At 41.0% G+C, this 288,358-nt stretch overlaps 3 protein-coding genes and 1 long non-coding RNA gene across 7 annotated transcripts in view; 3 read left to right on the top strand and 1 right to left on the bottom strand.

The window, feature by feature from the left end:
• Nucleotides 1-16,167: 16,167 nt before the first annotated feature.
• On the top strand, nt 16,168-25,947 carry LOC118560138. Its single transcript, XR_004929110.1, has 3 exons — nt 16,168-16,628; nt 18,039-18,079; nt 25,896-25,947. It is a non-coding gene; the product is annotated as an uncharacterized LOC118560138 (long non-coding RNA).
• Nucleotides 25,948-57,207: 31,260 nt separating this feature from the next.
• On the top strand, nt 57,208-168,933 carry lrp5 (low density lipoprotein receptor-related protein 5). Its single transcript, XM_036130832.1, has 29 exons — nt 57,208-57,517; nt 74,777-74,977; nt 77,194-77,410; nt 78,647-78,715; nt 79,093-79,221; nt 85,992-86,188; nt 86,451-86,582; nt 96,480-96,568; nt 96,662-96,880; nt 97,114-97,202; nt 105,081-105,252; nt 144,462-144,678; nt 144,767-144,920; nt 146,129-146,264; nt 146,370-146,614; nt 148,181-148,365; nt 148,707-148,855; nt 149,004-149,181; nt 149,890-150,086; nt 150,185-150,390; nt 150,476-150,666; nt 152,246-152,455; nt 152,545-152,670; nt 158,214-158,450; nt 164,066-164,176; nt 164,260-164,502; nt 164,584-164,726; nt 164,810-164,907; nt 166,991-168,933. Exons 1-29 carry the CDS (start codon nt 57,457-57,459, stop codon nt 167,313-167,315), a joined length of 4,926 nt encoding a protein of 1,641 aa, XP_035986725.1. The 5' UTR covers nt 57,208-57,456; the 3' UTR covers nt 167,316-168,933.
• A 4,263-nt stretch (nt 168,934-173,196) lies between these two features.
• Nucleotides 173,197-189,114, top strand: zgc:158868 (SDR family oxidoreductase). 2 transcript variants are annotated; one of them, XM_036130899.1, is made up of 7 exons: nt 173,197-173,285; nt 180,865-180,919; nt 186,059-186,255; nt 187,362-187,407; nt 187,525-187,643; nt 188,180-188,290; nt 188,875-189,114. In XM_036130899.1, exons 1-7 carry the CDS (start codon nt 173,241-173,243, stop codon nt 188,986-188,988), a joined length of 687 nt encoding a protein of 228 aa, XP_035986792.1. In that variant the 5' UTR covers nt 173,197-173,240; the 3' UTR covers nt 188,989-189,114. The 2 variants fall into 2 exon arrangements, with proteins under 2 accessions (XP_035986792.1, XP_035986790.1); XM_036130897.1 differs by lacking the exon at nt 173,197-173,285 and adding an exon at nt 178,541-178,806.
• Nucleotides 189,115-213,154: 24,040 nt separating this feature from the next.
• The window catches only part of bcar1 (BCAR1 scaffold protein, Cas family member), a 124,850-nt gene continuing 49,646 nt past the window's right edge, over nt 213,155-288,358 (bottom strand). For all 3 annotated transcript variants that reach the window (XM_021312209.2, XM_036130902.1, XM_012855397.3), the window contains 7 exons: nt 268,210-268,911; nt 237,085-237,234; nt 231,587-231,682; nt 227,848-228,234; nt 222,175-223,047; nt 215,652-215,741; nt 213,155-214,474 (listed from right to left, as the gene is read on the bottom strand). In XM_021312209.2, coding sequence (XP_021167884.2) covers nt 213,929-214,474; nt 215,652-215,741; nt 222,175-223,047; nt 227,848-228,234; nt 231,587-231,682; nt 237,085-237,234; nt 268,210-268,911 — 2,844 coding nt within the window. In that variant the 3' untranslated portion in view covers nt 213,155-213,928. The remainder of the gene's footprint in view (nt 214,475-215,651; nt 215,742-222,174; nt 223,048-227,847; nt 228,235-231,586; nt 231,683-237,084; nt 237,235-268,209; nt 268,912-288,358) is intronic.

The raw sequence follows: 288,358 nt of genomic DNA, 5'->3' as shown, positions 1-288,358 counted from the left end.
TGGATTCTTTTAGTAATGGGTTCTTTGGGCGTTTTTTAGTTAAAAAGGTTTTTTAGTGATGGGACACACGGGGGGATTTGATAAATTCCGACCGGGCCTTCCTCGGGTAGGGTGTCTAGTGATAATGGCCGAAACACCCTGTGACCCCGAGGTCCACTACTGAGGATGTGTCTCATCAATTTTTTTAGGGATAATTTTAGTGGGGATGGGTTGTTTTATTTATATATATATATATATATATATATATATATATATATATATATATATACTTACCGTAATATTTTAATCCTAAATACTGAGTTTGGGTTCTTGCTCTTATTCTTTAGGTTTTATTCTTAGTTTTAATGTGTAACTGAAATACTTCATGGGCTTCCTTATTTTTTTAGATTTAACTTAGCTTTACCTCTTAGCTTTGATTCTTGGAATTTGGTTTAAGCTTTAATTTTTAGCTTCTGTTTATTAGCTCCAATTCTTAGCCTACTGTTAGGCTTAATTTTAGCCTTTATTCTTAGGTTATAGGCTCAGTCCTTAAATTAGTTCTTATCTTAAAACCTTGATTGAAATATTTACCTTAATACTTAAGTACTTGGCTTTAGTAGGTGTATTTTCAAATGTTTTAAATACCTTTAAAAGATACTTTCTTTAAAATACTTAGCTAAAATACTTAAACTTATCTTAAAATACTTAAAATACTTATCTTAAAAATATTATTAAAAAATTATCTTAAAAATATTTAAAAAGTTATTTAAAAGTTTATCTTAAAAATATTTAAAAATTTATCTTAAAAATATTTAAAAATTTAAAAATTTATCTTAAAAATATTAATAATTTATCTTAAAAAATATAAAAAAATATTAAAAAATATTAAAATAAAAATATTTAAAAATATTAAATATTGTAAAAAAATTGAAAAATATTTAAAAAATTTTTTAAATTTTTTTAAAAATATTTAGATATTTATCTTCAAAAATATTTAAAAATTTATCTAAAAAATATTTAAAAATTTATTTTTTAAAAATATTTAAAAAATTATCTTACAAATATTTAAAAATTTATCTTAAAAAATATTAAAAAAACTTTTTTCTATGGGCTTTACCTCTCGGAGTGTGGGACTGGAGAATGATGTGCGATGGCCCGTGCATTGCCTTTAACGCTCTAGTCCAAACTGCCCCTGTCGGCGGACGGGGTGGGGAGAGTTATCGAGGAAGTTTTCACTACCTAACCTTAGCCAGTGCCTCGGACTAGCCAGTCCCTTGAAAATCCTTTGGGGGTTGCCTACAAATTTAATTGAAGTATCCCGGATGTAGTAGTATTATTAGTATTAGTATTATTATTGGTATTATTATTAGTATTAGTCTCACTCTCTTCACCTTCGCCCTCCGGTTTTACCGTGAGGGAGTGGAGGGGGGCAGAGTCGCCAGCCCGGACAGGCGGAGGGGGAATGCAAGCCCGGACTAGGCGGTTCTCCCTAGGCTCTGCCCCTCGTCCCCATTCTTATCTTTCTCTTTAGATATCTTTCTCTTTATTTTTTTTGGACTGACTCATGGGACCTGCCCGGGTATTTGGAATTGCGGTATATGGAGTGTAGAGGGTAGATATGTATTTAAGACCCTCTCTGTTGAGGGGATAATAATTATGTTTTTTTTGTGTATTCCATAGTAATGATGGCAGACGTTAGAATTCTATCGGAGTTCCAACGCTTGGTTCGTGCTTTCGCGCGCTTTATCAAAGCGCATCATCATCTAAAATTCATCAACTGTCGGCCGGATAACCCCGTGCCGCAAGGCCTCAGCAAACTCGAAAAGAGTTTGATTGAAGGCGTTTTTCCGGCTTGTCCCTCCGGAGCAACAGATATCAAGAAAAAATACACCGCGGTCAACTGGACTTATTCTACAATACAAAACTTGGAGGACCATTACAATGGTCTGATTGAGGAGGCGAGTGGGATTATTGCATCCTTGCCTCACGTTGATTGGGATAGAGCTCTGACGATCGCCAAAAAATGGGTCTCTAGGGACATTACTAGATTAACACCCAGGACCCTGGAAGTAGCTCTAAGAAAATTGGAAGATCTGCGCAGGAATAGGGGCACGGAGGTCCCCAAGGAAAAAGGAAGAAGAACGAAACATCCATAAGGGTTTATCTTATAACCGGGATAAACCAAATCTTACACCCTTAGAGGAAGAAGCTCTATCGCAACTTCAAAGGGATACAACTATTGTCATAAAGCCAGCAGACAAAGGCAATGCGGTGGTCATTATGGATAAGGTGGACTATATACAGGAGGGTTTAAGACAATTACGGGATACCACATACTATATATTATTAGAGAAACCACTGTTTCCAGAAACATCTAAAAAGATCCTTGGTATCTTTGAATCTTTACTACAACAAGGTTGCATCTCACAAAAGCAATACAGCTACTTGGTGGGTCCTCAACCACCCCGTCCAAGGTACTTTTACTTGCTACCCAAAATACATAAGCCATTGGACAAATGGATTGTGCCGCACCGTATGCCTCCGGGTCGTCCGATAGTCTCGGATTGCGGAAGTGAGAGCTACGGGTCGGCGGAATATTTGAACTTCTTCTTTTCTCCCTTATCGAAGCTACATCCCAGCTACATCAGAGACACACAACATTTCCTGGATAGGATCAGAAGTATTCGTATTAAGGAGCCTTGTTTTCTCTTCACCATGGACGTGGCCAGTCTCTATACCAACATAGAGATACCGTTGGGTATGGTGGCCATTGAACGTTGTTTGGAGAAACACCCGGTGGAAGGTCGACCTGATAAGGAATTACTCCAATTACTACACCTGAACTTAACACTCAATGATTTTGAGTTTAACGGGAGATATTATCTTCAGGTCAAAGGCACAGCTATGGGGAAGAGGTTTGCCCCGGCGTACGCCAATATATACATGGCAGAATGGGAGCAGACAGCATTGCAGAAATGCAGAAAGTTACCTGAACATTATTTCCGTTATCTCGATGACATCTGGGGTGTTTGGACTCACTCAGAGGAGGACTTTTGGGACTTTGTGGGGGAGTTAAATAGCCATTGTGCTTCTATCAGAGTGGTAGCTATACTAAACAGAACCGCGGTTGACTTCCTAGATACCACTACTTTTAAAGGCCCTGATTTTGAACAAACAGGAACCCTGGACACCAAGGTTTTCTTTAAACCAACTGACACTCATGCTCTTCTTCACAAGCACAGTCATCATCCTAAGCACGTGTTCCGGGGAATCGTAAAATCTCAACTTTTACGATTTAGGAGGATATGCTCTTTGGAGGCTGACGGGATTCAGGCTACTCGGACACTGTTCTCGAGTCTTAGCCAACGAGGATACTCAAGAAGTTTTTTACAGTCTATCCTTAAAGAGTTCCAGACAGGTACACAGACTCAGAAATCTACACAAGGGACTCGGGATTTTATACCTTTGATCTCAACTTACTCAGGCCATGCAACTAAGGCGCATCACCGACTTAAGAACAATTGTGTTAGTATCTTGGGCGGTATACCATTATGGGAGGGGTGCAGAGTTATTTCGGCATTTCGGAAAACGCCAAATTTGAAGGATTTACTGGTCAGGGCTAAAATTCCGCGTTCCATAACCACTTACACTCGGGCTTTGATTCCTCTGCAACATATGGTTATTCGTAATCATACAACAGGGGCCGCCTTTCAAATTAGGCAACATATCACCTTACGAGACAGGAACTGTGTCTACTTGATTCAGTGTAGGCGTTGTCCTATGCAGTATGTGGGGGAAACGAGGAATGCTCTTAAGACCAGATTGTCGCATCATAGATACAATATCAGGGATGGCCATAAAGAGGATACCCCTCTTGTGCGTCATTTCCAAAACCATGGATTACATAACCTGTTTCTCATTGGTTTGGAACATGATGCAAATTGGTCATGGGCTCAACGACGTAGGAGGGAGTCATCCTGGATCAATAGGCTGAATACGTTGGTGCCCAATGGTCTTAATGCAAGGGAATAGTGTTTACCATTAGGCCATTATCTCGTCTGTTGTTGCCGGACTGTGGAAGGTATGGAGTGATGGAATATGATGATGTACAGGGTACGTTCCCAATATTTACAAACAGACTTTCACACCTTCTTGAGTGATTGTATGTTGGATCGGGAAAGGGGTACCCTCAATCTGATCCATCGTATAATAGAGAAAAACAGAATATAATATATTATATTATAATATAGTTCTTATAATAATGGTTATAACATAGTGTTAACATAGTTATTACATAAGTTGGGTTTGGATATTTAGCCTAAACCTTAAAATTGGGGTTAGATTATGGCTAGGATTTCTTGCCCTAATCCTAACTTCAGTGAGAAAGGTAAAATTTCACCTTGGTCAAGATATCTGGCCCTAAACTTAACCTTAGTGGAAAAGGAAAATTTGGTCTTGTTTAAGATAACTGGCCCTGATCTTAGCTTCAGGTGGGAAAGGAAAAATCTGACCCTGATCAAGATAACTGGCCCTAACCCTAACATCAGTGAGTAATTGATCCTGATCAGGATATCTGGCCCTAATCCTAACCTCAGTGAATAACCGATCCTGATCAAGTTATCTGGCCCTAACCCTAACCTCAGTTAAGTAACTATAACCTTAGGAATAACTCATCAGGAAAGAGGAAGGCTCAGTCCTTAAATTAGTTCTTATCTTAAAACCTTGATTGAAATATTTACCATAATACTTTAATTTAAAGCTGGATGACTTTAAATTTCCTGCATCTAAATTCTGACAAGACCGAAGTTTTAATCTTTGGGCCAGAGTCCTCAAAAAATAAACTTCTTAACCAATCACTTAATCTGGGTGGCATTAACCTGGCCTCTGGTAATAAAGTAAAAAATCTTGGTGTTATTTTTGACCAAGACATGTCATTTAAATCCCATATTAAACAGGTTTCCAGAGTTTCCTTTTTTCACCTCCGGAATATCGCCAAAATTAGAAACATTCTGTCCAGGAGTGATGCTGAAAAACTGGTCCATGCATTTGTTACTTCAAGGCTGGACTATTGTAATTCTTTACTATCAGGAAGTCCACAAAATGCAGTTCAAAGCCTTCAGCTGATCCAAAATGCTGCAGCAAGAGTTCTGATGAAAATCAACAAGAGGGATCATATTTCTCCAATTTTAGCTTCCCTTCATTGGCTTCCTGTTAAATCAAGAATAGAATTTAAAATTCTTCTTCTAACGTATAAAGCCCTTAATAATCAAGCTCCATCATATATCAGAGCTCTGATTACCCCGTATGTTCCTAACAGAGCACTTCGCTCTCAGACTGCAGGTCTGCTGGTGGTTCCTAGAGTCTCTAAAAGTAGAATGGGAGGCAGATCCTTTAGCTATCAGGCTCCTCTCCTGTGGAACCAACTCCCAGTTTTGGTCCGTGAGGCAGACACCCTGTCTACTTTTAAGACTAGGCTTAAAACTTTTCTTTTTGACAAAAATTATAACTAGTGACTCATGTTACTCTCAGCTACCTTTATAGTTTTACTGCTATAGGCTTAGGTTACTGGAGTATATCAGGATCTAATTTTCTCACTATATTGAGTTCTACTGTTCTTCAATTATGCATTATGTGTTGTCATTTCTGCTTTAACTTTCTGTTCTCTCTCTTTTCTCTTCATAGTAGGTACACCTGGTCTGGCGTTCTGTTAACTTTGACATCATCCAGAGAAGACGACTCACCTGCTACTACCATCTAATGTAGAACAGATTACTAGATCAATGTGTGCTTCTGTGCTTTTTTGTTTCTCTTGTTGTGTCTCTGTTCTGTCTTCTGTAACCCCAGTCGGTCGAGGCAGATGACCGTTCATACTGAGCCCGGTTCTGCCGGAGGTTTTTTTTCCCGTTAATGGGTGGTTTTTCTTCCCACTGTCGCTTCATGCTTGCTCAGTATGAGGGATTGCAGCAAAGCCATGTACAATGCAGATGACTCTTCCTGTGGCTCTACGGTTCCCCAGGAGTGAATGCTGCTTGTCGGGACTTTGATGCAATCAACTGGTTTCCTTATATAGGAAATTTTTGACCAATCTGTATAATCTGACCCAATCTGTATAATATGATTGAACTTGACTTTGTAAAGTGCCTTGAGATGATATGTTTCATGATTTGGCGCTATATAAATAAAATTGAATTGAATTGAATTGAATTGTACTTAAGTACTTGGCTTTAGTAGTTGTATTTTTAAATGTTTTAAATACTTTTAAAATATACTTTCTTTATAATACTTAGCTAAAATACTTAAACTTATCTTAAAATAGTTAAAATAGTTAAAATACTTATCTTAAAATACTTATCTTAAAATACTTAAAAAACATCTTAAAATACTTAAAAAACATATCTTAAAATACTTAAAAAACTTATCTTAAAAATATAGTTAAAAGCTTATCTTAAAAATATTTAAAAATTTATCTAAAAATTTATCTTAAAAATATTTAAAATTTTATCTTAAAAATATTTAAAAGTTTATCTTAAAAATATTTAAAAATTGATCTTAAAAATATTTAAAAAATTTAAAAAAATATTTAAAAATTTAAAAATGTATCTTAAAAAATATTAATAATTTATCTTAAAAAATATTAAAAATATTTGTAAAAAATATAAAAAAATATTATTTTTTTTTTAATATTTTAAAAAATATTTAAAAATTTATCTTAAAAAATATTTAAAAATTTATCAAAAAAATATTTAAAAATTTATCTTAAAAATATTTAAAAATTTATCCTACAAATATTTAAAAATTTATCTTAAAAAATATTAAAAAAACTTTTTTCTATGGGCTTTACCTCTCGGAGTGTGGGACTGGAGAATGATGTGCGATGGCCCGTGCATTGCCTTTAACTCTCTAGTCCAAACAGCCCCGGTCGGCGGACGGGGTGGGGAGAGTTATCGAGAAAGTTTTCACTACCCTGAGACCCCGAGGTTCACTATTGAGGATGTGTCTCATAGGTTTTTTTTTTTTTTGGGGGGGGGGGGGGTCACTAGAAGGGTCTTTTGTATTACCTGGAGGTATTTTCTCATGGGGATTGTTGGGCTGGGTTGGGAATACCAATAACATAGTTACTCCACTTGCATCTTTATATATCTCCCCTTACTTTTTTTCTAGCTCTCTCTAGCTCTCTCTTTGGCTCTCTCTAGTTCTTTCTAGCTCTCTCTAGCCTTAGCTTTAGCCGTAGCTCTCTTTAGCCGTAGCTCTCCTTAGCCTTAACTCTCTTTAGCTTTAGCTCTCTCTAACTCTCTATGGCTCTGTTTAGGTTTAGCTCTCTTTAGCTCTCTCTAACTCTCTATGGCTCTGTTTAGCTTTAACTCTCTTTAGCTTTAGCTCTCTTTAGCCTTAGCTCTCTCTAGCTTTAGCTTTCTTTAGCCTTAGCTCTCTTTAGCCTTAGCTCTCTTTAAGCTTTAGCTCTCTTTAAGCTTTAGCTCTCTTTAAGCTTTAGCTCTCTTTAGCCTTAGCTCTCTTTAGCCTTAGCTCTCTTTAGCCTTAGCTCTCTCTAGCTTTAGCTCTCTCTAGCTTTAGCTCTCTCTAGCTCTCTCTGGCTCTCTTTAGCTTTAGCTTTCTAGCTTTAGCTCTCTTTAGCTCTCTTTAGCCTTATCTCTCTCCAGCTTTAGCTCTCTTTAGCTTTAGCTCTCTTTAGCCTTAGCTCTCTCTAGCTTTAGCGCTTGCTCACTTGGCTCTGGCTTGTTTTGGCTCCGGCTCGCTCTAGCTCTGTTTTTCTCTCTAGCTGTGTCTCTCTCTCTTTCTTTACACTACTGTGTAGTTGTCATCTTACTATCAGATCTCTACTGGATAGAGTTGAAAGGGATAGTTCCCTCTTGTTATATCAAAACCCACTACTTTTTCTATGGGCTTAACCTTTTGTGAGTAGGGGGCTGGAGCATTATGTGCGACGGCCTGTGCATTGTCTTTAACTCTCTAGTCTAAACAGCCTCTGTCGACGGACGAGGTGGGGAGAGTTATCGAGAAAGAGTTGACCACCTAACCCTAACCCCAATTTCAATTTTTTCATTTATTTCTATTACTCATAAAATAAAGTAATTGTATAAAAAAATCATCAAAATGTCAATTTTTTTAACAATTAATCATCAGAATATTTGATTGAATAATCAATTACTGAAATAATCATTTATTACAGCCCTGGTGGATCCATGTTTGACATGTTTCAAGGTTTGTAATGTTCTCAGGGATTTGTTCCTTTAATATCCTGTTTGATATCACACTTGTTCATTAATTTTCTTTTGTTTACACCTTTTTATGGTTACTGTCAAGTGTAACATTTCTCTGTTAGCTAACAAAAAGAAAAGGAATTTTCTTATTTTGTAATGGGAAATGAGCACACAATTTCTTTATACAAGAACCCATTCAAATATAGAGGGTGCTTTATTTTAGGTTGAGCAGTGGGGCGACTAAGCTCACTGTAGCCATGGCACCTTAAGGTCAGCAGGGGGAGCCGTTTTACAAAAAGCTTTCCTGGGGAGGTTATTTCACACATAGCAGATAGGTTCTTATAATTTATCTTGTTAAACATATATGGTTACAACACCATTAATGAAAACAAAGGATTTCTTCACATTTACAACATCTGAAGACTATTTATTCAACTGAAAGTATAATGATAGGCGGTGACTTAAACTTAGTCAAAGATGACTTTTATGATAAATAGCCTTCAAGATACTTATCCAGATATACGCTGAAGTCATATACCTACAATCCTAAGATCTAAGATCCTAATACTATTTTTGATAATTTCTTCAACAAATGCAGTCTTACTGATGCTAGGATACATCTCATCCTGAAAGTAACTAATTTTTCTTGGTTTGGTCCCAACTATAATTTAAAATCTAAAAATTACCATTGCCTTAATTAGGTCAGTGATGTCAGTTCCACTGTATCTGCAGCCCCTCTAACTGATCATTGTTTATTCAAATAGATATTAAATCTGATACTAGAATTTGATTAAATAGGTTTTGAAATTTTAACTCAAGTTTGATAAAAAAATAAATAAAATTAAACACATTGCCAAAATGTCAGATTACTAATCAGTGATATCCAGTCTTCAGAAGAAATTAAGTCTCCAGTTGGGTAATAGGAGATTCTTAAATACCAAATCTGAAATAGACATATATATTTTAGCCAGATCTCCCTGGGTACTCCGGCTTCCTCGCACAGTCCAAATACATGACTGTTAATTGGCCTCTCTAAATTCTCCTTAGGTGTGAGTGTGTGTGTGACTGGTTGTTTGTCCTGTTTGTCTCTTTGTTTGTCTCTGGCGATCTGTCCAGGGTGTACCCCACCTCTCACCCATTGACAGCTGGAGATAGGCACCAGCACCCCTCGTGACCCCACAAGGGATAGATGTGTTAGAAGATGGATAGATTTTAGCCAGAAATAAAAAAGACATGGGAAAAAAAACAGAACAGAACATTGAATTATCAATGGAATAATTCTGTATTAAAACAAACATGATGACGACAAACAGAAAGTTCTGAGTTTACAGCCAAAATTAGATGAAAAAGATATATTATAAGGCTTAAGGAGCCTTTGTGAGATCTAGGGTTAGATGAATAGAAGAAGGGGATAACTCCACAATCTTCTGTGGCATGGAGTAAAAAAGGACAGGATAAAAATTGCCTTAAATCATATCTAAACACCAACAACTATAAATGGCTCCTACACACTGTATGGACACCAATTTTCAAATCTTATATCCAACCTAATAGGTCTATATTTTCCAAAACAAACAGTAAATCCTTCTTAACAAATATTGATCACTATGTTCCAAAAAATAGACATTTACTATAAAGAAATATGTGATAGTCGACTTGTAGTTTGAGAATTTGATGCAATAATTAATAGTCTCTCTTCTAATAAAGCTTCAGGTTCAGATGGGTTCACAGAGTTTTATGGGCACTTCTGAGGGGATATAAGAGAATTACTCTACCAGGCTTTTCTTGAAACCTTTGAGACCTGTACACTCCCACCTACTATTAAACATGGGCTCATAATTTCAGTTCCAAAACTCAATAAAGACCCAAGAGTGACAGAAAACAGGAGACCCATTAAACTTAGCAACTCAGGCTATAACTACTAACCTACATTTTTGTTACTTGTCTTCCTTCAAGTATTTATTATTTCGGAGAGTCTGGTTCATTGAAAGGTAGGTTAATGCATAGTAATACAAGACGTGTTATGAAGCTAACTGAATACAGTGAGCTAATTGAAGATAAAGGCTTTATTTTCCCTGATGGGGAGCCGTGAAGTATTCAGTGAATGTCTGACAATGGAAGCTGGAAGAGAAGGAACTGAAGGAACCATGAGGGATTGCAGCAAAGCCATGTACAATGCAGACGACTCTCCCTGTGGCTCTACGGTTCCCCAGGAGTGAATGCTGCTTGTCGGGACTTTGATGCAATCAACTGGTTTCCTTATATAGGACATTTTTGACCAATCTGTATAATCTGACCCAATCTGTATAATATGATTGAACTTGATTTTGTAAAGTGCCTTGAGATGACATGTTTCATGATTTGGCGCTATATAAATAAAATTGAATTGAATCGTGGCAGGACAAACCCCTGCATGGGATGTGCCACCGACAGATGGCTGAAGTGCTGACATGACCAAATCCTACCAATGGCTAGAGTACTGGACAGAAGGACAGCACTGAAGCCCTGATCATGACAGCACAAGAGTAGGCCTTAAGCAGCAGAGCAATAGAGGCCCAGATCTACCATACCAGGCAAGATCCCAATTGTGGACCATCCAGCATATCACAGCAGGGTGTAAGATACTAACAGGGAATGAATACATGAAACGCCTTAACCAAGTGACTGGTATAGTGTACAGAAACATCTGTTCAGAATACCAACTGGAGGCCCCCAGGTCAAAATGGGAGTCACCTCCCAAGCTGGTGGAGAATGACTGACATAAGATTCTGTGGGACTTCCAGATATAAACAGACAAAATGGTAATGGCCAACCAACTGGACATTGTGATCATTGATAAGCAGCAGAGGACAGCCGTTGTGATCGAGGCCATCCCGAGTGATGGAAACATCAGAAAAAAAAGCATGAGAAACTGGAGAAATACCAAGGGCTCAGGGAAGAACTAGAAAGAGCCTGGAAGGTGAAGACAACAGTAGTGCCTGTGGTCAGTGGCGTATTTAGGCCAATCTTAGCTCAGCACCCCTGAAAAATTACTGATTCAGAATGTCGGTTCGGCTCTGCCAGACGTGCGTACATGCACAGGTTTGCCTCCGTTTGAAGCGCTGAGCGTTCCCACGGTGTCATTTCAACGCTGCTGTGCGTCAGCGGGGGCGGGGCCTGGCGCTCCATGCAGCCAATCACTAATGTGTCTGGCCTTTGATTGACAAGGTAGACACCCCCCTTTAACTCCACTCTCATTGGTTGTGCTGCCTTAAATTCTGCCTTCCCTCTTCCTGATCGGCTGTTTTCTATTGCGTGTGTGTGTGTGCATGTTTGTGCGTGCTTGGAGTGTGAGATTTAAGTTTTGATTCATACTGGGATACTGCCGTTACCACAATTAATACTAGACTACCAAACTAGTCCCAGTTGAGAAACTAAATATTATCTGCACTAAAATAGGTGAAAGCTGCTGAGTGCAGTTCTGAACAGAAGCAGGAGAGTTTTGATTTGTTGAACTTGAGAAATGTAAGTAACCAATGTTAGCATCTCAAAATAGCGTTTAATTCTGAAGTATAATAAATTTTATTAACAAAAACCTAATCTCTTTTATAAAACAAAATATTCTGTGCCAGGCAGGAGTTCTGAAGACTGCAGGAAAGATGGAAAAACAAAGATTGAAGGCTATTAAAAAATCAGATTCTTAGCCACAGATGCCTGAAAAAGAAAAGGTGAGGGTTTCCCTTTTACTAATATTTTGTTGCTATTGTTGTTTTCATTTTTTGTCGACCCTTTGAGGCAGTTCAGGTATAAATAGCAGGTGTAATTTCTTTTACATAATATACAGTATAAGAACACTAGATGCCGCCTAAACAACTGCTATGTTTTGTTTAGACTTTTGCTTATTTATAATAGCATGATTAGGGTTCCACAAAATAATAGTGCTATTTGACTATTTCTACTTCTAGAATTAGGATAAAGACAAATAAAACAGAGGAACACTATTTACATTGGTTTTATTGTACATAGATTTCCACACTGTCCATTAGTAAATTAGTACAAACCAGGGGCGGACCTAGACATTCTCATCACCAGGGGCTTAGTCCATAAAATATTACATCATTACAAGAGTAATTTGGTACACCAAAAAGTAAGAAATTATTTAATCTGTTGATGTGGTCGCAAAATTAATTCAATATAGGCCTTTACATATCTTAAAGTTTAATCTGCTGTTCTTTAATAGTCGTACTAGTATATACCAATAGTATATTAATATGTTCTCATTTCAATGATGAAATGGACAACCACTCATGTAACAGATCAGTTTTAGTGTCACTAATCTTACTTAAAGTACAGTATTAGGTCCTCCATTATGTATAAAGGTTTATTGCACATTTAAACACTTACATCTCACTATTGTTAGGGAAATGATTAGTGTAATAAATAATAAATACTGTAATAATTTGTGATGTTTCTATATTTTACTGTATGTCTTTAGATGTTGTCAATATTATGTTGTGCTATTTTAAATGACTTATTTTAACTTTTAGTGGCACTTTTAAAAAAAGCCAATCTAGGGACAAGTGCTGCAAGTTAGCAGTAGCTATTGCACTATGACGCCAACATGGGACTGCTGTCATGTTCAGTTTGTCTATGTGTGTCTGTCCCTACCAAATAAACTTTGAAATAAAAAATAAATAAATTAGTTGTCTGACAAGATGTTGGTAGGGAGAAGCTGTTATCAACACTTCAGATATATGATGTAAGAACTGTGTTTGGAATGTTAAGATAAATTACATGAAATGGGCTAAAGAGAGTAACTACAGCCCAGTTGTACATTTGTTGAAATTTGAATTTAATATTTGAAATGCTGTCAGTATCAGTTACAGTTCTACTTCCAGTGCAGAGTAAATACAACTAGAAACGTTCAACTTCTGAAGAAGTTGAAGAAGGCGCCCGCCTGGTGGTGTGCGTAACCGTTAAAGGCAAAGCTTCTGAGTGTTGGTTAGGCTGAGCTTTTGTAGGGTGTAAGGTATATCTGTTAAGAGCTTGTAAGAATTATAAATGTGTCTCTCTCTGTATGTGGTGGAAAGGAAATTGTAAGCTGTTCAGATCGGATGCTGCTTATTTCAAATATCTTTGGTTGTTTAAAAAGTATCCTTGGTTGTAGGCTTTTATTGCTTGGGGATTTTAAATCAAATGTTTTTAGAGGTTCTTCTTAAGCAGAGGTTTGATACAAGTGTTTGAAAAAAGATTTGTGTGCAGGAAGGCAAAATGTCTGTCTTCTATGTAAACTGTTGTCATTAAAGAAACATCAGAAAACAACACAGGGAAGACACTAAAACCAATTGAATCAGTGTGCTGACACTGTGGAAGGTAAGACAAATACCCCAAGATTTTCCAATATTTTAGTATTTAACCTTTTGCCACGGGTCAAAACTTAAGACAGGGCCTTACCTCCATTAGCACTCAGAGTCTCATTGGATTAGGCACTGGACAGCACCTGTGGTGACTACAGAGCCCAGCCCGGAAAGTCTGCAGCCATTTCAGCACTGGACATTTCTGTACCAGATTCAATGTGTTTATGGGTAACATATGACAAAAAGGTGTGCTCAACATAATATTTAAATATGTTCATGTGACACAAACAAAACCTACACCTTCTGGAAGTTGTAGCAACCAGATACTTAGCAACAACAAGCTTATGTTTCCATTTTCAATGTTTGCTGTCTTTATCTGCATGGGTGGTTCTCCCTTGCATTGTTAGGAATTGTGGGGGCCTAGAATGAAACCATTACAAGCACTGTTCCAAAGTTGGCAACATTTTTAAAAGAAGCCTTTTTCTATCATTGTGCACTTGTGAAATAAACTAGTTTTCTTAGAGGCTTGCACTGCTGTTACGGCCCAAGGCCTTTCCTATAAGTCCCTGGGTAGAGCTCCTAGTTGGTGCTGATTGGGAGTGGAGGCAGCTGGCCAGACTGACATCAGGCCCAGTTTAAGAATCAGCCATCTTCCTCACCTGCAAGCCCCACCCAACCGCCAGACGCTCAGCTCAGCTCAGACCAGATCATAACAAATTGGGGGCTCGTCCAAACTTATGTTACAATTAGCAACAGTTCTAAATTAATGAAGCATTGTTTGTAATATAATTGGGAAGCTGTTTTGGAAGTTAGTTTGAAGAAATAGTTTTTCTTTTTCTTCTTTCTTTGGTTTGGGGTAAGTTGCTTGTTTTCTTCTCATCTAATGTCTCCAGTGTTAGTTGCTAATTGATGACTGGTTTGTGCAATTAAGTATGGTAATCTGAACTGATTCCCCTTTAGGCCTCAGCGTGTTTCCCCTTTTGGGATTCATGTGCTCAAAAAACTTTAGTGTGAGATCATATGGTTGGAGCAGTTGTCTCGGGGGCACAGCCATAGGGTTGGGGGGGTTGCTAGTTTTCTGGTCGCCTTTCCCACTCTATTGGTATTCAGTGCGTAAGTACCCACCGTCCCTGATCTCCGAAGACTAGGGTTGAGCTAGTTAGTTTTGGATAGGTAGTTAGAGGGGAGGTTCAGATGTGTTGTGTTGCACAGATTGTCAGCAATATACTGTAACACTGTTTGGTGATTTAAGAATTGAATCATGTCTGTTGAAAACTTTATTAAATCCCCAACAGTGGAATTTCTGGAGCAGTGTTCTAGAGAACAATTAGTAAAAATTGCTGAGCACTATAATATAAATGTTGGTGACAAACGGTTGAAGGAAAATGTTAAAGCAATTTTGAGGGAAAACTTAAGTGAAATGGATGTTTTGACTTTGCCTTCAGTATCTGAAAATGTGGGTTCTCAGGTTGTAAAGCCCAAACTTTTGGATTTTGAACAACAAAAAGAGTTGTTAACGTTACGAATGCAGCTGGAGAAGGAAAAAGAGTTGGCTTTGGAGAATTTACGACGGCAGGCAGATTTTGATAAAGTTCTTGCTTTGGAAAAGATAAGACAGGAAACTGAATTAGCAAGAATAAGGTTGGAAAGTGAAAAATTAAACCTGATGAAAGAAAACCAATTGTCTGGGGAATCTTATGCTGTGGACTCGAAAAGTAAAGTCTCTGATATTCTAAATGACTTGCGTTTGGTGCCTAAGTTTAGTGAAAAGGATGTTGATATTTTTTTCACTTTGTTTGAAAGGGTTGCAGAGACAAGATATTGGTCTGATTCAGACCGCATAGTTTTGCTTCAGTGTGTTTTGGTTGGTCGTGCTCAAGAAGCTTTCTCTATGTTAAACTTAAAGGATGGCCAGGATTATGCCAAGGTTAAAGCTGCAATACTGAAAGCGTATGAACTAGTTCCTGAGGCTTACAGACAGAGGTTTAGAGACTGGAAAAGAGGTGATAAAACTTATGTAGAGTTTGCCAGGGACTTGGAGATTCATTTTAATCGATGGTGCAATTCCTCTGAGATCAAAACATTTGATGACCTTTGTAATTTAATGGTTTTGGAGCAATTTAAGAACTCTGTTTCTGAGCCCATTGCAGTGTATATTAATGAACAGAAGGTGAAAACTGTGTCAGAAGCTGCAGTGTTGGCTGATGATTTTGTTTTGACACATAAGAATATTGGTGTAGAACACACAGTTTGTAGGAGTACTCCAAACTGGCGTTCAACACGTTTTGGTTCTTTTTCAGACCGCAGTTACCAAGATCTGGAAAAAATGTGTAATTATTGTCACAGAGAGGGTCATTGGAAGAAAGACTGTGCTTTGCTGAAGTCCAGAAATAGGGATGGAACTCAGATTAAACCAGCAGCACTTGTTGCGCCGGTTTCTTTGAGTGGTCCTGACAAAATGATTGAAGTGTTATTTGTCGAAAAACCTGATTTGAGTTCTTTGAGCCATTTCTTATGGAAGGACAAGTTTCTTTAGTTGGTAGTGACGTGAGAGTCCCAGTCACTATCTTAAGGGATACTGGTGCATACGATTCATTCATTTTGCCATCAGTTTTGTCCTTTTCAGATGAATCTGACACTGGATTATCTATACCTGTGTTGGGTATGGGCATGTCTGTGTTTTCTGTTCCTGTACATAAGCTAATGCTACATTCGGGACTGTTTGATGGGGAAGTAAGGATGGGTGTTCGACCTGCGCTGCCTGTGGTTGGTGTCACAGTTATACTTGGAAACAATATAGCTGGAGGGAAAGTATGGCCTGGTCAACCGGAATATCCTGGTGTTCCAGTATCTTTGATCAACAGTGGTCTTGACGAAAATAAAAACTCACACCCTGAAGTTGTTCAAGCATGTGCAGTGACACGGGCAATGAAAGCAGTCAGTGATGTACATCAGGATGAAGATTTTGGAAAAGTTAAACAGACGTCCGGTTTTTGTTTGTCTAACATTCCTTTGTCTATTTCACAGAAGGATCTGGGGCAGGAGCAAAGATCTGACCCCACAATACAGCATTTGTTTCAGTCTGCAGTACCTGGTGAGGATATGCAAAGTTATGCTCATGGATACTTTGTTGAAAACAAGGTATTGTTAAGGAAGTGGATGCCATGTGGTGACAATACTATTGGGGACCCAGTTTATCAGGTTGTGGTGCCTTTGAAATATCGTGACTTGGTTTTGCACATATCTCATGATGAGTGCGGACACATGGGGGTTAGAAAAACCTACGACCGCATTTTGAGACATTTTTTTTGGCCACGCCTGAAAAAAGACGTTTCTGCTTATATTAAAACCTGTCACACTTGTCAGCTGACTGGTAAACCCAATCAAGTTATAAACCGGGCACCACTGTATCCTATTCCAAGTATTGGTAAACCATTTGAACACTTAATAATTGATTGTGTTGGTCCTCTTCCACCTTCACGGTCAGGTGCTAAGTATCTTTTGACTGTGATGTGCCAAAGTACCAGGTATCCAGCAGCATATCCGTTGCACACACTTACTGCAAAGTCTGTGGTGCGAGCTCTCATGCAGTTTATTGGTATTTTTGGAATACCTAAAGTCATTCAGAGCGATCAAGGATCTAATTTCTCCTCTCATTTGTTTGCACAAATTTTGAAACAGCTACACATTAAGCACAATCAATCTACAGCATATCATGCACAGAGTCAAGGAGCACTGGAGCGATTTCATCAAACATTGAAATCTTTACTCCGGGCTTACTGTGTCCAGATGAATGCTGATTGGGAGGACGGTCTGCCTTGGTTATTACTCGCAGCAAGAGAAGTGACGCAAGAAAGTACGGGCTTTAGCCCTAATGATTTGGTATTTGGTCACACTGTGCGGGGTCCATTAACAGTTTTGCGAGATGAGTGGAAAGATGTTGAACCACCGCAAAACCTGTTGCATTATGTTAATGGGTTTAAACAGAGACTCTTTACTGCTACACAGCTGGCAAAAGAGAGGCTATCTTCTGCGCAGAAGAAGATGAAGCATTTGTACGATAAAAAAGCTGAACACCGTGTTTTTCTTGCAGGTGATCAAGTACTGGCTTTACTTCCTGTGGTAGCTTCGCCATTTCAGGCAAAATTTTCTGGCCCACACACGGTTTTAAAACAGCTGTCTGCTGTTTTTTCCGCCTTTTTGGAGTCGCAATGAGATAGTTCTGGTCAAACAGTTCATGTGAACTTGTTAAAACCTTATCATGTTCGTGTTGACAATGTAGTGATGGATGAAATTCACCCTGTGTGCATTGGTGAAACGATGTCATCTGCTGAAGGTGAAGGGATGGTTGATGGGTTGCCTACTCCCGATTCAGCCATTCTAACTGGTCGACTGAAGAATTCTGAAGTACTGGAAAACTTGGACAGTGTGCTAAGTTATTTACCAGAACCTCAATGTTTTGAGTTGATTCAGTTGATAAACTCTCACTCTGATTTATTTGCAGATGTTCCATCCTGCACACACTTGATTGAACATGATATTGAGGTGGGTGACGCACGACCTATAAAACAACATTTTTATAGGGTTAACCCAGAAAAACTTAAACACCTGGATGCTGAGGTTGAGTATATGCTAGAAAATGGCATCGCTCAAGTATCTTGTTCAAGCTGGGCTTCGCCTTGCTTGTTAGTTCCAAAATCAGACACAACATATTGCTTTTGTTCAGATTTCAGAAAAGTCAATAGCATAACAAAACCAGATTCATACCCTCTACCTCGTATGGATGACTGCATTGACCAGATTGGGAATGCTAAATTCATTAGCAAGATAGATCTACTAAAAGGTTATTGGCAAGTTCCTTTGACTGAAAGAGCGCAGGAAATCTCTGCCTTTGTTACACCTAATGGGTTGTATTCGTATAAGGTTATGCCTTTTGGTTTGAGAAATGCGCCAGCGACTTTTCAGCGTTTGATGAATAAAATTGTTGGAGATTTGGAAGGTTGTTCTGTGTATTTGGATGACATTGTTGTCTACTCTCATAGTTGGTCTTCGCACATGGAAAGACTCACAACTTTGTTTGGTGGATGCACGTCTGACAGTGAATCTAGCCAAATGCGAATTTGCTCGTGTGACTGTTACTTATCTTGGTCATCAAGTTGGTCAAGGTAAAGTATGTCCAGTTAGTGCAAAGGTAGAAGCAATTGAAAAGTATCCTCCACCGACGACTAAAAAGGAACTCATGAAATTCTTGGGGTTAGTTGGATATTATAGATCCTTCTGCAAAAACTTTTCAACTGTGGTTGCACCTTTAACGGATCTTTTGAAAAAAAATGTGAAATACGTTTGGTCCTCTGTCTGTCAACAGTCTTTTGAAGACGTGAAGAAGTTGCTATGCAATTCTCCTGTCTTGTTAGCTCCTGATATGACTAAGCCTTTTAAGATTCAGATTGATGCCAGTCATGTTGGTGCAGGTGGAGTCCTTTTGCAAGACGATGACTTTACAGTTGAAAGACCTGTTTTTTTTCTAAGAAATTTAATAGGCATCAGCTGAATTATTCAGTAATTGAAAAAGAGACACTTGCTCTTATTTGGTCCTTACAACATTTTGAGGTCTACGTAGGTTCAGGACCTTTGGTAGTTTTTACGGATCATAATCCTCTGACCTTCTTAAATTCGTTTCGCTGTCCAAACCAAAGACTTGTGAGATGGTCACTGTTTCTGCAGTCCTTCTCGTTAGATATTCGTCATATCAAGGGGAAGGATAATATTGTTGCAGATGCTTTGTCAAGAGCACAAATTTACTAACTTGTTTTTTCTTTCTTTCCTAAGAGTCACTTCAACGTACTAGTTGTTGACCTAGGAATGGGATAAGAGGGGACTTTTTTTTTTTTTTTTTCCCAGTGTCCTGTCTAGCAATATGGCAATAGGAATTGATATCTCAATGCCAGATAGAGCTCGACAGATTTTGCTTTTACAAGTGGAGCAAACAGCTTTCGCCATAGTGCTCCACTTGATTTATGCTTGTAAATAGCTTTATTATGATTCCTGCAAGGAGAATTTCAAATTATATGGACATGACAATGGGAGAGTAAAGGAAGAACAAAAAGTGAAAGAAAAAAAAGAGTAGAGGTGAAAGAAAGAGGAGATAAAAGGAAGAGAATGATAAAACGTCCTCTGTCTGCTCCATCACCTGGAAAGAGACACAAAAAGAACAGCACAACCAACAGACATAAAGCAACAGATACACTCGAATAACACCTAGATGCCATTGCTAAATCATATATATTATTATGTAAGCTGACATGTGTAATGTGATATTTGAAAAAAGAAAGTGAAAAAACATAAATAAATAAATTAATTATAAGATTACTGTATATAAGTGAACACTTAATACCTGGGACCCAGCACCTGTGGGAGATGTGAAAGTGCACTAGTTTAGGTGAAGATTATCCAGAAATAGCTTGATAGTGATTGTGGAGAACCGAAGACCCACCTTCCCCGAGCACAGAGGCAGGCGTCAGGGGACCCGTAACCCCGGACTCCCAAAGGGGTCCCTAAAGCAGGTCGCCCAGGAGGGGCCGACACAGGATATCTGCAACCCCCCCCCCCCCCAAGGAAGGAGCAGAGACGACCCCGAGGAAATCCCCCAGCCACCGCAATGCCGACGCCCTCAAGAGCCGCGGAGACGAGCCCGTGGGCTCCGCCGGCAGCTAGCCCCGCTGAAGTGGTCCCGGCCATGGGCCCTGAGGGCCAGAGGCCCCTGGGGCGCCCCGCCCCCGCGACGAGGGCCCCCGGCCGCCCCCCGGGGGGCCAGGCCCTGCGAAGAGGCCGCCGGGAGTGGGCCGGCGCACGCCCGGGAACCCGCCCCAAACCCGAAGCCAACCAATGCGCCAGGGGGCCAAGGCGCCCGCCAACGAAGTGGAGGAGGGCAGGACGTGGGGGGATGGGCTCCGCACCTATCGGAGACTTGAGATGTTCTTGGGAGAGGGAGCGGACCACACCCATACCTGGGGAAAAAAAAAAAAAAAAAAAAAAAAAAACTCATTCACCCCATCCCTCCCTTGTGCCCCACTCACCACACACAGAGAAAAAAAAAAGACGCTGTACACACATTCCCACATAACACTCACATCCAACACTGACCAAAGGGGGGGGGGGGTCACCCCAAATCGACTATACGACTGCTTGTGCCCGACCCCCGGCCCCGGCCCCAGACCAGACGCCCCCCGGACCGGGCCCCCCCAAGAGGGCGGGCCAACACGACCCGCACGAGCCACCCGGCCAGAGCCCCCCCTCCCCCTAAATACCTAATAAACCCCCCACCTTACCCTTGCCATCCCTGCCCCCCGCCCCCTGGGGGGAGCAGAGGCATCAGCCCCAGACCTGGCAAGCCGCTGACTGCACACCGCAGCCCCCCGCCAAGACCCCGGACACAGTGGCCCGCACCTCCTCCAGGCCCCAGACTCCTTGCCGCCATCGGAGAACGGGGGTGTGCAGAAGACCCCGACCCTCCCCACGCCTGCTCAAATGTTGTGTTGTTGCATGTTGTTCTCAAGTGCGTTTAAAAACTGGGAGCGCCGAAGGGGATGCACGGCACAGCCCACCCCCCTTCCGGAAGGTAGCTGTTGCCAGCGCACCCCCTCCGTGTGACTGCCCAGAACCGTCAATGTCTAAGTGGGAGAGGAGGTGAAGGGAGCTGTCCGAGGTGAGGCCCACACAACATAAGCCCCCCCCCCAGACGTCTTCCCCCCACCCCCCCTACCATGGCCTATATGAGTGTGCGATGTGAAAAATGTTTGAAGTGAAAGTGTCTAAGATGCATGATAAAATTGGGGAGAGAGGCGTCACCAGAAAGTGGCAACCTCCAGTAACGCCCCCTCCCTCATGACCTACATGTGTGGCGGCGTGATGGAGCAGGCAGAGGGAGGAGTCCGGGGATGGGGAGCAAATGACTGGGAAGCCAACCCAGGGAGCCAGCTCCCCTACTGACTCCAATAGGCACCCCCGCTCCCCGAAAGCCCCACCCAGAGAAGGGGGCCTCGCCAGCGGCACCACCGTAGCCCGGGGGCCAGGGAGAGGCCGCAGGGCCCGCCAGCCAACCACCCACCAGGACCAACACCTCAGCCCCCCCCGGCCCACCCACCAAGCCTACTTAAACTAAATAAATAATAATAATAATAATAATAATAATAATAATAATAAGAGGGGGGGACCCTGGCCAGCCGGCCCGCACGAGCCATCCCAAACCCCACCCCCCAGGTGAAACCCGCACCGGAAGACGACACGGACCAGGACCGGGACAGGGGGCCGGACACAAGCCCACCAGAACGTCAACCCGAGGGCGGCGCGCCCCAGGGACCCCAGACCCACCCCGGCCCCACCCAGCGGCAGCACAGCTACCAGGTCAGTAACCCACGTCCGTCAACACGCAGCTCCCAAAGAGCGCCGCAAGCGGCTGCTGTAGGCCACCCGTAGGCCTCCCAAACTCCTCCCAGATGGGGGCAACAGACCCCGGAGCCGGATCCACCAGGCGCCCTACTCCAAGTGCCCCCAGGAACCCCTCCATCCAGCCACTGCGCCCTGCAGGAAGCAACCCACCGCCCCTATTCCACTAAGTGATGGTGTTGATCAGAGGAGCCCAAAGAGACCAATCAGATGTGGAAGCAGATGCTGTCTCTAGATTAATATCATCCAACAAAAGATCTCTATACTGATTGATACTGAGATTTTGTTTACTTTTCCAATTCATGAGGATAGTTTTCTTTGCGATGCATAAAGCAGTAAAAACCATGTAAACTATTTCTTTTTTCAGAGGACTTTCCTCAAAATTACCGAGCAGGCAAACTGATGGGGATGGTGTAATTTTACAGCTCAAGCACCTTGATAAGTCCTTACATATCTGTGTCCAGAACCTCTGGACTGGTGTGCATAACCATAACGCATGAAAATAATTATCAGGATGATTGCCTATGCAGTGTGGGCAGATATTAGATTGTGCCAGACCCATCTTGAATAATCTTTGTCCTGTGTAGTGTACTCTGTGAAGGATTTTGTATTGTATTAGTTGTAAGTTGGTGTTTCTAGTCAATTTGAAAGTTCTTAGACATGTCTGAGCCCAGAAATTTTGTTCAAAGGTGCCTGATAAATCTTTTTCCCACTTCATTATAGGAAGAGATATCGAATCATCTATTTTAGTCAGTGTCCTGTATGATTTAGACAGTAGTTTGGGGGGGGGTTAAATCTAAGAACTCTATTATATTAGTTGGGACTTGTAAACCACCATTAATATGCTTATATTTATTTTTAATTATAGATTTAAGTTGTTCATATTCCAAGAATTTATTTTTACTAATGCCATATTGCATATTTAGTTTAGCAAAATTGATGAACTCGGTTCCGTCAAGTAGATGTTCCAGATATTTAATACCTTTATTCTTCCAGTATGTAAAGTTTATCATTTTATTATTTTGTAGGATATCAGGGTTATTCCAGATAGGTGTACGACTGCATGGGAGAAGGGATGACTTTGTCATTTTGAGGAACTCCCACCATGCTGTCAGAGTAGAACTAGAAGCATGTATGCCGTTTTATATTTGAGCTTATAAACGGCAGATCTGAAATCATGATATTATTGCACATTTCCTGTTCTATATCTAACCAAGGCTCATCTAAAATACTATTTTTTATCCATTTAGAGATGTATTGTAGCCTATTTGCTAAGTAATAGTTATGGAAGTTAGGCAGATCTAATCCTCCCCTGTCTTTAGTCTTCTGTATTGTCTTTAAGCTAATACAGTTGTGGTCAAAAGTGTACATACACTTGTAAAAAAATCATAATGTTATGGCTGTCTTGAGTCTTCAATAAGTTCTACAACTCTTATTTTTCTGTGATAGAGTGATCGGAACACATACATGTTTGTCACAAAAAACAGTCATAAAGTTTGGTTCTTTCATAAATTTATTATGGGTCTGCTGAAAATGTCACCAAATCTGCTGGGTCAAAAATATACATACAGCAACAAAATTTGTCAACTTTGGTGATGTAGCGAGTTGTGTCAATCAAATTAGCTTCATGTCATGGCCTCTTCACTTCTTCTAAGTGATTCTGATTGACTACAGCTGTTGACTTCTCATGAGCCCATTTAAATAGGGCTCATTTGACCCAGTGATTAGACTCAGCTACAAAAGCTACAATGGGAAAGTCAAAGGAACTCAGTGTGGATCTGAAAAAGCGATTTCAAAGCAGCTACAGGTCCCAAGAGCAACTGTGCAGACAATTATACGCAAGTATAAAGTGCATGGAACAGTTGTGTCACTGCCACGATCAGGAAGAAAACGCAAGCTATCACATGCTGCCGAGAGGAGATTGGTCAGGATGGTCAAGAGTCAACCAAGAATCACCAAGAAGCAGGTCTGCAAGGATTTGGAAGCTGATGGAACACAGGTGTCAGTCTCCACAGTCAAGCATGTTTTACATCGGCATGGACTGAGAGGCTGCCGTGCAAGAAAGAAGCCCTTGCTCCAGAAAAGGCACCTTATGACTCGGCTGAAGTTTGCTGCTGATCACATGGACAAAGATAAAACCTTCTGGAGGAAAGTTCTCTGGTCAGACGAAACAAAAATTGAGCTGTTTGGCCACAACACCCAGCAATATGTTTGGAGGAGAAAAGGTGAGGCCTTTAATCCCAGGAACACCATGCCTACTGTCAAGCATGGTGGTGGTAGTATTATGCTCTGGGGATGTTTTGCTGCCAGTGGAACTGGTTCTTTGCAGAAAGTAAATGGGATAATGAAGGAGGAGGATTACCTCCAAATTCTGCAGGAAAACTTAAAACCATCAGCCCGAAGGTTGGGTCTTGGGCGCAGTTGGGTGTTCCAACAAGACAATGACCCAAAACACACATCAAAAGTGGTAAAGGAATGGCTAAACCAGGCTAGAATTAAGGTTTTAGAATGGCCTTCCCAAAGTCCTGACTTAAACCCTATTGAGAACATGTGGACAGTGCTAAAGAAACAGGTTCATGCAAGAAAACCATCACATTTAGCTGAACTGCACCAATTCTGTCAAGAAGAGTGGTCAAACATTCGACCTGAAGCTTGCCAGGACCTTGTGGATGGCTACCAAAAGCGCCTAGTTGCCGTGAAAATGGCCAAGGGACATGTAACCAAATACTAATGTTGCTGTATGTATATTTTGACCCAGCAGATTTGGTGACATTTTCAGCAGACCCATAATAAATTTATGAAAGAACCAAACTTTATGACTGTTTTTTGTGACAAATATGTATGTGTTCCGATCACTCTATCACAGAAAAATAAGAGTTGTAGAACTTATTGAAGACTCAAGACAGCCATAACATTATGATTTTTTTTACAAGTGTATGTACACTTTTGACCACAACTGTACGTGGGGGTTTATCTTTCCAAAGAAATTTAGAAATGGCAGAGTCTAGAGATTTAAACCAGTCAGATGATGGTTTATTGGGGACCATTGAAAATAAATAATTAATTCTTGGTAGGACCATCATTTTTATTGAAGCTACCCTACCCATAAGTGTGACTGGAAGCGATTTCCATCTTTCAAGGTCCTCTTCTATCCTGTTTAAAAGTGGGGCATGGTTAAGTTTAAGTAAATCTGTTAATTTATTCGACACAGTAATACCTAAATATTTAATATTTTCTGATTGCATTTGTAAATTTAGGGAGTTTTCGAGAGAGCAATTAATTGACAGTACCGTAGATTTAGACCAGTTTAACGAGTAATCTGATACTTTAGAGAAAGATTCTAGTATTCTAATTACTTGTAAAAGAGAATTATTTGAATGCTGGAGATAAAGTAATACATCATCCGCGTACAGACTAATCTTGTGCTCTATTTTCATGCATTTTATACCTTTTACAGCTTTTGTTTGTCTGATTGTTGCTGCTAGAGGTTCTATAAAGATGGCAAAAAGTGATGGAGAAAGAGGGCATCCTTGCCTGGTGCCCCTCTGTAGACAAAAACTGGAAGATATTTGATTATTTGTCCTGACACAGGCTGTTGGAGAATTGTATAGAATTTTTAACCAGTTTATGAATAAATCGCCAAAACCGAATTTATGAAGAGTAGCGAATAAAAATTTCCAATTTACTCTATCAAATACTTTTTCTGCGTCTAAAGACAATATATTGGTTTTAATGTTTTTACTGTAGGAATAATCAATTAAATTAAGTAATCGGCGTGTATTTGTGGATGACTGCCTTCCTCTGATGAAACCAGTTTGATCAGAGGGGACTTAAGTTTTGTTATCTCACCTGGCTTGGTGTGTGCGTGTGTGTGTGTGTGTGTGTGACTTTGTTTTTTCTGGGTGTTAATATACAGGTTGCCCAGGGTTCCGAGGGACCCTGTTTTGAAGGGGGGGAGTGTTACGGCCCAAGTCCCTGGGTAGAGCTCCTAGTTGGTGCTGATTGGGAGTGGAGGCAGCTGGCCATACTGACATCAGGCCCAGTTTAAGAATCAGCCATCTTCCTCACCTGCAAGCCCCACCCAACCGCCAGATGCTCAGCTCAGCTCAGACCAGACCGGACCGGACCAGACCAGCTCGGAGGAGTTGAGCTCATTCTTTTTTGTTTCTCTGCCACCTTTTTCTCTCTTTCCCTCTCCTATCCAACAAGTTAGGATTTTGTTTGTCAAATAAATTCCCCTTTTAAGTTACCCCATGCATGGCTTCCCTTTGATTTGTTGTGGTCTAAGAGCCAGATCATAACACTGCTGTTTTGCTACATTTGTTGTGTATTTGGATTTTTTAAGTTGCTTTCCTTGTGGTTTTCCCACAATTTAGCATGTATATTGTAATATATAACTTTTTGCAATGGAGTACTGTCGATCACAGATCAACAGCTTTGGTTATTTTGTCTTTAGCCCCAAAAAGGCACTTCTGACATTGACTCTGGTTTGGACGGTCCTGACACTGAGTACTCCACATTATAAGTCCATACCTGGTATGTAGGTGGTCTTTATCCACCAACTCTGTGTTTAGTCTTCTCATTGGGAAGCTTTCCCCAATTTATTGAATAGATTCTTGCCAATTCTCACAAAGAATCTAGTTCTTGCTGTTGCTGGGGCACTGTTTAGGAGTAAATGTTTTCCTTTTGCTCAATTTTCTTTAACATGTTTGTATGTTTATACATTTTGCATGTTAAACCTTGTACTAGTTACCATTGTCATGTATACAAATAAACAGACATCAGTATACTGACAATAAACATATTTATTAACTGAAAACAACAGAACAAAGTTTAAACAGGCAATAGTGGATTTTCGCTAATTTTGTTGCCATGGTAACTGGAAATGGAGTGAAGTACAGATAGCACACTTCACGGCATCGAGACGCACGTTTTGATATATAGTTTGTGGGGGTAGACCCTACGGTTCGGGCTCTGTTTGGTTTTATGTGCCTTTCCTTGTAAATTAGATATGTCCCATGCTCCTGAATGCACCATAGCTTTCTGCCGCTCGCAAACGCATCACACTGGTCTGAGAACCAGCGCTGAGTAGAGGCACGTTTCTGCTTAAAGGAGAAGTCCGGTCAAAATCAGAAATCAAACTGCTGAAAGTACTTTAAATATAAAACTACTACATACTGTGCAAAAAAATTATATGTTTATTTTAGTTAAGAATAATTTTCTTTTAATCATGTTTATGTGGAGGAACCCATCTTGTTCAAGAATAGTACTGTCACCTCCCATTTTGTGATGTCACTCAGCGGACCCGCTGTTGAGCAAGTCCCAACGCTCTGTTTGTCACGATGCACTATAGACCAGTTCACGTGTGACGTCATGCGTGACGTCCGCGCTACATCCGGGTCCCGCGGGTAGGCAAAAGCAGAACTGTTCCCATCTACAATCATTACAAAACGGGTGATTTAGAACGTACTTTTAGTTAGTTTATTTTTGGAATCTAAACAATGTCTACGACTTGTTGTGCTCCCGGTTGCACATAGAGGCATTCCAAATCGTCGGATGTACGTTTCTGTTGTTTACCAAAGGACGAGGAAAGAAGAAAGAAATGAATAATATTCATGAAAAGGATGCAGGCAGACAATCTCAATGGACTGTGGGAGCCATCATACTACAACAGAATGTGCAGTCTACACTTCATCTTCGGTAAATAGAACTTAATTTTGCACTAGTCATTGTTCTACTTAAATAGCGGCGGAGGGGAGGTGGTGATCGCTAGACGGTGCCGGGAGAAGCAGAGTCAATGCGCTGCAGCAGCAGCACGCCGCATCATTTTAGTTTTCTTTGCGCTATCAGTGTGCAATAATGTTCACCCGACAGCGGCTGCATTACGCCCCTGTTTACGCTCCAACGTCGCCGACACCCCCACCAATTTTAATAAGACAAAAAGAAAAAAATATTTAATCTATTGATGTGGTTGCAAAATTAATTTAATATAGGCCTTTACATATCTTAAAGATTAATCTGCTGTTCTTTAATAGTCTTACTAGTATAACCCAATAGTATATTAATATGTTCTCATTTCAATAATGAAATGGACAACCACTCATGTAACAATTCAGTCTTGGTGTCACTAATCTTACTTAAAGTACAGTATTGGGTCCTCCATGCTCCTTATGTATTAAGATTTACTGCACATTTAAACATTGATAATCTCACTATTGTTAGGGAAATAATTAGTTGTCTGAGAGGATGTAGGTAAGGAGAAGCTGTTATCTACACTTCAGATATATGATGTAAGAAATGTGTTTGGAATGTTAAGATAAATTACATGAAATGGGCTAAAAAGAGTAACTACAGTGCAGTTGTACATTTGTTGAAGTTTGAATTTAAAATTTGAAATGCTGTCAGTGTCAGTGACACTTCTACTTCCAGTGCAAAGTAAATACAATACATTTATTTGCAGTCCCTTGAATGTATAATTTTGCTGTGTTTTATGATGCAGACAGAGTATCTTAGATTAAAAAAGGGTTGGGTTTATCTCTACACATTTCTATATCTTCAAAATAAAATACAGGATATATCTAGACAACAGACATATTTTGAATATATTTGGTTTAATAGGCACGTATTTACCATCTGTCTCTGTTGCTGGTAAGTTCAAATGCAAACTTTTTCAAAGTGGGAAAAAGTCCCAATTCGACATTGATCAGATCCTGTGATGCTTTAAAGATAAACAAACAGCATCTAGTGTGTGTCATGCTTATAAAATTTGTATAAATGTAGCAAATAATGCTGCCTTTTCTTTTTAGACAGGCAAAACGCATCCTAATGCTCAAATCTGTCAGGATGCAGCTTATAGGCTGCATGCTGAACCTCTCTCCCTCTCTCTCGTTCCTGCGCAGCCTGATCGGTTTCACCTGGCAGGCAGCAATTAACCTGATCTGCCATCACCTGTTTCCACCGCTTTATAAGACTCACCTCTTTCTGTTCCCGTCGCCGGTCCATAGCGTTCACTCCCGCTCAGTTCTCTGCCAGTATTCTTGTCAGCTCTGTTTTGTTACCGTCAGCCTGAAGACTCCTTTCAACCTGGTTTTTGTTACAGTCAGCCCATAGACTTTCCGTCAGTTTGTTTTCCCCAGAACACGGCTCTGATGTTCAGCTCTCCACGGCACGGCTCTGAGGTTCAGCTCTCCAGTCCACGGCTCCAGAGTTCCTCCCGGTCAGTCTCTCCACACGCCTCCTGCCGGCCAGCTTCTACACCCTTCACCTCCGTCTGTTGAAAGACTCTGGTCTCATCATCCATCTTCCACACTATTCAATAAAACTCACTCATAAGAACTGACTCTGTGTGTGCGTGCTGTGTCCGGGTTCATCCCAGAAAAAATATCATAACAAAATCAAGCATCAAAAAATAGGAGCATGCATATTGTGTAGGACCAATGAAGCTTTGGACCAATAGTGTCCCTACCAAAGTTCAAATCAAACCTACGCCCTTGATTCCATGTTACATTCTTTATAGTAAGGGTTGGTACAGTTCAGCCGGATGTATAGCAAGGTATGTTTCTGTATCGTGTTTTAAATCCGTGCCCCATGTGCACTCTTTTAACTTTGAGCACCTGACCCTCCAACAGTCTCTTCACGTCCTTGCGTGGAGCTATCATCATCTGATAGCGATATGGATTTTTTAGAAGAGTTTCTTGACAGAAACCGGACTTTTGACGGAATCCAGCCGTACTTATTTCCAGGGCAAACTCTGTCGGGTCCTACAGTTTATATGTATATGCGTGTGTGTGTGTGTGTGCGCGCGCGCGCGCTCCGCTGCAGCACGGCTTTACCGGCGCTGCAGCGGAGGAGAAATCAACTTACCGAAAATCCTCACTCTCATGTCATGTTCAAAACATTCTTCTTCGAAATGGTCACTGCGTGTTGAAAAAGTAGTCCACTGTGGTTTGCTTCGGATCCAGCTCAGCACCAGCAAAGAAAGAAAAACGTAGCACATTTTGAAGCGGCGGTCTGGAATGACGTCATCGGCTGAAATTAAAATTCATAATATCTCCAAAACCAAAGTAGCACAAACGTTAATTTTAACGGCACAAACGAAGCACTAAAAAAGTAGCCCAGTTTGATCGGATTCGAAGCAAAATGGGGAGATGGTGAACTCTGGATGACCTTAACAAATATTCTTTAATATCTTCAAAACCAAAACAGCACAAACGCTAATTTTAACGGCACAAACGAAGCACTAACCATTCCGTCTATTTAACTGAGTTTTTTCTGTGGGTGGGGTGTCAGCTTCACGCAGCTCTTTACCGGCGCTGCAGCCGAGGAGAGATCGCGCTGCTGTTAGGCTTTTACTGCCATCCCTCCAGACTTCCATAGGCCATTGACAAATTTAATGAAAAGTAACTTAAAACTATCCTAAAAGACAAAATGTTGAAAAATCAAAGGGCTTATTTAACGCTTTGAGAACATATCTTGTATTCGGCCACAAAGTCAACAATAGTAGAATGATCTTTTAGGCTTATAAGACCATTTTTAAGATGCCAATCCATGTAGCATATAGCTCAGTGGCGTAGCCTAGACGCCGCATTTCTACCATAATATAAAACCGACATTAAATAAACGACTCACCATCACGTAGTTGCAAGGAAAACACCCAATGGAACCCTTTGTCTGGGTTAATGGACTTGATTCAACAATATCCTTCAGTAATTTAGTAAAAACGGCAGCACAGCACTGCAAGCAATACCAGCAACACGACGGAGGAGTTCACGTCTGACCCGGAACTCAAAGAGTACTGCTTGTTGTCTGCTCTGAATAATACACAGCGCCACTCGTGGACAGTATAGGAACTGCAGGAACGAAGTACGTCTTTTTCAGTAATCATTGTTGAATGATGATAATGCATTTGGCTGCCGCGTTTGACACCTCTGCTCTATACCATAATAATAAATGATTGTGGTCTAAAACCAGGTGTTTCAGTTTCATTGTCCAACCCCTGTAGATGACTTATTTTCTAGCGATGATTTCTGTCACGAGGACATAATGCAGTGTTGTGCTGGCAGCCATCCCAACTAATAAAAATAAGATTTGAGATTAAAATAGTACATTATAGTAGTAAAATAAATACAATTATTGTGGTTTAAGGACAAGTTTGGTACCTGCATTAAGGTTAATTTCAAAAGGTACTAGTCATTTTCAGACTAAAAAACATTCTAAAAAGATGTTCTAATTCAGTGAATATGACTGGATATTTAAACAGAAAATAATAATGAAATTAATTATTCTTTCAACTAGAAGTTTTTGAGTATGACTAAAATTCGAGGCAGTGAAGGAGGGTAACTGATAAGTGATGGCTGATGGTGGAGAGCTTGCAGGCCTGGCTTCGGTGGAGAAGCAGCAAACAACTATGGCAGGAAATGTGACTTTCATTTCAATGCAATGCAATGCAAAACTGGAGAACAGTAGAAATCAGTAGAGTGAGAAAAACTGGCCCTGATGTCCTCCAGTAGCCTAAGCCTAATTGTAAGATGTCCCTGAACTGTCGTTACATTACAAAGTTTACAATAATAAGGAGAGCCAGCGAAATGCTTGAGGCAGGATTATACAGAAAAAGGAGGAGATTAAGTATTAATATAAAATAAATTAATAAACAATACATAAAATACTTTAATGTTTTCTTAAAACGTCTGAATACAAACTGTCCCAAAACATGTTAAATAAATCCCTTTATCGTCATTCAATTATACCAGTTGTTCAAGTTATTTAATTGTTACTTGTAAAAAAAAAAAAATATTATTGTAAATTAGAAATGTCCCATGCTCCTGAACGCACCATAGCTTTCTGACGCTCGCGAACGCATCACACTGGTCTGAGAACGCAGCGCGCAGTAGAGGCACGTTTCTGCTTAAGACAAAGCTTTGCCGTTTGTAAAACTCATGTCGGCTGGCACGGTTTATTGTTCTGTGTGAATGACAACAGACCACAACAAATGAGCCTGCTAATGAGCCAACAGCCAACAGGAGAAGGTCTGCATCGAAGCAGCATGAAAAATTGGTGTTATTAAAACATGATTAAATACTTCAATGTAGCATGAAAAAATAAAATATGTGAAGAAAAAAGTTAAAGGCATGAGGTGAACTGTATTGATTTAAATTGAAAAATCATTTTTAAAGCCAAAGGGAAATGAAATATTGGGTGAAAATGTAATTCTCTAAAATTGGCACAGCTTAGATTTGAACTTTCGATCTTCTGCTTCTCAGCCCGACACCTAACCAACTCGACCAAAACACCAGTGTCGTGCTCAGCCGAGCATTATTGAGAGGTCAATTGTGTTAAGAAGTGTTTTTTGCGAATTCTGTTCCAACTGTAAGTCGAAACAGCCCTGATCGCGGCGTCGAGTCGCACGTTTTGATATATAGTTTGTGGGGGTACAGCCTACGGTTCGGGCTGTATTAACGGTGACGGAATATTAATAAACAATAATAAAGAAATCCTTATTGGGTGCATAACATAAGGCCTCCGCCATGCATTTTCAATGCATAGGCGGGCGCCTAATAAATTTATTTGCAGTCCCTTGAATGTATAATTTTGCTGTGTTTTATGATGCAGTACCTTATGAGTATCTTAGATAAAAAGGGTGGGGTTTATCTCTGCACATTTCTCTATCTTCAAAAGAAAATACAGGATAAATCTAGACAGACATATTTTGACTACATTTGGTTTAATAGGCACATATTTACCGTCTGTCTCTATTGCTGGTAGTTCAAATGGAAAAAAGTCCCAATTCGACATTCATCAGATCCGGTGATGCTTTAAACAATAACAAACAGCATCTAGTGTGTGTCGTGGTTATAAAATTTGTATAAATGTAGCAAAAAATACTGCTTTTCTCTTTAGACAGACGAAACGCACCCTGACGCTCAAGTCCGTCCGTCCGTCCGTCTTCTTCCGCTTATCCGGGGTCGGGTCGCGGGGGTAGCAGCTTCAGTAGGGAGGCCCAGACGTCCCTCTCCCCGGCCACTTGGGCCAGCTCCTCTGGAGGAATCCCAAGGCGTTCCCAGGCCAGCCGGGAGACATAGTCCCTCCAGCGTGTCCTGGGTCTTCCCCTGGGCCTCCTCCCGGTGGGACGTGCCCGGAACACCTCACCTCACCTTTTGGCTTAGCTCTCTCTTTACCACAACGGATCGGTACAGCGCCCGCTTCACAGCAGACGCTGCACCAATCTGCCTGTCGATCTCCCGCTCCATCTTCCCCTCATTCGTGAACAAGACCCCAAGATACTTGAACTCCTCCACTAGGGGCAGCACATCCTCCCCAACCCGGAGAAGGCACTCTACCCTTTTCCGGTTCAAGACCATGGTCTCGGATTTGGAGGCACTGATTTTCATCCTGGCCGCTTTGCACTCGGCTGCGAACCACTCCAGTGAGAGCTGTAGATCACGCCCTGATGAAGCCAATAGGACCACATCATCCGCGAATAGCAGAGACGCAATCCTAAGGCCACCAAAACGGATCCCCTCAACACCTTGGCTGCGCCTAGAAATTCTGTCCATAAAAGTTATGAACAGAATTGGTGACAAAGAGCAACCTTGGCGGAGTCCAACTCTCACTGGAAACGAGTCCGACTTACTGCCAGCAATGCGGACCAGACTCTGACACCGGTCGTACAGAGACCTGACAGCCCTTATTAAAGGGTCTGGTACTCCATACTGCCGGAGTACCCCCCACAGGATCCCTCAAGGGACACGGTCGAATGCCTTCTCCAGATCCACAAAGCGCATGTAGACTGGTTGGGCAAACTCCCATGCCCCCTCCAGAATCCTGCTGAGGCTATAGAGCTGGTCCAGTGTTCCACGGCCAGGACGAAAACCACACTGCTCTTCCTGAATCCGAGATTCAACTATCCGACGGACCCTCCTTTCCAGAACCCCTGAATAGACCTTACCAGGGAGGCTTAAGAGTGTGATTCCTCTGTAGTTGGAACACACCCTCCGGTCCCCCTTTTTAAATAGGGGGACCACCACCCCAGTCTGCCAATCCAGGGGAACTGCCCCCGATGTCCACGCAATGCTGCAAAGCCGCGTTAACCAACACAGCCCCACAACATCCAGAGCCTTAAGGTACTCAGGGCGAATATCATCCACCCCCGGGGCCTTGCCACCGAGGAGCTTTTTAACAACCTCGGCAACCTCAGCACCAGAGATGGGAGAACCCGACCCAGAGTCTTCAGGCTCTGCTTCCGCAATGGAAGACGTGTTGGTGGGATTAAGGAGGTCTTCGAAGTATTCCGCCCACCGAAACACGACGTCCCGAGTCGAGGTCAGCAGCACACCACCCCCACTGTAAACAGTGTTGGTACTGCACTGCAGCCTGCCGCTTTGACTGCCGGTACACATCAGCTGCTTCCGGAGTCCCACAGGCCAAAAAAGCCCGGTAGGACTCCTTCTTCAGCTTGACGGCTTCCCTCACCGCTGGTGTCCACCAGCGGGTTCGGGGGTTGCCGCCACAACATGCACCGACAACCTTGCGGCCACAGCTCCGACTAGCCACCTCAACAATAGAGGCACGGAATATGGTCCAATCAGACTCAATGTCCCCCGCCTCCCTCGGGACGTGTTTAAAGTTCTCCCGGAGGTGGGAGTTAAAGCTCTGTCTAGTGGGGGACTCTGCCAGACGTTCCCAGCAAACCCTCACAGTACGTTTGGGCCTGCCCGGTTGGACCGGCTTCCTCCCCCGCCATCGGAGCCAACTCACCACCAGGTAGTGGTCGGTGGAGAGCTCCGCCCCTCTCTTCACCCGAGTGTCCAAGACATGCGGCCGCAGATCAGATGAAACGACAACAAAGTCGATCATTGAACTGCGACCTAGGGTGTCCTGGCTTTCGCCATAATGCTCGGCTTGATTTGTGCATGTAAATAGCTTTATTGTGATTCCTGCAGGGAGAATTTCAAATTATATGGACACTACAATGGGAAAGTAGGAGAGCAAAGGAAGAACAAGAAGAGAAAAAAAAAGAAAGAGAAGAGGTGAAAGAAAGAAGAGATAAAAGGAAGAGAATGATATAACGTCCTCTGTCTGCTCCATCACCTGGAAAGAGACGCAAAAAGAACAGCACAACCAACAGACATAAAGCAACAGATACAATCGAGTAACACCTTGATACCATTGCTAAATCATATGTATTACTATTTAAGCTGACATGTGTAATGTGATACCTGAAAAAAGAAAGTGAAAGAAAATAAATAAATAAATTATAGGCTTTCTGTATATAAGTAAACATTTAATACCTGGGACCCAGCACCTGTGGGAGTTTGTGAGAGTCCACTAGTTTAGGTAAAAATTATACAGAAGAAAATAGCTCGATAGTGGTTGTGGAGAACCAAAGACCCGCCTTCCCCGAGCACAGAGGCCATAACCCATAACCCCGGACTCCCAACGGGGCCTCCAAAGCAGTGGGGGCCATCACAGGAAATCTGCAACCCCCCCCCGAGGAAAGAGGAGAGACGACCCCGAGGAAATCCCCCAGCCACCGCCGGCAGCCAGCCGCGCTAAAGTGGTCCTGGCCCCCGGCCGCCCCCCGGGGGGCCAGGCCCCGCAAAGCTGCCGCCGCCCGAAATGGGCCAGCGCCCACCCGGGAACCCGCCCCAAACCCGAGGACCGTCAATGCACCAGAGGGCCAAGGCGCCTGCCAATGCAGCGGAGGAGGGCAGGGCGTGGGGGGATGGGCTCCGCACCTATCGGAGACTTGAGATGTTCTTGGGAGAGGGAGCGGACCGGACCCGAACCTGGAAAAAAATTTAAAAATCATTCACACCATCCCTCCCTAGTGCCCCACTCACCACACACAGACACAAAAAAAATTACGCTGTACACACATTCCCACATAACATTCAAATCCAAAAATCCCAAGTTGGGGGGGTCACCACAATTCAACTATACGACTGCCTGTGCCCGACCCCTGGCCCCGCCCCCGGACCAGACGCCCCCCGGACCAGGCCCCCCAAAGAGGGGGGGGGGGCAACACGACCCGTACGGGCCACCCGACCAGAACCCCCCCCCCCCCCACCCACTATATACCTAATAAAACCCCTCCCACCCCGACCTTACCCTAGCCACCCCTGCCCCCCATCCCTTTCTGGGGAGAGCAGAGGCGTCAGCCCCAAATCCGGCAAGCCTCCCATTTTTTTTAACGTAATCTGTCGACCTGCCTCTAGATCTCAACAGCCCCTAGTAAAGTTTGGAAATTGTGATCTTGCCTGGTTTTGAGTTAGCTTGTGAAACCAACTGAATTATCTAGTTAGACTCTGAGACATAGTCCTTCAGTATGTTTGAAAAGAAATATTGTCTAAATTTCAAATATCAAAAGTAGTAATAATAATAATTGGCATCCTCCCAAACATGATTACCTCGTCCTCAGTAAGTGAGGCAGCATTGGAGGAATCTTTAGAACCTGCGCAGTGTCTGAACTGTTTAAAAGCAGTAGAGCTTTCTGAGCTATCTAAAATTTTAGCTTCATCTAAGCCTTCTACCTGTATGTTAGACCCAATCCCAACCAAGTTGTTTAAGGAGGTATTCCCTCTGATCAGTGGTCCTATTTTAGACATGATTAATCTATCCTTGGTAAATGGATATGTACCACAGGCTTTTAAAGTAGCTGTTATTAAACCTTTATTAAAAAAACCATCTCTTGATCAAGATGAGTTAGTAAATTACAGACCTATATCTAATCTTCTTTTCTTATCTAAAATTCTTGAGAAAGTAGTTGCTAATCAACTATGTGAACATTTACAATGTAATGACCTACTTGAGGAGTTTCAGTCAGGCTTCAGAGCTCATCATAGCACTGAAACAGCTCTGGTGAAGGTCACCAATGATATTCTCATGGCCTCAGATAATGGACTTGTGTCTATACTTGTCCTGTTAGATCTCAGTGCTGCATTTGATACAGTTGATCACAATACTCTCCTACAAAGACTTGAGCATACTGTGGGGGTTAAGGGAAAAGCATTAGGCTGGTTTAAATCTTATCTGTCGGACAGATTCCAGTTTGTTCATGTTAATAATAAATCTTCCTCAAACTCTAGGGTCACTTGTGGAGTACCACAGGGTTCAGTCCTTGGATCAATTCTATTTACTATATATATGCTTCCGATTGGCAAAATTATCAGACAGCATGGGATTAATTTCCACTGTTATGCTGATGACACTCAGCTATATTTATCCATAAATCCTGATGAATCCAATCAGTTACTTCGACTGCAGGCATGTCTTGATGACATCAAAAGCTGGATGACTTTAAATTTTCTGCATTTAAATTCTGACAAGACCGAAGTTGTAATCTTTGGGCCAGAGTCTTCAAAAAATAAAGTTCTTAATCAATCACTTAATCTGGATGGCATTAACTTGGCCTCTGGTAATAAAGTTAAAAATCTTGGTGTTGTTTTCGACCAAGACATGTCATTTAAATCCCATATTAAACAGATTTCCAGAGTTTCCTTTTTTCACCTTCGGAATATCGCCAAAATTAGAAACATTCTGTCCAGGAGTGATGCTGAAAAACTAGTCCATGCATTTGTTACTTCAAGGCTGGACTATTGTAATTCTTTACTATCAGGAAGTCCACAAAATGCAGTTCAGAGTCTTCAGCTGATTCCAAAATGCTGCGGCAAGAGTTCTGATGAAAATCAACAAGAGGGATCCTATTTCTCCAATTTTAGCTTCCCTTCATTGGCTTCCTGTTAAATCAAGAATAGAATTTAAAATTCTCCTTCTAACGTATAAAGCCCTTAATAATCAAGCTCCATCATATATCAGAGCTCTGATTACCCCGTATGTTCCTAACAGAGCACTTCGCTCTCAGACTGCAGGTCTGCTGGTGGTTCCTAGAGTCTCTAAAAGTAGAATGGGAGGCAGATCCTTTAGCTATCAGGCTCCTCTCCTGTGGAACCAACTCCCAGTTTTGGTCCGTGAGGCAGACACCCTATCTATTTTTAAGACTAATGTTGAAACTTTTCTTTTTGACAAAGCTTATAGTTAGAGTGGCTCATACCCTGAGCTATCTCTATAGTTGTGCTGTGATAGGCCTAGGCTGCTGGAGGACATCAGGGTCTAATTTTCTCACTCTACTAATTTCTACTGTTCTTCAGTCTACTGTTCTCCAGTTTTGCATTGTATTACATTGAAATGACTGTCGTCATTTCAGCTTTTAACTTTTTGCTCTCTCTCTTTTTCTTCATAGTAGGTACACCTGGTCTGGCGTTCTGTTAACTATGACATCATCCAGAGAAGACGGCTCACCCGCTACTACCATCTAATGTAGAACAGATTACTAGATCAATGTGTGCTTCTGTGCTTTTTTGTCTCTCTTGTTGTGTCTCTGCTCTGTCTTCTGTAACCCCAGTCGGTCGAGGCAGATGACCGTTCATACTAAGCCCGGTTCTGCCGGAGGTTTTCCTTCCCGTTAATGGGGAGTTTTTCTTCCCACTGTCGCTTCATGCTTGCTCAGTATGAGGGATTGTACCAAAGCCATCAACAATGCAGACGACTCTCCCTGTGTCTCTACGGTTCCCCAGTAGTGAATGCTGCTTGTCGGGACTTTGATGCAATCAACTGGTTTCCTTATATAGGACATTTTTGACCAATCTGTATAATCTGACCCAATCTGTATAATATGATTGAACTTGATTTTGTAAAGTGCCTTGAGATGACATGTTTCATGATTTGGCGCTATATAAATAAAATTGAATTGAATTGAATTAGTCCCTTTTTTCTAGATCATATTTTTGTTGTAGTGTGAGGAAACTTGGTAGTGCGTTTTTGACCAGTATCCTGCAATATGCAGTTATTCCTTTCTGTGACCAGTTTTTAAAACTAGAATCTAATCGGTTAGGGGTGAAATCTGAGTCGAAAGCGACCCATCTGAAAATTCGTATTTGGTTACTCAAGTTCAATTCCCTAACCACTTCAAACCAGGTTGAGAGGGTAAATGATACGAGGGGGTCTAATTGTTTTTTGGCATGCTGCTGCAAGTTTTTGATCCCCAATCAGAGCTTGTATTGGAATGTTTCCACATTTATTTTCTAATTCTTTCCATTCAGCTTCGTAAGTATGCTCACACCACTGTACTACTGTTTTAGGTTGGGCTGCCAGGTAATAATCATGAAGATTTGGGAGCGACAAACCCCCTTTTTCTTTTCTAATTGTAAGAGTACTGTATTTAATTCTGGGTTTCCGTTCCTTCCAAATAAAACGAGATATCAATTTGTCCCACTTACAAAACTGAGAACTGAGAACGTGGGATTCTGACAGGCAGCGAGATAAATAGGTACAAAAACCTAGGTAATATTGACATCTTAATTACTTCGATTCTTGAATTAAAGTCGATTATAGGTTCAGACCACTGTGTGAGGTCTTGTTTAATTCTCCTATTTACCGTTTCAAAATTATTTTCGTACAAGTCATTCAGAAGGTAAGTCAACCATATGCCCAAGTATTTGATAGTTTTCCTAGACCAGTCAATAGGGATTTTATCTTTTAGACCTGCCGATGGGTAATAGTTAAAACACATGATCTGTGTTTTTTCCATATTAAGTCTGTATCCTGAGTAAGTGCCAAATGTTTCTAGTAACTTCAAGACGGCCGGGATGTATTGCTCCGGGTTCAAACGATATAGGACGTCGTCAGCATATAATGCTATTTTATGTTTTTTTGAATTCATTACTATACCATGAATATTATTGTTCTCTCTAATTGCTTGGGCGAGAGGTTCTATATAAAGTGCAAAAATAGTGGGGAAAGTGGGCAGCCTTGTCGAGTGGATCTTTCTAGTTTTATTGTGTCTGTCAAGTGGCCATTTATCTTAATTCTTGCTGTGGGAGACGTGTATAACGTTTTAATAATGTTGATTGAGATATGTGATAAACCAAAATCAGAAATAAGTACTCCCAGCTGACACAATCAAAAGCCTTTTCTGCGTCTAAGCTCGCTATTACAGCTGTGTGATTGTTTGTCTGAATATTCAGAATTGTGTGAAGTGAGCATCTTATATTATCCTGAGTTTGTCAGCCAGAGACAAATCCAGTTTGATCCACATCAATCGAATCTGGGACAAAAGCGTTCAGCCTATTGGACAGAATAGATGCATATAGTTTATAATCTTGATTAAGAATCAAGATCGGTGTATATGAGCTGCATAGTATTTTGTTTTTTCTCTCTTTTGGTATTACCGTTATTATTGCTTCAGACCAAGATGGCGGTGTTGTCATTTTCGTGATAGTCCAATTTAACGATTTTAATAATACAGGAGATAGTTCTTCTTCAAATATCTTATACCATTCGCCTGGGAGACCATTAGCACCAGGTGATTTATTGTTTTTTAATTTTTTAATCGCCTTTTTTAGTTCCTTTTCAGTGATGGGCTCAGTCAATCTATTGTTCTGAGATTCCCCGATTGATGGCAGGTCCAATGAATTAAGAAATGTTTTAATATTTTCTACTTTGCTTTGTTCCTTTCGTGCGTATAATGTTTTATAATATGTTTGAAATGCTTTATCAATACCATCCAAACTATTTTCTACTATTCCTGTTTGTGGGTCGGTAATGGAACAGATTGATTGCATTATTTGTTTTTTGCAAATTCTTCTTGCAAGCAGTTTTGTTGCCTTTGGTCCTGTTTCATAAAATGATTGTTTTAGGAATTTATATTTTTTATCTTCCTCTCTCTTACATATATCCACAATTTTACTTGTCTCTTGAATTTGTGCATTGATATAATCAAGTCGGTTTTTGATTTGCAAGGTTTCCAATTCTTTTAATTTAAAGGTATACTATGCAACCGGGGTTGATTTTCCAGCGAGGCTCCCCCCACAGGGCAAAAGTAAAGATGCTCAGCTGTTCTCCTGGTTTCTCCGTCAAGCCAGGCGCGGTTGTTTTGAGCTTAGCAGGCAGGCGAACGCAACAAAAAGTCGAAAAAACGGCTGTACAAACAATGACTAACACAGTGAAAGTATGAACATGCACACAGAGAGAGAGAAACCATTCCAATAATACAATCGCATCAGCAGAAACGCGAGGTCCGCGTCAGCCTTGCAGCCTTCTTTTTCTTTTAGCTGTCGCCATTCGGAAAAAGCTTGCCCGATGTTCACCCGTGTACGACTCCTCTCTCTGTCCAGAGCCCTTTTCCTCTTTCTTTCCTGCTCCGACATGGGCTTTCGCTGTTTTCTCGCTGGTTCCGCCATGATAACTGCACAAATATCGCCACTGCGCTAGCAACGAGCATGCCTTTCACTGGGGGCGTGCAGCAGTTCTCGCCATAAAGCAAGACAGACTCTTGCGGTCTTGCACGAGACTTCTGAGCCTGTGGGTGCGGGCCGAGGGCTCCTGCAATTGCAAGTACGGTATTTCCCCTACAGAGGCGGCCGAGAAAACCTTTGTTCGACCTGAAATGACTCGTTTAATCATCCAAAACGGTATGGAACACATTAATTAACTGAAAAATGTTGCATTGTATGCCTTTAATTTCCAATTATTTAACTCCTTTTCCTTCTCTTTCTTAATGGCAATGCTTATTGATATTAAAACTGGGTTGCCTTCAACTGTTTTAGTTAACTGAATCACCACTTCTTAGTTCTAATTTCTATCTACATTTTATTCCTACTTGCTTTTATTCTGTTTTAATTTGCTATATTTTAATCATGTAAAGCACTTTGCATTGTCTATGTACTGAATTGTGCTATATAAATAAATTTGCCTTGCCTTTGCCTTGCCTGCTGTTTGAGGCAGTAAGATAAAGAATCTCTCAAGTCCATATTCACTGTCTCCAGTTCGTTCACCTGTTGTTCCACTTCCGTTAGCCTAGCAGCTTGATTGCGAATGTCTAAGCAGACCTCCTCCAGTTTCTTATTTATTTCACTCTTAAAGCTGTTCAGGTCTTGCTTGATGTCATTTTTCATGGCGACGATATGATTTTGCATATCTTTGATATTGTTGCATAGGTTCTGGATAGCCTTAGCAATCGTTAGCTCGTCCTCCTCACTAGGGTCTGAGGCCTGCCTCATGTTAGCCTTGCTTTCGGCATTTGTTCGAGCTGTCCCTACCCGGTCGTGATCTTCACCACCCCCTGGTCTCTTTTTCGATCTAACTCCATGCATTATATATCATTTTAAAGAGAAACTGAATATCGAGTTTGGTGGATTTTTTTTGTCTCTGATCAAGTCAGGATTCGTTTTCAACCCGCCATCTTGGAAAACCATGTGTAGGGATTTATTAACTTATTAGCAATTTGCTTGACAGAAGACATGGACTGGTCATGAGACCGCCATAATATATGGCAGGCTTATGTCTTATATGAGACTGCAATAAATAAATGCTTCTGGGTGTATATCCAAACTGCTAAATTTGTCTCTCTTGTAAGCAAAGAAATACGACAATAAGGAAAGTGTAGTAATAGCAGCCCTTTTTTCAGCCAGCTGACAAACACTGTGCGTCAGTGCCCTAACCCTACTTTTGTTTCTTTAGGGAAATTATTCCTCACTTATATCAATATAGCTAGTCTAACTATTGCCATCATGCAGGTTTTACAAATGCACAAGGTTTTATCGAGTGAAAACATTTCAATCTGTTTGTCATTGCTTTTGGATGGGCCTATATTGTAGCTTGTTTGATGAGCTTTAGCTAAAAAAATGTGTCAACTCTAAGAATCTTACGTCTGGACTAAAAATGGAAAGCCTGTTGTTCATGCCAGGAATCACAGTCAACACAGTCAACACTGGTGGCTGAGCATCCCTAAAGGTCAGATCCTAGAATCGCCCCTGCCCGTGGTCATCAGAACACTTGGAGCAGTAACCCAGACTGTGGAGAAGTGGCTCCAACAGATACCAGGAGAAACATCAGACATCTCAGTTCAGAAGAGCACAGTCTGGCAGAACCAAACTGACCAGGGGTTGCAGACAGTGGCAGACCAGAATCAATGAAGAAGGCAGGAGCTGACCAGAACAGATGGTGCGGACTGAGTAAACACCAGAATGGGCAGAGCAAAGCAGCTGGAACTCATGGGGAACAAGGCAGATGTTGAACTGCATGCTGACACTGGAAGCATGCAGTGAGGGCTGAACACAAAAATAGAGTCCAGCTGGCTCAACAAACAGGAACCGATAGAACCACAGCAGCAGTGCACATGAGGCGAGCCATTCTGGCAGAGACTGAATGAATCAGGCAGGTCTATGTAGTCAGGTGAACAGGTGAGCTGAGTGGACTGTAACTAGTGGCAGCAGGTGGGGCTGATCTGAGCTGATTGACTGGAGACTGGTGACTGAGGAGTGGACCGAGCTGATTGGATGGGGACAGATGACTGTTGGCTGAGGGGAATGAAAACTTATTAGTCCAGAAAAGTACAAAACAAGAATATTGTGTTCTTAGATATAGAAAAGGCTTATGATTCAATGTGGCGGGAAGGATTATTAATTAAATTAAATATGATAGGAATTAGGGGTAGATTTTATAATTGGGTTCTAAATTTTCTAACAGAAAGAAGAATTATAGTTAAAGTAGGAGCTGAAATTTCAGAACAATTTGAAATAAATAATGGAATTCCGCAAGGAAGTGTTATTAGTCCAGTATTATTTAATATAATGATTAATGATATTTTTATGAAACTAGATAGAAGGATTGGATCAGCTTTATATGCGGATGATGGGGCCATATGGACAAGAGGAAGAGAATCCAAAATAGTAAGAAATAGAATCAAGGAGGCAATAGGAGAAATTGAAAAATGGTCATATAGATGGGGCTTTAAGCTCTCGACAAGTAAATGTTGTAATATGATATGTACAAAAAAGAAAAAGATAAATGAACAGAATTTGGAATTATATGGTCACAAAATGGAGACAGTAAGTAATTTTAAATATCTGGGTATATGGCTAGATCAAAAAGGAACATGGAGAACACATATAGAAAAAAGAGAGACGAAATGTAAGAAAATCATAAATCTCATGAGAGCAGTAGCAGGAAAAGATTGGGGAGTAAGTAAACAATCATTGGTGCATATTTACAAGGCGTTAATGAGATCCACAATAGATTATGGGTGTTATGTATATGGAGCAGCAGCTAAAACAAATTTAATGAAAATAGAAAGAGTAATTAATAAAGCAATGAGAATTTGTACTGGTGCAATGAGAACAACACCAACTAAAGCAAAGCAGGTAGAGTTAGGAGAAGTGCCTTTAGATTTAAGGAAAGATCAACTCATGGTTACATATTGGTGTCGGTTATATGGATGTGGAAATGAAAATATAACAAAAAGTGTTATAAATGAGTGTTGGGAATATAATTCTTTTAAAGGTAAAGGATTTGGATGGATAATAAAAGATAAATCAGAAGAATATAAAATAAGAAATATATGGTTTAACTCACCTAGACCTATAAGTAATATCCCTATTTGGTTATTTCCAAATGTCGAGGTAGATTTTTATATAATGGAATTAAAAAAAGAGTGGGTAAACAGAAGGAGAGGTCAAATGGCAAATCATTATATAAGAACTAAATATTATAGATATTTAGATATATATACAGATGGATCTAAAGATGATAAAGGGAACGTAGGTATAGGAATATATATTCCAATGATGGAGATAAGTATTGGGAGGAGATTACCTGATCAGATATCGGTATATACAGCAGAAATGATGGCAATAATTATAGGATTACAATGGATAGAGGAAATAAAACCAGATAGAGTAGTTTGTTGTGTTGATTCTTTGGCAGCCCTTTACAGTATCCAAAATATGAAATCAGAAAGAGAAGAGTTATTATTAGAAATTCATCAAAGTTTATTCAGAATACAAAAACTTTATATAAAAGTAACATTCTGTTGGGTTCCAGCCCATGTAGGATTAAATGGAAATGAAAGAGCAGACCAAATAGCTAAAAAATCAATTAGAACAAACAATATTATAAATATACCGTATGGGAAAGGAGAAGCTAAGGCAATAATTAAAAAAGAAATTAAAGAAAAATGGCACGATAGATGGAACATGGATAAAAGTGGAAGAAATTATTATATGATACAGAAATCTATTAATGCCAAGGGTGTGACAAGGAAAAATCGAAGAGAGGAGACTATGTTAACTAGATTAAGATTTGATCATACTGGGTTAAATAAAACATTATTTTTATTAAAGAAAAGTGAAACAGATGAATGTATAGAATGTAAAGTAATAGAAAATGTAGAACATATTTTATTATATTGTAGGAAATATGATAAAGAAAGGATAATAGGAACAACAGGAGAGGGGATAAAGGAAATGCAGAAAACTGTTATTAAATATCTTAAGAATACAGGATTATATTATAAGATTTAAAGGTATATGTATATATGGATGTATGTATATTTTGTATGTATATATGTATATGTATAGATAGATAAATATATAGATATATATGGATATATAGAGATATAGATATATAGAAATATGGATATGGAAATATGGATAGAGATATATAGGTATATAGAAATATGGATATAGAGATATAGATGTGTAGAAATATGGATATAAATGTATATAAATATAGAAATATGGATATAGATATAAATAATCATCACATTGATATGGCCCATGCTACATACTCCGGTACAGTAGGTGGCGGTATGCACCTAAAAGTTAAGGTTGCAATCTGCCATTAAACAAAAAGAAGAAGAAGTACAAAACAAGAGTTGGGTAGGAATAAAAATAAATTAGATATAAGGGAATTATTTCAGAGATCATCTGGGGATGTAATTTTTAGTAGTATTTTTAGTTTTCTAAGATGAACAGGCATTATGGGGAGAATATAATAGATTAAGGTTGATCCATACTCCAACCTGGAAGGTGGCGGTAATGCACCTAAAAGTTGTTTGCCAACTGCCATAAAAAAAGAGAAGAAGAAGAAGTCCAAAACAAATAAACAAAAACCTAAATCATGACAAATCTTAGGAACAGCTAAGATACTAAGAAGAACCCTAAAGCTCCCAGGCCTCTGGTGGAGGACCAGCCCTACTTTGAAAACCAGGATTAAAACGTTCCTTTTTGACAAAGCTTATAGTTAGAGTGATTTAGTTTACCCTGAGCTATCTCTGTAGTTATGCTGCTATAGGCTTAGGCTGGGTCTATTTTTATCACTCTGCTGAGTTCTCCTACTGTTCTCCAGTTTGCATTGTTTGTGGTCATTTCAGCTTTTAACTTTTGGTTCTCTGTCTTTTTTTTTCTTCTTTATAGTAGATACACCTGGTCTGGTGTTCTGTTAGCTTTGACATCATCCAGGGGAGGGCAGATCATCCGCGATTATCATATAACATAGAAAGTACTCCTGGGTCAATGTGAGCTTCTGAGCTTTCTGTGTCTCTGCTCTGTCTTCTCTAACATAGAAAGTACTCCTGGGTCAATGTGAGCTTCTGAGCTTTCTGTGTCTCTGCTCTGTCTTCTCTAAGCCCCAGTGGGTGGAGGCAGATGAGCGTTCACACTGAGCCTGGTTCTGGTTCTGCTGGAGGTTTTCCTTCCTGTTAAAGGGGAGTTTTCCTCTCCACTGTCGCTTCATACATGGACAATATGAGGGATTGCCACAAAGCCATCAACAATGCAGATGACTGTCACTGTGCCTCTACGCTCTTTCGTGAGGAGTGAATGCTGCTTGGAGAGACTTGATGTAATCTACTGGGTTTCCTTAGATAGGACTTTTTTTTTTACCTATCTGTATAATCTGATTGAATTTGACTTTGGAAAGTGCCTTGAGATTACATTTTTCATGAATTGGTGCTATATAAATAAAATTGAATTCAAGTAATGTCATGATTTAGGTTTTTGTTTTAGACTTTTCAGGACTTTCCTTGAATCAGCCACTATCCAATCAGCTCACTCACCAGTCAATTGGCCCAGATCCGCTCCACCTGCTGCCAGTAATTACATCCAACTCTGCTCACTTGTTTCCCTGTCCATATATACCTGCCTCAGCCAACTCATCCCTGCCAGAAAGACTCTACCAGTTCCTGTGTGCTCAGCCAGTTGGACTCTGTTTGCTTCACTCAAGAAAGTTGCCTGTGTCTGCGTGCTGCACAAGTCTGCCTGTTTCCCCATGAGTTCCAGCCTCTCGTCTTGTCCATTCAGGTGGTTTCCTGGTCCACATTGTCTGTTCTGGTCTGTTCACTACCTGCATCTTCTGGTCATCTGCTTATCCCTGCCTGCCTGCACCTTCAGCCAAAATTCATCTGCCTAGTCTGGTTCTGCTTGCCTGCCTCACCTGCCACGACTCATCCCCTTCAATAAACCTTTTTAAATCGTAACTCTGTGTTTGGTTGAATATTGGGTTCACCAGCATCACCCATTACAGTAAGACAAGAAGAAATCAAAACAGCTATTGACAATGGTCTTTTATGGAGTGCTACTGCTACTAGTGTGTGTGTGTGTGTGTGTGTGTGTGTGTGTGTGTGGATCCGTAGTGGGAAACAGGAGAGTGACGTGAAAGATGGATAAAATGCAACATGACCGTCCAGACAGCGGACGCTTTGAAAAAATCTGATACGTATCTGAATTAGTACCACAGATTTGTTTTTTGGTGGTGGGGGGGGGGGGGGGGGGGGTGAAAAGATTGGAATTGGGCCATTCACACTGCCATGACGGGTTTGGGTTACATTTCCCTGCAGCGTGAACATAGCCATAGAGTCTTTTTCCCTGCTTGGCACCAGCACCAGCCCGAAAAGTGCTGTGTGCTGCAGTCCAAAGCCAGAGAGGAGATGGCCTCAGACAGCAAACTTTTAGATCACCATTTAGGCTACTGACAGTATCATGCAATGCAGAAAATACTTTATCGCCTCTTTTATCTTGCCTAGAGTATTTACGTATATATTTTTTCTTCATTTCCTCTAAAGTGTTTATTTTTTAAAGCATTTCTGTAAATAATATAAAAAAAACTCTTTGCTTTATCCTTTGTACATTTTGGCAATTTTTATTCATGATTGTTTAAATTTTTTTCCTAATATGTATTCATCCTTAATAAAATGCAGCTTAAGCGAAAATTCAGACTGAAGAAACTCATTGCCTACCTCCATCAATCAGAGACTCATCCGCCTCCGACGCAAGCCAATCAGCTTTGAACTGCTCCTCCTCGAAGCCAATCAGCATCCTGGGTTCATCTTAAAAAAGAACTCCACATGCTCGTCTCGGCCTTCTCCTCAGCGAGCAAGCGGTAGCTGCGCCGTGTCTGATCTGGACTCTGATGACCGGTTTCAACCCACCTCCATCCCCTTCTCCACCATGGTAGCAGCTCCATCTGGCTTACCTACGGTTCTCCTTCAACCTCGTCCCTATCAGAACGTAATTCCTCCTGGACTCTTATGGAATTCCCAGTCACTCCTTAAAACGGTCCGGCAGAAGACCGCCATGCTGAGCCTGGTTCTGCCAGAGGTTTCTTCCCAAGGGGGAGTTTTTCCTCTCCACAGTCGCTTCATGCTTGCTCATCATGGACAGTTCATGCAAACCTGTGTTTATCAAGTTGGACATCTAGCTCAAACAGATCAGCATATGAACTGAACAAAACTTTGTTTATCTCCACTCCACCACCAGTTTCAGGCCTGGGGGGAAATATCCCTATTCTCATACGCCTGCTTAATGCATATTGAAGTATAATTCAGCGTGAATTTTTCCTGCCGAGGTCTGAGCGCCAAACTCTTAAAATATTGTATCAATAAAATTCTTCTAATTGCCTTTTCTTTCTGTGTGAGTTTTTCAGATTGAAATGACGTTACTAGAGCCGCTGAAACTACTTAATTTCCCCCTATAGTGATGATAAAGTTAATCTTATCTGCATATTATAATTGTATGATTGTTAAAGAAGTTTCGCTAAGAGCCCTCCTCACTACATACTACTTTTTCACTTTAGGAGGTCTCTGGAGGCTAAGTTGCTTTGTGAACAACTTTTGTCTTACTGAGGTGGAAAAAAAATCTTAGAATTCAGGAAATTCTAAGACTTTTCCTGAAATTACCTCACTACTTTGTGAATATAAACATTGGTTGGTTGGTTTGGGTACATTTTTTTCATAAAATTCTCATTTGAAAACTGCTTTTTGTATTTACTTAGGTTGTATTTGTCTAATTGTAAAATGTGTTTGATGGTACTGTGCTCTGACCACCACCAGCAGGCAATTTGGGTGAAGTGTCTTGCCCAAGGACACAACAACTGCGACGGTCAAAGCCGGGGTCAAATCAGCAACCCATCGTTTACAGGATGAACTCCCTAACTCTTGCGTCACTGTCGCCACAATATTGTTGAGTTTTTTTGAAGGATTCTTTATTACTGCCTGGGCATGGTGTGAGTGACCACTTGGAGTTTTCATATGATTTGCTGACTGGCTCACAAACCAGCTGTCTGGGCCTTAGTGGAGGTCTATGCTTTCTGTGGGAGCATTTCCAGTTAATCCATGATTCAAAAAAATTCTAGAATGCCCCTTGTAATCCAAACTAATTGCCCATAGGCAATGAAAAAGTAACTACTTAAGCACTAGTTAAAGACCAAAATAAATTAGTTGTGTTGAAATCATTTGCTGACATATTGGTCCCCCCTTTTCAAAAAGGCTATCTGCGCCCCTGAGTGTATGGCACATTTAAACCAGCTTTAAATAATCTTCACTAATTCCATGTTTTAACAAAGACAAGGTTTGTTGAAAATTATAAAAAGACACAATTACCAAAAATATTATTATATTGTGTGGAATTTAAAATCTACACTTTAAGTTCCCCCAACTAAGTTCTTCTCAGAAACAATTCTCATGGTGCTTGCAGACATCTGGAAGTCCCACCTGTTCCTTGTTACTCACGGATAAAGGTTTTTCTCCCACACGGCTCCATAACTCCTGAGCCTTGGACTTGGACAGACGGAGGAACGCAGACCAATGCAGAGACCATTTTGATATTTGTAGAGATCAAAGCAAGCGTAATGGCTGCGGTGACTGCTGAAAGAAAACATGTTTGATAGCAACATTCCCAGAACAGACTGGCGCTGAGAGGGTTGGAAACTGAAGAAGTGGGAGGGTTACATCAGGCTTCTTCAGGTTAACTATCAGCTGCAATAGCTATTGTTGGATCCCTACTGGGTCCTTAATGTTGATTTGATGTGGTGCATTGTTCTTTAAGCAAGACATTTTATTTATTTGGTACACTGTTGGCACACTCTTAACACAACTATGACAAAAAAAAACTATGATAAACATAGGAAACGTTTCACCTAGAGAGATAAGTAGATACTGGAAAATATATAGTTTTAAAAGTAGATTTTATTAGAACTGTTGAAAAATGCAGAATGACAACGTGAGAAACAAAAGCCAAACCAGTGATTTGGGTGACATGCTATCATATATGTTAAAGAAAGTTCCCATTTTGCACAGTATATTTCAAGTGAAAATAATTTGCATAGTAAAAATCAAAAGATTGAAACTTATTTAGAGTAAAGTAAGCTACACTCATAACTGCAGTTGGAACAAAAACAATAATACCTGCTCTGTGTTGGATGTGGTGAGGAACAGCTGTCTGGCTCTCCTCACGTGGAAAGAGAGAATCAGCGGGGGGAAACATGTGCTTTGAGTTTACAGCGCCTTTAAAGTGGAGGCCAGTTGGAGCAGAAAAGAAAAGCCTTTCAAAAATGAGAGAAGAAATGACAACACTGGCTTTGAAGTAGGTGTGTGCGAAGACACGGCTCTGTGATCTTTAAACTTCTGTTTTCAGCAGAGGCAACACGTTTCTGCATATCTAATCATAGAAGCCCCACCCATCCATTGTTTTTACCTGCTAAATCCTTTCCATTAGGGGTGGGGTGTCATTGGGTGAGAGGCAGGGTACATACTGGACAGATCACCAGTCCTTCACAGGACAACATCGACACACACAATCATGCACACACTTATACCTAAGGGAAATTGAGGAACCAGTTAACCTAACGTTCAGTTTTTGAAGTCGGGGTACCTGGAGGGGACCCAAACAGGAACATGGAAAACATGCAAGCTTCATACAGAAAGACTCCAGGCTGGGCTTGGAACCAGGTCTTCTTGCTACAAGACAACAGTGCTACTAGCTGTACCACCGAACAGCTGTTTCTAGAAATACCATGTTCCTTTACTGTCTTGCCACCTGTTCAAGGTGTGATCCAAGTTTCCCCAATAGAAAATGGATGGATGGATGGATGGACAAACGGATGGATAGATGCTGCCTATAACCACTTTCTGTCAAAACGCAACATTTTTACACTCATGATTCTGGACGCTGCTGGAATGGAAATTTTATCGGTATGTGAGGCAGATGTGCTGTCAAACTGTGATCCAATGGATTTGGAAGGTAAGATATGGATGAAAGAACTGTCTTATTCCTTCTCCAACAATGTTGCATCTGGATACATAAATTAATACACACCCTAATAAGCACACACACACACACACACACACACACACACACACACACACACACACACACAGGACCTGTATACCTCCAGGACCCTGAAGCCAGCAGGAATGAATTTTGCTGACCCCTCCCACCCTGGACACAGCCTCCCTAGCAGGAGGTTGCGGTCCACCAGGACCAAAACCTTCCGCTACAAGAACAGTTTCTTTCCCTCTTCTATTGGACTTATTAGCCGAGTCCAGAGCCCCTCACTGACTCGTTGAATCACACATAAGTTTTCAGATGTGTAGTTACAGCAATTATCATTACTTTTTACAGTCTAAGCAGGTTAGAATTAGCTTTAAACTTCAATTTGTGTGCAATATGTGACCAAATACTGACTCTTACATCACTACAAAGTTGTGCTGCTGACAGGCTGTTGCATCTGAAATGTTGTTCTTCCTGGCAGCCATATAACCAGCACTGATCCCAAGAGGCCAAATAAAACGTCTCTATTTTCTTGCATGTAGCATATTTGAGCAAATAATCAGCAGGCATAGCTTACATGTGCACTTCATTTCAAAAGGGTTGTACAATTTTGGATTCACCATCTCTATTTACAGTTTTTTCACTTGTTTTTTTGTCTCCTGTTGTTGTTGTTTGATGTATGTTATTTTTTTAATGTGTGGTTCTCTTTCACCATGACTTTATTGCTGTTGAAGGCTGGACTGAGAGAGAAAGAAAGGGTTGCTCTCTTCACTAGACAAGATTTTGGTATTGTCGCTTGTAGCAGGGGTGTGTCCCTTAATGTTAGACTACAGTCGTGTGTGTGGCATCACCATTGTCCCACAGACTTTGGTCTCAATCCAAACCTGACAAATGAAAAATGTTCTAAACTGGTAATGTGACTTTAACTGCTATCATAATTGTTTATGTTTTCCTTTTAAATTGGTATAATGGTAATGATTTGGGTCAGTCGGCACCCTGCTCTCTGCCATACAGCCCTGCTTTTCTCCAATCAAGCTCGTACCACACACCTGTGTTCTGACCCTTTATAACTTCTCCACCTCCTTCCATGCCCAATTATTGCAGCACAACCTGGATCTGGCCTGCTGGATTTCCCTCCCTTGCCTTATTGGACTTCCTCCAAACTTCTGGACATCAACCTTGATTCGGTTCCATGACCTACAAGTCCTGCCTAGCATTTTGGATTTGCTTGCCCAACTCTGACTACTACGCCTGTCGCCTGCATTATGATCTCATCTCTGACATTCTGCCCGACTTCTTTAGAGTGAATTGCTCCTGCTTTTATCACTGCCAAATTGTTCCAGCTTGCTCCTGTAGAGGTTCCCTGCTTAAATAAACCTTTTATACGCACCTCAGTGTCTGGCAGAATGTTCAGGTCTTCTGTCTGGATTCTGTTTAGTGCTTTGCCATTTGCTTTTTGGGTTATTGTTGTTGTGTTTTTTGTTGTTTTTTCCCGTTTTTTTAATCTAACAAGTCATCCATCCTTTGATGTGTGTAAGACCAAAACGTTTCTTACAGCAAAGTGGTTAATTCCCTCAGGCGTGCAGCCAGCACGGTGCTTTATTTTTCTTATGCTTTGCAGTATATTTTCGTGCATGTATGATGGTAACCTGTTGTACATTTTGTGTCAGCAGTTTGACAGTGATGAATAAATCCTCTCTTAATGAAGAACTACAGTCAGTGTGTTCCTGATGGGAGTGATAGGGACCTAGAAATAATCTTTAGTGTTAGTAGACAATACTGCAACAAGCCTATACTGTTCATTTTTTAGAGACAGAGATTGATTTAGATTGGTTCATGTCTGTGAGAAGTGTAACACGGCCGAGTTGACCAGGCTTCTTGACAACGTGAGTGTTTAACACATTATAAACAATATTACTGGAGGTTGTGGATTCAGTATTTTGTTCCTTTTCACCTCAGACATCCTATACAAGACAGACAGTCTTCTGCAGAAATACTCAGTTGATTCTACAGTCATTGGATGCATCAGAAATGGACAGGAAGCTGGTAGACCACTTTGTGGCACGGAGTGAAAAAAAATCCTTTAATTCTGTCAGGTATGCAGTTCTGTGCAGAGACTGGTGGCTGTGTGGTGTATTTGCACCTCTCTCTAGTAGGGTGCGACAGGTCAAGGCCAACCATGGGTGTTTTTCTATCCACCCCAATCAAGAGGAGCGTTTAAGGTGGCAGGAGAGAGATGGAAGGCATCAGAGCAATAGTTCTCCCTGAGATGTTCCTGACTTAAGCTGTGGTCCTTGTTAGTCCCAAGCTCTGGTCCCATGACTAACATCTGTGTTCTCTTCTCCAAGGTGTATCCATCTAGAACATGGCCTGCATGGTTCTCTTCCTAGAAGATCCTCTGTGTCGGCTCCCTGTTCCAAATCCCAAAAGCCTTCCTGGCACTCCTGGCTTCCACTGCTCCTCTTGTCCTGCTTTCGTCCTGGAGTAAGCACTGACCCACCTACTACCCCTCCATTATTTCCAGAATCAGTTTCCCTTCAATAGTGTTGAATAAAAAGCCGGCCTCTGTGTTTTTTTGCTTCCAGGGTCAAAATGGAAAACACAAACGTGACACATTTTGAATGTGGATTAAACAAATAAGATGGTGGTAGATTAGAATATGTGTGTTGTATGTAGTACTGGGGTAACATGGAGCAGGAGCAAGGACTTCGTTCCATAACCAGTGGGTTGCCGGTTCAAACCCCTACTCTGTGCCTCTCAGTTGTTGTGTCCTTGACACTTCATTCACTTTGCTGGCCGTCAGAGAACCAGGAGGCAATGATGTATGGCAGCTCCGTTTCTGTCAGTCTGCCCCAGCAGCTGTGGCTACAGTGAAGCTCACCACTGTGAGTGTGAATGACTGAATGTGGTGTTAAGCGCTTTGTGGTCCTTGGAATTGATAAAAATGTTATACAAGTGTAAGCCATTTAAAATTGTATTCAAAATAAATGCTTGAAAATAACTGTCAATATCAAACGATATTGACAGTTCGATAAATGAGAACTGTCAAGAAATACACATTTTTTCTACACCTGGCCACATACACACTGTAAGCTAAAAGTTTGGACTCACCTTTGTCATTCAATGACTTTTCCTTATCTTTCTAACTTTCTACATTGCAGATAGTAAAGACATCAAAACTATGACTTAAGAGTATATGGAATTATGTAAAACACAAAACTGTGAAATAACTCAAAACGTCTTGTATGTTTTAGCTTTTTCTAAATACCTTACCTTTGTTTTGATCTCTACTTTGGTCACTCTTGGCCTTATCTCAATGAGCTTCATGAGGTCAGTCACCTGAAATAGTTTTCCAACTGTCTTGAAGGAGTCCGCAGAGGTAGTAATAAAAGTATACACCATTGAATGAAAAGGTGAGTGAAACTTTTGACTGGTGGTGTACATATTCCCAAACTTTTCAGCCACAGACTGGTGGCCTCCTTTGGGTGTGTGGCATTTTTTTTCTATTGTTGTTTTATCAAGAATAAAGTAGTATTTTTATATGAACTACTACAAAAAAGCTTTCTTCCTGGATTAAAATGAGGAATATTTAGGATCTTTTAGAGTTATACTTTGGTATCAGTTTCACAAATAAAAAATAAAATACTAAATAATTTTAGCACATCAGTATCAAATCATGTGGTGACCCCTAGGAGGTGTCTTGTGACGCCCCAGGGGGTTACAAACCCTAATTTGGGAACCCCTGGTATATATCTCTGTGTGTGCTATGTCTGTGTATATATAGATACAGAAAGATATTTTTTTATTGTTTTATTTTTGCTTTTGATTGTGCAAATCCATGCCTATCACTTCATAGCTGATACATGGGAATCTTTCTACAGAGATGTAAATGAAAAATGACTCCATTCTATTTATGTTGCACAAATGTATCTTGTAAGAGTTCATGAATAATTGTTCTTCATAGTTTAAAAAACATGTTACCTCTGCAAATACAATGACATTAAGCAGGTACAATTACAGAAATGTGAGTGAGTGAGTGAGTGAGTGAGTGAGTGAGTGAGTGAGTGAGTGAGTGAGTGAGTGAGTGAGTGAGTGAGTGAGTGAGTGAGTGAGTGAGTGACCTACGTAGCTGACTTAACACTGACAGTTTGACAGAGTTTGAAAGCGAGACAACTTTGGGGAGGGGGTTGGGGTGGGAGAGAGACTACAGTATGAAGATACCGAGTTTGAGTTTAGTCTTCCATATTTTCATAAACTCTGTTATTCAATTCAATTCAATTTTATTTATATAGCGCCAAATCATGAAACATGTCATCTCAAGGCACTTTACAAAATCAAGTTCAATCATATTATACAGATTGGGTCAGATTATACAGATTGGTCAAAAATGTCCTATATAAGGAAACCAGTTGATTGCATCAAAGTCCCGACAAGCAGCATTCACTCCTGGGGAACCGTAGAGCCACAAGGAGAGTCGTCTGCATTGTACATGGCTTTGCTGCAATCCCTCATACTGAGCAAGCATGAAGCGACAGTGGGAAGAAAAACCACCCATTAACGGGAAGGAATGTATGTCGCTTTAAGGTATGTTGCTAACTACTGCCCAAATCAATATTGTTGCCCTTATAATAATAACAGGTTTGGACATGTGTCTCTGACATGTGTAAATGATTAAAGCAGAGCCAGTCCAAAGCACAAACAAATGATACTGCTGCTTAGAGACATCCAACCAGCATGGGACTGCAAGAGTACTTGACCTCATGCTGAAGGCAGATCTCAAAACTGGTCATTGTGGGATATTCATCTAGTCTAAAGGGCAGCCCTATTGTTTTCTGTAAAACAGCCCACATCAGTGGGTATCGATGATCCTGAAATAGATCCTGTAGCCACTCTTTTTCTACACTGCTTTGGTAGTTCTTCTGTGGTTGTATTGTAACCCTGTTTCTGTTGGGAAAATAATCCCAGATGGAGAGGGAAGGATTTGTCTTTGAGACTAAAAAATAGGAAGTTCTTGATAATATCCAGACAATGGCAAAAACAGATATTGCCTGGTAAATAATTTTTCACAAGATCAGCCATTCTGGTGAGAATCCTAGTTTCTAGAAGGAATTGCTAAGCCAATATTCTAATACTGTATAATAAGTGTGGTAAGTATTGTACAGTATGGTATAGTAATGTTTCTTTTGATAGTATAAATACTGCATTTGGGTAAGATCCATAGAATAACAATCTGTTCTTGTTCAGTGAACTTTGGGTTGACTGTTCAGAGTGTGCTAATGTTGTGGTTTGATGCGCATCCTTATAAATGTATTCCGAACGGTTTCCACTATTAAATAAAAAACACATCATACCCTTTTAAATTGAAAATCTAAATTTATTTAGGATTTAAAAGAACTTTGACGTAATCATACAAATCTTGGAAGCTTGATAGTTCTGTTAACAGTCGTAATTTGATACCCTAGTTTAATCATTGGGTCACATGTCACGCACATTAACCGAAAATAAATCTCAACAAATTGCCAGTTTTCTGGCGTTGCTAGGAAGTGCAGCCAAATAAACTTGGACCCTCCACAAGGTTTTCAATGAAAAGAAAGACTGGTGCAGGAGTGGCTGTTTGGTGATGACGTTAGATGGAAGTGGGTCCCCAAACAAACAATGTTGGGCCGGCTCTGGGTGCGCGTCGACAGAACAAGTATTTCTCGTGAAGTGAAATGTTTTATTATTATTATTTAATGGTTAAAGCAGACTGAAAGCTGTTAAGGATCCGTAGCTGACACCAGTAACAAACACGCAGTGAAACCTGTGAAAAATGTTGCCGCCTTGAACTGCGTGACGTCATAAGACGGCCGCCCACAACGGCCTGCCTTCTCCGTGCGCGAGCTCGACGGTCCAAAGTATAAAGAAACGCGAGCGTTATTATCAGTGGAAAAAAGTCGCTTGTGTTGTAAGCTCCGCGCGCGGACACAAGCTGGATTCCTCCTTGCTAACCTTGATCCAGGAATACATGTCCTTAAGGATAAACCGACCTTTTCCCAACTTCAGGAGTAACCATCTTAAAATGGAGTGGGAATTCTGGATTTAAAACGGAGAGGACTTGAAATGGGTGGTCTGCTGCTGGCAGAGGTGCTGCTGTGGAGTTGGCTGCTGATGGCGGTTGATGGTACGTAGAGTTTTTTTGTTTACAGCACTGCTGTTTTCGCTGAACGGGGCTTGTGGATCCCAGCCTTGGAAAGAGGTATCCGTTCTCATTTGGCTCGTCGTGCGCTCTGTACTCCTGCGGTGTCTCCTAACATACACACGGCCACTGCCATACCTTGGAAGAAAGTTGAGGTTTTCATGTCCCAAGGGTATAGGACCAAGAAGGGCTTCTACGCTTCCAGCAGTGGACTCCAAACTTTATTTAGCTGCTTTTCAGTCGCCGGGGCGCAGTGTTGCTGTCTGGCTCAACTATCCTGGGACTCGGTGCGGTGGCTGGAAGACTTTCTGTGTCTAGGTGAATGGGAAGTTTAAAGGCTGCTTTCTCGGGCCTCTCAGCTTCCAGCCATTGCTGCTCGGTGTCGGGTGTCAGACAGCTTTCCTGCGTTAAAGATGAAAGGAGCTCAGCGTGTTTATTTGGGAAAGAAAACGCTGTTAGGCTCAGGAAAGTTAGCCTCCCAGGACCCGATCCTTTAGGATCCAGTTTTCTACTCAGTCTGATCTGCCATCAAATGGCAGAAACCATTTGATGAACATGCTTCTACTTCTCAGAGCTTTGATTCTCCCCACATTAGATCCCAGACGTGATTGCGCCCAGTTCTCCCTATATATAAATAAATAAATAAATATATATATATATTTATATATATATATATATATATATATATATATATATATATATATATATATATATATATATATATATAATGCATATGTTATTATACATGTATGCATGGATAGTATTTAAGAGGTTAAAAGTTTGAGAAGATCTAAACTAATTGTTTTATGTAGTCAGGATTGAAGCTAATAATGGCTTTAGTAAAGAATGCAAGAGAATATGTTGCTGCAGAATATTTTTTGGGAGACTGTGCTGGAGCATATTTTGTGTCCCAACAAGCCAGAAGGCATTTCCTGCTCCAGTCGTTCTCCTAATCCACCTGTCAGGGTGACAGGATGACAGCATGGCGGCTGGCTGCACACAGCTTTATTTGGGCCTTTGAAACTGTCACACAATCAAGACACAGATCTAGATTTCCTTATTGTAGGTGCAGCCAGCTGAAGTGGTCGGGAGCTTTGAGTACATAGCTACACACGATGACAGGCTTCATTTTTCATAGAATGTGAATGAGTTATATAAGAAAGCCAATGGGAGACTTTTCCTGATCAGGAAGCTTAGAGGTTAGTGAGCTCACCGACTCTTGAGAAGGTTTTGTGGGTGTTATTGAAAGCGTTCTTGTTTCAGTGTCGCTGTGGGGTTTGGGTGCCTCACTGTGGTAGTTTACAAACTAGATGTACAGATCTGCAACAGACGCAGGGAAAGTGACTGTCTGTGACAGAGAGGCCAGGTCTATAATCAGATGTAGACCATGTGTTACTGATGAGTTCAGACTGATGCCCTCTGGACGGCGTCACAGAATGCCTCTGACAACAAAGAAGGTGGATAAGGGGTCGTTTGGGCCAAATGCAGTCAGCCCTGGGAACGAGAGCTACAAAGCCTAAGAACTGAGTATGTGGCACATGAAAGTTGTTTTTATTATTACCTTATCGTTTGTTGTAATGTGATGCAATGTGGTTGTGAAGATGAACATCTATATATTGCAAAGATGACAGAGTGAATCTGAAACTCTGTCTATTCTTTCCCTTTGAAACATTGATGCATTTGAAAAATCCCAAAATGAGTGCAGCACACGATCTCATCTGTACAACATCAACACTAAATGTCATAACAGATGTTGGACAAAATATGACTTTGTTTTGGTTTAACCGACTAAAGTTTAGAGGCGCAGCATACCTAGGCAGAAGACGAAAGCAGAAAGGGTTTTAAACAGAGAAAGCACATGAGTGAACTTAATCCTAATCCGGGCCATCTCTGGGCTTTTTGCTGTTAACCATTTGAAAAACCATTTATCAGTGGAAGAATTATTTGTGGAAGTGTTACTGTAATGATTACTGCTGGTGAACCCGATATTGAGCCGGACACAGAGCTAGGTTCAGAAGATTTCCTGCATACTCATACACATTAAACAGTAGATGATAGACAATCTGCGGCCACATTGGTGCCCATATGCTTGACCGCTGAAGTGACGTGCAGAGTGGGATAGGTGCAAAACACAAACCACAGGCAGACCAGTCGTGGTGCGTGCGTTGTATCTAGAGAATATTATACCTTTAAATAAAATCCACCCTCATCTACAGTATGTGTGTGTATGTAAATTACAGCCTCAGCAACAACCAGGCCATTCTCAAAGACTGGTGAAACAAGTCCAATTATTCTATTGGGTATAAAGGTATAATCCTCTCTTTCAGTGAGGAGTGACTGACATTTTTACAAATGATTAACCATATTTAAAAGCAAATTGTCACACCTGTGTGTAGAATCTTTGCTTTTGGAGTTTGATCTAGAACTAAAACTAAATACATATAGAACGTGTCAGCTAAAACCGACCAGGAGAGCTTTGAAAATGAAGGATTAAACATCCTTAAACATTTTTTGTTCTATAACTGCATACAGTTCAGAAAATGAATAAAAAGAGAGAATAATGAATGTGAATAAGAGATTGTTTGCTGTAGCTGTTGCCTGGGTATAAGTTGTAATAAGATTTGGTTTCATTTGGACTTGGGTCAAATAAAGTAAATAAATAATAAAATCTAGATGGACGAAGAAGCCAGACAGAGGCTGCAAAGTAAAGGTGGAAGGGAGGAATGAGATCTTGTGAGGGATAAGAGAAAACCCTAATGGGAAGATTTATGGACGAGGCAAAATAAGATAAGCAAGTGGGAAAAGACATGTGAGGCGAAAAGAAAATCAGACGGTCGCAGACGGAAAGCCATGGACACATGTAAGGTAAGCCAGACGGTCAGACCACAGGAGGCAGTCCACTGTGACTTCTCTGCGTTCACATCACACATAAACAGAAATGCTCACACATATTTAGGCCTGGTTCCCCTGCGTTGAAGTTCTACATTTTGGAGATCATACACAGCTACAAAGTGGGAAGAGACCTCGGACCATTTGCCACCTAAAGTGCAAGGAGTTGATGGTGCATAACTGCACTGAAAATATTTACAAAGACATTGTTTTCACTTTGCAGAAACCTCCAGTAACTGTCGTCAATCTCTACTCTGCTGTAGCCACACATGCATTACGTCACGTTGCCAAACGTTTCTGGTCGTCTGCGTCACCGACACGGGCTTGAGTGACATTCCATTCTTAGTTTGTAGGTTTTAATACGATGCTGGCCCTCCTTTTGGACCTGGAGCAGCTCTGTTTCTCCTGGGAAGGCTTTCTACAAAGCTTAGGAGTGTGTTTGTGGGAAAAATGTCCTTTCACAGAGACTCACTCACACATGTCTGTTAGGGCCTAGTTGCTTTGTGCACTGGTGCACAGTGATGTTGGAACAGGACAGCCCACCCACAAACTGCTCCAGTTAATTTGGTAGGGTAAAAATGGCCCACCTATCTTTGTAAACCGATGCTTTTGGAGTTCCTTTTTTGTTAAAAGTTGGTATTTAGTTGCTGTCACTAATAAAACATGCTTGCCCATACATGCTGCATCATGATTTCCTGTTTTATCAGAGCATACACACAATAGTAGGGCTCAATAAGCATTTGTCATTGATATTTATGTGCATCGATGGCTCATTTTCAAGAAAAGAGAAAACATAAATAAACTCTATAGCTCTAGCATTTGATATTGAGGAATTGTGTGGCATACTAGCATCTGTATTTCTTCATACTGGGCAAGTGTTTAATGGAGTTTTATTAGTTGTAACCGACTACTTCATGGTTGATAATTCTGTTGGGCAAATCATATCAAACCAAAAGGGATTTATTCTAGTGCTAAATTTAGCTTTGATCTAATTAATCTATTTCAATATCACCTAAATATTGCTGAGAAAAGCCCTCAGCTTAAGGTGTTCTCATTTAGATTCATTACGTTATGTTGGCTGATCAAAACATTGACGGATAGCAAAAAAGTGGCTTTAAAAAGCTGTACACTAGAGCCACATTCACCCAAACACACAGATTGGTAGGCAACTTGGGGGCATCAACATGTAACAAGGGGAAGTTTAAGGGCGTGGATCACTTGGGTGTCAGATGTGTGGGAACTCTGTATTCTTCTCTTCCTTAGGGCACGTGTTCACTGGAAGTTGATTCCTGTTGCTGCAGAGCTGGAAGCATGTTGCTGCACAGGAATCTAAACATTGGTTCAGACATCCTGAAGCTCTACAACCACTGCACATTTCTCCAACCCAGGACGCTAACACAGAGCATGCATATCACTGTAACATATCTTCAACCAAGAAATCTTCGTACGCTGGGCTTATTGTGATTAGTCCACTTGTGGTGAGTGGTACTTATGGAAAAGGAACATTTGTGGATCCCCTAGACTCTAAGGCTTAGAGAATTTAGCCCCTTACCTTATTTTTGTTATTTCCAAAGGCTGTCAACATGTCCAAATACAGCATGACAGACAGATTAAAGTTAAATAAAGCCCATTTTCTGTACCATGCCATTTCTTGATGTGTTTCTTCCTGTTAGAACAGCAACCTGAATAAACAGCAGGCCTCCCTCTAGAGAAAATAGTTTATTTTTCCAATCCTCCTTGCACACTGTGGTTCGGATTTTATCTTTAAACCTCACTTATAAATGAAATGTAAATAGCTACCTTTGAAGCAATTTTCTTCAGTCCCAACATCCATTTGCAAGAATGTAGTTAATGTGACCTGGTACTGTTGAGGTTTGGTGCATTCGTCGACTGGAAAAAGATCAGGTTGTTCAGGTCCCACACGTTGTGTTATTTTTGTCTTTTAATGCATTGTAATTTCAAAAGTAGATTCTCAGTGTTTCAGTGTCTTGTCTTGTGTTAATGTCAGTAATAAAGCATCTCTAAAAGTTAGAAAATGCCTTTAAAATAGAAGCTCTCAAGTTCTGTGAAGGTTAAGGTTCTGAGCTTATTGAGATGTTGTTTTTGTCAGAAAGAATAGCTTCTCTAGAGTTCTGCCTTCTGAAATCATTCACACAGAGTGCATGTCTTGGCCATAAAATCCTCCAATTCAAAATGTCTAAAGGTCATGGTTAGTCCTTAATGATTGTTACTGATAGTAGGTCTAATGCCAATCCTAACGTGAAACAAATTGGAACGCACCTCATAAATGAGAGAAGTAGAGATGCACTGACGCTAACGTTATGGCTCCTCTTTCATCTCCTGTTTTTAAAGCTTTGACACGCAGCTGCAGATTGGGGTCTGTTCTTATTTCTCCTTGTGTATGGCAAGCAGCATATCACATACTGTTATTTATATGGTGCGTAAAACAAGCATTGAACCAAATAATTTTTCTCAGTTTAAATATGTCTGATGGGGTCATTAGAATTCACTCCAGATGTCAAAGAAATCCCATCAACTCACTGTACTCTAAAAATGAAGTTACTGGTAAAAAATTGGAATGCCAAAAGGGAATAGGTGTTGAAATACACTTACAGAAATGTATGAAACACTTTGGAAAAAGCTTGTCTGTATGATGACAACTTAAAGACCCCCTGGATAAAGAAAATAGTCCCCTGCATTGCTCAAGTATGGTTTTGACCCATTCTTCCACACAAACTCCTCAAAACAAAGGTTCTGTAGATCCTCTCCATGTAATCTGATCTTCAGTTCTCTCCATAGATTTTCAAGTGGACTCAAGTCCGGTGATTGGGTCATTCTAGCGGTTTTACTTCCTTTCCCTGAGATCAGTTAGAAGTTTACTATGGACAATGGGCTTGTTCAGAAGAGACATTTGTTTCATCTTCCGATTCCTATCCAGTGCGTCCAGGTACCTTTTTTTCATTCATCTTTCCTCCATTCTATCTAAAGTGTGGCGGTACCGTATGCTGTAAGCCAGTCTAGACCAGCCCTGATGTTCCCACCTGCAAACGTCACTTTAGACATGGTGTCTTTGGGCTGATTTGAAGAACCACTGTTCTTCCAAACATGGTCTTTGCTACACTCTAGAAAGAGAATGCAGCTCTAACGTAAATGAACTGTTTCAATCGGTAACAAGTAATTCAATTAGGTTGATCCAACTTAATTTATCTAGTTAACAGGATGTTAACTTAAACTATCATAAACAATCTCTTTTTAGAATGTAGGACATCCAAAGAATTCAACTTGGGCCTCATCTGACAAACCTTTGTTCTCCTAGCATTTCAATAGCTCGTCCAGATCTTCTGCAGCAAACCTTACACACTTTAACATGCTTTTCTGTCAGCAGTGGAGTCTCGTGCTGTAAATGTTAATCTAAAGTTGATTGATCGACTAATGATCAATTGATAAGCTGCCATTTCATTAAAAACCCAAATTTTCTCTTATATCAGAATCAGAATCAAGTTTAATCGCCAAGTAGGTTTGCACATACAAGGAATTTGACCTGGTGATGATGGTGCAGACATAAATAAGAATACAATAAAATAAAGTAAAATTGAATAAAATCAATATATATACAGAAATAATATACATTCAGTAGACTGTGCGTTAATGTAACGCAGAAGCTTGTAAGTCCTGAACGGGGAAGAGAGACAGTGTCCAGAGTCACAGGCGGCTCTTGGCCTTGTTCATAAGGACGGTAGCAGATGGGAAGAAGCTGTTCTTGTGGCATGAGGTTGTGGTCCTGATGGAGCGCAGCCTCCTGCCAGAGGGAAGTGACTGAGATAGTCTGTGACTGGGGTGAAGGGATCAGCCACAATCTTCCTGCACGCCTCAGAGTCCTGGAGGCGTACAGGTCCTGGAGAGATGGAAGATTGCAGCCAATCAGCTTCTCTGCAGACCTGATGACACGCTGCAGTCTGCTCTGGTCCTTAGTGGTGGCACCAGCGTACCAGATGGTGATGGAGGAGGTGAGGATGGACTCAATGATGGAGGAGTAGAACTGCACCATCATTGTCCTTGGCAGGTTGAATTTCTTCAGCTGCCTTCTTCAGGAAGTCCATCCTCTGCTGGGCTTTCTTGGTGAGGGAGTTGATGTTCAGCTCCCACTTTAGGTCCTGGGAGATGATAGTTCCCAGGAAGCAGAAAGACTCCACAGTGTCCATGGTGGAGTCACAGAGGGTGATGGGGGTAGCTGGGGCTGAGTTCTTCCTGAAGTCCACAACCATCTCCACTGTTTTTACAGCGTTATATCAGGAGGGTCTTTCCATAACATGAGAGACTAAGATTTTATTTATTTATTTATTTATTTATTTATTTTTTTAACAATATACTGAATTTTAAGAGACACATTATTATATGTTAACAGTTTATTGTAACACCTATATTAAATACTGATTGGATAAACAGCAATTGTGGTTTTCTCACTCCTTATTAAACTTGGACGTATTTATAAAATCTGAACTTTAAGAGAATAAAATATGTGAAAAACTTGAAATCCTCATGAAATTCCTCACCATCAGCTGAGGTTTTGGCATTCTATCTTTCCCTAACAAGTTTGCTGTTTTTTTGCGTAACTCCCTCCGCTTTTCTATCATTACATCCGCTCTTTCTAAAAACATCAGCGAGTTTTGGTTGACAAGTGGCCGCCGTTGTCGTTGTCATCATTAAACAGTGTAAAATAATCCCACACAGGACTGTTTGAACGAAGGAGACGGAGCCAAGCACAGGACAGGTGGAGAGATGGAAGTAGAGGAGCTCATGGTGTGCTCTGGGGCTGTTTGGAAAGACTGCCTCCCTTGGATAATTTATAGAGGAAATGCCAGAAGTGAGCAGAAGTGTCATGTTCCACCACTTAAACCACCAGAGTTGAACTGCGTGACTACAGTGTAAAAAACAGATGCGTGAGGTATTTTTCCGCTTTTCTAACTTAAACACACTCATCCAAATCCTGTCCAATCACAGTACAGTAGCCGATAATCCCACAAGAAAAACACTTCTACACAGACGTTGTGTCGAGAATGACGTCGTTCTCTGCAGGAGCAAGGCAAAATGTTTCAGTTTATGGCAGGCTGTTTTAACATAAATTCGGTTGTACCGCCCTTACATTCCAGATATCTCAAATTGTTTTACGACTAGACATTTTAGCGATTTAAGATATATCTAATTACATTCTGACTAGTCAAAATTATGTCAGATTTACCATTGAATTGTATGGAGACGTCAATTCAAGATATCTACAATGAATTACTGACTATCTGAAATGCACATTTCAGATATCTACAATTAAATTACGACTAGTCATAAAGGAAATTCAAGATATCTCGATTTTAGTATTGACTAGTCATAATTCTAATTAAAAATATCTCAAATGCCACCATAATTCAAGATATCTTAAATGTATTTTTGGATAGGAGATATGCAGTGTTGACTAGTGAAAACTAAATTATAGGTATCTTAAAAGCAAATAATGACTAGACAAAACTAAATTAAAGATATCTTGAATTGTAATTTTGACTAGTCAAAATTCCTTTTAAGATATATCTAAATGAATTAGAGATATGTTGAATTATTCAGCTTTTCCATTTAAGATATCTTAAATTGACATTCTGACTATTCAAAATGATGTTACTGATTTGTTGAATTATGAAACTGCTTGCCATATGTCATCACACATGAACTAGAGGTGCGCTTTTATTTTCAGAGGAGCTAAAGAAGGGTGCTGTAATGCCGTGTGCCGTCTAGCATGTCAAAATCAAGAGCTAGCTGGCTTTACCATCATTTCTGAAGAGGCAGATAGCTTTACCACAGTATAAAAACTGCATCTGGTTTTTAACTGAATTGGCCCGGGCTGAGGAATATTCCTTATTTTCAGTTTGGACATGAGTCTACAGTAGCGCTTTCAGCTAGCCGTTTTTCAGTGCATTGTGTGTGTCGGCAGAAAGTAAATTCGAAGTTCTTCGCAAATTTCTTAATCATTCTTCAAGTATACTATTTTTGCGCTCTCCGCATATCCCACATTGAAAAAGCTCTTTCTATATTGTGGCATTTTCTTACAATTTTGTCGAAAACTGCCAACTGCCAGCGCTATTGAATGTTCAGGTTATTATTTGGACAGCTTACAGCCAATAAGGGGCTTACACAATAAGGGGCTTACACGCAATCTCTTACTTCAGATATCTTAAATTGTAATTCTGACTAGTCATAATTACGTTCGAGATATCTTAAATTATAATTACGGATGTGTGGCGCTTTCAATGGCGAATCCGGTGATGTAATTTGAAATATCTTGAAAGGAATTTTGACTAGTCAAAATGTAATTGAAGATATCTTGAATTATTATTCTTCCTAATCAGAATGTAAATACAGATATCTTAAATTACCATTCCGGATAGTCAAAATGTAGTTTTGTCTAGTCAAAATGCGTTTTAGATCTCTGGAATGTAATTACGGATAGTCAGACGAAACCGAATTTATGTTAAAACGGCTTGCCATACTCGGTTCTCACGGAGCACGTAGCAGGCGTCAGGGTTACGTACCTTTCACAAGGGCACATCAACATGTGACGGGAGGAAACCTTCCCACGCTCTACCCACTGAGCCACAGTCAACCTTCTGCGCAGTTATCGTTACTTCGCAGCCAAAATGTTCTAGGCACAGTTTCCACGCTCTTCCTGGCTATGTGTGAGTTCTCTCCAGGTAGTTTGGCATTTACCCTCTGTCCAGAAACAATTGCCCTTAGGTATGAGTGTGTGTGCACATGGCTGTCTGCCCTGGGGGAAAAAACTCTTGTAATATCCAGAGATTGACATTGAATGCTAAAATAGTTTTAAACCACTATGAGCGTAATCAATCCTTAAAGGTGCATAGCCACGTTATTTTACTTTTTTTTATTTATACATCAGTAGCTCACTCTGGTTGGATACAGCTTTTATGAAAGATTATCACGTCCTGCTGGCATATTAGTTGTTATTTTTGCCGTTTTACACTTTGTTTTTGCTCAGTTTGTTAGTAAATAATGCCTTTCGTGTTTATTTATAATAACTATGGAAGTACAACACTGCGCATGTGCAGGAGGGGATAAAACAAGCAAGCGCCTGACAGCTATTAGCATCTCGCAGCAAAGCAATGCAGAATAGTCCAAGATCCAGTGGAAAAAAAAACACTGATTCCAAAAGGGAAAAGACTAGAATGTCTCTGGGAACATAGTCTGACCAATGGTGGTTACTAAAGATGAGCACAGAGTTGATTGATGTGAGTAAATGTTCTGATACGAAGCTCTTAAAGTTGCTGTAGATCGGTGTATTTAATTAATTATGGTTGGTCTTCGATCATACTGAGCTGCCGCTTTACTGCAAGACATTGCAGAGGGTCAGGCTCGGTCCGGCATTATTTAAAATTGATTCATAAATTAAGCAAACTGGCATTATGATAGTTCTGGGATACTGTCGTTAGATGACGCAACGTCTGTTTATGTTTGTTCATTGCGCCCATTGTGGGGCTTTATTTAGCCTAAAAAGGAAACCCTCAACACACTATCAGGATGGATGCTTGGTGGTTGTAACCTTATTTAATCATGATCAAACGGTTTTGGTCTTTTTGTAAGCATATAACGTGGCTATCTACCTTTTATTCATGTTTGACTTTCTTAGTTCTTTGTGAAGCCCAAAAATTCTGAAAAGGAACCGTCGCACCCAGCCTGGTGGCAGGCATGAACAGATGTTTGGTTATCACTGTGCCTCACATTTGTGGTAAAGTGGTCTGTAAAGAGGTTTAAATAGTGCTTATATGTAGGATAATATCCTAGAAGTTACTTTCATAATAAACTGCCATGTGATTTAATTGCATTTATTTTATATCTAAAAAAAGATTTGTTTTGTCTCTGAATAAAGATGACTCAGCAAGTTTCACTGCCCTTCTGAATTTGCTGTAGGATCATTTTATTATTTCTATTATTATTATTGTTTTATGGACTTCTTTATTTCAGATTATCCAAAAGCTTCTAAAGTGAATAACTATCAGGATGAGCATCACCTTTATATGGCTATAGGATGTCTGTTTGAAAGGTGACACATTTTGTTGTGTTTGCCTTTTATTTTTCAGCCCTGTGTTGTTGAAATCAGAAATGTGACCATTAAAAATTCAAAGTATGTAAGGAAGAAGTAAATCATTGCTTTGGGTTCTCTTTAACAATGTACCATCAGCATTGTATAGTGCTAAAACACTCCTAAGTTGTTAGGGTGATGTGAGATCCTTGTACAAGCCATAAGCTGTTCAAGCCTCACATTAGATGACCATATTTTACAACTCACTGTTGTATTTTATCTGCTATTCCCAGAGCCGCTTTATTCCACACATCTGATTTTCTCTCTTATCAATTTACAAAACTGCCGCATGAAGGATCTAAAACTTACAGCTGTACCTTTCAAAAAGGACGTGATCATCTCTGTGGTCATGTTGTCTTCTACTGCCATATTACTCATAAATACATTAAAATTACATATTGAGAACTGGTCTCCCTTTAATCTGCCGAATCCAACTATGGTAATAGAATCTGTCTTTTTGCGAGTGATAAAGAGTTGATGGTCCTGGCTTTTGTGTGATACCTCCTCCAGTCACCAGGAGGTACCAGCAGGTTCTAGGAGGAGCGTGTGCTTGAGACGGGCGTAGTGTTTTTTTGTCCTGTCTGGCAGTGTAGCATTAAGAACTGTTGTCTTAATGCCAAAAAGAGCTCAACAGATTTCACAAGTGGAACCATACTGCTTTCGTCCATAGTTCTCCACTTGATTTATATATGCAAGAAGCTTTATTATATTTTATTCTGGGACTATTTCATGTTCAATGGACACTGAAAGGGGAAGGTAGAAGAGGAAGAAAAAGGAGAAAAAATAGATGAGACAAAATGCCTAAAAGGCAGAAAAGATGAAAGAGAAAGAGGAGAGGAAAGGAAAGGGAGAGAGCAATATAATATCCTCAGAGTCTGCTTCTACACCTGCAAAGAGAGATATAAGAAGAGCAGCAAAACCTGTAATACCGAGGTATTACAGGTACAAACAACCAACGCCTTGGTACCATCACACATCCTCTACCCAGGGGGGTATCCAGCCCCCGGACCCAGGAGGTGAACCCCGACATCAAGATGGGGGGGGGGGGGGGGGGGCACCGCAACCCCACCTATCCGGTCCATACTCCGGCCCTAACCCCCGATCCCAGCCCAGACGACCCACAGGCCCATCTGGCTGGAGATGGGGCCGACATGAAGCGGACATTCTAGGAGGATTTGTGGGTCCTTGCTCAAGATTTTGTTCCTGCAGCCACAGAGGCCAGCTTCCAAACTGCCACCTCCTCTGGTGTGAGGCAAAGCAGGCTCCATTTCGGTAGCCGGTTTGCTAGCCGAAGTCAAAACCCAGCTGACTGGCGTGGCAGCTCAGTAAGGATAATATTAGCTGGTGTGCTAATATAAGCGGTAGTTGCTTCAGACTACGGTGAAGGCTGGAGCGGTAGCAGCTAGCGCCCGACGCCGGAGAGTTAGCTTAAAACTTCCCAATCAATGGACAGCTAAACTAGACTGCTATAAGACATACGCCTCGAAGCGAGAAGAGGTTGTCGAATGATGCTGCGTAGTAGCGCAAGCTATTTATGGGATTGGTGACGCAGGCGTCGCGATCACCAGCCAATCAGATAAATGCTTTTGAGGAATACGGCATAGTCCCATAGTAAGACATCGACACAAATGCTATGAATGAAACTCATTATGTGTGTTTCCCTCTGTTTAATAGTACCATTATATTTGTATCAATACATTGATTATTATAGGTAGAATAATGTTATCAGTCCTGATACTTAATGACTATTTTAATTTTTATACACAGTCCCATAAAATAAAACGTAAACAGATTTTTCAATTTGTAGTAGTGCTGAAGGGCTAATTGTGCTGAAAATCATACATTCTAGTTTTGTTGCTCATTGTACAGCAACCCTGGGAGTTTAGCTAGTGGATATTAGCTGGTTCATTAGTCAGGCTATCTGCTCAGGCCTGCAGTCAGCTGCTCAACCACTGATCTCTATTATACACTGGAGTGCTAATAGTCCGCTGTTAGAACGAGTCGCTTTGAAGCCACCAGCCGCCATATTGGTACTCCCTATTTTCCTCTAGTAACTAGGAAATATGTGCGCTACAGCATCGAATAACGAGGATTTTCTCATGTTCAGGAGGGGCTTAAGACAAATACCATATACTTTTATGTTATGTACTAAAACTATCAAGTACTGAGAAAGTCATGTGCTGAAATATTTTACATGTTATTTATTTATATATTGTATATATATAAATAACATTTATAAATATATAAATAACAATATAAAAAAACATATATTTACATATATGTATACCAGTAACATGCGGTAGGGTTCATAGCTGGTGAGGCACTGAAGTCATCAGAGTCCGATTTACAAATATATACACTCTACAGAGTAGACTCATTGCAAAGTGCAAAGTTTTTTTAAAAAAAATAAAATAAAACTAAATTATTTGTCATTTGATTGGTAACAATTTATAAGTTATGATGGATTTCTGCATTTGTAACACATTCAAAAACTATAACACACTACGCACATTTCATTACAAAAACACAACATGAATAATTATCGCTGTCTTACCTCTACTTATAAATTAAGTCCAAGCGGCGCTCTTTCTGAACAAAAATATCGGTCATTTTCCGGTAAAAGTTCTCTTTATCTTCTTCAGTTTTAAAAGTCTCTCAGTCTCAATGGAGCTCACTGCCAGGGAGGAAAGCCTTCCTTCATCAGTCCTGTTCCAGCTGTATGTTTAGAGTCTTTTTAGAGCTTTACTTGTTTAGCAAAACTTGGTAATAACACATCCATAATTTGCTTTGACTCTACTATTTGGGGATCACGACCGGTGCCCCTTGAGCGCCCCCTGCCTAGAGGCCAAGGAACTGCTGGCCTCACCTACAACTCGTTCTTTGGCTTTTATGATCGCCCAGCAGCACACGAAAACACACAGTTTAATGACCAAAACACAATTCGTAATCCACATATATTAAATTGTGGAAAATCAGTTCATAAGTATTTGAACAATTGAATTTATGATCTAGAGACAGGAAGATGCATTCACAGAATGGATGCCAGCGCAGTTAACATGGGATTGCACAATCCCAGGGGAGGTCAAACTCGCTGCGGCCTCACCGGCTTCACTATCAAGCGCCACCAAGGATTTACATGGAAAATAGCAGAAAGTCTGCGATTTTAAATAGAATATGATAAAAAATGAGGAAATTAGATAAAAAAATAACTTTTATTACAAATTACTAAGTGGATCACAATATATATTATGTTATCATTATTATATATTTTCTTTCTTTCCATGATGACAGGTGAGGCCGGGCTTCACTTGCCTCCCCTGTCTGCACGTCACTGATGTATACATATACAGGACTGTCTCAGAAAATTTGAATATTGTGATAAAGTTCTTTATTTTCTGTAATGCAATTAAAAAACATGAAATGTCATACATTCTGGATTCATTACAAATCAACAGAAATATCGCAAGCCTTTTATTGTTTTAATATTGCTGATTATGGCTTACAGCTTAAGAAACCCAAATATCTCAAAATATTAGAATATTTCCTCAGACCAAGTAAAAAAAAAATTATAACAGCAAAATTATAACAGCAAAACAAAATCAAACATTTGAAAATGTCCATTAATGCACTCAGTACTTGGTTGGGAATCCTTACTAATCACAGATTAGTGCATCAATGCGGCGTGGCATGGAGGCAATCAGCCTGTGGCATTGCTGAGGTGTTATGGATGCCCAGGATGCTTCAATAGCGGCCTTTAGCTCATTTGCATTGTTGGCTCTGGTGTCTTTCAGCTTCTTCTTCACAATAGCCCACAGATTCTCTATGGGGTTCAGGTCAGGGGAATTGGCAGGCCAATCAAGGACAGTAATGCCATGGTCAGTACACCAGTTACTGGTGGTTTTGGCACTGTGGGCAGGTGCCAGATCATGCTGGAAAATGAAATCATCATCTCCATAGAGCTTTTCAGCAGATGGAAGCATGTAGTGCTCTAAAATCTCTTGGTACACAGCTGCATTTACTCTGGACTTGATGAAACACAGTGGACCAACACCAGCAGCTGACATGGCTCCCCAAACCATCGTTGACTGTGGGAACTTCACACTGGATTTCAAGCAAATTGGATTTTGCGCCTCTCCAGCCTTTCTCCAGACTCTGGCGCCTTGACTACCAAATGACGTACAAAACTTGCTTTCGTCTGAAAAGAGGACTTTGGACCACTCTGCAACTGTCCAGTGCTTCTTTTCCACAGCCCAAGTCAGACGCTTCTTTCGTTGTCTTGACTTCAGAAGTGCCTTGACCATGGGAATACGGCTATTGTAGCCCATTTCCCGGACACGTCTGTGAACAGTGGCGTTTGATACCTGGACTCCAGCTTCAGTCCACTGTCTTTGAAGCTCCCCCAAATTCTGGAAGCGGCTCTTCTTCACAATACTGTTAAGGCTGCGGTCACCTCTCTTGGTTGTGCAGCGTTTCCTGCCACATTCCCCCCTTCCAACACACTTTTTGTGAATGTGCTTTGAAACTGCACTCTGTGAACAGCCTGCTCTTTGAGAAATTTCTTTTTGTGTCTTACCCTCCTGATGGAGGGTGTCAATGATGGTCTTCTGGACAGCAGTCAGATCAGCAGTCTTCCCCATACTTGTGATTTAGTTTACTGAACCAAGCTGAGTGTTTTTCAAGGCTCAGGAAACCCTGCAGTGTTTCGAGTTAATTACACGATTCAAGTGATTAGTTGAATAGCCTACTAGTATACTTTTTCACGATATTCTAATATTTTGAGATAGGATATTTGGGTTTCTTAAACTGTAAGCCATAATCAGCGATATTAAAACAATAAAAGGCTTGCGATATTTCAGTTGATTTGTAATGAATCCAGAATGTATGACATTTCATGTTTTTTAATTGCATTACAGAAAATAAAGAACTTTATCACAATATTCAAATTTTCTGAGACAGTCCTGTATATACATATATATACATATACACATATTTATATATACATATATATATTTAATATGAATAACATGATATTTCAGCACATCATTTCCTAGTAGTTGATAGTGTTAGTACATCCACTGACTGTAGAATTACCTGTGAAACGTTTTCACTCAGCCAGAAAACTTACTTGTTGTTGCAACCAAATCCTATGGGGTTCTGTGAGAGTAGGGAGTAGCAAGATGGCGGCCAGTGACTTCAGTTTTTCGGGCAAATCAGCAATCCAGTGTATAATAGAGATCAGTGTGCTCAACGGACATTCCTTTCATTTCTTCTTAAAAGACGTTTTCTGACAGCATTACCTTGGTTAAAGTGGTGGGTGGCACTCCTATAGTTTCACCATGACTGCCTGGGTTCTTCACGAACAAACAGCTTTATTTGTCTTGTGATTGAGGGGAAAGTGTAGTGGCCTTTTTTTTAGCCAGCTGCTCATTATTGCACTGCAAGAGGTGGGGGAAGGGTGATGCTGTGCTACTTCATCTAACAAACAATCGCAGGAAACTTTCTGTGGCATCTGACTGAAAGGACTGGAAACCAAACAAATGGTGGAATTTAAGCAGTTTTTAAACCGCAACTTTTAAACGTCAGTGTACCTTCAAAAGCACCAAACTGTTATTTACATTACATTACATTAAACTGTTATTCATTTGCCTTCACAATATCAGGAAAACACAAAATTGTCATGCCATTGCTGAATATTGCATGGCCGATTACAGTTAAGTCACTTTTTTCTTGTTCACCACGATGCCCCCAGCATTCTTTCAGCTTGAGCATCACCACCACTAAAATATACATCAGAGGTGGGCATCAAGCACAGCTAAAAAACATCCTTCTGGCCAGATATATGTTATTGGCTGGCAGAATTCGCATGTATAGTGCCTGATATAGAATATCCTACCTAATTATTGCATCCAAGGTGAATTGCAAAAATGGATCTTGCCATGGCAAATCAAAAATATTAAGCACTTCTATTTAAATCCCTTCTAAGCGTCTTATTTTATAGTTGTAGACACAGTAACACAGTTAGTCATGCCTTGCAGTTGACCAGTGATACACTGTTGAGCTAAGCTGTTCATCCTCAACACACTGCCAGCTAAAGTCCTCGTCTGGGTGAAAGCTCACATGAGAACCACATTATCCACTGAGGTCAATAGCAGTCACTTTATACAAAATGTTGCATTTGTCTCAGTGCAGTGAACTAATACGCTTTTCCTTTCCAGGCTCGCCTCTTCTTCTCTTTGCCAACCGACGAGATGTGCGATTGGTCGATGCGGATAGCGTGCGGGGAGAATCCGCCATTGTTGTTAGTGATCTTGAAGATGCAGCCGCCGTGGACTTCCTGTTTGATGAGAACCTGATATTTTGGACAGACGTCAGCGAGGAGGCCATCAAACAGACCCAGTGGAATCAGTCCTCCAACTGTAAGACAGCGTGTTGTTTATTCTCTCGCTTAAGGCAAATGTTGCCATGTAATTGCACTCTCATTGAAGCTTTAGAGGAGGAAGACGCTAATCACACTTTTCTTACCTACTGGTTTCAGTGGGATCCATTTGGATTTTTCTCCCAGAACTGCTATTTTCAGATTTTCTGTTTGGTAAAGTTCTTACTTTTCTCTTCTGCTTTTAGAAAAACACAGCAAAAAGTGAGAGATATTTGCCAATCCAGACCCAAATGAAACGTAGGGATGGGTCGTATAACAGCTTAGAGATCACCTGAAAATGGTTTCACCTTCATAATAATTCGTCATCCTGTAATGAAAATGATAAACTGTGATTAATCAGATTTACAACTACCAAAACCTGAGTGGAACAGTTGCTGTTGCTGACATGATTGCCTGGCGTCAGGTCCATGAAAGCATACATTTAATCTGTGCCTTTGTGTCACACATCCTACATAGGATGAGCTTCCAGACTGTGCAGTGATCAATTTGTTCAAATGCTGTTGATGTGTAATCTTTTTTTATCGCTTACATTGTCTTCACAGAAAATTAAACACAAAGCAATGGCAAAAAAAATCTTACTTTTGAACCAGGATTTACCGTTCACCCTATAATTACTCTCATGCCTGGGAAATGTAGGTTTAAATTAATGTTCTAATTTGAGCAACACATTTCTTCTGACTGGAAGTAATGCTAACGTTTCAGAGGGACCCAGACTTAGTCCTAATTTAAATCCTATCATGAATCTTGGCAGAGAGCTAAAGATTAGAGAAACATAGAGGTGGAAGTGCTGTGGTCTGGGGATGCTTTGCTGCAGCAAAGAGCTGAACAGCTCATAATCATCCAACCACCATGAATTCTGCTGTGTATCCGAGGGTGTTTGGTGTAAGACCATCTATAGAAAAACCTTCCTCAGACAGAGGTAAGAGATCAGGTGGGTCCCAGAACCCTGTCACCGAACTTATTCCAGCTGAAGAAGGAGATAGCATGTCCTAACTTTTTCATTTATTAGAAAGGATACTTTTGTTTATACTTTCTGATGCATTAAATCACTTTCGCTTCCAGAGATAAATCAAACACAAGAATAGACGGCAATAAATGAACCTTTCTTAAGAAAGTACTACATATTCATTGAATTTGATTTGGTCATGTGACTGTAGATAATGTTGAACTGACCTTTATTTGTATTCAAACAGAAGTAAATCTGCTATAATAGTAAGTTACAACTTAATGATAATTGACTTTAGAATCTATTAGTGTTGTACCAATAGCGATACCAGTATCGGACGGGGCCCCGATCCAGCACTAAAATGGTGGTATCGGCATCGGCGAGTACCAACAAATACGGCACGGATACCATTTTGATTGTATGTCACTTGAACGCAGCCTTCTCTCTCCCGACTACTATTATACATGTTATAGAAGTTCATGAAAGTTGCACTATTTTGGCATGTGACAGCCAAAACTCAGGGTTCAAAAGAGATTATTCAATCAATAATGTAATTTTACTGTCTTACTGTTGCACTACTATTATACATGTTATAATTTCACGAATGTTGCACTATTTTGGCCTTTGAGAGCCAAACATTTATTCAACTATTGTCACCCATTCCAGGTAGGCAATAAAAAGTTCTACTACCCTAAGTAGTATGTAGTTCTTCATTGATGTATGTTCTTCTTTACACACACACATCAATTTCAAACAGATGGTATCGGTATCGGGGCCAAAAAATGGCATCGGCGCAACACTAGAATCTATACTTGGGGTTTTCTTCTGCTTCCATATTGCCGGTCATAAACGTAAACAGATTTCATCTTAGTGGCATGTTTAAGCAGCAGTTTGTACGCCAAGGGAGAGCTTTGACCTGCTTGTTACAGAGACAGATGTCTAGCTAGACCCTCAGCAAATGATTGATTTCCATTCGTCATCTCTTAAACTTCCTTTGACATCATTTTAACGCCTTATAAACATCATAAAGAGAAAGCATCTAGTGCTGGCTTTAGTTAGCCTATTGTTGCCGTTAGTTCACCGATTTGGAAAGAAGAGCCCAGATTTGAAAGTGTCTGATCCGCTGCTCACAGGTCAAGCTGAAAATGGATCCCCAGCAGTTTGCATGTCCCCGTTGTGAAAGCTGCATGGAAATTCATGGAAGTCAATGTCCTGGCAACATTACATCTGAGCATGTGTTGTTCTTGCAGCCCTTAAGGAGGCTCTGGGAACCGGCCAAACCGTGGTAGTGTCAGGGCTGAACAGTCCTGATGGGTTGGCCTGTGACTGGTTGGGGAAGAAGCTCTACTGGACAGACTCGGAGACTAATCGAATTGAAGTGGCCAACCTAGACGGCACATCCAGGAAAGTCCTGGTTTGGATGGACTTGGACCAACCCAGGGCTATTGCACTTAACCCTGGTCAAAGGTAACAAAATAGACCAAATAAACCAACACGCACATATATACTTTTTTTGCATTGTGAGGACATGTCCTCAATGCTGTGTTATTTGTCAAGAGTGGGGTCCACACAACTGTAGTAAGACACACGCATGCACACCAAGGGGCTGCTGGGTAGCAGTGTCAGTAGATGTTTCATCAGAACCTTTTTGAGGCTTCTTTTTAGGTACCCTTCCTTCCTGAGGCAGACACCCCGTCTACTTTTAAGACTAATCTTAAAACTTTCCTTTTTGACAAAGCTTATAATTAAAGTGGCTCATGTTACCCTGAGCTACCTCTATAGTTATGCTGCTATAGGCTTAGGCTGCTGGAGGACATCAGGGTCTATTTTTCTCACTCTACTGATTTCTACTGTTCTCCAGTTTTGCATTGCTTGTCGTCATTTCAGCTTTTAACTTTTTGCTCTCTCTTTTCTCTTCATAGTAGGTACACCTGGTCTGACGTTCTGTTGACTGTGAAATCATCCAGGGAAGACAGATCATCCTCTATTACCATCTAATGTAGAACAGATTGCTGGATCAATGTGTGCTTCTGTTCTTTTTTGTCTCTCTTGTTGTGTCTCTGTTCTGTCTTCTGTAACCCCAGTCGGTCGAGGCAGATGACCGTTCATACTGAGCCCGGTTTTGCCGGAGGTTTTCCTTCCCGTTAATGGGGAGTTTTTCTTCCCACTGTCGCTTCATGCTTGCTCAGTATGAGGGATTGCTGGAAAGCCATGGACAATGCAGACGACTCTCCCTGTGGCTCTACGGTTCCCCAGGAGTGAATGCTGCTTGTCGGGACTTTGATGCAATCAACTGGTTTCCTTATATAGGACATTTTTGACCAATCTGTATAATCTGACCAAATCTGTATAATATGATTGAACTTGACTTTGGAAAGTGCCTTGAGATGACATGTTTCATGAATTAGCGCTATGTAAATAAAATTGAATTGAATTGAATTGTGTTCATCTTGAGGAAGTCTCCCAGTGTCTTGTTCCCCTTCTGTTGATATTTATTCAGATATTTTTTAGCCATGTCATAAAAAGCACTGTAGATGGCACACATAGGGTAGATCACTGTTTTCAGAGTCATTGAAAAGATGGACTTAATGAGCATTTGAACTAATAGCTGTTGCTGGTATTAAATAAAGGTTCGATCAACTTTGTCATGCAACGGTATGGTTAAAATGTTGAACTTTGTGAACGTGCCTTTATTCCTTCCAGGTACATGTACTGGACAGACTGGGGAGAAGAGCCACGGATAGAACGTGCTGGCATGGATGGCAGCAGCAGGTACTGCACAATGTACAGTGACAGGCAGATCTAAGCCTGCATGCTGTGGGTGAAACCTTCATGTGTAGGATTGTTTCTCATAGGGTTCCTGTCCTCCAACACAAGTCAGTCTCCTTCCAGACCTTTTCCATTTGTAGAGATCCAGACTGGCGATTTTAGGACAATCTAAAAAAACACTTACAACTTGGTGCTCACACAAGGGGTATTTGTTGAACTGCAGCTTGACTATTGTACCTCATTAAGATAAGACTTCTGTTTAAATGACCAAACTTAAAAGCAAACAAAATGCCTCTCTGTACATATGTAAATCTATTCAACAGTTGTTTGAAAAGAACAAAGAACTCTAACTTTATTTCTCCTCTGCTGTGTCCCAACAGGAAAGTTATAGTGAATGAGAACATACACTGGCCCAACGGTCTTACAATAGATATAGTGCAAGAGAAGCTGTACTGGGCCGATGCCAAACTCAGCTTCATTCACAGAGCCAACCTGGATGGATCTGCACGGTGAGCTTTGTGAAAGATAAGACTGGATGTGACAGAAAGTTTAGCAACTATAGTTGAAATTCAGACATTTTAAAATCCAAAGAGTGGAAGTCTGTGCTTTAAGATAGTTTAAAAATAGTTGTTCTGGATATTTATTCATTTTATAGTGAGTGAACTGATTTGACTTGTTTAATTTAGGTGATTAGTAGTTTGTGAACCTTTAAATCTCATTTGGACACCTTTCTCATTGCATGAGGTGAAAACCCAACTTTTCTCCAATCTGGGCAGTACTTAGTCAGCGTCTTAGCTGCAGTAGACAGCATTCAGACAGCTGCAGAGATGCATCAGGCTAATTGTTACTAACTTAGGGGTCAAGGTGAATGCTAGAATTAAGTTAGAAAATCAAAATTCTATGAAATCATCATTTTATGATCAGGGGAGGAAATGTATTTCTTTTCCACCAGTCAGAGATGGCTGGTGGGAAAGAAATTGTACCAGCCACTTTTTTAGTTTATTTTTTGTTTATAATGTTTGCCTTGTTTACAAACACTCTCAGTTCAATCTAATATAAATATTAGGATTTATTCTTAATTTTGCAAGAAGGAATTGAATGTAAAGGAATAGGGCTGGGCAACGATTAAAATATTTAATCGCGATTAATCGCCCTGATTAATCGCGATTAATCGCATTGTATTTACAAACTCCAAGAATGAATTCAAAAGTAGTGTAAAGAACACTTTTATTTTAATGTTCTGCTGCCATATGAACAAAAGTGTTGTAACATTTGTAGCACTTATCAGTAACACATATTTAGTGTAAAGCTCAACTTAAACATGTAAAACAAAAAATAGCAATAATAATAAATTAAAGCTTATTGCCACTGACAGGGAATTCTCTTTATGTGGAAAAAATCTACCAAAAACAGGCAATTTCTGAGGTAACAGCAGGGAGCAGCATTACCATTTTATGTTCAATACCAAAGTTTAACTTGGCAGTGGTTACAACTAACTTGTTTCTGTCATATTCCATGCTGGAAGAACTTTAAACTGAAATGCTTGCTAACTCGATATGCTTGCGTTGCTTGCGTTTATTTGACGTTAACACGCGGTTTTTTTGTTGTTGCTTTCTCGCGTGCATATAGTGAATGGCAGGGAAAAACAGGCAAAAATACATGGATGCTTTGAAGCGAGAAGCGACTTCACCGATGGCGTCGATGCAGACCCCCCCCCCGCTCCGCTCCGCACAAAACTTGTTCCGTCCGCCAACTCACCGCCTCGCCTAAGCAAATTCCTGCGGGAAACACCGCCTTCCGCATGTCGGGTTTGTTTTTTTCCGGCCAGCACCTTTCTTACTCTTTGAATCCGAGGTTTGGCTGACAGCGAGGTTATTGGCGCATTATCGCCACCTACTGTTCTGATTCAAACCCCTACACCGCAGCAACAGACCTTCACAAAATAAAAGCATGTGAGCAACATGCGTTAATGCGCGTTAAAGAAAATATCGCCGTTAATAGTCTAATGAGTTAACGCGAAATTAACGCGTTAACTTGCCCAGCCCTATAAAGGAAATTAATAATTTTGCATAAATGTGTACTTACAACAGTAACTAGTTCATTTAGGTAATTACTTACCTCAAATGTTAACTAAGCTACACAAACCTGTCTTTCACAAGCCCTTTTCTTTCTTTGTCGCTACAATTTGCCTAATTGGTATCTGATCCCTTCATTCTTTACGTGTAAAAGCTGCCCCCTTTGCATGATAGTGGGTCCATCATTTTTGAACATCCAACTTCAGTGTTTCCCCCAGGAATTTGCTTAGGCGAGGCGTTGTGTGTGTGTGTATGGGGAGACAAGCTTTGCGGACGACCGGCGGAGCGGAGCGCCTGTTTTTTCCCTGCCATTCGTGCTATGCACGCGCGAAAGCAAAAACAAAAAAACGGCTGTTACCGTCAAATAAACATGCAACCATATCGAGTTAGATTTTTTTTTTTTTTTTTTTTGGAATGTTGGCGATGCGGTAGCGTGAGCCAACATAGCGCTGCGGGAAAACACTGAACTTCATGTCTTCAAATTTCATAACAGTGAATAACACACCTCTGCCAAAGTCCACCTGTTTAAGAACAATAATGTTTTTCATATAACTGCACTGTTTAGTTATCTCAGCCCCACTGAATTTATAACTAAATTCTGCTCTTTCCATCCACATCAGAAGTAAATGAACTTTCACACTCTCACTGTGTTCTGTATGCACCCATACAGGCGTATAATACTTTATTTAACAGGTTTGGATGTGACACAAAGCCTAAACTACCGTACTGTTGTGTTGGTCGAAAAGTGGGGTCTGCGAGCCGTAATTGCAAACCGCAGAGCAGAGAACATTCTGGAGACATTTAAAACTTTCGACTCAATCAATGTTCATGACAAAGCCGTAATTTCTTGAATTAATCTGCCAAAAACAGTTATTTAACACATATACAGATAAGAAATTTGTTGATATAGGAAATGTAAGAAAACGTAGCTCTGTCAGCAATATCTTAATCTGTTGGTCATGGAGATGCGTTTCCCCCCCCCCCCCCCCCACCCCCCAGTGTCCTGTCTAGCAATGTGGCAATAAGAATTGATGTCTTAAAGGTATACTATGCAACGGGGTTGATTTTCCAGCGAGGCTCCCCCCAGAAAACTAAACGAAACGAAAAGTAGAAAACACGGCAGTACAAACAATGACTAACACAGTGAAAGTATGAACATCAGGGTTTCCCGCAGCGTTATCTTGGCGAGGCGGCCACCTCGCCAACATTCAAAAAAATAAATAAAATAAAATAATAATAATAAAACGTAGCTCTGTCAGCAATATCTTAATATTAGGCGAAACTAAGAATCACATTTTTAAACATAAATACAATAAAGGTTTCATAAAACAATAAAAAATGTGTTTTAAAGAAGCTGGCGTGCCTTTATACAAGTCAGCACACGCGTGACTGTGACCACTTCGCTTGGTGGAACGGGTTGGGTTGACTTCTACCCCACAGGCTGCGTCTGTCCTTTCACAAAACACACGGAGAGGGCAAAAATTCTGCCTTTATCCTGCCTTAAAATGTTTTATTAAAGGGTTCCGGTTTCTTCTTTTGAACAATGAACCAGAATTCTTGTGCATAGAAGCTTCAAAACCTTTGGGGGCTTCTTTAACCCTTCTGTTGTTGGCCAGCCAGAGGAATAGTTTGAGCGGACCCAGGGTAAAATTCAAAATAGGAAACTCAAACAAGTTAAACCTCTTATCTGGAACTCCTCATGTTTCTTTTTCCTTTCAGGAGTGGCCATAGCGTGTAATCTGTCTCCATCTATCCACATCTTGTCATGATTTGGGTTTGGTTATGGTTTTTGTTTGTTATTTGATCAATTACTTCATTCTCCTGCCTTAAGTTCAGTTTCTATTTTAGGTTCTGTCTTAGTGTTTGATTTTGTTTTAGGTTATAAGTTTATCCGGCCTGCTCAGACCATTTCTGTCACCAGTCTAACCTCAGTTCACCTGCCAGCATTCTTTTGTCTTCCTGTCACTCCCCTTCACCAGTCACCATCCAATCGGCTTCAGTTTACTCCCAAGCACTTCCCTGTTCCCGATTAGCTCCACCCATGTCAGTAATTAGTTTCACTCCATTCACCTGATCACTCCCTTACTTATACCTGCCTCTGCCCCCTGCAATGTGCCACATCATTATTTGTTTTTTCTGTGCTCAGTTGGTGAGTCAACTTCGGCTTTCAATGTTTCTGTTTACCTGTTTCTGTTTACCTGTTCTTCTGACCCTGTTTGCCTCTGGATATTTGAGTTAGCCTGTCCCCTGTTTTTGCATATAGTTTTGTCTGTGACTGCCTTGTTGTTATTTTGGTTATTGGATGCAGTCTTCCCATTTTTGTCTTGATCCCCGTTTTGGCTTTTGCATTTTGTTAATAAATTATCTTTAACCTAACCTCTGCTTGTCTGGTTGAATACTGGGTCCCTCTGTCTCTGGTTCGTGACACATCTTCTGCATCTTCTTCTCTCACACCAACTACCTTTATAGTCCCTTTCTCTCCATCCATAAATCTCCACTTTGGTTCTTGTCTGGGCCTTTGGCCTTGCAGTTTCAGCTTCAAATTATTCTACCGATGTACTCATAATCCCTTTGTACTTTCCCAAACCTTCTATTCAGTCATAGAAGGTCATTCTAATGTAGTGCAGCTACAACTTAAAAGTAGGGTCAGCGAAGTTTCCCCAAGTCCCTTTTTGAAAAACTGCACATGCACAAGACCGTGTTACCTGCTCTTCTGCTCCTTCGGGGGATCGCCTGAAAAAAAACCTCCCAAATCCACTCTGGTCTTATTTCTTTCTACTGAGGTCTTCCTCTTCTTCTCATAAACTTGAACATGGTTTGCTTCATGCGACTGTCGGCCATGTTCAAAGTATACAGTGAGAGCAGCGGAGCTACAATGAACGGCTAACACCGAAGCTAACTGGATACATCATTGGTTTTTACAGGCCTGCAGTTTTCACAGAGATCGAAATTTTTACCCCCTTGTTCTGAATACATGATGCATTGACAACTGTCAGGATGGAAGGACGATTTTACCCAGTATAACAAAAAGTGTTTCTGAACAGGATTACCAACTACAGCTTTAACACAGACACAGAAGATTCAGATCAGCATATTGCCACTCTTTCCAGTAAACTGCCTTTGCATCATTTATGTTTGAAGATGTTGTAACATGGTACCACGCTATAGCCTGCTGTAGAGTACACTGTGTACTAAGAGTTCTCACACAGTGTTATCTCAACAAGCAACAGCCTAATGGGCAACGCTCACTTGTGCTTTTGGCTTAAAAGTTGAAATGCTATTCTGTGGTCTACAACCTCAAATGCTTGCTAGACCATATTTTATATGGCTTTGTGAGCTGCTTTTTCCTGAAAAACGGGACTGGAGTAAGAAACAGAATAGGCATACGGACTAATTTAAAGAAAAATAAAGAAGAGTCCAACACAAACAGTGCTGTGGAATGAAGGCCCCATTTAAAAGTAACATAGCTCCACACTCACCTCCTCCTTAGCTCTGGGTTCAGTTCCCTTTCTTATTCACCATTACTGAATAAGATCAGTAATGCTGTAGCACCTACTGTATTTTTGCAGAGCTCATCAGTTGCCAAATGAGAAAATGAAAACAGTGATAGTTTAGGCTGGCTTTGATCAATTGAGATCATGTAAGATTTCCATTTCTAGTCTGGAACCTTTGTTCAGGTATCAGTGTCTGGTATCTCATTCACCCTGCCTGTTTTCTCCTTTTATGTGACATCTCTGCTGTCAGTTAAAAGGCATACATGTAGAAAAATGGTCCACCCTTAAAGCTTTGATTCATTTTTTGATGTCTGTAATCTGTTTATATCACAGTTTATTTCTATTTAACTGATTTCTGCCAGCATATCTTGTTGGAATGTGGTAGAGATGTTTGAGTCCAAACCAAATTATTGGAACTGTCTGACCAAGTTAGCCTCTGTTCCTTTGGAGGCACAGCAGTAGTTCCACAACCACTGTTTATACTAATAGTGCAAATTCTGGCTTCTGAACATTGTGTTCCTCCAATCTGTGCTTTGAAGTCTTTTTGGCAACAGGAGTATCTCCCACTTAACCACATACTGTATGTTGCAGTGAGTCTAAATAGTTTATTTGACATATCTTTTACATACTTTTTACTTCGACTGTGTACAATCTCATTTATGGTATATGTTTAGACAAAAATCCACTGTAGCATTATTCTTTTTCACTATACAATTATGCTACAGATTAAGTACACCTGCTTTCAATTCTAGGTTTCTTTGTATTGGTGCATTATAATTTGGAGTATCATTTATAAAACATTGCATAGGAGCCACACTTAAAGTTTGTGTACGCCCAAAAGCCAAACATAGCATACGGCAAGAATTTCTAAAACCATGCGCGTGCACACCAGCAGCAATTTATCTTTGTAGATCTCAGCTGTACCTGAACGTTTGGTACCAGGTTCCACCTCATGTTTGGCCCTCTACACGCCCTGATTGAACCATAAATGGTCAATGCAAAGACCCTCATAAATGTTGTTGTGTATTTAAATGAGTTAGCTGATTCTAGTTATTTCAGTTAACGGCAACCATGGAGTAAAAGCAGTTATAGTTATAACTAGTTATAAAAAATGTCTCAGAAAGGCCCTCACTAAATGTGTATATCAGAGGCAAACACATATGTTGTCCACATTAAAATAGCTTATTAAAAAACTTTCCTGATTCTGTTTTAAAGTCCTATGGCATCCTCATGGAGTTACTGGGTCACCTAACTGAGCCCAGACCTTCTGGAGCCTTCAGAGAACAATGCATAAACATCTGTCTTCAAACCTCAATAACCCCTTGCAATGTTGGAGAGAAGGCCAAACTAGAATCTGTTGTGTGTTTTTGTTCTCCCGAGGTTAGATTTAAATAATTTTAGAACCTAGTAAGGATCAAATCCAAGTTTGAGAAAAATTGTATTCAATCATTTAAACAGGGTCTCCATTCTGCTTTGCAGCCACTGTAATTACTGCATTGAATCATGGTGAGCATTTATACAAAGAATTTTCTTGCTCCGTGTTAATTCTGCACGGGTTTATGAGTCATCCGGTTTAAAAACTGATGTAAAATCTTACTTGTAGAGATTCTAATCTCCTATAATGAGGAAGTGTAAGTAGATTTTTAAGTTGTTCGGGTAGAATCGATGACAAAATTCCTATTGTTATGAAGCTTTTTTTCCAACTTACAGAGAGGCAGTGGTGGAGGGTACCCTGACCCATCCTTTTGCACTAACGCTGTCGAAGGAGACATTATACTGGACTGACTGGCAGACTCGCTCCATCCACGCCTGTAACAAACACAGTGGAGAAAAAACCAGAGAGATCCTCAGTGGGATTTATTCTCCAATGGACATTCAGGTTCTGGAGCCCTATCGACAGCCTTATAGTAAGTGTGTATGTACTGTACAAAAAGCTCAATATAACAATACTAGTAGTAACGTCATTGGTCTGGACAAAAAACATGCATTGGAAATTCTGATGAAAATCTAAAAGCTTTACTGATGACACAAAACCAAAGGTTCATCTTTGAACAAGTAGTAAATTAGATATTTGTCTATTCACACTGTTAAAAACAACAACATTGCACCCTGGTTCTTATATTCACATTCTTTTCTTTGACTTCTGTCTTCTTCGTTGTGCCATTTCAGTCAAAACTCCATGCAGCAACTATAACGGAGGTTGCAGTCACCTCTGCCTGCTCTCACCGGTCGAACCTTTCTACAGCTGCGCCTGTCCCACGGGAGTACAGCTTAAGGCCGATGGAAAAACATGCAAGCCAGGTATGTGTCTGACTTCTATCAATATTAACATGAACTAAATCAGCACTGTTTTTAGAACATTTACTAATAAACTGTGTTCAAATAGTTTGTAATTTTGGAGGGAGCTCTACTTCATTGTTTACTGAGCAGTTGTTACTGTCAAAGTAGACGCAATGAATGCTCCAAGCAGAAAAATATGGCTGCATTACAAAAGCAAAATATATTTATATAACGTTGTTTAGCTAAACATTCGTCTAATTAGCATTTCCCACTCAGTGGACTTCCAAAAACCCGAGGAAAAAGGGAGATAGGAATGATGAACAGATAGAATGGCTATTGGTAGGCTCAGGGAGGGTGGCTGCTGGTAAATTAGCCTGTGTTCAAGCTTAGACTATGGGTGCATTCACACTGGCCTTGTTTAGTCCACTTTATTTGGATTCTGGTTTGTTTTGCTCAGAAAGTTTGGTTCGCTTGGGGAGGTGTGAATGCGCAATCCATTTCTGATGCGGACCAGAAAAGCGAACTTGGGTCCATCTCAAAACCTAGGTCTCTGCTCGGTTTAACTTAAATCCGGAGCGGTCTGAACACATATGGGAGTCCCAAGCGGACCAGAGGCCACTCCAAAAGCAGGAACCGGACTACAGTTCAGGGCAATCTGGGTAAATACAGTTGTAATTGAGCAATAATACCAATGAAGTAACTCATACTGTAAATACCTTGCTTAACGTCTGTGTAAGCGTGACTTCAGTTCAGCGAAGCTGCTCACACCCCGCAATGTTAAAATATAACATTCTCGTCCTCCGCTCATGCTGAGCCCACTGTTGAATTGTTCTTGTCTGGCACACTTGCCAAAGACAGCAGTGCAATAACAGCTAAAATCTGTTGCCATACTAGGGCTTTTTACAAACCTTTATACACATCACAGATAAATCCATCAGATAATAAAGCAATTTCTGGATAAAATAACACTTCCTAAACTATCAGATAACCAAAGAACGACACTGGACTCACCGCTGACAACAGTTGAAGTTCAGGAAGCTCTAAAAAGCATGCCCAATAAAAATGCTCCAGGTCCAGATGGATTCCCTACTGTGTTTTATTCTGGCACCAACGTTCCACAGAATGTAGCTGGAAATTCAGGAAAATGGCAGATTTCCAGCTAATATGAATTCTGCTACTATTAGTCTCCTGCTTAAGCCAGGCAAAGATCCTATGTTTCCCACCAGCTGTCATTCCATATCCCTTATTAACGTGGATATTAAAATAATCTGTAAAGCTTTTGCAAAACGATTAGATAAAGTCACTCCTGTCATAATACATCCAGATCAAACTGGTTTCATTAGAGGAAGGCAGTCATCCACAAACACACACAGATTACTTAATTTAATAGATTATTCCTACAGTAAAAATATTAAATCCAATATATTGTCTTTAGATGCATAAAAAGCATTTGATAGAGTAAATTGGAAATTTTTGTTCGCTACTCTACATAAATTTCGTTTTGGCAGTTTTTTTTATAAATTGGTTAAAAATTTTATACAGCTTCCCAACAGCCTGTGTCAGGACAAATAACCAAACATCTTCCAGCTTTTGTCTCCAGAGGGGCACTAGGCAAGGATGCCTGCTTTCCCCCTCACTTTTTGCCATTTTTATTGAACCTCTAGCAGCAACAATTAGATAAACAAATGTTGGCAAAGGTATAAAATGCATGAAAATAGAGCATATGATTAGTCTTTATGCTGATGATGTATTACTCTATCTCCAGCACTCAAACACTTCTCTCTCTCAAGTAATTAGATTACTAGAATCTTTCTCAAAAGTCTCAGATTACTCTATAAACTGGTCTAAATCTACAGTACTGCCAATTAATTGCTCTTTACAGAACTCCCTAGATTTACAACTGCAATCAGGAAGTAATAAATATTTGGGTATTACTGTGTCGTCTAAATTAGCGGATTTACCAAAACTTAACCATATCCTGCTTTTAAAAAAGTTAGAAGAGGACCTTGAAAGATGGAAATTGCTTCCAATTTCACTTATGGGTAGGGTAGCTTCAATTAAAATGATGGTCTTACCTAGAATTAATTACTCATTTTCAATGATCCCCAATAAATCATCATCCGACTGGTTTAAATCTCTAGACTCTTCTATCTCTAAATTTCTTTGGAAAGATAAACCCCCTCGTATCAGCTTAAAGACGCTACAGAAAACTAAAGACAGAGGGGGACTAGATCTGCCTCTAATTGGATTAAACATAATCCCTTAGGTGAGCCCTGGACAGACACAGAACAGAAAATATGCAATAATATCATGATTTCAGATTTATTAACTCAAATATAAAACGTTATACATGCTTTAAAAATATTAGCATAAGCTCTTCTCTGACAGCATAGTGGGAGTTTCTTAAAATGACAAAGTCATCACTAATCCCGTGCAGTCGTACTCCCATTTGGAGTAATCCTGACATCCTACAAAATAATAATTTGATAAACTTTGCGTACTGGAAGAATAAAGGTATTGAATACCTGGAACATTTTTTTGATGGAACTGAGTTTATCACATTTGCTATATTAAATATGCAATATGGCATTAATAAAAATAAATTATTAGAATATGAACAAATGAAATTTTTAAATTGGAAATAAATTTAACCATATTAAAGGTGGTTTACAAATTCAAACTAATATATTAGAGTTCCTAGAGTTAAACCCCCCAAAACTACTGTCTAAATTATAAAAGACACTGACTAAACTAGATGATTCAATATCTCTTCCTATTATGAAATGGAAGGGGGATTTATCAGTCAGCTTTAAACAAAACATCTTGGCTCAGATATATCTAAGAACTTTCAAAATGACTAGAAACCCCAATTTACAACTAATACAATACAAAATTCTTCACAGAGTACACCATGCAGGTCAAATATTATTCAAGATGGGTTTTGCACACTAACATCTGTCCACAGTGCTCAGGCAATCATCCTGATAATTATATTCACGCCTTATGGTTATGCACCGTTCAGAGGTTCTGGGTACAGATATGTAAGGACTTATCAAAGTGCCTGAGTTGTAAAATTTCACCTTCCCCACCAGTTTGCTTGCTGGGTAACTTTGAGGAAAGCTCTCTGGGAAAAAAATTGTTTGCTTGGCTTTTACTTCCTTATGTATCGCAAAGAAAACTATCCTCATGAATTGGAAAAGTAAGGAAAATCTCAGTATCAATCAGTATAGAGATCTTTTGTTGGATCATATTAATCTTGAGACAGCATCTGCATCCACATCAGATAGATCTATCTGGGCTCCTTTGATTGGCTCCATCACTTAGTGGAATGGGGGGCTGTGGGATGCATCCTGCGGGGCGCGGGGGCTGGTTCGGGGGGGGGTCCCAGAGTCTTGGGGCTCTGGGGGGTGCTCGGAGTGGGGCGCCTGATGGGTCAAACCCCGGTCTTTTGCCCCCATCTGGGCGGGGCTTGGGAGGCCTCGGGGCAGCCTACAGTGGCTGCTTGCGGTGCTCTTGGGGGGGTTCCATGCCGATGGATGTGGGTTACTGGCCTGGTAGCTGTGCTGCCGCTGGGTGGGTCCGGGGGTCTGGGGTCCCGGGGTGTGTCGCCCTCGGGCGGGTGCCCTGGCGGGGCCTCGGGGGTTCGGGTTCTATGGAGTATGCCGCTTGGGATCTGAGCCAGTGTACGCCCGAGTGTCTCGGGGAACGGGGTGCCTATTGGAGTCAGCAGGGGAGCTGGCTCCCTGGGAGTGCAGTAGGCTCCTCAGTCCTTTTCTCCCAATCCCCGGACTCCTCCCTCTGCCTGTTCCATCACGCTGCCACACATGTAGGACCTTGGGGGGAGAGCCGTTACTCGAGGATCCCCCCCCCCCATCTAGATTTGACTGTTCACCTACTGGGTCCGGGGGCCTGGTACCCCTTTGGGGGACCTGGGATTATTGGATGTGAGTGGTATATGCAAATGTAGGCACGGCGGGGTCGTTTTTTTTTTTTTTTTTGAAGAGTCTGTGTGTTGCGAGTGGGGGCACTAGGGTGGGAAGGTGGGAATGAGACTGTGAATGTGTATGTTTTTTTCTCGGTTTACTTGTCCGGTTCGGGTCTGACCTGCTCCCTCTCCCAAGAACATCTCAAGTCTCCGCTAAGTGTGGAGCCTATCCCTCCCGTACTGCCCCCCTGCGCTGGCTGGCGCCTTGGCCCGCTGGTGCATTGGTGGTGCTCGGTGTTTGGGGGTGGATGCCCGGGCTCATTCCTGGTGGCTGCTTTGGAGGGCCTGGCCCCCCGGGTCTCAGTCGGGGCTCCCGCCGATGGGCGGGGCGGTTCCACTTCAGCGTAGCTGGCTGCCGGCGGAGCTTTCCTTGGGGCTTCAGCATTGCGGCGTTTGGGGGGATTTCCTTAGGGCCGTCTCTCCTCTTCCCTTGGTGGGGGGGGGGGGGGGGGTTCCTGTGTTGGTCCCCCTTGGGGGCCTTTACTTGGTGCCTGCCTCGGTGCTCTGGGGGGGGGGGGGGGGGGTCTTTTTTTTTTTTGGATAAACTTCATATGCACAAGTGCACTCTCACAAACAACTACAGGTGCTTGGTTCCAGGTCCTTACAGTTTCACTTCCACACAGTAAACCCTTATTTTTATCTTCAGCTACCACATTATACATGTTGTATTAAATAATATTACATATAACTCAGCTATGGTATCAAGGTGTTACATTATTGTATCTGGTATACTATATCCGTTGGTTGTACTGTTCTTTTTACATCTCTCTTTGCAGGTGATGAAGCAGACTGAAGACATTTTATCATTCTCTCCCTTTTATTTCCTCTTTCTTTCACCTTTTCTCATTTTTCCCCCTTGTTTTTCCTTTCCTCTTCTACTTTCTCATTGTAGTGTCCATATAATTTGAAATACCCACTGCATGAATTATAATAAAACTTTTTACATGCATAAATCAAGTAGAGCACTATGGCGAAAGCCGTACTGCTCCACTTGTGAAAGTAAAATCTGTTGGGCTGTTTTTGGCATCAAGACAGCAATTTGTATTGCCACATTGCCAGACAGAACACTGTTAAAAAAACAAAACAAAAAAACAAACAAACAGTTATCCTTCCTTTTGCGTTCTAGCCATGTAGGTTAATACTACAGTCATTATATCCTCCCAACCAATCACAAACGCAGACCCAGGAATGCTCCATCACTTTACCCGCTTTGCCTGCTGGTGGTGGTCAGAGGTCCTGGTGGCGGCGATGTATGGCAGCCCCACTTCTGTCAGTCTGCCCCAGGGCAGCTTACCACCATCAGCTTGTGAATGGGCGAATTAGTGAAAAGCACTTAGGGGTCCTCTGGACTATACAAGTACCGGCCTTTAAGATGTTAAAATTATGTATATTATGAGTAGATACTTTATAGGTGGTCAGGATGGGTTTCTTGTAAAAACATTGGGAACAAATAAAACAAAAAAAAAAACAGAATTTGGGGGAAAAAGAAAAATCTGATTTCATAGAGCTCCGAAAAAGCAGAATTGGGAGGTGTGGTTGAGACTTGGCTTGGTTCCCAGAGTTATTTTAACACATGACCTTTATAATGAGGTAGCTGGAAGAAGCAGGCTCTTTTTCTTTAAAGGAATCAAATGGATTTTAGACTTAGCTGGAAATATCTAAAATGATCAGCATGTGCGATCGCTGATCTTATGGTTGTCTACGGTGTTAGTCTGGGGATGCGACACAGGGAGTATCAGCTTGAAAATCGTTACAAGGACATCGCAGGACACACAGGGGAGTTTTAACTGACCAGCCCTCATGTTGATTCCCACGATGTTAAAACAATGGAGCCTTATTCTGCAAAAACAAAATACTGGCTAAAGGTTTGTGTGTGTCTCTAAGGCTTGGTAATAAATCTGAACGAGGTCTGCCAACCAATCGCCTGGCCACTGTTGACAATAAAAACAACAATGCTTTATTGTGTCCGCCTGCAGTTTGGGCGAATGTCTGCCTTTGTGTATGTGCCTCTAATTTGTTTTGCTTGGCTGGTTAAATTGAAGCGTTTGTTATTGTGCTGGCAGTAGAGTGCACATGTATGCTTCTTTGTGTGTGGGTTTATTTGACTCTTATTCAGTAGTCTGGAAGGGTCTTAAAAGGAAGTCAAGTGAAGACGAGATGAACTGTAGATGCTTTCCCTCCTCCATTTTTGGTCTCCCTGTGTATTTCCAGCCTGGTTTCACTCTTTCAGTCAAGCACAAATATAATCTCTGTCAAGTCCAATTGGGACCTCATCGGCGAGGATTTATTAATTCAATTCAATTTTATTTGCCAATGTAATGAGAGTTTTGCACTTAAAATAGGAACAACTCATCTTCGTCATCTTATTTCAAGTGCAGTATATATAATTATCTTATCTTAGGGGTCAAAATACTCATTCCATTGGCAGATCATCTTATTTACCTGCTCAAATCAAGGACAAACACACTAATTTCATGAAAAGTTTACTTATTTTTAGTTCCATTTTGCAGTGCAGCATTCACTGGTCATGAAAGAGCGTAGAGCCACAGGGACATTCGTCTGCATTGTCCATGGCTTTGCAGCAATCCCTCATACTGAGCATGTATGAAGCGACAGTGGAGAGGAAAACTCTCCTTTAACAGGGAGGAGAACCTCCAGCAGAACCAGAACCATGCTCAGTGTGAACGCTCATCTGCCTCCACCCACTGGGGCTTAGAGAAGACAGAGCAGAGACACAACAAGACAGACAAAAAAAGCACAGAAGCACACATTGATCCAGGAATCATTTCTATGTTATATGGTAATAGCAGATGATGTCACAGTTAACAGAACGCCAGACCAGGTGTACCTACTATGAAGACAAAAATTACAGAACAAAAAGTTGAAATAACAACAAACAATCCAAATTGGAGAACAGTAGGAGAACTTAGCAGAGTGAGAAAAATAGACCCTAATGTCCTCCAGCAGCCTAAGCCTATAGCAGCATAACTATAGAGGTAGCTCAGGGTAACATGAGCCACTCTGACTAGAAGCTTTGTCACAAAGGAAAGTTTTAAGATTAGTCTTAAAAGTAGACGGGGTGTCTGCCTCACGGACCAAAACTGGGAGTTGGTTCCACAGGAGAGGAGCCTGATAGCTGAAGGATCTGCCTCCCATTCTACTTTTAGAGACTCTAGGAACCACCAGCAGACCTGCAGTCTGAGAGCGAAGTGCTCTGTTAGGAACATACGGGGTAATCAATGTCAATCTGATTTTGGAGCCCGGTTTAGCTGCTGTACCTGCTTTGTTTAGGAAGAACTTCCAGAAGATTCCTAAGATGACGCTGAGCGGCGGCGGGGCTGCACAGCTCTCACTGCTGCGGGTGTGAGCGGCTTACGTGATGAAACAAGTTGGTTGTGTTACCAGACTTTGTTTTTACCGGTTCCTTGCAAGTTTTACAAATCACTGTGGTTTATTTCTGTCAGACTGGCGAACTAGTAAAACCCCGTTTTAGGACCGTTTCCTCTGCCGCTACTTGCTGCGACATATTCACGTGCTCTGTGTTGTGGTTTGAGAGGGCGGAGCTTTGTGACGACGTGCCTGGGTCCGCCATTACGATTGGTCGAGAGGAAGTAGTGACTGTAGCATCAACTAATATGATAGGCAGAAAGGAAGGAAGGGAAACTGTTTCTATGTCAAAGTTTTATCGACCCTTTTTTTTCCTATCGCGCCACGCGTCTATCGATCGATATATATTGTTATTGAATTATCGTCCAGCCCTAATGTACAATGCTGTCAAAAATCTGTTAAAATGTGTAAGTGCAAGTTTGGTAATGAAACAAAACCGCTCCGCTCAATGGATATTTGGAGCATTACGGTACACTATCACTAGCTGATCGATCCCATGAGCAGACTGCCTGACTGTAATGTCGAACCTAGAAGTGCATTCATGTAAAGGCCCCCACATACTTGGACGTAGTTCACTCCGCAGAGGCCCGCACGTACATGTATGTGCACAGCTCAAATATTATGACTTCTCGGTGGCAAGAAGTCTTTACATCAAACTGTTTTATATGTGACACCGAGCTTGATACACTGAGCTGCTCCAAGCAGGCGGTCACAGGTACGCACGGTCCCTCTCTGTTCTCACTGAGAATGGGTAAAACGTCAGCAGAGAGTCAGTGTGGAGTCCACGAAGCTCACAGTATGCGCACAGTACGCCCGAGTATGTCAGAGTCTTTAGGTTGCCGCGCCCGGAGTACGCGCCATCAACAACAAACCTAGTAAATTAGTTCAATGTAAAAGTTAAATTTATTTTGGCCTCATGTTAGAAACAGGGCAGTGTAGTCTTACTACTCTGTCATCCCGACAGAGACGGATAGAGAGCTGTGTACATGAAGGGGCGGAGTGGTATTACACACTTGGGAAGAGTATTTAATGCACTTTATAATCTGTTGCACCTTATGGTCCGAAAAATACGGTAGTTACATTATGACAATACTTCTTTTAATTAGGGCAAAACCAATAGGTAGGGGAAAATGCTAGCTTCAGAGTAGTCCAGTTGTTATATTTTTTAACCTTTTTTTTTAGATTAGCTGCCTAGCAAAAGAACAAAAGAGTAGAACATATAACAGTATAAATGTTAATAACCTTTATGGAAGTGTGTATCCATGATTCAATCACCATTTTATTTTATTCTAACTGCTTATCTCTAGAGTGAAACTGTGTGCTTCCATTTGCCTGTCAGTTTGTTGTTGATAGAAAAAAGCTACTACTAAGGAACAAATAAAGAATCAATCTATATTAAAATAAATGTTTCAAAACAAACACAGACCTGGAGCAAATAAATCACATTTTTACTGTGTAAACAAGGATCTGGTCCATGCTAATAACCAGCAGCAGCCTTGTATACTTCCTGTCTTTTTTGTCTTTGCGTTATATTTTCTTTAGTGCCATTTCTGATCTGATCATGAATCATTTACACTGCCTCTCACATGCTGATATCCATTTGCACATATTTTTGCTACTCTGGGTGTTGCTGTAAAATCCAGCATATTGCATATTGTTCTCACATTGTTGTGTAAATGAGCTGCTGTATTTCTTCTGTTTAACTAGAATATTTCAGTTTTTACCCAAATACTCTATATTATCAATAATTGTACAATACTTACCCTGGTTTTGTTTTTACTTTTATTGTGGCCTTTCTGAAAAGTTTATTCTCTGTTGCTTTAGAACAAACTTTAGATTAGATTAGCTGTTTTTTTTCTATTACTGATTTAGTATGCAACTGTGTTTTTGCCACTATCTTTCCAAATGTCCCCATTGTGGAACAATTAATTATTATTTAATAATACAATTATTTAAGTATTTGGTAAAATTGCTACTCAAGTAGTAGCTGCTTGATCCAAACATCTGATTCAATATTTAACCTGTCAGTTTGTTGTTGATAGAAATAAGCTACTACTAAGGAACAAATAAAGAATCAATCTATATTAAAATAAACGTTTTTCAAAACAAACACAGTCCTGGAGCAAATAAATCACATTTTTACTGTGTAAACAAGGATCTGGTCCATGCTAACAACCAGCAGCAGCAGCCTTGTATAATTCCTGTCTTTCTTGTCTTTGCGTTATATTTTCTTTAGTGATCAACTACAGCAGAAGGACAGGTTTCTGCAGGTTCCGACTATTTTCTGCACTATTTATCAGGTTCAGTCTAGCTACATGTAGCTTGTGTTAATATTAGCCTCTAATAGCGTTAATGCTAAATGGCAAAGTAGCGGGGTAGAATTCAATTCAATTCAAACTCAAAGATTTCAGTGAGCGTTGGATAAACAAAAAGATTGAACTTGTTAGTACACTGTCAAATCACACTGTGACCATTTGCATTAAATCACCTTGCTGGCTACAAACAGATGGTCCAAAACATGAAAATCAATTGTGTGTCTTGTTCAGGAGCAGAACAGGTTTTGTTGCTGGCTCGAAGGACAGACTTGAGGAGAATCTCACTTGATCTGCCGGATTTCACTGACATAGTACTACAGGTGAACACGCTCACGCACATTAACAGAACTATTAGGATTTTCTTGTTAGAATGAGGCTCTCAGTTCTTCATCACTGCTCCTTTTCTCATGTAGGTTGATGACATCCGACACGCTATAGCTATAGACTATGACCCGGTTGAAGGTTTTGTCTACTGGACAGATGATGAGGTTCGGGCCATACGGCGATCCCACATTGATGGCAGCAATGCCATGATACTGGTTACTATGGACATCAGCCACCCAGATGGCATTGCTGTTGACTGGGTGGCCAGAAACCTCTATTGGACCGACACTGGCACTGATCGGATTGAGGTACACCCATAACTTTGTTTTAGTTATTTTACTAACATCTCTATAGATCTTAAAACATGTCTACAGAACATAGTCTAGTGTGAACATCTGCACACTTTTTATGTCATTCAGGACACTGAATGTGAATTTCTGTTTGCTATCTCTGTTCTGAGCAAACAAACTGGAATAACACATTATGTGAACATAAACATTATGTTATTGCCGTGCATTTAATGACTGCTGTGTGCTTATAGGTTACCAGACTAAATGGGACATCTCGGAAAATTTTGATTTCGGAGGACCTGGATGAACCCAGAGCTATTGTTCTGGATCCTGTCAATGGGTAGGTGTTGTGTGTTGGAATTTGTCATAGCTGGGTCTCTCAGAGGGTCACTGCTTTCAATATTCAGGGTTTCCACAGGCTCTCAAAAAGTCTACATTTGAAAATCAAAATTTTAGGCCATAACAATTCCGAAATTCACTAAATTATTATGGTATAGTGTTGCATTTTTTAATAGGTCTTAATTTTCTTACGCTCATGTAAAGCTATCTTAAATGCACAATAAAATACTCCCGCGACTCTGAATTGGGCGTTATTCAAGTATTTACTACTAAAGTCATGTAGCTGGCCAATCAACTTTTGTGTTATTGGTTAGCTATCAGTTAATGGTTCATGTATGGAAACAGAAGAAGGATTGCTGCCATTGTCATGGGAAAATGCTAATTTAGCAACACTTGGCATCAAAAGAACAAGTTTAAGGCTTGGTTAAAGTTCGCTTTAGATAGTGACTTGAAGCCTGCTGCTGTTAGACTTTGTAATCTCTGTTGCTCACAACAGACTCAATAAGAGTTTCCAACATGCTGATGGTTGCACAGGTTCTGATCTGATCATGAATCATTTACACTGCCTCTCACATGCTGATATCCATTTGCACATATTTTTGCTACTCTGGGTGTTGCTGTAAAATCAAGCATATTGCATATTGTTCTCACATTGTTGTGTAAATAAGCTGCTGTATTTCTTCTGTTTAACTAGAATATTTCAGTTTTTACCCAAATACTCTATATTATCAATAATTGTACAATACTTACCCTGGTTTTGTTTTTACTTTTATTGTGGCCTTTCTGAAAAGTTTATTCTCTGTTGCTTTAGAACAAACTTTAGATTAGATTAGCTGTTTTTTTATTACTGATTTAGTATGCAACTGTGTTTTTGCCACTATCTCTCCAAATGTCCCCATTGTGGAACAATTAATTATTATTTAATAATACATTTATTTAAGTATTTGGTAAATTTGTTACTGAAATAGTAGCTGCTTGATCCAAACATCTGATTCAATATTTAACCATGAGAACGAGACAGACAAGAATATAGGTTTATGTGTAATTTCTGAAATCTTAAGACTAGAATAAAAGTTATACAAAAACAACGGAATTCTGAAATAACAAATTAAAGTAGAAGAAACACTTTTCCAAATCCATTTTATCTCCTACAAGTAAATCATGAAAAGTCTTAAATTTCTCTTTATCAGGATAATTCCTAACACTAGAGGTTCCAGAAGGAATCGACCAAGCTCTTTTATCCTCTGTAGAAAAAGATTTAAAATACACTATTTAGAAAAAGGGTACCTTTCACGTTTGAACCAATATGGTACCGATACCTGTTACCCGAGAATCGATACCGGTACTTAACGGTACCTATTTTTGGTACTTTTGTGTGTTTATGTAGTAATAAACGTGAGTTTATTAATAAAATCTCTAAATGTTTCACTTTTTTTTTTTGAACTTTATTTTTATTTATTTTTTAGTAACAGCATATGAAAATGAATACAAACTTCCGACTCATATTGACATTTAACCGATTGCATTAAACGTGGCATCGGAAGGTGAAATAATAAGTGTTCTTAACAGGTGTGGGAATGAATGCAAAACATCTAAACAAGAACAACACACAAAAACCGTAAATAAAAAAAAAAAAAAAAAATAAGCTTACAGTTAGATCCTCCTAGGGATAAGGTGGACCGCATAGTCTTAGGTGCCATGACATTTTAGGTTGGTCCAACAGAGCAGACAAGTACAGGAGGGTGATACATCACTTACATCATTGAATTAGTAGTGGTGTAATAGAGTTCCATCTCGTATTAACAGTAGCTTCTTGGAGCCTTAAGGAGTATGTGATTTTTTCCATCAAATAAATGTCCCAAACTTTCTGAATCCATATGTTATACGTCGGTGGTGATACTTTCAGCCATCTGATAGTTATACACTTCAATGCTGCAGTCAGCAAAATTCTTAGGAGATATCTATCCGACATTCTGTCTATTCCATCGGGTACTACACCTAGAATTGCCACCAAGGGGGTTTTTGGAATATTTTTTCTGAAAATTATCTTAAGAGCATCGAAGATATCCTTCCAAAATTCACTTAATTTAGGGCAAGACCACAGAATATGAGTATGGTTGGCGTTCCGTGTCCCGCAGTTTCTCCAGCATAGATTGGGTTGTGTAGGGTACATTTTATTAGTTATCACTGGTGTTCTGAAAAACCGGATTATTATTTTCCATTTGAATTCTCTCCATGTATTAGAGTTTGTTGTTAAATGTGCTTCTGTACAGATTTCGTTCCAAGCGTCCCCAGTTATTGAAGCCTGTAATTCAGTCTCCCATTTAGTCGTTTATATTCATGGAGAGAAACAGGTCATAAATTTTACTAATTACTTTATTGTTTCCCTTTCCCCTTTGTATATCCATTAGGAAATTTTCTATAGGTGTGGGTTCAAGGAGTTTAGTCCAGTTGTCATGTGCCATCAGAAAAGTTCTAAGTTGTAAATATCTATAGAAGTCCGATTTAGGAAGGCCAAATTCGTTTTTCAAATGTTCGATGGTCTTGAGATTTCCTTTATCGATTAGTTGGTGAATATAAAATAGTCCATAGTTAGACCAGTTTTTAAATCCAGAGTCTAAGTTGTTAGGTATAAATGTCTTCATATGTCCTATATTTGATAAAAGTGAAATCTGTTTTGGTAATTTAAAGACTGATTGTATTTTGTTCCATACTTTGAGGGTGTTTTTTGTCCAAATTGACATGTCCTTTGCGGGGACATCTAAGAAGGGTAATGTTTGTATAGGTCTTGAGCTCTTGCTCTTCTCTATTTCCAGCCAACGAGTATCTGCAGTATCCTGTATCCATAATAATAAGGGTCTGAGTTGTGCCGCCCAATAGTAGAATATAAGGTTTGGAAGTTTGAGACCGCCTTTAGATTTCGGTAATTGCAGGGTTTTTAATCTGATTCTAGGTCGCTTTTTTGCCAAATAAATCTCGTTAGCATCTTATCTACAGTGTCGAAGGTAGATTTGGGGATCTCTACAGGTAGCATCTGGAATAGGTATAGAAATCTTGGTAGGACATTCATACGAACACTTTCAACTCGGCCTAACAGTGAGATAGGGAGTGTATCCCAGCGCTCTAAGTCCTTGTTTATGATTTGTAGGAGTCTGCCATAATTTGTTTCATAGAGGTCATTCAGACATGGAGGTATTTGAATATCTAAGTATTTTATCCCGTTCTTAGGCCACTTAAAACCACTCTGTGTCTTTATGGAATCAGGGATAGTGTCGTTTACATCCATAGCTTCTGTTTTATCAATGTTGATTTTGTAACCTGAGTAAAATCCGTATTGGGAGATAAGCTTTTTCAGATGGGGAATTGTTGATTTAGGGTCCGACAAATACACTAACACATCATCAGCATATAGTGAAATTTTGTGTATTTCGTTATTGATTTCTATTCCTTTGATATTAATATCATCTCTAATGATTTGGGCTAACGGCTCAATGCTGATGGCGAATAGGAGGGGTGAGAGTGGACACCCCTGTCTACAGCCTCTTTCTAATGAGAATCTAGCTGATTTGAAGCCATTAACCTTGACTGCTGCTTTTGGGGATGAGTAGAGAGTTTTCACCCCGTCAATGAAATATGGGCCAAATCCGAAACGTTTCAACGTATGAATTAAATATTGCCAGGATACTCTGTCAAATGCCTTCTGAGCATCTAAGTAAATGATTGCTGACTCAATCTTTCTTTCTTTTTGGGCGCTTAATAAATTTAATAGGCGCCTCAAATTATTAGCATAATGTCGACCTGTAATAAATCCGGTCTGATCGGGGTGTATGATTTGGGTAATAAATTTATTAAGTCGGTTTGCTAGAATTGAGGTGAGTATGCGAGAGTCTGTATTCAGCAGTGATATGGGTCTATAGGATTGGCAGTCTGTAGGGTCTTTACCCTCTTTGTGGATCACTACAATAGTGGCTTCCGTCCAAGAGGGTGCCATAGTTTTAGAGTTTAAAGCGTGATGGTATGCCTTTAATAATAGAGGGGTCAAAGGATCTAGGAAGGTTTTATAGAAGTGGTTTGTAAATCCATCTGGGCCTGGGCTTTTGTTATTCTTTAGTGATTTAATTGTCTGCTTAATTTCCCAATCCTCAATCGGTTGATCTAATGTACGCACCGCCTCATCCGTTAGGTGGTTCAACTTTATATCCTTTAAAAAATCTATGAGCTCATGGTCCTTGTTACACGTATCAGTGTTTGTATATAATGATTTGTAAAAATTTGCGAAGGTTTCTGCAATTTCGTCTGGTTTTATCATCATAGAATTTTGAGATTTTATTTTGTGAACCATGTTAGAGGACTGTTGTTTCCTCAGTCTATACGCCAGTAATCTACTAGCCTTTTGGCCATATTCATAGTATTTTTGATTAGTAAACCTCAGATTACCCTCTACTTTATCCGACAATAGGCTATTTAGTTGTCTGCGGGTTGCATTTAACTCCTTCAGGATTTTAATTGAGGTGTATTTTTTATGTTTAAGTTCTAAATCTTTAATTTTATTCTCTAGGTCTTTTTGTTTAGCATTTTTCTGTTTTTTCCTCGCAGTCGTGAAGGATATTATGCGGCCTCGAAGGAATGCTTTGGCACAGTCCCACAATATTAGAGGAGTTGTGTCCGGAGTATTATTGGTTTCTAGGTATATCCTAAATTCCTCTGTAATAAATGCTGTGAATACTTTGTCGTTAAGGAGGGATGTGTTAAGCCTCCATTGTTTGGATGTTAATCTATGTCCTATATTCCAAGTTAGTAAAATAGGAGCATGATCAGAAATAGTAATGGGAAGTATTTCAATATCTGTAATTCTATGTACTTCTGACTTTGGCGTAAAGAAATAATCGATCCTGGAGTAGGATGCATGTCTATTTGAATAGAAGGTAAAGTCTTTAGTTCTGGGGAACTTACTTCTCCAGCAATACGTCAGCAATACCTGTCTCTGTAATCTGGTGTTCGAGCATCCTGCTCATTTTAGAGAGGGGAGATTTTGGAGTGGGTAATCTGTCTAATATTTGTGATAAAATGCAGTTGAAGTCTCCACCTATTAACAGCAGTCCAGAACTGTGTTGTAATATTATCTTAAACAGTGATTTTATGAAATCAGGAGCGTCCGTATTAGGTGCATATACATTAAGTAGCGATATTTCTATGCCATCAATTGTCCCATTAATTAATATATATCTCCCCTCTGTATCCCTATGTAGCAGAGTTTGTATAAAGTTGATCTGCCGATGTATGAGAATGGCAACGCCCTTTTTATTCCCGAATAGGTGGGATGAGTAGTAAACTTTATCTGCCCAGGATTTTTTTTAATTTTTCATGCTCTGTATCAGATAGGTGGGTTTCTTGTAAAAAGGCAATATGACAATTAAGTTGTTTTAGTTGAGTCAATATTTTCCTTCTCTTGGCTGGATTATGTAATCCTTTTACATTATAGGATACGATTTTAAGTGGATCACCTATCAACTCTACTTGGTTTATACATCAACTTATCGGAGTGTGTCAGAAGTGGCAACCAGACCTTTATGTATAATATCACCTTGTTTATGTGAGATTTAAGGAATGTGTACAACTTGTCAGCAGTATCAAACAGGGGGGAATAAAATATATGTTCGACAACTGTGACCACCCTCCCTGGATTCGCCAGGTTAGAATGAGCGTGTGATGAAGCTAAACAATAACAACAACAAAAACAAAAGACATTTGCAAAAAGAAATTGTGCAAGGTCCCCGGGGAACAGAGGGGCCAAAACAGGAAAAACAAAGAACAGATACCTATAGTAAAAGAATACTTGGGACATTGTCCCAGGCCGCTAATAGAAGCCGCTAAAGTGCACAACAAGATTGAATATGTGTGCAAAAGGTGTGCTTAGATATGTAGTTTGGTTGGGGAATGAGCCAAATGGGGGAGATAAAATAGGCACACAAATTCCACATACACGATGCCAGCTCCTGCAAGATTTACTGGAAATAGGGATCTAGATTAAACGTCTAGATTGCTCATTATCTTAAAAACTATGAAATTATCAATATAAACCTTATGAGGGAAGCTATATGAACGATAGCCATAGCATTCAAATTTTTCTGATAACATTGTCACTGCAGGTACGCGGTACCTTTATTCGGTTGTCTCTGTCGGAGTAATATTGTTCCGGATGTAATCCATGGCCAGTTTGGGGTCGAGGAATTCCTTTTCTACATTATGATATGTAATCCGCAATCGGGCTGGGTAGAGGAGGCCGTAGCGGACCTCCTTAATCCCACGCAGCGCCTTTCGCACCTCCGTGAAAGTAGCTCTAGCTTTGGCCACGCTTGTCGTGTAGTCGGGGAAAAAGGAAACACGGTGCCCATTGTAAGAGAGCGGAGCTCTGCTGCAAGCTCTCCTCAGGATCTCCGCCGCGTCTCCGTCGTGGTTTAACTTGGCGATGATTACTCTTGGTAGCTCCCGCTCTCTAGGTCCTCTCCCAATGGGTGTACGATGTGAGCGGTCTACCTTTATATCTCGGTCCATCTGTAGCACGTCCTTGATGAGTTTTGCCACCGCCTGTGGGGAGCTAGAACCCGGGCGTTCTTCGATGCCCACGATGCGGATGTTGGATCTCCTCATTCTCCCCTCTAAGTCCTCACATTTGTCCTTGAGTGTTGTCATTTCCCTCTGCAAGCTTGTAACAGTAGACTGTAGTGAAGAGACTTCATCTGACCACGTTGATAAACCACTCTTTAAGTCCAAAACCTCCGTCTTTATGGTATCCACTTCCGCTTGTATGGCCTTCACGTTGCTAACAATTTCAGAACGGACCGCTTGCAGTTCGGATTTTATAGCTTGGAAATCGTCCGCCAATGCACCTTTGAGTTCGTCTTTTATCACCTTAGCGATGTCTCCTCTTATTGACCGTAAAATGTCTGCTTTCATTTCTTCGCTATTGGTATTTGGCTCACCAGAGCCCGTGGTTATCGGTGGGTCGGCATCTTCTGTTGTTCGCTGCCTCGGGGTCCTAGCAGGCCTTGTAGCATTAGCGTCGCTTCCGTGTCTGAATTTTTGAAGTTTTTCGGCCATTCCGGATAATTATGTCCGAACTTTCTATCTTATTTATGATCCAAAGGTTTCCTCTTCGGAATATCCACAGATACCAGCGTGATTAAAGCTGTAATTTCCCTTTTTCGTTTGTAATTAAGTCGGATTTTGCAGGAGCTCTGAAAAATGCGTCCTACACCATATCTTGCTCACCAGCGCCCCAATGTTTCACTTTTTAAAAAAAAATTCACCGGATGGGTCTGAAGAGTCGCTACATTTGCTAATTTGTTCAAAATTTGCTAAGTTTGCAACAGTGACCAGGTGCTTCCACAGAATAGAAGTATTCCCGCCGCCAGCCTTGAACTTCATTTCAAAAATATTTCAGCGAGCGTAATATGCAGCGCATTTTAAAAAGTGGATCCATACTTTCAAGCGTTTTCTATCAGCCATACTTACTGCTTTTTTTACTGGACCAGCGGCTACTGACGTCATCCTGCTCTTGTGCATGCAATGCTGTGTTCGGCATGGAAAATCCTCCACTCTTCAGATCCCTAGGTGTCACATTGATGTGTTAAGGTACCAAAACATGGTACCGTTTGATTTTACGTGAATTGGTACCCAGTAGTACCAACGGGATTTGGTCAGTACCTATAAAAGTACTGAATTCGGTACCCATCCCTAATTTAGACCAAAATAAAAATAATAACAGGAGGAAGTGACCTGCAGCTATGGGTAAAATAACTTTAAAACCACAACTTTCTTGGTTGCATGTTTCCTGATATCTTAAGTCTGTCTTCTCTCATTACCTCTGATTTCTCAGTTTCATGTACTGGACGGATTGGGGTCAGCATCCTAAGATTGAGCGAGCAAACTTGGATGGAACAGATCGGGTGGTCCTGCTGAATAACTCTCTTGGCTGGCCCAATGGATTAGCCATAGACTACAAAGCAGGAAAACTTTACTGGGGAGATGCTAAAACAGACAAGATAGAGGTAAGTCCAACACTCTTCTGAAAACATCAATATGTGGCCTCATTCTGTTACTAGGTTTGAAGGAATATATGTAACAATAAGGAAAGAAATTAAAGCAGATTTTTTATACCATCCTGCTGAAGTTTAACTTGATCATCATCGACTTCAACAGCATGAAGTAAAATAGCAAAGCAGCAAAAACTTCAGCTTGCATTGGCCATTGATCTGTAAATGCCTTGTAGTGGTAAAGTGCACTGACTGGCCCCATCACTAACGGTGGTCCTTCCAACGACAACATGGTGGTCGTTAACGGGAATTTCAGCGCTGTTGGAAGGATGTTGAAACTACAAGTGGATGTGTTCAGTTGCTCATTACACCATCCGCCAGAATCCCACCTGGCCAAATGGGTTGGAGTAGAACACTCTGTGACCTGGAGGGGGGCTGGGTGGGAAGTGTGTCATTTATTTATAAAGACCACAAAACCAGTTGCTCTCCACTAACCTCAGAACTGGAGTAAAACGGGGCAACATGCCACGGGGAACATGGGTAGGGTCTCCTCTACAGAAAAAGTTCAATTCAATTCAATTTTATTTATATAGCGCCAAATCATGAAACATGTCATCTCAAGGCACTTTAAAAAATCAAGTTCAATCATATTATACAGATTGGGTCAGATTATACAGATTGGTAAAAAATGTCCTATATAAGGAAACCAGTTGATTGCATCAAAGTCCCGACAAGCAGCATTCACTCCTGGAGAAGCGTAGAGCCACAGGGAGAGTCGTCTGCATTGTACATGGCTTTGCTGCAATCCCTCATACTGAGCATGAAGCGACAGTGGGAAGAAAAACTCCCCATTAACGGGAAGGAAAACCTCCGGCAGAACCGGGCTCAGTATGAACGGTCATCTGCCTCGACCGACTGGGGTTACAGAAGACAGAACAGAGACACAACAAGAGAAACAAAAAAGCCCAGAAGCACACATTGATCTAGTAATCTGTTCTACATTAGATGGTAGTAGCGGGTGAGCCGTCTTCTCTGGATGATGTCACAGTTAACAGAACGCCAGACCAGGTGTACCTACTATGAAGAAAAAGAGAGAGAGCAAAAAGTTAAAAGCTGAAATGACGACAGTCATTTCAATGTAATACAATGCAAAACTGGAGAACAGTAGACTGAAGAACAGTAGAAATTAGTAGAGTGAGAAAATTAGACCCTGATGTCCTCCAGCAGCCTAGGCCTATCACAGCACAACTATAGAGATAGCTCAGGGTAACATGAGCCACTCTAACTATAAGCTTTGTCAAAAAGGAAAGTTTTAACATTAGTCTTAAAAATAGATAGGGTGTCTGCCTCACGGACCAAAACTGGGAGTTGGTTCCACAGGAGAGGAGCCTGATAGCTAAAGGATCTGCCTCCCATTCTACTTTTAGAGACTCTAGGAACCACCAGCAGACCTGCAGTCTGAGAGCGAAGTGCTCTGTTAGGAACATACGGGGTAATCAGAGCTCTGATATATGATGGAGCTTGATTATTAAGGGCTTAAATAATAAAGTAAAAGCCGTCACACCACAATACAAACCTGTGCACTGCCTGGATTGATGAGTAGAAAGCCTATGATTCAATGCCACACACATGGATCCTAGAATGCCTGAAGCTGCACAAGGTCAACAGCCCTCTGAAAGCCTTTATTGCAAACTCCGAGAGGCTGTGGAAAACCACCCTTGAGGTCAACTTCAAGCCAATTGCACAAATCTCCATCAAATCTTGAATATACCAAGGAGATGCTCTGCTCCCTCTGCAGTTCTGCATAGGCCTGAACCCCCTCAGCCAAATAATCAACAAGTTTGGGATACCAACTCAGAAATGGAGCCACTATCAGCCACCTTCTGTACATGGATGACATCAAGCTGTATACTAAGAATGATCGAGACGTTGACTTGGTGATCCACACCACCAGGATCTACAGCAGGGACATCAGAATGTCATTTGGGCTGGAGAAATGTGGCTGGATGGTGTCAGAGAGGGAAAGCAATCCACACAGAGAGGATTGCAGTCCCAGAAGGGAAAATAACAGATGTTCAAAAGAACTACAAGTACATTAAAATACCACAAGCAAAATAGTAACCATGATGAGGCCACAAAGAAAGAAGCAACAATCAAATACCTGCAATGAGTAAGGCACATTCTGAGAAGTCTGCTCAATGGCAAGAACAAGGTCCCAGTAATCAACAGCTATGCCTCGCCAGTGATCAGAAACCCTGCTGGGGTAATAAGTTGGCCAAAGGAGGAAATCCAGACCACTGATGTTATGTCACGTCACAAACATATGCTACTCACCATGCATGGTGTATTCCACCCTAAATCTAGTATCCATAGGCTAAACACTAAGTGCAAAGGAGGCAGAGGCCTAGTGAGCATCAGAGCCACCATTGAAGATGAAACATCAAAGCTCCAAGAATATATCAGGAAAATGGCCTCAAGGGATGAAGTGCTCAGTGGATGTCTCAGACAATGGAAGCTGGAAGAGAAGGAACTGAAGGAACCATCATGAGAGGAAAACCCCCTACATGTAATATACCACCGACAGATGGCTGAAGTGGCTGGTATGACCAAATCCTACCAATGGCTAGCTGGGGCTGGACTTAAGGAAAGCACTGAAGCACTGATCATGACAGCACAGGAACAGGCCTTGAGCAGCAGAACAATAGAGGCCCAGATCTACCATACCAGGCAAGATGCCAGGTGTAGACCATCCAGCATATCACAGCAGGCTGTAAGATACTAACAGGGAATGAATACATGGAACGCCATAACCAAGTGACTGGTATAGTGTACAGAAACATCTGTTCAGAATACCAACTGGAGACCCCCAGGTCAAAATGGGAGTCACCTGCCAAGCTGGTGGAGAATGACTGACATAAGATTCTGTGGGACTTCCAGATATAAACAGACAAAATGGTAATGGCCAACCAACCGGACATTGTGATCATTGATAAGCAGCAGAGGACAGCCGTTGTGATTGATGTGGCCATCCCTAGTGATGGAAACGTCAGGGGAAAAGAACACGAGAACTGGAGAAATACCAAGGGCTCTGGAAGAAATATAAAGAGCCTGGAAGGTGAAGACAACAGTAGTTTCCATGGTCATCAGAGCACTCGGAGCAGTAACCCCCACTGTGGAGAAGTGGCTTCAACAGATACCAGGAGAAACATCAGACATCTTAGTCCAGAAGAGGACAATCTTAGGAACAGCTAAGATACTAAGTAGAACCCTCCAGGTCTCTGGTAGAGGACCCGAGCTTGACAGATGGAGAGCCACCCACCCTGCTCACGAGTATGAGGGGTGGGTGAGACAGCAGTTTTATAAACCTATATTTGTGCACTTAATAATACTATAATCAGTGTTTAAAACTAATTTAAATGTTATGAAATGTTAAATTTTACTTTAGTAAAGGAAAACTAGAGACGGGAGTCCAAAGTAGAGGGGGAGAAAAGGTGAAAGAAACCTACCTTAGTAAGGTTAAATTGAATGCATTTTTAAGTTTAAGCATGCAAAAACAACCCTTATGATAACATATGTTGCATTTGAATGACAGTAACATAGTTAATTAATTTAGTTTGGCCTCCATGTTTCAGATGAGTTTTGACCATCACAAGGTAGCTTGTTTTAGGGTAATTTTCCCGTTGACACTCATTTCTGGTTGTATTTTCAGATGAGTATATTAACATATTTTCAGAAGAAGAGGAAGGGACCCTTGGAAAACGTTATGGTAATGTTAGATGGGGAGGCTAAATGTTCTTTATTATGAGACAGTTCCTTCAAGTTCGGAGTAATATAGAAATTATAGTCATTATAGATCTGTACTGTAACACGTGTCTAACACTTTAATCTAACACTGCCTAATTATATTAGACAAGTACACTGGCTGAGGTAGTGGAGGAGGGGAGTGAGGGAGAGAAATGTGGAGAGGCAGAGCAGTAGGATGGATCTTCCTGCGGAGGTGAGCATGCCTCACCATGGTCATAGTTAAAACCATGTTGCTGTTCAACAGTCATATTGTGAAAAAAACGTTTGGCCCAGAAAATGTGTCATGTACAAGTTACAAGAACTCCCAAACCAGGGCTGCAAGAACAAAATTATGTCATTTTGTTCTTGCAGCCCTTGGAGAGAGAACAAAAATGCGTATGTATTGAATTGAATTGAATTGCTTTATTGTCTCCCGTGTAAGACATTATGTTGCAGTACAGCCCATCAAGAGAAAGACAAACGTGAGTAGACAAGGCCCTGCTGCCCTGAAGGCGCTGCCTTTTTGCAGAATATAGAAAAGGAATACATTGGGAGGGTGTCAGCCTTTACTGAGCAACACGTGTCCAAGCTACCATCCCTGATCACATTAAGCTCTTTTTCAATCTGGTGTTGATAAAATACAGCAGCCCTAAGATTCTGGGACAGAGTGGGAAGAGACTGTCAAACAGACATTTCTGTTGGATGTAGTGACGTGCATTAATACAAATGTAAAGCCCAGTGACTTTTATGACAAATGTTTAATGTTTGTTGATTCCTCTAACATCTATTGTGTGTCCTGAGTTAAGGGTTGGGAAATGTACAGTTTGCTTTGGCACAATGTTAGCAGGCAATAAATACCTGCAGCTATAGCAGAGCCATTTGATGCAGGACTAAAAGCCAACTCAACACTTTCCCACAGCACTAAAAAGCCAGATGTTAGTGGGATTTCCAACTATAGGGAACAGCTTTGGAAACTAGCGGACAATAAACTGAGGTGGGGTTTGGGGAGCTTTTTCTACTGACTGTCCCCCTCCCACCATAACTTCTAGATTCCTTTGAGCAAGGGATCTCTTTTCTGTTTTAATCTGCCAACGACATTCACTACACCGTCTCCTCTTCAAGACATTGCGACATGTCTTAGACTTCTTCCGTCCATTTGCTTTTGCTTTACTCCGTTGTTCTTGTTGTTTCTCCGAGTATCATTTTTCCTTCCAGCATTTTTCCCTGATGTAGACAGGTTTTGGCTGCGGTATCGCTGTACCTCTAACCACATAACTGAATGTGTGTGTTAATGTTTGCCACTTGCAGACGAGCTGAGAGAGAAGGGAGAAGAGTGCAACAAAACACTGAATAGCCAAGTTTCTGGCTGAATGCTTACCAATTGAAAAGGGGCGGCTGCTCTGTCTCACCCTGCCTCCCACTCTATGTCAGGGTGAAAGGAGCCACTTCAAAGACCTTTTCCCCACATTTTAACCCTGTTTTTATCTTGTTGAATCCAAAAAGCTGATAGCAGTGAAGATATTTCCATCCTCTGGCTGTTGTGGTTAGAGTGAGCTCTGATTTAAAAAAAAAAAAAAGTCTATGCATGAATCTATGAGCACTAAAACCCCACAGTGAGATTCCTTCACAGTCTGGTTGAAGGATACACTTGGGTTAATAAAACTCTCATCTTGTACTATTGTCATGAAAACGATTCTCAGTCTTTCAGGAGTTATTCCTTTCAGGTCTGGAAAATGCAGCTAGTTTGATTTGCAGATTGATATTATCAGGAAGGTACCCTTTCATCTTCAGTGTGATACCTACTCTTTACGCTCCCTGAAAGACAGCAGGGAGAGTATTTATGCTGGAGTTCAAAAATACTTGAAAGAAGTCAAAGTTAAAAAAATACTGGAACCAGAGCTGACACCACAATATATCACAGTGTTATAATGTTATTGTTCAGAGGCTTTTTGTAAATTTGGTCTTAAATAAAATAAAAGTAATACAACATAAGGTATGGGCACAATTTGCACTAGTTAAGTGCCATGGATCAAGGAATTTCAATATCAACAGATATTTTAATTCAGATGTCAGCATCAGATTGAAACCACAAAGTCATGGACCAAAGCATATTAGCTGAAACCAATATTTGCAGAGCAATTTAATTAATTAACCTTTCATGGAAATTAGAAAGTCTAAATTTGTGTGATGATAGGGACAAGAAAACACCCCAAAAACATTAATTTATCCTTGCTTTTTTGTAGTTGCTGCACGTCTCAAAGGATGGAGGTTGGGGTCTGGTTGGTTCTAGTTCTGGTTCTAGTAACGTCCGTGAGCAGTGGTTATGGCTTAGATAAAGTTTCAGCAACTTAATTACTAATCAGTGTTTTATTCATGCTAGCAAGGCCGTCAATATGCTAAACATTGAACAGTTTGACATCTGAACGCGAGGAGAGTGAATAATATAGACCCCTTTGGAATGCTCTAGCTCTGTCTGCTTCTCTCATCTCCCCCCACCCCTTTCCCACCCTGGCCCCTCTCTTTTAAAGTGTGACTCCGCCTTCTTGTCATAAAGTTATGGTGCAGGCTCTTTTCTTTTAAAAAGAGAACGTGTGTGTAGGTTGTTTGCCTGATGTGTTGCTTTGTCCGTGTGTGTGTGTGCCCAGACACACACACACACACACACACACAGAAGCAAGTGAAGCTCCAGCTTTGTTGTGGTTATGCAAATTGCGACTGTGTAGCTCTATTCAGCTTCATCACGGAGCCATATGGCCGAGACCCTTCAGTGTCTCAATATGTGTTTGTAGATGAGGTGGAAAGAGGGAGGTGTTGTACTGTGGAATTTCCTTTCCTTCCACAGGATTCATGCTTCTCACTTGCTTCAAATGAAATCTCTACTGTTCCTCAAATATTTCATAAAGGAAAAAATTTAATTATTATACTTTTACCTTTCTAAAAATTTATTTTTATAAATAAATATTAGATACATAAACATGACATTATGGATTGTGAACTAGTGAAAATTGGTATCCCTCTCTGATGTTCACTACTGCTAATAATTAGTTTTACATTTGATAATAACTATGTTAGTGTTCTAAAAGATGCAAATATTTCATTCTGACCTCTGTGCACGTAGAACGGAAACATGAGCGACTGAGTAAAAGCAAGCCTGGGTATTGCTCTCACACACAGATGAGTGGGAAGGCTTTCAATGAACGTCTGGTTGGTGCTTGGTTTAACCCTTTAAAGCCTGATGCTATGAATTATTTTATGAAAGTTCACATTTTTAACAGGGTTTCCGTAGGATCTTAAAAAGTCTTCAGAAGCTTCACTGATTTATTGTGTTCCAGTCTTACATTGTTTTTAATAGGTCTTAATTTTCTCACGCTCATGAAAAGCTATCTGTTAAAATACTCCAGCAACACTGAATTTTGCGTTATTCAAGTACTCACTACTAAAAACATGTAGCCGGTCAATCAGCTTTCGTGTTATTGGTTAGTCATCACTTGATGGTCCCTGTACGGAAATAGAAGAAGTAATGCTGCCTTTGTCATGGGAAAATGTTAATTTAGCAACACTTGGCATCAAAAGAAGCAGTTTAGGGTCAAAGTCCACTTTAAACAACAACTTTGAAGTCTGCTGCTGCTTATGCGAAAAAGCCCATAAAAGTGGGAATGTTGGGAGTCCGTGCAGTGGAGATTAATTTTGAAGGGGCTGTTACCATTGTGAATGGTCAGAGATAGACAACACCTATCAGTCAGTTCTGCTGCTCTGACCCCAGGACTAGCAGTGGTCCTTCCACGCTGCCTTGGACAGACAACTAACCCATTTCCGCTACCCCTTTTTAACCGTGCTGAGACCAGTCCCAGCTCGGTAACCGAGATAACTATTGAGTGTAAATGGAACGCAAACTGAACCGCGCTAAATGCAGACCAGTTCCAGGGGTGGGCTCGGCCTGTTTTTCCCTGGCTCGGTTTTCTGATAACAAAGAGCGCATGAGCAGACCGCGTCATCCCCTTACAGTCAGCTGACATTTCAGACATTCATAATGATACTAGCTTCCCTACCGTTTCCAGGTTTCCACGGTTTCCAGTGATGATTCTGCTTAGCAGTGTGATGAACCTCAGCGTCTGTTGTTGTTTCCTGCGTCTGTAAATCCTTCTTAGACGTTAGTTTGTCTTATCCACGTCACAAAAGCTGACTCTGTCAAGTAAATTCACCAAAAGTTGCTGTCTTCGCCGGACTCTCCGCAAACAACGAATTATTACCAAACATAACTTCCTGAATGTTACGGGCGCCGCCATTTTTATTTGCTTGATTTCCTCCTTCAATCCTAGAGAACAGTAGTACCGCAGATCGTCACTAGGAGGCGAGGAGCCAAGGAACCAAGATAGTGTGATGTGTAAACGGTCTTCAGAACCAAGCTCGGCTTGGTTAACTGATCCAAGCTCGGACCGAGCTCAGCATGGATCGGTTTAACAAGGGGAGTGGAAATGAGTCTAACAGCTCTGCAGCTCCTCTTAACAACCCCCCGTTTCGTCTCCAGATCAGAACTGACATCACGAGTGGAGGTTCCCTAAAGTTTCCACACTGTGACTTAACACCACTCATACAGAGCAAATAGCTTGCTCAAACCAGTATGTCTCAGTGTTTTGCCTGTTGCGTTGATGAAAGCATCATAACCAGAAAGATTTTCAGAATCCTAATGGATTTCATATATTTATTAAAATATATTTAGCATTTCCAGATTCCGCAGGTAAAAATGACACGTTTGGCATTAGGGGGTTAAGGGTACTGGGCACTGTGGGATCTGTGTTTGTCTGGATTCTGGTTTTATTATGCTTATCAGAGAATATCCTTGTTCTGCCACAGGGTAGAACATCTCTGTGTGTGTCTGATGAGACCTTTGTTACTTTTCTGTTTGCTTTTTTTGTCTCTGCTTTTTTGTTCTTTCCCTCGTGTCCATCAAGAAAAGAAGCATTCCCTCTTCCAAAATTGAATCAGAAAAGGAGCAGTGAAAATCCCTCTGCCACCGCCTAATTCTTCCTGAAAAAAGCCAGAACAGAGAAAGAATGAGGAGTAGAGGAAATAAAAAGGCAGTCCCTCTTCCATCTATTCACTAAGATGGCCGTGTCTAATTTTGTCCCATATATAAATGAATAGTTTATTTGTGAAAGGGTCAGGAACCCCTTCGGTTCAGAGGTCCGTCAAAGTGACTGTTGTTTTTTTCTGTTTGCTCACTCATAGCCTGTGAATGGATATTTAAATGAGCATTCACTAAACATAAAGAAGGGCCCACAGCTGCCTATCACAACATTAACTCCATTTGCATGCATGTTTTAGCTTAGAGGTTATTCTAGAAAAAGCAGGAGGACTATGTGAGGTTGTGAATGTCAAAGTCAACACTTGATGACTACATTAAGTGAACTACATTGTGGGAAAATCTGCGAGAAATAAGCTTTGACCAGGCCTCTCATTTATAAAACTTTGTGTGGAATCCATACTAAAAATGTACATACGGTAAAAAAAGAAAATGGCGTAGCTGCCGCGCAGGACTCCGCTCATAGCCCGTGAAACAAGCGCTGCCAGCGTTCCCTTACTGTGAAACAGAACAAACGTCAGATACTGTAATGATTTACCCTGCTGTTGAGTTCCCATCGCCCTCATCAATGACATATACATAAGGTAGGGTGTATATATCTCATATGCTTTACATTGTTTTATCATATATATATATATATCTAAAAAAAAACTGATTCTGAAAGTATGGTGGCTTTTATTTTGCTGTGGCGCCATGCCACCATCATTTACATGTAGCGGAAACCCTGCAGGCAGATGGATTTGGACTCATGTTGATTTTTCTCAGATACCGGTGATATTTACGTTCAGCTTGATGTTTCCGGTGAATAATGCAACCACTGACATAAAGGTCTCGTTTGGCTGACCTTTTTCTCTCCATTGTAGCTGCATGAGAAACTTTTATGTTCCTAAATAGTAGGGGTTAGTGATAGCTGGGAATCATCTGTTTTGTTTTTCTTTTTAAACTTGTGCTAAAAATGTTGCATTGTGTAATTTGTCCCACACACAAGCATTTGCCTGTATTGAGGTATAAAACAATGTTGTATTTGTCTAGTTAAAGGGCGTTACAAACCGGAAGGTCTGTACCATAAATGTTTGGTAACAGTACCTGTAAGGTTATATCCCTACTATCAAATAGGTTAGATAATTTTAGAGTCTTCCAAAAATAAACTTCTTATTCAGTCACTGGATGGCAATAAATTGGCCTCTGGGAATAAAGTAAATCCCATATTAAACAGGTGTCCAGGGTTTCCTTTTTTCAACTCCAGAATGTCGCCAAAATTAGAAATATTCTGTACAGGAGTGACACTGAAAAACTAGTCCATGCATTTGTTACTTCAAGGCTGGACTATTGTAATGCCTTACCATCAGGAAGTCCACAAAATGCAGTTCAAAGTCTTCAGCTGATCCAAAATGCTGTGAAATACTCAGAGAGCTGATTACCCTATCTGTTCCTAACAGAGCACTTCGCTCTCAGACTGCAGGTCTGCTGGTGGTTCCTAGAGTCTCTAAAAGTAGAATGAGAGGCAGATCCTTCAGCTATCAGGCTCCTCTCCTGTGGAACCAACTTCCAGTTTTGGTCCATGAGGCAGACACCCCGTCTACTTTTAACACTAGGCTTAAAATGTTCCTTTTTGATAAAGCTTATACTGTAATTAGAGTGTCTTAGGTTGCCCTGAGCTATCTCTGTAGTTATGCTGCTATAGGCTTAGGCTGCTGGAGGACATCAGGGTCTATATCTCTCACTCTGCTGAGTTCTCCTACTGTTCTTCAATTTGCATTGTTTGTTAGTTTAATTTTTTTACTGTTTGTTCTGTCTTTTTTCTGTTCATAGTAGGTACACCTGGTCTGGTGTTCTGTTAGCTGTGACATCCAGGAAGGCAGATCACCCGCTATTACCATATTTCATAGAAAGGATTCCTGGATCAATGTGTGCTTCTGTGCTTTCTGTGTCTCTGCTCTGTCTTCTGTAACCCCCAGTCGGTCGAGGCAGATGAGCGTTCACACTGAGCCTGGTTCTGGTTCTGCTGGAGGTTCTCCTCCCTGTTAAAGGGGAGTTTCCTCTCCACTGTGGCTTCATGCATGCTCAGTATGAGGGATTGCTGCAAAGCCATCAACAATGCAGACGACTGTCCACTGTGGCTCTACGCTCTTTCAGGAGGAGTGAATGCTGCTTGGAGAGACTTGATGCAACCTGCTGGGTTTCCTTAGAGAGGAAACGTTTTGACCCATCTGTCTGAATGATTTGATTGAATTTGTCTTTGTAAAGTGCCTTGAGATGGCATGTGTTGTGAATTGGCGCTATATAAATACAATTGAATTGAATTACCAAATTAAACACACAAAATTCAGACTGGTTTTGTAAAGCCATGACAGACCTGAAACAATATCAGCAATGCATTATATACTGTATGATGAAAAAGTGAAACCCATAATAATGGAGATAAAGCTTTGATTCAGTAAGATGAAACTTTCTTTACAAAATGCTGACAACAGTCGAATTTCTCACATCAGTATTGATATTTTATGTAAAGAACGCTTGAGTCAGTAGATCGGACAGTGGCAGGGTGTAATTGTTGTGAAAATACCTTCAAAAGAACAAAAGCTGTCTCTATGCAGATGATTTGCTGATCTCTCTCATCCAATTTGCTGATAAACTTTTGATAGCCTCAACACAGCCAAACCAAACGCTCTCAAAACCAAAGACTGTGTTAAAAATACAGATAAATAACCCAGGTGTCATCATTCAACACTAATTCATCACAAGAGCTAAAAGATAAATATAATTGTAAGTGGGATAATAAGTCTGTTAAATATTTGGGATAACCTTGCATAACAATTTCTCTAAAATGTTTGAGGTTAATTCATAAACCTGTAATCTCCAACATAAAGTCAGCCCCTTAAGGATGGAATAAAATTCCCTATTTGACTCTGAGCTCCACGATAGAGTCAATTAGAATAAAATAGAATATAATAAAATATAAAATAGCTTTTATATTTGTTAAAAGCTACCGCCACCTGATGGCGGTTAGACGCATCTACGTCCTACCTGGTCCTCTTACCCCAGAGAATTTGTCACACATTGAATACCTTCTTTTGGAGGAAAGGACCTTTGAAACAGAAACTATACTTTAGTCCTTTTAATCTAAAGAAGCCAGAGAAATGGTACAGATTGGTGCTGAGGGTCTAAACAGGTTTGACACAGGAAAAAGGAATGAGGAAGAGCGAGCTACGAATGATGGTAACATCAGATTCTTATTGATCAGCAGGGACACACTTCTGCAAGAGCGGTACACCCCTCACATGTCGTTAGTAGAAACTGTTCACCACTCGGGTATGGGTATCCTCTCGACTGTGGGATAGCATGCAGTCCAAGACTGGAACCATAGTGGCGTAAGAGTTAGGGAGTTTGTCCTGTAACTGGCAGGTTGGCGGTTCTCAGTTGTTGTGTCCTTGGGTAAGACACTTCACCCGAACTGCCTACTGCCGGTGGTCATAGGGCTGGGTGGCAGCGATGTCTGGCAGCCTCACTTCTGTCAGTCTGCCCCAGGGCAGCTATAGCTACTACCTCACTACCGTTGGGGTGTGAATATGGGGTTGATAAAGCGCTATACGAGTACAAGCCATTTACCATTATCCAAGCGAATATGTTGCCCTGAGATAACTGACCATTTCCTTTATCAGTTCCTTTGTCTATGTATGCCACATCTACTGTCCACCATGCCGGTGAATCATCTGTTATTTTCCCAATAACTGCTACCAACAGCTCCAACAACCTGTAGCCTCATGTCATATATAAAATGTTTACATGCCCCCAGTTAAAATACCTCTTGAACAATTTAAAGAATAAAACAGATTACTTTCAATATATCTATGGCAAGGGAAAAGAGCAAGGATCAAGTATTAAACACTAAAGGTAAAGAAAGAAAAGGGTGGAATGGGCCTTCCGAGCCTACAGGAATATTATTATGCTGCCTAGTTGAGCCCATTAGTTTGTTTGTGTTCAGCATCTTACACATCAGGTTGGATAGAAATAGAAGGAACCACTGTCCAATGTTTACCTGTTAGAATTATGTTGACCGATTGGAAACTTCAGGATGAGTTGATGGTCTTGGAAAAATCCCCTGTTGGATAGTGTTTTGCTCTTATTTTTATCAGGGCTTATACTGGGACAAGGGAATCTAATTCCATTTACCCCATGTTCCTAACTTGTAATGCGATGACATTAAAGAAAACACATCCAAAATATAAAGGTGGTGTGCCTACAATTTTGGCTGTGTACCCAACAACAGTGATGGAAGATTTAAAAACGTGCCTCTCAGGGGCCCAACATCCTGTAATTCATTACTCCTCAAGGAGTATTTCAAGAGTTTGGAGGCCTTATAAAGTGATTATCGCTTAGACAGGATAGATCTTTACAGATTGCTTTTTACAGATTGCTTTACGTTAGATATAATTTTACCGAGATCTGAAAAAGGTCTGGATTACCTGTAGAGGAGGTGTTCTTGAAGGTCTCCGTGTCATTAATCAACCTGGGATAATGTAATAAAGTGGTTTCAAGACTGCAATAGAATTTCGTTGTCTAAACAAGGGAATATGGAGTATATACAGTGGAAGTCAGAGGCTGAAGAACTGATTCCAGCAAAAACTCGGGAAATATGACTCTGAAAATCTATTGAAAATAAAATATGTGGCAAGAGATCTGTTGTTAAAACATTGAGATTTTAGTAGTAACTTTTATTTTATCACACATGATAGAAAAGACATCTAGGCCATGGAGATGCCTGTTGGAGACATTGTGGAACTAATGGAGCCACTCATGAACATACCAAATTATTTGAGGTTTTTAGAAAAACAATTCACTGTTAACTAGAAAAGGTTTTTGATTATACAATTCCTTTAAATTGTGCTACAATATACCTAGGATATGTAATACAAAAACTGAACAGAAATAATAAAAAACATTTTGGTCTATCTATGCAGCAAATAAAAAACTATTATTGAGAAAATGGCTAAAGGTTGAACCACCTACCATGAAGAATGGGTTTATATTGTGTAAGAAATTTACATGATGGAAAATATCACATTTTCATTTAGGTTTCAAATACAATAGTTTTATAGAATCTGGTCACAAAAAACTTGCTTTTATTTTTGTGATGTATCTTTTATCTGTTACAAACATGCACAAACCTCTGAATTGTTTTAACACCAGGAAAAGCAATGGCAAATATATAAATGGTGAATTTGACGTTTTTTATTTAACACTATTGTTGGCAAAAAAATGGCAAAGTCAGTGGTCAGTAACAGAGATTTGTTGTCAATAGATACCATCGGATTCTTTGTGACTCCTCTCAAGAAGAAATACTAGTTAGGTAGAGACCTCTGCTGGAGACCTTGTAGAATTACCAGTGACTAGAAGAATAGAAGGAAAAAACCTTTATTGTCCTTCAGCTGTACCATCTTGTTTTGTTTTACTGTATTATGACCACAACGCCATTTACAGATATTCTCTCGTAGTAATTAACCACAGAGTTTAAGGGGACCTCTCACATTGTGTGGAGAACAGCTTGGACACCAAGAGATATTAATCTTATGCTTGGTGGACCAAGGGCAGTTGCCTCAGTAAACATTTTGTACTTGTTGACATGTTGGTTTCCTTGTCTCATTTAGATTCCGAAATCTAACTTCTGCAGATGCATTTGTCAGTAGTTGCTTTTCTAAACGAGGGAAAGCATGTGATAATGCCATGCGTTTGCATATTTGTTGTGGCAAACCTTGACTAGTTTTTACTGGTTTCAGGAGGTACCTACTGAAACGTTCAAACATGAAGGCTGAGTGAGCCCACAGAGGACCTCAGTGTATCACACTTTTGCACTAATGTAGCAATGAATGAACAGTGAATGTCACGTGCTCTTTCCCAGACGATGACTGCACACCTCCAAGAAAACCTACCAGTATATTTAATGGTACAAATTTGTATAAGTTTTTAATACCAACTGTCAGTAGATGCCATTTAAAAATAACTTCATAAAACATATAAAGACAGCATAAATCTTCACTTTACATACAGAAAACCTATATTCGTTCATATTATATATATATATATATATATATATATATATATATATATATATATATATATATATATATATTTATTTATTTTTTTCTATATCAGTATTTCAAACTGATATAGTAAAAAATATATGAAAAACATGTATGGAAAACATGTTAAAATATGATTTACTTATATATCACATCAGACTATATGGCACACTTAAAATCCTTAACTTTCCTCAAAAATTGATGGTGAGCCTTATAATCCAGTCCACCTTATATATGATTACCGTACTTGTTGTGCTTACTGGCCGATTTTATGTGGTACAATGCAGTGACGTGCAGTAGGGTTCATAGCTGGTGAGGCACTGACGTCCTCAGTCAGATTTACAAATATATACGCTCTACAGAGTAAACTCATTGCAAAGTGCTGAAGGAGACTGATTGAGCCAAATCAATTAACCAAGAGACATGGAAAAAATATTGATTCTTTGTTTAAAAAAAATAAAAATTATTTGTCATTTGATTGGAAACAGTTTATGAGTTATGGTGGATTTCTGCATTTGTAACACATTCTAAAAATATAACACACATTACGCACATTTCATTACAAAAACAAAACATGAGTAATTATCGCTGTCTTACCTCTACTTATAAATTAAGTCTATGCGGCGCTCTTTCTGAACAAAAATATCGGTCATTTTCCGGTAAAAGTTCTCTTTATCTTCTTCAGTTTTAAAAGTCTCTCAGTCTCAGTGGAGCTCACTGCCAGGGAGGAAAGCCTTCCTTCATCAGTCCTGTTCCAGCTGTATGTTTAGAGTCTTTTTAGTGCTTTACTTGTTTAGCATAACTCGCAATTTTTTTTTTTTTTTTTTTTTTTTTAAATAAGCTTTATTAGAAAATGCTTTACAATACAGAAATGAGTACAATTTCCTATGAACAATTGCCAGGGGTTTGTTTAAAAAAATTATAAATAAATAAATAAAAACTAACTGAATAAAGTAAAAGTAGCAATAAATAAGCAATAAGAATGTAAAGGGATTACATAAATACTTTAAATTTAGAGTATAAACATAAGGTTTTAACAGCATTTTTGTTATTGGAGAAGGACAGTGTAGAAAAATAAGTTGTTGCTTCCTTTAAAAAAGAGATACATGAGGGTTTAGTCATAATAATTTTACATTTGTGAATATAAAATTTGGCCAACAGTAGCAAAAGATTACATAAGAAGAAATGGTCAGAAAGTTCCTTTTTATATTTTGTGATTCCCAATAAGACATCTTTAAAATAAAGTTCCAATTTATCATAAATATTGTCCAAAATGAAGCGACAAATTCCTTTCCAAAAACGCCTGGTGTGTTCACAAGACCAAAACAGGTGAGAGACAGACTCTGAGGAAATGTTACAGAAAGTACAAGCAGTATCAATGTCCTTTTTATATTTAACCAAAAATGACTTTACTGGATAACAGCGGTGAATGATTTTAAAGGAAACCTCTTCAACCTTATTTACTAGTAAATACTTATTGGGTAAAGACCATGTTTTGTTCCAGCATACCTCTGAGGCCAGACCAGACTAGATTGAAATTACGTAAGGAACTGAGATGTAGTGTGCGTGGAATAAAGTACGAATATGTTTGTTATTTTTAGGAGATTTGGGTTGAAAACACAATTTACCTACATAAGTGTTAGTTAGTTCAATTGGAGGTATTGGGCCTTTGGAGAACATAGAAGTCTGACCTTTCAATAACATTATAACACCTGGTGGAACAGCATGAAAGACAATAGCAAACTGTTTTGGGTTTATAGGAATCTTAAAATGACACAAAAATTCTTGATAATTAAAGAGGTTGCCTTTTTCATTGAAGAGTTGACTCACCAGTGTAATACCATTCCTGAACCAGTTTTCAAAAAAACAGAGATTTCTTCTTGTAACATATATCTTTGTTATTCCAAAGAAAGTACCTATTAGGAGAGAAATTATGTTTGAAAATCAGTGACCAGGCCAAAAGGGCTTGTTTATGAAAATTAGAGAGAGCGACAGGAATGCGATCAATGTTATAATTACACAACAAAACAAACTTAAGACCACCAATCTTAGAGAACAAGTAGTGAGGAATAAAATTCCAGATTGAGGTAGGATTTTTAAGGCAATTTTTAATCCAGTTCACTTTGAGTGTATTGTTGATTGTTGTAAAGTCAAGAAAGTTAAGACCTCCTGCATCATAGCTATTCATTAAAACAGATTTTTTAATGTAATGAGTTTTGTTTTTCCAAAAAAGTTGCATAGTGTCCTATCAATTTCTTTGCACATCTTTTGGTCCACAGCCAAAGAAACAGCAGCATAGGTTAATCTGGATATTCCTTCAGCTTTAGAAAGTGATATTCTACCCCGAAGGGATAAGTCTCTTTGGAGCCATGAGTTAAATCTTTTCTTTGTACTTTCTAAAATTGGGCTAAAGTAGAGGTCACATCTAGAGTTCTGTTTTTTGGTTAACGTTATTCCTAAGTAATTAACGGTTTCTTTAATTGGAATATTGCAGAGATGAGGCAGCTCACAATTCTTAACAGCCATTAATTCACATTTGTTCACATTTAAGTAAAGACCAGAAGCCTCAGAAAATAATTTTATCAATTCAAGTGCCGGAGAAACTTCAGACGAGTCTTTTAAGAAAATTGTTGTACCATCAGCCAATTGGCTGATGATAATTCTTTTGTCCAGAATTGACATTCCACCCATTTGACTATTTATTATGTGACTAGCCAAGAGTTGAGTTGATAACAGAAATGAATAAGGGGAAATGGGACAGCCTTGCCGTATACCACGTTTTAAGTCGAATCTTGGGGATGTTCCATTTTTTAATTTGATTGAACTATTTCCATTATTATATAATGTTTTAATAGTACTGCAGAAAAAATTACCAAAACCAAATAAGTTTAATGTTTCAAAAATAAAGTTGTGTTCAATTGAATCGGATGCTTTGTAAAAGTCCAGAAAAAGGATAAAGCTTTGATCGTTTATCAAATCGGGGTAATCTAATATGTCAAGCAGAAGCCTAATATTATTTGAGATGTGTCTATTTCTTAAAAAGCCTGATTGTGTATCTTCAATAATATCATCCAGAACTAACTTTAATCGCTTAGCAAAAATTGTGGCCAGGATTTTGTAATCGTTGTTTAGTAGACTAATTGGCCGCCAGTTGTCAATAAGTAACAGATCCTTCTTTGGTTTGGGAATAAGAGTAATGAGTCCTTGAGTTAAGGTGGGAGGGAGGGTTCCCTTAATAACACTTTCATTATAAACCGCTAATAAGAATGGAGCAAGATCTTCAGCGAATGATTTATAAAACTCAGACAGCAAACCATCTGTTCCAGGTGATTTATTATTCTTCATGCACTTAATTGAATCAAGTATTTCTTTTAATGTAATAGGACGATCGCAAAATTCTCTGTCATCAGGAGTGACTTGCTTTATGTCTATCAAGTAATTTAGAAACTTATTAGCATTATTCTCACAATATTTAGATCTGTATAAATCTTTATAGAAGTTAGAGCAGAACTTAGCAATGTTGGTTGCATCATTACATACATTATCTATAAGAAGTCGGTGAATTGTATTAGTAGCAATTTACGATTTTTCCAATCTAAAGAAATATGCTGAGTTTTGCTCTCCTTCCTCTATCCACTGCCTTCTAGATCTAATATAAGCACCGTCAGCCTTAGCTTGATATAATTTGTCTAACTTGTTTTGGTTTTCCGATAATTCCACTTTTTCTGCAGAAGACAATTTATCAGGTGAAACAGAAGACAAAGCTGCTATCTTTGAAATAACTTTTGCTTCATCGGATCGCTTTTGCTTTGAAAGATCGCTGCAATATTTCCTAAAAAACTTTCCTAATTCGAATTTCAAAAGTTCCCATTTTTTCCCAAACATTTTGTCGACCTTACCTTCATTCCAAAATTTCAATATCAACCTCTTGACCATAAATTGAACAGCTTTATGAGATAAAATAGAACTATTGAGTTTCCAATATGAAGTATGTGGACGGCAAGAGGAAGGGATCAGAGAAACGTTAATTTGAATTGCCTTATGATCGGTCAAAGGGGTGGAGAGAATATCAACATCTGTGTTGTCTTTAAGATTACTCGAAATTAACCACAAGTCTATTCTAGATTGTCTAGATCTTGGTTTATTACACCAAGTAAAGTTTCGAACAGAGGGATTTTTTTCTCTCCATATATCTATTAAGTCAAATTTTTGCATAAATATTTTTAAATTTGCATTGGAACTAGCACGAGTTCCAGCTGGCCATCTATCCATTGAGTCATCCAAAGTGAGCCTCACTTACAAGGGGCCACAGCTTCATCCTGGCTTCTCTGTCGGCTTTGCAAAGATCCTCAGTGAAGCGAAGATTGTTCTCCTTAAGGTAAGAAGAATTCTTGGCTGCCGCCCATACTGCTGCTCTGTGCATGTGGGAGGAGAACTGCAGCATGATGCTCCTGGTGCTGTTAGGCTTCTTTATTCCCACACGATGCACGGAGTCAATAACATCTGGAAGTTTCTCAGCATTCAATTCAATTCAATTCAATTTTATTTATATAGCGCCAAATCATGAAACATGTCATCTCAAGGCACTTTACAAAATCAAGTTCAATCATATTATACAGATTGGGTCTGATTATACAGATTGGTCAAAAATGTCCTATATAAGGAAACCAGTTGATTGCATCAAAGTCCCGACAAGCAGCATTCACTCCTGGGGAACCGTAGAGCCACAGGGAGAGTTGTCTGCATTGTACATGGCTTTGCTGCAATCCCTCATACTGAGCAAGCATGAAGCGACAGTGGGAAGAAAAACTCCCCATTAACGGGAAGGAAAACCTCCGGCAGAACTGGGCTCAGTATGAACGGTCATCTGCCTCGACCGACTGGGGTTACAGAAGACAGAGCAGAGACACAACAAGAGAGACAAAAAAGCACAGAAGCACACATTGATCTAGTAATCTGTTCTACATTAGATGGTAGTAGCGGGTGAGCCGTCTTCTCTGGATGATGTCACAGTTAACAGAACGCAAGACCAGGTGTACCTACTATGAAGAGAGAGAGCAAAAAGTTAAAAGCTGAAATGACGACAGTCATTTCAATGTAATACAATGCAAAACTGGAGAACAGTAGAAATCAGTAGAGTGAGAAAATTAGACCCTGATGTCCTCCAGCAGCCTTGGCCTATCACAGCACAACTATAGAGATAGCTCAGGGTATGAGCCACTCTAACTATAAGCTTTGTCAAAAAGGAAAGTTTTAACATTAGTCTTAAAAATAGATAGGGTGTCTGCCTCACGGACCAAAACTGGGAATTGGTTCCACAGGAGAGGAGCCTGATAGCTAAAGGATCTGCCTCCCATTCTACTTTTAGAGACTCTAGGAACCACCAGCAGACCTGCAGTCTGAGAGCGAAGTGCTCTGTTAGGAACATACGGGGTAATCAGAGCTCTGATATACGATGGAGCTTGATTATTAAGGGCTTTATACGTTAGAAGGAGAATTTTAAATTCTATTCTTGATTTAACAGGAAGCCAATGAAGGGAAGCTAAAATTGGAGAAATATGATCCCTCTTGTTGATTTTCATCAGAACTCTTGCTGCAGCATTTTGAATCAGCTGAAGACTTCAAACTGCATTTTGTGGACTTCCTGATAGTAAAGAATTACAATAGTCCAGCCTTGAAGTAACAAATGCATGGACTAGTTTTTCAGCATCACTCCTGGACAGAATGTTTCTAATTTTGGCGATATTCCGGAGGTGAAAAAAGGAAACTCTGGACATCTGTTTAATATGGGACTTAAATGACATGTCTTGGTCGAAAACAACACCAAGATTTTTAACTTTATTACCAGAGGCCAAGTTAATGCCATCCAGATTAAGTGATTGATTAAGAACTTTATTTTTTGAAGACTCTGGCCCAAAGATTACAACTTCTGTCTTGTCAGAATTTAAATGCAGGAAATTTAAAGTCATCCAGCTTTTGATGTCATCAAGACATGACTGCAGTCGAAGTAACTGATTGGATTCATCAGGATTTCATGGATAAATATAGCTGAGTGTCATCAGCATAACAGTGGAAATTAATCCCATGCTGTCTGATAATTTTGCCAATCGGAAGCATATATATAGTAAATAGAATTGGTCCAAGGACTGAACCCTGTGGTACTCCACAAGTGACCCTAGAGTTTGAGGAAGATTTATTATTAACATGAACAAACTGGAATCTGTCCGACAGATAAAATTTAAACCAGCCTAATGCTTTTCCCTTAATCCCTACAGTATGCTCAAGTCTTTGTAGGAGAGTATTGTGATCAACTGTATCAAATGCAGCACTGAGATCTAACAGGACAAGTATAGACACAAGTCCATTATCTGAGGCCATGAGAATATCATTGGTGACCTTCACCAGAGCTGTTTCAGTGCTATGATGAGCTCTGAAGCCTGACTGAAACTCCTCAAGTAGGTCATTACATTGTAAATGTTCACATAGTTGATTAGCAACTACTTTCTCAAGAATTTTAGATAAGAAAAGAAGATTAGATATAGGTCTGTAATTTACTAACTCATCTTGATCAAGAGATGGTTTCTTAAGTAAAGGTTTAATAACAGCTACTTTAAAAGCCTGTGGTACATATCCATTTACCAAGGATAGATTAATCATGTCTAAAATAGGACCACTGATCAGAGGGAATACCTCCTTAAACAACTTGGTTGGGATTGGGTCTAACATACAGGTAGAAGGTTTAGATGAAGCTAAAATTTTAGATAGCTCAGAAAGCTCCACTGCTTTTAAACAGTTCAGACACTGCGCAGGTTCTAAGGATTTTCTCCAATGCTGCCTCACTTACTGAGGACGAGGTAATCATGTTTGGGAGGATGCCAATTATTTTATTTTTAATGGAATCAATTTTATTTATGAAGAATCCCATAAAATCATTACTGCTAAGAGCTAAGGGAATGAATGGATCTACAGAGCTGTGGCTCTGGGTAAGTTTGGCAACTGTACTGAAGAGATAGCTAGGATTATTCTTATTCTCCTCAATTAATGATGAAAAATATGCTGCTCTAACTCTGCGAAGGGTCTTGTTATACAACAATAGACTGTCCCTCCAGATTAGGTAGGATTCCTCTTGGTGTGTAGAGCGCCATTTTCTCTCCAATTTCCTAACATTCAATTCAATTCAATTCAATTTTATTTATATAGCGCCAAATCATGAAACATGTCATCTCAAGGCACTTTACAAAGTCAAGTTCAATCATATTATACAGATTGGGTCAGATTATACAGATTGGTCAAAAATGTCCTATATAAGGAAACCAGTTGATTGCATCAAAGTCCCGACAAGCAGCATTCACTCCTGGGGAACCGTAGAGCCACAGGAAGAGTCATCTGCATTGTACATGGCTTTGCTGCAATCCCTCATACTGAGCAAGCATGAAGCGACAGTGGGAAGAAAAACCACCCATTAACGGGAAAAAAAAAAACCTCCGGCAGAACCGGGCTCAGTATGAACGGTCATCTGCCTCGACCGACTGGGGTTACAGAAGACAGAACAGAGACACAACAAGAGAGACAAAAAAGCACAGAAGCACACATTGATCTAGTAATCTGTTCTACATTAGATGGTAGTAGTGGGTGAGCCGTCTTCTCTGGATGATGTCACAGTTAACAGAACGCCAGACCAGGTGTACCTACTATGAAGAGAAAAGAGAGAGAACAGAAAGTTAAAGCAGAAATGACAACACATAATGCATAATTGAAGAACAGTAGAACTCAATATAGTGAGAAAATTAGATCCTGATATACTCCAGTAACCTAAGCCTATAGCAGTAAAACTATAAAGGTGGCTGAGAGTAACATGAGTCACTAGTTATAATTTTTGTCAAAAAGAAAAGTTTTAAGCCTAGTCTTAAAAGTAGACAGGGTGTCTGCCTCACGGACCAAAACTGGGAGTTGGTTCCACAGGAGAGGAGCCTGATAGCTAAAGGATCTGCCTCCCATTCTACTTTTAGAGACTCTAGGAACCACCAGCAGACCTGCGGTCTGAGAGCGAAGTGCTCTGTTAGGAACATACGGGGTAATCAGAGCTCTGATATATGATGGAGTTTGATTATGAAGGGCTTTATACGTTAGAAGAAGAATTTTAAATTCTATTCTTGATTTAACAGGAAGCCAATGAAGGGAAGCTAAAATTGGAGAAATATGATCCCTCTTGTTGATTTTCATCAGAACTCTTGCTGCAGCATTTTGGATCAGCTGAAGGCTTTGAACTGCATTTTGTGGAATTCCTGATAGTAAAGAATTACAATAGTCCAGCCTTGAAGTAACAAATGCATGGACCAGTTTTTCAGCATCACTCCTGGACAGAATGTTTCTAATTTTGGCGATATTCCGGAGGTGAAAAAAGGAAACTCTGGAAACCTGTTTAATATGGGATTTAAATGACATGTCTTGGTCAAAAATAACACCAAGATTTTTTACTTTATTACCAGAGGCCAGTTTAATGCCACCCAGATTAAGTGATTGGTTAAGAAGTTTATTTTTTGAGGACTCTGGCCCAAAGATTAAAACTTCGGTCTTGTCAGAATTTAGATGCAGGAAATTTAAAGTCATCCAGCTTTTGATGTCATCAAGACATGACTGCAGTCGAAGTAATTGATTGGATTCATCAGGATTTATGGATAAATATAGCTGAGTATCATCAGCATAACAGTGGAAATTAATCCCATGCTGTCTGATAATTTTGCCTATCGGAAGCATATATATAGTAAAGAGAATTGGTCCAAGGACTGAACCCTGTGGTACTCCACAAGTGACCCTAGAGTTTGAGGAAGATTTATTATTAACATGAACAAATTGGAATCTGTCTGACAGATAAGATTTAAACCAGCCTAATGCTTTTCCCCTTAATCCCTACAGTATGCTTCAAGTCTTTGTAGGAGAATATTGTGATCAACTGTATCAAACTGCAGCACTGAGATCTAACAGGACAAGTATAGACACAAGTCCATTATCTGAGGCCATGAGAATATCATTAGTGACCTTCACCAGAGCTGTTTCAGTGCTATGATGAGCTCTGAAGCCTGACTGAAACTCCTCAAGTAGGTCATTACTTTGTAAATGTTCACATAGTTGATTAGCAACTACTTTCTCAAGAATTTTAGATAAGAAAAGAAGATTAGATATAGGTCTGTAATTTACTAACTCATCTTGATCAAGAGAATGGTTTCTTAAGTAAAGGTTTAATAACAGCTACTTTCAAAAGCCTGTGGTACATATCCATTTACTAAGGATAGATTAATCATGTCTAAAATAGTGACCACTGATCAGAGGGAATACCTCCTTAAACAACTTGGTTGGGATTGGGTCTAACATACAGGTAGAAGGTTTAGATGAAGCTAAAATTTTAGATAGCTCAGAAAGCTCCACTGCTTTTAAACAGTTCAGACACTGCGCAGGTTCTAAGGATTTTCTCCAATGCTGCCTCACTTACTGAGGACGAGGTAATCATGTTTGGGAGGATGCCAATTATTTTATTTTTAATGGAATCAATTTTATTTATGAAGAATCCCATAAAATCATTACTGCTAAGAGCTAAGGGAATGAATGGATCTACAGAGCTGTGGCTCTGGGTAAGTTTGGCAACTGTACTGAAGAGATAGCTAGGATTATTCTTATTCTCCTCAATTAATGATGAAAAATATGCTGCTCTAACTCTGCGAAGGGTCTTGTTATACAACAATAGACTGTCCCTCCAGATTAGGTAGGATTCCTCTTGGTGTGTAGAGCGCCATTTTCTCTCCAATTTCCTAACATTGTGCTTCAAGGAACGCAGCTCTGAATTAAACCAAGGAGCCAGCTTCCTGTGAATAATCACCTTCTTTTTCAAGGGAGCTACATTGTCTAATGCAGAACGCAATGACGAAGTCATACTGTTTACAAAGACATCTATTTGTGAATTGGAAGAAACAACATTGCTGCCATCTACAGGGCATTTCTGCAATACGGAGGATATTAAAAAGGGGACAGACTCTTTAAGTTTTGATACAGCATTATCCGATAAATATCTACTATAATGGAACCCTCTTTTGGGGGTGGAGAACTCAGTTAGATTAAACTCAAATGTTATTAAAAAATGATCAGATAGGACAGGGTTGTGAGGAAATACTGTTAATTCTTCACAATCAATGCCATATGTCAGCACAAGGTGTAAAGTATGGAGCCAAGAGTGCGTTGGTTTATGCACATTTTGAGCAAAACCAATTGAATCTAGGATAGTTTTAAAGGCTACACTAAGGTTATCACATTCTGTGTCAACATGGATGTTAAAATCACCCACTATAATAGCCTTATCAGTATTTAACACCAAATCAGATAAGAAATCTGACAACTCATCCAAAAACTGAGTGTAAGGGCCTGGTGGACGATACAAAACAACAAACAGAAGAGGTTTTATTGCTTTGCAGTTTGGATGAGGGAAACTGAGGGTTAAATGTTCAAAAGAACTGTAGTTATTAATTGGCCTGGGACTAATTAATAAATCAGACTGAAAGATGGTTGCCACTCCTCCTCCTCTTCCCACAGATCTGGGAATGTGGAAATTTGAATAATTGGAGGGAGTTGACTCATTTATACTAACGTAGTCCTCTTGTAGCCAGGTTTCTGTGAGACAAAACAAATCAATCTGTTTATCAGAAATCAATTCGTTAACTTACAAAGTCTTTGGAGGGAGAGACCTTATATTTAATAGACCACATTTAATTGTTTTATTTTTAGGTTCAAGGTGAACCGTATTGATTTTTATTAGGTTTTTATGATTTGTTCCTTTTAGATAAGTTTTTGATCTGTTAAGTTTTGGCCGTGGGAAAGACACCGTCTCAATAGGATAATGGATGGGTAACAGTACAGAAGCTGCAGAGAGGTGTGTTAAACTACGGCTCTGCTTCCTGGTCTGGACCCTGGGTTGTCAGCATTTAGGAGGACTAATAAATCCGGCCAGATTTCTAGAAAGAAGAGCTGCACCATCCAAAGTAGGATGGATGCCGTCTCTCCGGATCAGACCAGGTTTTCCCCAGAAAGTTCTCCAGTTATCAATGTAGCCCACGTCGTTTTCAGGACACCACCTAGACAACCAGCGGTTGAATGATGACATGCGGCTAAACATGTCATCACTGGTCAAATCAGGCAGGGGACCAGAGAAAATTACAGAGTCTGACATTGCTTTAGCAAACTCACACACCGAAGCAACACCAACTTTAGTGACCTCCGATCGGCCAGCGTGAATAACAATCTTACTGTATTTACGCTTATCCTTAGCCAGCAGTTTTAGGTAAGATTCTATGTCGCCCGTTCTGGCCCCTGGCAGGCATTTAACTATGGTCCCTGGTGTCTCTAGTGCCATGTTTCTGACTATTGAGCTCCCAATAATCAGGGTCGGCTTCTCAGCGGGTGTGTCGCTGAGTGGGGAAAATTTGTTAGAAACGCAGACGGGTTGGTGGTGAACTGGTGAAATCTAGAGCTATGCTTCCTACGAACTGTCACCCAGCCGGCCTGCTTACCCGGCTGCTCGGGTGCTTCTGGAGGACCACTAAGTGAAGTAACGCTAGGTCTATGTGGCTCCGCGCTAGCAGAGGGGCGGCTATCAGTTAGTCTTTCCATAGCACGGAGCCGGGACTCTAATTCTGACACCCTCGCCTCCAAAGCTACAAAAACACTACATTTATTACAAGTACCATTATCACTAAAGGAGGCAGAGGAATAGCTAAACATCTGATACAGAGAGCAGGAGATAAGGGGAGACTTAGTCAGAGACGGAGAAGCTGAAGTAATAGTAGGAGAGGAAGCCATTGTGGAGCTAAAGCTAGGCTAGGCTAAAGCTAGGCTAGCGCCCTTCTACCACGCCAAGAGAGCAAACCGTGAAACACGAGGAGTTCCCAAGCGTGATGTGCAGCAACAGAAAATTTTTTAAAAGTGCTTATGTGTTAGAAACAGATGTTACAGCAAAGAGATTAAAGATAAAAGCGAGAGAATCTGGAGCAACAAACCGTTGCTCACGCAGTGAAAACAGGAAGTGATACAATACGCCTTACCGCAAACAGGAAGTGACGTCAGCCAAACGGAGGTAGCAGCTAAGTCCTCAAGAAGCTCTGAAGAAATATATTCTCAGGAAGCAGCGCTTGGCATATCCGAATCACCTCTCTCCGTAAATCCTTCTCTTCCCCGCGCTCTGACACGCCGTGTAGCTTCAGGTTCCATCGCCAAGAGTATCGTTCCATTTCTGTGATGCGTGACTCCAACATATTAACATGTTTCTTTTCTTCATCCAGAGCATGTTCAAGCTGTGAAACTTTCTTCTTCATCTCATTCATTTGGTTGCAGAGAATTTCCACATTTCCCCTCAGAGTAGTTATCTGCACTGCGTTCTCTTGAATCAGGGATTTCAGCTCGTCTGACCTGCCGTTTATTAGCTTCGACAAAGTAGCAACAATATCTCCGCTATCTGCATCACTTTTACCTTTTTTAACAGGTGGTTTCTCTGGATTAAGGGGCAGCAGAGGGAAGTCTTCTTCTTCCATCAGAGAGATTTTGGGGATGTCAGAATGGGCGGCATAATCATGACAAGTCTCGATGAGAACGTTAGAATCTTTGCCGCCGCCAGTAGCTTCCGGCCCCGCGGCCTTCCCGGAGCTTTTTCTCTTTCCACTAGAACTTGACATTTTTCGCAAAAGCAGTTTCTGGGGCTGACGTAAACAATTAAAAGTTCAGTAGAGCTTAGGAAAGAGTGAAGTTATGTCGTTTAAAGGCTACATGTGCAAGTAAAAGTTAAATCTGAAGGCTGCTCTCAAAGTTTGTGACCGTTCACAGCGCCATCTTGGACCGCCCCCGCATAACTCGCTAATAAAACATCCATAATTTGCTTTGACTCTACTATTTGGGGATCACGACCGGTGCCCCTTGAGCGCCCCCTGCCTAGAGGCCAAGGAACTGCCGGCCTCACCTACAACCCGTTCTTTGGCTTTTATGATCGCCCAGCAGCACACGAAAACACAGTTTGATGACCAAAACACAATTCGTAATCCACATATATTAAATTGTGGAAAATCAGTTCATAACTGTTTGAACAATTTAATTTATGATCTAGAGACAGGAAGATGCATTCACAGAATGGAAACCAGCGCAGTTAACATGGGATTGCACAATCCCAGGGGAGGCCAAGCTCGCGGCGGCCTCACCGGCTTCGCTATCAAGCGCCACCAAGGATGTACATGGAAAATAGCAGAAAGTCTGCGATTTTAAACAGAATATGATAAAAAATAAGGAAATTGGATAAAAAAATTACTTTTATTACAAATTACTGCGTGAATCACAATATATATTATGTTATTATTATTATATATTTTCTTTCTTTCCATGATGACAGGTGAGGCCGGGCTTCACTTGCCTCCCCTGACTGCACGTCACTGGTACAATGCGCTCAACAATCTCTTAAAATGTGTAAGTACGACTTTGGTTAGCAATGAAGCCGCTCCGCTCAATGGATATTCGGAGCATTACGGTAAACTGTGTCACTACCTGATCGGCCCATAACAGGACCCCTGTGAAGTCTACAAGACTGCCTGACTGTAATGTCTAAACTAGAAGTGCATTCATGTAAGGCAACCCTCACCCGGAGTTTGCACTACCAATAATAAACTAAGTAAGTTAATTCAATATAAAAGTTACATTTATTTTTATTTTTTTATTTTTTATTTATTTATTTATTTTTTTCAATTTTCAATGTTTATTAAATCCTTCAACAATTAAACATACAGTAGAGCTGATAAAAAATATCAGTAATACATCAGTGATATGACATTAAGTAGTTATGTAAAGAAGGACTTTAGACATTTTCCCCTAAACCCCTTAACTCTGGAGTTTTAAAAAAGGTTCCCACATACTCAGAAACCCCTCTATCTGGCCGTTAATCTTATAGATGAGTCGTTCGTAGGAGGCGGTCTCTATAAATGCTGCGTACCATTCTGTATATGTCGGGATGTTTTGTCCTTTCCAGTGTCTTAAAATAACTCGCTTTGCCGTGGTGAGGGCTATTTTTAACCACTGTGCTTGTTTTGCTCCTATTTTAACTTTATAGTCTAAGGAGTTAAGAAGTCCCAGTGTAGGTGTCAGGGATAAATTGAGGTTAAGGGTGCTATTAATCTTTCCCATGACCACCTGCCAATATGAAGTTAGGTTCGGGCACGTGAGGAACATATGAACCATGTCCCCTCGGGTTTGTTTACATCGTCAGCAAATATCAGAGTTGCTTATTCTAGCTCTAAATAATTTTACTGGTGTCCAATACAATCGGTTCAAAATTTTGAACTGTATCAATTTGGAGCGCGCATCCCTCATGGGCTTTAACATTTGTTTGACCATTGTACCCCACTGTTCCTCTGTGTGCGTATTGTTTAATTCAAATTCCCATACCTTTTTGAGTCCTGTGTTGATGCTGCCAGTATTTTCAATCAGGTAGTTATAGATGTGGCTAACTCGTCTCGGGGAATCTTTCAATTTATTAAGCATTGTGTATATTGGTGTATCCGTGGGTATGGTTACCTCGGGTTTCTGTAATTTTGTGAGACAGTCCCTTATTTGTTGGAACTTCCAGAAATCTTTGTGGTTTAGATTGTATAATTCTTGGAATTGTTGAAATGACAGTAGAGTACCATTTAGGAAAAAGCAATTTATATTGTCAATCCCTTTTGAGTGCCAGCTCCTCCAGAAAATCATTTTCCCCTCTACTTTTATTTTTGGGTTATTCCACACTGAAGCTGTTCCTTGAATGAAGGGGCAGGTGTTTGCTTTTTTATGTAAATGATGCCAGATATTTCTGGTGTGGGTTGTGATTGGGTTAGATTTCACTCCCTCATTTGGATGTTGGGATACATAATCAAAAGCTTTAAATGGGGCGTTTATCTCGCTTTCCAGTTTCACCCAGATCGGACTGTTTTGGTTGTTTGATATAATAGATGTAATTTGAGCGCTTATAAAAGCTTCTTGGTAAAGTAGCATATTGGGCAGTTTTAATCCTCTGTATTCTGTTTTAGTTTGGAGTTTTAATAGGGACATTTTAGGTTTTTTCCCCTCCCATATAAAGTTGTTTATCATTTTATCCAGGATCTTAAACGTAGAGTGTGGGATTTTGAGAGGTAATAAATTAAATAGGTAGTTTAGTTTCGGCGTAATGATCATTTTAATGGCCTGGATTCTACCCCACAGCGATATTTGTATCTTGTCCCACCCCTTTAAAAGCAGGCTTATCTTATTTATCACGGGTTCAAAATTATCAATGATAATATCTTCTAGGCCCGGGTTCAATAATATGCCTAAGTATTTGAGGTTTTTGGGTACCCACTGAAATTTCCACTTTTGTATTTGACTTTTGTAGCAAAATTTTGACAGGGGCATTACTTCACATTTAGCCCAGTTAATCTTGTATCCGGAAAAATCTGAAAAAATTGTTGATCAAATCTAGTAGAGGGGGTACAGATTCCTCGGGGTTTGAGAGCAGAAGTAGTACATCATCTGCGAAAATCAACAGTTTGTTGTCTATTCCGCCCATTGATACACCTTTTATTATTTTGCTTTGTCGGATGGCTTGGGCCAGGGGTTCAAGTGCAATGATAAAGAGCAGGGGTGACAACGGGTCTCCTTGTTTAGTTCCACGTTTGATTGGGAATTGGGTTGATCTTGATCCGTTGGTTGTTACGATCGCTTTCGATTCTGTGTATATCATTTTGATTATTTCTAAGAAAGAGTGTTGGAACCCAAATTTTCCAAGTGTATAGAATAGATAATTCCAGCTTACTCTGTCAAATGCTTTTTCCGCATCGAGTGACAGGGCCGCTACAGGGAAGTTTAGGTGTTGGGCCTTCCAAATCAGATGTAGCAATCGTCTCAGACTATCAGAGGAGGTTCTGCCCTTGACAAAGCCTGTTTGGTCTGGGTGTATAATTGACGTTATGACCTTATTAATCCTTAAAGATAGTATTTTTGTAAACAGTTTTGCATCGCAACACAATAAACTTATTGGTCTGTAGCTTGAGCATTCCAGAGGGTCTCTCCCTTTTTTTGGAATGACAGTAATTAATGATTCCTTCATTGATGCAGGGAGCCGGTGCTATTCGATAGCTAGATTAAAAGTTTTTACTATTTCTGAGCCCAGTTCGGATGTAAATTTTTTATAAAACTCGTTAGGGATACCGTCCAGACCCGGGGTTTTTCCATTAGGTGAGGCTTTAATGGTTTTAACGAGTTCTTCCATGATTATAGGTCCTTCTAGTTGTGTAGCGCTCTCTTTGGACAGTTTCTGAAGTGTTAACGTTTGAAAAAATTCTTCTGCTTTATTTAAATCAAATTGTCCTTCTTGAGAATACAGACGATTATAAAAATCTTTGAATACTTTATTTATTTCCTTCTGACTTGTAACTACACTCCCAGCCTCATTCTTTATCCCGCTAATTTGACGTGATGATTGTTTGGCTTTTAATTGGGTGGCTAATAATTTATCAGCTTTATTGCCTGATTCATACCATCTCTGTTTGGTCCTGAAAAGGGAGTACTCTACTTTTTTTGAGAATATTGTATTTAGCTCATATTTAACTCTGACTAATCTGTCAAAGATTGATGGGTTGAGGTTTGTTGAATATTCCCTCTCTAATTTCTTCATTTCAACCTCATACAGGTTTATCTTTTGGGAATCTTGTTTTTTGATCCGGAAGGACTGTTGTATCAGTATTCCCCTAATGTACGCTTTGAACCCGTCCCATATTGAGTTTTGGTTTGCAGTGTTATTATTGTTTACAAAGTATTCAGTAATTAGTTTTCTGAGTTTTTTGCATAGGTCGGGATCATTTAGTAAGCTGGTATCCAGCTTCCATCCCCTAGCCTTTTCATAATGAGATCCCAATCGTAGGACTAGGTCTACGGGGGCGTGATCAGTTATTGCTACTGGACCTATATTACAATTTCCGACACTTTCAATAAGTGAGTGTGAAATCAGAAAATAGTCTATCCGACTATAAACAGAGTGCCTGTTTGAGAAGAAGGTATAGTCTCGTGCTGAAGGATTTAAGAGTCTCCAGATATCCGATAAACCGGTATGTTTGCTCAGAGCTTTAATTGCTTCTTGGGTTTTGCTGACTTTAGGAATTGATTTCCCAGATCTATCCAACACGACGTCTAGGACTTGGTTGAAGTCTCCTGCTAAAATAATTGGGAAATCCCCAAAATCCATAAGAATAGTTTTAAGCTGTAGGAAAAAGTCTGGGTCCTCTATATTAGGAGCGTATATATTGGCTATAATTATATTTTGTCCTGAGATATTGACTTGCAGGACGATTACTCTGCCTTCTTTGTCTTTATACTCTTTCTCCACTTGAATTGAGAGATGTTTAGAGAATAGAATGGATACGCCCCGTTTTTTCTGTTTGAAAGTATTGTGATAGGCTTCTCCCACCCATCTATCTTTAATTCTGTTAGTGTCTTTATCTAACAAGTGTGTTTCTTGTAGTTTCATCACATCTACTTTTTTCTGTTTTAGATATTTAAGTACTTTGTTTCGTTTAGTGTAAGAACCCAGGCCATTGACATTCCATGAGGATATTTTAATTATGGTCCCCATATTTTATTTCCCTTTATCAGTGATATTAGTAAGGCCATTAATCTATATTGTGCTGTAGCAGTTGCGTTTATACATATAACAAAAAGGGTAACAAAAGAAAGCTGGCTGAAATGAGTTACATTTATTTTGACGTTATGTTAGAAACGGGGCAGTGTAGTCCAACTACTCTATCCTCCCGACAGAGACGGATAGCTCTCCTTCTCAGGAGAGAGCTGTGTAGGGGGGAGTGGCAGGGTGATATTGCATACATGGAAATAATATTTAATGCACCTTATGGTCCAAAAAAAAGAGAAAAAAAATTTGGACCAAATTTTTGAACACCAAATAAAATTAATTATATTGTATGAAATAAACGCAAAATATTCCACTTTCAAGAGTAAATCATATAAGCCTTATATGACGTGTTATATATGAAACATGAATTGACGATGATTGAATGCTTGTGTTTTTCAAAACTTTATTCTATTTATTTTCCATATGGGTGGCTGTTTTGGCTGACCTTAGCAGAATAGAGCTGAGTTGTTAGATGAACAGACCGACTGATTGGCCGAGGGTTGAGGAGAAATGAGAAGGTTTTCTCTGACAAAGTCTGGGGAAAAGTTAAACTAAAGAGCCACAACATTCATATGTAGGACCACCTTGAACAGAGTGGGTTAAACCAAACCGAAATGTAATTTTACTATTTACAAACCATTAACCATACTTGAAGGGAAAAAGGAAAAAATTGTTAATAACCTAAATCAGATCCGTGGATTTAACGAGGTTTTCTCTCACTATTGGCGACAGTCAAATAAACTCTGCGTTGCCGAGCAGCTGAATAGGGGAATTCTTGTTGACGGACTCGCTATTCAAAACTTCAGTCCAAGCTGCGGTTAAGATCCTTTTATTGTTGATCTTCAAAACACCAGTTGCAATGAAGCATAAAAAAATGAATCCACAGGTTCAAGCCGTGATCAAAGGCAAAAGGGTACAAAAACCATCCAAAGCTGCATCCAAAGCTTAAAGCGGTCAGCAAAAAGTAGACATCCCCCATCACCCACTCACTGACAACTACCCAGGTGAGCAAAACAGGTGATCTTACAATCACTGCTGACACCACGTGATCAATACCACACCCATCCACCACACTCACTGTATACACACTGGAAGCTATTAAGTTTTGTCTCTAAAGAGTGCACGGCCACTGATCGAACCACTGTGTGTGTGTGTGTGTGTGTGTGTGTGTGTGTGTGTGTGTGTGGGGGGGGGGGGGAGAAGGCAGGCTCTCTGCTTTGCTGCCGTAGCAGCAGTGGAGTAAGTTCTACTTGAATACCAAATATCAAACCTATAAAAATAACTTCACTGTGGTCAAAAGTCCCCAGTTTTTGAGCTTTACAGTCCTTACTGTTTTTCTTGCCATGGCTGAGGCAAAAACTTCCCCATAAAGCCCTAAATGTTAACTCCATCTACATAATTCTCAATGGCATCAACTTACCCCTTTGCTTTAAAGTTATTTGCTATCTGGGCCGGCGCGCACCCGACTTGGGCCGGCGCACACCCGGGTGTCTACCCCTGCATGGGGCCTCTGGTGTGCTGGGGGGCCCAGGGCCTGTTGAGCTGGTGGGGGGGGGGGCATGGACATTAACATCTCAGGGCAGATGCTCTTCCCCTTCTTTGGGTTGGCACTCTGCTAGTGGGGGGAGGGGAAGGAGGGGGAGTAGGGACTAACCCAGCCTGGATGTCGATTGTTGTACGTATGGTGAGTTGTTTGAATGTTAGTGTTGGGGAGGGATTACATCAACGAGTGGGGGGTAGGGGTGTGTGTCGATGTGGACGTTTTGGTGGGCTTTGTGTCCGGCCCCCTGTCTTGGTCCTGGTCCGTGCCGTCTCCTGGTGCGGGTTTTGCCTGGGGGTGGGGTTTTGGATGGCTCGTGCGGGCTGGCTAGCCAGGGTCCCCCCTCTTATTTATTTATTTATGGGGGGGGGGGGGTAAGCCAGTAGGCTTGGTGGGTGGGCTGGGGGGGTGGAGGTGTTGGTCCTAGCGGGTGGTTGGCTCGCGGGCCCTGCCGCCTCTCCCTGGCCCCCGGGCTATGGTGGTGCCGCTGGCGGGCCCCCTTTCTCCGGGTGGGCTTTCTGGGAGCGGGATTGCTTATTGGAGTCTGTAGGGGAGCTGGCTCCCTGGGACTGCTGTAGACTCCCCAGTCCTTTTCTCCCCATCCCCGGACTCCTCCCTCTGCCTGCTCCATCATGCTGCCACACATGTAGGACCTTGGGGAGGGGGGCATTACTGGAGGTTGCCACTTTCTGATGATGTCCCTTATCCCAATTTTATCATGCATTTTAGACACTTTCACTCCAAACATTTTTACAACGCACATTCATGTAGGCAGTGTTTCTCGCAGCACTATTTTGGCGAGGCGGCCGCAAGATAGTGCTGCGCAAACATTCCAAAAAAAACAACAACAACAAAAAACCCCGAAGTTTTAATTCATTGCCAGGCCCAGGCAATAACACAGCATTGATAACTGTACGGCTGATAATACTGAATTGCAACACCATCTGCTTGGTTATATTACTACACAAGGAGTAATTTTGTTTGATCATCCGAGGAGACGTGTAGGGGGGAAAAAAAACGTCTTCGTCGTCATCATCATCGGTGAACTATATGTGGAAAGGTAAGTAGTTAAATAGAATAAAATGTAAATAGTTTTACATACAGAATGTAAATAAATGCAAAGGGGGAGAGCGGCTCCCAGATGAAGCTTTTTTTCAGAACCAGTCATGGCTGCACGCCAGATCAGAAAACAGATCTGGGCAGTTGCTTGAAGGGGGTGCACCGGCACCAGCTACCTTCCGGAGGGGCGGTGGACTGTGCCGGGCACCCCTTTCGGCACTCCTAGTTTTAAACAGACTTGAGAACAACATGCAACAACACAACATCTGAGCGGGCATAAGGAGGATCGGGGTCTTTTCCACACCCCCGTTCTCCATTTGCGGCACGGAGTCTGGGGCCTGGAGGAGGAGCGAGCCACCGGGTCTGGGGTCTTGGCGGGGGGTTACTGTGGGGCGCGAACGGCTTGCCGGGACTGGGGCTGACGCCTCTGCTCTCCCCAGAAAGGGGTGGGGGGAGGGGTGGCTAGGTAAAGTTGGAGGAGGGAGTGGGTTGATTAGGTATTTAGGGGGTGAGGGGGGTTCTGGTTGGGTGGCCCATACGGGTCATGTTGGCCCCCTCCCTGGGGGGCCTGGGCTGGGGGGCGTCTGGTCTGGGGGCTGGATCGGGGGTCGGACTCAGGCAGGCGGATAGTTGGATTGTGGTGCCCCCCCCCACCCCCCCACTTGGGATTGTTGGATGTGAGTGTTATGTTGTAATGCGTGTACAGCGTTGTCCTTTTTTTGTAAGTATGTGTGTGGTGAGTGGGGCACTAGGGTGGGATGGTGTGAATAAGATTTTTTTTTGCCAGGTTTGGGTCCGGTCCGCTCCCTCTCCCAAGAACATCTCAAGTCTCCGCTAGGTGTGGAGCCCTTCCCCCCACATCCTGCCCCCCTCCGCCAGCTGGCGCCTTGGCCCGCTGGCGCATTGGCGGCCCTCGGGTCTGGGGCGGGTTCCTGGGTGGGTTCCGGCCCATTCCTGGTGGCTACAGCGTAGCTGACTGCCAGCGGAGCCCACGGGCTCACCCCCGCGGCTCCTGGGGGCTTCGGCATTGCGGTGGCTGGGGGATTTCCTCGGGGTCGTCTCTCCTCTTTCCTGGGAGGGGGGGGGGTTGCAGATTTCCTGTGAAGGGTTGCAGATTTCTTGTGTTGGCCCCTCTTTGGTGCCCTGCCAAAGAGGGGCCAACACACTCCCTTTGGGAGTCCGGGGTTATGGGTCTCCTGGCGCCTGCCTTGGTGCTCGGGGAAAGCGGGCCTTTGGTTCCAAGCGGGCCTTTGGTTCCATGGGTTCCATGTTCTAAGTGTTCACTTATATACTTAAAGCCCGTAATTTATTTATTTATTTATTTTTCACTTTATTTTCTCAGGTATCACTTTACACGTGTCAGCTTAAATAATAATGAAGCTGAAGCGCAAGTTCAATTGAAGAAACTCATCGCCTGCCTCCATTCAATCAGAGTCCGATCCGCCTCTGATGTGAGCCAATCAGCTACGAACCGCACCTCCATGAAGCCAATCAGCATCCCGCGCTCATCTTAAAAGCAACTTCAAATCCACGTCTCAGCCTGCTAACCAGCAAGCGCAAACGGATTGCATGTCGGATTTCGAATCAGATGTCCGATTCAACCCGCCCCCAACCCCTTCTCCACCATCGTAGCTGATTTCATCTAGCTTCCAAGACGTTCTTCTATCCTCAACCCATCAGAGTGTTTTCTCCCAGTCTTCAGCACTCCCTATCACCTTGTTATTGGTCCGGCAGAAGACCACCATGTTGGGCCCAGTTCTGCCAGAGGTTTCTTCCCAAAGGGGAGTTTTTCCTCTCCACAGTCGCTTCAAGCTTGCTCATCATGGACAGTTTGTCAAGTTGGACATCTATCTTAAACAGATCACCATATGGACTGAACAAACTTCTTCTATCTCCACTCCACCACCAGTTTCAGACCTGGGGGGGAACATCCCTGTTCTCATACATCTACTTATGCATATTAAAGTATAGTTCAGCATTAATGTTCCTGCCGAGGTCTGAGCGCCAAAGACTTAAAATATTGTGTCAATAAAATCCTTCTAATTGCCATTTCTTTCTCTGTGAGTTTTTCAGATTGAAATACATATGATTTAGCAATGGTATCAAGGTGTTACTCTATTGTATCTGTTACACTATCTCTTGTTCTTCCTTTACTCTCCTACTTTCCCATTGTAGTGTCCACATAATTTGAAATTCTCCCTGCAGGAATCACAATAAAACTATTTACATGCATAAATCAAGCAGAGCACAATGGCGAAAGCTAATTGCGCCACTTGTGAAAGTAAAATCTGTCAAGCTCTATTTGGCATTAAGACATCAATTCTTATTGCCACATTGTTAGACAGGACACTGGAAAAAAAAAAAGAAAGTGTGCTTTAAAGTGTGAGACACTCTGTGAAAAACGAGTCCTTAAGCAGATGTCAGGCAGCACGCTGGTGCAGTTGATAACGCTGGTGCTTTACAGCAAGACGGCTCTGCGTCTGAATCTCAACAATGGATGTACTCAGATTACATATAAAAGGCAGACACAACAAGACAATCTTTCCACACAATGTTTTTTTTTCTTTTTTATAAATGACCCTGACCATGCGTGTAAATAGTCTTCAATGATTATTTGCTTTAGGGAATAGTCTTTGGGGACTCGTACCAGGTCCAAAAAGTCCAATTTCAGTCCCTTTGTGAATGACATGAATTATTGTGTTATTGCATGACTTAATTGCTCAATGCTCTCACGATGATGCACTCATGCACACAGTAAAAACTCAATTGTACCTCTACAATGTTAACAGCCTTATGGAAAGCCCAGTCCGTTTCAGTTTCCTGAGGAAGAAGAGCCATTGTAGGGCCTTCTTTGCCAAGTGGGAAGAAGTCTGAGGAAATGTGAACGTCCCGGATCTTCATGCTGTCGTCAATTTAATGTCGTGAAATAAATGTCTAAATAAATGCGTATCGTCCAGTGCAAGTTATAAAAATACGGTATATACAATTATATATATTATATATATATGCATAAGTCCAAAAGACTTGAATTAGTCTTTTAATCCAAGACTAAAAATATTGGATTATTATTAAATATTGGATATTGAATCTGGTAAGACAATTTATTAAATTATACAGCTGCATCCACAACTGGCTGAATTACATGGAACATGCCTTGGAGGGTGAATGGGGTGAATTAGCAACTCCAACCAGCAAGGTTTTATCCAGCGCATTTCAGCATAACAGCCTGTTACACTGAATGTTGTCAACATTACGGCTAAATTAGACCGCGAGCGTAATGGTGCTACATGCTAAACTAACAGTACGAAACGGATGTTTCAGTAGTTCGATTTTGGTGGTCTGTACGATCCGTAAAAACTGGGGGTTTAACTTCAGCTCAAGCAGGTCTTCTCTCCCATACTTGATTAGAGCTTGAAGAGCTGGTAAACTTGGCAAGCTGTAGCCATCTGCGCCGCCATCAGCCTTGGGCCTCTCCCATGATTATTCATGTCTTCCCCATGCATACTCAGGTTCTCTCAGGGTACTCTGGCTTTCTCTCTCAGTCCAAAAACACACCTGTTAGAGTCATTGGTTACTATGTGTCTATGTTGTGACTGTGACCCGTCCAGGATGAATCACCCTTACGTTGATTGGATGGATAGTGTCATGTCTCCTCTATCTGGTGATGTGTCTCCTCAGCAACACTAAGTCCGAATTTAACCCAGACACCAAGTCTCTTTAATTTAACCCAGAAGGATCCAACAACCTATGTTCACATACAGAAGTCATGTTGATCATGAATCATGATGCCACACCAAGCTGCACACCAAAGAACATCGTCAAGTAGTACAACATGCACAAACTAATTCTGAAGCTGGCAGTAACGTGATAGTGACTTGTATTTCAGTTCATGCATGTCCAGCAATAGCACTGGCAGTGTGGGGTATGTAGAAATGATGCTACAGTCGTCTTCTTTATCTCTCTCAGGTAATCAACGTGGATGGCAGTAACAGGCAAACTTTGCTGGAAGACAAGCTGCCTCATATCTTTGGTTTTACTCTGCTGGGGGAGTACATTTACTGGACGGACTGGCAGAGCCGCAGCATTGAGAGGGTCCACAAAGCCACAGCCGTGCGAGACATCATCATCGATCAGCTGCCGGATTTAATGGGTTTAAAGGCAACCAAGGTCACAGAGACCCATGGTAAGATCTTCAGATTTGGGGGATTTTTGAACAGTGGATAAAAATACAAAACAAAATCATGACCTCTGAAATACGTGTGTGTGCCCAGGTACAAATGGCTGTGCAGAGAATAATGGTGGGTGCAGCCATCTGTGTTTTTGGTGTGAACGGGTGGTTCGCTGTGCCTGCCCCATGGGTTTGGAGCTCCTTTCAGACCTCCGGACCTGTGTGGTGCCAGAGGCCTTCCTGCTATTCACCAACAGGTACAACTAGCTGACAAACCTTTGGTCTAAGTGAACTGCTGCGTTGCTCACTGTTCTTGTTAAATTATCCTAGGCTGACATCCTTTTTTTATCCTGGTTGTTCCAGATTACTTAACAGATGGATAACAAGATGGATGTGATGATAAAGAAGTGATGGATGTCACTCACTTAGATTATTAATGTGCATGGGCACATAGCAGAGTCTGTTTCTATGACAACCTAGAGTAAAACCACCAGCTACACAATATTTTGAATCTAAATTGTAAATGGCTGTTTTAGTTCATTAATAGTGGCAATAATATATTTGGCCTTTTGTTAGATTTTTCATTGCTGTTGATGGCCATACATGTTTTATTATCTAAGTGGCTGAGATGCTAAAGTATTTCATTGAATAAACATGGACAAAAGAGTCAGAAAAATGTAAGGTAATTGAGATTGTCAGTGGAAGATGTAGGAATTGAAAGCATATGTTTACCTGATATGGAGCCCAACAACTTAGTAATGTTTTTTTTTCTTTAAATCAAAAAGTTTTTTTTTTTTCTCCTGGCGCAAAACTACCATGTAATTTTGATTATTGTGGTCACAATTATGTTAATTCTAACATTTATTTATGATTTTTTATTTTGTTGCATTGATTTATGGAAAAATAAAGAAGTTAAAACAGGCTAATATGAGCTGGTTAATTAAGCAGCTATTGTGTATGAGTTAGCTGGTCAGTCCTGCACTCTGCCATCTCATTAAAAGGACCGTAGGAACAGTATGACAGACAATTAAACCATAACCTGTTTAAAATTCCACTATGGACAAAAAAGAACAAGTTCAAACTTTACACACAAGTTCATTAATTCCATGTCATGACAGCATGTGGAAGAACTTGTTACCTTTAAGTATCCTTTATGGTAACTGAAGGTTTTGGGAATGTTCAGTGCTGTGCATTAATGCATTGTGGAGCAGTTACAGATGAAGGGCTAGCTGTTTGAGTTGACCTATTGCCTGCAAGTTTGGCAAAACCACCGGTTAGAAGTAATAATTACTGTAATTCTCTTTTCTTTTGAGAACATATTATACATAGTTCAGGTGATTCTAATGTACTGATTTAACTGCGAATGCTTCTTTTTCAGAAGTAACAAAGCGAGTTTAATGTTCCATGAACTGTGTCATTGGGCCTGGTTTTAAGCGGACTTTTCTTGACCCATTGTTCTCTATAGGGACAGCATCAGGAGCATTTCTTTAGGTACGAACAGCAATGATGTGGCCATCCCTCTCACAGGAGTCAAAGAGGCCTCCGCTCTTGATTTTGATGTTTCAGAAAGGAGAATTTACTGGACAGACATACAAGCCAAGGTATGCCATGCTTTGCCAGAGTGGGCATATTAAAATATAGGTTGTGTTTGCTCAAGAGTAAAACAAGCACTTCTCTCACTCTCTTCCCTCCATTCTCTCTATCAGACCATCAGCAGAGCATACATGAACGGCAGCTCTGTGGAACACGTTATAGAGTTTGGACTTGGCTACCCTGAAGGCATGGCCATTGACTGGATGGGTCGCAACGTCTACTGGGCTGATACTGGTACTAACCGCATTGAAGTGGCACGGTTGGATGGCCAGTACAGACAGGTTCTAGTCTGTAAGGATCTTGACAACCCACGCTTGCTGGATAACCCACGATCTCTAGCACTGGATCCAGCACATGGGTAAGACTTCAATAATTGATAACCAGTTGAGATATTTGCCGAAATGTGTGATGATGCTAAAGATTACTCACAGCAATCGTGTGAGCTCCCAGGTCAAGTCTACAGTCTTGTTGTTGGACTTTAAACAATACAGTGTAACTCTTCCCTTATGTAAAGGCATAACCCCGCCCCCAGACACATTCGGAAAATGTCCACTAAAGAGATACGAATGAGCGGTGGGGGTTGTAAGCAGTGCTGATTCAGTCAGGACGGGGGAAAGTGACCTGCCGAAACATACCGTGACCAGGTCGACATCTGGTGGTTTTGCCATGGAACTGTCTTTCTAGGTGGAGGATGTTTCACCGGCAAAACACAGGGCTATGGTGACGAAAGCATGTACTGCATTAATCCTAAGAGGGCAGCACTAATACAGTTTTAGGACACAAGTATGATTTATTCTACAAAACAGACACCTCTCTGTAACCACAGCAATTTAAAAAAAGTAAGTTTAGCACATTTTCCCAAAGTAAGAGTTGTAGTATAAACTAGATGAGGTTATCTATGTATTCTTCAAGTTTGGTGGCACTACAATGATCTATGGTATAGTCATTGCTCATTTTATACTTATTCTAATAATAAAATAGGTGCCATTTGCCATTTAGGCTATGGGAAATTTCTCAAAAAATTTATTATTTTCAAATCCAATAAATGTGGTATGATATACATGAGATCAGATACATATGAAATGAATTTGATAATAATCCACCTCTCCTTGGTGACTCTGTTGAATATTTCTCTATGATTATTTTTCTGGGGTTGCAACTTGCAGACGGTCCCTAAGCATCTGCGGAGCAGCGAGCTCTGCATAGAGTCCAATGTAATTCTCCCAGATTCTCCCAGTCCATCTTTTATTTTTTGGTTTTTGATTTGCAATTGAAAATAGAAAGAACGAATGATACACGGATTCATTTGACCTTGATACAAATTAAATCTTGTTTAAAACCAGATCTATTTAAAACTGATCTCCTTATATGGAAATCAACTATCTCTTCCATGAGCTTATCAACTTTAGAATTTAACCCCAGTGAGTTTCAGGACCTTTGTTGTGACTCTAGTATACAAAGAAAAAAAAGAAAAATGGAAATATTTATTTATTTAATGTGACTAGAGGAGGAGTTGAACAGAGTGTGTGTTTTGGTAGTTGGGTACCGTTCACTTAACTAATACTGAGATGAAATGTGAAACTTTACTGATTTCTAAAGCGTAAAAATCCCAATATCAGTGACATTACCTAAGGTCCCTGAATGCTGCTTGTCAAGACTTGATGCAATCTACTGGGTTTCCTTAGATAGGAAACATTTTGACTAATCTATAATCTTGATTGAATTTGACTTTGTAAAGTGCCTTGAGAAGATATGTATCATGAATTGGTGTTATATAAATAAAATTTAATTGAACTGAACTGAATTAAACCTCAAAATATAAGTGGATTATTTCATGGCCCAATATAGGGTATTTAACATAGCAACTCCTGGACTGAGGTTTGTTCATGTTTCTCTGCCTAAAGCTGGTGTATTGTCTCCACAGCTACATGTACTGGACTGAATGGGGTGGTCGTCCACGCATAGCCAGAGCCTATATGGACGGCAACACTATCATTACGTTAGTTGATAAAGTGGGGCGTGCCAATGGACTGACTATTGATTATGTGGACCAACGACTCTACTGGACTGATTTGGATACGTGTATGATTGAAAGCACCAACATGCAAGGTTTGTTTTTCACATATCATCATTGCTACCTGGGAAGCTGAGCATGGCCCACATGTCTGTAAAACACCCTGTACTCTGCAATGACGCTTCACCGTATATAATAACATTACACAGTGCATACGGCACTGTGAAAAAGCATCTGACCCCTTACAGATTTCTTGATTCCATCTTAATTATTCTTAATTATTCAACTGTATTATTTATTTGTGTGTCAAAAATAACAGTTATACAGTAATCTATGAATTTTAATATCAGACAAAATGATGGCGAACACATGGAGGAGAAGCTGATTGATGAGAAGAGAAAGAACTTTTCAGCAGTTGTATTGATTTGTCCTCCAGGCCTCCAGAGGGAGATTATCGTGGATGACCTTCCTCACCCCTTCGGACTTACTCAGTACAGGGACTTCATCTACTGGACAGATTTCAACCTTCGCAGCATTGAACGGGCTGATAAACGCAGCGGACTCAACCGCACTGTGGTCCTGCAGGTACCAAACCAGTTGGAAACTGTTTTAGCAAGTTCCATAACTTAAAATAGTCTTTCAAAATTTTAACGGTTCCAAGAAAATATTATCAATCACTATTATTATTCTTAGAGATGCTGACCTTATTGCCATCACACTTGTGTTTCAACAGGGTCAGCTGGAGCTGATGCTCGACATCCTGGTATTCCACTCCTCCCGTCAGGATGGCACCAATGAATGCTCACAGAATAATGGGAACTGTGCCCATCTCTGCCTCGCCACTCCTGCTGGTGCCCAGTGCCGTTGTGCCTTCCACTACACTCTAAACCCTGATGGGAGAAACTGTAGCTGTAAGTACAGAAAGGCAAACATAAAAACCTGTGCTATCAGCACACAGCAATATGGCTTTGTCTTATAGCGATTGAATAAGTGAGCATTAATTATTTAGGCAGCAAAATATTTATTTTATGTTGAAAATGTATGTTTCTACATTGTAAAACTTGTAACTTTTTTATTGATGTAAGAAATATATTTTTGAAGCAGTGTTTCTGTGGTATGTAGATTTAACTGTTGTGTTGTGTCCCAGAGGTACTGGGTTCATAGACCGCCACTCTAGGCAAGACCCTTAATCCCAGATTGCTCCCCAGGCACCACACAGTGGCAGCCCACTGCTCCCCAGGGGGATGGGTTAAATGCAGAGAACACATTTCATTGGAATGTAAATTCCAATGACAATAAAGATGATTAAATAAAACTTTATTTTTGATAAAAAAAAATTGATGTGTAATTTGATTGACCTCTATTTGAGGATTTCCCACAATGTTCTGCATACTTATCCAAAGTTACAAATATATTTCAGGAAAGTAAAACCTCTACACAAAGTAGAAACATTTAACTGTAAACTATTCATTTTGCAAGTTGTGCTTATACTGTGTTGTTTTGACCAATTGTTATTGAACAAGCCTCTCTTATGCATTTGCATAAAGAGCCAAATGCCCCATTACTAGTATCCACCTGTTCATCTCATGACCAAGACCTCCTCTGCTCTCTGTCTGCAGCTCCATTAAGTTTCTTACTCTTCAGTCAGAAGGCCAGCATTAGCAGAATGGTGTTAGGAGATCAGAGTCCTGACATAATCCTTCCAATTCATGTCATGAGGAACGTCCGAGCCGTCAGCTATGATCCCCTGGAACGGCTGGTTTATTGGCTGGATGGACGACAAAACATCCGAAGGGCCAGGGATGATGGAACCATGGTAACACCTAAACAAAAAACAGCTCTAACATCAAAAGTTATCGAAGCTTCAAATTACTCAAATGTTGACCTTGTGTCTTCTCTACGAAACATCTCTAGTCTTCAATCATAGTAAGCAGCCCTTCTCAACCAGTGGACAACCAGCTTCATGACCTGAGCCTTGATCCCTACAGTCGCCACATTTACTGGACTTGCGAGACCACCAACACCATCACCGTTCAGAAGATGGATGGTCACATTGTTGGTGTGGTTGTCAAGGATGACACTGATAAGCCACGAGCCATTGTGGTCAATGCTGAGAAAGGGTATGTCTTGTTGTACTGAACACACTGCAGAAATTCATGGTGACAGAAAGACAGAGTAGTTTTAAGGTTCACCCCCTCTCCACAGGTACATGTATTTCACTACAGTACAGGAGCACTCTGCTAAGATCGAAGGAGCAAGTCTCGATGGCACAGAGAGGGAGTCCTTGTTCTCCACTGGTCTAATTAGACCTGTCGCTCTGGCTTTGGACAACAAGCTGGGAAAACTGTTCTGGGTCGATGCTGACCTCAAACGCATTGAGAGCAGTGACCTGACAGGTGAGTTATTATCGGCACAGCTAATGATTTTCCCATGTATGAGTTGTGAATAAAGGCACTATCCGACGATTGAGGAGGGAATGAAAACAAACCATACTTGTGTTTAACTTGGTTAGTAGCAAGCTGATAGCTGCTAAAGCTGACACCAGAGTTTGTTTAAATTGACTTTTTGTTATATTTCAGTACACAGCCTCCAATTGTTTAATCCCATTGTTTTCTCTGCCAAACCTCAGCTTTTAATGTGTTCCGGTAACTGGGGACATCCAGTGGTGATGCGTTATCAAGTGGCGATTGGGCCAGTGGTGGAAAAGGGGCTGATCTCACTCTTCTTTGTGGCAGCTCCAGGAGGCCTCTGCACAGCTTCTCTGGTGCGACTGCACTCGGGGCTGTCCTTGTATCAGCTAGTGCTTGCTAGGCCCTTGTGGCGATCTCTGCATGGCTTGCAGAGGTGCAGTTCTCAGCTCCGTCCAGCTGTAAGAAGTGCATCACTCAGTCTCAGGTCCTAAAGGATGTGTCTCATCCAGTAATTGTTACATAGCCAATAATTGCAGACCTCTACAATTTGGAAATTGCTTTTTTTAAATTGCGATTATATTGCAACTATGATTAATTGTCCAACCCTAGCTGGCTGTCTTCTTTGATGTCTGTACTTTGCTTTGGTCTTAGTTGAAGAGATGTCTGTTTTATCCAGTAAACAGACAATAGCTCAGTTTCCATTCCCACTCAAAAAGCCTGTGGCTTTGCAAATCACGGGTAGCATTTCCATACACATTTACCCAACTAATTTCACTTTCCTGGGGCTTTGGTCCCTCAAGCGACCCAGTGCTTTGGTCTGCTTTCTCTGGGCTTGTTGAGGGGTTGGGGTCGCATGCAGCAAGAAGAGCTGTCCACCACAAGGGTCGAGTAAGGAGCAGCAAGGAGATGAGGATTTTACAAACCTATTGATTTTATAACCTTAATTTATCACAAAAAGTTGTTTTAAGATGTTTTTAGGTGAGAAAGTACACCTCCAAAATTCATCTGTCCAGTCGGTTCATCAGAATTATGAGCCAATTTTAATTCTGGTCGGACTTGTATGCTGACCGACTGCATATCTTCACATAACAGATATCAAACGTGAAAATTTTGGCTTGATGTTTTCAGTAATTATAAACTGTTTCGTCACAGTGTGTGTATGTGTGTGTGCATGCAGGCGCGCACAGACAAGCTCGTTTCTGTGGCAGAGGAAGAGGAGATCTTCTCAGTGCATACAGCCTTTAACCTACATAAAAATAATTTTGCTGTGATCAAAAACCCTGGTTTGTCAGCATCATCTGACATTTTTTCACTCGCTACCTCAAACGGGTCGATCCAAACAGCAAAGATTTTGTGGATGTGTTGTTCTTTTGCACTTCAGTCAAGAGTATCAATATACTATTTTGTTTGTCTGGAAGCCAGGATGATTGAGGATGATTGTAGTTGTTTGTGTTGCCTCGCACTACGCTTGCCTACCAGGATAGCAGTTTAAGGGAATGGATCACCTCTATTTCAAATGTGTGGAACTATGTATCACAGAATTACGTTTCTGGTTTTCTTCCAGGGGCCAATCGCATTGTTCTGCAGGATTCCAACATTCTTCTGCCAATGGGACTGACAGTTCTGGGAGACCATCTGTACTGGATTGACCGACAGCAGCAGATGATCGAAAGGGTAGATAAACTGACTGGGGAAGGCCGCACACGCATTCAGGGACAAATATCATACCTGACATCTATCCATGCAGCAGAGGAGATGGACCCGCAGGAGTTGGGTAGAGATCTGTTGCTCATTGCTATTATTGATCTATATTGAACTGGCTGTGATGTTATGATATGTATCTTTGTTGTTTCTTTTGTCCAGCATCCCACCCTTGTTCCCGAGACAATGGAGGCTGTTCTCACATCTGCATTGCAAAAGGTGATGGAACATCTACCTGCTCATGTCCCATGCATCTAGTTTTACTCCAAGACCTGCTGCACTGCGGAGGTAAACCAAAGACCACACCAGCAGTATTAAAGTACACCAAGAAAAGCGGTAGCTGTAGTTATGGAGAGCAATATTGCCCATTCTGAAGAAATTCACTGTTAGTGCATTTTAAGGTTGTGGATTCTAAGGCGTACTGTGAATTAATGTGTCTTTGTGTGTAATATCACTCCAACCCAACACGTACACAGCTCTGAGAGAGAGAGAGCTATCCGTCTCTGTCGGGATGACAGAGTAGTTGGACTACACTGCCCTGTTTCTAACATAGAGCCAAAATAAATGTAACTTTTACATTGAACTAATTTACTAGGTTTGTTGTTGATGGCGCGTACTCCGGGCGCGGCAACCTAAAGACTCTGACATACTCTGGCGTACTGTGCGCATACTGTGAGCTTTGTGGACTCCACACTGACTCTCTGCTGACGTTTTTCCCTTCATAGTTGAGCGTACTGTTGCCTTCATTTCTTGAAGCAAATTCCTACAATTCCCACACTTTCTGCCAGTGGGACGAAGCAGCGGAACGGATGGTAAAATGTGTGGTTAGCTAGCTGAGCACCTAGAGCCGTTTATTTTCCTGCATGCTCCCACCGCACACCTGTCAGTGAGAACAGAGAGGGACCGTGCGTACCTGTGACCGCCTGCTTGGAGCAGCTCAGTGTATCAAGCTCGGTGTCACATATAAAACAGTTTGATGTAAAGACTTCTTGCCGCCAAACAGTTTATACTGTGACACCACATATATGGTTCTAAAAATTGATCTCTGCACGCACCTGTATGCTAAGAGTCTGCATGAAAAGTGTGATTTTCGTCCCCGTAAATGACCGCAGATCTCCCTTATTTTCGGCAGTTGACGACAATTTGCAACCCGTGCTTGTCGCCGTTTGTCAGTGCCACAAATTGTCAGAACCGGACAATGACGTATGTGGAGAGCTTTCAGCTGTACTAATGGCCCTAATTAGCATATGAATGCAGCGAAACCGCGCGGCCGGCCAGGCCTGGCCTGAATAACCTTACTCAGTATTGGATGAAACCACTACTTTCAAACAAGTAAAATCACTCCTGATTGGTTGGCAGATCCCCAATAAATTATATATATATATATATATATATATATATATATATATTATGCTGTATATTCATGTTATCCTATGTAGGCTACTACACTATTATTAGGCTACCATCAAGGACATGAATGAATTTATGGAGGAAATGAACATTTGCCAGGAAGATGTTTATGCAAAGAAAGAGCTTTATTAAAACAAACAACTATATACAACGCGAGGATCTGCCCACACATGGCAGGGGATTATCTAAAAACTACAACTCCGTGAACTGTCCGTTTGCCTCCTCGGGGTTGGAGGTAACTGGCGGCGTTCTTTCTGAGGCAGGTCCGTTGTGCAGGCGCCTGCTGTGCGTGGCTCTGTACTTCGGCGTCGCCTCTAACCGGGACTGCAGCTTCACACAGAGTTCAGAGAGATCCGGCCTACGAAATGACGGCGGCCGTACAATCCATCCAGAGACCCCGCCAACAACGCCATCTTCTTCGTCAGACATGAGGTCCACGGTGGCGGACTTCCAGAGTTCCACCTCGTCATCCGACTGCACACTCTGCCTCTATTATAGCAGCTGTAAAAAAACAAATGAATCAGTACTATGCGATGGGATGCACACAACACATCTATCAATGCACCTGAAAAATAGTCACCAAATAAAGTCTTACCTTCTTTCTTCTCGATCGACTCCGAGCTGAACCGCAGCTTCTGCCCGCAATGAGTTTTCTGGCTGCGTACCGTCCTGCGTACCGTCTCATAACAGGTTTTACAGGCGGCTGGAAAACAATTAAATGAGAGTGGTATGAATAAAAATCAAACGCAAGTCACAGTAACATTAAACAAGGAAGGAGAAACAGTAAAAACGAGTCACTTACACACAATTTCGTCTTTATCAACATCGTGTAAATCTGGACTTGCAGATATTGCTCCGAGCAAATAGGAGGTCACCGCCTCGCTCCGGTTCATAGCGCCTGCAATTTGTCTCCGAGTTGTGAAGACGGCGTACTGCTTCCTGTAAATGACAAAAAAATACACTTTAATAAAGCTTGTTCTTTTGCAAGGCTACTAGGCTACTCTTAGCTTTAGCTTTAGGCTAGGCTACTTTTAGCTTAGCTAGCATTCACCGAACATATTCTTACTGCAAGCTTGGGATTCTGCACCCGTCTTCTCTTCTTGGAGTTAGTCTCTACCGCACAGTTGTTCGACTGCAGAGCCGCCAACTTGTCCTCTATGGACAGCAACCTGGAGTTTACCGAATTCTGCAGTTGAGTGAACCGCTAATTCATATCGGCAGTATGTTGTACGAGACAGTCCACTTCTTCTTCTTCTTTCGGTTTTTATGGCGGTTGACAACTAACTTTAATGGTGCATTACTGCCACCAACTGGACTGGAGTGTGGTACTGAAGTCTAATCTTTCCTAATAGTTTGCAAACAAATAAAAAAAAAAAAACAAACAAACATAACAAAACAAACCAATCAAAACAAAACAAAACAAACAAAAAGATCATACTAAATTATTTTAATTAGTCCTGTATTCCTCAGGAAGCCAATTACGTAGTTTACACTCATTTACCCTGTGTTTCTTTGCAGAATTTCTTCTAAGTTTAGCCTCATCTGTTCTCCTTGTAATTGTAAGACTAGTCTTTGTCTTTCTTCCTGATATTTATTACAGTGTACAATAACATGCTCTATAGTCTCTGGACTACCACAGAATTCAGTTGCCATCAGCATGCTTCTTCATTATTAACAAAGTTTTATTTAGACGTGTGTGTCCATACCTCATTCTAGAAAATACATCCTCCTCCTCCTTGTTTCTGTTTGTATTTCTGCTCTTTCCCACTTTATTCTGAATATTATAGAACTGTCTTCCAGTCTGCCCACCGTCCCATAATGTTTGCCATTTACCCTTAATTATGTTTTTGACCATACTTTTAATTTTTGCTTTGCTGTAGTGCACTTCAACATCTATATTAGAATGTCTAGCTGCTTGCTTAGCACTTTTATCTACTAACTCATTTCCTATTACTCCTATATGAGCTGGTACCCATACCAGAGTTATATTAATTCCTGACTTTATTAGATTATTTGCAGCTTGCAGTATATCATACACAATGTCTTGCCTTGATTTTGACTGAAATATTTTAATACTGATTAAAGCTGAGCTGGAATCTGAAGCAATTACTGCCTTCCTTGGCCTATTGACCTCCACCCAAAGCATTACTTCAATACCGACTAACTCATATGAGACAGTCCACTGATAGCAATCAGCAGTTTCTTCTCGTCAGTCTGCAGACTGGCTGAAAGTTGTGGATCGCGTCCAAGAGGAGTTGAAGGCGAGTTGAACGTGGGGTAAACTCCCCCTGCAACCCCGATTTGCATTTGTTTAGCTCACAGCATTTTCATTTACATGTTAAAGCCTCCCCTAGAATTAGGAGGAGGGGGGTCATGGGGGGACAACTGCCACGTCAGTTTCTGACAATTCATGGCAGTTTTCGGTGTTGCCTGCAAATTACCGTGAACAGCCGTTAACCTGAACTTCCACGACAATCTACAGTGCCGCATAGTGACGAAAATCACACTTTTCATGCAGTGGAGTATGCCTCGAGTGGAGTGAAGTACGCCCAAATACGTGGGGGCCTTTATAATGAATGCACTTCTACTTTCGACATTACAGTCAGGCAGTTTTGTAAACTTGCTCAAGGGTCTGATCAGGTAGTGACAGTGTACCATAATGCTCCGAATATCAATTGAGCGGAGCGGCTTTGTTGCCTACCAAAGTCGTACTGGCACATGTTGACACATTTTTTAGCGCATTGTACCACATAAAATCGGCCAGTAAGCACAACGGTAACCCTGTATAAAGCGCACTGGATTATAAGGCGCACCATCTATTTTTGAGAAAAAGTAAGGATTTTAAGTGTGCCTTATAGTCTGAAAAATATGGTATGAAGAAAAGGGAGACGAAAAGAATTTTCAAAATTTCCAATTAAAATTTGAAAATCATGGCAAGCATTTCTATTCAGCTACTTTCATTCTAATGCTCAGAAATAAAATTCAGTGCAACCAGTTGTCTTTGCAAGTCCCCTGCTTACTAAATATAATCAGTTTTGCGCGGATGACTGGCAGGGGGGGGGATTGCGGCGCTGGGGTTGCAGACGCCAACGGTGAAGTCGACCTGCTTCTCGCTTCAAAGTATCCATGTATTTTTGCCTATTTTTTCCCTGCCATTCACTATGTGAACGCGAGAAAGCAACAACAAAAAACCGCGTGTTAATGTCAAATAAACATGCAAGCATATCGAGTTCGTTTTTTTTTTTTTTTTTTTTTTGGAATGTTGGCGAAGCGGTAGCGTGAGTTTGGCGAGGCAGCCTCCTCGCCAAGATAGTGCTGCGGGACACACTGATAATCCAATATTTTTATCCTCAGTATAAATCCAGCTATTCTGTGAAGGCTTCCAAGGAACACAGCAGACAGCTCTAAGTATGTGGAAGAGGTAGTCCCCTGGAACATAGTTACTCTGGAGGAGCTGTGTAGATTCACAGCGGGATAATATAATGGTGGAACAACTATTAGCTGTTCACACCATTGTTGAAATAAATCAAAAAGTCCTACTGTCTGTTTGCCACAAGCCAAGTTAACATGAAGAAGAAGCTCTGGTTGGATCAGAGTAAAATGAAGCTTTTTGGCCTACATACAAAACACTGTGGGTATTAAACTAGCGATACACATCACCTTGAACACATCATTCCACGGTTAAACATAGTGGTGGCAGCATCATGTAGTGGAGATGCTTTTTTTATGCAGACACAGATAAGGTGGTCAGCATTGATGGGAGGCTTGGTGGGGCTAAATATAGTACAGTTCTTGAAAAAGGCCTGTTAGAGGCAACAGAAGACTTTAGCCTGGGGTGGAGGTTCACTTTCTAGCAGGACAACCACCCTAAACGTACAGCCAAGAGCTAGAGTGTATTGGTTTAAATCAAAGCATTTTTTTTAGGATGGCCAATTTAATGTCCAGTCCTAAGTCTGACAATATTTAGCAGGACCTGAAAATTGGTGTTCAAAGAAGCGTTCCTTCTAATCCGAGAGAAAAACTATTATCAAAGAATTCCCATGTCTAAACGTGGAAAAGGCTTGCAGCCATAACAGCAGTGAAAAGAGGTTCTACAACATACCGACTCAGGTGGGCTGAATACAAATGATTCCCCACTTTTTTTCTGATACTTATTTATATAAACCTAGGAAACTACTAGGTTTATACTACTACTACTACTACTACTTCATTTTCATTGGGTTTCACAGTTATACAATACTTTGTGTTGGTTTGTTTTGTTTTACTCTGTCTGTGGTTGTAATGGGACAAAATGTGGAAAAAGTTCAAGGTGTCTCAGCACTTTAGCAAGGCAATGTACAATGTGTGCTGTGTTCTCTCCTCAGCATTGCATTCAGCTAGCTTCTAAACTCGTCCTTCCTTGTGTTCTTCGTTTCCCTCAGAGCCTCCCACCTGCTCCACAGAGCAGTTCACATGCTCCACAGGAGAAATCGGCTGCATACCCATGGCTTGGCGTTGTGACCGTTACCCAGAGTGTGATGACGGCAGTGATGAAGAAAACTGTCCCATCTGTTCCTCCTTCCAATTCCAGTGTGATGAAGGAAGCTGCATTGATGCTCAGAAACGCTGTGACGGAGAACCCGACTGTCCTGATAAATCTGATGAGCATGAATGTGACAGTACGTTTACACACTACTATGGTTGCTGAAGTGCAGCTAACAATGGCTAGACCATCTAATTTGCACTTTTCTATATATCATTTGCAAAAATAGTTTTCACTAAGCCACTGTCGTTTAGGATTGTTGAAAACTGAGTTTGTACCAAAATGTTTAAATGCATTATTCAGTTTAGTCAAAGTGCTCGTCCTCTGTTACAGATCCTTACTGTAAATTCTAGCTTCCTGTGAAGACTTGATAGAAGAGTTGTGTGTCATGTGATTAATCTAGGATTGACACTAACATTTGTTAAGCAATCTCAACAAAGTTTTCGATTAGCAGATGATTTACTACACATTTTAACATGTTTTTTTTTCATATTATTTTATCCCACAAAATAAAATGCACACAAAATAAAATGCACACATTTGGCACTTTAAAGTGTAAAGTACATGTATACAGGGCTAACTCTAGCATGCAAAAATTAATAAGATGAAACCTTTATTATTTATGTATAAATCAGAGGGGGAGGATTGCGTTTTCAACTCCCCAGTGTTCACAGCTCAGTCCTCCAACACTTTTCAAAGGGATCAGCAGTCACATCATGATTCAGGTGACCAAGTACTCCACTCACACCAAGCAATAGCTTCTAATGACCCAGAACAGTGGTGGGTGGGTCATTGATTTGCATCACCTAGGAGGATGGGCCTCCATGTCCTTAAAACAGCAGTACACCAACTACAGGTTGCTCAAGTGTGAGCCACCCGAACTGACTAAGACCCCTGGATAGATGTTGAAACATCTTCAGAAAGAACTGAACGAAAGTCCAGTTGCCTCCGATTTAAGCCTGTTTTCTGTCTATATAAAGTGGAACTGCAATACTTTGGTCTGAATTCCTCATTAATTTACCCCACATTCACCCTTTTTAATCCCTGTTCTGAAGTGTGTGTGACAGCAACTTGTTTTAGTGCTGTCTCTTTAAATTTAAAGGAAGCACTTCCTGTCCAGGTCATAGTGTACCACTCCACCTCGTTTGGCCATTTTGGTAGTATGCTGGGTACAGTGTAATGAGCAACCGATGACATATCCACTTGTAGCTTTAGCAACCTTTAGCTTGGACTACAAAATAATTCCAAAAATACAACGGCTTGACAAATATGACCCAAAAACGACATTAAGATTTCTACACAGCTCCTAGACAGGCTAGATTCAAATGTTCTGCACCCCTAAAGACTCCAAGTACACAACAGAATGTATTTAATGAGCAACTAATCCCCCAAATTGACTTTTTTTCTAACAAATTGTATACATTAATATCTTATAGTGCTGTCTACATGTCTTGGTCATTATTTTGACAATTAATTGTACATTTGTTGAAATCCTGCTCTTGTGTCTAAAAGTATGTCTGTTTGGCGCCCTCCTCGTGTTGAACGTGTGTACTGCATTGGAATTTTAAACCAGAATTCTGAGTATTGGCTCAAAATATATTGTGACTTTAGCCAGAAAAACTGACATCAGTATCTCTGCTGCCGTGGGGTATAACAGTGGCTCCGTGTCAAACATTACTCTGTAGCAGGTTGAACATAAAGCTTTGCAATCTTTCTATAGATTTTCAGATTAGCGATGTACTAGCTTAGCATTCAGTTAGTTTACTAAGCATTTATTTACCTTACTCTAGTAGACCACACCACGCCCAGTTTATCAGTCAAACGTGATTAGCTGGGAAACTGGAATATTATCCAACAGACAGCTTGTTTAATCCCAGAGAGAATTGTCATAGCCGTTGTTGTGCTAACCAGCCTTTAGGAGTATTTGCCTCTCTGTCTGCCTCCCAGCTGCACACGTGACAATAATACTGATGATGATGATGGATTAATGTAGTCATGGCAGCGTTAGATCCTTAGAAAGTGCTTAGTTTGAGAACTATGAATCAAGAAGCTTTATTGTCATTATGTCTTACCATAATAACATTTAGATGAGGCAGACACCGGCTGAGAATGTACATAATTAAAATTAATTAATTACACATAACACGCAGACAGCATGACATGACCTTTCCATTTAACAGTTGATTGCACTGGCCAACAACAACGCTGCCTGAGGAGCTTAAGTGAGCATATAGTCCTTAGCACCTAACTAAGAAATTAAAAATTGAATACAAAATATGGTGGGTATTTCTATTTAACTCTGGTTTTTGCGGTGATAACCAAAGCTCTTTCACCAGAGAAGAACTCATGAACATCAGGGCTACATCACCAGAGGATTTATTTCCTACTTTTCTTCTCCCTACGCTGGAAATTTTGGACATTCTGGTCAAAGGTGCGCTCACCTTTGCTCACGCAGCGAAACGCCGGAGGAGAGGGGAGCGCGCTCGTGCGTCATCGCCAGCGCAGACTCCGCTTACCACTACTGGGCATAATCCTGTCCAACGAGCGTTCCCTGCCTAACAAACTGCACGAACTGAAACTGATGCTGGGAAAAAACAGGGACTTCTCTTCATCTGCTGTTTTTTACTTTACTGAGACGTGGCTGTGTGGATTAATCCCGGACTCCGCGCTTCAGCTGGACGGTTTCCAACTTCACAGAGCTGACCGCGACACACATCTTTCCAGCAAAGCGAAAGGTGGAGGGATCTGTTTTTACATCAACAACGGCTGGAGCAACGATGTGGCAGTGATCCAGCAAACACTGTTCTCCTGACCTGGAATCCTTCATCATAAACTGCAAGCCATTTTATTCATTCATTCTGGTCGTGTTTACATCGCGCCAAACGCAAACGTGCACGTCGCACAGCGCACGCTCGCAGACCAGATACTGAATGTGGAGCAGAGAAATCCAGACTCTTTAGTTATTGTCCTTGGTGACTTTAACAAAGGAAACCTCACTCATGAACTTCCTAAATATAGACAGTTTATTAAATGCCCGACCAGAGAGGAGAGCATTCTGGATCACTGCTACACCACAGTCAGAGATGCCTATCACGCCGTCCCCCATGATGCACTGGGCCAGTCTGACCACGTCATGGTTCACCTGATTCCTGCTTACAGGCAGAAACTAAAACTCTGCAAACCTGTAGTGAGGACATCAAAGAAGTGGACCAGTGAGGCTGTAGAAGATCTCCAGGTGTGTTTGGATTCTACTGACTGGGATGTCTTCAGGGCTGCAACCACCAGTCTGGATGAGTTCACAGAGGCTGTGACATCATATATCAGCTTCTGTGAGGACTGCTGTGTTCCATCACAAACCAGGGTGTGTTACAACAATGATAAACCCTGGTTCACAGCCAAACTCAGAAGGCTAAGGTTGGACAAGAAGATGCCTTCAGAATGGGGATAAATGCAGATTCAGAGATGCAAAATACAAGTTTAGTAGGGCGGTGAAAGACGCTAAGCGACTGTACTCTGAGAAGCTGAAAAACCAGTTTTCAGCCAATGACACTGCTTCTGTCTGGAAAGGGCTTAGGCAGATAACAAACTACAAGCCTAAAGCCCCCCACTCCATGAACGACCGACAGTTAGCAAACGACCTGAACAACTTCTACTGTCGTTTCGACAGACAAAGGGACAGTCCTGTAACCACCCCCCCCCCCCCACGACACCACCCAACCGATCACCTCCACCTCAGTGAAAACTCTTTCCATTCACGAGAGAGACATTAACAAACTATTCAGAAGACAGAACCCGAGGAAAGCTGCTGGACCAGACTCTGTCTCTCCATCCACCTTGAAGCACTGTGCTGATCAGCTGTCTCCAGTGTTCACAGACATTTTTAACACCTCACTGGCGACATGTCACGTACCAGCCTGCTTCAAATCCTCCACTATCATCCCTGTTCCCAAGAAGCCAAGGACCACAGGACTTAATGACTTTAGACCCGTCGCTCTGACCTCTGTGGTCATGAAGTCCTTTGAGCGCCTTGTGCTTTCACACCTAAAAGAAATCACTGATACCCTCCTGGACCCCCTACAGTTTGCCTACAGAGCCAACAGGTCTGCAGACGACGCTGTCATCCTGGCCCTCCACCACATCCTCCATCACCTGGACTCTGCAGGAACCTATGCCAGGATCCTGTTTGTGGATTTCAGCTCTGCCTTCAATACCATCATCCCAGCTCTGCTTCAGGAGAAGCTCTCCCAGCTGAATGTGCCCGACTCCACCTGCAGGTGGATCACAGACTTCCTGTCTGACAGGAAGCAGCAGGTGGATCACAGACTTCCTGTCTGACAGGAAGCAGCAGGTGAAGCTGGGAAAACATGACTCTGACTCTCAGCTCATCAGCACTGGTTCCCCCCAGGGCTGTGTTCTTTCTCCTCTGCTCTTCTCCCTGTACACCAACAGCTGCACCTCCAGTCATCAGTCTGTCAAGCTCCTGAAGTTCCTGACGACACCACTCTCATGGGACTCATCTCTGATGGTGACGAGTCCGCCTACAGGTGGGAGGCTGACCATCTGGTGACCTGGTGCAGGGAGAACAACCTGGAGCTCAACGCTGCAAAAACAGTGGAGATGGTTGTGGACTTCAGGAAGAACTCAGCCCCAGCTACCCCCATCACCCTCTGTGACTCCACCATGGACACTGTGGAGTCTTTCTGCTTCCTGGGAACTATCATCTCCCAGGACCTAAAGTGGGAGCTGAACATCAACTCCCTCACCAAGAAAGCCCAGCAGAGGATGGACTTCCTGAAGAAGGCAGCTGAAGAAATTCAACCTGCCAAGGACAATGATGGTGCAGTTCTACTCCTCCATCATTGAGTCCATCCTCACCTCCTCCATCACCATCTGGTACGCTGGTGCCACCGCTAAGGACCAGAGCAGACTGCAGCGTGTCATCAGGTCTGCAGAGAAGCTGATTGGCTGCAATCTTCCATCTCTCCAGGACCTGTACGCCTCCAGGACTCTGAGGCGTGCAGGGAAGATTGTGGCTGATCCCTTCACCCCAGTCATGGACAATCTCAGTCACTTCCCTCTGGCAGGAGGCTGCGCTCCATCAGGACCAGAACCTCACGCCACAAGAACAGCTTTTTCCCATCTGCTACCGTCCTTATGAACAAGGCCAAGAGCCGCCTGTGACTCTGGGCACTGTCTCTCTTCCCCGTTCAGGACTTACAAGCTTCTGCGTTGCATTAACGCACAGTTTACTCAGTGTATATAGCTTCTGTATATATATATCCATTTTATTTTATTGTATTTTTATTTTTTGTCTGCACCATCAACACCAAGTCAAATTCCTTGTAAGTGCAAACCTACTTGGTAATAAACTTGATTCTGATTTAATAAAAGACTTGAAGTGTGGCATGGTTATAGGTAAAATGTCTGGACATTAAACACATTTCTGCCTAATTGCTAAAGGTAAGGGGGGACTGCACAATGCAGTCATGCAAAATATCACACAAAGACTCAGAGCAATGCACTTCCAGCATACTCATACATGTTTATTTTTTCAGATTTTAAGTTTTTCCTGTCAGTCCAAACCTTTGGTAGATGGGCAGTTCTACCTGCCTGTGGAAGAGTTTTGCCTCCCACACATGAAAAAAGCTTTTACTTGTATTGTTAGACTTGTGCTAAAGTGTGGACTTTGTGGTTCTGTGACTCTGTGGATCTAGTTGTCCCATTGGATCCATCTTTCCTCCTCTCTTTCAGCTGTCTGTCCACCCAACCAATTCCGCTGTGGGGACAACCACTGCATCACTAAAAAACAGCAGTGTGACAATTATTCCGACTGTCTTGATGGATCTGATGAGCTAGCTTGTGGTAAATATGTAGACAGCACAGTAGCACCTTTTCTTACTAAATTATTCACATCGTAATGTACCTATCCCCTTTTTCCTGTGTAGAATATATTTCTCCCTCCTCAAGCTTCATTCCCAGTAATGAAACCACAAATCCTATTGGTCCAGTCATTGCCATTATTCTCCTCATGTTTGTGATGGGAGGAGCCTGCTTTATCTGTCAGCGTGTGGTGTGCCGACGTTACAAGGGTCCTAATGGGACTTTCCCTCATGAATACATCAGTGGAACGCCTCATGTGCCGCTCAACTTCATCAGCCCCAGCAGCTCTCAGCATGGTACCTACCAAGGTTGGATCAGTTTGTTTGCTGCAGGTCTGTAAAATGAGATCCATCGGTTATGTTTGGGTGTTAAAGGATGGATGTGTGCAGGGATCTCCTGTGGAAAGTCTACAATGAGCTCAGTGAGCTTGATGGGCAGCAGCAGTAGCGGAGCCCCTCTCTACGACAGGAACCACGTGACTGGAGCTTCATCCAGCAGCTCTTCATCTACCAAAGGAGCTTTCTACCCAAAGGTACACACAACAGCTCACACAGTGAGCATGCATGCCACTTGCTCACCCATCAGTGGGTTAATATTTATACTTTCTGATTGTAGATCCTGAACCCTCCTCCATCTCCGGCCACGGATCGGTCTTTGTACAACACCGAGATCTTCTATTCCTCCAACAGTCCATCTACAACCAGATCATACAGGTCACTCACTCACAAACAGTGTCAGCCTGATTGTGTTCTCATTTTATTATTAGTTTAGATTTGCACAGAGAAAATGGACTGACAAAAGGATGGCGACTGTGGCTTGACGGGTTGAGTAGTTGTCTTGCAATTGGAAGGTTGTGGGCTTGATTCCAGCTTCCCCTTGTTACATGTTGATGTGCTCTTGGGCAAGGCACTTAACCTTGCCCAGAGGCACACAGCCTTAAAGTTGCCTACCGAGTGCGATTGGGTGAATGTGGCTCTAGTGTACAGTGCTTTGCGTGGTCAATATGACTGGAAAAGCGCCATATAAGTTCAGTCCATTCATTATGTTCCTTGAATACAATGTGTTTATATTCCAAACAAAAGTAAAAAACAAAGCAACTGGACTTGTTTTCCGTAGTTTGAAGACGTTTCGCTTCCCATCCAGGAAGCTTTTGCAATTCAAAAAGTCTGGAGTAATGTGGAGTAATATGGAGTTATCAAACTTGATACTCCATATTACTCCAGACTAAAACAAGTCCAGTTGTTTTGTTTTTTACTTTTTTTGGAATGACCATGACCTGGATGACTGAGAATCTTCACCAGCAATGTGTTTACATGTTTTATCATTTGCCTAAAGTACAAGATGTTTATACAGGAGCACACAGCAGGAAGTACTTTACACTCTAGACCAGGGGTGTCAAACATACGGCCCACGGGCCGGATCCGGTCCACCGAACAATTCAGTCCGGCCCTGTGACTAAATGTATTATCATTATTAAAAAAAAAATATATATATATATATATATATTTTTTTTTTTTTCCAGTGTCCTGTCTGACAATGTGGCAATAAGAATTGTTGTCTTAATGCCAAAAAGAACTCATTAGGTTTGACTTTCACAAGTGGAGCAGTACTGCTTTTGCCATAGTGCTCCGCTTGATTTATGAATGTGAATAGTTTTATTCACACTACAATGGGAAAGTAGGAGAGGAGAGGAAGAACAAGACGAAAAAAAAACATAAGGTGAAAGAAAGAGGAGATTAAAGGAAGAGAATGATAAAACAATTATTGAAAAAAAAAACATGTACTTTGTTTAATTGAAAATATGCAGTTCCTATATTGTCCACGAGGGGCGCTGTGTTTTAATTAGCAGATTAAGCTTCAGGTGAGGAAAAATTTAAATCATTTCTTAATTTTTATCTGTTTGATGTATTTTGTCATGCAGGACAGTGTTTTTAAATTCCAAAAAATGTGAATAAATGTTTTTCAACATTGTATAATCACTGTGATCAGTTCTTATGCATAATGCACAAGTAAATGTTTAACTGAGTAAAAGTATTGTTGAAGTTGCACATACTTTCTTAAAAATGCTAAGATTATTCATGATATATTGTGTAAAAGTGAAATTAATTGAATATAAAAATCAACAAGTTCACATTTATTAGTTCTATTTAATCTTGCAATGAGTTAACTCGTGTGGCCCTCTTGAGATCAGATTAAGCTGAATGCGGCCCCTCAACCACAATGAGTTTGACACCCCTGATCTAGACCCAGCAGATGGATCATGTGCAAAACGTAGAGTTCTACACATGATCCATCTGGCTTGCCAGGTTCCCCCATATTACCAGGACAGGATATAATACAACTGCCGTTACATCACATTTTTGTTTTTTCTCCATAATAGAGCAGCAACAGACTATTTGGGATAAAGGTTGAATTACCGACGAATTTCTTTAAGTTGTCGGATAGATATTCATTCATCTGATCTGAAAGTAGATCCAACTGTTATATGTAGAGCCACTCTACATATTCAGAATGCTTGGATGAGGGAACCTTCATTAGGACAGACAAAGCATCTGCATAATCTAGTTTGTGATTAGGGTACAGTATCATATGTAAAGGGATAAGATACTGAAACATTTTTTTTAACCTAAGGCATACTAATTGCTGTATCCTTACTTTCCTCTTTCTGTTATGTTTTATGCCCTATAAATACGGCATCCAAACTGACAGCCTGCCTGTCTGTCCTAGCATTCATCTTACTTTGATAGAACAGAGCCGAACTGCTGTAATGAATTAACTCTATGTTTTCCTCCACAGAACCTACCACCCAGTGCGAGGGGGTGCCCCACCTACAACCCCTTGCAGCACAGACGTCTGTGACAGTGACTACACTCCCCACCACCCACCCGCCGGGCTGCCATTGTCAGCAGGACGCTGGAAGGCCTCGGGCCACTCCAGCCACGGCAAACCTAATAAATACTACATGGACCTTAACTCAGACTCGGACCCGTATCCTCCACCCCCCACCCCACGCTCTCAATACATGTCAGCTGAGGAAAGCTGCCCCCCATCCCCTTCCACTGAGCGATCCTACTTCCACCTGTGCCCCCCTCCTCCTTCCCCCTGCACCGACTCATCGTGACCCTCCAACAGCCTGGGTACCCTGTGGGAAACAAAGGGATGAAGTGAACTCACTTCTTTGCTCTGGGATAAACTAATGTGCCAACAGTCAGCTGGGGCTTCCTCATAAATGTGTCACTTTACATGAACTAGGTAAAGGGCCTTGCTCAAGCTATGCCCATCCTTCATCTGCCATTCCAGTCATGCTCAGGACGGCTCCTGTTGTGACCTTCACCTGAGGAGAACTGCCGTGCTGGAATGTTCTGTAACTTCTTGAAGGTTGGAGTTTCGAGGCCTCAGAAAATAAACAATGAAAGGATTCAGCCAGTAGCTCCTTCCTCCACTTTCATTCCATCTCATGAGGAAAACAGTAATTGGGCCACTTTTTCATGACAAAAACATCCTGAAATGTCCAGTTGCTTCTTTAACTCTTGAGTGTGAAAATTTGAAATGAGCAGCTGAAGAAAACAGGTCACAGACTGAAACCAAGCCATTGACTGGGACCCCCTTTTCTGTCAGTCCCTAGCATTATAGCATTTATCTGCTCCCCTGTCAGACGCATGGCAGCAGCAGGGCCCATCAGATTGATGTCCTCCTTGTTGATATTTTATTGGTGCAGCACAAACACGGTGTGAATGAGTTGAGGATTGATAGGTGAATGATTACATAGGATGTGTGCCACAGGCTTCCTAGGCAGTCCGCAAAAGTGTGGAAAATAATTTCAGTATTTTCCAAGTCTGGATAAGTAGGGGGAAAAATGAAAAAATATTCCTATTTAGAAACTTTATTCCTTATAACATTAGCCCCTTTTCCATTGTTCAAAGGTAAAGGGCAATGATGGTAGAGAACAGCAAAAACTGTGATTAAAGTTTGATGTACACTACCGCTCAAAAGTTTGGGATCACTTAGAAATGTCCTAATATTTCTATTAGAATAACATAAAATTAATGATAAATATAGTCAAGACATTGTCAATGTGATATTCTGTCTGTAATGAAGTGGCCAGCACAGTCACCAGATCTCAACCCTATTGAAAGGTTGCGGTAGCAGCTTGACTGCACGGTATGTAAAAAGTGGCCCCAAAGCCAATCCAACCTGTGGAACGTGCTTCAGGAGCAGCTAGATGTCAAAGTCTGCAAAGCTGTACTTGTTGCAAAAGGAGGATTATTTGATTTAAGTGTTTCAGGTACAAATCATTATTTCTAACCTTGTCAATGTCTTGGCTATATTTGCTATTCACTTTGCAACTCCTTTGATTAATAAAATGTGGATTTTCTTGGAAAAACATGACATTTATGGCTAACCCCAAACCTTTTAGCAGGGTATTATACTTTTTGTGACAGAAAACAAACTTTTACAATATTTTTTGGCTGTTTGATTGCAAATATGTTCTGATGTTTCACTGCTCTAACAGCCAGCTCGCCACTTAGTGGAAGATGAACATAGGTTTCATCCGGTCAGGTGATATTTAACATTTCATCTTTACCGTAGTTTATTTCAGCATTTGATTTATTACTGAGCAAATTGTTTTGGCAGGGATTAAAACTAAGCTTTATAACGGGATAATTGTTATTTAACATTAATGGCTAACTGGATTGTAGGAGAGAAAATGTGGAAATGAATAATTCACCCATCTTTAACACTTTTGACAGTATAACTACTGCAATTGCTTACAAAAACTAAAACGGAGCAACACTTCAGCATCCATTTTTAAGGATTCACATATCTGCTTCATGCTGCCACAGTTGCTAGGTGACAAATTATGCTGAGGTAAGGGTGTGAACAGCTGGTGATGGCCTTGATGTATTACCGCCAACCGCAAGACTAGTGTAGTGTATTTTCTTTTACAACCTTCTCATTCGTCATTAGGCTGATTTAAATACGTTTTCAGCAGCCTTTCGGAGCAGAAAGCACACAAATTACCCAGGTAATAAAATCCCAGGTGTACTAATCCAGGAATTGGTGGAAAAGGGGCTATTGTTTAAACATCCTCATTTCTGTCCTTGCTTTCTTATTTTCTCTCATACATTCTTTTTTGTCCTTTTGTTTTCAATGTCCTACTTCTATTCTTTCCTTCCTATTCTTTTTCCCATCCTTTTCTTCCTTGTGTCTTCTGTCTTTCCTTGTCTCCTTCATTCTATCCTTCTTTCCTTTTTTGTTTCGGTACTTTCCTCCCTTTCTTGCATCCAGGCACTCTTTCTTGCATCCAGGCACTGTATCCTTCCTTATTTTGTTCCTGGTGTAGTAAGTCCCTTACTTCTTTCTTCTCTGTTTCTTGTTTTTGGGAATTCCATACTTCCCACTGTAGAGATATCTGCCTGAAATTGTGGTGAACTTTAGAATTTTATATTTTAAAATGGACATAAAGAACTGAGAAAAAGGATTTTGGAAACATCTGGAATTTTTAGATGTTTAGATGCCTTTATTTGAGCATCTGTGAACCTTAGCTGGATTAACACGAACAGGCGAATCTGATCACTAAATGCATTAATGAACAAGTGGACGGGTGCAGCAGGTCTAGGATCAAAGCATGAGGTGGAGTCTGCAGCCGTGAAACTCACCACCTGACTCTCACACCAAATGAGTAGGAACAGGTCAAGCTATTGTACATATGTGGAATGAAGTCAGTGACTGAGTTGTGAAAGGTGAGAGCATATCTTTGTGAATCTGAACCTCTGTCCTTCTCATTGTCCTGTTTACCAAAAGTACTTTTGCTGCTATTATGTACAGAGTCAATCAGATACTATGACATGTAATTAAACAGAAATGCCAAAATGATCAAAGTCATCCTGACAATAGATTATGAAGCTATTCTACACCTAATAACAAATTATTCCTATAGCATTTTGTCTCATTAGTATACTTGTTAGACCAGCATGTATTCGTCTGTCTCAATGTTTGCTCTAAAGATATTCTGCTCTTCATGCTGTGCCACAACCAGCAGAAGGGTTACTGCTCTTTAAGGCCAAAACACATCGGATGCGTCCGACTGTTCATGCTCCAATCTGATTTGCTCAAATCAGAATTAAGTTTATTGCCAAGTAGGTTTGTACTTACAGGGAATTTGACTTGGTGTTGATGGTGCTGACAAAACAAATAGATATATATACAGAAAGCTATATACACGGCAGACTGTGTGTTAATGTAACACAGAAGGTCTGGAGATGCTACATTGGTGTAGCTTGTAAGTCCTGAACGGGGAAGAGAGACAGTGCCCAGTGTCACGGGCGGCTCTTGGCCTTGTTCATAAAACCGGTAGCAGATGGGAAGAAGCTGTTCTTGTGGCGTGAGGTTGTGGTCCTGATGGACCGCAGCCTCCTGCCAGAGGGAAGTTTCTGAAATAGTCCATGACGGGGGTGAAGGAATCAGCCACAATCTTCCTGCACGCCTCAGAGTCCTGGAGGCGTACAGGTCCTGGAGAGATGGAAGATTGCAGCCAATCAGCTTCTCTGCAGACCTGATGACACAGGCTCCTCCTAGAGCTTTCCTTCTACAGAGCACTGGACTTGCCCTATTGAGTATTCACACAAGAGAGCATATACCGGAAATACTGACAGCGTAAATACAAGCCAGTGTGGCAGTTAACACCAAGCTGTAGTTGCTGCCCGAAACTGTTTCATGTTTGACGTGGCCAAACTATTTGTAGATAAACCTCAAAGAAAGTTGCATGCTGTTTCCGTTGTGAGTACAAGTGATTTTTCTTTGTCACTGTATCTCACTTCCTGGCAATTTGATGCATAGGGTCAAGATAAATAGACGCCTGGTCTATCTTTTGTCGGTTGACGACGCAGTCGAGTGGAATCAGGCTGCATGGCCCTGTTCATATTCTGATTGCTAAGAACATCATGCGACTCAATCTTCTGTTGAATTGGATGCCAAATCGGGTCTGGTGTGTTTTGGCCTTCAGCATGAACCCCATTCATGCTTGTGTCTTTCATGTCTGTGTTTCATCACACAATGATCTCAAGAGTCAGCATCACAGAGTAAGAGGGTGTTAATTAATCCAAGCACTTGCTTCCTTGCTAGTCATGAACCTGTGGAGTCTCTCACCTTAAACAAAGTCAACCCTGCTGAGGACTTTGAAGGCCTCCACACAGAAAAACATCTTATAGACTCACCGCAAGAACAGAACCAAAGTTTGCTTTACCCTTATTAGTTGCCTTTACATTGACCTTGATTTTAAAAATAATTATGAAAAAAGTTCTGTAATGCTTCTTGTAAATGCTCCATGGATTATTTTGATGATCCCCACAACCATTCACGTTTAGATGTCGTTGACCATGGCTGCTACATCATGCCCCTTCATCTTTTTGAAGACCACTTTTCAATTTGATAAGAAAACAATATGATGGTTTAGCCACATTGGACACATTATAGTGTCTTGAGATGCTATTTATTCCCTTACAGACTTCTTCTGTTTATACCTTTTTGTCCCACTTCTATGTCTCAGATCATCAAACAAATTCAGTACCAGACAGAATAAATATAAAAATCAGTTTTCAAATGACGCTTTTGTTTATAAAGAGAAAAAAAGCCATTTAAACGTACCTGGCTCCGTGTAACAAAAAAGGTAATTGCTTCTTCTTAAACCCCGTAACTGACTGGGCTTAACCCTCTTGGATACTGTTTTTTTTTTATACTAATAAAGGAAATTATCATCTGAAAAATCTACTTTGTATCTACTCAGTTTATCTTTGCCTGAACTTGAAACTTTATGATTTCAAACATTTTAGTATCAAAATAAATAGAAGAAAACTGACAGAGAAAATACTTTTTTTCACTAAACTCATAATGCCTCTTCAAAAAGAAAACAAAATAATGTCAAGTTTAATAAGACAAAGGATAAGACTGAGATTAAATCCGCAGTTTGTCACATTGAACTGGTAAACCCTCAAAGAGCTCTTTTCTGCCATCATCCAGAGACGCAGCAAAGAAAGCAACTAGAAAGACTCAGTGTTCTGTCTAGAACACAACTGGTGAGAAGCAAGGCACCGTAGTGTCCCAAGAAATGATTGTACCTACATTTCAAAATCAAAACTTCAGGAACATGCCACTTGCTTGTTGCTAATCCATTCCTATCCGGCCACATTGAAGGTGATGCTCGGTGACTGATTTAGTAGCATCAGTTTCTAGTTGCGGCTGTAGCTGAGTAGTTTCCATCCCATGGCAGTGGGAACTCTGACCAGCACAATACATTTATTTCAAGGGCTAAAAACCACTGTCAGTAAAACTCTGTACATCCTGTCTCAGCTTTGAATGCCTTGTGTGATTTACAGTCTGGAATTTTTGTATCAAAAACATTTTTATATAATAAAGTTTTTATTTTAAAGAATTTTATCTGTTGGTTTTTATTGTGTCAGGGTATCCAGAGAGAAACCGTGCACGCACAAGGAGAACATGGAGCCTCCATGGAGAAATATCCCAGGCAGGGATTTAAACCCAGGACCTTCTTGCTGCTACCAATGTGCAGCCCAACAATATATAAACACAGTAAATTATTTGAATTAAGGCAAAAGGACAAAACCAAACTCTTATTCAATTTATTTATATAACGGCTATTCACAGCATTTCATGTTTAGGCTTTTAACTAAATCAATTCTATAAAATCCTCCAGACAGATTGGTTAAAATGTTTTATATGAAGCTGTAGATTGCACCGAGTCACAGACTGTCATGGTTTAGTTTTTGGTTTGGCTTCTGTTTACCATTAGCTTCACTTTTCTTCCTCGTTTGGGTTTTTAGTTAGGTTTTTGACTTTATTTATTGTTAGTTTTCAGTTTCATCGTCCCTTCTCACTCAGCCTTCACTTCGCTCCCTCTGCAGTCAGTCACACCTGTTAGCCATTTACTAATCAATCAATCAGACTCTTTCCACCTGTTAGTTCCCCTATTTAAACCTCCCTCTGTTCCCATTTCCTCACTGGTCCGTCTTCATTCTACACTCTCTCCATGCAAGTCTCCCTGGTTGCCTTTGGAACCTGTTTCTTGTTAAAGGTTAGTGCTGCTATCTGCCTCTGAAGAGCTGTGAACACTGCTACCCATCTCTGTGAAGCTGTGGACACTGACAAAGTCAGAGTGGCTCATGTTACCCTGAGCTATCTCTATAGTTATGCTGCTATAGGCTTAGGCTGCTGGAGGACATCAGGGTCTATTTCTCTCACTCTGCTAAATTCTCCTACTGTTCTTGTTTTTGTTGTATTAGTTGTTGTTACTTCAACTTTTGACTTTATGTTCTGTCTATTTTTTTTCTTTTCATAGTAAGTACACCTTGTCTGGTAGGATTGTTCTGTGAAGGATTCCTGTATCAGTGTGAGCGTCTGTGCTTTTTTTGTCTCTGCTCTGTCGTCTAACCCCCAGTCGGTCGAGGCATCGCTTCATGCATGCTCAGTATGAGGGATTGCTGCAAAGCCATCAACAATGCAGACAACTGTCCATTGTGGCTCTACGCTCTTTCAGGAGTGAATAGTGCTTGTCAAGACAAGTTGCAATCTACTGGATTTCCTTAGATAGGAAATGTTTTGACCATTCGGTATGATTTAATTGCATTTGACTTTGTAAAGTGCCTTGAGATGACATGTGTTGTGAATTGGTGCTATATAAATTTAATTGAATTGAAATGTTCAAAATTAGTTCAGCTAATTTGATCTCATTCCATATTCTTTAGAGGTATATAGCCATGTTATATGCTTATAAAAAGACCAAAACCCATTTGATCATGATAAAATAAGGTTGTATACACCAAGCGTCCATCTTGATAGTGTTTTATTGGTCCTTTTTGATAAATAATACATAGTCTCACTAACTGCGCGATGACCAGATATAAACAGACGTGGCGCCATCTATCGGCAGTTTCGCAGAACTATCATAATGTCGGTTTGCTTAACCTTCCTCTGGTGTTAGCTTTCTGCTGCCATCTGTAGTGTTAGCGGGTCATTTTGGACCTGTGTATTAAATCAGCCATAAAATACCCTAAAAACAATCTTTTATCATCCAATGTTTTCTTAACTCTTGTTTAGCTGGTTGGGCTCCCTTATCAATGAAAAGATTGGTATTAATATTTTTTTGTGGCCCCCTGGGCCTTTGTTTTAACAGCATATCTTCTCCTCATTGTTGCATCCTGTGAATTGGAGATGTGTACTCTGCAAGTCACCACCTCTACACTCAAATGGCTTGACAAGCCTGGACATGTCTCCCTTTGTTTGTTCTTGCAAAAAGGCAAAGAGAAAAGCCCCTAAATGAAGCTCAAGTGGTTGGAGGAAGAGGCTGTTGGTTGACTGTGTGTTCATGATTTAATTTTGGGCATTTTTTATTGTTTTATACTAGAAAATTTTAACCGGGTCACAAATGACCCGAACACCACAAAAGTAATTTTTTTTCACCAGAGCACTTTATAATTTAGTAAAAAAAAAAAAAAAGATTTTACTTTGTTTAAATGGAAGTCCCTGACAAAGTCAAAAAGTTTCAACTCAAAAAACAAATGTATGAAGTGCTTTTATGCATGTTAAAACTCAAAACGGGTCCGTCGGGACCCTAACACCATAGGAAGGTTAAATCATAAATCACATGTAAATGTAATAATAACCGAGCCTAACCCTCTGCAATGCCTTGCAGTAAAGCGGCAGCTCGGTGTGATCTTTCACCCAATTATCAAAACATTGTAGTTCTCTTGCAAAAGCGAACACAGCTAGATTAACTCTTCACACCTTGGTAAAAATGGTGTTTTCGTATCAAACAGTAAACACAAGCCATCATCTACTAAGCACACAATGTGCCAACTACATACTGATGGTATGAATACAAAACACATCTGTCTTTCTCTTTCTCTGTGCACAGATGTCTATTTGAGGTCATACTTTTGTCATAGTGTCATGTAAACATACAAGGATCCAAACTTCAAGTATTGGTGTTTATTCCCACTCATCAAAACCAAGACAAAGTCAGAACTCAAAATAGTGACTTCACAAAAACCAAAAAAACAATCAGCCTACATCATGTCGTCTTTCTGGGTCTGGCCACAAAATTTCGTCCACATCGCATGCGATATCCTCCAGTCCAAGGCACCGGGGAAAATATCTCCTTGAATGCCGTATCCAGGCCTGACAAGATGCCTGGTCAATATCTCCACATGCCTCCTCCATTGCCTGTAAAAGGGCTACCTGTTGACGAGGATGACGGTCGTACACTTTCCAGCGCCAGGCAGAGAAGAACTCCTCGATGGGCTTTAAGAATGGAGAGTATGGAGGGAGGTTGAGTGCCATGAAGAATGGGTGGTCTGTAAACCAGTTGCGGACCAAAGCAGCCCTATGGAAACTAACATTGTCCCATATGATGACATATCGGATATGCTCTAGTCTCTGAACAGTGAGCATGTCATGTAAGGTGTCCAGGAATGCAATAATGTGTGCAGTGTTGTATGGGCCTATGGTTGCATTATGGTGGACAACACCATTTTGGCTTATAGCTGCACACATGGTTATGTTACCACCACATTGTCCTGGGACATTGATGATGGCACGGTGTCCAATAATGTTCCTCCCACGTCTCCTGGTTTTACTGAGGTTAAAACCGGCTTCATCTACAAAAAGTTGCTCATGTCCCATGGCATCTGCTTCTAGTTCCATCACTCTCTGGACAAGACAAAACAAATGCATCACATCAGGCCCATGCACAGCACTACAGTATGCACTTCCAAATTCAGAACCAATGACACTATAGCTTACCTGCACATAGTCATATCACAGCTGCTTTACACGTTCTGTGTTTCTCTCGAAAGGAACTCTGTAAATTTGCTTCATTCTTATTCTGTGGCGCGCAAGCACACGACTTGGTGCAGAAATGCTTACACTGTGTATATTTTGAAAGATGCTGTCATTATCAATTATGCGCTGCTGTATTTCGTGCAGTCTTATTGCATTATTGGCAATCACCAGGTTCACTATATGGGTCTCTTGCTCTGGAGTGAACATTCTTCCTCTGCCCCCAACATCTGGACGTCTAGCAATTCTGTAAATTTCAGTATTTTTGCATGTATGGTACTGTTGTATTTCTCATTAGAGTATGGCAGTGCTACAAAGTACTTACCTATTCTCATTTCGAAATGTCCTAATGATGCTTGCCACAGTGTAGTGGCTCAAATTAGGCCGAACCCGTTGGCCAGCTTCCCTCAGGGTCATCCCACGGTTGATGGCATGGTCAACTATTGTAGCTCTGATGTCATCAGTTATTCTATTTCTTACTCTTCTTACCCTTCCTTTTTCCCCTCCTCATCCTCTTCCTTCTTCTCCTAGTCCTCTTCTTCTAACTTCCTCTAACCCTCTTGCTTGTTCAACTCCATGTCCTCTCCCTCGGCCTCCTCTGATTCTCACTCTTCTCACTCTTACTGCTCCATCCATTGTACTCCACACAGACAGCTTACCTGTGGCTTATTTATAGTGCTTAGGCTGATTGCAAAGTGAACTAATTATCTAAAACAGTTTTCACATGTGAAAGTGTGCCAGACAGTTGGCAAAATAGTGTTAATGATAGCCATACATGTGTATAATTTTGCTAGGAGTGTGTAGGAAATTTGGTAATTGAGTGTAAGCAGTGAGTTGTGTTTAAAGTTCTGCAAAAAGAGTGTTGTGCAGTGAATTGTGCCTGCAGTTTTGCAAAATGTGTGTTACAAAATTGCAAACTGTGTGCAATGCAGTGTTTGTGCTTTTAGTTTTGCACACTCAGTGAGTGGTTTTGCTATACGTATTAATAGTTTTAGAAATTGTGCTACAAGAATCACGATTAGCGCTTAAGCATTCAGAAAAAACTGTAATACATTGTTGAACTTGAGGAGAAGTTGTCACTCCTTATTCTATGTGTGTGTAGTGTTTGCTGTTAAAAGAACGGCAGTGCTCAAATCACTCTTTCAACTATTGTCCTAATATCAGCAGTTTGGGCTCATATTCACTGGACAATACCTAACAAAGGGTTATTTATTAAACATTAAATAACTTAAAAATATGCGTAATGGAAGAACAATGTTCCTTGGCCTTCATGATGATGTTTCCTCTCTAATGTTGTCTAACAAACCTCTTAGGCCTTGAAAGAATAGCTGCTCTTGAACGAACATTAAATCACACACGGGAAGACTATATTTACTAATTAGATGACTTATGAAGGTAGCTGGCTTCACTTGATTTAAAACACGGTTATCTGTTTTGATTCTGGCCGGCTGTCTTCTCCCTCACTCTGCAGCTCTTAATTATTATTGATCAGTTCCACGTGTTATCCTCTAGTAGAGACCCCTTCAGTTCATACCCTGCACCTGTTCAACTGCCTCTGTATACTGGGCTTCTACAATCTGTTGCTGCCAGAATATTGAAAACTCTTCAGTGAGTAGATGTCCAGCATTTGTCTTTGCCTGACTAACAAGTTACCAACATGGTCTTGCCTATCTCCTCTCAGACGCAGCGTTGACTTCCTGCATTCTGGATTTAGACCTGGACTCTCATCGACCACAGACCCTCCCTAGCCCTAGACTTCTGTCAGCAACCAAGGCCAGGCCACAGATCCTGCCCTGCGTTACGCCATCGCGCCTGACCAGATCAGTGTCTGCCTAATGTTGCCTGTGTGCCCCTGTCTAGAACTGTCAATTTTTTCTGTATCAGGGCTTGTTCCTTTCAAAAATAAAACCTTTTAGACACAAACACCCTTTCTGGCTCAAATGTTGGGTTCTCTTCACACAGTCATGTTGAACCTTCTTCAGTGCATTAGCTCCTTTCCTGCCTGTGCTAATCCTGTTTGTATCCAGAGCCACCAAAGCACAATGACTCTGCAGACGGCCTGTGTACATTCTGTACTTGTGTAAAATGTGACAGACTGGCTGCATGTGATCTGACCCAGCCTGAAAAACCTGCTTATTTATAACAGGCCTTTCAAGTATCTCTGGGGGTGTTTAACGACAGTGAGTGTTCATGTTCTGATGTCATGATTAGTAACGATTGTCTGTAAGGCTTTTTGTTTGTATTCGATGTACAAATGCACTCTGGTTTCATCAGGTTACCTAACACACGGTTTCAAAATATGAAGTTGATGTTGAAAATCTTCAAAGGTGAGGAGAAGTGGACAAACTTTGCTTCTTTTTTTTTTTTTTTTTTATGAACAGACCAGGGGTCACTAAAAGTGACATAACTGGTCCTGGGTGGAAGATGATTGTCTGAAAGTAAATGTGTAATGAGTTGTAGATGTTGACACAGTGTGACAAAAACATTTTCGTCCTGCCCACTTTAAAACATAGACTTATGACACATAAAATTGCGCTGTCAGCAACAGTGTGTTCCTTCAGTCACCCTGACTTACTGGACTGTCAGAAGGCAGAAGGGGTTGAACTGCTAACATGTCAGTCAATCTGGCGGGCAACATTTTGGTAACTGGGACCAGCAGAGGTATTGGTTTGGAATTGGTCAAACAGCTGGCAGAAAAGACGGGAAAAGAAGCTCACATTTATGCAGGTTGCAGAGACCCTGAAGGGAAGAGAGCCAAGGTAAAGTACATTCTTCTCATATTTTTCACATTCCCTACAAACACACATATGCGTCTACTCATACAACAGCTTCAGAACATTTTAAGGATTCTTTATGAGGATATAGGTTCATCACTGGTTCTCTTCCAGGCATTTGCAGTCTTGTGGTGCTGAGGAGACAAATTGTTAATATTGATGATATATATCTAATCCAAGCTCTCAGAGATCTCCTCATGTACTATTGTACATTATAAGTTATATTAAATGTAGAGTGGATTATTTTTCCCCAAAATGTAGGAAAGAAATGCCACCGTCACTTTTTGAATAACTGTACGCATGCGTCGCGGGCATCTTGTGGTCATACAAGCAGATTGGTAACGCTTGAATTGTTTACTTGTATGAGTCAAATAGTGAACAGATCTGTCCTGAATATCGCCTCAACAGACAATAATATGGCAACAACAAAGCTCTGCTCGAGTGACTAGCGATATGAGGATCGTGATAATATTAAAAAGGAGTTCCCCCCCCCCATTGATTTTCCAAAACCTCGTAGGATTGCAGAGAGTTGTCTGTCTTAACTATGAAATCTGACCAAAAACACCTAAATGTGCTCTCTACATTTTCTTGGTCTACGTCCAGACCTGAAACCAGCTACTGTAGCATCTGGGCAGGTAGGCTACATTCATTTGGCATTTTCTCAGTGGATTTAAAATATAATCCATGAGGGGTGTTCATGTGAGCTTCTGTGTCCGCTCATTGTAAATGATTTTGGGCTTGTTTTTGTCTGAAGTCACTTAGAACTTTTGTGAGTCAGCAGTTTCAGTTTCTTGGGGTTGTTTCAACACGTGCAGTCGCTTTTTTGGGCTTCGCTTTTTCCAGACAGAACGACCTTTTCTGGTTATTGCGCCGCTCACCCCCCCCCCCTTTCCCCTCCAACAACTACTTTTACGAGCAGGAAAATTCAGTGTGTATAAATACGTTAAATACATGCATTTGTGGCGAAGTTTTCTTGCTGGTGTTTCGCTTCATTTCATGGTGTGTGTGTGTGTGCGTGTGTGTGTGGGTGGGTGACACGGGATCTGAGTGTCACCCATTTTCTGCAATAAGCTCTATAATAATTTTAATAATACATACATACACGTGTGTGTATATATATATATATATATATATATATATATATATATATATATATATATATATATATATATATATATATATATATATATATATAAATTAGTGTTAGCTGTAATTCTATACCGATTCAGCTAGTTTCTTCCTTGGGTTTGATCTGTTGTGAGAGGATAGAACAGCCTCTCCTACCTATCTACTAATATTGCTTTCTTTCTGCTCATTCTGAACCCTCTACATTTCAACCAACGTTTAAGATGTCCTATGCTGGTTGTCTTGATTGAAGCAGGTTGAAATTAAGCTCCTGGGACGTTGTCATCTTCCAAAAATGGCTAGTATCGCGGCTGTTGCCAACGTAATCTGCACTCTTTCTGTCTGACCAGCTGGGAAACCGCGCTGTCTCTGGAAAAATGTGATGTCATTGAGAAATGCCCCATTGGAGCTGACGTTTCATCATGGCTGCCATCTTGGATGGGTCTCTAACGCTGACCCAGTGCATTTATTTGTAATGATGAAGCTGTTTGCCCAACTAAAATAAATCACAACTCCCGATTTCACCCGATTTTCACACGGTTTGATTTTTTTACAAACAGCAGTGATGTAGTCATGATACAGGACATTGTCACACATAAAAAAACTTGTTTATTTAACAAAGACAGACATATGGTATAGCATGCTATCAAATATGTAAATACATGCTTTCATGATGAAATACCTTGTTTTATGCTCTAAAACAAAGACATGTTTAAAAGAATGCCAGAGCTCAAATAACCCTTTCAACTATTGTCCTAACATCAGTTGTTTGTCCGATATTCACAGGACAATACCTAACAGACCGAGAATTATTTATTACTCATTAAATAACTTAATACTGTGCATAATAGCACAACATGGTTTCATTTATATGTCACCAACTGTTGATCTTTACTTCTTACTCTTTGTGTTCTTCAGGATGTGAGGGACCTGGCCACTCAGTTTCCTGGAAAAATCACCATAATCAAATTAGGTAAGCACAACACTCACTAAAAACAAATGCAGTGAATTTACCAATCTACTTTTATGTAATCACATGTTTATTTTTCACGTCAGTGACCAGATATGTATTAAAAACATGCAATAATTTTGAAAGATAACAGAATGCAGTGTAAAACTATGTACAAGTGCATACTCCTTGCACACTCTTGTTATTTGGGTTATTCGATTAAAAAAACAACACTGGGATTTTAATGTGCCAATTTTAGTAATTTGTTTTCAATCTTCTGGGTGGGTTTATAAGGTTGTTCAAGGATGTGATGCAACAGCACATAGTCATTGAGCAAGAGGTGGGACGCACACTTGACAGGCTTCCAGGGCAACATAGAGACACACAGGACATGTACCCAATGGACGTATAGAGAGACTAATTAACCTTACATGTCAAGCTTTTGTGGGATTTTAATGATAAATAAGTTAAAATGGTGATTATTATTATAGCACTTTGTAAAGTTGGCTTTGATAAATGTATACCAACAATAATAAATCACATACAGTCAACACAGCTTACAAAATCCTGGGGAATGTTCTAACAGATTTGGATACCCAAATATTTAATTTTACAATTCAACAACATTGGGAAATTCAAGTAATATCACTAAATAATCAATACTCCAGAAAAGACTTTTTACATTGGCAAACATTTTTTAATCAAAACTTTTATTTCTGAGGAGCAGTAACTTAGGACACCCTTATAGTTCAAAGCCTTCAGCTGATCCAAAATGCTGCAGCAAGAGTTCTGATGAAAATCAACAAGAGGGATCATATTTCTCCTATTTAAGCTTCCCTTTATTGGCTTCCTGTTAAATCAAGAATAGAATTTAAAATTCTTCTTCTAACGTATAAAGCCCTTAATAATCAAGCTCCATCATATATCAGAGCTCTGATTACCCCGTATGTTCCTAACAGAGCACTTCGCTCTCAGACTGCAGGTCTGCTGGTGGTTCCTAGAGTCTCTAAAAGTAGAATGGGAGGCAGATCCTTTAGCTATCAGGTTCCTCTCCTGTGGAACCAACTCCCAGTTTTGCTCCGTGAGGCAGACACCATGTCTACTTTTAAGACTAATCCTAAAACTTAAAAACAATTAAATGTGGTCTATTAAATATAAGGTCTCTCCCTCCAAAGACTTGGTTAGTTAATGGATTGATTTCTGATAAACAGATTGATTTGTTTTGTCTCACAGAAACCTGGCTACAAGAGGACTACGTTAGTATAAATGAGTCAACTCCCTCCAATTATTCAAATTTCCACATTCCCAGATCTGTGGGAAGAGGAGGAGGAGTGGCAACCATCTTTCAGTGTGATTTATTAATTAGTCCCAGGCCAATTAATAACTACAGTTCTTTTGAACATTTAACCTTCAGTTTCCCTCATCCAAACTGCAAAGTAATAAAATCTCTTCTGTTTGTTGTTTTGTATCATCCACCAGACCCTTACACTCAGTTTTTGGATCAGGTGTCAGACTTCTTATCTGATTTGGTGTTAAATACTGATAAGGTTATTATAGTGGGTGATTTTAACATCCATGTTGACACAGAATGTGATAACCTTAGTGTAGCCTTTAAAACTATCCTAGATTCAATTGGTTTTGCTCAAAATGTGCATAAACCGACGCACTCTTGGCTCCATACTTTAGACCTTGTGCTGACATATGGCATTGATTGTTAAGAATTAACAGTATTTCCTCACATCCCTGTCCTATCTGATCATTTAATAACATTTGAGTTTAATCTAACTGAGTTCTCCACCCCCAAAAGAGGGTTCCATTATAGTAGATCTTTATCGGATAATGCTGTATCAAAACTTAAAGAGTCTGTCCCCTTTTTAATATCCTCCGTATTGCAGAAATGCCCTGTAGATGGCAGCAATGTTGTTTCTTCCAATTCACAAATAGATGTCTTTGTAAACGGTATGACTTTGTCATTGCGTTCTGCATTAGACAATGTAGCTCCCTTGAAAAAGAAGGTGATTATTCACAGAAAGCTGGCTTCCTGGTTTAATTCAGAGCTGCGTTCCTTGAAGCACAATGTTAGGAAATTGGAGAGAAAATGGCGCTCTACACACCAAGAGGAATCCTACCTAATCTGGAGGGACAGTCTATTGTTGTATAACAAGACCCTTCGCAGAGTTAGAGCAGCATATTTTTCATCATTAATTGAAGAGAATAAGAATAATCCTAGATTTCTCTTCAGTACGGTTGCCAAACTTACCCAGAGCCACAGCTCTGTTGATCCATCCATTCCCTTAGCTCTTAGCAGTAATGATTTTATGGGATTCTTCATAAATCAAATTGATTCCATTAAAAATAAAATAATTGGCATCCTCCCAAACATAATTACCTCGTCCTCAGTAAGTGAGGCAGCATTGGAGGAATCCTTAGAACCTGCGCAGTGTCTGAACTGTTTAAAAGCAGTAGAGCTTTCTGAGCTATCTAAAATTTTAGCTTCATCTAAACCTTCTACCTGTATGTTAGACCCAATCCCAACCAAGTTGTTTAAGGAGGTATTCCCTCTGACCAGTGGTCCTATTTTAGACATGATTAATCAATCCCTGGTAAATGGATATGTACCACAGGCTTTTAAAGTAGCTGTTATTAAACCTTTACTTAAGAAACCACCTCTTGATCAAGATGAGTTAGTAAATTACAGACCTATATCTAATCTTCTATTCTTATCTAAAATTCTTGAGAAAGTAGTTGCTAATCAACTATGTGAACATTTACAAAGTAATGACCTACTTGAGGAGTTTCAGTCAGGCTTCAGAGCTCATCATAGCACTGAAACAGCTCTGGTGAAGGTCACTAATGACATTCTCATGGCCTCAGATAATGGACTTGTGTCTATACTTGTCCTGTTAGATCTCAGTGCTGCATTTGATACAGTTGATCACAATATTCTCCTACAAAGACTTGAACATACTGTAGGGATTAAGGGGAAAGCATTAGGCTGGTTTAAATCTTATCTGTCGGACAGATTCCAGTTTGTTCATGTTAATAATAAATCTTCCTCAAACTCTAGGGTCACCTGTGGAGTACCACAGGGTTCAGTCCTTGGACCAATTCTATTTACTATATATATGCTTCCGATTGGCAAAATTATCAGACAGCATAGGATTAATTTCCACTGTTATGCTGATGACACTCAGCTATATTTCTCCATGAATCCTGATGAATCCAATCAGTTACTTCGACTGCAGTCATGTCTTGATGACATCAAAAGCTGGATGACTTTAAATTTCCTGCATTTAAATTCTGACAAGACAGAAGTTGTAATCTTTGGGCCAGAGTCTTCAAAAAAATAAATAAATAAACAATATATATATATATATATATATATATATATATATATATATATATATATATATATATATATATATATATATATATATATATATATATATATATATATAGTAAAAAGCATATATAGTATAGAAGGATGATGACTTAAGGTTGTTTCGTTGCCACCGGCTGTGAGCACCTTGCTGTCATGGTTTTGAAAGGACCATTATCTCTCCTGAATACCAAAGTGTTCTAGGGTTATGTAAGACCACCTGTCTGACAGGCAGCTTTGCTAAAATGGCATTGGTCATAATTTAGTGATTGTAAGACATCAACCAAATATCTACAGGAGAAAGAATGACAAAGACAAGTCTGGAGCTTGGCCTGATGAAAATGCTGTGGTGGGAGCAGAGGAGAGCCTCAGCAGAACATTTAGCCAAAACTCTAAAACAATGAGAAAGGTAGAATCAAGCAGTTGTTCATAGGAACACATAACTCAGTTAAGTGTTATAGATTAGGTTTATTTTCATTTTGTTTTGACAAAAACAAAATGCCCTTCAAGAGAGGGTGTACAATTGTTAAACATGGCTGTCTATTCCTCATTAGAATGTACAAGTAATACCACATCCCCAAAACCGAAGAAAGGAAACACACATCCATTCAAACAGACAAATGCATCCCTCCCTTCCAAATGCATCAACCATTTTGACCCTTTCTTCTTTCAAGACTTTTTTTCCTTTCACTTCTAGCAATTTCTTGTCAGTCAAGCAGATTTTGCTTGAGTGACGATGAACAGGGAGCTTCAGAAATAAAAAAAAAAACAAATATCAAATGCAAGGCTGCTATTTTAGATTAGTGGTTATCAGTGAAATACTGGAACAAAACATATCAGAACATAGCAGCCCAAACAGAGCGGTTAGATACAGAAGGATTCTGTACAGAAGTCCTGTTCAGTGAACATGAACAGAGTCCCGCTGACTCCCATGTGTGATTTCACTGCCAAAACGAACAAGAACTGTATGTGCCTGTGAAGATTCTCAGTTATCTGGGTCATGGCAACAGCAAACAGCCTTCAATCGGAGGCAACCAGACTTTCGTTCAGTTTTTCTGAAATGTTTTGACACCTATTCAGTGGTCTGTCAATTCTGGCAGCTCGCACTTGAGCAACTTGCAGTTGGAGTGCTGCCGTTTTTAAGGACATGGCGGCCCATCCTCCTAGGTGCATACTAAAGGTGCTGGACACATCTGCATCATTTATGGTCCATGCTGTTCAGGAATTGTTAACAATTTCTTGATCACTATGATCTTTTTGGGCCGAATCCTAAAGATGTCTATATTTACGAACCTCCGCCCTAAGCAGCACTTGCTTGTCTGCCAGGTATTTCCATGCGGGACTGTCTGAGTTGTTAGGAATTTTCCTAGATGCGCGGAACGCAAACTTTTGGCCTTGTGGAAGGGAGTGGAAGCCAAAATAAAGTAATATGGCCATGCAAATATTGGGGATGCATCAAGCATAATCTATGCTTTAGTGAGATGCAAATGAGTGACCCACTGTCCTGGGTTGTTAGAATCTATTGCTTGGTGTGAGTGGAGTACTTGGTCACCTGAATGATGATGAGATTGCTGATGTAATCTCTTTGGAATATGTTAAAGGACTCAGTTGTACACACTGTGGAGTTGGAAGCGCAATCCTCCCCTTTTGGCTTGTGGCCTACAGCCCCACAAGCCACAAAGGCGTTGGTCTGTCAATAAAGTTGGTTCCAAGTACTTCAAGTGTTGCTGAACTCATCAAAGTGAAATGATTTCCCAGCTGAATAACCTCCTGTCCATTTGCAGACATGTCAGATGAAGACAGTATGTCAGCTGCTTTCCAGACAGTCAGCCGGCAGATAGAACCTGCTGGGTTGAACCTCCTCATTAACAACGCTGCTATCAACAAACCAGATGCTCCAGCATCAATGTTAGCCACCAGGAAACAGGACATGATGGAGGTGTACGAAACCAACGTTACCGGACCCTTTATCCTCACAAAGGTTGTTTTTTTACACCAATATTCATATCTGTTTAGTTTTATAGACTCAGTTCAAATCAAGTATTTACAGATACTGTATGAAAAGTGTCTGAACACAATATCTGACAAAACGTTTCCTGTTTTAGGTCAGTTAGAATTAGGAAAATTACTATGCCAGAATAATACAATATTTTAACAGAACATTTATAGAGATTTCTTTAAATTCAACAATGGCCATACATTTTCCTTGGTTTCATAGAATTGCCTCTCAGAATGTATGACTTTAGTCAAAAGCTTTAGGTATGCTTTACAGAATTGTTTGCTAGAATTTTGGCCCATTTCTCTTTACAGAACTGATAGAACAGTTTTGTAGGCTGAGTTGCTCACAGACACATTGCAAGCTCTTCCCACCTTGTTTCTAACAAATTGTGTCTTTGTACATGATTTTTTAGTTTGGTCTGGGTCTTGTTCATTTGGAAATTGGCAGGTTGAGGAACTGCTCCTTGAGGTCACACCTTGTGTCCTGGTAACTCAACACCAGGCAGACCAAACTGGCACCTAGCTGGGTTCACGATCAGGCCGTGCTCACTGTGCCGAACAAATGGCTTACGGAGGTGCACCTTATGTTCTGCCACTGAGGTACTAGCCACCAGGATATTGTCCAAATAGACATACAAGAATGGCATACCCTGCAGAACTGAATCTATAAGATGCTGGAATGTCTGTGCTGCGTCTTTAAGGCTGAAGGGCTTCTGTAAAAACTCAGAAAGACCAAAAGGAGTGATAACTGCGGTTTTGAGTACATCTAATGGACATCCAGGAACCTGGTGGTAGCCCCGCACTAAACTCACCTTCAAAAAAAAAGTTGCCCCAGCCAGATGGGCAGAAAAATCTTGAATGTGAGGGACTGGTTTCCTGTCATTACATTAAAGCACCTAAAATCCCCATAGTGTCACCAGACCCATCAGCCTTGGGAACCATGTGCAAAGGAGACACCCACGGGCTTTCGGAGCAGAGCACAATGCCGAAAAGCACCAAACTCCTGATATGCTGTAACTAACTTAGAAGTATCTAGACAAGCACATATGGAACTCATTTCAACCAGCTAAGTCACTTCCATCTTTCCAGGTTTTTCTTCCTCTTCTGCAGAGAGCTGCAAAGACAAACGACGAAGGTAGTATCTTTCTCATTTGCATGCATGTGTTAGAAAACTCTAGCCAAGACATCCGGAGAACATCTTATCATTATTTAATAATTTTCGACATGCTTTTTTTCAATCATTTTATATCAGGTGATCCAATGTCCTGCAGAAGGTCAGCTGTCATCAACATATCCACTCTATTGTCATCCATGGAGAGGTGTCCAGAAACCTTTCAGTCTGCACAGATGTACCCCTACAGGACCAGCAAGGTAATGACTCTCACTATGGGTCACTGGGGTCCCTTTGTAAATAATTCTTGGTTGAAAAACATCAATGACTTTAACATCCTGGCATAATGTGTTGCTTTTTGAGAAAGTTTTATACTACGTCAGAAAGGTTCTAATTAAGTAATTTCCTGTTTCTTCAAATTTGGCAGTAATCAGGCCTTGTTGAATGTATTAACACTGAACTCAGCTCTTTTGTCAATTCAAAGTTTACCCATGATTTAACATGGACGTTAATCACATTTTCATATAGGGCCAAGGTAGGTTTAGATAGCTTTTTTTCCCCTTAATAAGTGAAATCTTCATTTATTTTTTATTCACTCCGATTATCTTTGTGTGGAATTTTTTTCTTTTTTTGTTGAACTGAAGCAATTAGGTGAGACAGGGAGAAATCAGAAGGCACCTGGAATTTACTATTTGTAATGTTGAAATATATTAATAATGTAACAATGATGTAACAAAATTTCAAAGGGTTTTAAAACTTTTGCAGGAAAAAATTTTCGACTGTTGTGATGTTTCAGGCAGCACTGAACATGCTGACTCGTTGTCAAGCTGAAGACTTCAGAATCCATAACATCATGGTGACGGCCATCCACCCAGGCTGGGTTCGTACGGAGATGGGTGGAGAACAGGTCAGGACATGTAAACTGAAAGTGCTTTTTTTAGGTGATGAAAGATGAATTCAGAACTAAAGCCAGGTCTACATTTTTGTCGTAAATGATGGAGCTCACCTTGTAAAAAGTTTGTTGTTGCTTAGTAGCTTCTGCTTCATGTCAGGTAACACAAATGTGTTCAATGGGTAGAGTCGTTGATTGCAATTTTTAAGTTGTTGGTTAGATACTAGCTTCCTCCAGTTACATGTTGATGTGCCCCTGAGCAAGGCCTGTAAGTCCAAATTGCCTAGAGATTTGTGTGGTGGCGTATGAATGTGTGCATTTGTGAATGTGATTGGCTGAATGCAGCTCTGGTGTAAGGCACTTTGATTGAAAAAAACTACAATAGCTTTATAAATTTAGTCCATTTGCCATTTATTCATTTATTCCTTACTCACTGATATTACTTAGATATAGCACAATAACTAGTTTTAAATTTTTCTATTTCTATTTTTTTATTTGCGATCAAGGAACATTTCAGTATCACATCTTGACCAAGAGGCTGAGTTAGGACAAAAAATGTAATTAAATACTGTTTTTTTCCTGGTTGCTTTCCCCCAAAGGCCCCTCTGACCACCCAGGAAAGCGTAGCTGGAATGCTCAGTGTGATATCAACACTAAGCAACAAAGACACAGGAAAGCTTCTGGACGGCGAGAGCAATGCAATCCCCTGGTAGTCATTCTGAGCACTATGCCAAATTAAATTACAAACGGCTTCACAATAAAAAGTTTTTATCACTTGTATCTGTGTTGTAAAAGTACATATCTGAATGATGTTTAATAAAGTCAAACTGAGATCATGATTCAGCAGCTTAATTACTCACCCTATGCAGCAATGATTCAGCTCCCTGCCAGTTTTGACATCATCTCCTTGACTGTGGTGCTTGATTTCTTTGAGGTTTGCACTCATTAGTTCTTGCACAGCTCTTTGACGGTTCCACATCTGGACTAAAACAGGGCAATGCTTTGATTTTTCTTTCCCAGGTTTTCTTTTTAGGATTTTTGTATTCAAAGAAACTGTGCTTCAAAGTGCTTTCCTGTCCTGTACCCTTAACATAAAGCTTCTACCACTTTCTGATATCAATCTGAGAAAAGTTTGCCCAACTCCTCACGTTGTGCAGGGAGAAGTTTGGGGAGTATTTTCCTGGCCCATTTTTAGTCACCTCACTGCATCTCAATAAAATCAAGATCTGGGTTTTAACTCTGCTCGGGACTTTTCATTTTTTTATTCTCCTTGGTGGTTGTCTGACTGATATATTTCAAGTTTAAAGGGAGTTGTTTGCTATAAGGAAGCATTCTATTATATACTGAATCACTGATAAGTAGATTTGCAATGAAGACTGACAACGAAAAGCTCAGAGAAAAAACAAGTCCAGCAAAGCTATCCACTGCTAGCTTTGCTAGCAAGCTGGAGCAAACACCACGGCTGCTGTCAACAATTTTTTGATATTAATAAGGGCCTGCTCCTGCTTATTTCTGAAACCCCGTCTTACCCTAGTTTAAGATTTGGCAGTAAAGGAGAAACAATTATCAGAGGCAAACATTTAAAATATGCATATTTAATTCATTTGGAATTCCAAAGGAGACACAAACTTACGTTACCCTTTCGCCGTATTCAGTATATTTACCTGGCCTCCTACCCCATAGTGGTGCAAGCGATTCTATCTGCTTTACACTACCCTGAATAATACATCTTTTAAAAGACTGCCCCTCCTGGTTAGTTTGGGGGGGGGGGCAGACATTGAGGCTCCCCGCTCTATCTGCTTTCAAAACAAAGAAACTCTTCTCCTTAAGGGGATACATGCAATATGGCTGATTTAATGCTCAAACCGTCCGATCAGGGGTCAAGGCAGATGACCTCCAAAACCGTAAACTAGCTCTCAAAACATCCTGAAAACTGTGTGTTTTCTTTGCCCTCAAAGGGGAGACACAGTTTAGAGGCCAGGAGTACCTTATTACTTTCCAAAAAAATGCCTGATTAATATAACAACTAACGATATTTTCCACAACAACATGCATAATTATTTTGGTGCAAACGCTGATAATGGAACTGAAGTGGAATTTCCTCCTCTGCCTGTGACATCCTCCAAGCCTCTAGTAGAGAAAGAAATGAAGATATGCAGCACTGAAACAACCATCCTTTCAAAATTGGCATCACTTAACCTCTCGGACGCTTTGAAAAAGTTGCTCAGTAGTGCTATTGTTATTGCTGAGGCAAAGGAGGGCAATCAAGCAATCAAAAACCCAAATATAAATGTCTTATATCCTATGTTTAAATCTTAAATGTCAGTCTTTAATCTACTAATTAACCATACCCCTTCTGATTTACAGAGCTATGCCCTGGGGGCGTGGCCATGAGTTAACTCGTTGATGGGGTGTGATAATTACCATGTTTTTTGAGGATTTAATCTGTCCGTCTGTCTGTCTGTCTGTCTGTCTGCCTACCTACCTACCAATAGATATCTATACATAGCTGTTTTAGCTGTATATAAGATTTTGTTTAAGAATCAAGATTTAAATCTAAGATTTAAGATATGTATTTAGAAAAAATATTTATATTACATGAGCAATGAGCGAAATTTCACCACTAGGTGTGCTGCGTAGCTCTGTCTGAAGATCAAAACAAGATGTGTGGCAAGCCACGCACCTTGTTTTGTCTCCTTCTTATCTTATAAAGAAGCTTTCTTCCTGCTTCTCTGTGAAGGCGGACGCTTTTCTCTTCTCTCCTCTCCACCTCTTTTTCCCCTTTTGCTCCCCCGTTTCCCTGCCTGCTTCTATCAATCTTTCTTGGAGCCTCTTTTTACATATCTTCCAAATTGTAAAATATGGATCTGGTGAGCTGGACTCTCAATGCAGTTGATCACATTTTCTCAACGAGAAGACTGGGTGAAGGAGAGCCCCTGCACACGGTGGGAGGAGGATTGTGTGTCTGTCCATATTGTCTGTTGAAGATGTTGAAAATGTGTTCAAATTGGATTTATGACAACAGGATTTGTGCTTTTTGGAGCTGGAGAATTAAGGAATTGTGAAAACATTGGCAGTTTCGGCCCATGTCAAGGTTGCCTGAACTATGAACTTATAAAGACTTTTAAGCTTTATTTTATTGTATTGAGCGGACCGGAAAACACAGACATTAATGTCCTATCGGTGTATAAATCCCTTATGGAAATAAAGTTTGTCATAACTGTAAATTACAACCAAAACACGGTAAACACATTCAAAGTAAACCATCTTAAATGATTAATTCCATCATGATTTTCCCTATCATTTCTTCGCCACACCTCTGCTTCTGTTTCCATTTGATTGACCTTGGGGCATCCGGTTGGAAGCAGTTGGAGCCGGCGGGGAGGGAGCAGCTCTTAGGAGGAGAGTCCTCGTTTGGGAACCGGACCTGGATGAGCTTTACATGGGCTCAGGTGGGCTGCGCTCTGCCTTCCTAACGCAGCTGTGTTCGGCATGTGGAGCGTGAAGATCTGAAGGGTTTCCTCAGGCTACCTGTAAGGGCCTCTGCACAGTTTGCAGTGGGATCGAATTTCAGATGAGCTTTTTTCCTTCAAAAGCTGAGGGAAGGTTGCAAACAGGCTGCTTCCATGGCAGTCAGCTGCTCAGGTTCCGATGTTGAAGAAGGCAGGCTGTACTTAGCTTCGAGTCTAACCTGTACCCATGTGATGGGTCTCTGAACTCCATTCGGGTCCACAAAGAGGGAGATGCTGCTCCAGCGCTGAGGTCTTATAGTTTCAGCAGGCACCCTGTTGTAATGGGCAGTTCCTTGGTGCCTGTAGCTTATAGTATTATAGTCAGATTTTATTCCACTTGGCTGAAAGCACAACACTGACTATCTCCACCATGCTAATTCATTATTCATTCATTCTTGTTCACTAAAATTCTCAGATCTAACAGAATTTTAAACCTCACTGTTAACGAATAATGGCAGAAATAAACAACTACCAGACAGCCAGTGTTCCATTAAAGCAAAGTCCAAGCATTAGACTGTTTAGGATAAGGCACAAACCTATAAAGATATGAAATGGAAGAAGGACAGTGAACACCAATGGGTACTTTTAGCCCCTACACATGTATACATGTCAAATATTGTTTTTTGGACTATTTTCTTCCAGTTTCTGCTCTGTCACCACTCAGTTCACCCTGAGTCACTTCCTGTTTGCGGTAAGGCTTATTGTGTCACTTTTCCTGTTTTCACGGTGTGAGCAACGGTCTATTGCTCCAGATTCTCTCGCTTTTATCTTTAATCTCTTTGCTGTAACATCTGTTTCTAACACATAAGCACTTTTAAAACATTTTCTGTTGCTGCACATCACGCTTGGGAACTCCTCGTGTTTCACAGTTTGCTCTCTTGGCGTGGTAGAAGGGCGCTAGCCTAGCTTTAGCCTAGCCTAGCTTTAGCTCCACAATGGCTTCCTCTCCTACTATTACTTCAGCTTCTCCGTCTCTGACTAAGTCTCCCCTTATCTCCTGCTCTCTGTATCAGATGTTTAGCTATTCCTCTGCCTCCTTTAGTGATAATGGTACTTGTAATAAATGTAGTGTTTTTGTAGCTTTGGAGGCGAGGGTGTCAGAATTGGAGACCTGGCTCCGTGCTATGGAAAGACCAGCTGATAGCCGCCCCTCTGCTAGCGCGGAGCCACATACACCTAGCACATAGCTCTCAACTCTCACGCATTGACCGTGTGACACACGCATTTCACTGACTTCACACGCAACACATGACATTTCACACTCAAACATGGAATTTCTCACGCATAAAAATCACAAAGCCCATCTGGGCTGCGGACGACAAAACTCCGCCTTCTGCTGAGCTGTTTCTTCTTTCACAGCTTGTGGCCATCAGTAATTCCTGCTGCAGTTCATGTTAACAGAGCAGCAGGAAGAGTGATCAGAGTTAGGAATAATTTATCTTTAACAGTGGTGAAAGTGAGCCGGTAAGGTCCTGTACCGTGTACACAGGAGGGGAGGGGGCGGGGGGAGCTGCTGCCAGATGACCGGTTCATTCAGAACCAGTCATGGCTGCACGCAGGATCATAAAACAGTTCTGCTAACCAGATGCCGTTTAAAACGCCACTTGGTCAGTTTATAAGTTTAGTTTTTATTAATTCTGCATTTTTTAACTACATGCACCGTATTTCTGTGCCTCCGCGCTTGCTCCTCTCCCTCCCCTCCTTTCCCTCGGAGCAGGTGAGCTCTGGGCGCCCAGAGCGCACTGACGCCCTGACGCAATAGAGATTTGTCTGGTCAGCGCGGCGACTGACTGAGAAACCTGTCGCTGTGAAAGGTGATAATGGTTATAAACTGTAACAGTCTAGAAATGCATTGAGCTGAAAAGAGGGAGACATCAGCAGCTGGATCGTGCATAAAGACGCAGCGTGAACCTCTGTGTGCTTCAGTGTTGCTGCTGAGGGGATCATAAAGGCTTGATGAAACTCAGCCTGATTCACCAATCAGGTTATAGATCTACAATGATAAACAAACCCATAGATGAATGTGTAACAGTATAATAATTCGGTCAATAATTAAAATCTACTTAATTTTATTCAGTATTATTTGAACAATTGTGTATTATTTATGTTTTAATCCATTAACTGAACAATAAAGTATTAATACGTCTCTTTCTCTTTTTAACAAAAACAATACATGTCTACGTCATTGTCTGGTGGGATAAAAATGAGATGGAGTTGACTCCACCGGCTCTTCCAGGGTCCGGTTAGCCCCGCCCCCAAACAAGCCCCGCCCCCAAATTAGCATAATCTCACTCCTAACTTTTGATAAAAGTTGAGAGGTCTGACCTAGCATTAGTTCACTTAGTGGTCCTCCAGAAGCACCCGAGCAGCCGGGTAAGCAGGCCGGCTGGGTGACAGTTCGCAGGAAGCATAGCTCTAGATTTCAGCCCCCAGTTCACCACCAACCCGTCTGCGTTTCTAACAAATTTTCCCCACTCAGTGACACACCCGCTGAAAAGCCGACCCTGATTATTGGGAGCTCAATAGTCAGAAACATGGCACTAGAGACACCAGGGACCATAGTTAAATGCCTGCCAGGGGCCAGAACGGGCGACATAGTATCTTACCTAAAACTGCTGGCTAAGGATAAGCGTAAATACAGTAAGATTGTTATTCACGCTGGCGGTAATGACACCCGATCACGCTGATCGGAGGTCACTAAAGTTGGTGTTGCTTCGGTGTGTGAGTTTGCTAAAACAATGTCAGACTCCGTAATTTTCTCTGGTCCCCTGCCTGATCTGACCAGTGATGACATGTTTAGCCGCATGTCATCATTCAACCGCTGGTTGTCTAGGTGGTGTCCTGAAAACGACGTGGGCTACATTGATAACTGGAGAACTTTCTGGAGAAAACCTGGTCTGATCCGGAGAGACGGCATCCATCCTACTTTGGATGGTGCAGCTCTTCTTTCTAGAAATCTGGCCGGATTTATTAGTTCTCCTAAATGCTGACAACCCAGGGTCCAGACCAGGAAGCAGAGCCGTAGTTTAACACACCTCTCTGCAGCTTCTGTACTGTTACCCATCTATTATCCTATTGAGACGGTGTCTTTCCCACGGCCAAAACTTAACAGATCAAAAACTTATCTAAAAGGAACAAATCATAAAAACCTAATAAAAATCAATACGGTTCACCTTGAACCTAAAAATAAAACAATTAAATGTGGTCTATTAAATATAAGGTCTCTCCCTCCAAAGACTTTGTTAGTTAATGAATTGATTTCTGATAATCAGATTGATCTGTTTTGTCTCACAGAAACCTGGCTACAAGAGGACTACGTTAGTATAAATGAGTCAACTCCCTCCAATTATTCAAATTTCCACATTCCCAGATCTGTGGGAAGAGGAGGAGGAGTGGCAACCATCTTTCAGTCTGATTTATTAATTAGTCCCAGGCCAATTAATAACTACAGTTCTTTTGAACATTTAACCCTCAGTTTCCCTCATTCAAACTGCAAAGCAATAAAATCTCTTCTGTTTGTTGTTTTGTATCATCCACCAGGCCCTATAGACTTGTGTCTATACTTGTCCTGTTAGATCTCAGTGCTGCATTTGATACAGTTGATCACAATATTCTCCTACAAAGACTTGAGCATACTGTAGGGATTAAGGGAAAAGCATTAGGCTGGTTTAAATCTTATCTGTCGGACATATTCATTAGATTAGACATTAGATCATTAGACATTAGACAACTTTATTTGTCATTTGGTATGCACAAAGTGCGTACAGAACGAAATTTCGTTTCGTACAGCTTTTGTAAATCGCAGTAGAAGTTAAATTACAGTTTTAGGTGCGGCAGATATTTAGAAATAAACAGTAGATTTTAAATATACAGTATACAAACAATTGAAATGTAACAAAAAAGAGACATTATTTATGTACAGATTGGATTGTGCAAGGGCATTTGTGCATGAATGCAAAAGTAGAATGGGAGGCAGATCCTTTAGCTATCAGGCTCCTCTCCTGTGGAACCAACTCCCAGTTTTGGTCCGTGAGGCAGACACCCCGTCTACTTTTAAGACTAATCTTAAAACTTTCCTTTTAGACAAAGCATATAGTTAGAGTGGCTCATGTTACTCTGAGCTACCTTTATAGTTATGCTGCTATAGGCTTAGGCTGCTGGAGGACATCAGGGCCTGTTTTTCTCACTCTACTGATTTCTACTAGGCAAGGCAAGGCAAATTTATTTATATAGCACAATTCATTACAAAGACAATGCAAAGTGCTTTACATGATTAAAATATAGCAAAATAAAACAGAATATAAGCAAGTAGGAATAAAATGTAGATAGAAAAAAGAACATTAAAAAAAAATTAAAATAAATAAATAAAAAAATTAAAATAAAAAAACACTACTGGTGTTTCAGTTAACTAGAACAGTTGAAGGCAATCCTAAAAAAATGTGTTTTTAATCCTGATTTAAAGGATTACTTTACAGTTTTCTGGAAGTTTGTTCCAGATAAGTGGAGCATAGGAACTAAATGCTGCTTCTCTGTGTCTGGTTCTGGTTCTGCAGAGCAGGCTGGAGCCAGAAAACCTTAATGGTCTGGATGGTTGATACACTGATAACAAGTCTGTGATGGATTTAGGAGCTAAGCCATTTAGGGATTTATAGACTAACAGACGTATTTTAAAGTCTATTCTCTGAGATACAGGGAGCTAGTGTAAGGACTTTAGAACTGGGGTTATGTGCTCTACTTTCTTAGTCTTAGTGAGGACGCAGGCAGCAGCGTTCTGAATCAGCTGCAGCTGTCTGATCCACTTTTTAGGCAGACCTGTGAACACACTGTTGCAGTAATCAATTCTACTAAATATAAACGCATGGATTAGTTTTTCCAGATCCTGCTGAGACATTAGTCCTTTAATCGTAGAAATGTTCTTCAGGTGATAGAAAGCCGACCTTGTAATTGTCTTTAGATGCTTTTGAAGGTTCAGGTCTGAGTCCATCACTACACCCAGATTTCGGACCTGATCAGTGGTTTTTAGCTGAAGCAGCTGGAGCTGTGTGCTAACTTTTGATCTCTCCTCTATTGGTCCAAAGATTATTACTTCAGTTTTGTTCAGGAAGCAGAGCCGTAGTTTAACACACCTCTCTGCAGCTTCTGTACTGTTACCCACCCATTATCCTATTGAGACGGTGTCTTTCCCACGGCCAAAACTTAACAGATCAAAAACTGATCTAAAAGGAACAAATCATAAAAACCTAATAAAAATCAATATGGTTCACCTTGAACCTAAAAATAAAATTATAAAATGTGGTCTATTAAATATAAGGTCTCTCCCTCCAAAGACTTTGTTAGTTAATGAATTGATTTCTGATAATCAGATTGATTTGTTTTGTCTCACAGAAACCTGGCTACAAGAGGACTACGTTAGTATAAATGAGTCAACCCCCTCCAGTTATTCAAATTTCCACATTCCCAGATCTGTGGGAAGAGGAGGAGGAGTGGCAACTATCTTTCAGTCTGATTTATTAATTAGTCCCAGGCCAACTAATAATTACAGTTCTTTTGAACATTTAACCCTCAGTTTCTGTCAGGATTTGGGTTTTGTTTCAGCTGTTTGTTTATTTTGGTGTATTTATTAGTTAACTCTCCGGTCTTTAAAATCAGTTGTGGTTCTGGGCTCTTTCTTGTTTGGTTTCTATTATAGCCTGTGTGTGTTGTGTTTAGTCTTAGGTTTAGGTTCTGGATTAGTTTTGGTTTATGGAATAGGTTAGATTTTATTGTAGTTTGATTTTACTTATGTTTCCAGTTCAAGTCTGTCTCTTCCCAGCAATCTACCAGCTCACTCAATCTGTTTATCTGTCACTCCCCAAACACCAGTTACCAGCCAATCAGTTCTGCTCACCTGTCAACATCCAGTCACTAGCCAATCAGTTCAGTTCAGTTTCCACCTGTCACTTGTAATTAGTCTTCACTCCCGTTCACCTGCTCACTCCACTATATAGTTCTGCCTCGGTCTTCAGTTCTCTGCCAGATCATTAACGAGCCACGGTGAGTTTTGTTCCAGCGTTCCTTTCTTGTGTGACCTGTTGATGCAAACCCGATTGCCTTTGATTCTGAGCCAGCCTGTTCCCTGATCTGTTTTTCCTGCCCTGTCTGACTGATTTACCGGTTTACCGACTAGTTTCTGTCCCATGGTTATCCGAGCTTGCTTTGCCCTGTCTGTACCTCTGCCTATTTTGGACTGCCTTTTGTGTACCGGATTTTGGACTGCCCTTTTGACTATTGAGCCCGCCTGTCCCTGTTTTCATTATTAAAATCCTGTTTTTTGCCTTAACCTCACTTGTTGGGTTTGAATACTGGGTTTGCCTGCTTCACGTTCATAACAGAATGATCTGGCCTCACTAAAACCTATCGCCCAACAAGTTTTTAGAGGTTGTTTTTTTTTTTTCCCCTCCACACGCTATGGCTTGGGAGGGTTCCAGATTGGCGTTCTGTCCCCCTGGTATCGGTCCCAGACGCCATCTCTCCAGCAGCCGCAGCAGCAGTAACTCGCTGCCTGCTCGGAGCTTACGATTGGGAGGGCTGTTTTTAACAGATTCAGGTTCTGCTCAAGATAGAAGGGATCACTCACCCAGCGACACCGCGGTCGGCTCTGCCCATGGGTTTTATCCAGACCCAACTTTGTTTATGGAGGTCGAAGCGGAGGTGGTGCGGGATCTTCGCCCGGATCTTTTTCTCTCTCTCCCTCCAGAGGAGGAGATGCAGGGAACGCTGTGGGCTCCGCCGATCCCGGCTCTACCGACAGAATCAAACCTCCAGCAAGTCCTGCCGTCCCGCCGTCGGAGGAGGGGAAGGAAACCTGTGGGTCGCTCCCTCACCCGTTCTGTTCGGCCGACAGGCGAGTCAGTACCGCGCCCGTCCGTTGCCACTTCCTGCTCAGTGGATCGGAGTCCGGTGCTCCCCAGAGCTGAGCAGCCCACAGCGCCTCCTGGTGGCGCCCGTGATGCTGAGGATCTGGCTCTGGAGGACCAGTTAAGAGCTTTTGCCCCTATTATTAAAGACCTTAGGGAGGCTCTTTTCAGCCAGTATTCAGAGGAGCTGGAGGCTAAATTAAAGGAGGTCGAGGGGCACTATAGAGAGGCTCTCCAGGGTTTCTATAGTGGACTCAATTCTGTCCCCAAGGGTCCAGCCGACGCCCCTGCACCTGTCCCAGAGGACCCGCCTCCTACCTCAGCTCCAGTGCCGGCCTCCGGCAACTATAAAGCAGCACTGTCTGCGCAGCCGGCCCAAGACGCTGCAACCCCGGAGGGTCCGCAGCCGGCCCAAGACGTTGCAACCCCGGAGGGTCCGCAGCCGGTCCAAGACGCTGCAACCCCGAAGGGTCCGCAGCCGGCGCAAGACGCCGCAACCCAGGAGGGTCCGCAACCGGTCCGAGACGCTGCAACCCAGGAGGGTCCGCAGCCGGCCCGAGACGCTGCTACCCAGGAGGGTCCGCAGCCGGCCCGAGACGCTGCAACCCAGGAGGGTCCGCAGCCGGCCTGAGACGCTGCAACCCAGGAGGGTCCGCAGCCGGCCCGCGACGTGGGAACCCAGGAGGGTCCGCCGCCAGTCTGCGACGTGGGAACCCAGGAGGGTCCGCCGCCAGTCTGCGACGTGGGAACCCAGGAGGGTCCGCCGCCAGTCTGCGACGTGGGAACCCAGGAGGGTCCGCCGCCAGTCTGCGACGTGGGAACCCAGGAGGGCCCGCCGCCAGTCTGCGACGTGGGAACCCAGGAGGGCCCGCCGCCAGTCTGCGACGTGGGAACCCAGGAGGGTCTCCCACTGGCCCACGATGAGGGGGTTCAGACGAGCCCTCTTTCAAGCCGCAACTCGGGGGCTCATCGGGACACTGGGCGCCGTGGCCCTCGCCCATACGACAAGCGGCGCCGTGGCCCTCGCCCAGACGACAAGCGGCGCCGTGGCCCTCGCCCAGACGACAAGCGGCGCCGTGGCCCTCGCCCAGACGACAAGCGGCGCCGTGGCCCTCGCCCAGACGACAAGCGGCGTCGTGGTCCTCGCCCAGACGACAAGTGGCGTCGCGGCCCTCATCCAAACGACAAGCTCCGTCGGGGGTCTCGCCGAGAAGACAAGCACCCAGAGCCCCATGGAGACTTAGAGGTCCCTGGACCTCTTCTGAAGCTCTTACCCCCTCATCTTTGGCTTGACAGCCAATTTCCCAAGTGGCTGGCCAAGCTCTCTTTGTCAGAGGTTCTGGAAAGGTTACTGCTGAGGTTCTGGGTGTTAAAGGGTCTGGGAGCAGCTGAAGCCTGTAGCCAGGCTCCGTCTGAACCTGTAGCCTGTAGCCAGGGGCCGTCTGAACCTGAAGCCTGTAGCCAGGGGCCGTCTGAACCTGAAGCCTGTAGCCAGGGGCCGTCTGAACCTGAAGCCTGTAGCCAGGGGCCGTCTGAACCTGAAGCCAGTAGCCAGGGGCCGTCTGAACCTGAAGCCAGTAGCCAGGGGCCGTCTGAACCTGAAGCCAGTAGCCAGGGGCCGACTGAACCTGAAGCCAGTAGCCAGGGGCCGACTGAACCTGAAGCCAGTAGCCAGGGGCCGACTGAACCTGAAGCCAGTAGCCAGGCTCCTCCTGAACTCTATAGCCAGGCTCCTCCTGAACTCTGTAGCCAGGCTCCTCCTGAACTCTGTAGCCAGACGCCTCCTGAACTCTTTAGCCAGGCGTCTCTTCTAGCTCTTAGTCCGGCGCTGTCTCCAGCCTTTAGTCCGGCGCCAGGTTCTGTTCTCTCTCTCTCCAGGCGTCGGTTCCTGAGGTTGCTGCTCCGCCGACGGCCTCCGAGGTTGCTGCTCCGCCGCCGGTCTCCAAGAGACATGCTCCGCCGCCGGCCTATGAGAGACCTGCTCCGCCACCGGCCGCCGGACAACTTTGCTAACCGGGGCCGTCCTACAGGACACCCGCCGGATTACCTGTCTCACAGGGGGCGTCCTTCGGGACGTCCGCCGGAGAACCTGACACGCCTAGGACGTCCGCCGGAGAACCTGACACGCCTAGGACGTCCGCCGGAGAACCTGACACGCCTAGGACGTCCGCCGGAGAGCCTGACACGCCGAGGACGTCCGCCGGAGAGCCTGACACGCCGAGGACGTCCGCCGGAGAGCCTGACACGCCGAGGACGTCCGCCGGAGAGCCTGACACGCCGAGGACGTCCGCCGGAGAGCCTGACACGCCGAGGACGTCCGCCGGAGAGCCTGACACGCCGAGGACGTCCGCCGGAGAACCTGACACGCCGAGGACGTCCGCCGGACAACCTGACACGCCGAGGCCGTCCTTCGGGACGTCCGCCGGACAACCTGACACGCCGAGGCCGTCTTCCGGGACGTCCGCCGGACAACCTGACACGCCGAGGCCGTCCTTCGGGACGCCCGCCGGACAACCTGACACGCCTGGGTCGTCCTCCTGGACGCCCGCCTGAGAACCTGACTCGCCGGGGTCGTCCTCCTGGACGTCCGCCTGAGAACCTGACTCGTCGGGGCCGTCCTCCTGGACGCCCGCCTGAGAACTTGACTCATCTTGCTTTGTTTTAGTTTATATTTGGACATTTATTTGATTCTAGCCCTCCGTCCTGCACCTCCCTCCACCCGCCCGGTCTAGTCTGTTTTTGTTTATCATTTGTCTTGTTTAAGGACGTCTGGTATCCGTCCTTAAGGGAGGGGCTCTGTCAGGATTTGGGTTTTGTTTCAGCTGTTTGTTTATTTTGGTGTATTTATTAGTTAACTCTCCGGTCTTTAAAATCAGTTGTGGTTCTGGGCTCTTTCTTGTTTGGTTTCTATTATAGCCTGTGTGTGTTGTGTTTAGTCTTAGGTTTAGGTTCTGGATTAGTTTTGGTTTATGGAATAGGTTAGATTTTATTGTAGTTTGATTTTACTTATGTTTTCAGTTCAAGTCTGTCTCTTCCCAGCAATCTACCAGCTCACTCAATCTGTTTATCTGTCACTCCCCAAACACCAGTTACCAGCCAATCAGTTCTGCTCACCTGTCAACATCCAGTCACTAGCCAATCAGTTCAGTTCAGTTTCCACCTGTCACTTGTAATTAGTCTTCACTCCCGTTCACCTGCTCACTCCACTATATAGTTCTGCCTCGGTCTTCAGTTCTCTGCCAGATCATTAACGAGCCACGGTGAGTTTTGTTCCAGCGTTCCTTTCTTGTGTGACCTGTTGATGCAAACCCGATTGCCTTTGATTCTGAGCCAGCCTGTTCCCTGATCTGTTTTTCCTGCCCTGTCTGACTGATTTACCGGTTTACCGACTAGTTTCTGTCCCATGGTTATCCGAGCTTGCTTTGCCCTGTCTGTACCTCTGCCTATTTTGGACTGCCTTTTGTGTACCGGATTTTGGACTGCCCTTTTGACTATTGAGCCCGCCTGTCCCTGTTTTCATTATTAAAATCCTGTTTTTTGCCTTAACCTCACTTGTTGGGTTTGAATACTGGGTTTGCCTGATTCACGTTCATAACAGTTTCCCTCATCCAAACTGCAAAGCAATAAAACCTCTTCTGTTTGTTGTTTTGTATCGTCCACCAGGCCCTTACTCTCAGTTTTTGGATGAGTTGTCAGATTTCTTATCTGATTTGGTGTTAAATACTGATAAGGTTATTATAGTGGGTGATTTTAACATCCATGTTGACACTGAATGTGATAACCTTAGTGTAGCCTTTAAAACTATCCTAGATTCAATTGGTTTTGTTCAAAATGTGCATAAACCGACGCACTCTCGGCTCCATACTTTAGACCTTGTTCTGACATATGGCATTGATTGTGAAGAATTAACAGTATTCTCTCACAACCCTGTCCTGTCTGATCACTTTTTAATAACATTTGAGTTTAATCTAACTGAATTCTCCACCCCCAAAAGAGGGTTCCATTATAGTAGATTTTTATCGGATAATGCTGTATCAAAACTTAAAGAGTCTGTCCCCTTCTTAATATCCTCAGTATTGCAGAAATGCCCTGTAGATGGCAGCATTGCTGTTTCTTCCCATTCACAAATCGATACCTTTGCTAACAATGTGACTTCCTCATTGCGTTCTGCATTAGACAATGTAGCTCCCTTGAAAAAGAAGGTGATTATTCACAGGAAGCTGGCTCCTTGGTTTAATTCAGAGCTGCGTTCCTTGAAGCACAATGTTAGGAAATTGGAGAGAAAATGGCGCTCTACACACCAAGAGGAATCCTACTTAATCTGGAGGGACAGACTATTGTTGTATAACAAGACCCTCCGCAGAGTTAGAGTAGCATATTTTTCATCATTAATTGAAGAGAATAAAAATAATCCTAGATTTCTCTTTAGTACAGTTGCCAAACTTACCCAGAGCCACAGCTCTGTTGATCCATCCATTCCCTTAGCTCTTAGTAGTAATGATTTTATGGGATTCTTCATAAATAAAATTGATGCCATTAAAAATAAAATAATTGGCATCCTCCCAAACATGATTACCTCGTCCTCAGTAAGTGAGGCAGCATTGGAGGAATCTTTAGAATCTGCGCAGTGTTTGAACTGTTTAGAAGCAGTAGAGCTTTCTGAGCTATCTAAAATTTTAGCTTCATCTAAACCTTCTACCTGTATGTTAGACCCAATCCCAACCAAGTTGTTTAAGGACATATTCCCTTTGATCAGTGGCACTATTTTAGACATGATTAATCTATCCTTAGTAAATGGATATGTACCACAGGTTTTGAAAGTAGCTGTTATTAAACCTTTACTTAAGAAACCTTCTCTTGATCAAGATGAGTTAGTAAATTACAGACCTATATCTAATCTTCTTTTCTTATCTAAAATTCTTGAGAAAGTAGTTGCTAATCAACTTTGTGAACATTTACAAAGTAATGACCTACTTGAGGAGTTTCAGTCAGGCTTCAGAGCTCATCATAGCACTGAAACAGCTCTGGTGAAGGTCACTAATGATATTCTCATGGCCTCAGATAATGGACTTGTGTCTATACTTGTCCTGTTAGATCTCAGTGCTGCGTTTGATACAGTTGATCACAATATTCTCCTACAAAGACTTGAACATACTGTAGGGATTAAGGGGAAAGCATTAGGCTGGTTTAAATCTTATCTGTCAGACAGATTCCAATTTGTTCATGTTAATAATAAATCTTCCTCAAACTCTAGGGTCACCTGTGGAGTACCACAGGGTTCAGTCCTTGGACCAATTCTCTTTACTATATATATGCTTCCGATAGGCAAAATTATCAGACAGCATGGGATTAATTTCCACTGTTATGCTGATGATACTCAGCTATATTTATCCATAAATCCTGATGAATCCAATCAATTACTTCGACTGCAGTCATGTCTTGATGACATCAAAAGCTGGATGACTTTAAATTTCCTGCATCTAAATTCTGACAAGACCGAAGTTTTAATCTTTGGGCCAGAGTCCTCAAAAAATAAACTTCTTAACCAATCACTTAATCTGGGTGGCATTAACCTGGCCTCTGGTAATAAAGTAAAAAATCTTGGTGTTATTTTTGACCAAGACATGTCATTTAAATCCCATATTAAACAGGTTTCCAGAGTTTCCTTTTTTCACCTCCGGAATATCGCCAAAATTAGAAACATTCTGTCCAGGAGTGATGCTGAAAAACTGGTCCATGCATTTGTTACTTCAAGGCTGGACTATTGTAATTCTTTACTATCAGGAAGTCCACAAAATGCAGTTCAAAGCCTTCAGCTGATCCAAAATGCTGCAGCAAGAGTTCTGATGAAAATCAACAAGAGGGATCATATTTCTCCAATTTTAGCTTCCCTTCATTGGCTTCCTGTTAAATCAAGAATAGAATTTAAAATTCTTCTTCTAACGTATAAAGCCCTTAATAATCAAGCTCCATCATATATCAGAGCTCTGATTACCCCGTATGTTCCTAACAGAGCACTTCGCTCTCAGACTGCAGGTCTGCTGGTGGTTCCTAGAGTCTCTAAAAGTAGAATGGGAGGCAGATCCTTTAGCTATCAGGCTCCTCTCCTGTGGAACCAACTCCCAGTTTTGGTCCGTGAGGCAGACACCCTGTCTACTTTTAAGACTAGGCTTAAAACTTTTCTTTTTGACAAAAATTATAACTAGTGACTCATGTTACTCTCAGCTACCTTTATAGTTTTACTGCTATAGGCTTAGGTTACTGGAGTATATCAGGATCTAATTTTCTCACTATATTGAGTTCTACTGTTCTTCAATTATGCATTATGTGTTGTCATTTCTGCTTTAACTTTCTGTTCTCTCTCTTTTCTCTTCATAGTAGGTACACCTGGTCTGGCGTTCTGTTAACTGTGACATCATCCAGAGAAGACGGCTCACCTGCTACTACCATCTAATGTAGAACAGATTACTAGATCAATGTGTGCTTCTGTGCTTTTTTGTTTCTCTTGTTGTGTCTCTGTTCTGTCTTCTGTAACCCCAGTCGGTCGAGGCAGATGACCGTTCATACTGAGCCCGGTTCTGCCGGAGGTTTTTTTCCCCGTTAATGGGTGGTTTTTCTTCCCACTGTCGCTTCATGCTTGCTCAGTATGAGGGATTGCTGCAAAGCCATGTACAATGCAGATGACTCTTCCTGTGGCTCTACGGTTCCCCAGGAGTGAATGCTGCTTGTCGGGACTTTGATGCAATCAACTGGTTTCCTTATATAGGAAATTTTTGACCAATCTGTATAATCTGACCCAATCTGTATAATATGATTGAACTTGACTTTGTAAAGTGCCTTGAGATGACATGTTTCATGATTTGGCGCTATATAAATAAAATTGAATTGAATTGAATTGTTTTTATTCAACTGAAGAAAGTTTTGACACATTCACGTATTGATTTCTTCTAGGCATTTACTCAGTGCCTAAACTGGTTCATAGTCACCTGGTGACATGGTGATGTAGAGCTGTGTGTCGTCTGCATAGTTATGGTAGCTGATGTTGTTGTTTTTTATTATCTGAGCTAGAGAGAGCATGTAGATATTGAATAGGAGGAGACCCAGGATGGACCCTTGGGGAACCCCACATGTGATTTTTGTCATCTCTGATGTAAAGTTACCTACTGATACAAAAAAGTCCCTGTCCTTTAAGTAGGATTTAAACCAGTGGAGAGCTGTAGCAGAGAGGCCGACCCAGTTCTCCAGGCGTTCTAACAGAATGGAGAGATCAACAGTATGAAATGCTGCACTGAGGTCCAATAGAACCAGCATGGTGGTTCTTCCACAGTCTGTATTTATATTGATGTCATCAAAAACCTTGATCAGGGCGGTCTCTGTACTGTGGTGAGCATGGAAGCCAGACTGGAAAACGTCAAAGCGGCTGGTCGTTGTTAAGAAGGTGTTTAATTGTTGAAATACAGCTTTTTCAATGATCTTACTGATAAAGGGGAGGTTTGAGATGGGCCTGAAGTTCTGGAGTAGAAGTTTGTCTAAATTGTTCTTTTTCAGCAGTGGTTTGATAATTGCTGTTTTTAGGGACTGGGGGAAAACACCTGACAGAAGGGACGTGTTTATTATCTGAGTCAAATCAGACGCCATGACAGGCAGAACATTCTTAAAGAAAGCTGTGGGGAGAACATCAAGGCAGGAGGAGGAGGAACTTAACTGCTGAATGATCTCCTTTAAGCTTTTGTGGTTTATTTGGCTGAATTGAGACATTTTGTCAGGATAAGTTACAGCTGAATACGGCATTGGTTCTGGTGTTGATATGGAAGTACAAAGTGATCCTCTAATTTTTATGATTTTCTCAGTAAAGAAGTTAGCAAATTCATTGCAGGCCCTGGTGGAGTGGAGTTCTGAAGCCACGGACACAGGAGGATTTGTTAACCTGTCGACTGTGGAAAATAAGACACGAGCATTATTAATGTTTTTCTTAATGATCTCAGAGAAGAAAGATTCTCTTGCATTTTTCAATTGTAAGTTATATCTGTTAAGTCTCTCTTTATAGATGTCATAGTGAACCTGGAGTCTGTTCTTTCTCCACCTGCGTTCAGCTTTTCGACATTCCCTTTTTTCACTTCTAACTGCTGGAGCATTTCTCCATGGAGATTTTTTCTTCCCGGAAACAACTTTCACTTTAACTGGAGCAATGCAGTTAATGATGTCTGAGACTTTAGACTGAAAGTTATCTACTAGCTCATCTACTGAGTTGCAGCCCAAGGTTGAAGTAGCAGAGTAAGCTTGAATAAAATTTTCTGTGGCATTGTCCTTAAAGGTGCGTTTTCTTACGATGTCCCTTTGGCTAAATGAGTCACTGGTAATGATACATTCAAAGGTAACGGAGAAGTGATCGGATAAGGCAACATCAGTTACATTGACCTGTGAAATGTTTAGACCTTTAGTGATGATCAAGTCTAAAATATGTCCCTGTTTGTGTGTTGGCTGTTTAACGTGTTGACTTAAACCAAAGTTTCTAAGTGTGTCACACAGTTCTTTTGCACTTCTGCCTTCAGGGTTGTCAACGTGAAAGTTGAAGTCTCCCACAATAATTAAACAGTCATAATCAACACATATCACAGACAGCAGGTCACTAAAATCATTAAAAAAGTTTGATGTGGACTTAGGAGGCCTGTAAACATTCAGGAACATAGTTCGTACCGGGCTCTTTACCTGGAGAGCCAAATGTTCAAAAGAGTCAAATTTTCCCAAAAACACCTTTTTACACTTCAGTGAATCATTAAACAATGTTGCTACTCCTCCACCTTTCCTTTGCTGTCTGCTTTCACAAAGAAAATTGTAGTTTGGAGGTGTCGACTCCAGCAGAATGGCTGCTTCATTAAATTCACGTAACCATGTTTCTGTTAAAAACATAACATCAAGATTGTTGTCAATAATAAAGTCATTAATTAAAAGGGATTTTCCTGACAGAGATCTAATGTTTAGTAAACCCAGTTTATATGATTTGGTGGTTGATGGTGTCTTTGTGGCAGGTTGCATCTGACAGTTTATGACTTTTAAGTACGACTGATTATTCCTGTCTGTTTTCCCTTTGCTTTTCTTATTTCTGCCACGTATCATAACAGATATTCCATGTTCTCCGTCAGGAGGCCCAGGCTTATGCTGGAAGCGGTCTTGACTGATAAACGTACTGCCAGGGCCCGCTGTATATCACAAGGAAGTTATCTGAAGGTCCTCAGGACAGGCATGTTCTGTGATATGTAGAGGAGGAGGATCTGGACCTAGACTGTTCTCCAGTTTTGCATTGTATTACATTGAAATGACTGTCGTCATTTCAGCTTTTAACTTTTTGCTCTCTCTTTTCTCTTCATAGTAGGTACACCTGGTCTGGCGTTCTGTTAACTGTGACATCATCCAGAGAAGACGGCTCACCCGCTACTACCATCTAATGTAGAACAGATTACTAGATCAATGTGTGCTTCTGTTCTTTTTTGTCTCTCTTGTTGTGTCTCTGTTCTGTCTTCTGTAACCCCAGTCGGTCGAGGCAGATGACCGTTCATACTGAGCCCGGTTCTGCCGGAGGTTTTCCTTCCCGTTAAAGGGGAGTTTTACTTCCCACTGTCGCTTCATGCTTGCTCAGTATGAGGGATTGCAGCAAAGCCATGGACAATGCAGACGACTCTCCCTGTGGCTCTACGGTTCCCCAGGAGTGAATGCTGCTTGTCGGGACTTTGATGCAATCAACTGGTTTCCTTATATAGGACATTTTTGACCAATCTGTATAATCTGACCCAATCTGTATAATATGATTGAACTTGACTTTGTAAAGTGCCTTGAGATGACATGTTTCATGATTTGACGCTATATAAATAAAATTAATAATGAATAGTTTTGCTGGTTTGTCTGAAAAATTTTTTTTATTCATTCATTCAACATACAGGACTGTCTCAGAAAATTTGAATATTGTGATAAAGTTCTTTATTTTCTGTAATGCAATTAAAAAACATGAAATGTCATACATTCTGGATTCATTACAAATCAACTGAAATATCGCAAGCCTTTTATTGTTTTAATATCGCTGATTATGGCTTACAGCTTAAGAAACCCAAATATCCTATCTCAAAATATTAGAATATCGTGAAAAAGTATACTAGTAGGCTATTCAACTAATCACTTGAATCGTCTAATTAACTGGAAACACTGCAGGGTTTCCTGAGCCTTGAAAAACACTCAGCTTGGTTCAGTAAACTAAATCACAAGTATGGTAGTGGTTAAGAGACGACATCAGATTCTCACAGTAACTGGTGTACTGACCATGGCATTACTGTCCTTGATTGGCCTGCCAATTCCCCTGACCTGAACCCCATAGAGAATTTATGGGGTATTGTGAAGAAGAAGCTGAAAGACACCAGAGCCAACAATGCAAATGAGCTAAAGGCCGCTATTGAAGCATCCTGGGCATCCATAACACCTCAGCAATGCCACAGGCTGATTGCCTCCATGCCACGCCGCATTGATGCAGTAATCTGTGCAAAAGGATTCCCAACCAAGTACTCAGTGCATTAATGGACATTTTCAAATGTTTGATTTTGTTTTGCTGTTATATATATATTTTTTTACTTGGTCTGAGGAAATATTCTAATATTTTGAGATATGATTTTGAGTTTTCTTCAGCTGTACGCCATAATCAGCGATATTAAAACAATAAAAGGCTTGCGATATTTCAGTTGATTTGTAATGAATCCAGAATGTATGACATTTCATGTTTTTTAATTGCATTACAGAAAATAAAGAACTTTATCACAATATTCTAATTTTCTGAGACAGTCCTGTACAATTTCTGAAAAGCAAATTTTGAAATATGTTAACCCTAAAAGGTATTCATAAAGTGCAACAGGTTGCTGCATCAAACACATCTTAAACAGTTGTGTTGGTGACAATTTTCACTCAAACAAGTTCAATACTGGCTGTTGCTGCGGAGGTTAGGATGAGGGAAAGTGACCTGTTGAAACATGGAACAACCAGAGCGACAGCTGGTGGCTTTGCTATGGAACTGTCTTTTGAGCTGGAGGATTTTTCATCCCCCAAACGCAGGGCTATGGTGATGAAACCATGTACTGTTTGAACCAATGGGAAAATTCAACTGTAGGAAGGAAAAACCTCCAGTAGAACCAAGCTCAGTGTGTACAGTCATCTGCCTCGACCGACTGGGGGTTAGAGAAGACAGAGCAGTGACACAAAAGAGACAAAAAAAGCACAGAAGCTCACATTGATCTAGGAATCCTTTCTATATTATGTGGTAATAGTGGATAATCTGTCTTCCCTGGATGACATCAAAGCTAACAGAACACCAGACCAGGTGTACCTACTATTAAGAAAAAATGACAGAGAGCGCAAGAAGTTAAAAATTGAAATAACAACAAATAATGCCAAATTGGAGCACAGTAGGAGAAATATGATCTTGTTAATTTTCATCAGAACTCTTGCTGCAGCATTTTGGATCAGCTGAAGGCTTTGAACTGCATTTTGTGGACTTCCTGATAGTAAAGAATTACAATAGTCCAGCCTTGAAGTAACAAATGCATGGACTAGATTTTTGGTGTCAGTCCTGGACAGAATAGTTCTAATTTTGGCGATATTCTGGAGGCAGAAGACAGAAATTCTAGTAACCAATCCATCCATCCATTTTCTAACACATCTATCCCTTGTGGGGTCATGAGGGGTGCTGGTGCCTATCTCCAGCTGTCAATGGGCAAGAGGCGGGGTTCACCCTGGACAGGTCGCCAGTCTATCACAGAGAAATCGATCATTATAAAATTATTAAGCTGTAAATATTTGAAAAAAATGGTTAGTAGGAATGTTAAATTTATTAACTAATTCTACAGATTACATCAATACATTTTGTTAATTATAAAGATTTTCAATTTTTTCTAGACCCTTTTTCACCCTAGATTTACATCCCTCATCTGTTTTTTCTGAAGAGAAAGCAGTACATCAACTTTGTATCAGTGCCGGACTTTTGACAGAATTTCTTGCTCAGTAGAAGGTTCCTGGTATTCCAAAATAACACAGGTAAACCATCTGGTTTAAAACTGCTGACCTTCTTTCTTTGCAGTCTGCGAGTCCCCTTGACCCTGGACAATCCACTGCTGGTAAGCTCTGCTTCTCAACTTTATGGTGCAATCACACTGGCCTCTGCCTCCCCTCTTGCTCTGCTCTCCGGCTGCTCTTGTCTGAGCTCCATAGTGGGGCTCAGCCAGCCGCCGCCTCTGCCCCACTCTGGTGCTCTCTTTGCCATGCCTCTTCCTCTGATCTGTCGCTCTCTTCCCAGGGCCAGGAAGCGCTTCCTCACCTTACCGCTGTTATCCTGCTTCCATCCCTGAAGTGGGATAACAGTTGAATCCTGGCCTGAAGGAAGCACCGCGGGAAGCAAGGATGATCCAGCTGTAGCTCCTGGACGCCCTGAACTGGGAGCATGGATCTGGTGGATCTGGTGGACCCAGGGATGCTGGCGGCGTTCTTCAACTTTCCACAATGAACAGTACCACGACAGGCCCTAACCCTAACAGGCATCAACACTGTTGGCCACACGAATCCCTGGCGACATATCAAGCGAGGGACAGTACGCGAATCAGGTGAGAAAATAGCTGGTATCATGTTTAGTGTGAATGCATCAATTCCAAAATTCTATCTTTATTTTTGACACAGTTTGATTTCATCCTCTGTATCCTATCGGAACAGCGTTGTGCAAAATATCTATGGTCACTCCCACACACATCTTTTCTCTATCAAAGTCAAAGAAGTTTCTTTTAAATTAATTCCTATATTTTATCCCACCAAACGGTCCCTTCAGAAGTATAAAGCTGATAAAGAGCTCTCCTGTTTTTTTTCTTTTTCCAGTACCTGTTCAAAGATGCTTTGGAAAGACATTCCTGCTCTGATCTCAAATAATATCAAGCCTGATTTTCCATATTATTTTCAAAATGTGTTGTTTGGAATCACAGAGCTCAACATGAAAGATTCTTCTGATATATTTCTTATCAGTCTGGTTTAGTGTCTTGCAGAGTTTCATATTCTCAATAGTTAAATAATGAATAGCAAACCACTTTTGAGCTCTCTGTCAAAGATCTAAAAGTTTACCTAAGTAGAATTTCAGTTTAACAAACAGGTTATAAAAAACAAAAGTATTTGTAAAACATAAATTGCACAAGGATGCAATATTTGTCTACAGATTAATCTGATGTCTGTAACAAATGCAGAAAAAGACTGGGGAGTAAAAAAGAAAATGAGTCTGGGAAGTTTGCAGATCCTGAAGGTTGTATGGAAGCAGTTAGCCGCTAGAAAAGTCTGAATCTGTTGTTGGGGCAACAGATACGACAATAAAGCTGTTTGATCACAGATGAAAATCTTTGGGCTATGGTGGGAATATTGTTGAGCAGATTGCCATGTGGGTCAGAGGGGCTGAGCTGAATAGCAAGGTGAGTATGACTCTCACAGTCATACTCACAGTAAACTGCTTTGAACTAAGTCTTTTTAAAAAAGGATCTGCATGTCCAACATAACGTAGCCTGGTTCTTAAATAATTCATGTTTTTTCACACAATGTGTGACCTCACTGACTGGAATACACATTGTTATTATTTTGAACACATATGCCAATGTGTGTCCGTTAGCTTTCTGTTACATCTTTTACATTATTTTCCACATAGAAATACTGTATCATTTTTTACTAAAAACAGTGAAAGATCAGAGTGACTGCTCTATCTTAAAAAGAACCTTAGATGAGTTGTTGTTGTCTCCTTAAGAAGATTCCAAAATCTGTAAAGTATGTTTATTCTTTAAGGAAACAAATATTAAATAGTGAGACTTACAAAACCTGTGTTTGTAATGTTCCCACAGTCGATTGCAGTGAATCCATGTTTATTTTTCTGCCTCTTACCAAGGCGCCTGGAACGCTGCACTGGAGCGCTTCACTGGAGCGCTGCACTGGAGCGCTGCACTGGAACGCTGCACTGGAGCGCTGCAGTGGAGCGCTGCACTGGAACGCTGCACTGGAACGCTGCACTGGAGCGCTTCACTGGAGCGCTGCACTGGAGCGCTTCACTGGAGCGCTGCACTGGAGCGCTGCACTGGAACGCTGCACTGGAGCGCTGCAGTGGAGCGCTGCACTGGAACGCTGCACTGGAACGCTGCACTGGAGCGCTTCACTGGAGCGCTGCACTGGAGCGCTGCACTGGAGCGCTGCACTGGAGCGCTGCAGTGGAGCGCTGCACTGGAACGCTGCACTGGAACGCTGCACTGGAACGCTGCACTGGAGCGCTGCACTGGAGCGTTGCACTGGAGCGCTGCACTGGAGCGCTGCACTGGAGCGCTGCACTGGAGCGCTGCACTGGAGCGCTGCACTGGAGCGCTCTGGAGACTCGGGTACAGTTATTTTTTTCACCGTATGGTAACAACAAGAAGACAACCAGCAGATTTAATTGCATTGGTGTATTTACCCTTTTTCACTTCAGTTGAATACATGCCTCTTACAAAACAACATAGATAGAGTTTGTCAAAAGAAAATCATGTGAGATGGCACAGATGTCTTAGCTGCACCTGCAGCTTCACGGTTTTGGGGATGTTTGGGGCAGCAGCGGCGCTCAGGTGGGACAACTGTTCTAGCTTGAGTCACTTTGGACATGGAGTTGCCGGGGTAACATCAGACCCTCAGATGATATTTAAAGATACTTGTTGAGAATAGAGGATGGACACACTCATTACAACATAGAGCTATACATTACATCTGGAATTTATACATCCATACCAAGAATCAGAGCCATAACTATACAGTAAAGGCAATATTAATAACAGTGATTGATACCGTCAATTCTGATTCATATCCATATTTTCTTTCTGTAGAAAACAAACATTTTTATTGTTGGATGCCTTGTTTAGTTTTGTTCATCTCATTAAACAGGGAAGTTAAATATTTACACTGATGATTTTACAGGCCACATAACATACGATGCTCCTTTACTGCTGTGTAGTTTGAGAATCTAAGAAAGGAATGATCCCAGTGAACACAGAGAGCATGGACAAGAGAGATGACAGGTTAACTCCAGTGAACAACGATTCCCACAGGCCTTAATGCTGTGTCTCAAGACTAAGAGATAAAAAAGTCCTGTATTGTGTCCAACCTCACACTACAGGAGTGTGCACCACTTCCACTGTGCGTGGAACAGTGCAGTGCAGATTGGGTTTGGGTTCCTACATCAGCAGTAGCTGTCCCAGGACCATCCTGAACTGCTGCGTGCACCCAGCCAGCTCCTTGACTCTCTCCGTCATCTCTTTGGCTGCTCCCGGACAGGGGTACTGCAGCGCTGCTGTTTTCGTACTGATTACGATGTCTTTGAGTTTTTCACACAGGGTGTTGCTGCTCTGGGCCACTCGGGACCTCACCTCTGGAGACTTGGCCTGCCTTGATAATGTGTCCCCGATGAAAACCAGCTTGTGCGCACTGAGGATGACAAATTTGCTGTGTGCCACAAAGATCTTTGGCGGCTGGTTGGAGTTGACGGCGGTGAAGAAGGCATCGATGGCATTGGTAACCGTGGTGATGTTCTGCTCACACTGCTCTTGGTAGAAGAGGAGCAGCTGACGGTCCCCATGACACAACTTGGAGGATGTGGGCTCTCCAGGGCTGCTCTTTGATAGCTGGTTGGCCAGCGGATGGTGCGAAGGCGGGACCCAGCCTGTCATGTCGTTATTTATTGGTCGGCTGACTTCCAGCTCCAGCCGCTCAAACTGTTTGATCTTAAAAAGGAAGAAGAGCAACACAGTCAGCCACATTTAAATAGTTACACTGATTAATTGTGTAAATAATCGGTGTGAATTTGATTCCATATTTACACTGATTATTTTACAGCCCACATACGATGCTCTTTTACTGCTGTGTAGTTTGAGAATCTAAAAATCCTTTTATGGTTAAAAAGGAAGAGGAGCAACATAGTCAGCCATCAATACCAAAACAATTAGGAATGAAGTAAATCACTGAGCTGTTTAAATATTTGGTCAAGTTCTTTCTCCTAATGTTCTTATCCCAAACCGAATCTAGAAAACAAAACTTTGTAAGTTTACAGTCACAAACTTTAATGCTTTTATTGGGCTCTTAAATGATGGACCAACACAAAGTAGTGAATAATAAAGAAGGATGGAAAACTATACAGTATTTCATTTTATTCTTTTTTTACAAAGACAAATCTGAAAAGTGGGGTATGTATTTCTATTCAGCTCCCTTTACTCTGGCACGTCAAAATAAAATACTATGCAGTCAATGGCCTTTAGAAGACCCAAATGAGTAGAGTCCAGATCTGTGCCATTCCTAGAGCTCTGTGTCTTTATTAAGTTTTCAACTTTTTATCTACTTCTAGTAGTGTGTTTTTTTCGCCTTTTGACTCACAACATGGAACTAGCGTGTGGTCAGTCTTGCTGCTCATTTTCTTTTTAGGGATCGGAGAGGAGAACAGGGATATTGTTTATACCATGCATTGGCTGTTAGCCTTTGCCAATAGTGCTGCTGCTAACACCACTAAACGCACAGAAATATCCTCTGAAGAAGGCGACGAAAAGCTGGCATAGTTGAAGTAGAAAGCCCAAACTGAGGAAGTCTCTACATGTGCTATGTTATAAACATACTCCTATAGACTAAAAGGTGGTTCCACAAAATACTCAGAGGGACTTGCATCACATTTTTCAGATTATTATTTGAACAAACCTTTGACAGCCTTCAGCTTCCATTTAAAAATCATGCAATACTTGGTCTATCATATAAAATCCAATCAATTTGTGATTGCAATCTGACCAACTGTTAGAAAGTAGGAAGTAGGAAGACCTTTGCAAGGCAGGTGTGGCAAGCAATGATTAATCACTAACTTGTTTATCGTATCTTCTTTGTACAGTGGAACAAATAGAGTACAGCCCATACACATACCTGTTGCTGTTCCAATTGTGTCTTGTTGTGTCTTATAATGTTTCCTTTCTCCAGGAGCTGTCTTTGGTTCTTCTCAAACTCTTCTTTTCCCTTTTAGAATAAAACAAAGTTCCATTACTGCATCCACTTCCCACTAGAAAAGACAAGAGGAACTGCAAAAACATTTGTAGAGCAGAAAGTTTCCACAGAGACTTGGAGAACAGGATCAAGAACACAGCCTTATGCGTCTTTGTGTGAGACAGAATAACAGAAGTCTACCACATAAAGGGTGGACAGAGCAAAGCAGGGTTCATAGTAAAATTTGTCAAACATCATATAGGATGTCCCAACAGATTTTTTGTTTTATTTTTAGACATTATTTGCTTTGAGAAGAACATCTTATCTAAGTAGACAAATTCTAAAACAAACCAAAAATGGTTCCTTCATGTTCTGAATTGATTTTTACACTTTTTGGCTGTGATTTATTTTTTGGTCTAACAGATACATTTCTGTATTTTTGTAAGCTAAGAAGAGGATAATGGTAAATTTACACCTAGATGATGATTGAAAGAAGGAAACGCCACAGCTTCACTTAACCAATTTGGCCTGAGCGTCATAGGAAGTTGAACTTTTAAAGCTCTGTACCGGCTGTATGATGCTCTCTGTCAGTTCCGAATAAGAACCTCCATCCCTCATCATATCCAAAGACTAATATTCCACATGCTTCCTAGTCTGATCACAGCTACCACATGTATAATTTGTCAAAACCTATCTGTCTAAGCAACAGGCTACATCACTGACATACACAGAAGTATCAAGCCTATCATTCTGGGTCAATGTCACAATGGCCAAACACTAACTTTGAAACGACTTGAATAGTTGTTTTTTAAAACCAGAATTGAGCAAGAATTTAAGTGGTTCATTGATTAATGGAGTAATACACATTTCTCAAAATAACACCCAAAATATACCAACATGATGTTGACACTAATAAAACAATGGCATTGCCAGTGATTGCATAATAAGGTTGTAAATGTAGAAACAAAACATTGATTGCTTCCGAAAGGGTCTACTTGGTAAGAAATCTTCAGCCAAAGTGGAAGTGCATCAGCTGTCGCCATGAAAGTGCTATACGAATAGTTCAGTCAGTAAGAAAGGAGGTAGGAAAAGGAGCCTGTATGCTTCCTATCATAGCTTCTTAAGCATAGGAACCTCGCGATGTCCCTTACCGGCGCTAAGGATCTATAAGGAATCCCACAATCCTTTGCGTGGCATGACATATAGGCACAGCCCACCTCACGGAAATTAGCTAAAGAGTCCGGAGAGAAGAGAATTCACTTTTTAGTTGTTTTTAAGAAGGTTTTAGGCCAGGATTTCACTAGCATCCATTCATCTATGTGCGTTTCTGTCGCGTAATGATGTCGGAGTTAAAGGCTGTCCGAAATCGGCACAGCAGTCCGAAGCTCCTTAGATAGAGTTCTTACTGTTGACCCCATGAAGGCTCAAAAAACAGGAGTTAGGAGCTATACTTAAACAGTTTTTTGGATGCAGCCAAGGACCCTAATGTTTTAAAGGAGACCTTTCATTCAAAATTCACTTTTTAACCCTTAAAAACATTTTGCTGTGTACTTGGAGTTTCTAAGAGTGCAGAAGTAGTCTGTCCAAGACCTGCGCAGATCTCTTTATTTTTCAAGCCGTACAGTTTTCTCTGTTCTCTATAATGTTTTTTTTAGACAATTACGTCATAGTGTGTAGCAGAGATGCTAAACAAGGCCATGGACGTGTCGCTCACCAATTTTGCAAATCTGACATTATTATTTTTCTGCCTCCCATTTCCTCCTTCTTGATTTCTTCTATTTTTGCATACCTGTCACATTTTAAGTGTTTCAGAACATCAAACTTAAATATTAGTCTATCACAACACAAGTAAACAAAATTACACTTCTATATGAAGGTTTTTATTAGTAAGGGAAAAAAATCTGGTCCAAGACCAGAACCACTGCTGAGCAAAAACAACATCAAGGCTTGTCTCAATTATTCCAGAAAAAACATCTTGATGATCCTCATGACTTTTGGCATTATATTCTGAGCACTGATGAGACAAAAGTTGAACTTTTCAGAAGGTTTGCGTCCCATTACATCTGGTAACACCACATCATACCAACAGTAAAACATGGTGGTGGTAGTGTGATGGTCTGTGGCTGTTTTGCTGCTGCAGGACCTCGAAGACTTGCTGTGATAAATGGAACCATGAATTCTGCTGCCTACCAAAAAATTCTGAAGGAGAAGGTCCGGCCATCTGGCCGTAAGGTCCGGCCATCTGGTCGGACCTTACGGCTGTTAAGGGCGGCCCAATCAGTTAGCAGGGGGAAATTACTTTTTTCACACAGGGCCATTTTTTTTTTCTTAATAAATAAAATCTTTAATTTAAAAAAACTGTTTTTTGTGTTTACTTGTGTTGTCTTCGAGTAATATTTAAATTAGTTTGATTATTGTTTGTTCTGAAACACTTAATTTTGACAAGCATACAAAGAAATAAATCACTAAGGAGGTAAACACTTTTTCACATCAATGTAAACATTTAAAGGAAGAATTTTAAAGCATGATATGTCCTCTATATCATATCACAAAAACTTTGCAAAACAGAGATTTTCTGCTGCAGTTGCACCTTGCGCTCCCCCCAAAAAATCCCTTTTAGGCCGTTAAAAACAGCACACACAAAGATAGTTCACCCAGTCAACTTGCTGTACAGATAGATAAGACGTAAAGATTACTGATCCTAAAAATAAAATATCCAAGTACCAGCATTCTCCAACTTGCTTTACAATACATTTATTGAATCACTCTTGTTAATCTTCTTTTTGGACAATAATGTATATATATATATATATATATATATATATATATATATATATATATATATATATATATATATATATATATATATATATATATTCATATATATATATTCATATATATTCATATGTGTGTGTATGTAAAACCAGTATATTTAAGACTAATCAATTTGACTCACTATCAAAAGCATCTTGGGAGTTGTTTGCAAGAAGCTTCATCTCACGTATTTTATCTGGCCAACGATACATGAAAAAGCTAGAATAGGTAAGCGCAGCGTTCTCTTGTATAAAAAGTGTTGTTTTTAATGCCGGCTGGCGGAATAGGGTTATGGTCAGGTAATATATTTAATGATAGACACCAGGCATCCATTACGCAAATTGGTCTAAAATACGGCACTTGGCATTTTGGACGGCAGATGGCGTGATGTTACGCTGTTTTCCCTTATTTTGTGAGTCAAAAAATAGTCGTAACGTGAGTTAAAGGGTTTGCTTTAGTTAATTATCATTTAACACTTTAAGCTGCTCTAGAAGAATGTTTCTCAGGCCCTGCTGGGAAGTGTTGGGCAGAAGAGTCACATGTCATACTGGCTTTTAAGGTCAGACTCTTGATGTAATCATCTTGTGTGGTCGTATATGTACCTGTAAATGGACGTAATCATCTTGTGTGGTCGTTTATGTACTTGTAAATGGACGTAATCATCTTGTGTGGTCGTATATGTACCTGTAAATGGACGTAATCATCTTGTGTGGTCGTTTATGTACCTGTGAATGGACGTAATCATCTTGTGTGGTCGTATATGTACCTGTAAATGGACGTAATCATCTTGTGTGGTCGTATATGTACCTGTAAATGGACGTAATCATCTTGTTTGGTCGTATATCTACCTGTAAATGGACGTAATCATCTTGTGTGGTCGTTTATGTACCTGTAAATGGACGTAATCATCTTGTGTGGTCGTATATGTACCTGTAAATGGACGTAATCATCTTGTGTGGTCGTATATGTACCTGTAAATGGACGTAATCTTCTTGTGTGGTCGTATATCTACCTGTAAATGGACGTAATCTTCTTGTGTGGTCGTATATGTACCTGTAAATGGATGTAATCATCTTGTGTGGTCGTTTATGTACCTGTAAATGGACGTAATCATCTTGTGTGGTCGTATATGTACCTGTAAATGGACGTAATCTTCTTGTGTGGTCGTATATGTACCTGTAAATGGACGTAATCTTCTTGTGTGGTCGTATATCTACCTGTAAATGGACGTAATCTTCTTGTGTGGTCGTATATCTACCTGTAAATGGACGTAATCATCTTGTGTGGTCGTATATGTACCTGTAAATGGATGTAATCATCTTGTGTGGTCGTATATGTACCTGTAAATGGACGTAATCTTCTTGTGTGGTCGTATATCTACCTGTAAATGGACGTAATCTTCTTGTGTGGTCGTATATCTACCTGTAAATGGACGTAATCATCTTGTGTGGTCGTATATGTACCTGTAAATGGACGTAATCTTCTTGTGTGGTCGTATATGTACCTGTAAATGGACGTAATCATCTTGTGTGGTCGTATATCTACCTGTAAATGGACGTAATCTTCTTGTGTGGTCGTATATCTACCTGTAAATGGACGTAATCTTCTTGTGTGGTCGTATATCTACCTGTAAATGGATGTAATCATCTTGTGTGGTCGTATATGTACCTGTAAATGGACGTAATCTTCTTGTGTGGTCGTATATCTACCTGTAAATGGACGTAATCATCTTGTGTGGTCGTATATGTACCTGTAAATGGACGTAATCATCTTGTGTGGTCGTTTATGTACCTGTAAATGGACGTAATCATCTTGTGTGGTCGTATATGTACCTGTAAATGGACGTAATCATCTTGTGTGGTCGTATATCTACCTGTAAATGGACGTAATCATCATGTGTGGTCGTTTATGTACCTGTGAATGGACGTAATCATCTTGTGTGGTCGTTTATGTACCTGTAAATGGACGTAATCATCTTGTGTGGTCGTTTATGTACCTGTAAATGGACGTAATCATCTTGTGTGGTCGTATATGTACCTGTAAATGGACGTAATCATCTTGTGTGGTCGTTTATGTACCTGTAAATGGACGTAATCATCTTGTGTGGTCGTATATGTACCTGTAAATGGACGTAATCATCTTGTGTGGTCGTATATCTACCTGTAAATGGACGTAATCATCATGTGTGGTCGTTTATGTACCTGTGAATGGACGTAATCATCTTGTGTGGTCGTTTATGTACCTGTAAATGGACGTAATCATCTTGTGTGGTCGTTTATGTACCTGTAAATGGACGTAATCATCTTGTGTGGTCGTATATGTACCTGTGAATGGACGTAATCATCTTGTGTGGTCGTTTATGTACCTGTAAATGGACGTAATCATCTTGTGTGGTCGTTTATGTACCTGTAAATGGACGTAATCATCTTGTGTGGTCGTATATGTACCTGTAAATGGACGTAATCATCTTGTGTGGTCGTATATGTACCTGTGAATGGACGTAATCATCTTTTGTGGTCGTATATGTACCTGTAAATGGACGTAATCATCTTGTGTGGTCGTTTATGCGTTTATGTACCTGTAAATGGACGTAATCATCTTGTGTGGTCGTATATGTACCTGTAAATGGACGTAATCATCTTGTGTGGTCGTATATGTACCTGTAAATGGACGTAATCATCATGTGTGGTCGTTTATGTACCTGTAAATGGACGTAATCATCTTGTGTGGTCGTATATGTACCTGTAAATGGACGTAATAATCTTGTGTGGTCGTATATGTACCTGTAAATGGACGTAATCATCATGTGTGGTCGTATATGTACCTGTAAATGGACGTAATCATCATGTGTGGTCGTTTATGTACCTGTAAATGGACGTAATCATCTTGTGTGGTCGTATATGTACCTGTAAATGGACGTAATCATCTTGTGTGGTCGTTTATGCGTTTATGTACCTGTAAATGGACGTAATCATCTTGTGTGGTCGTATATGTACCTGTAAATGGACGTAATCATCTTGTGTGGTCGTATATGTACCTGTAAATGGACGTAATCATCATGTGTGGTCGTTTATGTACCTGTAAATGGACGTAATCATCTTGTGTGGTCGTATATGTACCTGTAAATGGACGTAATAATCTTGTGTGGTCGTATATGTACCTGTAAATGGACGTAATCATCATGTGTGGTCGTATATGTACCTGTAAATGGACGTAATCATCATGTGTGGTCGTTTATGTACCTGTAAATGGACGTAATCATCTTGTGTGGTCGTATATGTACCTGTAAATGGACGTAATCATCTTGTGTGGTCGTATATGTACCTGTAAATGGACGTAATCATCATGTGTGGTCGTATATGTACCTGTAAATGGACGTAATCATCATGTGTGGTCGTATATGTACCTGTAAATGGACGTAATCATCTTGTGTGGTCGTTTATGTACCTGTAAATGGACGTAATCATCATGTGTGGTCGTATATGTACCTGTAAATGGACGTAATCATCTTGTGTGGTCGTATATGTACCTGTAAATGGACGTAATCATCTTGTGTGGTCGTATATGTACCTGTAAATGGACGTAATCATCATGTGTGGTCGTATATGTACCTGTAAATGGACGTAATCATCTTGTGTGGTCGTATATGTACCTGTAAATGGACGTAATCATAGTCCTCCATCCAGCCTTCCTCTGTGACCTCGTACGGCCTGTCCATGCCATCCTCATCCTCTGTTGCTGTAAATTTCGGCGGAGAAGGGAGGGGCCGGGACTGAATATGCACTTTTTCCCCTCCTTGGTAGGTTCCGCTACCTGATCCTGTCATGTGACCGCTGATCTCCCCTGGGATTGGAGGAAGGGGCAGCTGCTGCTGCTGCCGGGTTGTCCTTTTAAATAGCAGCGAGGCATTACCGTGAAGAAAGGAAGCAAGCTGCTTGGCATCATCAGGGATGCCTCTTGCTGTCATGATCAGTCGATCTAAGTCATCCCCTCCTGAAGGTGGCGTTGATAGTGCCGTGGGTGACCATGAGACGCTTTCTAGGCTTTGACTATGCCGAATCAAACTGTGGAAGACGTCCTCCATCTTTCCCACTTGCCGACTGAGCTTGGTCTGCAGCGAGCGGTCTGTGGCCTGGGCAGCATTTGAAACAGCGCCCCGAGCAAATTCTAGGAAGTCTCTGACAGTGGCTCGTACCCGGTCAGCAGCCTGATGAATGGCTATAAGGTTTCCCTCCAGCTGAGCAGGGCTCCTCCAGTTGCCTGTGATGAATGACATCATGAGGGAAACACTGGACTCAACAGCCTGCTGGAGGCGAGAAAGACGCTCCATGGCCTGATCAAGGTCCAACATGAGTGGTTTCCCTTGGACGGAGCCAGAGGCAGGAACTGAAGGGGTGTCGCGGACAGGAACTGTGTCTAATGAAGAAGAAGAGTGGTTGCTCCGTGTGCTTCCTGTGCTCGAAGCAGAGAGGCGCTTAAAAGACACGGTCAGTTCCTCAGCACCGGACTGGGCGTCCCGAACGACCTGGAAAACAGCGAGGGCACTGGCATTAGTTTCTGAACGGTGGAACAAAGGATCACAACTTCTGACTTATCTAAAAAGGAAGCATTCATTAACTTATTTTAACAACAAAGGAATTCAAGTTCTTCCAAGAATTTTGATGAACAGTTTACAAGAAAACAAATGAAACGGTTAAGCACAGTAAAATAAGCTATTAAAGGACCGACTGAACTTTGTAAAGAGTGGTTCTGTTTGGATGGTTGGTATTTTATCTATACTAAAGAACAAGCTTGGTAAAAAGCTTGAAAAAGGGAGAAAATATATTAGAACCATATTGATGAGCCGTTAGCTTTAGTCTGAGAAATTTCATAGCAGCCCATCTATCCAACACTGAATAAATCATTATGCTCCTGTCACATCCGTACTAGATGGTTATCAACCTAGAAGTTTCCTCTGTTAATGCAGAACAGAGCATTTTTTCCTTTGCAGATTTCATCTCTTGGCACTAAGAGTTTTGTAGGAAAAAGAAAGGAGCAACACCTAATGGATTTATTTGTCCACATTCTGGAGTATCTTTATGCATGCTTTGAAGCTCAATTTCTTTACATAAATCATCAATAAATTACTTACACTGTACAGCCGTGATAGGCAAGTATCACCAGACAGGAAGATATTTTAAAGCAGTAGTGCAAGGATTTAAAATTCTGAGTTCACAAGACCTTAATGTATAAGTGAGTTGGCAAAAAGCAGATTTCTCAACCGTACAAAGTTTCAAAACTCAATATGGCTGCCCGCCATATAGCCACCGAAAAATCAGCTTATCTCCATCTCAGGTCATTTGTTTTTGTAACTTGTTTGTCATTACATCTCTCTCTCTCTCTCTCTCTCTCTCTCTCTCTCTCTCTCTCTCTCTCTCTCTCTCTCTCTCTCTCTCTCTCTCTCTCTCTCTCTCTCTCTCTCTCTCTCTCTCTCTCTCTCTCTCTCTCTCTCTCTCTCTCTCTCTCTCTCTCTCACACACACTGATCTGCTTGACAAGAACTTATGTTTGTATTTCTTGTGATTAGCAAGACGTCTTCTTGAGTCACAGTTAGAGAAGTGTGGCCTCACAGTATTGGTCTTCAACAGCGAGTGGTCTTTGATCTCATCCTGGTCTGCTGATCCAAATTGAAAACAGAGAGGATGTACTGCCATCTAAGGGTTTTACATGAGTATTACACATATTTGTTTCATTCTGGTCAGAAACATAACATGGTATGATTGACTTTGTTTTACATAAACAGGTCTTTGTAACAGATCGGGCATCGTGTTGGTGACCCCTGGTCTGGACACTGCTGTTACTACCTGTTAGCTCATCGGGATGATCCAAATCTTTTCTAATCTGACATTGTTAAGGAGTGAAGGATTTATTTAGATGTTTCACAGAAAGGGGTTCTGAATGCAAACTCAAACCACACTTTTTGGAATTTTACTGTTAAAAGTGATTTAAAAACCATCTGTTTCCTTAATCTAATTTACAACTATGCATTACTGTTGGTCAATGACAAAGAATCTCAATAAACCACATTCAAGTTTATAGCTGTAATTTAGCTAAACGTAAAAAGGCTTACAAGGTACAGAACTGCACTGTTAGATCCCAAATACTCATAATCTCTGCACAAATGCTATCCTATTGATCTAAGGTAAGATGTCTGAACCCATGCAATAAAGATCCTTTCAGCTGCAGGTTTAGAAACTTAGCAAAGATCAATAATAGGGTTATAAAGTAAAGGTTCATCAACATGATCTAGTTGAGCCTGTCTCTAACCCAAGACATAGCTATTGGCTGATCATCTACTACAACTAACTGTCTGTGCTCTCTTTCATCCTCTTGACCAGAGAAAAGGCTAAGAGCTGATCTGCTTAACTTTCCCAGACACATCCAGCTATGGAGCTCATCTGGCAACATTAGCAGTGTAGCCAGATTAGGCGGTTTTCTGCTTTTCGGTTTTCATTTTTATTTGGCAGGTATAATTTGCTTTGGGCAGGTAGACATCATTTTGTGCGGATTTGGGGTCACTTTGGTGGTTTTTAGTTAATTTATTAATGTCATCATTTCATCATTAGTCATTGGTTCATAGCGGTTATTGGGAAAGTTTAACTCAGCCATGAACTGATCAACAAATCACAATGGATTGTATAGTTCAGAGGAGCCCTTAATAATCAAGCTCCATCATATATCAGAGCTCTGATTACCCCGTATGTTCCTAACAGAGCACTTCGCTCTCAGACTGCAGGTCTGCTGCTGGTTCCTAGAGTCTCTAAAAGTAGAATGGGAGGCAGATCCTTTAGCTATCAGGCTCCTCTCCTGTGGAACCAACTCCCAGTTTTGCTCCGTGAGGCAGACACCCCGTCTACTTTTAAGACTAATCTTAAAACTTTCCTTTGTGACAAAGCTTCTAGTCAGAGTGGCTCATGTTACCCTGAGCTACCTCTATAGTTATGCTGCTATAGGCTTAGGCTGCTGGAGGACATCAGGGTCTATTTCTCTCACTCTGCTGATTTCTCCTGTTCTTCAGTTTTGCATTAACCTGACTCTAGCCATATGGAGGTCGCTCCGCCTAGCTTCACTCACATCCATCTAGGACCTCTCCATAGGAATTGCCTTTATTGAAGGCTGGGCCTTATCAAAAATCCTTGCATATGATTGGATAAGCCACTTGTCTGTCATCTTTATTGACGTGCTATTTCAACCACTCACACCGAAGCTAACCCGTGACGCTGATGATAGCGACGCAGCTCTAAGTGGCACGCGTTTTATTGACAGTGAGCTGACAGGAAGAGGGGGGAAGACAGGCGGCAAAGCGCCGCGGGTCGGAGTCGATCCCGGGCCGACCGCGTTGAGGACTAAAGGCCTCCTAACATGGTTCACGCTAACCGCTAACCGCTCCGCCGCGGGCGCGCCCCGGAAAACAAAACATGCCAAATCCGGTCTGGAGAAGGGCGAAAACATGGTTTCCACCAACAAAAGCCTTCAGAGGCGTTCTCTGATGTTCTTTTAATGAAACAATATTAGGTAGATTGGACAACACGGAAGAAATAGCAGCATCAATGTTAACGCTTGCTTCCTCCATGCGAGCCGCCATTGCTATCAAAACAGTCTCACGTCACGGTCGCGTCTCCACTAAGTCACATCCATGAAACTCCAGCCCTGCGTCCTGATTGGCCAGACAATAAAATTGGTTGGAGAAATCACTTTCTATGGGCGATGTCCCAGATGTATGTGAGTGAAGCTAGGCGGAGCGATATCAATCTGGCTAGGGTCAGGTTAGTCTTGCATTGTATTACATTGAAATGACTGTTTCAGCTTTTAACTTTCTGTTCTCTCTCTTTTTTCTTCATAGTAGGTACACCTGGTCTGGCGTTCTGTTAACTGTGACATCATCCAGAGAAGACGGCTCACCCGCTACTACCATCTAATGTAGAACAGATTACTAGATCAATGTGTGCTTCTGTGCTTTTTTGTTTCTCTTGTTGTGTCTCTGTTCTGTCTTCTGTAACCCCAGTCGGTCGAGGCAGATGACCGTTCATACTGAGCCCGGTTCTGCTGGAGGTTTTTCCTTCCCGTTAATGGGGAGTTTTTCTTCCCACTGTCACTTCATGCTTGCTCAGTATTGCAGCAAAGCCATGGACAATGCAGACGACTCTCCCTGTGGCTCTACGGTTCCCCAGGAGTGAATGCTGCTTGTCGGGACTTTGAAGCAATCAACTGGTTTCCTTATATAGGACATTTTTGACCAATCTGTATAATCAATTTGCAAAGTGCATTGAGATGACATGTTTCATGAATTAGCGCTATGTAAATAAAATTGAATTGAATTGAATTGAGTTTAGCCTTTCAACCAAAAGGGGATTTTTCATTAAAGGTAACAAATCATAATAACCAAAGAAAGTGTAATTATTTTAAATGTTGCGTAGAATTAAGCTTTGCATATTTATGTGTGCACAATGATCATAGTTTTGAGTCTTTCGAAAGTGAAACAAAGGTTGTTTTGTAGCCTAATCTGATCTGCAAACATGTTAGGGCGGAGGACGTATCACGCTACACTCTCACTGGATTTGTTGTTGCCGTGCTGTGTTGTGTGGTCTTTAGGGAAAAAAAGAACTCTGGGTGGGGTTTGTTGGATTGCAGCTTTCGAAAACACATAGTATTGATGTGCATACAGGCCTGCCCATATAGTAAATATAACATTATTTGATTGGGCGGGCTTTTCTGTATTGTGGCGGTTTTTAACATATTGTTGGGCTTGAAAATATTGACTCTATCAGGCAACACTGGCCATTACCCTCTCTAACATAGAAAGTACTCCTGGGTCAATGTGAGCTTCTGAGCTTTCTGTGTCTCTGCTCTGTCTTCTCTAAGCCCCAGTGGGTGGAGGCAGAGGAGCGTTCACACTGAGCCTGGTTCTGGTTCTGCTGGAGGTTCTCCTCCCTGTTAAAGGGGAGTTTTCCTCTCCACTGTCGCTTCATGCATGCTCAGTATGAGGGATTGCTGCAAAGCCATCAACAATGCAGACGACTGTCCACTGTGGCTCTACGCTCTTTCAGGAGGAGTAAATGCTGCTTGGAGAGACTTGATGCAACCTGCTGGGTTTCCTTAGAGAGGAAACTTTGAACCATTCTGTCTGGATATGATTTGATTGAATTTGACTTTGTAAAGTGCTTTGACATGACGTGTGTTGTGAATTGGTGCTATATAAATCAAATTTAATCAAACATGTCTTTGATTTACCTAGATGCTTTTTTTTTTACCAGTTAGCTTCAACAAAAGCTGTGCAGCAGCCCTACCTGTGGTGGGACATCATAGACATACTGGTCTCCCCTCTCGCCTCCTCTGTCCTCTCGTTCCCGTGGGAAGTCGTACACATCCTGACTGGTGAGGCTTCCAGCACGCAGGGCAGCCGGGATGTCATAGATCTCCTGTGTGGCCTGGCTCGCTGCACCCCTCTCACCCTGATGATGCTTCTCAGTCATGATAGGTGGTGGAACATCATAAACGTCTTCTGGAATTGGTGGCTCATCATCATCGCTGACGTTGTTGTGCTGGAACTTTCCCGGAGTGACGGGAACTTTGTGCTTCAGTTTGGCAAAGTGAGGTGGCACGTCGTAGGTGTCCTCTCTGATTAACTGACCATCGGGAACATCTTTACTCACTGAGGGGGGGAAATCGTAGACCTGCAAAAACAGAAAAACAAACATATACTCACATTTTTGGTTAAAACCTGGGCCATCCAATCCTCAGACTAAAAGCAGCTCTTAGTGGTGTCATTTTAGGAATAATCTTCTAATAATCTTCTAATTCTGAGGTTCTTCTCAGAATTGTACCTTGGAAAGATAAAAGAGCATTCAGCCGCTCTGCCACCCGCCTCTGGAACTTTCTACCACCCCTACTTAGAAACACCCACTAACTTCTCCATTTCAAATCACAACTCAAAACACATCTATTTAAAATTGCCTATTTTCTTTAATGTTATTTTCCCTCTCCCAGCCTTTGTATCTTTGAAAATGTTTTTATTCTGTTTCAATTTTGTTTCTGACATTGCCTTTTTATGTATTTTTTGTACAGTGACCTTGGTGTCCAGAAAGGCGCCTTTTAAATAAAATGTAGTTTTATTATTATTATTATTATTATTATTATTATTATTATTATTATTATTATTATTATTATTATTATTATTATTATTATTATTGCTCACAGAGCATCTTAGGCCTTCAGAGAGCTCCTAAAGTGAGACATTGTTGGGAGTAGAGAGGATGACTTTTAGTGAGCATAAAAGTGTCAGAAGCAGGAAGATGATGGAAACAGAGAGAGCTGATTGGCTGATCCACTACCTAAACAGTGGAAGAAATGAAAGCATAAACTTCCATAAAAATCTGAGAATTATTAATATGTAGATAAGATCAACTTCATCACCCCATAGAGGCAAAATAAGTAGTGTCAGTGGCTGAAAGGGTTAGATGCAAAGCTCTAGTAATTTAATTTTATTAAGGATAAATTAATAATAGGAAATATTTTGAATAATCATGAATAGAAAGTTGAGAAATGTACAAAGAATCTAGTACAGAGACATTTTCAATATTATTTACAGACTGTAAAATTTTCTCAATGATAAAGATTTTAAAATATAGACATAAATATACACTCTGAACAGTAAATATAGTACATTAATACACACTTTATATAAATAAAAAGATGTGAAAGAGGTAAGAGAGCATTTTCTGTGTTGAACATGATGTCAGTAGTCTAAATGGTCATGTAGAAGTTTGCTGTGTGATGCCCTCTCCTCTCTGGCTTTTGATTGCAGCATGGAGCACTTCTCACTTTCCAGGTAGGTGAGTAAAGCACCAAGACAGGCAGAGAAAAAGGTGCATTGATCTGCAGCAATGTGCTTCAAAGTCAGCTTATTTGCGCTGTGATCCAGGGACCAATTTACCTGTCAATACTCCTCTATTCTCCTCCCAGAGCTGTGAGGGCAGAGGTGCTGCTCCTTTGTCTCCTAAAAATTTCTCCACCTTTTTTTTCTATTTCATGTCGGTTGTTTTACCAAATCCACCCACTTTATAACAGCAGGCAATCCCAGTAAAATGCTGACAGCACATGAATATCAAATGGAGGAAGTCGTAAAATGACCAGTATGGAGGATACACATTAATAATAGGCATTGTTAGTATGAAGTTATGTGCTAACACAGAGATGGCGGTATCCACTAAGGTATTTTGAAATTTGTTTTAACAAAAATAGATTATGGGGATTTTAATTCCAAGGTTCCAAGGTGGTTTAAACCAAAACAAATCTCTGAACGCTGATGTGTAAACCAGCCTCCTTTGCTACAGCTAGGAACATCATTTCTAAATTGTCTCTCTATGTATCTCCTGTAGTAGTACTTATAGTTACTCTGTGTGTGTGTGTGTATGTGTGTGTGTGTGTTCCTGTACTTGCAGCTGAGTGAGGACATTTTTTGGTCCTCATTTTTTTCTGGGCTAGGGTGGGTTTAGGATTAAGGGGTCAGTTAGTGTCAGGTTTAAGACGTAGAAAGGCTTGAAAATGAATGGAAGTCTACAGAAGACAACTTTTGTAGTAGTGATGGGTCCGGCAACACCGATGCGTCGGCGCATGTGTCGGTCTCATAGAGCGAAACCCGTGTCGATGTGTGTATTGCTACGGAAAAGTCACGTGACCAATACAGCACCTGTTTCGAACTGACTGAGGCGCCAAACTGTTTCTGTTCCCTTTAAGCTGCACGCGTGTGCATTCGCGCACAGCAGCGCGCACAGCAAAGCTATGCTGCGCAGTAAATAAAATCCAAGCTGAACTGTAAACAAAATAACGGTTAATAATGGTTAATTTTTAACCATGTTGCAACTCTGGTGTGATGGTGGTGTACCACAGTCTCGCTCTGTTAGTGCCAGGTGCTGATCGGAGCGCACCACTGATTGATGGGTTGGGCAGACGCCTTTACGGTTGGGCGGGTTGCGCTGTGCGTCTTTGTTCTGAGCGTCGTTTCAGAAAAAAAAACGGCTGATCTACACTGAGTAGAAAGCTGCTGCTCTGAGTAGTTCTTCCTCCCTTTGTCATACTCAGCATTTCTGATTTCAGAACAGATGATATCAGTCATGTAACTAAACACAGCGCCCGATCAACCATTGAACGTTGATCGGGCGGCATTTAAAGGACATGGCAGCAAAATAATTGTAAAAATAAATAACTAAAAAAGCCAGTCCACAAGCATCCTCCTTCACATTATTTATTGACTGTATCTAATAAAAATCAAATATATGTTTAATTCAAATGAAAATATAAAATAATACAATGCAACATACAATGATTTAAATTGTATTGTGTATACTTGGTCATCAAATCAGTGTCAGGTAACTCTGTCAACCAGGTTGCCTGTAGAGATTTTTAAGGTCCAGCAGGTGTCAGTATTCAGTGACACAGTATCGGCACAGTATCAATACAGTTTGCCAATGTGTCGAAACGTTTCATGACGCCTCATCGACCCATCACTATTTTGTACAAAACAGTGGTTGCATTGTTTTATCATGTAACATGTGCTGTCCTTGATTAAATGAACTTTCAGACAAGTGTTCAGCCAGAAGTCTGATGGCGGTTGCATTTAGTAGTATAAACGACCACGCAAAAAAAAAAATCTGAATTGAGCATCAAGCCCTGCAGTGTGAACATAGCCTTATGTATGGTTACTAAAAGTCCTTCTCACTACTCTTAATTTATTGTACTTTAGTAAGTACTAATGTACTAAAGTTCTAAAGTACTAATGTGCATTATGAATAACTTACCGAGACACAATTGTGAGAAAAATCACAAGAACATCATAAGAAAAATAAAATGATGTCACTAAGAGCTACTTTAAGTCTGAGGGTTCTTCATGAAAATGTGCTGTGGTTCTCTGTATTCAGTTTTCCCAGACAAGCAGTTAACCAGGATAGACAGGGATAATGGTAGAAGCAGCTTTGGTAAGATAGCTGTATTCTGCAAATCAACAATTTCCAAATTCAAAACCCTTACAGTTTGCTGGGGGTTCTTGTCTGTGATTGCTGGAGTGTCATATATGCCTTGACCACTAGATGGCCCCTTCACCACCATAGGAGGAGTGTCATACACCTAGGCACAGAGGAAAAGACAACAATGAAAAATATGTTACAGTAACTGGAACTAGACAAACCCACACATTCACAACTCTTCCCATGTTTCAATGTTCATTAATTATGGTGATTATAGGATGTTTCCGTCTCCTGTTACTAAGTATTAACTCCATTTCAGACTACTTTCTATGTGTGCCTTCATCATTAAATTATTGTATCATGGTCAAGATATTCGACAGAAATGATTCAGAGTAGATCCAAATGTTGGAGTGACTTATGCATAAAACTAGATGCCTTTCTTTTGCTAGAAGTAAACGCCTCACACACAGCTGGTGCAAGTCTTGGATCATAGGAGAAGGACACAAAATACAGCCAAGTTCAATGGCCTAACCATTGTTGCAGGATGAAGATTTTATGTACATGCATATATCGTAACGTTGCAACCTCTAGGGATGTCCTACTCAGACACCTCCTTATTACCTCTGATGCGATAAGTACTACTTTGACTGGTATTTTTAATGGGAACCAAAGCCACGGTCCAATTGGATTGAGCATAAATTGAAGCTTAGGGGTTGGTTATAAGTCCACGGTGTAAATTGAGTTTAGGTTGGGTTGAGTTTTGGGTCAATTTGTCCAAAGCCCATTGGCTTCACCATACCCAGAGATGGGTAGTAACTAGCTGTATTTATTCAGTTGCTTTTACGTGAGTATGTTGTGGCTCAACCATGATGAATATAACTAAAAGACTGTAATCTAACAGCCATGAGAAATATGAGACTGGAGGACCTTCCTAAGCACGGTATATATAATAATATCATTACTTTGCATTTGAGGAATGCAAAGTCTAAGCAAAAGAAATCCAAATACTTAATAAATATAATCATGTTTATCTTACTGCAGATTATAACAATGTCACTGTGGCCTTTTGATCAACTTTACTGTGTTTTTGTCTTAGGTGTACATTCACTTTGTACCCAAATGATCATTGTTCTGATTCCCATTTGGGAAGGTTGACAGATTATGCCTCCTAATTAAACTATAAAAGCGCTGAGTGACCTCCTGCTGGTAGAGTTTATTTATTGGACTCAGCTGGAAAAGTGTGTACAAAACTTCCTCACTGACAGAACATCTGGCACAACTTTTGTGGTTCAGACTTTGAGGTCGTTACCATCTCTACTCAAATGTTTTCCACTGAGATGTTTTTTTGTTCAGTTCGGAAACGCACACATGCACAAAACAGAAAAGATAACCCACATTGTGATAAACTAAAAGAGGATGGTCACCAAGACAGCCCAGTGACATCTTGGATGGGAATGGATGGGGTGCACTGGTCCAAAAGAGACGGAAACAAGGAAAATAGGAGAAGAGAAGAACTTGCTGAATTTGGAAATGTTGCAGACCTTTGGGAAACGTTAGAACTAGAATTAAAATAGAATGGAACAGAAATCCTTTATTTGTCCCACAAGGAGAAATCTACAGAAAATAAACTTGTACTCTCCCATCAGGACATGCCAGAGAAGCTTGCAGTAATTGTGAGCGCAGCCTCAACACAACTCCAATAAAGACCCACTATTTAACGCTATTATATAGTCCTAGAACTGCGGGCAGAACAGAGAGACAAAACCATTTCCTTGCAAACCTGGAGTGCCTCAATCTAACCTTGCCTGCAGGACAAATTCTCAAGGTATTTGTGCATTTACAAACTCATGAAAATCCACCTTATATCACTCTTGATTCAACCGTTTGTGTTCGAACCAAAAACGGTTTGGGCCAATCACGTTGCAGTATTGAGGTTTAAGGCGGGACATACCGGTGTGACGAAAGCGAGAGCTGACGAGCCCACAGTGGAACCAACATAAACATGGCAGCACAGGAGGACGTGTGCGTAGCTGCTTGTATCATCCTCCTCCCTCCCTCCCTCCCACCTCCTCAGTCTCCAAAGGGCATCCCACAACTTTCTTAATTAGTTTTTCCTGCCTCTGTCGAGATGCTATTTCCCCAGCAAGCCACTCTACAGCAAATAGCTAATATCACCTCTGTGTCATAAAAGGCCCTCCTGTACCCCAAAAGACCTCACCCTCCTGAGCAGGTACAACCTGCTCTGGGCCTTCCTATAAAGAGCTGTGCTGTTGTGTGTCCAATCCAGATTGTTGTTCAAGCGGACACCCAGGTACTTATAGGACGTCACCATCTGAAAATCCCTGAATGTACACTGGTGTGGAAATCCACCACCAATTCCCTGGTCTTCTCTGCATATATCTGGTGGGAGTTCCGCTGGCAGCACTCAACAAATCCTGTGTCACCGTCCTGTATTCCCTTTCATCCCCTTCTGAGATGAGACCAAAAATGGCAGAGTCATCTGAGAAATTCTGCAGGTGACAGGTGGGGGAATGATATAAGAAATCTACAGCATACAGGGTAAAAAAGAATGGAGTCCAAACTGTGTCCTGTCGGGCCGCTGTACTGCAGATCAGTGTCCAACACGCTGTCCCTGGTCCTCACAAACTGGTGACGGCTGATAAGTTAAGGTTCGAGGTTCAAGCCATCTTTATTGTTCCCATAGGGCAATTTGCTTTACAGCTCGTAGTAGGAGGCAAACAATTACACAACAATCACTCTGACACACGGCCAAAATAATGAAAAAGAGAAAAAAAGCAGGTTAATTACTTGTTCAGGAGAGCAATAGCTGCAGGGACAAATGAAGATTTAAGCCTGTTAGTCCTACATTTTGGCAGGGCGTACTTACGGCCTGAGGGGAGAAGCAGGAAATTACCAGCTCTGATCCCCAAGGATGGAGCGGGCCTTGCTAAAAGTTCTGCGCTGGTAAAGGGCAGTAAGGTCATTCAGGTGAATACCTGCAATTTTGCTACACACTCTTACAATAGCCTGCAGTCTATTTTTGTTTCTGAGGGAGATGGAGCCAAACCAACAAATAAAGGGGAAGGTGAGAGTGGATTCTATAAAATAAGAGCAAAACATCCACATAAAAGTGCTATGAACATTAAAATTGTGCACCTGCCTGTAAAAATACGTGTGGTGAAGGGACTTTTTACACGCAGCATCAACTTGGGTCTCAAAGGTCAGCTTGTTGTCTATATAAGTCCCAAATTATAGTTCTTAATAACAATAATAATAATCTGGGTGCGATTGGCTGGGGGGGACGTCTGTTTGTGACGCCCCCCCCCCCCCTCTGGTCATTCATGTTTTATCCCTGGGGGGGATACATTCCTCCCCCCCTCTGGTCTGAATAAGTAATATTATGGATTTTTAAAAATGGATATAAATTAGGGCTGTCCGTTTTAACGTTTAACGCTGCTCCTCCACGTCCAGAGGAGCCAGTTGAGGTGGCTCGGGCATCTGGTCAGGATGCCTCCTGGACGCCTCCCTGGTGAGGTGTTCCGGGCACGTCCCACCGGGAGGAGGCCCAGGGGAAGACCCAGGACACGCTGGAGGGACTATGTCTCTCTGCTGGGAACGCCTTGGGATTCCTCCTGAGGAGCTGGCCCAAGTGGCTGGGGAGAGGGACGTCTGGGTCTCCCTACTGAAGCTGCTGCCCCCGCGACCCGACCCCGGATAAGAGGGAGAAGACGGACAGACATTTTAACGCGTTAACTTTGCTTTTTTTTGGTCTCCGTTACTTGCGCGTCAAAACACACACATCGTTCCCTAATGTTTTCCCCCACCGCGCTCTCCAGACTGTTTCTTTTATCCTCGGCGCTTTCCGTAGTTTCAGAGAGCTAGAGACTGTAGCAAAACAGACCCGCGCTCACTGTTGCACAGACTGTTAATTTCATGCGACTTTGGACTTGTTTTATTCTAAAGGCGCTTGTAAATTTCATCAGTCATGGGTTGTGTTTTTTTGGGACGTTTCTGAAAGTGAAATCGCTTATTTGGGCTCTAAAATAAGTGACGAAACAGCGGTTATTATGAGACCTGCCTGCACTAGACACTTTGTATCCAGCTGAAATATCCCTCCGCCATAGGAGCCGACGGTAGTAAAGGCAGACAGAGCAACTCTGCACGTACTTTCTGCAGTTTACGGTGCAATAACCGGTGATAACTGCTGAAAGTAGATTACATGGTTCAGATCACCATTTTATCAGACATTGGTTCTGAAGATGAGTTTTTAACATGCTGATAATATTGCTGAAACCCAACCCATAAACGTACTTTAATGCTTATTCATTTGTTTTCTCTGTATTTGACAAACTAAGGCTGAATTACGTTGCCAAACGAAGGACCTGGAGTTACTAAACAGTTGCTAAACAGTCTCATTCAGGGTATTAAGCTCCTGCCCAGTTACAAGCAAAGTGTAAGACTGGAATGACCTGGAGATTTAAAACCTTTTTCCAGGCTTAAACTCTATGAATATGGATAGAAACAGCAAGCAAAAATATTCAAAGAAGTTATTGTTGTTGGTGTGAAAGCTCAGAATTAGATGTGTGAGAGAGAATTAAAAAATTAACAATAAAACTTATGACTTTATTGAAATATACAATTTTTATTAATTTATATGTATATGCCTAATACCATGTCTATCGTTGTTTAAGAGGTAAAAAAATATATCGGCATGGTATTTATTTACAAATTTATTTACACATTGTGTAAACATCAGGGCGTCATGATTAGTCATTTAGCCATTAAAGTCCAGAATTTAACATTTGGCACTAGGATGTTTTCATTCCAATTCTCAAAAGTGCTTGAAAAAGAACAAAATAAAAAAATTCTTTGTACAAGCATGTATTTTATTAGTGTGATTTATTGCAAAATTGCATATTAAAATGCCCAAACAGGCTATTACACTTTCAGAAATAAAAGGATAAAACGTGCGATTAATTTGCAATTAATCGCGAGTTAACTATCGACATTATGTGATTAATCGATTCAAATTCAATCATTTTAATCTTTTGACAGCCCTAATATAAATACATGTCTTGTGTCCTTCACATTTGTTAATTTAATTTCTTGTTGTCTGTTTTTAAAGAGTATTAATACGTTTTCTGCTCAAAGGGGTTAAAGTAAACTAATACCCACTCCCGAGTCCAGACAGTAGATGGCGCAAGTTTAAAAACAATAGTCTAACCTATTGGATCTAGCTAGTTACCTGAAAGAGAAGCATGCTAGCTAACCATTATTAATCAAACTTTTTATTCATTAATACAACTTTTGAAATGAAACCCCCCCTCTGTTTTTTTTTGCAAATTGCACACTGATAATAATAATTATTATTTGTATTTATTGGAATTATCCAAAATTACTTTTGTTAAGTCAAACCTTTACAAACACTGGAGTTGGGAAATTGGCTGTAGAAGTTTGCTAAGCAGATATCTAATGGACGTACCGTGAACATTAGTTTCAGCTATCATAATGTCAGCCTACTGAGGCAAACTGATTTCACTGCAGTCACACACAAACTCTGACCTGGGTGCTGTACTGCTGGCGGGTGGGTGGTACATCATAAATGTCCTGCTGGGCTGATGGCTGATGTCTGGGTGGAACGTCGTACTCGTCCTTGTCAGCTTTCACTGTGTCGTACACATACACCTGTCCAACTCGAGTTGGAACAATCACCTGCACACAGCAGCACAGAGACAGAACACACAGTTTAGACAAAAAAGCAAGATTACAGTCTATAAATGCACTACCAGCAACAGCCTGAGTTACAGAAGGATCACAATCATCAGTGATAAGATCATACTCTAAACCTTTTCCCACATGACACCTCAGGAGCATACAACCTGTTAAGGTCACAGTTAACAGTTAACAGTTTCTTTATTATCTTATAGGTCACAGTTAACAGCAAAGTCCCAGTGAGAGTTCAAGAGACAGAAAAAAGGCTGCAAATCTTTGACAAGAAGGTGGGGTTTATTGTCTTCACACTGAATGAACCAAGACTAAAGGTTGTACCTTTTCAACACAGGGAGGACACACAGAAGAAAAACAGCCAATAACAACAGAGCAGGGGTCCAGTCATAGTTGTCGTGGGAACCAGGCTGACCTATTGTGTGCCTGTTTAAACTGTGAGTTATATGGTTGGAGTGCAGAGTCAACTGGTCAGCCTGGGAAATCCTAACGCAGGACCAGATGGGGTCTCGCATCTTTGTCTAAAAAGCAGCCAGTCAAATTCATTCAGGGAAATCTCTGGTTGGCTTTATCAGTTCAAATACCCTGTTTAGTCATAGTTGAATTTATACATTTATTTGCTTATTTATGGGTAATAGAGGGATTTTAAACATTCCAACATGCTGATGAAAACTACTTTTTGCTCTTTAGGACAGTTTACTATGAGTTGTTTGACAATGAGATTACTTCGACTGTAGTCATGTCTTGATGACATAAAAACCTGGATGACTTTAATTTTCCTGCTTTTAAATTCTGACAAGAGAGAAGTTGTAGTCTTTGGACCAGAGTCCTGAAAAAACCAACTTCCTAATCAATCACTTAATCTGGATGGCATTAATTGGCGTTTGGTAATGGTCAGTGGTGCACACCGTCCCTGTGGCTCTACGCCACAGTGAATGCTGCTTGTCAAGACTTGATGCAATCTACTGGGTTTTCTTTAGATAGGAAACCTTTTGACCAATCTGCATGATTTGACTGATTTTGACTTTGGAAAGTGCCTTGAGATGACATGTATCATGAATTGGCGCTATATAAATAAAATTGAATTGAATTTTTTTTGTAACATGGCAAGGTTAATATTGTGCACAAATGATGATCAACACATAAAATGACTGAAATGACTATTTAGTATATGAGGAAGAAAATAGAAACAAGGAAACAAGTAAACTTAACACTTGAACTATGGGTTTAGGGCTAGTCCTGTAGTATCACAAACATCTTTAAAGTTGTAGCCTTCTGTACCTTTCTCTTACTGATTCAATTCAACAAGAGTGGTTTTAAATTAGTTTGATAGTTCAGAGGTTATTTAGCCTGGAAGCAGAGATTAACCAACATGTCCTTTTTTCAGTTTTCTATACTAATAATGATATACTATGAACATGAGAGCAGAAAATATTCAAGTTGGGTAATTGTATTTTATTGATGAGGGATCAGGATGCAGGCAGTTCCTTTAAGTGTGAAACCTCCTTGTACCATTAGGCTGAAGTGAGATTGCCTCTATGGAGGTGTTAGTAAAAACATTTCAGGTGACTTAGAAATACTATAATTACAGCTCTGCAATACTTGTGAAAGAGAAAGATTTCCTATGATTGCCAAATAATTGATATTCTATGATATCAATTTTACATTTTTTAGATACTTGTGTTAAAATTGATACAAACTGACCTATTTTAATTTGCCCAAATTGTCCCATTTCTTCCAGTTAACTGTGCTAATGCTACAAGCTAACGATACAGCACTGATGTTTGAGAGCAACTTGAAAAGCTCCTGGATCTGTAACAGTGAAATAGTAAACCTTCAGGATGACATAAGCTAACACTGTCTGTTTAAATAGTAGCTTCATGGACTGCCCAGTGATGGCATTTTGTTGGTCTGAGCTCCTCTGTCGCTTCCCATGCAACACTCAGTTCCACTGTGTTACAAAATAAATCAAGAAAATATCAGCTCAGTTACCTACTAAATAGTAGAGCAACAACTTACTTACTTGTAAAGTTATTTGATGCTAATGTAGCTACTAATAACACAAGTCAAAGTGGAGTCAGACTAAGCTGACAATTACAGAAGAAAGAAGTAGGGAAGCATAGCACCCTAACCTGCTGCCATAGTTGGTCACTAAAAGATATATAATGCAAATTTACCAGAAAGACAAAAATTGTACAGAGCTGCAATTATGAAAACCAGACAGGAGTCCTGAAATTCAGGCCAGACAATGCCCTAAGCATCCCAGGTTCCAGAAGAAAGCTGGAACCTGGGATGCTTAGGGCTGGCTACTCACTGCAGACATCTCAGTCAGGATAACAAAGGCTTTGGTCATGCACAGTAGAGCAGAGAACCCTAACCCTAAAAAAATCCTGGGGTCAGGCAATACTCCTTAGTCAAGGTACATTCCAGGTTGCGGTCAGGAAATCAGAGGCAGCATTTAGAGACTGGTGCCCCAATCACTGTCATATGGCATCTTCTCTTGAAATATCAGCTTATTAGAACCTGCGCAGTGTCTGAACTGTTTAAAAGCAGTAGAGCTTTCTGAGCTATCTAAAATTTTAGCTTCATCTAAACCTTCTACCTGTATGTTAGACCCAATCCCAACCAAGTTGTTTAAGGAGGTATTCCCTCTGATCAGTGGTCCTATTTTAGACATGATTAATCTATCCTTGGTAAATGGATATGTACCACAGGCTTTTAAAGCAGCTGTTATTAAACCTTTACTTAAGAAACCTTCTCTTGATCAAGATGAGTTAGTAAATTACAGACCTATATCTAATCTTCTTTTCCTATCTAAAATTCTTGAGAAAGTAGTTGCTAATCAACTTTGTGAACATTTACAAAGTAATGACCTACTTGAGGAGTTTCAGTCAGGCTTCAGAGCTCATCATAGCACTGAAACAGCTCTGGTGAAGGTCACCAATGATATTCTCATGGCCTCAGATAATGGACTTGTGTCTATACTTGTCCTGTTAGATCTCAGTGCTGCATTTGATACAGTTGATCACAATATTCTCCTACAAAGACTTGAGCATATGTAGGGATTAAGGGAAAAGCATTAGGCTGGTTTAAATCTTATCTGTCGGACAGATTCCAGTTTGTTCATGTTAATAATAAATCTTCCTCAAACTCTAGGGTCACCTGTGGAGTACCACAGGGTTTAGTCCTTGGACCAATTCTCTTTACTATATATATGCTTCCGATCGGCAAAATTATCAGACAGCATGGGATTAATTTCCACTGTTATGCTGATGACACTCAGCTATATTTATCCATAAATCCTGATGAATCCAATCAGTTACTTCGACTGCAGTCATGTCTTGATGACATCAAAAGCTGGATGACTTTAAATTTCCTGCATTTAAATTCTGACAAGACAGAAGTTGTAATATTTGGGCCAGAGTCTTCAAAAAATAAAGTTCTTAATCAATCACGTAATCTGGATGGCATTAACTTGGCCTCTGGTAATAAAGTTAAAAATCTTGGTGTTGTTTTCGTCCAAGACATGTCATTTAAATCCCATATTAAACAGATTTCCAGAGTTTCCTTTTTTCACCTCCGGAATATCGCCAAAATTAGAAACATTCTTTCCAGGAGTGCTGCTGAAAAACTAGTCCATGCATTTGTTACTTCAAGGCTGGACTATTGTAATTCTTTACTATCAGGAAGTCCACAAAATGCAGTTCGAAGTCTTCAGCTGATCCAAAATGCTGCAGCAAGAGTTCTGATGAAAATTAACAAGAGGGATCATATTTCTCCAATTTTAGCTTCCCTTCATTGGCTTCCTGTTAAATCAAGAATAGGATTTAAAATTCTTCTTCTAACATATAAAGCCCTTAATAATCAAGCTCCATCATATATCAGAGCTCTGATTACCCCGTATGTTCCTAACAGAGCACTTCGCTCTCAGACTGCAGGTCTGCTGGTGGTTCCTAGAGTCTCTAAAAGTAGAATGGGAGGCAGATCCTTTAGCTATCAGGCTCCTCTCCTGTGGAACCAACTCCCAGTTTTGGTCCGTGAGGCAGACACCCCGTCTACTTTTAAGACTAATGTTAAAACTTTCCTTTGTGACAAAGCTTCTAGTTAGAGTGGCTCATGTTACCCTGAGCTATCTCTATAGTTGTGCTGTGATAGGCCTAGGCTGCTGGAGGACATCAGGGTCTAATTTTCTTACTCTACTGATTTCTACTGTTCTTCAGTTTTGCATTGTATTACATTGAAATGACTGTCGTCATTTCAGCTTTTAACTTTTTGCTCTCTCTCTCTTTTATCTTCATAGTAGGTACACCTGGTCTGGCGTTCTGTTAACTGTGACATCATCCAGAGAAGACGGCTCACCCGCTACTACCATCTAATGTAGAACAGATTACTAGATCAATGTGTGCTTCTGTGCTTTTTTGTTTCTCTTGTTGTGTCTCTGTTCTGTCTTCTGTAACCCCAGTCGGTCGAGGCAGATGACCGTTCATACTGAGCCCGGTTCTGCTGGAGGTTTTCCTTCCCGTTAATGGGTGTTTTTTCTTTCCACTGTCGCTTGATGCTTGCTCAGTATGAGGGATTGCAGCAAAGCCATGTACAATGCAGACGACTCTCCCTGTGGCTCTACGGTTCCCCAGGAGTGAATGCTGCTTGTCGGGACTTTGATGCAATCAACTGGTTTCCTTATATAGGACATTTTTGACCAATCTGTATAATCTGACCCAATCTGTATAATATGATTGAACTTGACTTTGTAAAGTGCCTTGAGATGACATGTTTCATGAATTAGCACTATATAAATAAAATTGAATTGAAATTGAATTGAATTGAATTATTTTTGGAAACAAAATCTACCAGTGGCTGATATTTTTAATATGGAAAATATCAGCCTAATGTGTTAGCTAATTGGTGTCTTGTCTTTCCTAAATCCGGAGGTAAGAATTTCTTTCTAACTTTCCAAGATCAATGAGCACAAACACATTGATGTTGTTCACATCTGTATGTATGGGTTAAAAGATGGAGGAAAAGAACTGCAGATCCATCAGTGTTTTTTTTCTAAATTGAGGAAATAAACCTTAACAATCGTTATTTTTAATTGTTACCACTTGGCACAATCTGTCCTGAGCTTCCATTGAGATTTTAGGGCGTTCTCAGAAATGAACCATTAGAGATGTGTTGACCAAATATTTCATTTGACAAGGTTATCTCCGCCACTGCATTTCCCTTTTTCTCTAAGGTCCACTGAGGCCGCTTTTCCATTTTCAGCCTTGTACGACTTTACACAACATGCCCTGACCCAACTCTACTCTATTGCACTCCTGTTGGTTTTCCATGGACCCAATATAGCAAGAAGGCAGTGAACACCTTCTGGGGATGGCTTTGCTGTGTTCAGTGATGTGTGGTGACAGAAGCAGAGGGGGGAGAGTTTGCTTCACAAAGCACAAATTTAGGGTTTTATGAGAAAATGTTTGCCTCTGCCAAGGTGAAAACAACGATAAGGACTTAAAAATGCAAAACCGCAGACTTTTGACCGCAACAAAATTATTTTTAAAAATTGGATATTAGATATTCACACTGCTCTGATTCGGAGTGTTATTTGGGTTATATCGGTTTCAGACAGGCTGCTGCAGCAGCAGCTGCTCTCTACCTTCTTCGGCCCCTCCACACAGTGCATTGATTACGGGCTGTGAACAACGTTTTGAACCAAGCACTCTTTAGAGACAAAACCTAAGAGCTTTCAGCGTGTGTAAAATGAGAGAAAGCCTCGTTAAATCTCTGGATCTGATTTAGGTTATTACAGTGCACCTGTCTGTGTCTAGAAAGCTGAAGTGTCCTTTTTCTTTTCTTTTCTTTTCATGGCTGCCACTACCGGCCACTGTCACAGTGGCTACCAGGTTATCAGTGAGCTGAGGCATTTAGCAACTTGATTTGAAAACAATGCTGTAATTATAGACTTTAGTATCTGTTGTGTGTGTAATAGTTGGCCATTGTGATTTGACGAAACCAAGGTGCGTCAGATACAGTTGTACAAAAACAGGAAACAGAATTAAAAGTTTTGACAGCACACACCAGTGTGAGACCGAATCTGTGTTCATTGTGAATCAGCTGTGAATATTACATGGTGTCAGAATTAAGTGCTCATCAACCTGCTGACGGATGATGGACAGCACAGGTATCCCCATGCCATGAATGGAGTGGGACTCGTCTAACCTGCCTGATGCATGGAGAAAGTTTGGCCAGCATTTTGAGCCAATGTTTTTGGGTCCTCTATGCTCTAAGGGAGAAGAGGAGAAATGTAGCTATTTGCTAATTTGGGTCGGTGAGAAGGGCCACAAAGTATTTAACACATGGACTCTCTCAGCGGATTAAAGAAAACTAGTAAAGATAGACTACGACAGGTTTGGAGTTTATGTAACGCTAAAAGCGAACCCACTCTTTGCATGCTATAAAGTTTCACAAGACGAAACAAGCAGATAGTAAGATTATTATTATTATTTGCGACTGAGTTAAAGCTACTTTTAAAAGACTGTGACTACCCCAACAGCGATGAAATGGTCCGAGACCAGATTATTTTTGGCATAAACTCGCCAAGAGTGCGTGAAAAGCTACTCTGCTACGGTCCAGACCTCACACTTGAAAATGCTATTGACAATGCACTTTTACATGATGTTGTCGCAGCAGCAGCTAAAACAATGGTTTTTCCAGCTGCTAACCCAGCTAGCCAGTCCATGCATGCAGTTAACAAATGGGCAAATAAAACGCAATACACAAGCCATGGACGCAAAATGGCCAGTGGAGCAGACAGCAGTGGTACCACTAGGAACAGAGAGTGTGGTGCATGCGGAGACAAGGGCACAGTGGCACACAGGATTGTCCAGCAAAAGGACGACAATGCAAGAAATGCAAGAAATGTAACCATTTTGCTAAGGTCTGTGGGACTACTACACAGCAGAAACAGGCAACATTTGAGAAAGTACACACTGTTTCTGACTGCACAGAAAAGTCACCTGAGCTGTTTATTGAAGGTATAATAAAACTACATGCAGACACAGCTGGGGAACAGGCATTTGTCATGTTTCCTTTACCTGTATGCTGGAAATCTTCAGAATTACTAGAAAAAAAGCTTGGAAATATCAGCTTGTGTGTTATTAATCTAGGTAATGTGTTTCACTTAACAAATTGAGTTACTAAAATAAATAACCTTTTCAATAATATTTTCAATTATTTAATATAGCTGTATGTCTGCAATGAATTTAAAAAAGACTTTCACTTTTTAAATTACTGAAGTTACACACGCATACAACATTGCAGCCTCATCATTAACCTCACTCATTCATATTTCTGGTTAATCTGCTCCAGCCTTGAAATAAAGGAATTTGAATTTCCAACCTCCAACACACTGAATACACAGAGCTCTCTCAGCATATCCAGTATGGCTCCTCTTCTTACGTCTCAAACCAGAACTTTGGCCTAAGGATGGCTGTATACTCTCATACTCACTGACCTGAATATCCATCAAAGAGAAAGCCTGTTTCGTGTTCTCCAATTGAATCATGGCTCTCATAAAAGCAGAGACTACTCTGACCTATAAACAATAAATCCATTCACACACAGAAAGATTCAGTAACGGAGAATTCTTCCACATGAAAGTATGAGTGCACAACACAACAAGCTGTGCGTGGCACTAGCTGGGATGTTTCCTTTTGTTCCATGTTCTTGATTACGTCAAGCAGAAGTCTTTGTTCAACAGATGACCTTCGCTCTTAGAAATGCACCCCACGTCACTAGCAGAACAGTTCAGGCTCCGCCTCTCTTTAATAGCTTGCTTTCTCTGGGTTGTGCAAAAGAGAGAAGCGTGGGCAACTTGAAACCAAAGTGTGGGCTTCGGTCCACAAACTAAAAGAGGATTTAAACCCCAAAATGAAAGTCTCATGTTAACAAAGGAACAAATAAGTATGCATGGCTCACAGCTACAGCTGGGAGCTCAACTTTCCATACAAATTAATGGATTTATACAGGAAAGATGTTACGATCAACGAAACATCTTTTATTGTAACATTTTTTCAGTAAAAGACATTTAAAAACAAAGATAAAATAGAGAAAAGATAATTATAGTTGGAATATAGTTATAAAGTTGGTGGGTTTTGTGAATTACTGGACATGCCAAATTCATCATCCATGTCACTGTCGCTGTGGTCTCTGTTTTACTTCTGCCTGCTTTAAAAAGGAGAAATCAAAAAAGAGATAAGGAGTGCCATACCCAGACAACTCCTGTCCCCACAGCCCCCATCCCCAGTCTCCTAATTACATTCTTTTTATTATACCATGAACCTGACTAGACTGAAACCCACCCTGCAAGCTTTGCGTTCCAGGTTTGTAAACTCAAAGCCCCACATGATTGGGTTCACAACCTCACATTGAACGACAGTAACCTAATGAAAACCCATTTGTGCTCACAATGGTGAGTAATTGAGGCTGTCTTAAAGTTGAAAAAGCTTCCAACTAGAACAGTTGGATGGCAATACAACCTTCAGTCCTAAACATGATTATTCTTGCTTTAGTTTGTTGATGAGAGGCTATGATGTGTACAGTATGTGTGTCTTTTTGTACTTGCAGCTCAACAAGAACATGTTTTGCTAATTTTACTAGTAAAGTGAGGACTTTGATGTAAAGTGAGGATCGAAAAAAGGTCCTCACATTGTTTTTTAGGGGTTAGGTTTAGGATTAAGGTGTCAATCAGGTTTAGGTTAGGGTTAGGTAAAAACCAGTAAAGGTTAGGGTTAAGGCTAAGGTCAGGATTAGGCCATAGAAAGGTTTGAAAATTAATGGAAGAGATTGGCGGTGGCTGAGAGGCGGAATGTGCGGCTGAGATCTCGCGAGAGCTGTGCGTGAGTAAAATGGCAGCATACAATTAACAATTGTCTAATATTTTACGAGGAAACAAACTGGACGAGGAGACCTTGACGAGCCTGGAGAGCTGAGTGTTTCGAGAACATTGTAATGGGGAAGCCAAGAAATTCCACAACGACAAACACACCATCAACCAAACGCTCCCGTTCGAGCTCAACCAGTGCTGCTTCTACTTTGTCTCCAGACAGGAGCTACAGCGACGTCCTGGAATCCATCGACAAAAAGCTAACCAGCCTGGACGCTGGTAGAAGTCCTACATAAGGAGTTTCAAGTCAGTGGAATAAAGCCAAGCGCAAGTTAGCCTCCGTTACCTCCGAGAACAAAGCGCTGATGGGGGAAAGCCCGGCTAAAATAGGAAGATGAAAGAATCCATTCTGGACATGCAGTTGCGAAGTATGAGAGATAATCTCATCTTTGCAGGCATCCCGGAGCAGCAGGAGGAGGATCCCGAGGTGACAATCCGGGAGTTCCTCCAGCAGAAGCTGAAAATCCCGGCGGATCAGGTAAAAAACATCACCTTTCATTGGTTGCACCGGCTTGGAGGTAAGAAGCCCAATAAAACCTGTCCTAGACCAATTGTAGCTAAATTTGAACATTATAAACAAAAAGAGCAGGTCAGAAGTCGGGTCAGAGAGCTGAGAGAAACGGATTTCAGCGTCAATGACCAGTTTCCAAAGGAAATCCTCGATCGTAGGCGAGTTTTATTAACCTGACCCTAGCCAGATGGATGTCGCTCCGCCTAGCTCCACTCATCCATCTGGGACACCTCCATAGGAACTGCCTTTATTGAAGGCTGGGCCTTATCAAAAATCCTTGCATATGATTGGATAAGCCACTTGTCTGTCATCTTTATGGACGTGCTATTTCAACCACTCACACCGAAGCTAACCCGTGACGCAGTGAGAGCGACGCAGGAAAAAACAAAACCTTTTTTTTTATGTGTTTGCGGCTCTAGTGGCACGCGTTTTATTGACAGTGAGCTGACAGGAAGAGGGGGGAAGACAGGCGGCAAAGCGCCGCGGGTCGGAGTTGATCCCGGGCCGACCGCATTGAGGACTTAAGGCCTCCTAACATGGTTCACGCTAACCGCTAACCGCTCCGCCGCGGGCGCGCCCCGGAAAACAAAACATGCCAAATCCGGTCGGGAGAAGGGCGAAAACATGGTTTCCACCAACAAAAGCCTTCAGAGGCGTTCTCTGATGTTCTTTTAATGAAACAATATTAGGTAGATTGGACAACACGGAAGAAATAGCAGCATCAATGTTAACGCTAGCTTCCTCCATGCGAGCCGCCATTGTCTGAATCAGTCTCACGGTCGCTTCTCCACTACGTCACATGTATGAAACTCCAGCCCTGCGTCCTGATTGGCTAGACAATAACATGGGTTGGAGAAATCACTTTCTATGGAAGAGGTCCCAGTTGGATGTGAGTGAGGCTAGGCGGCAGTGTTGTAGTACTCGAGTCCGAGACTCGAACTCGAGTCCGAGTCATTAGCTAAATTTAGAGACTCGTGACTTGACTTGGACTTGCGCACTGATGACTCGAACTTGGACTCGGACTCCTACATTCAGATCATTCTGACTCGGAAATTGAGAAAAAGACTCAACTTTTTTTTATATCATTAGGCTATAATTTTAATATGTCATTAGAATATTATTTGGTGTATGATTTTAATATCTAAATGTCGTACCGCGCACGTGACGTCACCACCTCATGAGCAACGCCCCTTGCCGCTAAGGTTGGGCAAACAGTGTGAGAGCGCACGTAGCAACCAGCCATTACACATGCAACAGATACAACGATATGACCGACTTTACAGCTGTTAAACTTTCACAAGAGGATGTCCAGGCGCCCGTTTTACTGGTAGAACTATGGAACAACATACCAACATTCAGCTCAAACGATGGATTGAGTGTCGAGGTCTTAGAAAGACTGGGAAAACGGGCCGAGTTCGATAGAAGGTAAGTCGTTTTTCTCCTGCTCGGCGTTCATGGCGTCAGCGGCCGTTTTTTTTTTCTGTTTGTAGTCACCGTCCAGGAATCGGTATAAATTTTCCGGCCCGCCGAACAATTTAGTCCGGTCCGGTGGCCAAATGCATTATCATTATCCAACGGCTGTATCTCCTCGCTGCATCGATCGATCTGCACCAGATTTGTTGTGAGTCATGGGGGAACACTGCCGAACGCGTTTGTGGGAATCGCCCGGTGGACGGGCGAGGAAAATGCGTAACAGCATCTGCGGTGCGGGCGGCCGGCGGTGAGCGAACACCGCCCGGCGGCCGGCGGTGCGCGAACCCCGCCGGCCGCTCGGCACCGCGGCGGTGCGCGAACCCCGCCCGTGGCCAATAGGCCGGAGTGCGCTTGGCTGCGAGGGCCGATCGACGCCGCTTGCGGCTTTAACATCCTTCATATGCGGCCTATCAGCGTACCTCGAGTCGCTGTTGCACGTTCCATAACAACAATATTTAAAAACCACGGTTAGGAGACGTCTTAAAAGCAGTAGTTTTACCGAGTAAAACCAGGGTAACTACAGTGAAAGAGTTATTAGTGCAATGGAATGTTACTGCTTCATGTCATACATCACACGTCAATAGTGACTCGACTCGGACTTGACTCGGATGAGTAGTGGACTCGACTTGGACTCGACTCGGATTTTTTTTTTTAATGACTTGGACTTGACTCGGACTTGAACACTGGTGACTCGAACCTGGACTCGGACTCGAGGCATAGTGACTTGACTACAACACTGCTAGGCGGAACGATATACAGCTGGCTAGAATCAGGTTAGAGTTTTATTCCCAATCAGGAAAAAATACATAATTGAAGGCGTCAGAGCTACGGTAGCTGTTAACAAATTTTAGATTAATGGACAGGGATTAATATAAAATTTTTATATTAATGTTCAGGGATCAGAAGATCACTCCATGGCTTTATTAGATGCACAACAGGTGGGTTTAAAGCATGTGACACTTGATAAAAGTGCATAGAACGGAACACGATGATAAATGAAATATATGCACAGCTCAAGAGAACTTTGGCACGGTATGGTTGTTAGTCACGGTTGGGTACAAAAGGCATGGGCTGTGGTTCTTCGTCTTTCACATTTTCTCACTCATTGCACTCTCTTAATTCTCTGTCTTTCTTTATTATCTTATTCGTCTGTTTCTTTCCCGTGGACCAGACAATCAAAAGCACGTTATATGATGCTACCTGGGTCTATGTATAACTATTTCTTCAGGGGCGTGTACTTTTCAGCTTCTCACTCACACCTATGGTGAATGTAAGGTTTGTGACATGGAATGTGCATTGAGCTGGCACCAGAGAGAAAAAGTTGAAGATTTTTAACCAGTTTACAAGATTAAAGGCAGATGTATTATTGCAAGAAACCCATAAATCACCTACAACTGTAAGTGATCTTATGTTGATGACCCCTCATTCTTCTACAAACTCTTCCATGCACTTTCAAACACCTGGATTGCTCTCTGTTTATTGGGGGGGACCTCAACTTTGGTCTAAATGAGCAAATAGACAGGCTGAATACAACAGGGGCTCAGCGTAGTTGGCAGTCATTAAATATGGTCAAACAATACATGAGTGATTTTGGTCTTTGCGATGCATGGCGATCTCTTCATCCTAACAGTAAGGAATATACTTTTTTTTCAAATGTCCATCATTCTTATTCTCGTTTGGACTATTTCTTAATCAGCAGCTCGCTCCTGTCTGACGTTTCGGAGGCTGTAATTCATCCTATTGCTGTCAGTGATCATGCTCCTGTTACTTTAACCCTAATAAATAAAAAATAAGCCCACAAAACAAGAGTTGGAGATTTAATACATCACTGCTTAAAGATGAAGAATTCATAAAAATTTTCAAAGAAGAGTGGGCTTCATATTTGGAGTGCAATGATCTACCAGGCACATCAGCGTCTATACTATGGGAAACAGGGAAAGCAGTGATGAGAGGAAAAATAATTTAATTCTCATCTCATAAAAAAAAAAAACAGAAAACAAAAAGATTCAGGAATTAGAAGAAAAAATTAAGTTACTAGAAACCTCCCAAGAAGAGGAAAAGTTGGGTAAAATCTGTAAAGTAAAATTAGAATTTAACGAATATATTGAAAAACAAAACAAATTTTTAATACAAAGACGCATTTTGAACAGGGCAATAAGTCGGGAAGCTTCTTAGATAATCAGCTAAAAATAAACAAAGAAAAAACGACTATATTTGCAGTCACTGACTCAACTGGTAATACATTACATGATCCGGAATGTGTAAACAAATGATTTTGCAACTCGGGGAGAGAACACTCTAGACTTGGTTTACACAAATATTAAAGGCGCATTCAAGGCAGCCCCCTGCCCCCACCTGGGCTCTTCAGATAATCTTTCTGTGATGCTGTTCCCTGCATACAGGCCCCTGCTGATCAGAGCTAAACCTACAGTGAGACAGGTGAGGGTGTGGACTGAAGGAGAAATGGAGGCACTCCAGGACTGTTTAGAGTGCTCTGACTGGAACATGTTCAAAGCTGCAGCAACTTATTAGGACAAGATGGACATTGATGAGTACGCCATGACTGTGTCAGCCTACATCAACAAATGCATTGAGGACGTCAGCACCACCAAGACCATCATCACCCGAGCAAACCAACGACTGGATTGGACTGGATTACTGTGGAGGTCCGTCAAGCGCTAAAAGCAAGGAACTCAGCCTTCAAGTCTGGTGACAAGGTGGGACTGAGGACAGCGAGAGCCAACCTGAACCGTGCCATCAGGTTAACAAAGTGGAAACCACACTAAGAAAATCCAGGAGCTTTTCCATGACGCCAGCAACACCAGGAGCATGTGGAAAGGCATAAGGGCAATAACAGAATACAACACGCCCTCCCCGGTGGGTGAAGTTGATGCTGACTTTCTTAACGGACTAAACAACTTCTTTGTGTAATGCAACGAGAACTGGATCCAAGATTCAACACAACAGGTCAGTCAAACTTAAAGATTTATTCAGAGACTCGAACAGTCCGCTCCGGTTCTTGTGGCTCGCGCTCACTGGCCGGAAAACTCCTGAGGGCGAAGGCGCAGAGTTAGACTTGGTCACAAAATAAATGATAAGACTCTTGTGACGCACTGACCTTATCGCCGGGAGAGCTTGGCAGAAACAGGCGAGCTGCGGTGAGACTTGAATCCTTCTGTGAGGAGACCACAGCTGTTGAGCGGTTGATGAGTAAGTCGGTTTGACTTGGGGTTTTCTTGAGGCGTTTGTCACTAAGCAATCCAGGTCCAGTATCGGGGAATCCGGCCAACCGAGCAGAGAACACGGGGAAAATCCAAGTATGGCTGGATTGAGTTATCTGAGATAACTGCGCATTCATGCGTTTGTTTAAAAGGGGAAATGTATCGATAGTAGAAACATTGATCAGCAGCGCTGCTATTGGCTGTTCAGCATGGCCAAAGAACGCCCACAGTTTTTCTCTCAAGCAGAACAAGAGCTTTTAATGGAAGGTAATGCTGAATCATTAATTAAAACGACAGGAAACACCTCAAAGTCTGTTAAAGCCAGGAGAGAGGGCTGGCAAAAAGCAGCAGACAAATTAATGCATAAATACTGTCCATGGTAGATGTTTCTATCACTTTCTACAGTATGAACTTTTGCATTTTAATAATTTCATATTTACTTTGTTCTTTTATATCAGAGCCTCCACAGGATCCACTAGAACATGGGGACAAGTAAAAGTGAAATACAAGAATATTCTACTAGCCTTTAATTATTATACTTTATTTTAAAAAGCCACTTGTTATGTCAAGAGATCCAAATTTCGGTGTCATTCCTTAGACACTGGAAGTAAAGAACATGTGCAAACTGGGAATTTTAACAAAAAATTATTTATCTATATAAAAATGAAGTTCTATCTTTTTCAAGTCATACACAGTTTACACGGTAAAACTGTATTGCTCCGTGTCTAGATAATCCATCCATAGTTTTTTTGTAATACAATATATGGCTCGACAGGAAGCAAGCCTTTCAAAGTAAAACTAAACTTCCCAATAAAATGGCCTGAAAAAATCTTACTTCAAATGTGATATCAAATATGATAAAAATAAAAAGCAAACCATCATACAAATAACTTAATTTTTTTCTATTTATGGCTCCAACACCACTTTTTCCTCTTTAAAAGCCACTGTTAAATGATGTGTTTGTCTGTTTATAACAGCCACCAAGAAAAATCTCTCTACAATTACACTGTCGCGCTGCGCTAAAGGATCCTGTCTATTGCGCAATACGCAATTAATTCGAAAAGCAAATTATTCTTGCACCTTCCGCAACAGGTTGCTGTCATAAAAATGGACGACATGGATACAACTTCCCCTATCTCCTCCGCTTATAAAGCTGCGATCTAATCCTGTTTACATGAAATAAGCCTGCTCTCGAGCAGGTTTAAGCTGGCGGACATGTTGCTATGACAAGTCCAGTATGAGTTTCGAAGAACCGAATGATCCGAGATCATGCCAAATCGTCAACAATCAAATCCAGCTAACTAAGTTAGCGACATACGAAGAACGGACCCCTGAACTCTAAACTGGACCCTGCACCACTTTTTGCACATTTGCACCATTGCATCTATATCTAGCATTACAAATACTGCCGAACTTGCAGTTTCCAAATGCATTTTTGCACAAATGCCTTTTGCACCATCATTTTTGGACATACAAATAGTTTTCATTGTTCTCTTCTCCTGCATTGTTTACATTTCAACTGTTTAGTTTTAATTACAAGCTGTATGCAACTAAATTTTGTTCTGTATGCACTCTGTACATACAAAATAACAATTAAAGATGTCTAAGTCTAAGTCTAACAACACTTTCCGAGATTTCTACAAATCTTTATACACATCACAGATAAATCCATCAGATAATGACATCAAGCAATTTCTGGATAAAATAACACTTCCTAAATGATCAGATAGGCAAAGAATGACCCTGGACTCACCGCTGACAACAGTTGAAGTTCAGGAAGCTCTAAAAAGCATGCCCAATAAAAAGGCTCCAGGTCCAGATGGATTCCCAACAGAATGTTGCTGGAAATTCAGGAAAATGGCAGATTTTCTGCTACCATTAGTCTCCTGCTTAAGCCAGGCAAAGATCATATGTTTCCCACCAGCTATTGTCCCATATCCTTAATTAACATGGATATTAAAATAATCTGTAAAGCTTTTGCAAAACGATTAGATAAAGTCACTCCTGTCATAATCCACCCTGATCAAACTGTCAGAGGAGAGAGGAGGAAAAGCAGGTCAGTGTAGCTGGGTGCACGTGACGTTAAATTTGGTTGCTTTATGTTCAGTTTTGATCTGTTGAGCCATGTTAAACCTTTTAGTTCTTTTTTGGAGATTTTTTGTAACACTTTTTTGTGAATAAACCACCGGCTGCACTGGACATCTTTTGCCTGACTGCCTTCTTTAGCCACTTTGGCCAGGCTATATTACAGGAATTAATACAAATAAATTCTTAGAATATGAACAAATTAAATCTATAATTAGAAATAAATTTAAGCATATTAAAGGTGGTTTACAAATTCAAACTAATATATTAGAGTTCCTAGAGTTAAACCCCCCAAAACTACTGTCTAAATTATACAAGACACTGACTAAACTAGATGATTCAATATCTCTTCCTATTATGAAATGGAAGGGGGATTTATCAGTCAGCTTTAAACAAAACATCTTGGCTCAGATATATCTAAGAACTTTCAAAATGACTAGAAACCCCAATTTACAACTAATACAATACAAAATTCTTCACAGAGTACACCATGCAGGTCAAATATTATTCAAGATGGGTTTTGCACACTAACATCTGTCCACAGTGCTCAGGCAATCATCCTGATAATTATATTCACGCCTTATGGTTATGCACCGTTCAGAGGTTCTGGGTACAGATATGTAAGGACTTATCAAAGTGCCTGAGTTGTAAAATTTCACCTTCCCCACCAGTTTGCTTGCTGGGTAACTTTGAGGAAAGCTCTCTGGGAAAAAAATTGTTTGCTTGGCTTTTACTTCCTTATGTATCGCAAAGAAAACTATCCTCATGAATTGGAAAAGTAAGGAAAATCTCAGTATCAATCAGTATAGAGATCTTTTGTTGGACCATATTAATCTAGAGACAGCATCTGCATCCACATCAGATAGATCTATCTGGGCTCCTTTGATTGGCTCCATCACTTAGTGGAATGGGGGGCTGTGGGATGCGTCCAGCGGGGCGCGAGGGCTGGTTCGGGGTGTCCCTAAGTCTTGGGGCTCTGGGGGGTGCTCGGAGTGGGGCGCCTGGTGGGGCTGACCCCGGGGTCTGTTGCCCCCATCTGGGCGGGGCTTGGGAGGCCGTTGGGTGGGTCCGTGGTCCCTGGGGTGTGTCGCCCTCGGGCGGGTGTCCTGGCAGGGCCTCGGGGTTCAGGTTCTGTGGGGTATGCCGTTTGGTATCTGGGCCGGTGTACGCCCGGGTGTCTGGCCCTGCCGGGGCCCTTGGTGTGCTGGGGGGCCTGTTGAGCTGGTAGGGGGGCATGGACATTAACATCTTATGGCAGATGCTCTCCCCTTTATGGGTTTGCACTCTGCTAGTGGGGGGAGGGGAGGGAGGTCTGCACCCAGACCTTCTGGGTCTGGGTGCAGGGGTCACCTCAGATTAGTATGGCCTGAAAGGTGGGGACATGTCTTGAAAAGGACACAAACATGCCAGAATGGAAATAGATTCCAACACATGGTTTAATGTTACTGCAGAGTCCAGATGGAGCTGTAAAGACATAGTGGTTACTGTTGTTATGGGGACATTTAGGCTTGGAAACATATTCAATTTTCAGCATAAGGCAATATTCCAATGCCTAACCATTTTTACTTATATACTGCATTGTTATCTTGTCACATATTAATACTCCTGTTTCTAACATGGAAGGGGACAACAACCTATGTCATTCTGTCTTTGTTGACCTGTCTGAGTTACTTTGTTTTTAACAGATAAATGTACTTGCAATATGATGCACCTCTGAGCTAAAATATACTGGTATACTTTGGGTTTGGACTCTCTTTTGCCATCTGGACAGTCCTAATTCTTCATGACAGAAATCTCTCTGAGACCATATCGAGCTGATAGCATCACGCAGGTGCTGCAGATCTGTCAGCTGCACATTCATAATGTCAATCTCCTGTTCCACCACATCCTAAAGTTACTCCTCTGGATTGGGAAGTGGTGACTGTTTCGAATCAGCCCACCCATTCTCCTCTGACATCAACGAGACATTTTTGTCCACACAGCTGCTGCTCACTTTATATATTCCTTCTTCTGGACCTTTCTCTATAACCTGAAACATGGTTGCATGTGACAGTCCCAGTGTATCATTATTTTCTGCATTACTGCCATCATAAGGTTGATTGCAGAGCATTACAACTAACCTAAAAAGAAGTCCCTAAACAAAATTATAAAAACTAAAACCCGCACATTTTAATGTCTGTGTCATGGTTGAGTTTTGGTTTGGCTTTGTTTTTCTGTTATTTTCATTTTTTCATCTCTTTTGGGTTAGGTTTGACTTTTTTTATTGTTAGTTTTCAGTCATCAGTTATTTTCACTTCACCTCCTCAGCAGTCAGTCACACCTGATATCATTTGCTTGTTAATTAGTCAGACCCTTGTTTCACCTGTTAGTGCTCTACTTAAACCTCCCTCTGTCTTCAGGTCAGCACTGGGCCGTCTTCTGTTATCCACCTCTCCATGCCAGTCCCCGGTTTTTTGCCCTGGAAGATTTGTTTTGCTCTCTTGTTTAAGGTTAGTCCTGCCAGTCTCTCTAAAAACTCTGTACTCTGATGTTTGTTCCTGGAGAAGTTCTGCTCTGCGCCCCGGTGTCTCCAGAGAACTGCTAACCAGACTAGCCACCGTGGAGAAGCTCTGCTCTGTGCCTGGTGTTGCTACGGGGTCTGCTAGCCGAGCAGCACTGAGCTTTCCTGGCCACCCGGTTATTATGGACTCTCGCTCCGGGCTGTCAGCCCCTGCCATCACCTACACCTCTGATCCTCTGTAACCCTGATCCTCCGGACTTCATCACCCACCATCCAGCAACCTTTCATAATAAAACTCAAAACTTTTAGTCCTGTCCTGAGTACATCGGTAAACAAACATGACAGTCTGTTTGGAGAAAAAGTAAAGTTGTGGATTCGATTGCAGCTTCCTTCTCTCACATGTTGATGTCCCCTTGGACAAGGCACTTAAACCCAAGTTGCCTACCGATCTGCGTATAGATGTATGAATGTGTGACTAGGTGAATGTAGCTATAGTGTAAAGTGCTTTGAGTGGTCAGTATGACTAGAAAGGTGCAATATAAACTCTGTTAATTTATAGTATAGACACAGACTTTAGTCCAAAAGGATTTGATGTTTTCACTGCACAGATATATTGCTCACATCTAATCTATTTTGGCTAGAAGAACCAGATGATGGCAATTTATGAGTTTTAGTTAAACTCTCATTTTAAAGATATAGTGACAAAGATGAAAAAGTAGGCCAAAGGTCAGACAGCCAGCAGAAGACCGAATCAAAATATACCCTTGTTTTTAAGAGATATCTAGATTTGCTGTTATCCAACATTCAGGGAAAACACGAAACAAATTGCTAAATTTTAAGAACTTTTTTTGTGTTATCTTCAAGTTCTTCTATTTTAATCTCTGTAAAGTGGTACTTACTAAGTAAACCTATGTGAACTAAAGCAAATGCAAAAAATCTTTACAGTTATATCACAAAAACTTGATGAGATGATCGATTTTCATTACTGGACACAAAAATGCTAAGCTAGTTTAATAAACTACTGAAAAAAATGGTCTGTTTAATTTGTACTGCATTCACCTCTACATTGACATCTCATTTGACTGTGGATGGCTGACCAAGATGTAGCAAATGTTTTATTTCTAAAAAAAAAAAAAACAAAAAAAAAAAAACAGTTCTTATGGTCCTCTTGGGTAGCGTGGAAAAACAATGTAACAAAATTCTCCCAGGGTTCTCCTCATCAATTAATCATAAAGCACTTTGAGACAAACAGCAGAACACAGATGAGGTCCCATTTAAGAGGCAGCAAGGCGGCAACAGTGCCTCCACCAAACATACACCTATTTGTACACCCAACGTATACAGCTTGCCACCTGCTGCCACTTTAAAGCAGTCATCCAACTGAAACAAAGAAGCTGAATAATTAATAAATCTTATTGTCCCCTCTCCACTCCCCCAAACATACACACACACAGAAGGACACAGGAGCATTTGATGATACTCGTTTTCTATCTTCATGCTCTGGTGTCTTCTATTGTCAGTGATGAGAGTTCAACCAAGTGGGACAGTACTTTTACTCCACAATAATGTGTGTCTTTTGCAAAACTGTAGAAGCGTTTAACTGCCAGAGGTGATACATAAATTTACTTCAAGGCTGGACTATTGTAATTCTTTACTATCAGGAAGTCCACAAAATGCAGTTCAAAGTCTTCAGCTGATTCAAAATGCTGCAGCAAGAGTTCTGATGAAAATCAACAAGAGGGATCATATTTCTCCAATTTTAGCTTCCCTTCATTGGCTTCCTGTTAAATCAAGACTAGAATTTAAAATTCTCCTTCTAACGTATAAAGCCCTTAATAATCAAGCTCCATCATATATCAGAGCTCTGATTACCCCGTATGTTCCTAACAGAGCACTCCACTCTCAGACTGCAGGTCTGCTGGTGGTTCCTAGAGTCTCTAAAAGTAGAATGGGAGGCAGATCCTTTAGCTATCAGGCTCCTCTCCTGTGGAACCAACTCCCAGTTTTGCTCCGTGAGGCAGACACCCCGTCTACTTTCAAGACTAATGTTAAAACTTTCCTTTTTGACAAAGCTTATAGTTAGAGTGGCTCATGTTACCCTGAGCTATCTCTATAGTTGTGCTGTGATAGGCCTAGGCTGCTGGAGGACATCAGGGTCTATTTCTTTCACTCTGCTGAGTTCTACTGTTCTCCAGTCTACTGTTCTCTAGATTTGCATTGTATTACATTTCATCAGTGTAACATTTTGGAAAAATATAATATGCTCAAGTTTGAAAATTTTATTCATTTTAAAAATAGTTGTTTAATTTAAGTTCTGAATGGATTAGCCCCACCTCCACTTTCTACCAACATTAGACGACACTGTTAAAAACAACAACATTGCACCCTGGTTCTTATATTCACATTCTTTTCTTTGACTTCTGTCTTCTTCGTTGTGCCATTTCAGTCAAAACTCCATGCAGCAACTATAACGGAGGTTGCAGTCACCTCTGCCTGCTCTCACCGGTCGAACCTTTCTACAGCTGCGCCTGTCCCACGGGAGTACAGCTTAAGGCCGATGGAAAAACATGCAAGCCAGGTATGTGTCTGACTTCTATCAATATTAACATGAACTAAATCAGCACTGTTTTTAGAACATTTACTAATAAACTGTGTTCAAATAGTTTGTAATTTTGGAGGGAGCTCTACTTCATCGTTTACTGAGCAGTTGTTACTGTCAAAGTAGACGCAATGAATGCTCCAAGCAGAAAAATATGGCTGCATTACAAAAGCAAAATATATTTATATAACGTTGTTTAGCTAAACATTCGTCTAATTAGCATTTCCCACTCAGTGGACTTCCAAAAACCCGAGGAAAAAGGGAGATAGGAATGATGAACAGATAGAATGGCTATTGGTAGGCTCAGGGAGGGTGGCTGCTGGTAAATTAGCCTGTGTTCAAGCTTAGACTATGGGTGCATTCACACTGGCCTTGTTTAGTCCACTTTATTTGGATTCTGGTTTGTTTTGCTCAGAAAGTTTGGTTCGCTTGGGGAGGTGTGAATGCGCAATCCATTTCTGATGCGGACCAGAAAAGCGAACTTGGGTCCATCTCAAAACCTAGGTCTCTGCTCGGTTTAACTTAAATCCGGAGCGGTCTGAACACATATGGGAGTCCCAAGCGGACCAGAGGCCACTCCAAAAGCAGGAACCGGACTACAGTTCAGGGCAATCTGGGTAAATACAGTTGTAATTGAGCAATAATACCAATGAAGTAACTCATACTGTAAATACCTTGCTTAACGTCTGTGTAAGCGTGACTTCAGTTCAGCGAAGCTGCTCACACCCCGCAATGTTAAAATATAACATTCTCGTCCTCCGCTCATGCTGAGCCCACTGTTGAATTGTTCTTGTCTGGCACACTTGCCAAAGACAGCAGTGCAATAACAGCTAAAATCTGTTGCCATACTAGGGCTTTTTACAAACCTTTATACACATCACAGATAAATCCATCAGATAATAACAAGCAATTTCTGGATAAAATAACACTTCCTAAACTATCAGATAACCAAAGAACGACACTGGACTCACCGCTGACAACAGTTGAAGTTCAGGAAGCTCTAAAAAGCATGCCCAATAAAAATGCTCCAGGTCCAGATGGATTCCCTACTGTGTTTTATTCTGGCACCAACGTTCCACAGAATGTAGCTGGAAATTCAGGAAAATGGCAGATTTCCAGCTAATATGAATTCTGCTACTATTAGTCTCCTGCTTAAGCCAGGCAAAGATCCTATGTTTCCCACCAGCTGTCATTCCATATCCCTTATTAACGTGGATATTAAAATAATCTGTAAAGCTTTTGCAAAACGATTAGATAAAGTCACTCCTGTCATAATCCACCCTGATCAAACTGGTTTCATTAGAGGAAGGCAGTCATCCACAAACACACACAGATTACTTAATTTAATAGATTATTCCTACAGTAAAAATATTAAATCCAATATATTGTCTTTAGATGCATAAAAAGCATTTGATAGAGTAAATTGGAAATTTTAACCCTACTCTACATAAATTTCGTTTTGGCAGTTTTTTTTATAAATTGGTTAAAAATTTTATACAGCTTCCCAACAGCCTGTGTCAGGACAAATAATCAAATATCTTCCAGTTTTTGTCTCCAGAGGGGCACTAGGCAAGGATGCCTGCTTTCCCCCTCACTTTTTGCCATTTTTATTGAACCTCTAGCAGCAACAATTAGATAAACAAATGTTGTCAAAGGTATAAAATGCATGAAAATAGAGCATATGATTAGTCTTTATGCTGATGATGTATTACTCTATCTCCAGCACTCAAACACTTCTCTCTCTCAAGTAATTAGATTACTAGAATCTTTCTCAAAAGTCTCAGATTACTCTATAAACTGGTCTAAATCTACAGTACTGCCAATTAATTGCTCTTTACAGAACTCCCTAGATTTACAACTGCAATCAGGAAGTATTAAATATTTGGGTATTACTGTATCGTCTAAATTAGCGGATTTACCAAAACTTAACCATATCCTGCTTTTAAAAAAGTTAGAAGAGGACCTTGAAAGATGGAAATTGCTTCCAATTTCACTCATGGGTAGAGTAGCTTCGATTAAAATGATGGTCTTACCTAGAATTAATTACTTATTTTCAATGATCCCCAATAAACCATCATCTGACTGGTTTAAATCTCTAGACTCTTCTATCTCTAAATTTCTTTGGAAAGATAAACCCCCCGTATCAGCTTAAAGACGCTACAGAAAACTAAAGACAGAGGGGGACTAGATCTGCCTAATTTCCATAACTACTACTTAGCAAGTAGACTACAATACATCACTAAATGGATAAAATATAATCCTTTAGACGAGCCCTGGATAGACATAGAACAGAAAATATGCAATAATCTCACGATTTCAGATTTGCCGTTTATTAGCTCAAATATAAAACGGCATACATGCTTTAAAAATATTAACATTAGCTCCACTATGACAGCATGGTGGGAGTTTCTTAAATTGACGAAGTCATCACTTATCCCATGCAGTCGTACACCTATCTGGAACAACCCTGATATCCTACAAAATAATAATATGATAAACTTTACATACTGGAAGAATAAAGGTATTGAATACCTGGAATTTTTTTTTGATGGAACTGAGTTTATCACTTTTGCCAAACTAAATATGCAATATGGCATTAGTAAAAATAAATTCTTAGAATATGAACAAATTAAATCTATAATTAGAAATACATTTAAGCATATTACAATTTACAACTAATACAATACAAAATGCTTCACAGAGTACACTACACAGGACAAAGACTATTCAAGATGGATTTGGCACAATCTAATATCTGTCAACACTGCTTAGGCAATCATCCTGATAATTATATTCATGCGTTCTGGTTATGCACACCAGTCCAGAGGTTCTGGCCTTGCAATGGCTTAGATAACAAGCAAATTCAACCGAAACAGGTCCACCCCTAGCAATGGGCGGTTGTTAAAGCCATTATGCCAGCAGATTGAGACAAAACTGGTCCACTCCTCTGTAACGAGGAGTGGACCAGTGGAATGACCATGACCTGCATGACTGAGAATCTTCACCAGCACCTTACCCATCAGTTTGCTTGCTGGGTAACTTTGAGGAAAGCCCTCTGGAAAAAAAATAGTTTGCATAGTTTTCACTGCCTTATGTATCGCAAAGAAAACTATCCTCATGAATGTGAAAAGTAAGGAAAATCTCAGTATCAACCAGTATAGAGATCTTTTGTTGGATCATATTAATCTTGTGACAGCATCTACATCCACATCAGATAGATCTATCTGGGCTCCTTTGATCAGCACCATCACTTAATGGAATGGGGGGCGGTGGGTTGCGTCCTGCAGGGCGCAGTGGTTGGCTAGGGGGGTCCCTGGGGCTCTGGAGTGCACTCGGAGTGGGGCGCCTGGTGGGTCTGACCCTGGGATCTGCTGCCTCCATCTGGGAGGGGCTTGGGAGGCCTAGGGGTGGCCTTCAGTGGCCGCTTGCAGCGCTCTTGGGGAGTTCCGCAGTGACAGACATGGGTTACTGACCTGGTAGCTGTGCTGCAGCTGGGTGGGTCTGGGGTGGGTCCGGGGGTCCCTGGAGTGTGCCGCCCTCAGGCGGGGGCCCAGGCGAGGCCTTGGGGATTCGGGTTCCGGGGGTATGCCGATTGGGATCTGGGCCGGCATGCGTCCGGGTGTCTGCCCCTGCACTGGGCCTCTGGTGTGCTTGGGGGGCCCAGGGCCTGTTGAGCTGGTAGGGGGGCATGGACATTAACATCTCAGGGCAGATGGTTTTCCCTTTTTTTGTGTTGGCACTCTGCTAGTGGGGGGAGGGGAAGGAGGGGGAGCAGGGACTAACCCAGCCTGGATGTCTATTGTTGTATGTATGGTGAGTTGTTTGAATGTTAGTGTTGGGGAGGGATTACATCTACGAGTGGAGGGGGGGGGGTGTGGATGTGGATGTTTTGGTGGGCTTTGTGTCCGGCCCCCTGTCTTGGTCCTGGTCCGTGCCGTCTCCCGGTGCGGGTTTTGCCTGGGGGGTGGGGTTGTGGATGGCTCGTGCGGGCTGGCTAGCCAGGGTCCCCCCTTTTATTTATTTATTTTTTATTATTTATTATTATTTTCTTTTTAGGGAAAGCCAGGAGGCTTGGTGGGTGGGCTGGGGGGGGGGGGGGTGGAGGTGTTGTTCCTAGTGGGTGGTTGAGTCACAGGCCCTACCGCTTCTCCCTGGCCCCCGGGCTATGGTGGTGCGGCTGGCGGGGTCCCCTTCTCCGGGTGGGCTTTCGGGGAACGGTGGTGCCTATTGGAGTCAGTAGGGGAGCTGGCTCCCTGGCTCCCCAGTCCTTTCTCCCCATCCCCAGACTGCTCCCTCTGCCCGCTCCATCATGCTGCCACAAATGTAGGACCTTGGGGAGGGGGGTGTTACTGAAGGTTAGGGTTAGGTTGCCACTTTCTGATGATGTCCCTCTCCCCAAGTTTATCATGCATTTTAGACACTTTCACTCCAAACATTTTCACAACGCACATACATGTAGGCCATGGTATGGGGGTGGGGGGGGTGGGGGTGGCGGTGAAGACATCTGGGGGGGGGGGCTTATGTTGTGTGAGCCTCGCCTCGGATGGCTCCCTTCACCCCCTCTCGCATTTAGACATTGAGGGTTCTGGGCAGTTGCTTGGAGGGGGTGCGCTTGCACCAGCTACCTTCCGGAGGGGGGGTGGACTGTGCCAGGCACCCCCTTCGGTGCTCCCAGTTTTAAACACACTTGAGTACAACATGCAACAACACAACATCTGAGCGGGTGTAGGGAAGATCGGGGTCTTTTCCACACCCCCGTTCTCCGATTGCGGCACGGAGTCTGGGGCCTGGAGAAGGAGCGGGCCACCGGGTCTGGGGTCTTGGCGGGGGGTTGCTGTGGGGCCCGGGTGGCTTGCCCGTATGGGTCATGTTGGCCCCTTCCCTGGGGGGGCCTAGGACGGGGGCGTCTGGTCCGGGTGCGGGATCGGGGGTCTGGCACTGGCAATCGGATAGTTGGATTGTGGTGGCCCATCCCCCACTTGTGATTGTTGGATGGGAATGTTATGTGAAAATGTGTGTATGGCGTGTCTGTGTGTGGTGAGTGGGGCACTAGGGTGGGATGGTGTGAATGAGATTAATTTATTTATAAACCTTTTTTTTTGCCAGTTTCGGGTCTGAACCACTCCCTCTCCCAAGAACATCTCAAGTCTCCGCTGGTGCATTGGCGGCCTTCGGGTTCGGGGCGGGTTCCCGGGTGGGTGCCGGCCCATTCCTGGCGGCTGCTTCGCGGGGCCTGGGCCTCCGGCTGGGGCTCCCACCGTGGGGGTGGGGTGCCCCTGGGGCCTCTGGGCCCTTGGGCCCATGGCTGGTGCCACTTCAGCGTAGCTGGCTGCCAGCGGAGCCCACAGGCTCCCCCCCGCGGCTCCTTGGGGCTTTGGCATTGCGTGGCTGGGGGATTTCCTCTGGGTCGTCTCTCCTCTTTCCTTGGAGGGGGGGGCAGATTTCCTGTGTTGGCCCCTCTTAGGCGCCCTGCTTTAGGGGCCCCTTTGGGGGTCCAGGGTTATGGGTCTCCTGGCGCCTGCCTCGGTGCTCGTGGAAGGCGTGCCTTTGGTTCTTCACAACCACTATTGAGCATTTTTCTTCTGATAAATTTCACATACACAAGTGCACTCTCACAAACACCCACAGGTGCAGGGTTCCAGGTACTATCAAGTGTTCACTTCTATACAGAAAGCCTGTAATTTATTTATTTCACTTTCTTTTCTCAGGTATCACATTATACATGTCAAGTTTAAATAATAATACATATGATTTAGCAATGGTATCAAGGTGTTACTCTATTGTATCTGTTATATTATGTCAATTGGTTGTGCTGTTCTTTTTACATCTCTCTTTCCAGGTGATGAAGCAGACGGAAGACGTTTTGCCATTCTTTCCCTTTTATCTCTTCTTTCTTTTACCTCTTCTCTTTCTTTTTTTCCTCTTCTTGTTCTTCCTTTACTCTCCTACGTTCCCATTGTAGTGTCCACATAATTTGAAATCTCCCCGCAGGAGTCACAATAAAACTATTTACGTGCATAAATCAAGCGGAGCACTATGGTGAAAGCTGATTGCTCCACTTGTGAAAGTAAAATCTGTCGAGCTCTATCTGGCATTAAGACATCAATTCTTATTGCCACATTGCTAGACAGGACACTGGGGGGGAAATCCAGTGAAAATGTTTTTCTCAGCTTTTTGCCCTCAGGTGTAAACATCACTGATGGACCAAAGGTAAATCCAGTCTGTGCAGACTATTATGACAACACAAAATATGATGGACATCATTGATCAGATGGCAATGGAAGGTGTGGTGGTTCATGGAGATGGCCCACTGCTGGGTTTATCACATACTGGACCTTGTGGGACTAAATGCCCATGTTGTCTTCCCAAAGTGCAACAGCTTAGAAGCTGGGAGAGGAGCTTCGAGCTGAGATTGGGGAGACAGCCATCAAGACAGGTAGAACAAGGAGGTCATCTAAGCAATCAGGACTCGAGAGTGCAGCCAGCTCAAAAAAGCTACCTCAGACACATACAGCAGATGCGCAAAGCTATGTGCGGGAGTTCTACCAGGCGAAGAGGAGATCTGCGCTAGACACAAAGAGTGTCACTTTGTCAGGATACTTGTAAAAGACATCTTTGATCTCAAGGAGTCTTAACTAGGTTAAATAACAGCTGATGATGGTAATAATGATGTATAGCCTCAACATAAACAATTAGCATGATATAAATGTTCTTGCTTTTATATCTCCCTTTAGCCTTTTCACATCCAGTTTGTGTCCTCTGTTATTAATTTCCTACTTGTTGATCGCTGTTTATTAAACATTATTTAGTAATGTAATTATTGGTGTTTAGATTTAATTTCTGTGATAAAGGTGTCCATTATATATGTTGATGTGTAATATATATTTCATTGCTTTATCGGTGGCATTGCTTGGCAAGACTTGCTTGTTTTGTTTGTTGATTTAATGATGATAATCGATACACGTACAAGCTTAATACATAACAAAACCTTGTCCGGTAAATTAAAAATACTCTCTTTTGGAGTCATTTTGTTTCATAAAACATTGTTTGGCTGATTGAATTTAGTAAGTTCTAAACTTACAAGGTGAATTAATTGAGGTTTATAAGCAGCAGTCAAAAGGACCGCCTGGACAGTGCCTGTTAAGTGTTAAAACAAATAAAAACCAGGAAAAGATCATCTCGTTATAACGAGAAAACTATCTCGTTATAATGAGAAACTGTTTTGTTATAACAAGATAGCTTTCTCGTTTTAACAAGATACTGCTCCTAAATTTATTTGTCACATGTAATATGGCAGTAATACGCTTTCGTACAAAACAAATACTTTCTGATGTGCAAAATATTTTCATTTAAAGTGCTTTTCAAAGTGAACATTTAAAAAAAAAATTATATTTGCAAGTCCATGTGGACAGAGACTTTAAGAAGCGATGAAATCGTAACCCTCTACTAAAGTCTTTGCTAGAAATCACCTTTACAGATATTTTTTGAAATCTCTTCTGTCTCTGACACCATTAAACTTCAAATATGTACTGAAAAATGAAAAAAGGAAGCTGTTTTAGAGTAATCCTCTGACAATCCGATCTTCAGAAAGGTCTTTCGTAGTAATTTGATGGTTTGGTGATATACATTTTCTTCCTTCATATTGGAACGGCATGAGAGTTTTAGTGTTTGAATTGGACATTTTGCAGTTGATGTAAACAAGAGGTCGGTCAATTCTCTCCACATTAGGAGCTTTGTCCGTTGTATATGACTGGACTACTGGCTGACCACAATCCTTCAAACTAACAGTTCCAGAATAAGCTCAAAATCTAGGTTGTGTTTGCTGTTAGAAATAGATGTTGCAATGGGCCGATGTCTACTGTTATCTGAAGCACCCATGTTAACAGAAACTGATTTAAGATGGGCATAGGACATTCACAAAGACAACTGCATCAGAAATGTGCACATTATAAAAAGACCTTGATGCCATTTACAGTTTGGCTAACAATGCTTTCTGTGATTATATTCACTCGTCATCACTCAAGGTCTGCAGGCATGTTTAGTCTCATAATATTAGATGAAGTAACAATACGTTTTTATCAACAATCCTTTCTCCAAAGCAATAAGCACAAATCTTTATATTTGACTTCAGTCAACATGTTGCATTGAAGTATAGATTCTTTCAACCTGTCTTGAGTTAATGTTGTCGAGTTAATGTAGGGATTACTTCTCATTTAGCTTAATATGTCATTACCCACAGATCTAATTTTGGGATTGTTAAGAGGCTGTATGTGGCTCGGTTCTGAACTGTGCAGAGATTCTCATCTATCCATCCATCCATCCATCCATTTTCTGATCCACTTAATCCCTCATGGGGGTTGCTGGTTCCTATCTCCATTGTTCACTGGGCGAGAGGCGGGGTTCACCTGGACAGGTCGCCAGTCTGTCGGAGGGCAGAGATTCTCAAACAAAGGGAAAAAATCTATTTGAAAACATTGAAGTTGGATGCTGATTTTTCCAAGTCATTTATAAAATGTAATGCCAACTTTGTAAATGTCACTTTATAAACGTCTTAGAAGGCAGTTATACAGATAAATAAACCCTTGATAACCCTATATATATTGCCAAAATAAGTTATCTTTAATTAAAAAAAAAAACAAATAAATAAGGGCTTTGTAGTTTTAAAGGGCAGATATCATGCAAAATCCACTTTTTCTGCCTTAAATACATTTTGTTGTGTACTTGGAGGCTCTAGGAGTGCAGAAACATTTTATGTAGTCTGTCCTGGTAGATATCTTTAAAATCTGTGTGGATCATATTTTTCAATCAGTTCAGTTTTCTCTATCATCTATTACGTTTTTTGACGAATTACAAAAACTCAGTGGGGATTTTCATTTAAAGAGACGGCGCCAAAACAAATTGCCCCCAGACAGACCTCAGAACAGGGGCAAATGAGCACCTGTGGGGCAACAATGACAAGGTATTCAGACCAAAAAATTGTAGTTCCACTATATACAGTATACCTCAGCTGAATAAACAACATGTGAAAATGGAGGATTTAAAAGTACGATTTGTCCACTTTAAAATGACAATCAAAACTAACAATGCCAAAAAGAAAATTTAAGGAACAGGCAGAAGTGGGTTATTTATTGAGGTCCTCAAGACACACCCTTCCTTGACCTGTTTGAACTGTGCTTTCTATCTTGGTTGGTATGTTAACCACTGCCCAGTATCATGTGGTCAAGAGTTTTTTTTTTTCAAACTTTATGCAATAGTCAAAACTCCATGAATGTGTAGGATCCTCAGTGAGAACCCCCCCCCCCCCCACATCAAACAGAAAGTAACCTTAAAGAAAGCAAAGCATTGCCCAGAGCAGACAAAGATCTGCCACTGTACCACTCTGCACAGCACAAAGACTAAACTTTGAGTTTTTGGCTTCACGGGCGTTATCACTTGTACCATCTATCACACAAATGACAGTGGCAGGAGGTCCATATACATATGTCTTTGACTGGGAAACGTTCTGCTGTTTTTTTCATATTTCCTCTGTTTCATTGTTTGACTTTGTATCCATTTATCCATTCAGATTTAAAAGCATGATGTAATGTTTTTTTAAAGCTCAATTTCCATAATTTATAAGCAATTTTCTTTGTCTTGTCTTACCTTGCCAAGTGGCTTGGTGCTGCTCTCCCAGGATGGAGGTACCTGGTACACATCTTGGCCAGTTGCTGTCACCCCAGCCGAAGTGGTTGCCTGACCTATAGAGGGGGGGACCTGATAGATATCCTGTGCAGATAGCTCAAATGGCCTATGGCCAAGAGCTGAGGTCTTTTTAGGGGGTCCTGGTTGGGCGTGTGCAGAGGATCCACTTGGACCAGGTGGAACCTGATATAGACATTGGGAGCTAACCTTGGGACCATGGGAAGGAGGCATCATGTAAACAGAATCAGTATTCGGCTGTGCAGGATTGGAGGTTGAGTATGCTGGGTGCATGGATGTATACTGAACTGAGGGAGGGGGCTTATTTGTGTACCCTGGCGCAGATGGTGTAGAGATAGCAGGTGTTGGTTGGGCATAGGCGCTTTGAGTGAGGAGGGGTCGCTGCACCTGGGAGGTTGGACAGGAAACAGCTGGATCTGGTGTGGTAGGTGTGACCTGTTGTTGCTGCTTACTATCATACATGCCAACGAGGATTTTGAGACGATTCCCGGGGACAATGCCTTGGCGGCCATGAAGAGAGCAGAGCCACCATCCGTCCAACCCCTGTGTGTCCCGCTCCATCACTGTCAAGATGTCACCCTTGCGGAAGGAAAGTTCATCTGGAGACTCAGCCACATTGTCATACAATGCTTTGGCCAGGACGTTCTGCAAAAAATCAGAAACAAAAAACTGTGATTACAAATGAATTAATTAATTATTTAATTAATTAATTAATTAATCAATATTAAAGGTTGTACAATTCAATTGGCCATACATTAGATCAGGGGTGTCAAACTTATTTTGGTTGAGGGGCCGCATTCAGCTTAATCTGATCTCAAGAGGGCCACACGAGTTAACTCATTGCAAGATTAAATAGAACTAATAAATGTGGACTTGTTGATTTTTATATTCAATTAATTTCACTTTTACACAATATATTATGAATAACCTCAGCGTTTATAAGAAAAGTCAACAATACTTTTACTCAGTTAAACATTTACTTGTGCATTATGCATAAGAACTGATCACAGTGATTATACAATGTTAAAAAACATTTATTCACATTTTTTGGAACTTAAAAACACTGTCCTGCATGACAAAATACATCAAACAGATAAAAATTAAGAAATGATTTAAAATCAATTTTCCACATCTGAAGCTCAGTGCTACCATCTGCTGATTAAAACACAGCGCCCCTCATGGACAATATAGGAACTGCAGATTTTCAATTAAACGAAGTACAGGTTTTTTTCAATAATTGTTTTATCATTCTCTTCCTCTTATCTCTTCTTTCTTTCACCTTTTCTTTTTTCTTCTTGTTCATTCATTCCTCTCCTACTTTCCCATTGTAGTGTCCATATCATTTGAGATATTCCCCGCGTGAATCATGATAAAACTATTCACATTCATAAATCAAGTGGAGCACTATGGCAAAAGCAGTACTGCTCCACTTGTGAAAGTCAAATCTGATGAGCTCTTTTTGGCATTAAGACAACAATTCTTATTGCCACAATGCCAGACAGGACACTGGAAAAAAAAAAATATATATTTTTTTTAATAATGATAATGCATTTAGCCATCGGGCCGGACTAAATTGTTCGGCGGGCCGTAACTGGCCCACGGGCCGTATGTTTGACACCCCTGCATTAGATCTTGGGTCAGACATCACTGCTGTGATCCGATAACAATGTTCCTACAAAACAGAAGCACTAAAATAAAACTTTTCACACCAGTTTGTATGTACTCTATAGCAGTTGTCATCAACCATTATGCTCTGGGTGTGTGTGTGTGTGTGTGTGTGTGTGTGTGTGTGTGTGTGTGTGTGTGTGTGTGAGTTTTAAACGGGTTTCTAGTAGCCACACATCTGATTTCCATGCCAGCAGAAGTCTAAAGTATGCTGAGGAGGAAGGGAAATATCTCAAATATGTGGGCCCCGTGGACCAGTGCTGGGGACCACTGGTCTGTACAACTCCTTTCATGGGTTCTCTTACTGCCTGCAACACAGTTAAAGCTTTCAAAACATGAAAGGAATCATTTGTGGTTTGTCACTCGGTGTTGGACAGGTGTCAGTTAGGAGGCATTTTTATTTGGTTGGGAATCCAACCCTATTTTTAGGTAACTGACAATCTTGTATCCTTGGAAGAGCTCAACAATGGTGTTTCCTCCAAACCAATTCTAACTGTGGACCAAATTGTACACCATTTTTTTGTGCAGGGCTATGGGTCTAGAGGATGGGTTTAGTGACTATCTTCAGCACACAACAATGACACACAGGCAGAGCCCCCCCCCCCCGGAGAGGCTGCCAATTATAACATAATTAGTGTATGCAATATTGTGTTTCAACACATTATTTAACTCTAACAGATGTAATGAGCAGCTTCTCATTTCCAAAACAACCATGGCAGAAGACAGATCCTGTGATCATGAAAAAGATGTCTGTTTCAGAAGGGGTAAATTATTGCCGTCACACAAACAAAACATCTTAGGAGATTACTAAAACAACAACAACTGGGTTTAGAACTGTCCAATGCCTTATCAAAAATTAAACTGATAGTGGAGAACTGTGAAATGTGGTTGGGAAGAATTTTTAAATGAAATCACAAGAAAAAGTAGCAAAACTCTCTGCAATGTTGAACATGAGGGATAAAGCAATGGATGCATAGATTTAAAAATAGTGCTTCAACATGGAGTCAGCGAAGCTTTTTCAAGAAGACTTTATTTAAATCAGCTAGTGATACGAACACTGAGAGATTTGCCCAGTTACTGCTGGATCCTGCATGGGTAAGCTGGTATAGATGATGGATGGATGGATATCAACATATACACACTTAAACACTATTGTATCATATGATACAAATATAAGTAAATAACAAGTGTTGGATACTAAAAACATTGAGGAAAAGGTAAAAGTATGCAGAGTTAAAGTCAACAACCTGTAAATTGACCTGAAAACAGCAGCTGCTGAACACTGAGCTTCATTCACTCCCTAATTTAACAAGCAGAATCAAAACAGCTGATGACGCTGACACTCAGGGGTTGACTTGAATTAGGCCAAGTAGATGTGACACAAACTCATGGGTTTTAAACAAATGTGCTTTCAGTGTTTTATTAGCTGTTGATCTCTAGAATGCTTCCAGCCCCTGAGGAATGATCTGTTTTTATCGGGCCCAGCAAAGTGCTGGATCCACGACAGAACCTGTTTTTAAAGGAGAAGTCCGGTCATAATCAGAATTCAAACTTCTGAAAGTACTTTAAATATAAAATTATTACATACTGTTCAATAAATGATAAGTTCTTTTAATTAAGAGTCATTTTCATTTGAATATGCTTTACTGTGCTTTAATGTGCTTTACTGGAGGCACCATGTTGGTCTAAGAACAGTACTGCCACCTCCCAGACGTCATGGTGCGGTGTCGGCTGTCGAGCAGGTCCCAATGCGCTATCTGGTGTTTGTCACTACGCGCTATTATCCAAGATGGCGACCACTAGTGCAGTATGCGAAGCAGAGAGTAATGGATTTAATAGCGACAGCGATGGGAGTTCTGTGGATTTATCGTCATCATTTGATAGCGATTTGGAATATATGGAGGACTTTCTTGATAGCAACCTGACTTTTGACGAAATACAGCCATACCAGTTAGAGCCGAGGAGACCAAAAAGGGACGATGTGAGTTCAAACTGTCTGCTGTAGCTGTGGTGTAGCGGAAAGGTGAAATAACTAATGTTTTTTTTCACTTTTACCCGATGTATTGCAACATGCAACTGCCATGCACATGGGCCTTGTTGCTTTAACTATTGCTCTGGCGAATTTGAAAGGTGAAGTCCTCTCTGAAATAATTGTTGTTGATCGCAGATGTGTATAATTGTTCCTATTGAATTAGCTTATAAAGCGCAGAGAATGGCCCTCGGCTTACCGCACTGTGACGTCACTTCCAGAAGACGTCAGGAGTGAGGTGCTACCATATTTGGTCATTAATGGCCGCTCCCAGACTCAGTGATCACGATGACAATTAATACTTTTATTTTATTTTTTTTACTAATTAACGCTATATTCATTAAATCACCGCAAAAGTATTAATTGTAGGTATAGATAATGATCCATTGATTCTTCTTTGCTGACTGGACTTCTCCTTTAATGCAAGAGTCAATGCTTTGGTGAGGGGGAAAAAAATGGTTCTATAAAGATAGCGAGCTCCATGACCCGTTCAAAATGTTCAGAATGCTGCTAATCTTTTCCCCCAAAAGAATGGGCCAGAAAAATGTTGATTAATCGTAATCTATATCTTCATTGCAAGATTCAGCAATAGTATCATAATCACAAATTTGCTGATATTATACAGCAATACTCTATAGAGGTAAAGGAAGAGCCACCAGCACTGATGGGTCATATATAATGTGTTGTTAACTGTAAAATGATAAAGTGATCATTCACTTTTACTATGCTTCCAGAGCTCCCTCACATACTTCTCTTTGGCTTCTCCTAGCTCTCAGGTCCTAATCCATTTGGGTCAGAATCAGTGATGGGAATAACGGTGTTGAAATAAACGCCGTTACGTTTTTCAGTAACGAGTAAATTAACTAATTACTTTGACTGTCACTATAACGGCGTTATCATTGCCGGCACCCCGTTACTGCACGTTACTCAAGTCGCACAATGATTTTTTTTTTCACTTTATGATAGGACCCGTGTGCATGTTGTCATGAGAGAAGGGAGGATGAGATAACCTCTCAGCAATTATTGGCTGATGTATAGTAAGATTACATCTTCAGCCAATCAGAGAAATTGGGTAGGGTGGCGGGTGTTTAGTGCTTGTCACCATAGACATTATATATATATATATATATTATACACTCACCGGCCACTTTATTAGGTACCCCTTGCTAGTAACGGGTTGGACTCCCTTTTGCCTTCAGAACTGCCTCAATTCTTCGTGGCATAGATTCAACAAGGTGCTGGAAGCATTCCTAAGGGAGTTTGGTCCATATTGACATGATGGCATCACACAGTTGCCGCAGATTTGTTGGCTGCACATCCATGATGCGAATCTCCCGTTCCACCACATCCCAAAGATGCTCTATTGGATTGAGATCTGGTGACTGTGGAGGCCATTTGAGTACAGCGAACTCATTGTCATGTTCAAGAAACCAGTCTGAGATGATTCCAGCTTTATGACATGGCGCATTATCCTGCTGAAAGTAGCCATCAGGAGTTGGGTACATTGTGGTCATAAAGGGATGGACATGGTCAGCAACAATACTCAGGTAGGCTGTGGCGTTGCAACGATGCTCAATTGGTACCAAGGGGCCCAAAGAGTGCCAAGAAAATATTCCCCACACCATGACACCACCACCACCAGCCTGAACCGTTGATACAAGGCAGGATGGATCCATGCTTTCATGTTGTAGACGCCAAATTCTGACCCTACCATCCGACTGTCGCAGCAGAAATCGAGACTCATCAGACCAGGCAACGTTTTTCCAATCTTCTATTGTCCAATTGTGATGAGCTTGTGCAAATTGTAGCCTCAGTTTCCTGTTCTTAGCTGAAAGGAGTGGCACCCGATGTGGTCTTCTGCTGCTGTAGCCCATCTGCCTCAAAGTTCGACGTACTGTGCGTTCAGAGATGCTCTTCTGCCCACCTTGGTTGTAACGGGTGGTTATTTGAGTCACTGTTGCCCTTCTATCAGCTCGAACCAGTCTGGCCATTCTCCTCTGACCTCTGGCATCAACAAGGCATTTCCGCCCACAGAACTGCTGCTCACTGGATGTTTTTTCTTTTTCGGACCATTCTCTGTAAACCCTAGAGATGGTTGTGCGTGAAAATCCCAGTAGATTAGCAGTGTCTGAAATACTCAGACCAGACCTTCTGGCACCAACAATCATGCCATGTTCAAAGTCACTCAAATCACCTTTCTTCCCCATACTGATGCTCGGTTTGAACTGCAGGAGATTCTCTTGACCATGTCTACATGCCTAAATGCACTGAGTTGCCGCCATGTGATTGGCTGCTTAGAAATTAAGTGTTAACGAGCAGTTGGACAGGTGTACCTAATAAAGTGGCCGGTGAGTGTATATTGTCTATGCTTGTCACTACCCGATCCGTACTGGTAGCACGATCCGTTCCATCGGCTCATTTGTGCGTGCGTGAACAGAATAACTTCCGGTAGGCAATATTTTGTTTTTCTTACTTTTTTATTCTTTTCTATTTTTTTGAGGCGGGGGTTTCTTTTTGTATATCTTTGTATTTGCATCAATATTGCATATTCTAAAAATAAAACAACAGAAATACATAAAAAACACATTATTTATTTATTAATTTTTATAGCAAAAATGTTTCCCAGTCGTGGTTAGGAATATAAAAATATATAAACCATTTCTTAAAGTACATAAAAAATCCAGCTATAAACACACATAGACGTATAGGTGTATAGAAACGTATTTGATTTAGAATATTCTTCAGGTTTTCTTTAATCATTTATTTGATTTGCATATGTATGTATTTTGTGCTTAATAAATGTATTTTAATAAGGTATGCCTTGGCCTTATGTGTGTTCTTTGTTCTATTCCCTGTTCGGTTTTTGTAAAAAATAAACAATGTGGCTGCTATAATGACGAGGTCTTCTCTAGTTTATGATGTGTACACCAGAGGGCGCTAAAATCTCAATTGATAATTTAATAAAACAAATGTTTAGTACAAGATTATATGTATAACAAAATTCACCGTATAATTAAGGATGAAAATATTTTTTTCTAGTCCTGTTTGAACAAATAATAAAACTAATCAGCAAACCTCTATGCAGGTACTTGTCTTTGTTGTCGTGCACATCTAGCTTATGACACAAGCTCTGAGAAGATGGGGACCCGAGGGGTGGGGGGGGGGGGGGACGAAAAGTAACGTCATAGTCACTTTTACTGGTAACTAGTTACTTATATAGTGGAGTAACTCAGTTAGTAACTTAGTTACTTTTTGGGAGAAGTAACTAGTAACTATAACTAATTACTTTTTCAAAGTAATGTGCCCAACACTGGCCAGAATAGGCATGTCTGATCCAAGTAAATTTACAAGGAAAAGGGAAGTTTGTTTAAAACATCACCATATTTCAATGACATGCCCTTTTATACTTGGTCCAACTTAATAAGATAAGATAAGAAACACCTTTATTGTCCCACAATGGAAAAATGTGGGTGTGACTGTGGCAAAGACACATAGACAGAGGTATGCACGATCAGTAATGAAATACAAAGCTAATCTAATCTAAGGTTCGTTATGAAGCAACAGAGAATATGCTTATCAGAAAGGCTAAAATAAACGTAAAAACAAAACCAGAGTAAGTATTGCACAAGTATTGATCATATGGCATATTCAGATAAAAATCTAATATTCAAATTAATTAGCGAAAATACAGCAGCCAATCTACACAACAAGGGGAGAAAAATATGCAATATTCCTGATTGTACAGCAACACAATAATGTTTTTGGGCATTGTTGTACAATCACACATATTGTTGCTACACATAAATAGAGGTATGTGCAGATATATAGTTATGTAAAAAAAATTAACACACCTTGCAGCAGCTAAAATGTTCTTTTGACAAATTGGGAAATGCAGATGTTTATTATAGTTATATTTTAACAAAACTAAGAAAATGAAATAATATTAATAAACATACAAAGACCTTTAAAAATGCTCTGTAAAACATAACTAAAACATAAATGTTCTGGTTAGGAATAAATCATGACACCCCCATGTCTATTCCCACCCTTAATTAAATTCAATTCAATTTTATTTATGCAGTGCAAATTCATGAAACATGTCATCTCGAGGCACTTTACAAAGTCAAGTTCAATCATATTATACAGATTGGTCAAAAATGTCCTATATAAGGGAACCAGTTGATTGCCTTCAAAGTCCTGAGAAGCAGCATTCACTCCTGGGGAACCGTAGAGCCACAGGGAGAGTCGTCTGCATTGTCCATGGCTTTGCAGCAATCCCTCATACTGAGCAAGCATGAAGCGACAGACTTCATGCTTGCTCAGTATGACTAAAGTTAAAGACAAATGTACTATAAGATTAGGAACACATCATGACAGCGCTGTTACTCATTATTTAGAAGGAGAGTGGACATCAAGGTGGTATTGAAAGGACAGTCTAGTGCTTACAAGAGAAGAATCTAGCAGCTTAGGATTCTGGGAAAGGATGTAGAAGTCTCAAAATAAATGCTTGCAAGCCCAGATGTAGCTGTCCAAGCAAGTCAGTTACAGCAGAAGCAGAACTCACCCTACAAGCCAACTTTATTTAAAAGTTGGTACCTAAAAACAAATAAACAAATTTTAAAATGATGACTAAAATAGACAGGGAACCAGTGCAAAGTGGATAAAATGGGAGGAATATGTCCTCTCCTCAATGTTCCTCTTAAAAGCCGCTCAGTGGCGTCCTGTACTAACTGGAGGAAGATGACTTACTCACTCCAGGTATAAAGAATTACAGTCATCCAGCCGACTTGTACTGTTTTGAGGTCATCTTTTGACAAGATGCCTTTTATTTGGGCCAGTAGCCTCAGGTGAAAAATATAATTTCACTACTGCACTGATCTGCCCAGCCAGTTTAAAATGGAGGATGGTGACAACAGGCTTTCTACAACCTGCCAAACATCTCAAGTCTGTGCGAGAGGAAGACATTATGTCAGTGACATTAGGACTAACACTATCACTTTTGTCCTATTGTCATTCACATTTAAAAAGTTAAAAGCCAACCATGCTTTTAATTCCTTCAGACAATCATTGAAACTTTGTATGCAGCGGTCATCATCCTGCTTTAGTGGCACATAAACCTGAGTGACTACAACATGACAATGACGCACAACATAAAAGGAAATGAACCAAAGACTGACCGAGAATGATGGAATGGGAAGTCCTGGGATGAGTCAAAGTCCAGATCTCAACCTCACTGAAATGAGTGGGGTGAGCTTTGATCAGAGTGTCGTTAGAGACCAGTAGATGGATACAGGAAGGCTCTCCAGGTTCATTCAACCAAAGGGTGTTGCTCTAGCTATGGGCAAGGTGCCATGCAGACTGGTTGAGGGCAGAGTACAGTACAAGAACACTGAACTGCTTGGAATATCGGATCAACAGGTCCAATTGGACATGCTAAAAAACTACTTGGCTTCAGTGCTAAACGTTCCTACAGAAAAGTACCGTATGTTATATTCTCAAGACATCTCAGGTTTTGTGTCTTGATTACCGAAGAAATCCCATCTTGTCAGATTTGTAGTGTTCATAAACCATCCCTCCCAGCTTGCACATACATTACCACTGATGTTGCATATTTTTACATGCATCAATGAAGTCCAGCTGTGGTATGGTTTGATCAGCAGAATGCTTGAATGGCTGACTGACACACTTGTGCACAAGCTCAAACACCTCTGAAAGCCAGTGTGCAAACAGAAACACCTTCAGTCTTTGTGGAACACTTTGAAACTGAATCAATATTTGTCGTACACATCTGACCTTAGCCATCTCCACTCCTTCTAAACGTCAGAGTCCCACCCCAGTTATCCCGGACTGGTACAGGCTGTACTGGCTCTATGCCAACTGTACACTCACATCCAGCCTCTTAAGCCTGGAAAGAAATTACCTTCACTTTTCAATCTGAACAATTTCCAGCATTTTATGGCAGTTCAGGGCTTAATATGGCTCGCAAATGAGAAATTAACAGTGCTAAGTTTATACCACTCACTTCAAGAGCAAAGATTGTCCTTTACAACCTAAAGAATGAAACTGGGAACAAAGAGGGTAACAGTGCAGAATCAGCTTAAGTGCGGGGATTCATTTTGTCTAAAGAAACAAACTTAACACAAATAAGTCCTCTAGTTAAGAAAGAGGAAGTGTAACATATCAATCTGTGTTACATTACTTTGCCTCAGAATGGCCTTAAGTCTGCTCTCCTGCTCTTTCCTCTAATGCGTTCACCTGAACTCATTTGGACTTGCTGAATCACTCACTATTCATTCAGACAGCAACATTATTAGACACAGTAGCATTTAAATAATAAAAAAACAATGGGGGTATGTTTGGTATGGCAATACCTCAGGAACTGAAGAACACAGAGCCCATATAATGTAAGAACAAAGCCAAAAAGAAAAGAAAAGAAGGGAAGAAGCTGCCATGCTGTTTTTCAACAACACATGGCAACAGCAGCATATCTAGAGCCCCTTTCACATAACAGGACTGCAATAAACACAACTGTAAACCCCCACCCATGGATCACGGTCCTTTCCCATCGTGCATGCCCCTCACATCATGGGGTTTGTGTGCTTTTAGCTACATGTATGCATGTAGCTGCGCTGTGGAACCAAAGGGGTGATTCTCACAGATCACTGAGTAATTTGTGTAATGCCAGGCATACACTGTACGATATTTTCAATGGTGGTACTCATATACAGCTCATACTGTACCATGAAACCGCAGGGTTTAAAAGTTCACTGCTCATGAAATCTGTTTTTATATACTGTACGGCCCAATGCTCTGATGACCTGACTGCTCACACAGTGCGTTCAAAAACCACCCGTCACACTCAGCCCCGTAGAGAGATGGCGCTACTCGGACTCGTCTTCACGGAAGCCAAATGTCAACAGTAGAAGAAGAAAAAGGCGGAAGTGTCAATGCTCACTGTTAAATATGAGGCTTACCAGAACAAAACGCACTGCCTACGAGTTGCTCCTCCGTAGTCTGACTCCATGTCACATGTACCACTGTCATGCTTCTCTCCACTCCTATGTTTTTGTTTGAGAAGACGAAGAAGAATTTCCTTGTTTGCACATGCTCAGTGTGTGAGGTTGGGGCAAATCGGCTCGTAGACGCTCGTAGCTCTGCTTCAACAGCAGGGCGCGCTCTCGATCTCTCACGAGAGCTGACTGAATTACAAACATCTTTGATTTTCATCCGACCGTCTGATTCCTGATCTGGAGGTGGTTGTGAGAGGCGAATAGCCCCTCGTTCCCCCCTGCATACTACACCATGCAGGACGCACCATGCAGCTGAGACTTGGCCCGATCCAAAAAATTCTGGCACGACTGAAGAATCGGCCCGAAAAGGGCAAAAACTCGTAGAGTGTACGCCCGGCTTTAGATATGCCGGGGATTTCCTCTCTGTGTCTGAGCTCTTTGGTGCACTCCTCATCTGTTGTAGCCAGGCTAGAACAGATGATGTTGTTTCAGGTGAGTCATTCATTGCATTTGGGATTGAGCTCCACACCTTAGCGCTGTTGAGAAATGCTGACATGAAACTTTGGTGTGGTTCACCTTTCTTTCGCCATTGTCCCTGTAGCTGAATGAGAGACTTCAATTCAAATAGCAGACTTTAGATAGCTGGGAATCCTCATGCACTTCTTTGCTTATTTAAAATACTGCAACAGGCTGAAGAATTTAGCAACCTATGCTCATTAACGTTTTGTAAGTGTTCCTGTTAAAAGTTCTAAATGTTTTCAGTACCATTAAATGTAACACTACATCCCTATTTTTTCACCTGAAAACTCTGTTCTGTGCAGGCTTTAGTGCAAGTCTAGATTTCACACAGCCATTTTCTAACCATTTAGTGCTAACACTAAACCGATAGGGACTTCCTCTCTTAATATCATTACAAACAGAAGGAGGATTGACTGGTTGGATGAGATAAATAAAACACAAAGCAGAAATGAATAATTAGTTTACTGGGTTGCATGTTTTTTTTCTCTATATTGAAGGTGTGCATGTTTAGCTGCAAAAATCCAGAAAGTAAATAGGGACCTAATTTAGGAAGGGGGCATTAACAGTGTAATGACTTCCTGTTTTTGCCATATTTTAATCAACATAAATACGCTTTATAACAGCCATCCACGTTTCAAGCTAAAACATCAACAAGGCAGAGAGAGAAAACAGAGAGGTGTTCAGTGAGCAGAGAGTAATGGGAACAGCTGGTGGAGCGAGTTCAGCCTAGATAGGTAGCTCATCTGAGCAGGTGTGTGTGTGTGTGTGTGTGTGTGTGTGTGTGTGTGTGTGTGTGTGTGTGTGTGTGTGTGTGTGTGTGTGTGTGTGTGTGTGTGTGTGTGTGTCTGACTGGATGGGGGGTATGCCTAACGTCCTTTGTCTCTTGCCTCCTATTTGACCCCTGGGGACAAACGTTGCCTTGCCACAGGAGATGTTGGGTTGTTGAAAGTATCTCTCTTTTCACATTACAAAAACCAAAAAAGAGAAACTATATCTGATTTACGTGACAGAAAATGTTTTTTTAGCAAACATGCCAACTAGAAACAGGGGTTGAACACTGGTTATAGTTTGCAAAAGTATTTTGTTTGTCAACTGTACACAGCTACACAAAAAAGATGAGAGAACACGTCATTCAATTAAGGCAGATCTGTGTTGATTTCCAAAAGCCAGGAAACTGCTACAAGAACATGGCTACTTTCTGAAACTTGTTCATATCTACAGTCAAAGCAAAGATTCAAAAGCTTAAAACATCTGAAACTGTGACAAACAAGGCTGGACAAGAAGCCCCATTTATCTTTCTAACAGAAACAGGTTGGATGACGGGGGGAAGAAACAAATCTGCCGCTTTTAGTGGGGTTTGCTCAGATGAGAATGAGTTTTTTGTTTTTTTTGTCATTAAACACTCCAGATTGATCTAGTTGTGAAACAAAAGTTAAATATTCATATTCATGGTGCAGTATACTGAAGGATCTGTGTTGCTGGGGGCCTGTTCTTTTTTAAAGGTTGTGAGAGCCTCTTTATACAGTACCAGGTGATTTTAGAAGCTTTTTGGGGGGCTTTGACCAGTAATTGAAAAACTGGCCCTCACTAGGTTTTTCAGAAATCCAGTAATCCAACCTTATGTAACAGAAGAATAGGTGATAAGCTATTGGCAAAGTGAAAATGTACAAAGAGGCTCCAGGTGTGATGATTCTGTTTAAAAAAGTATTTATTAATGATGGATTTTTTTTACCCTGACTGAATAAATGAACAAAAACGGAAAGCTGGGCTTTTTCTAATATATTTAGTCAGTGAGGGCTACAGCAATCAGACCACCAGGGGTGCCAAAATGACCAATGGGGGAATCTGGGGTCATTTCATCATTTCATTACCCAATCATCAGCCTCATTTATCCATCTGATCTCAGAGACAGCAGAGTGGGCCTTCCTTTCTAAATGTCTACCTGGTTCTACTCAAACACACCAGTCATATTGGAGTAAATTCATTGAAAAGTCTTCAAACCTGTCTGGACATGATCAATATGTCTTTATCTTAGCATTTTTTTGGGTTCTCACTTTTCATTACCAGGGGCGACATTACATTTTGTCAGTATTGTTGTGTCTAGCTTGCTACCACAGGCAGAGAAACCCATCTGATTACATTAGCAGCATATTTATCCACTGCAGATAGAAATCTTTTGAGCACGAGCTGACTGTCTGAGAGAAGAGAAGAGTCTGATCTGAAAGTCACTATGTGCTGTGCTCCATTCTTTCCTCCCCCCTCATTCTTTCCTGTCTTGGCACGTCAGTTCTTGAGAAATATGTGTGTGTGCATAGGCATTTTTTTCTCTGGCAGAAAGAATGTTTCACTCAGCAGTAGCAGCTAGCTGAAGCTAGACAAGTATTGCTTCAGGACATTAGCTTTCTTTTCAGGCACACATTGCTAGAAGAGCTCTGTTACTTTACTCAGCTTTATTGCACAAGCAAGAAATCTGACACACAAGGAATTTATCCTGAGCTCTTAGTATCTCTCTGGTTATATACACGTAGTAAACACGTTCCATATGCCCAGAACTAATCACAATGTAATAGTATGAACATATGAAACTATTTGAATAAACTACTGATACCAAAAACTCTACATTTCAGACCTTCAAAGTCTTTATAAAAGAACGATGTCCATCATGGCATGTGTTTAAATAAGATAAAGCAACACAGAACTATTTAAACAGGTACTCCGTCAACCTTGCCGCGTTGATTTTACCTACATGCACAGATCTGTATCTGTATCCTTCAGTCAGATCCAGATTTGTTTTGATGAGTGATTATTCCATAACCTTAGGCTATGACTAACAACAGCAATAAGAGACAGGACTGTGTAGGCTCATGTGGGAGTGGCCTGATATTGTTTAACCTGTTTGCCGACAACACAGCTGGGTGATTCCTTTGTGTTAGATTCTTACATATTTCTTTTTTAACCTTAGTAATGATAGCACATTGCAGTCATCAAAGAAAGAAAAGACACCATATCTCATTATTACGAGATCAGGATCGAATAATTATGAGGAAAGATGTCATAATTACCAAATAAAACGTCATAATTACAAGATCAGGAAAGATGAAAAAAGATCTTGCAATTCTGAGATCCATATCTCTTTAATTATAAGAAAAGATCTTGTAATTCTGAGAACAGTTAAGGACAGTCATTGCTGCACTAGGCCTACGCTACGGTAAAAATGGACAATGACTGTGCTATCAGATTTGATATGCCTTTATCTCCTCTTATGAGACACTGAACTTATTTATTGTGGATGGCATTAATATTGTAATTAAAATGTGAATGCACAGGAAACATTTTACTTTGTATGAAGTGTATCCTTATTTAGTAAAGGATCTTCTAAAAAGGACTTTTTGACTTTTTGATTGCCAGTTTAGACGGTGGAAGAACCTCATCTAGTCAACAGTTTTTAAAATAACCAATAGAACTACTCTGCATGTTGTGGGAAAAAAACAGTGAACTCCACGTAAGCTACTATTGCACCTAACCCAGCTGATTAGCACTAATATCAGCTGCCATCTCTCAAAGATACTTTACAAAACACAGAATAATAGAAACTTTAATGTTTATAAAAAAAAGAACTCCCATTTTAGTCAAAAATCCCCACCGATGAAAATGAAAAGAACCCATATAGTCATTACGTTTGTACCAGAAGAGCCTGACATGACTCTTTTTAATGATAACTCTTATGCTAACCATTTAAGCTAGCAGCTAGCATGATATTAAAGCACATAAACCTGGCCAATTAATAAGTTACCCATAAACTACCAAAAGCATTTTATAAAGAGCATTTGACTGATCTGATCAGGCAAAAGATTCACAATTTTTCCTAAAAACAGCCACCTGACTCTGGGCTTTAAATTCTATTTCACTTCTAATAACAGTAGTAATTGCTGTATTTCCTTTTTTGAGTGGAAGGCTAATTTGGATGTAGTATATTTTTGTTTAAATAACTCAAAACAGTCAAATTTTTGCTCCAGCGTAACAACGTTGTCAGAAATTCTTAATTGCCTTTTTCGGAATATAGCAACATTGGAAAATGATCATGTGCAGCACATGGCAGTGGATTCACAGAATAGCATATGTTTAAGAGCTTTCCCAACCTGTATTTACACATCCAAGCTAAAACCTGTCCACACATGCTCTCTGATGGCATGCATGTGTGACAGAGACTGGCTTTGCCTCAGTGTTCAAAACATCTTTGTGATACAGACATAGGCCCTCATCTTTCCATTGGAGCAAGCCATCAAAGCCACAGCTAAGGTTTGGATCATCATGGAGAGCCCTAATGCAGTAACACTACAGAGGCTCCATCCTTGCAGAAACGGCATGAAAAAAAGGAACTAAAAGGAGGCTGGTTTAAGATGGTTTAACAGCTAAAGCAGCACAACCGTGACATTTTGACCGTCCTCATAAATCCTGTAATAAAGCTGCAGCTTGGATTGCACTGTGGACAATGATTGAGTGCTGAGCAGTACGCCAAACATACAGTGATTCATAGCGTGTTGTTTGTCAGCTAACTGGAATATAAATCCAGACACAAACTCACACAGACATAATACTGTTCATACGCAAGGTTAACATTCTCCTGGTTTGAGACTTTGGCAGGAAGGGTTAAGGTTGAGTAACTCCCAGCTCATGAGAAAAAAACAGCCCGCAGGATAGCACCAACGTGCTGCATTGAGTGTTAATGCTTATAATAACCCAGTTTAAAACTTTTGATCGTCATCCTCAGGCAAAAGTTCTCAGTATAATGAAGTAATCGGGGCACCACGTGAAATAAACAAATGCGTTGTAACACAACTGAAAAAAATGTACAAATGACGCATTTATCCTTTTGGATCCCACGCTCCTGACACAAGCAATACTAATTCTGTTGGGGATTCATGGTCATTGAAGCATTTCTCTTTAATGAACGCCCATTTCTCCTCCATCAGAACAGACTCCACCGGCGTCTTCACGGCCAGTATTTGCTCAGTGCTCCCGATTTGGTGGGAGCTTTTAGTGCAGCCATCCTCAGAAATTGAGCGTGTTTACAAAACGGAGAAATATTTACCAAGGCAAGTATTTGTACAGAAATGGTGGATAAAAACAACAGCTATTTTTATTCATTGTTTCATTTCACAAATGAGCTGTGCAGCCTGAACTCGGACAACAAGATGCTTTCTCCATCAGAGACAAAGTTTTGTTTGTTTTCATAAAAGAACAGTAGCAATAATTTATAAGGAATTTAACAGCAATATTAACCTGCAGGTTTAATCTGTTCTTGTAAAAGGGATTTAGTTATTTTCCATGACTGGTTTTTGTTTGTTTATTTTGGACCTTTCTTGGATCAGCCTTCACCTCTCCTCCACTATCCTATCAGCTCAGTCTCCTTCCAGCCAACACCTTGCTGTTAATCAGATCCATCTGCTGCACTAATTAGTGAACTCTGTTCACATGTCTTCATATACCTGCCTCAGCCAACTCATCCTGGCCAGAACTCTCTTCTCACAAGGTTTATACAGGAATGAGTAACCCTATATATATATATATATATATATATATATATATATAGGGTTTTATATATATATATATATATATATATATATATATAGGGTTTTATATATATATATATATATATATATATATATATATATATATATATATATATATATATATATATATATATATATATATATATATATGTATGTATATATGTATGTATATATATATATGTGTGTGTGTGTATGTGTATATATATATGTATATGTATGTATATATGTATGTATATATATATGTGTATGTGTATATATATATGTGTATGTGTATATATATATATGTGTATGTGTATATATATATATATATATATATATATATGTGTGTATATATGTATATGTGTATATATGTATGTGTATCAGTATATATATGTGTATATATGTATGTGTGTATATGTATGTATGTATATGTATGTGTGTATATATATGTATGTGTGTATATATATATATATATATATATATATATATATATATATATATATATATATATATATATAGTACTTGTTAATGGATGTGTCCAGACAACAGAACACCTCCGCATGCAGTGTGGCATTGGCTCCAAATGTTGTTTGCAGACGGTCTGATTTCCTACATTAGTGGCGGTAGAGCTTGCTCCAGCTGCTGCTGTGCTGTTTATGCTGCTTGCTAGCTAATGCGGACGTGACTGCGTTGGTTACAGAAAAGTAATAGTTAGCTGCTGTCTGCCCCTTGCAGCTGATCTGTGGCTGTCTGCAGTGGTGTAGTGGTCCCTGAAGAAGTGGCTATACTCTCAATGTTTGCCCTTTTAGACGCAGCTCAGAAAAATGCTGTTTTAGAAACAATGACATGTAACACTGCTTTATTTAGTCTACCCAAAAATCCATTACTAGGGTTTACTCATTTTAGCCTAAAATATTTAGCCTAAAACATTTAGATTAAAATATTTCCTTGAGCTACTATGTGAGGTGTGAAAATACTGTTGTCTCTTTTTTAAAGATTTTATCCAGCTTCTGGCAGGTTTTTCAAATTTTCTTTGGTTTATATTAAAGGAATTCCTAAACTACATCCAGAATGAACATTTCATTACTTGATTGTAGGTTTTTCAATATAGCCCTAGATGATAAGTCCTGAATTGAATGAGAAAGAGAATCTATAGAAAGAGATAAAGTTAATGATGAGGAGAACATCAAAACTCAAATCTCTTTATCTTTGCAAATCATGAATGGTCAAATATACCAGTTGAAACACCCAAAGAAGTGTTGATCCTGTTGATTTAGACAACCTGACAATGAATGTTTAGCCCCTCGATTTTAAAATGGATGGTGATTTTAAACTTGACAGTCAAAAAGGGACCTCAGTTAAATAATTTTTATCATGTGAGGAACAAAGCAAAGGTAAAACCTATTCTTTAAAGGCAAAATATGGAAACCCTACTCCAAGCCTTCATTCATCATGGCTGGATTAGTGTAATTCTCTTTATCTCTGAATCGGTCAGTCCTTACTCAGACGTGTGCAGCTGGTTCAAACGCTGCTGTACACCTTTTAATGGAAAAATATAAAATAAAGCATATTACCCGATCCTGGCTTCCCTTCACTGGTTACCTGTTTATCTTAGAGTTCAGTTTAAAGAACTTATGTTTGTTTTTAAGGATTTAAACAGCTTATTGTTATTGTTGTTGTTGTTTTTTTAATTGTTGAGTCTTTACCCAAGTCATTTTATTAGATGTTATTTTGTTTTACCTCGTGTTAAAGTGCTCTTTAAATAATGATGACAATGATGATGAAATATGATCACAAGAAACTTTTGCATCTTTACCCAGAAGCTGGAAAGAAAAGAGACAAAAAGATTGATGACATTTAATCATGGACTGATCAGCCACTCCTGACAGAGATTTCTGTGGAGTAAGTGTGTTCCAGCATATAGGCTTCTGCAGAAAAGGAATCGCCTTTTCCAACACGTCCTTGTGCAGATCTCAGTTAAAAAGTAGGAAAAACTCAGGGTTAGCCCAAACAACTCTGCTCGGTAGCAGGGTTGTTTCATGGAGTAATTTGTTGTCATAATATGACTCTGGGAGAAGGCTTCTGAGCTTTCTGAAATGGAAAAGCCAGGGTATGCAGGAATTGACCCCAGAAAGTACTCTGAATAGCCCCTAAGCCAGCTTTCTGAAATGGGGCCCAGGTGTAAAAGTCAGCCTACGGTTTCATTGCAGGTTAGTCCATCTTCTCTGTTCACACATTTTCTGTCCTGTTTTAAAAAATGAGCATATTAAAACACATTTTGAGTGACTTCTGATAAATGAAAACCGGAGCTATTTTTTATGTTTGATAACATTTGTGAGTGGAAGGGACCACTGACCTCTGAATGGCTGACTGGCTTTAGTCACATATGCATGCCTCTATACTAAGAATGGCATGTCAGGATCGGGATGAAAACAGGAGCCTGAACGAGTCTGAATTTCTCTAAGATGTAACTATTCTGAATAACTCAGATAATGCAGTGGATTTGTTGGTGAGTATCACAATATCAGGCTGTATGCAGTGGAACTGTTAGTGTGGAGTGTTTCTGTGTCCTGAGAGGGGAATTCCTGCTGTAATCCAGGCCTCCATGACTCAGCTGGTGAGTCAGTGACAGGATTGATATTTATGTCCTCACACACATGGACGACTCCTTCAAATTCTTCCTTTGTTTCTGAATTTATTTTTTATATTTAAGTGCATAAATATAGACTGAGCTTATAGTGGCTATTCCCTGTGTTCATTCTGAACAGAAATATCCCCCAGTGGCTTCCAGAGCTAAGTGTGAAACTCAGACCCTTGAATATCTTGATCTGATAAAGAGACAGCAGCAAGTCACTCAGACCTAGATCGTTGTGATACAGACATTTCTCACACCATGAGTGTGATATTTCTAGCTGGTGAGATGTTGGACAGTCTGTCAGGTTAGCTTCATGACTACAGCCTTCCTACAGCACCAATCATATCCCAACATGACAAGTGTGCAGTTGTTTTTTTGAAAGATAAGATGTTCATGTAAGGTGAAAATAAATAGATACATGTGTTTTTACTGTTGTTGTTTTAGAGCAAATAGACAGTCTTTTAGGTTATATTTCTACTAAATAGCTCAGTCTCTGGCAGGTTGGGATGGAGGGTGCATGTGAACTGCAAATTTAAATTCTTGCTACACATTCTTGTCGGACTTTGAATGGGCCATACCATTGTAGCTCTAACTGTATGTTTAGAGTGGTTGTCCTGCTGGAAGGTCAAGTTTTGCCTCAGTTTTGAGTGTTTTGTAGCTTCCAGCAGGTTTTCTTTAAGAA

Source organism: Fundulus heteroclitus, unplaced genomic scaffold (genome assembly GCF_011125445.2).
Source record: "Fundulus heteroclitus isolate FHET01 unplaced genomic scaffold, MU-UCD_Fhet_4.1 scaffold_39, whole genome shotgun sequence".
NCBI classification, from domain to species: domain Eukaryota; kingdom Metazoa; phylum Chordata; class Actinopteri; order Cyprinodontiformes; family Fundulidae; genus Fundulus; species Fundulus heteroclitus.
Note: the sequence above shows the minus strand (reverse complement) of the source record. Positions and strands in the feature narration are given on the sequence as shown.

What these genes read in the sequence shown, in the direction of transcription:
- zgc:158868 (XM_036130897.1), top strand. Translation starts at nt 178,660, where the DNA reads ATGTCAGTCAATCTGGCGGGCAACATTTTGGTAACTGGGACCAGCAGA. An exon ending in GACCCTTTATCCTCACAAAG is followed by an intron (nt 186,256 to 187,361) that starts GTTGTTTTTTTA and finishes CCATCTTTCCAG; the next exon opens with GTTTTTCTTCCTCTTCTGCA. An exon ending in ACCCCTACAGGACCAGCAAG is followed by an intron (nt 187,644 to 188,179) that starts GTAATGACTCTC and finishes GTGATGTTTCAG; the next exon opens with GCAGCACTGAACATGCTGAC.
- lrp5 (XM_036130832.1), top strand. Translation starts at nt 57,457, where the DNA reads ATGGGTGGTCTGCTGCTGGCAGAGGTGCTGCTGTGGAGTTGGCTGCTG. An exon ending in AACCTGGATGGATCTGCACG is followed by an intron (nt 79,222 to 85,991) that starts GTGAGCTTTGTG and finishes TCCAACTTACAG; the next exon opens with AGAGGCAGTGGTGGAGGGTA. An exon ending in TGAGAGCAGTGACCTGACAG is followed by an intron (nt 150,667 to 152,245) that starts GTGAGTTATTAT and finishes GTTTTCTTCCAG; the next exon opens with GGGCCAATCGCATTGTTCTG.